We start from the raw sequence: 288,358 nt of genomic DNA, 5'->3' as shown, positions 1-288,358 counted from the left end.
CAACTGAGCTATGAGGGAAGCCCTTCTGAATAGACAGCTCACTAAAACTAAATACATACAAGAAAAATGCAGATTGTAACCCTACCAAGATACCACTTCTCATGGACCAATTTGGCACAAACCCAAAAGTTTGACAAGACACTCCATGAGGCTGTGAGAAATGGCTTCACACCCTTTACTGAGGGGATGCAAATCAGCTCAGGATCTACGGATGACACTTTGAAATGACAAACCTATACACCTGGCAAAGTTACATCTAGAAATTATTCTCCAGATAACTCACACATGCAAAATGGCATTAAGTTAAGGCCCATCTTTGCAACCTTCTTTCTGATGGTAAAGTCTTGAAAACAGCCTTAACGCCCATCAACAGAAGCTGCTTTTATACATTTGGCACATTCATATAATGGAATACTTTGTACTTTAAAAAGATTGAGGAAGCACTCTACAGATTGACATGAGACAACATCAAGATTCATGAAGGAAAAAAGCAAGGTGCAGAACAGTGTGTGTGATACATTATTCTTTCGTGTATATTATATATTCTTTTGTGTAAAAATAAAAGGGAAAGGAATAGTTCTTGTATTGACTTGTACACACATTAAAAAATATCTCTGGGGCAAGACAGGAAAAAGGTAGATGGAGAGCAACGATGAGAAAGAGAGCTTCCTTTATACCTTTTGCATTTTTGAGGCTTAAACCACATATTTGCTCTACGTGTTTTTAAATTTTTTTATATAATTTTAATTTCTTTATTTTTGGCTGTGCTGGGTCTTCATGGCAGCCTGGGCGCTTTCTCTAGGTGTGGGAGAGTGGGGGCTACTCTCTAATTGTGCTGCATGGACTTATTGTGGTGGCCTCTCTTGTTGCGGAGCACAGACAGGCCCTAGGTTTGAGGGCTTCAGTAGTTGTGATGTGTGGGCTCAGTAGCTTTGGCTCCCAGGCTCTAGAGCACAGGCTCAGTAGTTGTGGAGATGGGCTTAGTTGTTCTGCAGTATGTGGGATCTTCCTGGACCAGGGATCGAACCTATGTCGCCTACACTGGCAGGCAGATTCTTTACCACTGAACCACCAGGGAAGCCCTTATTTTTTTTTAATTAAACAAAGACTATTTAAATGAAAAAAGAAAGGCCGTTCAGAGAAGGAGTCATTTTAGAACTCTCTGGCTCCAAGATGACAACTCAATGGTCCTGCAATGAGATAGACTCTTCATGAACCCATCAGGGCTAAAAACAAAATAAAAGGATATTAAAAGATCCCCATGGGTGCAGCGAGATTCTTTCATTCTAAACCACTCATACAGTTCCCATTGCCTTTCCCCATTGTGCTCCTGAGGCTCATTCAAAGCTAAGACTCAGGCGCCACTGACATCTGGTAACATAGGTAACTGGGCAACCAGGCTTCCCTCGTGGTTGTCATGGCAACGGTGATGTTCCTACAGTTGGGTTTTCATTGTGAGGTAATTATCAGGCCTTGTGGTGGGCTCCTCCACATTTGCTGCTATTTCCATCAATGACGGTTATGAATGAGCTTAAATGAGATGCAATTTCAATTGAACTGTTAAGAGATGCTGTGAATTGAGTCAGATTTACACATCCTTCCATCAAGGCGGGCAAACCTTTTGAATTGTTTGATTAGCACAGTTCAGAGATGGGGAGCCACTTGCACAGCAGCCGTCAAGCCACCGGATGGCCAGAGACCCACCACGTTCCAATCCAAGAAGCGCAGTCCTTTCTCTTCCCTCCTTTCCTCCCCCATCCACCGCAAGTCAAAGGAGCAGATCCAGCAGGCTCTCCGTTTCAACAGAACTTTGTTAAACCCATGCATGCATGCTCAGTCACTCAGTCATGTCCAACTCTTTGCGACCCCATGGACTGTAGCCCACCAGCCTCCTCTGTCCATGGGATTTCCCAGGCAAGTATACCAGCATGGATTGCCATTTCCTCCTCCAGGGGATCTTCCTGATCCAGGGATAGAACCCACGTCTCTTGCATTGGCAGGCAGATTCTTTACCACTCAGCCACCTGGGAAGCCTTGCTAAATCCATAGCCCTATATAATCAGCCCCACTTTACACTGGAAAAAAATCTCAAGTTCTTGCTGTGCAGAGTGGCTCCCCTGGAAAGTGATGGACCCATGGTCATCACCACATCTCAGCTCCTTCCACTTTAGCTACCTCACTCAGGGGCTGGGGTGACAATTTTGTGTTTGAAACGTGAAACCGAGTTTCACAAAGTTCGTGTGTCTTAGTGGAAAGAACAGGCACTTCTGCATCTACAGGCTAAATATCAGTAGGAAGTGGCTTGGTCCTGGCTGCCAAAGATTCCGCTTGTCTCTGACAAGCTCCCAGTGACTCTTAACCCCATAGAGACCTATAACCCCTGATTTGAGTGGATACATTACACTCCCTGTTGACTGAAAACAACTGCACAACCTAAAATTTGAGAACTATGCTTTATTTGGTGGACTTAGTGGGGACTTAATTCTGGGATGCTTACAGCATCTGAGGGACTATTCCAAAGAGGTAAGGGAGGAGCCAGAATATATAGGAGCTTTTGCAAAACAAACGAACAAACAAATGGGGCTTCCCTTCTCAGTGGTAAAGAATCCACCTGCTGATGTAAGACACACGAGTTCGATCCCTGATCTGCAAAGACCCCACATGCCTCAGAGCAACTAAGCCCACGTGCCACAACTACTGAGCCCACACACCCTAGAGTCCGTGCTCTGAAACGAGAAGCCACCGCAATGAGAAGCCCGTGCATCACTACTACAGAGCAGCCCCCACTCACCGCAAATAGAGAAAAGCCTTCACAGCAATGAAGACCCAGCACAGTCAAAAATAAATTTAAAAAAAATTTTTTAATGAACAAACAAAAAACTCAGGTAGTCAAACATCAAAGATTACTGCTAATTAAAGAAAAATCTCAAGTTAATGAATTTAGCACTTTATGTATGGGAAGATACAAGAGTTTGGGCTTAGTGAAATTATTCCTTTGACATGCACCTTAGCTATCTAAGGCCGTATTCTGTTCTTCTCCATCCTGAATCCCCTCAGGGTGCTCCATTGAGGCAGCTGCAGTGGCTGATGGTTTGATGGCAACAGCTTCCTCTGTTTACTAATGTGACAGGTGCCATTCTCTGTCCACATCACTAACATTCAAACACATCACCATCTCTTCCTGCACTGTATCATTTGGTTCCTATGCTATATGTACCCTCTTAGAAGTGAATCCATTCTTACTGCCTGTCATTGAAATACAGTTAAAGGAAGTGTTAGGGGAAACCACTGGCTGAAACTGCCCACCCCGGCACCACTATAACCATCTGCATGAGTTGTTTTACCAGGAGGTCCTGATAATGAACATGGAACTAACAAGCCACCACCAATGGGGAGAATTTGGGAAAGGTCAAAAGGAGACAGGAGACGCCAGTCCATATGTCCTACCAGCCTCCCAGAATCCTTCTCATTGGAAACCAACCTTCTCGATCCATGTACCGCCAGGAAGGACCCAGAGTTAGGATGATGGGACAGAGACAACCCGGGAACGAATCCCATCACCATAAAATCCAAGACTCTGAGCCACGTGGCAGAGCAGTCCTCCTGGGTTCCCTCACCCTACTGCTCGCCACCTGGGTGCCCCTTCCCAATAAAGTTTCTTGCTTTGTCAGCAAGTGTGTCTCCTCGGACAATTCGTTTCTGAGTGTTAGACAAGAGCCCACTCTCGGGCCCTGGAAGCGGTCCCCCTTCCTGCAACAGAAAGCAGCAGGAGAGAGGCAGTCTTGGTGTTTTTCATCTGCGTGTTTTTAGCTGTGCGACACGGCATGTGGGATCTTAGTTCCCCGGCCAGGAATCGAACCTAGGTCAGAGGAAAGACTGGAAGATGGGCCTGCCTTGTTCGGGCATTGATGAGACAGTGATACAGATGATGGCAATTAATGCAAATAGGCACTTAAGTCAAGAACAAACATTCATCTTGCAGGCTAGGCCTATCCTTTACCCCAATCCGGAGACCATGGCCCCTTTGGGCCCAGGCTATCAAATTCATCTCAAAGCAGCTCTCCTTGCTGCTTCAGATTGCTTTAAAGGAGCAGTCGCTCAGAAACCTGCATTAAACAGCTACTGAGCAAAGCTGAGCGCCGAAAAATTGATGCTTTTGAACTGTGGTTTTGGAGAAGACTCTTGAGAGTCCCTTGGACTGCAAGGAGATCCAATCAGTCCATCCTAAGGGAGATCAGTCCTGGGTGTTCACTGAACACAAAGCTGAAACTCCAATACTTTGGCCACCTCATGCGAAGAGTTAACTCATTGGAAAAGACCCTAATGCTGGCAGGGATTGGGGGCAGGAGCAGAAGAGGACGACAGAGGATGAGATGGCTGGATGGCATCACCAACTCGATGGGCATGAGTTTGAGTAAACTCCCGGAGTTGGTGATGGACAGGGAGGCCTGGTGTGCTGTGATTCATGGGGTTGCAAAGAGTCGGACACGACTGAGCTACTGAACTGAACTGACAGAGGGGGGCTTCCCTGGTGGCTCTGTGGTTAAAGAATCTGCCGGCCAATGCAGGAGACACAGGTCTGATCCCTAATCCAGGAAGATCCCACAAGCCTCGGGGCATCTAGGCCCGTCCACCACAGCTCCTGAGCCTGTGCTATGGAGCCGGGCAACCACAACTACTGAAGCCCGTGTGCCCCACGGCCTGCACTCCACAAGAGATTCCACCACAATGAGAAGCCCACACCCACAACTAAGAAAATCCCACACGGCAACGAAGACCCAGCACAGCCAAAAATAAATAAAAGGGTAAAGTCTTTTTAAAAATGAAATAAAGAACAGCTACTGAGAGGCACAGGGTTGAAAGCTGAGGCTTTGTCCTTAAATTCATCTGGATGGAACTTTTTCAGGTCAATCACATAGATCTGATCACTATACCATTGCTAAGATTCAGTTACGATAAAGTTCCTGAGGTGGTCAAAGAATTAGATCCAAGGTTAATCTTTCCTGAGAATCAAGAGAATTGACTAACCAAGTTTAATTCAATTTGGGTCTTTCTTACAGACTTAATAATTTTTTGTAAGCATAAAGCATCTTTCATCATGTGAGACCTACAGGGAACTAAGCACTTGTCCCTCTGGACAAGGTTATTTGCTTTCTTTTCAACATTCTTATTTAATACCTGGTACAAAATGCAAAAGATATACACAAGCACCTAGAGAAAGGGACATCGTCGAGTTCCGCCTCCCAGAGGCGGCCTTGGCACTGGGGGAAGCCGTGGGTCTCTGCACATGCCCTGCTTCTGTTTTGTCTGGGTCATACACCAAAAGCAAAGCGGTCTGTACAGCTTTCATTACCTTAATATTCTATCGTGGTGGCTGTTCCCAGTCAGTACAGATGGAGAGACCCACTGTTTACCACGGCCATGCGGCATTCCACTGTAAAGTTATTTTAAATCACTGAACCCCTACACATAGACAATTAGATGGTTTCCAACCTTTTGCTATTGCAAACAATGCTGCAAATTAAGTCTCTGTACAAAAGTCCATTCTCTGGGGACTTCCCTGGTGGGCCAGTGGCTAAGACTCCAAGCTCCCAACGCAGGGGGCCCGGGTTCAATCCCTGGTCAGGGATCTAGATCCCACATGCCGCAACTGAGAGGTCACATACAGCAACTAAAACCTGGTACAGTCAAAGAAATAAATAAAATTAATATTTTCTTTTAAAAAATCCATTCTCTGTATGAAAAGATAAACAAGATAAGGTATATACATACAGTGGAATATTGTGTGTGCTTAGTCGCTCAGTCATGTCCAACTCTTTGCAACCCCATGGACTGTAGTCCGCCAGGCTCCTCTGTCCATGGGATTTTCCAGGCAAGAATACCAGAGCAGGTTGCCATTTCCTTCTTCAGGGGATCTTCCAGACCCAGGTCTCCTGCATTGCAGGTGGATTCTTTACTATCTGAGCCACCAGGGAAGCCTTTGAATGCACTTAACCTAACACATGCTAAAAAATAGTTGAGATGGTAAATTTTATATTTTACCACAATTTTTAAAAGTCCATTTTGTGTATTCTTATGTATTCATTCACGCATTTGTCCAATCTTTCCATAAACCTCTGTGTGCCAGAATCGCACACAGTTATGTAAGACTTATCCTTGGGCCAAAAAAGACAAAAAGGAATTAAACAGGCAAAGACATGATAGGAGGACATTCTAGGCAGAAAGTTCAGGATGTCAGAAATCAAAAACCTGCACTGGTGAAGAGAATGGAGAGACAAGCCAGACATAATGATCTCAGGTACCATGCTGAAAAGAGGAGGTTTTATTCTGTAAGAATAAGTAAATATTCTGAAAGGTTTATGCAGATCATCAACCTAACCTGTGTATTATGAGGGCTCTGGCTTCTGTGTGGAGACTGGGCTTGAGGGAGCCAGGCAGGAGGCCAGACCCAGAGGAGATGGGGCACACAACCTGGGGAAGAGGTAATGACAGAGGACGTCCCTGCTGGTCCAGAGGCTGAGAATCCGCCTTCCAGTGCAGGGGACTCGGGTCTGATCCCTGGTCGGGGAACTAAGACCCCACAAGCCTCAGACCAACTAGACCCGTGCGTCGCAATGAAGACCCAGTGCAGCCAAAAATTAGTTAATTAATTAAATATTCAACTCTTAAAAAAAAAGGGAAAGAAATGATGACAGCCTCCACCAAAGGTCTTAAATGCACACATCAACAGGGGGCCGGCACAGACATTTCCAGAACAGCCACGTGAGCCAACACCATTGGACCAGAGGACCTCCCGAGGCCACCAGTGTGAGATCCTCACCTGGCCACAGCAGAGGTTATCAACGAAGGACTCCGGGGTATCAGGGGAGCCAGCTCAGGCTCACTGACCGCTGCCGGGTCTGAGCCACGGAGACCGAGCTGGAAGGGAATCCCTCTGTCCTGCTTCCCTCCAAAGCGGGGCGGGGGGCTAGCAGTGAAGCCTGGGGAATCCTGACCTGTCCAAAGACAGAAAGCAGGAAACAGCAGTAAATCAGGGTGTAAGTCACCCCTCTAGTGGGCTTCCCTGGTGGCGCAGCAGTAAAGAATCTGTCTGCCAATGCAGGACACGTGGGTTCGATCTGTCAGTCGGGAAGCTCCCCTGGAGAAGGAAATGGCAACCCACTCCAGTATTCTTGCCTGGAGAATCCCATGGACAGAGGAGCCTGGCGGGCTACAGTCCATGGAGTCACAAAGAGTTGGATACCACTGAGCAACTAAACAACGATAACACACTGCTCTGGTTGTCAAAGGGCGGTCCCTGGAGCGGCCACATCAGCATTCCCTGGGAGCTGGTTAGACACACAAATTCTCAAGCCCACAGGAATTAGATATTAGGGCCGGGGCCCCAGTGAGCGAGGTGATACTGATGCAAGTTCAAGCTTAAAACTTTATCCCTATAACGTAATTCACCACAGTGTCTTTTAAACAGCACATTTCTTGCTCCCCACCCAACTTGCTGATTAAAGTTAACACCCTGGCTCCTCTTTTTCCCATTTCTTTCTTAAACTGTAATATTGGGGTATAGCTGCTTTACAATGCCGTGTTAGTTTCACATGTGCAGCAAAGTGATTCAGTTACACATACTCACAAATCCATTCTTTTTTACTTTATTTTTTTGGCCACGCCAATCAGTACTTGGGGGGATCCTAGCTTCCCGTGCTGCGTGGCGTGTGGGATCTTAGTTCCCAGACCATGGATCAAACCCACATCACCTGCACTGGAAGTCTTAACCATTGAACCACCAGCGAAGTCCCCATCCGCTCTTTTTTCAGTGCTTTTCCCATGGAGGCCTTTACAGACTACTGAGTAGAATAGAATTCCCTGTGCTATACCACAGATCATTTTTAGTTATTACTTTGGTTCCTTTGGGCTTCCTTGTGGCTCAGCTGGGAAAGAATCCACCAGCAGTGTGGGAGACCTGGGTTTGATCCCTGGGTTGGGAAGATCCCCTAGAGAAGGGAAACACTACTCACTCCAGTATTCTGGCCTGGAGAATTCCATGGACAGTATGGCCCGTCCATGGGGTCACAAAGAGTCAGACACGACTGAGCGACTTTCGCTTTCTTTGGCTTCTTTACTAACTTCTTTGGCTCCTCAGTAAATGCACAATTTACTCAATAGATAGAAAGAAAATGTTATCAAATTTACCCACTCTTCCAAATTTATTTGCATAAACTTGTCAAGAACATAAAGCAAAGAACTACTGTTTTATACACTTCACATATGTTCTATCTTGTTTCAAAAAAACATTTGAGGTAGATCTGTTTACCACAGACCTCAAAGGCAGTTTATGAAGATGTAAAAAAAAAACTTACTCCATAAAAGACTTGAAACTTTGTAGAGACTTGATGGCCATAGTCGCCTAGGCCACAAAGTCAAAAAGCCTAGGAAAGATATGTCAAGAAAGACCTGTGAACCATCCAGAAACACTGCACATCAAATTATCCCGGGGCCTTTAAAATCAAAGCCCTCACTGGTTGCAGCATAACCAGTTATTCACAGCGTTTGTCTATGAATTCAGACGTGTTATTAAACCACGGGAGCCCCCTAAAAGCTTCTCTGGCTACAAAATATACTTTCTGCCATTGAAGGGAGTTTTGTTCAATCCCTCTGCAACCTCTACAACGACTGTAGTTTTCCTATGCGTATGTTACATGTAATAAATAGCAGAAACACAGAAGCAGTGGGACAAGTGGGAAAACACAGCCTCTCTACCCTGCTGTTGAATTCCAAGTCTCCTCCTTAGCCTGAGACCTTGGGAAGGCAGCTTGCACGCCGTCTGCTGAGGAATCAGGTAGGCAGAGTCCTGAGTGCCTACGACAATACGGGAAACAAGGCAAATTCTCAACTAGAATCTATTATTCATGTTTTGACTCCCTTCGGGAGCACTGTTGACAGGCCTCTCTCGAGGGCAATCAAGACAGAGAACCGGCGGACGGCACAGGAACTTCAGTGACCGCTAGATGGCAATAACGGTGCTAAGTAATTGGTTACCAACGTTGGTCCTCAGAACCCAGCACTACTTCCGACACTCGGTGTTGACTCATTCATTCTTTCGACAAGTGTGTGTTCAGCGCCTGCTCTGTGCCTGGCACCACAGGTAGGATACAGGGATCGATGGAGGAAGACATCGACCCTGTCTAGGGACCTGATGGTCTTAAGTGAGGATACAGGCAGAGCATCACATCAAAATAAAATAGCAGAACTATTACACCCAGTCAGTGCTGTGAGAGTGTGCTGGGGAAGAACCAGCCGGTGGGGTGGGGAAAGCGTCCCTAAGAAAGGGGTGAGGAAAAGACAGAGGAGCCGAGATCCCAGGAAGAACAGCAGCTGGTAGGTGAGGGGTGGGAAGGCAGCGCTCAGGCGGAGGGATGGGCCTGTCAACAACTCCTAATGAGCAGGACGGCTGTTAGGCCACTTGGCTGTTAGCCCAAAGTGCAGGGCGGCAGGATGGGAGCTGCCCATCCCGGAGGGACCAGCGGGAGGCAGGCCATGCAGGGCCTTGTTCTCTGGGGGGATGGGGGTCTAGATGCAAAGAGCAGCAGGAACCCGCTGATGGGTTTTAAAGCCCAGTAGGGGAGACAGCTGGGTGACCACACTAGATCTGCACTTGACAAGGGGACTCAGCAGGTAAAGAATCTGCCTGAAATGCAGGAGACCCGGGGTTCAATTCCTGGGTCAGGAAGATCTCCTGGAGAAGGAAATGGCAACCCACTCCAGTATTCTTGCCGGGAAAATCCCATGGATAGAGGAGCCTGGCGGGCTACAGTCCACGGGGTCGCAAAGAGTCGGACATTATTGAGCGACTGAGCGCACACATGTCAGATTTGCATTTTGACAAGGGAACTGGGTCTGCCCTGGGGACCCAGCTGAAGGAGGAGCCAAGTGGACGCCAGGGGGCAGTTTGGGAACTACCACTGCAATCCAGGGAAGAAGGATTTGTCTTGGATCAGGGTAGGGACATGGAGATGAAGGGATAGGATTGGGAGGTAGGGAAAGGACCAGAACTCAGAGGCTAGGGTTCATGCAGGAAAGGAGGGTGCCAGAGATGCCCACCCAGTCTGGCTCAGACAGGCCAGCAGGTGGAAGGGAAAATGAAGGGAGAAGGGGTCTCAAATGGTGGCTGGGGAGCAGAGAAAGTCCCGAGTTCACTCTTAGACATGCTGACTTTGAGGGGGTTTTGAGCTATCCAAGTGAAAATTCCAGAAGGCAAAGGAAAGTTCGAGTCTAGAGTTCAAACACAGACTTGAGTGAGTTGGTTGGGCTGGGATGAGACCAGCCCACCAGGGCATGGAGACAGGAAAAGAAGGCCACCCGGATGAGACCAACAGCGTGGGCACAGAAATCCAGCAACTGAACATGGAAAGATGGATATGCTGAAGGAGGCACTAGAAATCTAAGAGACTGGAATAGAAATAGGGAAATGTCAAGAGAATCAAAACAGAAAAATAGGACTTTCCTGGTGGTCCTGTGAATAAGACTCCATGTTCCCAATGCAGGGGGGCATGGGTTCCATCCCTGCTCAGGGAACTAAGATCCCACATGCCGTGCGGTGTGGCAAAAATAATCAATAAATTAAAATTACAACAGGGTTGCCCTGTGGAATAAACCATATGCAAAGTACCAGCACCCAGTTCTGCTGTTTGTTTAGTGGAATCTGGCCCTTCCTTCTCACTTATAGTCCCACTTGCCCTTCCACCCTAGGGGACAAAGCTTGCCTGACAGTGCAGTTTTCTTTTCAGATTTGCTGTAAGACGGACTTTGCTGGTTTGTTTGTTTCATTTTGAAACATCTGAAAATTGCTGATGACTAGTTGAAAGTTTTGCACAATTCTTGGATTTAAGGATATGACAGCTGAAAGGACTTCCCTTCCTAAGCCACAAGAATGCTGGGGGGTATGGGAAGGGGGGATAAATGGGAGGAAGACAGAGGTCTCCTGCCAAGTGCACATCCATCCCACACTGCTCTGGTCAAGCTCTTGAGGTTCCAGGGTTCCTTCCTCCAGGTTACCCAGGGCAGGGAGGGGGTGCCTGGCAGCTCGGTTGAGAAGTAGCCCGCCCTAGTTTGAAGGTGCAGGCTCCCATTTGTCTTTCCTACCTCATCTGTTTCGCCCCTCTTCCATTGTTCCACGTTCCAGCTGTGTTAACCTACAGGCAGTTCCCAGCTGGACTCCGCTCTCTCTCCTTCGGTCATATTTTTGCCCTTGACCATGCAGTAGCTCACATCTGGAATGTCCCTCCCAGCGTTGCCCTAGCAATCCTGCTTTTCCACTCACCAGCTGGGTGCAATTAAATAAGCTGCTTCACCTTCTAAGACTCCCTTTTCTAAGGGCATATTAATATCTTCCTCCTAGAGCTGGAGGATTAGGAGAGATGACATAGAGAGAGGGCACTTAGCACCAAGAAACGGCTCGACAAATATTTATTATTATGTGACACTTAAGAGACTCTATTGAAATGATCCTATTCCTGCATCTTTCCCTTGCTAGACTGTAGGCTCCCTGAGGACAGGCGATGCGTCTATTCATCCTCTTTGTATCTCTAATGTCTATCATAACATCTGGTACATAGCAGATGGATGGACGTGCAAATGTGCAAGAATCATAGGAAGGTTTATTTCCTTTTTGTTTCAAAATACAGCTTCCTATGGCCCAGACGTACTGTGGAAGGGGTCCTGATTTGTACACAGCAGGGGCAGTCAAGGGATGAACTTCTGTGATGTTTATCAGTAGCGACCCTTATCTCTAGCATGGATCTTTGCTAAATCATATGTAAAGTGCTCCTTCAAAACCATTCTTCTACTCTGTATTAGTTTCCTACGGCTGTGGTGACAATTTACCACAAACGGGGGCGGGGGGGGGGGGGGGGGGGGGGAGGCGTTTAAAACAACAGAAATCTGTTCTCTCACAGCTACAGAGGCTAGAACTTCAAAATTCAAGTGTTGGCAGAGCCGGGCTCTTTCTGAAGAGTCAAAAGGAAAATCTAACACGGACATCAAGAACAGACCTGTGGACACAGTGGGGGAAGAGGGTGAGACGAACCGAGAGAGCAGTATTGATTTGTTACTGTACGTAAGATAGATAGCCAGTGGGAATTTGCTCAAATCCTGTGCTCTGTGACAGCCTAGAGGGGTGGGATGGGCTGGGAGGGAGGTTCAAGAGGGAGGGGACATAGGAACATTCTGAGGTATGGCAGAAATCAACACAATGTTGTCAAGTAACTATCCTCCAATCAAAAGTAAATAATTCTTTAAAAAAAGGAAAATCTGTCCCACTCCTTTCTCTCTGCTTCTGGGGGAGATTAAATCTTCCCCTACTCCCTGTCTCAGATCCTTAACTTAATCACATCTGCAAAGCCTTTTATTGTTTTAAACAAGACAAAGTAACAGTCACAGATTCCAAGGATCAGGATGTCTTCTGAGGGAAGCCGTCATTCAGCCTCCCACACACCCACACACCATCAGCATAGACAGAAGCAAAATTTTAAGTTTAGAATCCCATCTGATTCTAATGTAGATGTGAAAACCACTGAGATGAGCACTTATTATTGGTTTGTTGAATGAATGAACAAATGGCTTCCTCTATTGTAGAAAATCCCCTCTTCCATCCACCTCCTTCCCTAACTGACTTTAGATATAGCCCTCCAGGCAGAGACCCTCCTATCTATAACACTCCACTTCCAAAAAGGTCTAAACACACAGTTTTTGGAGTACTCAACTCCAGAAACACAGACACTCCCATCAGGAAGACTATGCCCACCCCACCCCACCCCACCACCCCCACCACCCCCACCCCCACCCCCCCCCCCCCCCCCGGCGCCCTTTTGTTCGATGCAAGTTCCCTTTTGTTAAGGATGCAAGCTTCCTCAGAACGGTCAGGCGGCTGCCCAGACCGCTCAGTTTCTCCTTTGTCCCAGGAAATAACTTCTGCAATACTGGACTGACCCAGAAAAACTCGTGATCCACTCTTTATTTCCAGCTTGGTTTAAGAGACTACAGCTGTTGAACACTGGCCCCAAGACCACTAAGGGACTGCTGAGTCCAGGCACCCTGTAACCCTGGGCAACCTGAGGGGGACTAGGTGCTCCCTCTGGGCTTCTCCCAGCAGCCATGGTGGGGTGACGGCCTTTGGTGTGCTGATACGTGTTTGCAGATCTCCAGCAAAAGCCTTGGATTTGTAGTGCCCACCTATTTCTGGGGAATAAATCATGGCATTGTCACCAGATTCACCTGCTAACATGATGTCACTGATAGTGCGCCTTCATCCCCACCGGCCGATCCCAGAATGTCACTACAGCTCCCAGCCATGGGTTTAAGGGAAACTGCAGTCTCTGGGAGAAAAGCTGCAAGCCTAGGAGCTGGACAATGTAGCTTTAAGAGAATCACTGCACACACACCCATGCCCTCCTCCAGGGGCTCTTCCCCACCCAGGGATGGAACCTGTGTCTCTTAGGTCTCCTGCATTGTCAGGCAGGATCTAACACCACCTGGGAAGCCCTTACAGAATCACCACAGAGAGCCAATCTCCTAATTTCAGGGACCAACTGCCACTGCTAGGAACAAGTGTCTACTCACACATCTTTACAAGCCCTTCCAACAATAAAATTCTAGGCACAGAACAGTTCTAGGCACCTGGCTTTCCAGGTGACACAGTGGTAAAAAATCTGCCTGCCAATGCAGGAGATGCAAGAGACACAGGTTCCATCCCTGGGTCAGGACGATCCCCTGGAGTAGGAAATGGCAACCCACTCCAGTACTGCTGCCTGGAGAATTCCATGGACAGAGGAGCCTGGCGGGCTACAGTCCACGGGGTTGCAAAGAGTCGGACGCAACTGAGCATGCGCGGAGGCACAGCTCAGACACTAACGTCTTCCTCCTCTGAACCGTCATCAAGCTGTATTTCTACCGCCTTTTTTCAAGTAGAAATGCAGACATAGAGGACAGACTTTGGACGCAGCCGGGGAAGGGGAGAGTGGGATCAACTGAGACAGCAGCACTGAAAAGGATACACTCCCTTGTGTAAAACAGATAGCTAGTGGGGGGTTCTGCAAAACGCAGGGAGCTCAAGCCCAGGTTTCGTGACAACCTAGACGGGCGGAGTGGGATGCGGGGCGGGATGCGGGATGCGGGGCGGGATGCGGGGTGGAGGCTGAAGAGGGAGGGGCCATGCATATACTTCTGGCTGATTCGTGCTGCTGGATGGCAGAGACAAACACAACATTATAAACCAATTATCCTCCAATTAAAAAAAAAATTAGCAGAATAAATGACCAATCTTCCAACCCCAGGATGTTCTTCATATAGTTTAGATCCAGATTCACAAAAAAATAAAAAGCATTATTTATACATAATTAATTGTAAGTGGAACCTAACAGATATAAAATATACGGATAAAATTCTTCCCAGTGACAGGTCTTGGGAATAAGAGCACTTTGCCATTGCTACTAAAAGAGCTCCAATCTCTTGGCAATTGCCAATTAATGATATATCAATATTCCTCAGAGTCTAGGTACTACATTTATGGTCCGTTTTACCGTTATTGTATAGCTGTTATTAGTAATCAAAATATGAACAATTTCACGCACCAATGTGTCATGCATGTATGGACCAGAGTTACACGGGGTCATTTTTCAAAGGTTAAAAATAGAAACCAAATTTCTAACTAATACTTCATTATTAATAACATACCACCACCTCAAATTTATACAGAATTTTATGTTTAAAAGTGCATCAGGTGTAGTCAATAGATCACTGGAATTCAGTCATATCTGAATGCAGATACTGGTTTCCACTCTAATACTATTCTGAATACCAATTTTCCATTTAATTGGAATAAGATATAGATTCATACTGACGAAATAAAATTCATACCTTAAAGCAAGACAAGAAAATTTAAATGTAAGTTTTTTTCTCTGCCACTTGGGCCTCCTCCCTCGAAGTGTATCAGTGTATGACATTCACTTGCATTAACCAAGACATCCTTAGCAGATAACATTCCTTCTTCATCTTATAAAAGGTCGTAATTCCCTATGAGATAACCATCTTTCTTAATCTGGGAAAGGGCCATACTGACCCACGACCCATGACTCACTTTGTACACATAGATTTAGAGTGTGCAAAAGGTCAATAATAACACGTCATTTGACAAATTACCCTTTTGCCTCAAAAACTTATGTAACTGTGCTCTGACCTCTAACAGATGGAAGAGTCCTCCCAGCTTTCTGAAAGTCTTCCAGGTCGTAACCCTCAGGTTGCCTCAAGTAAAATTTCCAGTTCTTTCTTACATCAACTACTGATTAATTTTTCATAAGCAATGTGGCAGACATTCAAAATTTACAAAGACTTACAGAAGAAGAAAAAAAAAAAAACTCTTCCCAACTCAGTCCTGGCAAACCGCCTCCTTTCCTTGGACGTAAGGCACTAACAACAACTTCTTGATCTCCTCCTAGGGATATTTTATGCATACAAAGCACAAACAAATACAGTAGCACATGTAAGCTTATACCATTTTGCACAAATGTTAACATTTTACACACAAGGGAAGTTTGCTGGTTCAGTCTCCTGTAAAATGGCATGGGGAGGAATACATCACATAATTACGAAAATGCCTAAACCTAGTGCCTGGCACGGAGTTCGCACTAAAAAACACAGATTCTCTTTCCTTACCCTTAAAAAGGCTACGAGGTAAGGTATTTTTAGGGTGCCCCAGAATCACTAAGTGCTTGTTAATTACAGATCGTCACCAGCCCCCTCGGGGTTTCCAATTCAGCAGGTCTGGTAAACGCCTGGACATTTGCCTTTCTAGCTAAGCCCCAAGTTGCTGTAAATACTACTGTTCAGAGCCGTCTGACCATCTAAAGCCTTAGTGAGAACTAAGACGGCCCATATTGCAACGCAGGTTCTGCCTCTGGACCAAATTACTCTCCCTGGGCTTCAACTCTCTATTTTCTTTTTAATCCAACAACTCTCATCTCAAAGGCTGTTGAGCAGGTTAAGACACAGCAGATGCAGGAGTCTTTGTCAAGGCAAACGCTTAAGAACCGTAACGTGAAAGCAACCTGGGGACGGGGGGAAGGTGGAGACAGCCAGGAGCACGCGAGTCGGGGCGCCCCATCCCGCACGTGGCTCCCCATCCCGCACGTGGCTCCCCATCCGGCGTCCGGGAACCCGCGGGGCGGTGCACGCGCTCGGGGCGGACCCCGCTGGGACACAGTGCGCCGGGGGCGGGCAGAAGCCGCATCGGAAAAACGAGGTGGGAGGTTCCCGTTTCAAAGTCCTGAAACACAGGACACCGCGTGCCAAAACCTCGTGGCTGCGGCCGCACGGGCTTACAGTTTAAACTGCGTGTAAAGATGCCCAGGTCCCACGCGGAAGCCCCTGGGACACCGGCCCGTCCCGGGCCGGGGGCATCGGGAGCCACGCCCCCGGGACGCGCCGCGGCGCACGTACTACGTGCGGCGGGCCGGGAAGGGAATGGCGAGGGCCGGACCGGGCGGGGCGGGGCGGCGCACGGCCGGCCGCCAGGGGGCAGCCGCGCGTCTGCGGGCCGCGGCCGGCTGGAACCGGTCTGGCCGGAAGTTGGGGCGGTGCCTCGGCTTCCGCTGGGAGAAAGTGCCACGTGGCCGGCAGGGAGAGAGGCAAACAACAAGATGGCGGCGGCGGCGGGGGGCGGGGTCCGCCGGGGGCCCCTGAGGCCATGGGTCCCGCAAAGGGCGGCGTTCGCGGGGTGGGGTGGGCGAAGTGATGCGAGGTCCCTTGATTCGAGCGTCTGAGGTCGCCCGACCAGACGCAGACGTAGACGGGGGCGTGGGCCCAGCGTACACCCTGCCCCAGCTCGACCAGGGTCACCGCCGCGCGTTCTCATGAGCCCGCCGGCCAGCTTCTTGCCCGTTTCCATTTGTCCCCGCGTTTGTCTCTCCCTGCCATCAGTGATGGCAGAAACGCCTTTCTCTGGGCATTTTCGTCCTTTGATTAAGTGCGGCACATCGAGCCAGGGAGTCCTAGTTGAATCAAAACGTGTTTCTCTTTGCTACCGTTTTCGGTTACCGTTTCCTTCCTTTGTTCAGAGGCTTAGCACTGCTTCCCTTCTGATGGAGGCAAAAAAAAAAAAAAAAAACACCTGGATAATCTGGACTTTTAAGTAGCTTCCCGACCCTGTCCAATCGCGGTGGGAGTTTGACTTGTACACAGGAGCTGCTTTGGGATCTCCCAAAGCGTGTGGCAGAGTCCGAAATTCTGTTACTTTATATCTGCCACCTTGTGCGTGTTTTCAGAAAGAAAAAAAAAAATTAGGTATGGATGGTTGCAAATTACAAGGTGCAGGAAATAAAGCAAAATCAACTAGTGTTGGTGGCCTTTGCATAAAGGCCCGCAGTTTCCCCTTAGTTGTCCATGGATCGAGAACTGGAATACCGAGTCTTTCCACCTCTGCCTGGCCAATCATCCCGGTCCGTTTTCATTCTTCATCCTGTTTCGTTTGACTTGAGTTTGACGCAGGAGACCAAGTGTGGGTAAAAATAGTCAACACAGCCTTTCGGCTTGTGGTGGTATATTTAGAATAAAGGAGAGACGTTAGTTCTTGTTTTGTTTTGAAATAAATTTCTCGTTTTTGAGAGTTAACACTCAGATTCTTCTCGCTAATTTATGAGACTGTTGACAAGTCTGAAAGGAAGCAACTGTTTTTGTTCTTAAATAATGGAACTCGCCTCCCAAAGGTTTGGGAATTTAAAGAAAAATTTCTGAATGTAAAAAGGGCCCTGTTACACGGACAAAGCAGAAGGACACGAATTTTTCTCTGAAGACGCCCTTACAGTTTTCCTCAGTCTGGTGGGGATTTAAAAACTTGGGCTGTGATCAAAACTGCGTTGCTGTTACGTGATATACTAGAAACGGTATGATGGGGTCAGGCCGGGGAAAAAAAAAACAACAGCTCAGTGTATATTAAGGCTTAAATGCGGATTTTTTTTTTTTTTCTTTAAACCCAGAGATTTGAGAGAATCTCCCTTCAGCCACTCCTGTTTTGTAACCGCGCCTTCAGAGGTGTCACTTCGGACTTGTCCATCACTTGCCAGAAAGGGGGCTGGAAGAAGTTTTTAAAGGATCTTTTTACCTGGAGCGGTTAGAACCGTCCCTTCCCTGAGCCTGGGGAAAGGATGCAAATCCTTAAGAGCGTTTCTTCTACTAAAAAGGAGACTTCCTCATTGTGTCTTGATGTTTTGCAGTGATTACCCCCTTCTCTGTCTCCTTTTGTACATACAGATACAAACTTGGGCAACTTTTTCTGCAAATGCCCCTGTTACTCAGGAGCACAAGAATTAGCATCCCCGGGCCTTCAGTTGTCTGCCTCCAGAATTTCACTAGCACTGCCTTCCTGTTAAAAGGAGAAAATGTATTTTAAATTTTTTAATATTTCATGATAGCAAATTTGATTTTTTTTTTTTTAAGGAAATTAAAAGAACCTGTAGCCTAGCAATTCAGAGATAACTTCTTTTAGACACAGAAGGAAGTTTGTTTGGGGGGATTATATTTGTACAACTTGGTACCTTCTTCACTTGACTTTTTCAGATACATTTTTAGTTTATATTACTTAAATTATGTTCGACACAATATAAATAATACAGACAAATACAAAGAAAAAATCACTCAGAATGCCATTATCAAGGAAGAACCACAATTAAACAGCTTGTCTCTAGTTGTCCTAAAAGAGCACTAAACCTAGTTTGTAACTGATGTTTTGCATTTTGTCACTTAGTCCTGTCGGACTCTTTTCGACCCTGTGGACTGTAGCCCTCAAGGCTCCTCTGTCCCTGAGAGTCTCTAGGCAAAAATACTGGAGTAGGTAGCCATTAGCCACTTGTAGTGTACGTTTTCTAAGGTCAAGAAAGAATCTTTGTGATTTTAGAGCCTGCATGATATAGTATCAGTTGAATATACCACAGTTAACCACCAGCCTTTCCCTTACTACTGAACACCAAATTTGTCATTTTTTGCTCTTATAAAAAACTCTGGCATGAGTACTTTTGTACAAAAAGCTCTTCCTATATTTCTGTAGAATACAGCTCACAATGAAGCTGAGCTTTTTAAGGTGGGTTGATACATATTTGACCTGCCAAATTGTAGAGTCAATGGTGTTTCATCTGGACCCTTCAAATGACTGCATCAGCATTCCAGCTGCGATGATTCCTTCTTTACTTTGTTTACCCTCACTTTTCTAACTTTTTAAATTATAAATCATATATTCATAGTATATTTTTCCCAATGTTTAAAAAATTGAAGTATACTTGAGTTACATTGCTGTGCTTTTGATATGAAGCAAATATGATATATTACTTTTGATATGAAGATGTGTCTAATAACTGTCAGAGATGGATATTTAACCTTAAGTTAAATATTTAAAAGGAACCCTTTCACTGTCAAATATTAACAATACAGAAACCTCTTTTCCTTTTAACAAGTTTTTTTCCTGTGTATAGATATGGTACAAAAGAAACTAATTGTTGACATTTTCTTTCCAATGTGCAGCAAGTATAAAAACTTTGTAGTTCTCTGACAGACTTAGGAACACAGCTTTGGGGGGAGGAAGGAGAGGTGGGGTATGTGTGGAGAGAGGAACATGAAAGCATCAATGCCTTATGTAGACTAGATAGCCAATGGGAATTTGCTGTTTGACTCAGCTGGTAACAACCTGGAGGGATGGGATGGGGAGGGAGGTGGGAGGGCACTTCAGCGTTCAAGTTGATGTTTGGAGATTCCTGCTGATGTTTAAAGCAATTACCCTTCAGTTAAAATAAATTTTTTGAAAAACTTTGTAGTTCTCCAAAATTGTCTAGTATAAATGAACTTTGGGGGTGGGTTTTTTTGTTTTTTGTTTTTTTGTAGGGTAAAAATGTCTCTAAATCATCTATCATCATTTAATTTGCCATTCTCAATTGTTTTATTGTGAGTATGCTACTAAGACTATCCACAGGACAGGAAAGACAGCTCTGTTCAAAGCAAGCTGACCAATTAATTCTGTTTCTGCTCTATGTTACTGTAATGGTACTTGGAGACTCCTTACCGGGGAACCATTTCATAACCTATTCTTCCAAAATTAACCTCTGTTTGCCAGAATCTTCTGTCTGCTCTCTGAAAATGATTTAGCAAACACAGAGAAGTAAAGATGAAACAAAAAAAAAAACACGTGAATGATGGAGCAATATCAGCAGCCATTCCGTGGACATCTTAAAATCACCTCAGAAAAATGTGATCCCCTCTTTCCTGGGGTAATGTTAGTTCTGAGCACCACCTAGAATTGTTTGTTTTGTTTTGGCCACAGCATATGGGACCTTAGTTCACTGATCAGGGACCAAACCTGGGTCTCCTGCACTAGAAGCACAAGTCTCTGCCACCTATACTTTAAAAAAAACCCTATGTGCTAGCCTCTCAGTCGTGTCCAACTCTTGGCGACCCCACAGACTGTAGCCCACCAGGCTCCTCTGTCCATGGGATTTCCCAGGCAAGAATGCTAGAGAGGGTTGCCATTTCCTACTCCAAGGGATCTTCCCAGACCCAGGCCTGCATCTTCTGTGTCTCCTCATTGGCTTCTTCACGACTGTGCCATCTTTAAATGAAGTCCTTCTAATTACTAGGCTTGGAATAAGATACAGTCCATTAAAATGGAGAACATCATTTAAGAATATTCAAAAGGGCTTGGGGGTTTAAGAGCTACTGTATATAGTAATCATTATTCTGTAATAGATTTGCCTTTAGTGGCAATACCCCAGTGCAGAGGCTTGTCTCTGGAAATACAGCATTTGAGGCCAGTTACTAAATAGTCTAATTGTACAGATAGACAGCAGTAAGCATGAAAATATTTTTTTATTAATAGCTACATCAGCATTGTGCATTAGAGTAAAATCTATATATTATCAGAGATTCATTCACTGTCATCCTTTCAAAACAGCTCTAGATTTATCATTTAGATTAGGGGGTATTTATCATTTAGATTTCATAGCTGATACCTAAGTCAGTAAATGGATGAGTATGTTTCATTTTAGTTCTTAATTTAAGGGACATGAACAGTTTTTGGAAGCTCTAACACTTAGAAACCTGTCTCCTAAGAGCTGAGGTTTAAAAGTCTACTGATATAAATGAAGAAGTTGGGGGAGAAGAAACATTATTTTTTTATTTCCAGAGACTGAAAACATCAAGATTCCATTCTCAGCAGGAGAAGAAAAGTTCTTGCAAATTTACCCCTTAACTCAGCACTACCGGAAATTAAAGAGGGAATCTCTCGGTTGTCTCCTGTCCTAGCCTGTCTTGGCTGCTGTCGTAAAGGTGTGGGCACGTTCCCACAGGATCAGGGCCCTCGAGGTCTCAGCATCACTACCTTTCCGTCTTGCTAGTTGCCTCTTCTTCCCCGTAACAAATACCCCTAATGCGCTGCTCTCAGCCTTTCAAGGTCCCTTGGAGCAGCAATTAGAAACTGGGGCTTGACAGTCAGAGGAAATCAGAGTTGGTTTCTGGCAGATTAACGTCTCTGAGCCTCAGTATCTCCCCCCAGATATTGGGGGTATCTTTCTCTTTGTTGTGAGGATGGTATAGTGGACAGTATGCAGCGCTTAGCACATGTGTGTGTGTGTGCACTCCCACGCATTCAGTCACTCAATCATGTCTGACTCTTTGAGACCCCACGGACTGTGGGGTCTGTCCTCTGTCCATGAAATCTTTCACGCAACAATACTGGGGTAGTTGCCATTTTCTACTCCAGGGGATCTTCCCAATCCAGGGATCAACCTGCATCTCTTGTGTCTCCTACATTGGCAGATAGATTCTTTACCATTGTGCCATCTGGGAAGCCCTGCTTAGCATATTGCCTGGCACAATTAATCTCTCAATGGATGGGTGGTGGTGTTAACACTTCTGCTTCCTTAATCTGCTTTTTACCTGTGCTCGGTTCCTCATTCTCCTTTGGTTAGTTTCCTCTTCATGGGTCTCCACCCCTCCAGCCTAGATCCCTGAGCTGCTGGCTATTCCTTGCCCTACCTTCCCTTTAAACATGCACTTTGCTCTCTTATCTGCCTCGTAAATGCCTCCTCATTCATCAAAACTCAAACCTTACTACCCGGATGATGAAAGTATAAATTGGTATAACTTCTTTGGAGGGAAATTTTTGCAAAAAATATCAGAATTTAAATGCACCAACTTACAGATCCAGGAATTCTACTTCTAGGAATGTATCTTATGAATAATCTCACACATGGGCAAAAAAGAAATATATACAAAGATAGCAAAAGACTGTAAAATCTTACATGTCCAATGGAACGCTAGTATAAAATTTTGTATTTATCCCTACAATGAAATAGAGCTATTAAGAATAAATGAGCAGTTCCATATGTACTGATTTCCAAAACATATTGTTAAATGAAAAAAATCAAGTAATAAAAAGCCTAGTAGAAAATGCCTCCATTTGGCTGAAGAGAAAGGAGTGATACATTTACATTATGTTTACATTAATGGGATGGTGGTGGTGACCCCTGATGATCAGTCAAGGATCTAGATGAGGAAAGATTTCCTTTTCACTATATACTTTTTGCTCTTTTGGGAAGATATCTTAACTATTTGCAAAAAGTATTAAATTTCTTTAAATTAAAAAATATATATACCCTAACTCCAGCATCTCTTCATTTTGGGAAGACTTGGCTGACCCTCTCCCACCCTTCCCAGGAAATTTCTACCTCCTTCCTACTTTCTGAGTTGCCTTGCGTTTTGAATGTAACTTTATTTATTTATTTTTTTGGCATGGGTATTTTTTTTTAATGTAACTTTAAATCCCATTGTATTGAATGTAACTGTCCACATAACTGGTTTCCCTCAAAACCCAGAGCATCTATCTAGAAAGTAGAATTGATATTGTGTTCATTTTTATGTTCTAATAATCCAGCACAAGATGCTACACACACACACACACACACACATACACACGCGCGTGCGCGCGCACAGTTTTTTTGGAAAGAATGAATTAAAAACATCTCCTATCACAGTCTCTCCCACCACTGCCCTGATCCTATTCTGGTTGCCCACAAGAGAATCTGAGCTCTGTCTAGCTTCACCTTTATAATCTGGCCCACCCTTTATTATTGGACATTCCCAGCAAACCCTCTTGTAGCTCCTTTGTTGTTTAGTCACTCAGTTGTGTTCAACTCTTTTGGGGCCTCATGGACTGTAACCGGCCAGGGGCCTCTGTCCATGGGATTTCCCAGGCAAGAATACCGGAGTGGGTTGCCATCTCCTCCTCCAGGGGATCTTCCTGACTTAGGAATCCAACCTGCACCTCCTGCATTGCAGGTGGATTCTTTACCACTGAGACACCAGGAAATCCCTATAGCTCTTGCTACACCTAACTTTTCAGTTTTTTTCAGTTGTTGTTAGTTTATCCTGTTCTGGTTGGTGTTTCTTTCTTTTTTTAATGGACAATGTCTTCACACTCCTTGCCTTTGCATATGTAGTTCCCTTCACAATGTCCTTTCCCACTTCTCCAGTTTAGGTGCCTTCATTTAAATCACTTCCTCTTTGAAGCCTTCCTGTTTTTCTCCTGTCTTAGTCCATAAACTTAACGTTCCCATGAGTCTCTGATCAAACTTGTAATCCCTGCTATTTACTGCAGTTATTTTACATGTTAGTCCACCTGCCAAAAATATAGGACTTTTCAAAGACAGAGATTTTTACCTTGTTTATTTTACTCTTCCCAGAATTTATGCCTGGCATAAGGCAGGCACTCAGTCAATACTGTTAGTTGGGTGAATGAACAAGGCAACAGTCAATACACATGGTATTTTGAAGGGCAGCATGTGGTGGCCATCTACAACTTGTTCAGGGCGATACACTTGTATGCTGTTGTGTTACATTCATATCTCAGCCTGGCCCCTTGAGCCCGAACCTTTTGCACTGGAGTAATGCAGGTGGAGAAATCTAATTACATGTGCCCTCTTTAAGGCCCTTAAAGCAGAATTGCTAGATTTAACAACTAATAATACAAGTTACTCAATTAAATTTGAATTTCCCAGAAACAACAAACGATTTTAGTGTAAATGTATTCCAAATGTACTTTTTAAAAAAAGTATTGTTTATCAGATATTTAAACGTGACTGAATGTTCTCCTGTATTTTATCTGGCAGCCCTATCTCAAAGACCAAATTCCCAAACCCTGTCTTCCTGCATTCTAACTCAGTAATTCTTCTTAGAAAATGTTATAAACTATGCAGCCTTATCATCTTTATTAAATATAAGCAACCAAAATCTACCAACTCTGCTTACTAAAATTTAATGCATATTTAAACACTTTATCTTCTTCCAAAACTCTTTTATTATATTTTAACCGTTAGAGTTAGATTCTAAGGTATATGAATTTAGCCTCTTAGTCACTTTATTATTTTTTTTTCTTAGTCACTTTAGAATTGGACCTGAGAGGGAAAATCCAGATGATTTTACATCTTAAATCTCTCTCTCGTTCGCTCTTTTTTTTTTTTCCTTGTCTCTATCCCGCAGTAAATTTTAAATAACAGGAGATTACCCCGGTCTCCGTAGGGCGGTAGGGAAGTCTCTGGGCCATTAAAAACCCTGCAGAGCTTTTTGGTCTCTAAAATACCACTTCCCTGCAGAGTTACGGGGGTAGCCACACTACCCAGCGTTGGCACCTGCACTAACCAGCTCAGCAACCACCAAGTATTGTTACAGACTAGGCTTTCCACGAAAAGCCTATTTTAAAAATTAGAAGCATCATCTAATCTGAAATGGGGCATTTCCCGATTTCAGTTTCTTGGCATTGGTAAATATTCTCGCAGTGGAAAAAAATTAAAGCACCAAATGCAGCTGCACCTATTTTTGTCTCAAAGGCACAATTCCCTTTACATCAAATCATATTCCTCTGCACCTTCAACACGGATGACAACTCCACACGACACAGCTTTTGGCTACACGTCATTAATTAGTTTTCTCTGTGGTTATGGAACGGTAATGTCACAAGTATATCCCTTTAACATCCAACTTGAAAATTACAGGCTAAACACAGTCCTGTGTATCTAAATGCACGCAGAACATCTGCTTAGAACTCCAACCTTACAGCTCTGCGTTCTGAAAAACAAGAAAGGTTCATCAAAAATTACTAGGAAGTGGCGACTGGAAAGTGAGGGATTAAAAAAAAGACGTGTTAAAAAGGGGACAGGAGTGAAGACATGGCTTAACAGGGCCGCGAGGCAGGAGGGAAATGGCTCTGTTGGGAGTGGAAAATCAATTTGCCAGGGCCGTGCCAAGTCTGGGACATCACCTACACCCTCGTGAGAATCCATCCCGACTCCCCCACTACTGTCCGCGGTCAGAGCGTGAGGACAAGAGTAGAAGGTGGGTACTCTCACAACCCAAAGACCACCGAGCAAACCGTCTGAAATGAAGAGAGTTAATGTGTCAAGAGCTTTACTTCCGGGAAGACCAACAGCTCTATTTCACCCAGTTGTTTTCAGGATGGCTTCTAGAAAATATTGCTTGGTAAGGGGAATCGTTTCTGAGCCACAGACTGTATCTCAGATGTTCACGTTATAAACACCAGAATTGTTCTTTATTCTTTCGTAAAAGTAAGCCAGCGATAAACTATCGCTTAACCTGTAAACCAGAAGAGCTTCTAACATGGAGAAAGTTCTTTGATAACTAAGAGGCAGAAAAAAAAAAAAATCTCACAGATTATCTTTTATACTGTAAAAGCCGATCTACAAAAAGAGGATAAATTTCCTGATGCCCGCTAAACCTATCCTGTTGCTTCTTACACGTTTATTCTGGTTTTTGGTAGTTTTTAATAGTTATAATTTGTCAATCCGTTTGTAAAAAAAAAAAACGAGTTTTCCTTGCTTCAGATCCTAATCATTTTTAAACCGGTTGACAGTCAATGTGACTATTTACGAAGTTGTTTCTTGTGTCTCGTTCCTGTGTTAGTAGCCCTTTCTGCACCAGAGTTCGATATATAAGATTTTTAGTTTTCTTAACTTGATTAAGAAAATGCCTGTTCATTCCGACTTTACTTGCCTAAGTACTGGCCTGGAAATTGGGAACTGAATTTTAATACGTCTAGGAAGATAAAATGGAGACCCCCCACTTCACATTGTAGCTTACAACGGAGATGAGAAACAGGGTTCCAGGCAGGAATGTCCAGGCGCCTTTAAGAGGAAGCGCGGTAATTTTCCACCGCCCTGCAAGCCCCGCCCACGCGGTAGGCGGCTGGGCGCCGCGAAGTGCGGCTGCGTGGCGCGCGCCTCCTGTTGCTTGGAAACCACCTCCTCCACCCTCGGCGCCCAAAGTCCTTTTGTTTCCAAGATGGCTTCTGAGTCCTCTCTTAAAGAGCCAGGTACAAAGCCAGTTGAACACCCTTGAGCTTAGCAGAAAACAGGAGTCGTAAGGGCTGGCTTTAAGAGTGTTCTGTGCCAGTAGCCAGTATTTATTTACTTTTATAACGTTAAAAAAATCCTTGTAGTTAGGTCGTCTGGATGGCAAAAAAAATCAGGGAGCGCTTCAGGGTGTGTGTTAAGTCATGGACTAAGAGATGTGGTAGCGCTTTTGGCTTCAGAGTCGGTGATACATTCGCTTCTTTTTATAAAAATTCTCGTTTTTCCTGTTAAACTAGCTCAGGAAGAAGTCTTCTTAGATTTAAACTAGCTTAACCACAGAGACCATATAATTACAAGGAGCTGAATCAGGGTAATAGCCCCTGGCTGTGTCACCTTCCCTTTAAAAATGTTCTTTCTATTTTTCTCTTTCTTGAGAAGTTAATTTACATTCAAATTAATGGAACTATATAATTATTATAAGACTGTAAATTCCTCTGGAGATAAGTAACGGTGTTTTCCCCATCGCTTCCCTAGGGCCACAGATGGTATAGAATTTGCCTGCAATGAAGGAGACCTGGGTTGGATCCCTGGGTTAGGAAGATCCCCTGGAGAAGGGAATGGCAACCTACTCCAGCATTCTTGCCTGGAGAATCTCATGGACAGAGGAGCCTGGCAGGCTACAGTTCAAGACACATAGAGTGGGACGCGACTGAATGACTGACACTTCACTTTGTATCCCAGAAGTGTTTCTGCCTATAACAAACCTTCAAATAATGTTGTGAAATAATTCTAATTAAACTATGGAGCCTTTATACTCTGGAAAGCATTGTTCTATGAAGCCGGTTTCCCCATTTTGTCTCTCATTTTCAGATGAGAAACTAAGCCACCAGGAGGTTAAGTGCCTGAAGCAAAGATGGAAGGAAGAGTCAAACCCGACTGTCTAAGGAGAGCCTGTGCTAGCCTGCCATTGTGCTGTACTGCTGTCTGTAAATACCGCAGAGAGTACACAGTATCTTCTAATTGTGGCGCTCTCAGAGAGGAGTGTGAAAATCTGTTTCTCTGAAATCTGTTCTGCTTTGTCATGAACAGACTTTTCACATTTATATCAGGGCATTTAGATGCTTACCCATACCCTGAGCTGGAAAGACCCAAACTCAACCAACCTTGGTGGCAGGTGTTGAGGAAGTATAATTAAAAACAAAATCTCCTGCCAACCCCCAAAAACTCTCCACAGAAGCAGAAGAGAAAGAAAGCCGTTTTACTACTGAATAAGCATTAAGCCAAAATATGATGTGCATCACAGGCAATCCACTGAGAGACTGCAAAGATGGAAAGGAATTTCACTTTTACACAGCAAAGCAGATATACCCTATTATTAATACTATCTGTTCTCAAGATATACAGTACCTAGGAGGGCTTGACAGTACCATTTGTCACGTATAGTTCATCCTAAATTCACCTTGGTAATTGATAGCTGCTATCTGTATCAGCCAATTGGTTTACCCAAAGAAAAGACTTCTTACATATTTACTACAGGAGGTAAGTTGGAGACTTGGAAACAGGGACCTTCTGAAGTTAGACTCCTACTGTCCCAGGGAGAATTGTCTTTCCATAGAGAGGAAATAGGGATGTTATCTTCCTTGATGATTCCATTTCAAAGAGATAGCTCCCAGGTCATTGAGAAAGGCATTCCTATGTTGTAAAGTTGGCAAGAGGCTTATTTAGCTTTTAAAAAGGTTTGTGTAATTCTTAAAGGGCCAGAGAAGGAATTTACAACCACAAAATTTCTAATGTAAATAGGGAAAGAAACAGGGTTGGGGGAGAGAGGTCTCTTTCCCTTTCAGGACTAGGGAGATTTATTTAATTTAGATTTGTGTTGACCCTGACACTGGATACAGGGACAACTTAGGCCAGTTCTTCCAATCAACGATTCAGCTTGCATTCAGATTTTCACTACAGGTCCATCCTTCCCACAGACATAATAGCCAAATAGCAGGAAATCAGGAAAAGAGTATTACCAAACGTTGAGGGCTGAGTTTTCTATTCTAGTTCAAAATCTTACATCCTGGTTTCTTTGAAATGACAGCTAATTCCTAGCAGATGCTGAGTGAATTTGCATGCTGCAGCAGTCAGGAGGACTTGTCCAAGAACTGCCAACCGGACAACTGGATTTGATGTTCTTTTGAGTTCAATCTGGGGTCTTTGGTCTTCTTGCAGTTGCATGACAGGGAGGACCTCTTTTCACCACTTGGTCTCCTGAATCTCACACTTGTATCTTAGCTTCTTTAACAAAAGGCTCTGACTGCTTGTGGCCCCCACACCTTAGCGTGTGCTAACACCTCAACCTGGCCCACCACCTTCCTCCACCATTTCTACTAGGTAGAATGGCTCAGCTAGCAACATAACTCACCTAGACCGACCGACCTGGAGTTCTTCCCTGGCCCTCTTCCCTACCCACTCACCTTCCTCTGATCTGATTTCCCCTGGGCTCCCAAAACACTTGGTTATTTCCCCTGTTACAGCACACACACGTGTGTGCATGCGTGCGTGTGTGTGTGAACTCATGCATGATGTACTTGTCCATAAGCTTCATGAGAGCAGAGTTTTTTGCTTTTCTGTTTTTTAGATCTTTGTATTCCCAGCACCTCACAGCAGAATACCTCGATGAATAAGTCTGAGATCTCAAACTGGCGACCTACAGGCCTCACCCAGCCCACCAAATTAATTTTGTTTGGCTCTGTTCTCAAATTTGTTTTTAAAAATGTTAGGTCACATTTTAAAATCTGGATTTACATACAGCTCAGGGTCTTTGACTTCTCTAGGAGAATGATCTATGCCCCCAGCGCCCCACCCCCAAACCTGTTTCCATGTGGCAGCCAGCACGCAGTGCAGAGATGGACCCCTTTGACCAGACACCCGCACTTCGCTTTATTGCAGCCTTGCCACTCCCTGTTGCTTCCTCTTTGAGGCTCCGTGTGAGGTGTCCTTTATACTGAGTATGCACTGATATTTTTCTTGCAGTTATCTCTCTCTCAGCACCAAAAGAGAGAACAAGGCTAAAGCATCTTTCAAGAACAGTGGGAGAGAGCTCATTCATTTCTTGGAAATGAAGAGTTGCCTCCATGTTTATAAGGCACATAAAATGTGTCTGTCTCCATTTTTCTCAAATTTACCTGCTTTGTTTATTTACATTATCTTCTTGGTTCCTATAGATATTTGAGTTTTTGACCCTGAGAATAGATACTCAAAAGCTGTTTAAGGAAAGAAAAACAAGCCATTAACTGCAAATGGTTAAAATTGCAAACTTTTTAATTCCAGCTACTTAAACGGACTTCCCAAACTACCACCTTTAGCCAATCTTTCAATATCACCCTAGACATCTTTTTTAACATGTGTTGCATTTTGGTTGGGTGTGCACATGACACACCCAGATTCCTGTAGCAACTGCCTTATCAAAAACCACTGAGGTAAGTTCAGCTCTGTGCCCTTTATCCTTAATGACTCAATAGGCATAGAACGCATACAACCAAAATAAGTTCAGTCTATGCAAGTAATTTCCCACAGCACCTTATATATGATAGACAGTATTTGATGCATAGAACTGAAAACTATTTTTAAAACATAAAATGAGGAAATGGTTAGTCCTGTTGCTGTTAGTGGTTATATCAAAATGAGCATCTGAATAAATACCTTCAAAAAGATAAATGCACCCCAATTTTCACAGCAGCACTATTTACAATAACAAAAATATGGGAGCAACATCAGTGTCCATCAACTGATGACTAGATAAAGAAGATGTGGTATATTTATACAATGTAATATTGCTCAACTATAAAAAAATGAAATTTTGCCATTTGCAAGGACATAGATAGATTTGGAGGGCACTATGCTAAGTGAAATAAGTCAGAGAAAGACAAATACTGTATGATATCACTTATATGTGGAATCTAAAAAGATGAAGTTGGTGAATATAACGAAACAGATTTAGAAAACAAACTAGTGAGGAGAGGGGAGCGGGGGAAGGGCATGATCAGGGCAGGGGATTAAGAGGTACAAACTACCATGTATAAAATGGATAAACTACAAGGATATATTGTTCAGCACAGGGAAAATAACCACTATCTTATAATACTATAAATGGAGTATAACCTTTAAGAATTGTGAATCACTCTGTTCATCTGAAGCATATATTATTGTAAATAAAGAAATAAATGCTACATTTTCTCTTTAAACACTAGTGAAACGAGACGTATTGATGCATGTACAAAGTAGAAGGATATTATTTATTCTGTCTTGCATGAAACATGCCAAGAAAATATATTCAAGAAACATACCAAGAAAATTCATATTCAAGAAGTTATAAATATTTTTAATCCCAGAGTTATGTTTAATGGAACTTCTGTTTTCAAGGAAATATTTGAAATTATTATATCCTTCTAAATTATCATAGCTTAGGGACTTCCCTGGTGGTTCAGGGGCTAAGACTCTGCACTCCTAATGCAGGGGGCCTGGATTCAGTCCCTGGTCAGGGAACTAGATCCCACATGCCCCAACTAACACCTGGTGCAGTCAAATAAGTAACTAAATAAATAAATATTTAAAGAATAAAATCTCATAGCTTAGAGTCACCTTATTTGAACAAGAATCCTGTCTGCTTTAGTGGACTGGAAAATTTTTCTGTACACCTGAAATGCCCTGTAATACTGAGTGTGGAGTGATGATGTGGAATCAATACAAAGTGTTCCCTCTGCTCCAGACCTGCTTTGACATCATGAAATATATAGTAAAGTCATCTGTCCCCTTCTTCTTGCCTGGGGTTTTAGAATCATTAAATTACTGTTTTGCCTGGCCTTATTAGTCCTTTCCAAATATGCAGAATTATTAAGGAAGAGGATTCCCTGGTGATCCAGTGGTTAGGAATCTGTGCTTTCATTGCCACGGGCTCTGCTTCAGTCCTTGGCTGGGGAATTAAGATCCCATGTGGTGCAAGGTGCAGTCAAATAAATAAGATATTAATAGGGCCATCAGTTGGGGGTAGGATCAGTTAGAAAAAGCTCACAGTTAATTGTGCCATTGTTGTTCAGTCGCTAAGTCATGTCCGTCTTTGCAACCCCGAGGACTGTGGTATGCCAATAGCATGCTCCTCTGTCCTCCACTGTCTCCTGGAATTTGCTCACATTCATGTCCATTGAGTTGGTGGTACTGTCTAACCATCTCATTTTCTGCCATCGCCTTCTCCTTTTGCTTTCAGTCTTTCCCAGCATCAGGGTCTTTTCCAATGAGTTAGCTCTTCGCATCAGGTAGCCGAAGTATTGCAGCTTCAGCTTCAGTCCTTCCAATGAATATTCAAGGCTGATTTCCTTTAGGATTGACTGGTTTGATCTCTTTGCAGTCCAAGGGACTCTTGAGGGACTTCTCCAGCACCACAATTTGAGAGCATCAATTCTTCAACGCTCAGTCTTCTTTATGGTCCATCTCTCACATCCATACATGATTACTGGAAAGATCATAGCTTTGACTATATAGACCTTTGTCAGCAGAGTGGTTTCTCAGCTTTTAATATGCTGTCTAGGTTGGTCATAGCTTTCCTTCCAAGGAGTAAGTGTTTTTAATTTCATGGCTGCAGTCACCGCCTGCAGTTAATTTTGGAGCCCAAGAAAAGGAAATCTGTCACTGCTTTCACTTTTCCCCCTTCTGTTAGCCGTGAAGTGATGGGACCAAATGCCATGATCTTATTTTTTTTAATGTCAGATTTCAAGCCAGCTTTTTCACTCTCCTCTTTCACACTCATCAAGAGGCTCTTTAGTTTCTGCCATTAGAGTGGTATCATCTGCATATCTGAGGTTGTTGCTACTTCTCTGAGCAATGTTGATTTAGCTTGTGATTCATCCAGCCTGGCATTTTGCATGATGTACTCTGTATATAAAGTCAAATAAGCAAGGTGACAATATACAGTCTTGTCATACTCCGTTCTCAATTTTGAACCAGTCAGTTGTTCTGTGTCCATTTCTAACTATTTCTTCTTGATCGACATACAGGTTTCTCGGGAGATAGGTGAGGTGGTCTGGTATTCCCATCTCTTGAAGAATTTTCCAATTTGTTGTGATCCACACAGTCAAAGGCTTTATTGTAGTCAATGCAGCAGAAGTAAATGTTTTTTCTGGAATTCCCTTGCTTTCTTTATGATTCAATGAATGTTGGCAATTCGATCTCTGGTTCCCCTGCCTCTTTGAAACCCAGCTTATATATCTGGAAGATCTTGGTTCACGTACTGTTGAAGCCTAGCTTGAAGAATTTTGAGCATAATCTTGCTAGCATGTGAAATGAGCCTAACTGTAGAGTACTTTGAACATTCTTTGGCATTGCCTTTCTTTGGAATGAAAACTGACCTTTACCAGTCCTATGGCCACTGCCGAGTTTTCCAAGTTTGCTGATATATTGAGTACAGCACTTTAATAGCATCATCTTTTAGGATTTTAAATAGCTCAGCTAGCATTCCATCACCTCTACTAGCTTTGTTTGCAGTAATGCTTCCTAAAGCCTACTTGACCTCACACTTCAGGATGTCCGGCTCTAGGTGAGTGACCACACCATCGTGGTTATCTGGGTCATTAAGACCTTTTATGCATCATTCTTCTGTGTATTCTTGCCACCTCTTCTTAATCTCTTTTGTTTCAGTTCCTTACTGTTTCTGTCCTATATTGTGCCCATCTTTGAATGAAGTGTTCCCTTGATATCTCCAATTTTCTTGAAGAGATCTGTACTCTTTCCCATTCTATTGTTTTCATCTATTTCTTTGCGTTGTTCATTTAAGACGGCCTTCTTATTTCACTTGCTATTCTCTGGAACTCTGCACTCAGTTGGGTGTATCGCCCTTTCTCCCTTGCTTTGCGCTTCTCTTCTTTCCTAAGCTATTTGGAAAGCCTCCTCTGACATACCCTGCCTTTAAATCCTCCCCCATCCCACCCCACCCCCGCCGTCAGTTTTCCTTGTAGGCACACTTACAAACAAGTCATGGACATACAGTGGAGTTCTCAAGGGAAAGGTACATTAGGTAATTTTAGGTCTATTAAACTCATGACCGAAGAGTTCTACACAGGAGGACAAAAAACAGTCAACTATGCAAATTGCTTTTCTTTTGGACTTGAGAAAAGAGTGAGCCCACCACCCATTAGAAAGAACTTAAAATCAAGTTAGAGTTCTGAGGCCTGTGTTTTCACGAAGAGACTCAGTAGGGTTGGGAAGATGGCTGTACCAATGAGAAAATGGAGATGTCTCCTCTCTCAGAGCTTAGAAGCTGTCCCCAAGTTTAAATTCCAGTCTCTGTTGAAATGAGACTGGTGACTTTTCCTTGGTGGCTCAGAAGGTAAAGAATCTGCCTGCCATGCAGGAGACCCAGGGTCTATCTCTAGGTCAAGAAGATCCCCTGGAGAAGGGAATGGCTATCCACTCCAGTATTCTTGCCTGGGAAATCCCATCCATGGACAGAGGAGCCTGGTGGGCTACAGTGCATGGGACTGCAAAGAGTCAGATACGACTGAGTGACTAACACACAGATGCACATGGTGTTGGTACAAGAACCGCAAGGGCTTCCCAGGTGGTACTAGTGGTGAAGAACCGCCTGCCAATGCAGAAGATTTAAGAGATATGGGTTTGATCCCTGAGTCAGGAAGATCCCCTGGAGGAGGAAATGAAAACCACTTCAGAGGATCATGGTGGGCTATAGTCCGTAGGGTCACAAAGAGTTGGACACAACTGAAGCAACTTAGCACACACGCACGTGCAAGGACCACACAACCTCTAGTAGGGAAGGAAGCTTATTGATAAATTGATTGATTGTATGTGATATAAAACAGACTCATTCGGAGAACTACATTTACTTGTGAGAAACTGAAGCCTTGATTACTGCCATTTCTCTAAGCAAGCTGCAATAGTTGTGTCTTATCTACAAAAACAGAGAATACTTAAATACTTAATCTTTGCAGGTTTTCATTTGCTTCAAAAAAAGGGTATTGCAAATACTTTGGTCCATGACTTTAAATCTATTCAGGACTGTTACTTTATTTGATGAGGAAAACACTGCTGCATGCTCACCTCCCAGTTGGAGTCAGAACCCAGTCGTGAGTCTACACAGGACTTTTCTCCTGTCCTTTCAGCATTTGTTTCTTTTTTTTTTTTTCACGTTCCATTTTTCAATAGTTTCCTCTAAACACCCAAGAATGTAGGTAAGTAGGAGAAAGAGGCCAAAGCAACAAGAGTTCAAAATCTGTTACCTATGACACACTTTCAGGGACGCATGATTCGTGTGTGCTCAGTCATGTCTGACTGCGACGCCATGGACTGTAGCCCACCAGGCTCCTCTGTCCATGGGATTTCCCAGGCAAGGATACTGGAATGGGTTGCCATTTCTTCCTTCAGGGCATCTTCCCAACCCAGGGATCGAACCTGTGTTTCTTTCGCCTTAAATGTGTGGTCTGTCTCTCAAGCTTTTGGACTGAGATGTCTCAAGAAGGCAGAAGATCCCGCAGCCCAGGAAAATCTACTGACCCAGTTTCCCAAGGAGAGTAAAACTCACAGACACCAAGGAGGGGCTCCGTACATGAAAATGTGAGGTGGGGCGTGATGAATTCTACCTTGTTTTAGAACCAGGAGTGGGAGACTACAAGTCTTAAATTTAGCCACGGGAAATGATCGGTCATAATTTCCATGTATTCAAATCACGGGTAATGTAAGATCTAGCACACAGGCCACAGGCTTAGGCAGGCTAGAGGTTTAAACTCAGTTTGCTTCATTTTGTAGGACTCTCACACAAGCTGTAAATCGGAGGACCCCTGGCTCTGGGCCCCTGTCTGTTTGTGGACAGTAAATTTACATCCTTTGTCCCCAGAAGACAAGCTCAAAGCAGTAACCTTGGCTACCGTTGCTGCACATTTCCAGTTCTATGCTCAGTTTTAGAAAATGGGTTAGGGGGAAAAGGGAAAAAAAAAACCATTTCACTTTGCCTCAGTTATTGACACCGAGAAGCAAGCACTCCTCAGACTGTTCAGAGGGGAAACAATGAGTCATTCACAGCCCAGGTGGTGCGTGAATTCCAGACAGGCCGCTGAGTTAACCCCTGCAGGCCTGCTCTCCACCCTGGGCTCCTTCCCCCCGCCGACCAAGCCCGTGGCCTCCGGGGAAGAGGGGCGGCGAGGGGGCCGTGCTGGGAGCAAGTCCTAACGGTAACCGAGGCACTACCTCTGCAGGGTCAGTCCCGGGGGCACCTCGAGCTGCTTGTCACCCTGTGATTGGCTCCAGGAGAGGGTGGAGAAATGAAAACACTCTGCCGGGGATATATTTAGTTGAAGTGCAGCTGGGGAAGCGCTTAAACAAGGGAGCTTTTGTCCTCATGCTGAAGTGTTTTTCTTAACTCCCCAAGGCTGAAACAACTTAAGCCACTGGACTGATTTTTCTCCCCACTCGATTTTCTCTTCTTTGGGGGATGTTCTAATTCTGAAAGTTTAGAATTACCTGGGGTTTGTTGAGCAAATTTGATGCCGAACTGACACAAAAATCTCCACAGTTAAGAGATTAATTAAAATGCAGATAATTTCTGAGCACATCATATGTGGTTTGTGTGTGTGTGTGTGTGTGTGTGTGTGTGTGTGTGTGTTCATCGCTCAATCATGTCCAGCTCTACAGGCACCATGGACTGTAGCCTGCCAGATTCCTCTGTCCATGGGATTCTCCAGGCAAGAATGCTGGAGTGGGTTGCCATTTCCTTCTCCAGGGGATCTTTCTGACTCAGGGATCGAACCCGAATCTCCTGCATTGCAGGCAGATTTTTTCCTGTTTGAGCCACCAGGGAAGCTGGTACCTTCTTGCAATTAATTTACTGTTGATTCACACTGGAAGTTAGGTATTTTCAGATGCCTTTACTGGGACAATGTATGGAGTTAAGAACGTAATTAAGTTTTATAAACTGACAGAACCCTGTTTCACTTGAGCTGATTCACATTTTCCAGTAATGAAAGATTTACTTCTGCGCCGATGAGCACAGCATCTTTGCAACAGATTACTGATGAGCCATGTAATGGTTCCTGTTCACGTCCTCCTCCAAAAACCACCGAGAACTGCCACCTTGCTACGAGGTTTTTCAGCCACCATATCAATGTTCTGTATCAAGGGCACACTGTCTACTATTAAGAAGTACTGCAGGAAATATTTTACATGAAAATCCCATTTGCAGTTAAGAATCCAGGGCAGAAACTGCTGGTCAAGAAGCTCATGGTTTGGGTTGATACAAGAGAGCCAGGTTGTATTAGTCAGGATTCTCTAGAGAAACAGAACTAATAGTGTGTGTGTGTGTGTATGAGTGAATGAAGAGAGAGACAGAGACTGATATTTTTGTTTGTTTCATGTCTTTATTGACAAGGGGTGGGGGGGAAGGTCACAGCATTTCAGACTTTATTCAAAGACAAAATGGTAACAAAGGGCACCCACAAATAACATGCATGGTCCTTAAGGCCCTGGCTCTAGGCCATCCTGGGGGGTGTGGGTGACTTCTCAGCCCTTCCCCTCAGCCTGTCTCTTCCTCCTCCATGCCTCACGGACACCCCTGAGTTCAGTTAAAACTGTGCAGAAACGAAGTCCCTCTAGAGGAGGTTGGGCCCTGCCTGGCCAGCGTCGCCCACGTGGCAGCCCTGGGCAGCTGGAGAGTGGGGGTCACTGGTCACATGACCCCCCAGCCAATGGCCAGGCCTCTCTGTGGAGTGGTCAGCCGGACTCTCCCCGAGGGAGCCGGCTTTCAAGAAAAAAAGACCAACTTGGTTCACGAAGGGCTTGGGTAAAATGCTTTCCCAGAAACCTTAAGAAAGGAATCTCTCAGATTCCTGGAGCATTGAACAACTAAAATGGTCACTGGGTTGCCTGGAGGAGGGAGCTTGGTGAAAGGCAGCCCGCTGGTTCCTCAGAGGGCTCAGCGAGGGGCTCGGGGGTCTTTGCACAGACTCCATGGTGGACCCGTGAGAAGCACGATGAGGAAAATGGCACATCCAGAGGGGCTGGGCCCCCACTGTTCTCCAGCCGCCTCGCTCCTCCTGCTCGCTGGCTTGGGATCAGAGGCCGGTTTTCAGACGTGCCCCAGGAAAGCAGGTCTGTGTGGGCTTGAGGCTCCAGACGCTGAGGCTTCTCTCCTTTCAGTCTGACGGTGCTTATTCCCTTTGGCCGGAGTTCCTCTCCCATCATCCTCTGTCCTGCTCAGTTGATAGCAGCTTTTCCTTGACATGTCCAAATCTTTTTTTTTTCTCCCCCTGAAAGATGTCAGGATGGACACCTGTAACCATTCTGTAGGGGTAACTGTTTATTGTAAGTAGCAGTTCCGCTAACATTTTTATACCTGTAAAAATCCTGGGCACAGGGCAGATACCTGTGGCGCCAACATTCATGTTCACGTTGGGGTGTAGACACGGTGAGTCAGCAGCTGCCCCGGACACACACTTCTCCCCTACTCTACACACAGACATGGGAGGGCAATGTGAGGTTCCTGTCTGGGCAGGGGCCGGTCACAGGCTCAAAAGACGCTTGGCACATCGATAGTCACTTTCGAGAAACCCTGACTCCAGTCCCATGTGGTGAGCAGCTGAGCTGGTGGGGCGGCAAAGGGAACCTCAGCTTAGAAGGAGCCATGAGCTTGAGGGGTCTTTTATGGACAAAGCGCTCCCCATGGGCACCTCCCCTTCTCTGGACCACCTGCCACACTAGGAAAGTCACCTGGGGAAAAGCCAGGGTTCTCTGGCCTCTTTGCATTCCACGACTGCTCACCAAGACTCAAAAACTCAGAGGGCAAGTCCAGTTACGAGCTCTGAGGTTTGGCTCCTCTGAGTCGAATAGTGTTGGATCCTCGACACCTCGGCACCCACAGGAGGACGTGGTGGTGAGTCGGGGTCAGGGGAGGGAGTTCTCAGCCTGCCTGGCAGATGCACACACACTATGGCAAATGGCGTGGGCTCACCACCACTGCCAAGGTCAGAAACCAAGAAGAGACATAAATATCGCACTTTTGGTCAAGGCATTTTCAAGAAACAACCACAGAAACAACGGCCACTTTTGATATTACAACCTACCACCTTTGGCAACTTTCAAAGAAAACAGCCGTCTCCACCCCAAGCCATCAGAGAGTCCAAGATCCCTTTATCCTAGGCCCCAGTTGAAACAGTCAAGGAAGGAAGACGGACCAACGGAGGGCAAGAAAAGCCAGAAGCAGCAGATATACCAACACCTACAGCGCCCACCAGTCTGGGTGTCTGCCTCCCTGCAGGAACCCCCTGCCTTGAACCTCTTCTTGGGGAGAAGGTGAGCGATTATCAGGGGGGCCCAGCTGCTGGAGACAAATGAGGCAAGCCGAACATGGGAGCCGCTGGCGGCCTGAATCCAGAGTTGCGACCCCTAGTCTCCAACCACAATCAGGGACACCCCATCCCCCCCTCCTCAAAGAGGCTTTGTTCATAGGAATGTGGGGTGCTCTGGTGACTATCCTTCACCGAAACCTCAATTCAACAGCCTAAACCAGACTCCTCTGCGTCTGCTGCATTAGTCTGGGGTGTATGGGAGAGAAAGGTAGTGTGACTAAGCAGCTGCCCACGTCCAACAGTGCACACTCAGGTGAAATCGTGGCACAGCTCAGGACAACCCTCTTTCTTGTGTTCCGGCTTCCCAGAAGTACAGCGTCTGCAAGGGCCTAGGCCTTCCTCTTCCCCTGCCCCCATCCCTAGATAAGCTCCATCTGGGAACCCAGCCCAGCCGCTCTTGTAAAGATATGTTACAACACCGGCTAAGAAAACAAAAGCAGGTTTCTGAAAAGGTATTGTGCAGCCGGAAGCGGCATCTGTCTTCGGGTTCCTGTGGCTGGGGGTGGGGTTCCTTTGGTTTTGACCACAGCACTTCTCCGCTGGGGGGGCCAGGCTCGGCTTGGCTTTTGCAGAAGCTCGGTTACTATACCGAACTTCACAGAGGTGCTCGGGTGGGTTGCACTTGCATCACCGAGGACTCCGGAGTTTATATCCGAGATCCTCTCTCCTGAAGAACCTTCGCCTTCTCGCTCGGTTGGATGACAATGCCATTGGTCGAATTATTTAGTTCTCTGGAAAGAACACAGAGGAATTCTGCCTGATCCTTGCTCCCGTAGTTATAGGATGATCCTATGCTGATTAGCTGTTGGAATTTCCAGCCGTCGGACATAGTGGACACCATCTGCCCGAGCGCCTCCTCTTGGTATTGTAGGACTCTGTACAGGTGCTTCGCCGGGCCCTGGGAAGCTGTTTTCCTTGTGGGTATCCCTTCCTTAAAACCAGTCGCAAGAGAGATGCAATGTTGTAAAACTCCGCTTCCTCCAGCCACCTTTTCTGCCAACGCCTTCCTAACGATGAGCTTCCCGTGACGGGGGTAAGTTTAGGACTAGACCCAAGTAGGTAGGGTCCCTGTCAGGCAGATAGGCCCCCGTCTCCTCCTTGTCTGAGTCCAGCCCCGGGTCCTCCTGGCAGCAAAGAAAAGACCTGGGCTCCAGGCCTAGGGTCTGCCTGGTAGTCACGGAGTAAGGTGCTGCCCACGTTCAGCTGGACCCTGCGGGCCGACCACGCGGCGGTGGGCCGGCGACCGTGCCTGCGGTCCGTGGGGTCAGCAGGGGGCGAGCGCTGGGGAGCGCGGCCCCGCCCAGCCCGCTCCCGGCAGCCTCTGCCCGCTCCCGGCAGCCCCTGCCAGCCCCGCCGTCACCAGGTCCCACTGCAGCTCCGCCATCTTGGGCCGGCGCCGCTGCCCGCGCGCCCGAGACTGATTGATTGGGAATTGGCTCATGTGATTTATGGAGGTCAAGTCCAAAATCTGCAGGGTGAAATGACAGGCCGGACACCCAGGAAGAGCCAGTGTTGGAGAGGTCCAAAGGCGGTCAGCTGGCAGAATTCCCTCTTGTTAAGGGCAGGTCCACCTTTGTTCTGTTCAGGCCTTCAACTGATTGGGTGAGGCCCGTTCACAGTATAGAGGACAATCTGCTTTTCTCAAAGTTCACCGATTTAAATGTTAATCTTACCCAAAACTATCCTCACAGAACCATCCCGAATAATATCTGATCCCGTATCAGGACACTGTAGCCTCACCAAGTTGACACATAAAATTAAGCATACCGTAGGCTAACACATGCATTTTGAAAAATTCACTTGTTGTATTACAAGATTGCTTATCAGATTGAAGCTGTTGTAAGGGTATAAAATGCATAAGATAGAAAAAATAAAAATAAATGCATAATGTAGGGTCCCCTATTTTCAGGATCCTCCCTTTCTCTCTCTCTTGCTCCCTCTCTCTCTGGAGGCTTTCCTTGGGAACCCAGGCACATGTTGTGCAGAAGCAGAAGCCACAGAGAAGCCCCCAACCAACACCAACATCACCTCCCAGTCCCCAGGGGCTCCTGTCCCAGCCTTTAGTCTTCCAGCTGTGCCCAGACATGGTGGTGCCAACTGCACCCTGTCTCAATCTCTGACCCACAGAAACCATGAGAATTTTCTTAGAAGTTAATGCTATTTCAAGCCACTAAATTTCGGGGTAACTTGCTACACAGTAATAGGTAACTAACATGTAAGATTATGGTTAACTTTGTAAGAAACTACCAAAGTGTTTTCCAATATAATTTTAGCATTCTGCACTCCTACCAGCGGTATATGATGGTTCCAGGTAGCACAGAGGTAAAGAATCTGCCTGCCAATGCAAGAGATGCAAGAGATGTGAGTCTGATCCCTGGGTAGGGAAGACCACCACCCCCCCACCCCCAGCAGGATATGGCAACCCACTCCAGTACTCTTGCCTGGGAAATCCCTTGGACAGAGGAGCCTGGCAGGGTATAGTCCTTGGGGTCACAAAAAGTCAGACACAACTGAGCACGTGCATGCTTGCGAACACACACACACACACACACACACTTATCATCAAAGTCTTCCTAGTGGGTGTGAGGTTGTTGCTCGCTGTGATGTTAATTTGCATTTTCCTGATGATGCCACACCTAGTTTTGATCAGAAATACTATTACCCAACTTAGAAACCAACCTCATTTACTATGCTGTTTCATAGTCACATGTCATAGAGCTTGTGCTGACAGTTCCAATTTGTTTTCACAATGATTGTACCACAATGAATTTATAAGGTTAAGAATCATCTTAAGCTAACTTAAGAGGCTAAGCATTTGTCTTGTTTGCATACCCCTGGAAGAATGAGCAAAAAAAGCCATCTGGTCACAGGTGTGGGGCTCCTGGCCTAACAACACCATCACCTGTTAATTGGTATTAATATGTTTTTTTGAGAAATGCTGTGTGCCAAGCATTTCACATGTAGACACTCACTTACCACAACACTATGACATTCATGTTATTATTTTGAGCCTGTTCCAAAGGAAGAGGAGGTTCAGAGAGCCCAAGAAACTTGGCTGTTGTCACACACTGAATTTGAACCCAATATCCTTTTACCTGATCTAAAACAGATTTCTCAGGCTTCCCTCGTGGCTCAGCGGTAAGGAGTCTGCCTGTAAATGCAGGAGACTTGGGTTCGATCCCCAGGTCCAGGAAGATCCCACGTGCCATGGAGCAACTAAGCCTGTGCATAACTATCGAGCCTGTGTTCTAGAGCCGGAGAGCTGAGCCCACATGCTGCAACTACTGAAGCCCAAACACTCAACAGCCTGCACCTCGCAACAGGAGAGTAGCCCCTGCTCGCCACAGCTAGAGAAATGCCCACACAGCAATGAAGACTCTGCACAGCCAAAAATAGGTAAATACAATTATTAAAAATAAAAAAAAGATTTCTCCTCACTTCTTCCTAATTTTATACCAGAATGTAAGAAAAATTTTTGGCCTAAAGTTAACAGTATAAAATATTCTAGTCTGGGAGCTGGGAGATTGAGTTTTACTCCTGGCTTTGTCACTAATCAAGGGTCCCCTCTCAGGCCAGTTCCTCTTTGGCACACAGTTCCTCATTATTAAAAATAAAAGGTTGGGTTAAGACACTTTCCAGCTCAAAAATCACTTTATAGCAGGCACTATACTAAGCGTTTTACAAGTGTTAGCTTATATATATATATATCAGAAAAGCCTTATGCTATATATAGGTGCTATTATTCTTCCCATTTTACAGATGAGTAAACTGAGGTAAAGAGATGAAATAATTTTCCCAAAGTCACAAAACTAGAAAATGGCATAGCTATGATTTATTTATTTAGGGTACACCACAAATCATGCAAGATCTTAGTTCCCTGATCAGGACACGAACCTGTGTCCCCTGCAGTGGAAACACAGAATCTTAACCCCTGGACTATCAGGGACGTCCCAAGTTGGTTTATCTATCTACCTACCTACCTATCTGTCTGTCTGTCTATCTTCCTATCTATTTATTGGCCAGTATAGCTGTGATTTATACCCCAGCCATCTGGCTCCAGAGGACATGGTGTTCCTCAGCTAGGCAGCATTTATAGAAAGCTTTTTTTTTTAAGGAAAGTTTAATTTTAACAATGACTTTATGATATCATGAGTTGCATTTTTCTCTCCACATCCTCACCCTCCCTCCACTTTAAAAACAAAAAAAACAAAAAAAAACTTTATTTATTTCTTTATTTGGCTGCACTGGGTCTTAGCTGCAACATGTGGGATCTAATTCCTTGACCAGGGAATGAACCTGGGTCTCCTGAATTAGGAGTCACTGGACCACCAGGGAAGTCCCCCTCCTACTTTTTGAATGAAAACACTGAGCCTCAGAAAATTGTTCATGTCCCAAGTCCCACAGCCAGTCAGTGGCAGAGCCAGGATGGGATACCCAGGCAGCTTGTCATCCAAGTCTGGGGTGACGTGTCCCCGGGAGTCAGAGCCCTCGGGAGTGAGAGACCACAGCGCTGCTTACCCCTGGGAATCTCGCCAAAGGCCCAAGTGGAAATACTTGGTGATCTGACATGACTACACCTTCTACTCTGAATTCCAGCCTAGCTGGTTTGCCCTTCTTTCTCTTCCCCTCCTCTCACCAAACCAGTTGCATGGGAATCAGAAGAGCTACAAATGCCCAAGGCAACCTGCCCTGGGGCACAGATGGGGTGGGGGTGGGGTCCCAGAATTGTTAGGCTGCATGCTCCTGGGGTCTCCCCTGTAGGTCTTCACTGTGATGGGACCTGGTCTGTCGCCCTCCAGACCCAGTGTTGAAATCATTGCCTGGGATTCACAGAAGAAAAGGGAGCTCGACAGACTGAATACTATGGTTCTGCTGCCTTGAGAGTCTAGTTTTGTTTCTACTTTTTCTAGGTAAGTGGTTTTTTTTTTTAATAATAGAAAATATACACATAATAAGAAGTCAACCCAGAAAGCATATTGTAAGTAGTGAATATGATTCTTCATTTTAACCCTGCCCCTGTCCTCAAACGCTATGCCAAACTTTCTTGTCCTTCCAGCCAAAGATATTCTGGCATATATATATAAACTTTTTATTTTGTATTGGCGTGTAGCCAATTAACAATGTTGTGATAGTTTTAGTTGGACAGCAATGGGACTCAGCCATCATATACATGAATCCATTCTCCCCTAAACTCCCCTCCCATCCAGGCTGCCATGTGCTATGCAGCAGGTCCTTGTTGGTTATCTATTTTATTATTATTATTTTTTTGTTATCTATTTTAAATATAGCAGTGTGTACAGACAGCTATAAGTTCATTCATGGAGGTATATGTTTTTAACCGCATATACTATACCTACTATTCTGTATCCTTTTATTTTTATTTCTAATGCTCAGTGTAGCTTGGAAAGTATTCCTTGTCAATACCTAAAGCAAGCTTTTGCTTTTTTAAAAGAACTGCATGGATTCCTGTTGTAGGGCTGAGACATATTTATCCAACCAGTCCCCTATGAGAGCATTTGTTGTTGTTGTTCAGTCGCTAAGTCGTGTCCAACTCTTCGCAACCCCATGGACTGCAACATGCCAGGCTCCTCTGTCCTCTCCTGTCTCCTGGAGTTTGCTCATATTCATGTGTATTGAATTGGTGATGCTATCTAACCATGAAAGCCTTTAGGTTGCTTCTAATCAAGCTCCGACTAGCCAGCACAGTGAATCTGCTTGTGCTTTTGTTGCCAGGCCATGTGGGCCCCTCTGAGATCTTTAGGGAGGGAGGGAGGGCAGGAGGGGAGCTGATGGCACTCCCTCCCCCAGGCAACAAGGCATACAGAACTGCTGGAGTTTCCTCCCCCCGGGTTGTAGTCAGAAGAGAATTCATATGGCTACAAGGAGGCATTGCTCAGAAAAAAGCATCCAGATGGCAGCGCAACTGATCTCTGAAATCTGGCAGCAGCAGCAATGAAAACATGCCACAACTTTTCCCAGCTATGTCTGGCCAGCATGCCACTGCCATCTTTTCCAGCAGGACCTGCAGTCCTGAGGACTGGGCTGATTCTGTGACCCACGCAGCTGGAGGTGCTGCTTATGATTCAGGGTCCAGAACAACAGGATGGGGTCTTCCCTAACTATGGTGGTGTCTCCAGATTCAGTTCAGTGGCCGTATTCTCTATGCTGCAATCACAGCTTTGGGTAAGGCTGGTGGTTCCTCCTAGAAAAGCTGACAGCTGATGTCTGCTTCTGCTTGGTTTTGTTTGAAGATGCCTCGCTTGACTGCCAGCCGTGGGTGAGCCCCTCAGACACCATCCCTGAGAAATGCCACCCCCACCCCAAAATGCATTCGGCATATTCCAGAGGAGGAATAGCGAGTCTGGTCAATATTTTTAATATCCAGTCTGCTGCCCTAACCCTTGTCACAACCAAAGTTAGTTAAAAGTGACCAACAGAAAGCCATTGATTGCCCCCCACCACCATTTCATTGTAAGAAGTTCAGTAAAGAGACATTGAAAGAATTATGCACCGAACACACATCTATCTGCCACTTCGATTTTGCAGTTCACATTTTGCTGGATTTGCTTTCCTTATACACACTTGCATCTCTCCAAGCCATGGATTTCTGCAGTTTTTTAAAATTAAATATTCAATTCATTTGCTTTTAAAACTTCAGAACTGGAAACACGTAATGCCTTGTCTGGAGCTCCGCAGGTGGCTCATGGGGTTGGGAAGAGTTGGACATGACTTAGAGACTGAACAACAACAAAAGTGGCCCTGTGGTAAAGAATCCCTCTGCCAATGTAGGAGGCACAGGTACAATCCATGGGTGGGGAAAATCCCATGGAGAAGGAAATGGCCACCCACTCCAGTATTCTTGCCTGGGAAATCCCATGGACAGAGGAACCTGGCGGGCTACAGTCCATGGGGTTGCAAAGAGACGAGCACAACTTAGCAACTAAACAGCAAAGAATATATGCCTCATGGGGTATATATGTATGTTATGTAGGTAAGCAGAGATGAATGCATATATGTAATAATGGTGAATTTGTGCAGCTGTCTGCCAGGCATTGGGCAAAATGCCTTATGAATTTATCTCATCCCATTCTTGTTTCAGCCCTAGGAGGTGGACTTTATCATTGGCTTCATTTTACGTATATGGAAGCTTGAGACTCAAGTTGGTGAAGTCACCTCTGCAGGTGGCCCAGCTGGTGATGGGGGAGTCAGTTTGCCAGCAGAGACCCCATGCTCTGCTGCCCCCAGCATCTTGCCTGGTACATACCTCATAACATGTGACTAAACAGGCTGGCTGCAGAGGGTTCTTGCAAAGTCAAAGACAGACAGCCATGTGAAAGTGCAAAAAACTACCACGTCCTTTAAAATGTTTGCTGAATGACTGAATGAGCTCATCACATACTCATCATACACTTCAGCTGCTTTCTCTAAGCACTAACTCTGTGGATGCTTCCCTCTGAAGGGGATAAAAGATGAAAAATCTCCCTAACTCTGCACTCTACAAATGTCAGGTTTGAAACTGATCTTTTTTGTGTTCTGACCTTATTGATATTACAGCAATGGAGGTGGAAGTGTTAGCTGTTCAGTCGTGCCTGACTCTTTGCAACACCATGGACTGTAGCCCGCCAGGCTCTTCTGTCCATGGGATTTTCCAGGCGAGAATACTGGAGTGGCTTGCTATTCCCTTCTCCAGTTGATCTTCCCAACCCAAGGATCAAACCTGCGTCTCCTGTGTCTCCTGCATTATAGGTGTATTCTTTACCCCTGAACCATCATGGTTATATTTTTGTCTGTGATCAAGTGGCAGGGCAGCAGATTACCAATGCCAGGGTCTAAGGTAAGCCCTTTTTTCTCCTGCCTGCTCCAACCTGGCACTGGAATTCTCCAGTGTGCCAAGGGCACCCCAACACCCAGGATGGCCCCAGAGAGGAGACCTGGGAGCTTCTTTACCCTGTGTGACTTTGATAAGGCCTCTCCATGGACTGCTTGCAGTGGGATGTTTTGTGTAGTTATTTTCTACCTTTGTGATTGACTTCCCTTTCAAAACTTGTAAAACAATACCCTATGAATATATCCATAACTACAATGATGATAGGTAGAATAAAGCAAGATCATCTATGGAAAAATACTTTGAAACTTTCTTTAAAATTTTGATTCAAATCCAAGACTTAAAAAATCAACTCAATAGCCAAAAAAAAAAAGAAGAAGCATCTCAGTTATCCATCAGTGGCTGAATGGATAAACACAATGTGGTCTATACATACAATGGAGTATTATTCAGCCTTAAAAAGGAATGGTTTGATACATGTTACAACATAGATGGACCTTGAGGACATTATGTGTGGTGGAATAGTCACAGAGGGACAAATGCTGTTTAATTCCACTTTACATGAGGTATCAAGATTAGTCAACTTCATAAAGTTAGAAAGTAGGATGGTGGTTGCTAGGGGCTGGCGGGAAAGGGGCGTTATGTTTAATAGGTACAGAGTTTCATTTTGGCAAGATGTTCTGAAGGTGGATGGTGTGATGGCTGCACTGAATTGTACATTTTACGATGGTTAAGATGGTAGACTTGGGATGTACCTGGGGGTCCAGTGGTGCTCCCCGTGAAGAAGCCGTGGGTTCATCTTTGGCCCAGAAACTTAAGATCCCACATTCCTCATGGTGCAGTCAAACAGAAAAGGAAAGAAAAAGCTCAACCCACAGACCTCTGCTTTCAGACAGGACCACATGAAGCTAGTTCATCTATTTTAAGGGATATGTGATGTTTTGAGAGAATCGGAGCACAAAATTCCAAGTTAAGTGTTTTCAGTTCACCTCTGTAGTTGTAAACACAGTGTGTTACCATTCCTTCTTGTTGAGGAGTTGGGGGGTTGGGGAATGGGGAGGTGATGATTTAAAATATCAGCAAGTCTCTACAGTCTAATTTTTGCATCACAGGACACTGTGTCACTTTCCAGCTTTTCATTTCCAAGACAAACTAATGTAGTTTTTGTGCATGTGTGTTTTTTCTAAAAAAGGCCAATTCTTTTAGCATGTCACTGTAACTGGTTGTAATTTCCCTTTCTGTGTGTTCAGGGTTGATGTAAAGGAGTAAAAGCCTTTCTGTTCCCTTCATTACTTCTTTCCCTAAGGTGAAATTTAACCTCATGTTCCAACAACATTTCCACGAGTAATGTCCCACCGGCTGACATCCTGTACACGCTGACACCAATTGACCGAACCATAGCCAACAGGTGTCCTGTTTGCTGACTCTTGAACGTTTCCATATGCAGCAGGAAAAGGGGGGTTATTGCAGTCAGGTTCTAGTCCAGCTCTAACCCTTCATAGCTGCACAGCCTCGTGCCTCCATCTTTATAAAATGGGGATGAGTTAATACTTCTTTGGGATTGTAGAGAAGAAGAAATGCAATGATAGCTATATATATTTTTTAAATTGGAATATAGTTAATTTACAATGTTAGTTTCAGGTATAACAGCAAAGTGATTCAGATATATATATATAGAGAGAGGGTAGATAGATATAAACCTTTTCAGATTCTTTTCCCTTATAGGTTATTACAAAATATTCAGTAGAATACCTAGGGGTGATTCATGTTGAGGTTTGACAGAAAACAACAAAATTCTGTAAAGCAATTATCCTTCAATTAAAAAATAAGCAAATAAAAATATTGAGTATAGTTACCTGTGCTACACAGTAGGTCCTTGTTGTTTATCTATTTTGTATATAGCAGTGTGAATGGAATTCACACTTTTATATTGTATTACAAAATTAATCACCAAAGGGATGTTGCCTGGAAGCTTAAATTATACATAATGGCCCATCTCTGGAAACCCTGCCTCCCAGGTGATGAGCATTAAGCTAAAACACCTTTGTTTAGCTCACAAGAAACATCCTGATCAGGTCCACCTGTGATGGCTGCAGGAGGAAGAAATTAACACATCCCTTCTGAAGGCTGATGGGAACCAGGAAGTGTTTGACTTTACTCCCTCCCTTTTTAGTATAAAAGAAGCCTGAATTCTAACTCGGGCAAGATGGTTCTTTGCGGGGGCGCTCTCTCACCATCTTCTCAGTTTTCTGGCTTTCCGAGTAAGGTTGTTATTCCATGCCCCAGCAACTTGTCTCTCGATTATTGGCCTTTCATATAATAAGCCACGTGAGATTTGACTGGGTAACGTTTATGTTAATCCCAAACTCCCAATTTATCCCTCCTCTACGAAGACAGCTATAAATGTTAGCTCCTGCCTCTTCTTCCTTCTTTCATTCTCCCCTACTCTCTGAATTTCTTCACCTTGTTTCCTTTTTTCTTTTCTCTTCCTCCTTTGTTCTGCCTTTGCCCCCTCTTCCTCCTCTCTCTTTCTTCTTATCAAGGGAAGCCACAAGAAATACAGCACCCAGTTCCCTCTTCCTTGATGACAAGGCACATCCTTTCCATCTTACTGGGCTGCCTTTCCGGATTTCTGGCCTCAGGTTAGTGATTGACAGCGTGTGATCTGTCAGTTGTTGCGCTGGGATCTAGATTGATAGACCATTGTTGCCAATATCTCAAGCTTCATTCTTCAGTTTAATCAAATTTTCAGATTTCCCACCATCCAGGAAGTCTCTGGATTTCCTTTCATTGAGCAATTGTGCAGCACAGTCCCCTTCCACTAGCTGGGAGAACTTGGCTCACTGTTTTTCAAGGAGTTTGGTCCTCCTCCTCCTCCTGCTAATAGATCTTATTAGCAGGCACCTCTGCCTCCAATTTTGTGTGCTGTACTTCACTCATCAGAGTATTTCTGTGAATTTCAGAAACAAAAGCAGATCCTTTGTTCATAAGTTCCTTCATTCTCTCCTTTCTTCCTCAGGCTCCCTCCCTGCCCCCCGCCACAGCCCCACTTTGTATTGAATAGTGGTCATACCTTCTGGAACAGTCCTGAGCTGTCTTATGCTATGCAATGCAGACAGTGCATTTTCTCATAATCTGGAGTTGCTGGCAGAGCAAAAGGAAACAAGAAACAAAAGCTGCATTTCAGGAACTTCATTTAGTGAAATACACTTCCTTGTGGTAGTTTGCCAGTGAATTTCCTCAGCTGCCAATGATTTTTTGAAAGTAAATGAGGGTGGGGTGGGGTAGTGAAGGGAATCACATCAATATACTAAGTCAGGTGCCAGTTTCCAATGGTGTCATCATTCATTCATGAAACTGTAGAAAAGAGATAAATTCACTGGTGAATGCAATTTATTACCCTTAACTACTCTGTTCCCTATGTCTCTTATACAGGAGAATAAAGGAAAAAGAAAGCAAAACTGACGATAAAGGAATTGCTATAGATTACAAACACCACCCAAAGTATATTAAAATAAACATAATCTCTTACAAATGCTCAAAATTGACCCTATATTAAAATGTTTTGTTTTTTGTAATAATTAAAACCTTGAGATTATATGTTTTCTTATTTGATATTGAGGGGTCTTTAATTCAGCTATTAAGATTACAGATAGCTACTTTAATTCAGCTATTAAGATTACAGATTAAAAAAAAAAAAAAAGATTACAGATAGCTACACGGGCCTTAAAAAGGCATTTTGTGGGGCTTCCCTTGTGGTCTGGTGGTTGCGAATCCGCCTTGCAATGCAGGGGACCCCTGTTAGATCCCTGATCGGGGAAGATCCCATATGCTGCGGAACAGCAAAACCTGTGCGGCACAACTATGGAGCTGGAGTGCTGCAACTACTGAAACCTGCGTGCCTAGAGCCTGTGCTCCACTGCAGCGAGAAGCCTTCCTTTCTCAATCCAGATGCTATGAGTTAAATTTCCCTTTTAAAAGAAAAAAAGCATTTTGCATTTCTCCATATAGAGTTTCATCAAAGAATTTCATCAATTATTTTTTTTTCATTGGCAGATTAGCAAACTGTGGCTTAACAGATACATCTTAAAACATACAAGTTAGCATTAAAATAACACTCAGTGATTGGTCTTTTAAAAAAATGTTAGCCATTTTAGAAAATTTTTGTTGTTCAGTTGCTCTATCGTATCTGACTCTTTGTGACCTCATGGACTGCAGCATGCCAGGCTTCCCTGTCTTTCACTATCTCCTGGAGCTTGCTCAAACTCACGTCTATAGAGTCGGTGATGCCATCCAACTAACTTATTTATTTCTGGCTGCACTGGGTCTTGGGGGCTGTGTGAAGGCTTTCTTTGGTTGCAGTGAGCAGGGGCTACCCTTTAGTTGGCGTATACAGGCTTCTCATTGCAGTGGCTTCTCTTGTCGTGGAGCACAGGCTCTAGGGCTCATGGGCTCAGCAGTTGTGGGATACGGGCTTAGTTGCCCCTCGGCATGTGGGATTTTCCTGGACCAGGGACTGAACCTGTGTTTTCTGCATTGGCAGACAGATTCTTAATCACTGGACTACCGTATAAGTCCCGGACTACCGTATAAGTCCCAGAGTGATTGATTTTAACTTCTTCTCCCAGGGTCTTTGAGCACCAAATTATTTTCTGCTCAACAGGTATTTTCGAGCTCCCATTATGTACTCCAATCATGCTATGCATTTGGAGAATAGAAAGAAATAAAACACAGTCCCCTCCCTTGAAGAGCCTTTCACATTCAAGAAGATGAGACACCCAAGAAATCTCTTGAAAACAACTCAAGACGTCCCTATGAAAAATAAGATTAGTTACACAGCATGCACTTTCAAAACGTTGACAAAAATCCATGGACGTACTGAAGAAATTCAAGATGGTACAAGAGAGTGCCATGAAAAGTAATTCAGCCTCCTACTCGACACCAACTGTTTTTCCAAAGGCAGTCTCTGCAGCGAGTCCCTTGCATAGCCTTCCAGTGACAGCATAAACATTTTCAAGCAAGTTATGTATAATAGCATATGTCTATTTATATACACAAATCCTATCCACTTTTAAAAAGAAGAGTAATCTAGAAAAGCTAGGCATTGTTTAGCAATCTCAGCAAATGATCATATAGTAGGACCTCAAATATTTCAATGACTAAATGAATGAACGAGTCCTCTTTTTTAGGACATTTGATTTCTTGCTATTTTATTTTATGTATTTTTGGCAACACAACATAGCATGTGGAATCGAACCCATGCCTCCCACAGTGGAAGCATAGAGTTTTAACCACTGGACCAACAGGGAAGTCCCACCTTGCTGTTTTAAATTATGCTGTGTGAAACCTTTTTTCTGATTCAACTCTTAGGTAGAAATTTCCAGAAAAGGAATTACTTGGTTAAAGTCTTTAGGTATTTTCAAGTTGCTTTCCAATAGGCTATTTTCTCCCATCAGCACCATCCTGGGTAGTTTCATTTTTCTTTGCTAATCTGATGGATGTAAGTGTAATTTCATTGCTGCTTCTGTTTGCGTTTCTTTGAATTAGTAGGGTTGGGCATTTTTTCCCCAAATGTTTGCCAGCCGTTTATAATCGTTTCAAACTGTTTTTGAAATAATCTGGTAGAAGACTCTTGTGCATTTACCTACTGGGGTTTTTCTTACTGAATGTTACAACCTTGTTAAATAGTAAGACTACTAATCCTGTTCCATGTTATTAGTGCATAGGTCCCCTCATCTAGTGTTTGCCTTTTTTTCCCTTTAATTGGCTTATTTTTGGCCCAGAAGATGTACATTTATATTTGTTCAGTTCTCTCTGTTGAGTCATCCATAATTCATTTCATTGCCTTTGAGGCTAGAATAACCTACTTATTGCATCTTTTCAAGAACTGTGTAGAAGTTGAAGGAAAGTCCAGCTTATGCTTACAGCCTGTCAACAGGGGGATTTTCTAAGCATTTGTTTGTAGAGCTAAATTTAGAATTCATTCCATCTTTGGATCCCAGGTATGTAGACTTAAGAAAACATCTTAGACATCCTTCTTTTAGGGGTTTTGCCTTATTGGCGCAACTTTCATGTAGAAAGCAAATCATTTGGAGTCGTCAAATGTCGTTTATCTTTCTCCTCTCTTTCCCTTCTACCCAGAGTAGAAAATTACTAAAGGCTTGGTTTCTAGCCTCTCAATTAGTTCATCTCAAGCCTTTCTTTCAAACTCATCCTGTTCTTGTGGCTACAACTAACAATGAATCTGATCATATCAGTCAGGGTTCTTGAGAAATAGAACCAATAGGATACACACACACACAAAACCTCCCTCACATTAAAGCAATACCAGAGTGAAGTACAGAGAGAGAGAGATTTATTTTAAGGAATTGTCTCACATGACTGTGGGGGTTGGCAAGTCTGAAGTCCAAACAGCAGGCTGGGAATTCAGGCAGGATTTCCACATTACAGCCTTGAGGCAGAATTTCTTCTTCTCTGGGAAACCTCAGATTTTCTTTACCTAACTTTAACTTTCTTTACCTAAAGTTAACTGATTGTAGATGTTAATCACATTTACAAAATATCTTCATAGCAACACCTAGTTGAGTGTTTGACTGAATAACTGGGCACCATAACCCAGCCAAGTTGACACATAAATTAACCTTCACCCTGATTTTCCCGCTGGATTGGCTTTCTTTATATCACATACCTAGTCTTCTGTTCCTTTCAAGGTTTGTCTGTGAGTATGAGTAGCTTTTATTAAACACTGAGTATGTAGTCCACTAGCTATTATTAAACAATAAATATGTAGTCCACTTGGAGGAGGCAATGGCAACCCACTCCAGGATTCTTCCCTGGAGAATCCCATGGACAGGGGAGCCTGGCAGGCTACAGTCCAGGGGTTGCAAAGAGTCAGACACAACTGAAGTGACTTAGCACACACATATGCAGTCCACTAGCTTTTATTAAACACTGAACATGCAGTCCACTGTGTGTGCTGTGTTCTTGGTCACTCAGTCATGTCCGATTCTTTGTGATGCCGTGGACTGTAGCCTGCCAGGCTCCACTGTCCATGGGGATTCTCCAGACAAGAATACTGGAGTGGGTTGCCATGCCCTCCTCCAGGGGATCTTCCCAACCTAGGGATCGAACCCAGGTCTCCCGCATTGCAGGTGGATTCTTTACCATCTGAGCCAGCAGGGAAGCGGTCCACTAGCTTTTATTAAATATGTCGTACGATTTTGATAATACTCACTTGTGAGTACAATCACTGCCAGGTTGTTTCTATGGTTGGTTCACTGGCTATGCAAATGTACTGCTCTAGAAGTAGAACTGCAGTGAAGCCCGTTCTTGGAATTAGGAAGACATCATGTATATATCTGACAGTATGGTTATTGAAGAGTTTGAGATCTGATAGGATATTTGATAAGAGGAATTGTTGAGGGTGAGTTAAATACCCATTGTCTGGGGGTAGGGTGGAGATTTGGGCTGAAAACATCAGCTTTGTCCAGCTTTGTCCCTTACTAGTCTTGGGAGAACAAAGCAAGGCCTGGGAAAGGGAGGATGGAGGCATTGGTTGGTCAGGGTGCCACTAAATCAGAAGAAGAATGTGGAACCAGATGTGAAAACCTGCAACTGCTCAGACACTGGGAGGAGGCCGGGTGGGAACCACTCTAGCAAAGGGGATGGAGCCATGTGGGCAGCTGCTGCTAAGCTGGCAATGAAGCACAGCGGATGTAAAAGGATTGGAGTTGTGGGAGGTAAAAAAGGACTTTACACCACAGCACTGATGGTGGGGTGAGATCACAGTCTTGCATCCGGGTTCTCATCCAGACAGAAGAAATAAAGTTGAACCTGCTTCTTGCTCATAGGATAGGTCAGTCCTTGGCTTCCTGAAGACTCACAGTCTTAGAACTAAGAGCAGTAACAATCACTGTTCCTAAAAAATGAAGAATCTGAGGTCCAGAGAGGGTAAATCTCCCACAGTTCAGTTCAGTCGCTCAGTTGTGTCTGACTCTTTGCGACCCCATGGACTGTAGCACATCAGGCCTCCCATCACTAACTCCCAGAGTTTACTCAAACTCATGTCCACTGAGTCAGTGATGCCATACAACCATCTCATCCTGTCGTCCCCTTCTCCTCCTGCCTTCAATCTTTCCCAGCATCTTTCCCATAGATAGGACTGATTTCTTTTAGGATCGACTGGTTTGATTTTCTTGCTTTCAAGGGACTCTCAAGAGTCTTCTCCAACACCACAGTTCAAAAACATCAGTTCTTCGGTGTTCAGTTTTCTTTATAGTCCAAATCTCTCACAAGGGGTCATTTATAACTGTATTCACATGTGTTATGAGTTGTGCCCTCCCTCCTCCAATTCATATGTTGAAATCCTAACCCCCCAGTGCCTCAGAATGTGACCTTACTTGGAAATTGGGTCATAGACATAATTTGTTAAGATGAGGTCATACTGAAGTCGAGTGGGCCGCCAAAAATGGGGAAACGCTACAGACATTGCATACAGGGAGCAGTCATGTGAAGATGATAGCAGAAAGCAGGGTGATGCTGCTGCTTTTCTTTTTTTAAATAAAATTCCCATTTTGAAAACAGTTTTGTTTATTTAGTTATTATTTGTGACTGTGCTGGGTCTTTGCTGTGCGGTCTTTTCTCTAGTTGTAGAGAGCAGGGGCTACTCTCCAGCCGCAGTGCTTCTTACTGCGGTGACTCCTCTTGTTGAGGAGCGCAGGCCCCAGGGCACATGGACTTGGTAGTCTCGGCTCCTGAGCTCCAGAGCACAGGCTCAATAGTTGTGGCGCACAGGCTTAGCTGCCCGGCGCCATGTGGGATCTTCCCGGATCAGGGATCAAACCCGTGTCTCCTGTATTGGCAGATCCTTTACCACTGAGCCACCAGGAAAGCCCAATGTGTTGCTTCTATAAGCAAAGGAACACCAAAGGTTGCCAGCAGTCACCAGAAAGAGAAGAGCCTGGAACGAATTCTTCTTCATGGTCCTTAGAGGGAACCAAGCCCGCTAACATCTTGATCTCGAGCTTCTAACTTCCAGAATTGTGACAGAATACATTTCTGTTGTTAAACCACCCAATTCGTGGTATGTTATTACTCTAGGAAATGAATACGACATGGAAGCATGTGTTACTTCGTTTTTAGTTTAGACCTAAGCATGTGGTTGTATTCGTGGCTACAATTTATTACAGCAAAAGAATAGGGAACAAAACCAGCAAAGGGGAAGACTCATAACTTGGCTCAGGCCCAGTGTCACGAACAGCTCCTCTGTCATAGATAGAAATCACTTCTACTCTGGGTTTGATTTGTTTTACTTCACCCTCTTGTAATGATGTGGCTCCATCTCACACAGTGGCCTAAACATCACACTCTGTTCCACCTTCCACCTCTCCTTTTCTCTCCCTTCCCTCCCATAATAATAATAGCCAAGTCTCATAGCAATGTAAGATACACCAGGAACTGTTCTAAGGGTTTTGTATATCAACTTAATTAATCCTCATAACAACCCAATAAGGTAGGTGTGTTGTTGTTGTTGTTGTTTAGTCACTAAGTCGTGTCCAACTCTTTGCAACCCTTTGGACTACAGCACACCAGGCTTCCCTGTCCTCTACCATCTCCCAGAGTTTGTTCAAACTCATGTCCATTGAGTCAGTGATGCCATCCAGCCATCTCATTACCTCCATTTTAAACAAGAGAAAACAGAGGAATGAGAGGTAAACCAGATTCTTGAGGTCTTACAACTAGTAAGTGGCACAAGTTCAATTCAAAACCCTGCGGTCTGGCCCCAGACCCAAGCTCTCAGCTCTGTAGGACTGCCTGTCAGACTGACACATTCTGAGCTGCACATAGGCACGTGCCCATGGCCCAAAGCTGAGCTGATTACAGACCTTCCAAATCCAGTGAAAAACAGGAACACTAACAGAATCAAAGCCTGTCCTGTACTAGCTAAAACTCCACTTATAAGCATTTCCAAATTTCTTAAATGGCCATAGCTACTGTTCTCTGTAATGACACTATGTACCACAAAATACTGAAGTGCTTCATGAACTCTTAAAAAAAAAAAGATGTGCATAATAGTACAACAATGTGTATGTACTTAATGTCACTTAACTGTATATTTTAAAGTGATTAAGGGAATTCACTGATGGTCCAGTGCTTTCACTGCCAAGGGTCTGGGTTCAATCCCTGATCGGGGAACTAAGATCCTATAAGTCATGTGATTCAGTCAAAAATAAAATAAGTTTATTAAGATGGTAAACTTTATGCTGTGTGTTATTTTACCACAATTGTTAAAAATGCAGATACAGTTCTATATATTTTAGTGGGTTACAAATGACCCTTCCTCCTGCATCAAAGGAGAATTTAGAGAGAAAGGTAATACTTTTATTTGGCCCTCCATGCTGATTCGAGGAAAAATGACGTATCTAAAGTCTGATTGCCACTTGAAGCATGGTCATGAAGATCAGGTGACCATTTGTATAATTCTGGTTTGAAAACAGCATCAATGCCCATAAGATAGCATCGTGAATGTTTAATTGCCCTGTTACATATGGGAACAGCAATGTGATTCAGTTATCTGTATATTCTTCTTCATCTTCTTTTTCATTATAGGCTATTACAAATCTTGAATATAGTTCCCTATGCTATACAGTAGGTCCTTGTTGTTTATCTATTTCATATTAGTAGCTTGTATCTGCCAGGAGGCTTCCCAAGCCTTTGGAATAACCCCACGTCCTCCCCAGTCGTGGAGATGTCTTCTCCTTTGAGAGACGGGGCGGGGCAGGGGTGGTGGTGGCGGGGTGTCCGCTTCCATCCTCTTCTGCGAACTGCTTTGACTTTCATCGGCTTGGGATGTCACTCTTTCAAATCTTCTTGATAGTCTGCTTCTTCTAGAGATTTTTTTTTTTTCCTCACAGACATAGAAAACAAACTTATGGTTTCCCAAGGGGAGAGAAGGGTGGGGTAAATTAGTAACTGGGGATTACTAGATACAAGCTGTGTGTGTGTGTGTGCTCAGTCATGTCTGACTCTTTGCGACCCCATGGACTGTAGCCCACCAGGCTCCTCTGTCCCTGGGATTCTCCAGGCAAGAATACTGGAGTGGGTTGCCATTTTCTCTTCCAGGGGATCTTCCTGACCCAGGGATTGAACCCATATCTCTTGCCTCTCCTGCATTGTCAGGCAGATTCTTTACCACTAGCACCACCTGGGGAGCCTCCTGGCAGATAGAAGTTACTAATATGAAATAGATAAACAACAAGGACCTACTGTAGAGCATAGAAAACTATATTCAAGATCTTTAATAGCCTATAATGAAAAAGAAGATGAAGAATATATAGATAACTGAATCACTTTGCTGTACACAGAAACTACCACAACACTGTAAATCAGCTGTACTTCAACTTTAAAAAAAAAAAAAGCTTTTTTCTCCGTCCAAGGCTGTTGATTCTCAGCACCACAGTTTCAGTCCTACAGGGAACCTGCTCATCCTCCCACCAATACTTCTTCTATTTTATTTCCTTCTCAGGTATTAAAAACCTTACCTCTGCTCTCAGAAACCAAGACCAAACAGGACTTTACAGTCTCCAGGGCTCCCTTCTGCTTTTTCCTTGGAGGCCAGCGTATTGTTGTTCAGTTGCTAAGTTGTGTCTGACTCTGCGACCCCGCGGGCCGCAGCTTGCCAGGCTCCTCTGTCTTCCACTATACCTCAGAGCTTTCTCAAGCTCATATCTATTGAGCTGGTGATGCTATCTAACCATCTCATCCTCTGCCACCCCCTTCTCCTTTTGCCTTCAATCTTTCCCAGTATCAGGGTCTTTTGCAATGAGTCAGCTCTTCGAATCAGGTGGCCAAAGTATTAGAGCTTTAGCTTCAGCATCAGACCTTCCAATGAATATTCAGGGTTGATTTCCTTTAGGATTGACTGGTTTGATCTCCTTGCTATCCAAGGGACTCTCAAGAGTCTTCCCCAGCACCACCGTTTGAAAGCATCAGCCTTCTTTTTGATCCAACTGTCACATCTGTACACGACTACTGGAAAAACCATAGCTTTGACTAGACGGATCTTTGTCAGCAGTGATATCTCTGGTTTTCAATATGCTCTCTAGTTTTGTCATAGCTTTCCTTCCAAGGAGCAAGCGTCTTTTAATTTCATGGTTGCAGTCACCATATTGTTACTCAGCTGTGAATCAAGCCCATCAGTACAGCTATAGTCTTTATCCATAGTATTTACAACTAAATATTTAAACAGAGCATGGAGTTCCTCAATTGTTCTATAACGAGACTAAGGAGAAAGGAGTAGACTCCTTTCAGTAGCTTTCCTAAACTTTACTTTGTATGGTGGTTGTACAAAGTTTTCTGTGCTAAAGCACATCCCTTCTCCCGTCTTTATTTATTTATGTAAATAGACCGAACTGGCGACTTCTGGTGAAGAAGGGGTTAAGACTGCAGCCGGGTGGCATTTCAGGAAAGCAGTAAAAGCTTCTCCTTGGCTGCGGCCTCCTGGGAGCCTTAATTTTTACCCAACCTCACAGTTTTTCCTTCTAAATTTCAGGCTTTTCCTTGCCTTTTTGGGTCTCTTCATTGAAAAAACACCCTTCCCTGTAACCCTACCCATTTTTCTTGACCTTTACATGTTTTCCCACTTTTGAGTACACTGGAAAATAACAGTTCCTAGAATCTTATCCTTCTCTTCTTTTTCATAGTTTTAAACCATGTCTGTCGGAGCTGGGGAATTAATGCCTTCAACTTCACCTTTAAACTTAGTCATGTCACACATAACACTTTCTGACTTCCAAGTCTGAAGTGATGTTAACTGATTTTTTTTTTTTTTCATATCCTGAATACTTCGTTGTAGTATGCAGGATCTGTTTAGTTGTGGCATGTAAAATCTAGTTCCCTGACCAGGGATCAAATCCGGGCCCCCTGCATTGGGAATGCAGAGCCACTGGACCACGGGGAAGTCAAGTTGTGTTAATTTTTGAATGCTATACACTGCACTCAGTATGAAGCAGGACTTGGCTGAAAGGCTTTTGAACAAAGCCAGTTATCTATTATATCGTTTGCTAGTTTTTAAAAAAACTAGGCATTTGTTAGCTAATTAGAGGATTATACAGTGTACCCATATTCTTCCTTCTTGATGCTTTGGGCATTTTTCCTTTATTACTGGTGAGTGGTAAAGACAGTGGAAACAAATCACCACTGATTCGGATGGCAAATGAAGAGCTTAGTGGGAAGGACAGAACAATGAATTTATTGAAAATCTCTGGTGGAGATCAGGAACATGATAAGCAATAATGAACCGCAAGTGTTGGATTTTGGTTGGGGAGGGGCAAGCAGTTTTGGAATGTGGGATAGAAAACCATGTCAGAAAAAAAAAAAGAAAACCATGTCAGGTGAGATGTATAGTTCGGTCCAGAGTTCTGACAAGAACAGGGGCGCCAGAATTAAGCCTGCGCCCCTGGTCCCTGGAGGAGCAGCCATTTCTTTACCTGTCTCAGGCTAGCTTTACGTTGATGCTTCTCTTTATCCCAGTTTGAATAGCTGCTATGTCAATGGACTAACTTTAACATGTATGACTTTTCAAACGCATGGCGTAGGGGGACTGATGGCGGCTCTGCTACTTCCTACAAGTAGGAGCATCCACCTCCTACCTCTGCTTACCTCGGTCCTCACAGCCCAGGGTGTAACTCCACTTCTCTAAGAAGCTCCCCCAGGCAATCCCCACCGGCTGTTCTCTGCTTCCCTGGACCTCAGGGAGCCATTCTTATTTAGCCCCCCCGTTTAGATCCTTGATCATATTCCGGCTTCCATGAGACACAATCACTTCATAAATGTCCCTCTTGCCACCTAACTTGGATGACAGCTTCTCAAGGGCAAGGCTGTTAGTGCCTGTGTGTGCTGCATTCTCGGGGCTCCTGCACAGATGTGGGCCGCCGTGATGGCCTGGGAAGGAAAGCAATTGCTCATAAAGGGAGCAACGGAAGAAACAAACTTCCAGGGTAAAGAAAAAAATCAACATGAGAGGGCTGCAAAATATTACTTTAAGTGATACCGACACATACAGTTTGACCACATTCTCCCAGTATTAGGGGATATTTTGGAACCTTGATTGACAAACTTTGAAAAAGCCTTGGGCATTTTAAGTAAAGCAGACAAGCAAAGACCTCCAAAAGTCAACTCTTCACTGCTACCTGATCTTACGTGCTTCTGCAAAAGAAAATAACTAAAATAAGAAGCAAGGAAAATAACCTTTAGATTCTGAGAAGCTAGGGACTAACAGGAGCTTCACAAGTTGCCAAATTCATTCATTATGCAGATAGGTGTAAAATGCTAATAATAAAAGACTACTGTACCTTCTCCACTTGACTAAGTCACTGAAATGAAAACCCAGGATTATTAGATGTCTAATTAACTGGATGGATCAGAGGAAAATCTCATCCATAACAGTCAAAAGTTCTGCTGGTTTTAGACAGCTTCTAATGTCCTTTCCTATTTAGCGCTGTATAGAAAAGAGGACTTCCTTGGTGGCTCAGAAAAAGGGAAACAATCTTATTACACAATTTCTCAGTAAGAGAAGCCATGTTTTCCTTCAGCGGGAAAAGAGTCTTCTAAAGAGAAAAACAAAACAAGATAGAATTACCCCTGTATGTAAAAGTTTACATAACAAAAGTACAAATGTTGTGTGATACCAGTTATATGTTACTGAAAACAGGTGTATTCATAGAGACCTAAGGTAGAATAGTGGTTACCGTGGGCTGGGGAGGGAAGAATGGAGGATTATCATTTAACAGGTACAGAGTTTCAGTTTGAGATGAAGAAACAATTCTGGGGATAAATAGAGGTGATACTTCTACAACATTGTAAAATATTTAATGCCATGGGATTGTACATTTCAAATGGTTAAAATGGTACATTTTATGTTATATATATTTTATCACAATAAAAAAAACTTTAAAAAATAAGTAACAAGAGCAAGTTTTTGATGAGACACTAATGAGATGTCACAAAGAAATTACCTAAATTCAAAAATGTTAGTTGCTCAGTCATGTCTGACTCTTTTCAACCCCATGGACTGTAACCCTCCAGGCTCCTCTGCCCATGGGATTCTCCAGGCAAGAATACTGGAGTGGGTTGCCATTCCATTCTCCAGGGGATCTTCCCAACCCAGGGGTCGAACCTGGGTCTCCTGCATTGCAGGCAGATTCTTTACCATCTGAGCCACCAGGGAAGCCCAACTATACAGGAAACAAATAAATTAATGTTACAAAATTTTTTTAGGAGAACTCTTAATTACTATTCCATAGTCCATCCTTTAAGAACTTAATGTATACAGTAAGTATAACTATTGTACAAAAAATAATGACACTGTGAAAAACACAGTGCTCATTCAAAGTTATGGTTATTTCCTGTGTATGAGTCTGGAAATAGATCAGGCTTAAATTATGTCAGCCGAGTCAAAGTTCACTTTGTCAAGGATATGGATTGAGAATGGAATTACATCCTATTCCTGGGTTCTGAAGAGGTAAAGCAGTGGTCAGGGTCACTCTGTTAGCACAGACTTATCCCAGGGTCAGAATCCAGAGGCCAGATAGATCTCAGTATTTGTTAGATACCACGCAATATCTGAATTTCCTAGGTCACCATCCCATTCGACCTAGGAGCTTATAGATCAAACTGGATTGGCTAATCCCTGCTTAAAGAGCAAGCCTAAAGACAAATGACTGCTAATTATTATCCCATTTTGTGTGCAGAGTAATTTTTTTTTCCTACGTCATCTCATCTGACCATCATACTTAACTGCCCTGCAAAGAAAGTGGGGCAGATAGAATCATCTATATTATATAACTGAGGAAGTCATGAGGGTAAGGTCCAGGAAGTGCAAGTCTTGAGGCTTTTCATGGCTGTGTTGGGTCAGAACTGAAGCCTTTGGTTACCAGAACTCCTCTTCTGCAACTCTGCCGTCCACACAGGACTGGGGTTCAGGCGAACACACTTGTCTCAGGCACAAAATTTAAGAGGTGCCAAATCAAGACAAATAATACTTTTATGTAATGTTTTTAAAGGGGAAAATTAGTGCTAAAATATCCCTGATGAACAAAATACCAAATATTTAAATCAAGACTGCCTATTTGCTTGGGCTTCCTTGGTGGTGCAGTGGTTAAGAAGCCACCTTGCGATGCAGGGACACCATCAGTTAGATCCCTGATCCGGGAAGATGCCACATGCATGGAGCAGCTAAGTGTGAGAGCCACGACTACTGAGCCTGTGCGCTCTAGAATCTCTCCTTTGCGACAAGAGAAGCCATCACGATGAGAGCCCCCCACACCGCCGTTAGAGAGTAGCCTCTGCTCTCCACCACTAGAGAAAACCTGGGAGCAGCAGCAGAGACTCAGCACAGCCAAAAGAAAAAGGGGCGGTGGCGGGGGGCATTTCCCTGGCAGTCCAGTGATTGAGACTGCGCTTTCCACTGCAGCGGAGGCTGGGTTAGATCCCTGTTGGTTGAAGAACTAAGAACCGGTTATTTGCTTGTTCTCTGACCTCGAGTTATTGTGTAATGGGAATAGTTGTTTCCTATCAGCCTGAGGTTTCCAGGCCCCCTAGGCCACCTCATCCACCTCCTGTGGGTTTATGAGGGTTGATGGTGCTGTGCACACAGACAGGGCAATATGAGGCTTTCTACAGTCATGGGTTATGTTTGGAGACGAGTGTTAGAACCTGGCTGCAATCAGAGCACCAGGGAGCAGCCGGGACCAGGTTGGATCCCACAGCTGAGGGTACCAAGGTCCCTGTGTTCTGCTTGCTCCTGCGTTGCCTCTGTCCACTCCCTCTCTTCCTAGTGCCTACCTCTAAGAAAGGGAAAAGACGACAAGGTATCACCCTATTGCACCCTGAAAATCAGAGCCCAGGTGAAGTCCCAAGAAGTTCTCAGGACAGAGTCGCTTCAGGGTGGCTGGTTGCATAAACATATCAGAGTTCCAGACAGTCTATCAGAGTGCCAGGGGCAAGATCTATTTTTGATCACTGACATACAGGGTGTGTCCTACTTTTAAGGAGCTCTAACTGGAGAAGGAAATGGCAACCCACTCCAGAATTCTTGCCCAGAGAATTCCATGGACAGAGGAGCCTGGTGGGCTGTAGTCCATGGGGTCACAAAGAGTCAGACACGACTGAGTGACTAACTTTCATTTTTTCAATAAGCGGAAAACTATATTTACAGAAGAAGTACATGAAATTGTGATGATTTACTTTGGCTAAATCATGTTGAAGCCCATTCAGTATAAAGTTCTCCTAATCTAGTTAATGGAATCTGATTTACAGTTGGTGGGTATTTTAACAGAGCAAATCTTTCATCAGCTGTTATTTGAGCATCTACAACTATGCAGGAGTAAACAGAGTCTAAGTCAAGGTCTCTGCTGTCAGCCAAAGCACGTGGAGCCTGCTCAGGGAGATGTGATCCATATACCCAAGCAGACAAATATTAAGCTATGAAAGGGCCCGTTGAGTACAGAATGACATAGCCATTGTTTTGTTGCCAAGTCACGTCCCACTCTTTTGCGACCCCCGTGGACTGTAGCCCACCAGGTTCCTCTGTCCATGGGATTTCCCAGGCAAGAATACTAGAGTGGGTTGCCATTTCCTCCTCCAGGGGATCTTCCCAATCCAGGAATTGAACTCAAGTCTCCTGCTTTGGATGTGGGCTCTTTACCATCTGAGCCACCAGGGAAGCAACATAGCCATTAACTCATGGAAATTCCAAGGTGGGAAAGTAGTTCACTTTGGAGGACAGAAGACAGAACAGTTCGCATGAACTGGTTCAGTCGAACAAGCACAGCCCACTGTACTCTCGGGAGATGTGGGCTGCTCCCACTGAGGGCTGAGCAAAGGTGAGGGGCAGGCAGAGGCTAGACAGAATCACAGGAGCGTGACACCATCAGTCTGGCTGAGTAGCTGCTTTATGAAGCTGGCAAACCACCAATGTTATGCTTGAAAGTGGCTACAGGAAGATGACTGAGAAAGAGGTGTCTGAAGCAGTTAGAACAAAGCAGGGCCAGTACATGTCAGGAAGGTCTAGGTCTGAAGAGCTCCAGAGGTAAGAGGTCAGTGGGTGATGCAGGAGGAAGGTCAAGGACAGAAACACTTGAGACTGATGGTCATATCTGTAGGGGAGAGAATGTTGGGACACGTGACTTCACAGGGGCTCGACCCGCCTGTCTGATAGGCCCCCAGTCCTGCAGTCTTAGAGCCAACAGATAAAATACACCCACACTCTAAGTCATCTCGGTATTGTGATCCTTATAATAAAATCTGGAATATCTTTGGAAGGACATTGGGGAAACTAGTTGCTTTAATTGCTTTCAGAGAGGAGCTCTGGGTAGAACAGGAAGAGAGAGGGGAGACTTTTCACTGTATACCCTTTGCACTTTGAACCAGGTGTTAACTCTAAACCTTTTTTTTTTTTTAATTAAAAGATAAAATCCATGTGTGTTGAAAAAAAATGAAATAGGAACAAAAGTTTCTAGAGTACAATCTTCACAGGATCCTCCATCAAAAAAACAAATAAGCAGGGACTTCCCTGGTGGTTCAATGGCTAAGACTCTGCACTCCCGATGCAAGGGGCCAGGGTCCAATCCCCGGTCAGAGAACTAGATCCCACGTGCCCCAAGATTTCGCATGCCGCCAACTGAAAGATCCTGCAGGCAGCAAGGAAGATCAAAGATCCCAGCTAAGACCTGGCACAGCCAGAAAAAAAAAAGAAAACCTCTGGAAAGTTTTGAACAAACAGCCTTATTGAGGTATAAAATTGACATACAATAAGCTGCGAATATTTAAAGCGTACAATTTGGTATGTTCAGGGTGCATTTACATTTGCAGGACTATCTGCATAAAAAAGATACTCATTACCTTTAGAGAGTTCCTCCCTCATGCCTTCTGATGTCCCTGTTCTACATCCCGCCCCATCTTTCTCCCATCTCCAGGCAACCAAAGCACTGATCTACTTTCTATTAGTTTGCATTTTCTAGAACTTTATATAAATGGACTCATATACTATGTACTCTTTTTTTATTTTTTGGCTTCTTTTCCTCAGGCAAAATTAATATTGAGATCAGCCCTGTCGCTTGTATCAATAGCTTATTCATTAAAAGTGATGGATTTGTATTCCTTTTTTCTTTTTGGCTGCACCACATGGCTTGTGGGATCTCAGTTCCCTGACCAGGGACTGAACCTGGGCCCTAGGCAGTGAGAGCATGTCCTCCTAGCCTCTAGACTGTCTGGGAAGTCCTGAGTAGTATTCCCTTTCGTAGACATGCACCTAGGTAAATATCTAGGCCCCGGGTCATATGTTAAGTATTTTGAACTGAACAAGAAACGGCCAACGTTTTCCAAAGGGGCTGTACCATTTGGCACTTTCAAAAGCAAAGCCTGAGCTTGTTTTTTGGTTGCTCTATATCCTCACAAGCTGGCAGAGTTTTTTTATTTTCATTTTTCTTTTTTCAGTTTTATTGAGATGTAGATGACATACAGCATTATATAAGTTAAAGATATACACCATAATGATTTGATTTTCATCTATCATAAAGTGATTATCACAATAAGTTAACTATCTGTCATCTCATATAGGTACAAAATTAAAGAAAGAGGAAAAGTGTTTTTCTTGTGATGAGAACTCAGGATTTACTCTTTTACCAACTTTCACAAATATCATGCAGTGGTGTTAATTATATTTATCATGTATATTATATCCTGCTGGGACAGTCTTTTAAACTCTCAAGTTCCTATTATGTACATAGTAATATCTCATTGTGTTTTCAATTTGAATTTCCCCAGTGACTAATGATACTGAGCATCTTATTTTTTTTATTTGGCCTCACTGCTTGGCTTGCATGATCTTCATTACCCAACCAGGGACTGAACTCAAGTCCTGGCAATGAACCACTGGACTGCCAGAGAATTCCCCTAGCATTATTTCATGTGTTTATTTACGATTTGTATGTCTTCCTTGGTGAACTCTTTATGTATTTCACTCACTTAAAAAATTGCAGTTTATTTTTTTATTATGTTTGTTTATTTTTCCTTGATTGATGATTTTTTTACAGTGTTGGTTTGATTTCTGTCACATATCAACATGAATTAGCCATAGGTGTACATATGTCCCCTCCCTCCTGAACCTCCCTCCCATCTCCCACCCCATCCCACCCCTCTAGGTTACACAGAGCCCCAGTCTGAGTTCCCTGAGTCATAGAGCACATTCCCATTGGCCATCTATTTACTTATGCTAGTGTATGAGCTTCCCTGCTGCTCTCCCCACTCATCCCACCCTCTCCTTCCTCCCCCACCCTGGTCCGTAAGTGTTCTCTATGTCTGGGTCTCCATGGCTGCCCTGCGAATAGGTTCATCAGTACTCCTTCTAGATTCCACATGTATGTGTTAATATATGATATAAAATGTTTGCATTGTTTATTATTATTTAATGTTGAGAGTTTTTTACATATTCTTTATATAGTTCTTTATATAATTCATCTGTGATTTGCAGACATTCTGTCCCTGTTTGTGGCTTTTCATTTTCTTAACAGTTTCAAGGAGATATGTTACACAGTCAGGTTATGAACTGTTCCTTTTATGGCTCACGCTCTCTTCTCTCTGGTACTCTGCCCTGGTAACTGCAGCCACCTTGCCCTCCCTGGACTCCCTGGACTGCCAGCCCATCTCCTCAGCTCAGGGGGATGGCAGGGTTCTGCTTAGGTTTCCTCCCCCAGTACTGAGGCTTGGAGACATGCTTGCAATCCAGGCAGCTGGGGTAACAGGAGTGCTTATCGCATTTGTTTCCTGCATTTAGGAGTCATGGTTCTTTGTTAGCTGATGCCTGCTGTCTTAAATACCCTTGCTTGTTTCTTGCCTTTTGTCTCTTTTGTTTGTTTCAGGCAGGTGTATAAATCTGGTTCCTCAGGCTGTGTCTTGGCTGGGAAGCACAAGTTCCCTTACACTCCCCTTGGAAATTTGATAGAGTTCAACTTAAAATATATATTCATTTGGCTGCTCCGGTCCTAGGTGTGGCACATTGGATCTTCGCTGCAGCATTTGGGACCTTTAGTTGTGGCATATGAGCTCTTAGTTGCAGCATGTGGGATCTAATTCCCCGACCAGGGATCGAACTGGGGCCCCCTGTATTGGGAGTGTGTTGTCTGAGCCACTGGACCCCCAGGGAAGGCCCTGAACAGTTATCACTTAATGGAAAGCTTGAGTTGTAGGCACTCACCTAGCTATCATGGGATATTGGCAGAGTTAGATGAAGGCTCTCAGAAGACGGCAAAGAGATGCATCTGCAGGCTGTAGTCGAACTGAGGCTTCCCTGGGAATTTACGTGAACCTCACCTAGGCAACGTCAGGAGTGAATCCTGGAGAAGACACGCTGCACACAGTGGGGGGATTGACAGGACAAGAGTAGGAGGCAAGTGTTAGACATGCGGCAGTTATGTGGTTGGGGAGTATGCTGCTGCGTTTTAATGTGCTGCTCACCTTGGTCTAGCCGTAGACCCAAGCAGACCATATCTGTGGAGGAAGAAGTGAGTCCTCAGCTGATCTAGATGGCGTGGTTTAATGGGGGAGAGAGGAATTTTATCAATACCTGGTCCAGATAGGTCATGTCCAGATTATAAGCTAGGTCATGGGCTTGATCCCTGAGTTAGGAAGATCCCCTGGAGGAGGAAAGGGCAACCCACTCCAATATTTTTGCCTGGAGAATCCCATGGACAGAGGAGCCTGGGGAGGCTACAGTCCATGGGGGGTCACAAAGAGTCAGAAATAACTGAACGATTGAGCGAGAAAGCAGGTTCACCTGGGTATTCAGTCCTCAGGTAAAAAGCAAGGAGCCAGGGGAGGCAGATCCAGATGTAGCCATCCTCGAGTCTGTCTCCTGGGTTACGCTGCTCCAGCTCTGACTGGTGGCTGTCTGGAGCAGACGCGACAGCCTGGGATCTCCCTGTAACGGTGCACCCGAGGATTCTGTTTGCCCGCCTTCTGCAATAAGTCTCCTCTGTCCTCTTTGACTTCCTCTTTCTTGGTTTGCTCCCTTGCAGGATCCATTCTCCAACAGCTCCTTGAGAAAGCACTCATGGGAGGTAAACTTTTTGAGATTTTGCATGAAAGTTGTCTTCATTTTACCTCCTATATGCTAGATACTTTGGCTAGGTGTAGAATTTGAAGTTGAAAATCATTTTTCCCTTAGTGTTTTGAAGATGTTGCTTCACTAACATGCTTTTTTTTTTTTTTTTTTCCTGGCCATGCCTGGCACATGGGATCTTAGTTCCCAGATCAGGCATCAAACCTGCATCACCCACTTTGAAAGCTCAGAGTCTTAATCACTGGACTGCCAGGGAAGTCCCTTCACTAACTTCTTGATTCCAGCGATGTTATTGAGAAGCCTGAAACTATTGATTCCTGGTCCTTTGTATGTGACCTTCCCCCCTTGAAGCTTGTAGAATCTTCCTTTGACTTCTATGTTCTGGCATTTCACAATGATGAAACTCTGTCTACTTCATCTGTTGGTCTTGCTTCTAGATCACCCTCTTCCACCTGGAAATTGTGTTATTCAACTCTGGAACATCTTGAATTATTTAATTGATGATTCTTTCCAGTTCATTACCTTTGTTTTCTTTTTCTGGAGTTTCTATTATTCAAATGTTGAACCTACATGCTGCTGCTACTGCTAAGTCGCTTCAGTCGTGTCCAACTCTGTGTGACTCCATTGATGGCAGCCCACCAGGCTTCCCTGTCCCTGGGATTCTCCAGGCAAGAACACTGGAGCGGGTTGCCATTTCCTTCTCCAATGCATGCATGCATGCTAAGTCGATTCAGTCGTGTCAGACTTTGTGTGACTCCACAGACGGCAGCCCACCAGGCTCCCCTGTCCCTGGGATTCTCCAGGCAAGAACACTGGAGTGGGCTGCCTACATGAGTTATCCTCTAATTTTGTCTCCTAGTGTCCATTTCTGTCCTTCATACTTTGTTTTCTCTGAGTTTTCTCCAATTTTATTATTCTTTCTATTGAGTTTTCCATTTCTGTCACTATGTTTCTTTTTGTTTCTTTGAATTATTTCTTTATATGGCATCCTTTCCTTGTTTCATGGATCCAATATCATCTCTTTTCCTTTTGAAATACTAATGATAATTAACAAATTTTATTTTATTTTATTTTTTTTCAAATTTTATTTTTTAATATCCTTTCCCTTCATGGCCTGTTTCTCCTTCAAGTTACATTTTTTTTCCCCATTCCTCTTGGTTTTGGTCCTTATCTTTCATGTGAGAAACTTTTATTAGTTGTTAGGCATTAACTATTTACTATTAACTGTTACTCCTTATCAAGAGTAGAGTCTGAAAGGGTGACTGGAAGCTCTGACTGTAAGATTGGGTCTTATTGTATCTCAGCCAAGGTTTTCCTCAGAAAAGAGCCCAAGACTTACACACAGGGGAGTGATGAAGTGATCCAAAGAAGCAGGAGTGGGGGACGGTGGGAGGGAAAACGCAGAGCAAAGTATCAGTGTTAGACGTCTGCCGTAGTGAATGGTGCTCTGTTCCATGGCATCTGCTGAGTCTCGTAGAGTGTGTCTCAGCTGTCCAATCAGGGGATCAAAGGTATCCCCACAGGTATTATCTTCCCTGAATTCCTGTCTTCACATTCCTCTATGCTGATGCAGAGTGATTCTGCTGACCCAGAGACGTCAAAGCAGCTTTGAGACAGAAAGCAAGATTCAGGGACGAGATAGGTCTAGATAGAGATATTGTAGGGAACTGGCTCAGGCGATTATGCTGAGAAATCTCATGATTCATCATTTGCAAACTGGAGGCCAGAAGAGCCAGTTGTGTAATTCTAGTCCAAGTTCAAAGATCTAGAACCGGGGGAGCCAATGGTGTAAGTTCCAGTCTGAGTGTAGGAAAAGACAAGTGACCCAGCTCAAAAAAAGATTAGGCAGAGAGAGTAAATTCTCTTGTCTGCCTTTTTGTTCTATTCAAACTCTCAACAGATTGGATGAGGCCCAGTATCCACTCTGCTAACCTGGTGGCCTAGCAGTAAAGAATTCTCCTTCCACGCAGGAGACGCTTGATCCCTGGGTGGGGAAGATCCCCCGAAGGAGGAAATGGCAACCACTCCAGTATTCTTACCTGGGAAATCCCAAGGACAGAGGAAACTGGAGGGCTACAGTCCACAGGGTCGCAGAGTCAGACACGACTGAGCATCCACGCAGTATCTGCTCGGTCTACCAATTCAAATGGTAATCTCATCCAGGAGTATTAATCAATATCTGGGCATCTTGTGGCTAGTCAAACTGACACAGGAAACGAACCATCATACTTGCTCTGGGAAGCTATATGCAACCTGATGGAACAGTGGCTATGACTTTGGGTAGAATAACAGCTGAGGTCAAGAGGATTAGGAAGCAGTGCACAAAAGGTGTCTGATACATTGATCCTGAGCTTTACTGATGGGTGACCTGGTTGGACCATTGTTAGGAGTTAGGAATGCCCCCTCTGGGCCTTCCTCATAGACCTATTAGATTCCTCAAAAAGAGTCTTCCAATCTCGTACTCAAAGGTAAATGGCACATTGCCAGCATTCTGAGAGCCAAATTGGGACTGTGGGTGTGCCCAGTCGTGTCTGACTCTTGGCAACACTATGGACTGTAGCCAACCAGGCTACCCTGTCCATGAGATTTCCTGCGAAAGAATACTGGAGTGTGTTGCCATTTCCTTCTTCAGGGCATCTTCCCGATGCAGGGATCAAACCCATGTCTCCGGCTTGGCAAATGGATTCTTTACCACTGAGCCCTGGGGGCAAGACGACTGGAGTCATCTCACTTGCTGAGCATCTGGGCTCCAGATCTCCTGATTTTCAGGGTGTTACCTAGGCGCTCCGTGTGCCCTACATCCTTCAGACCAGAGACTCTCTTCAGAATAACCTCCAGTCTCCTGCTGGGATCAGGGATGGGATGTGAGCTCTCACTGCTTCTCAAACTGCTGACACTCAGCTCTCTTTATTTTAGCCTTCCCCTTCCCATTAGTCCCAGTGATCCTCAGTTCTGGCTTCTGAGCCTTCTGAGTGTAAGGCGAGTTGGATCTTCGCTTTCTCAGGCCTGCTAAATTTTAAGATAACCCTAATCCATCTATTTTCCAGCTTCGGAAATTGTGTTGCTCTCTTGTGTTCTTTTCCTTATGAGTTTATGAAAAGAAGGAAAGAAGGAAGGAAAGAAAGGGAAAAGAAAAGCTGTTTAATGCAGTTTGGGGATGGAGCAAAATGAGCTGCATGCATACCGTCTGCCACGTTAGCCTGGAACTGGCTACACATAGCTCCCTCCTTTGTGTCCTTCTGCTTTCATTTACATGTCACCTCTTCAGAGAGGCCTTCCCTGACCACTCAACCTGATTACTGAGGTTAGGCCTTCCATCAACATACCTCACTGATGACTACTTGGTATTTTCTTCTGTATGGACTGCTGCCCCATCAGAGCATAAACTCCACGAGAACAGGAAGCCCAGTCTGTGCAGCATCCCCCGTTTCTAAAATGGTACCTGCTGGGACTTCCCTGGTGGTCCAGTGGTTAAGAATCTGCCTTGTAATGCAGGGGACACAGGTTGGCTCCCTGATTGGGGAACTAGGATCCCACATGATGCAGAGCAACTGGACCTGCGGAACCACAACGCAGCTGCTGAGCCCGAGCCCTCAGGAGCCCCAGAGCCACAACTAGAGAATGCATGCACCGCAGTGACGATCCCGTGTGCTGCGACTAAGACCTGGCACAGCCAAATAAATGAACATTTTTTAAAAAGGAATAAAGTTTTTTTAAAAAAAGAAATAGGACCTGGTACATGGAAGAAACAAGAACTGTATTTGGAAACCTTTTGAGTAACCGGGTTTCACGCCTGCGTGTGGTGTACCCTGGGAAAAAGAAAGACCGCCGTGTGTGAAGAAGGAGCAGGGTGTATCCAGAAATAAGAGAGAGGCTGCATGTAAGTCACGTGAGTGTGAGCAGCAAGAGAAACTGCAAAGAGCAGGAGCAGAGCTGTGGAATCTGGAAAAGCCTGTATTTGAAAACTCTGCCTCTGACATCAAGATCATCCTAGGTTTTGATTGAGCCTCTGTGATGAGTTGGGCTGACCTGCGAAGGGAGACACTCCAGGCAAAGGTGGATGTGTAGATAGGACACAAGGCGGGAAGCATGGCTGGCTGGCTCTTCCTCAATGGCCACCACAGGAGAGGAGGACAGAAACGGGAAACAGGCTCGAGGAGCTGCAGGGACGCAAGCAAGCAGCTCTGTCCTGCAGTGTGCGGCCACGGCACACGGGGACCGGGAGCTGCTGCCCATCTTATGTGCCAGGGACCCTTATCTTCAACCAGGGACACTCCAGGGGCCATTCACATCTCTGGAGGTACTGAGTGTTGTGTGACCTTTATTTCATTTAAAAAAAAATAAAAAAAAGTACAAGTGTTCTGTGTAGCAAGTGCAGATGACATATACACAAATTTTTTTTAAAAGATTTTTTTGATGTGGATCGTTTTCAAAGTCTTTATTGAATCTGTTACAGTATTGCTTCTGCTTTATGTTTTAGTGTTTTGCCCGCAAGGCAAGGGGAATCTCAGCTTCCAGATCAGGGATCGAACCCACACCCCCTGCATTGGAAGGCAAAGTCTTAACCACTGGACTGCCAGGGAAGTCCCCACAAAAAAATTTTTTTTAAGTTACCTTTCTAACAGTGTCAACTTTTAGCCCAGGAGATTGAGTTTTCTCCCTTTTCATTAAAAAGGTAATACTTTCACATGGTTCAAAATTCAGATGTCACGAAAGGGTAGAGAGTACAAAATGCCCTTCCCATTTGATTCTCCACCTTCCTCTCAGGTCTCCTCAGAGATGCCAGTGTAAACAGATCTTGCATCCTTCCAGAAATATTCTCTGCCCATCCAAGTTTTTTTTCGGACAAGATTAAATCGGAACAGATCTACTTAGAGTGCACGAAGAGGCCTTTCCTCTGAGTAAGTCAGGGCTGAGGGCTGGGTTCTTCATTTTCGCTGGTAAGGAGAGACAGTAGTAATAGGAGCCTGCGGGGGCTGGGGGAGGGAGCGACCTCCTCTGGGTTCATTGGCAGATCACTTAGCACAAAGGAACTGTGATGGAAGGAGGCTGTGGTCTGCCAGGCGTCAGGTGCTTTTTATTCAGGACAGAGCTAGTCTAGCTTCCCTGGTGGGTTTTTCTGGTGGCTTAGTGGTAGGGAATTCAGCGTGCCAATGCTGGAGACACAGGTTCGATTCCTGGGTTAGAAAGATCCCCTGGAGAAGGAAATGGCAACCCACTCCAGTATTTTTGCCTGGAGAATCCCATGGACAGAGGAGTCTGGCAGGCTACAGTCCACTGGGTCACAAGGGTTGGACATGACTTAGCGATTAAACCAGCACCACCAGTCTAGCTTTAATGAGGGTAGCTAAAGGCACATTGTTGATATGGCAAAAGAAATCATGACTGTCATGTATGAGGTGATAGGGAAAACATTTCCACTGGGTAGATAAGGGCCTTCTCTGAAGACGACGTTGTGTGGAATGTAAGCTTGGGAGAAGAAAGCTGTCTTCTGTAAGCCACCCAAGATGTATCTTCTTAAAAGGGAGTCACTCCACAATTGAACCATGAGGATCCACAATTGAACAAGGAGTAATACAGGGGAGCTAGAGGGACTTCCCTGGTGGTCCAGGAGTTAAGAATATGCCTGCCAACACAGGGTTCCAATCCTGCTTCTGGAAGATTCCACATGCCATGGAGCAACTAAGGCGTGTGTGCACGCTAAGTCGCTTCAATCGTGTCTGACTCTTTGCAAACCTATGGTCTGTGGCCCACCAGGCTCCTCTGTCCATGGGATTCTCCAGGCAAGAATATGGGAGCGGGTTACCATGTCTTCCTCCAGGGGATCTTTCTGACCCAGGGGTTGAACCAGAGTCTCTTATGTCTCCTACACTGGCAAGCAACTAAAGCCCAGGTGCCATGACTACTTAAGCCAATGTGCCTAAAGTGTTGTTCACTGCGACAGGAGAAGTCACCACAATGAGAAGCCCGAGCATCGCAACCAGAGTAGCTCCTGCTTGCTGCAACTAGAGAAAGCCCACACACAGCAATGAAGACCCAGCACAGCCAAAAACAAACGGACAAAACCAAAACCAGAGAGCTAGAGTTCCCAGGTGGCATGCCAGGCGATTGATAGCAGTAGGGTGGAGGATGGGCACCAGGTCTGGGAATTAAGTTAAAATGACATCTGACATCTCCCAATTGGAGGGAGGCCCGATTCTGAAGGTGGAACACTTCAATGAAGTAGGGGAGAGAGCACCTGGCAAATCAGACAGCTCCCACAATGGGAGATCCAACTGAACGCATCTGGCAAGGGGGCAGTCTTGGCCAAAAACTGGGAGAGGGAGAAGGGAATGGGTCTGGAGTCAGACTACGGGGCTCAATGCTGGTTTTAATATTTCTTAGCAGTGTGAACCTAAGCAAGTTAAACTCCTTGCGCCTCAGTTTCCTAACAGAGATAATACACAGCGATAATAATAGCCTCTCATAGGGGTGCTGTGTGATCACCTAAATCAACCTCCAGTGAGGGCTTAGAACAATGCCTGGTGCATAGCTTACTCAGTGCTTTTCAATCATACCTATTTTTAATAAGGACCTGTTCAGGCCAGTTTTGCTGGCAGAGAAGTACTCTGTGATGAACCAGGACAAGCAGAATCAGAGATGGATTTCAGGTAGGGCTAGGAGGGAAAAGGTGGGGGGATGAACAAAGAATACACAAGAAAAATCAGAAAGGCTGAAGATAAAAAGTTCAAGGTGGGGCTATTTCAGAGAACATAGCCTGCAGCAGGTCTACAATGTTCAAAGCTAGATTGTGTAAAGGAATACCTTGGAAACTAAATGGAGAAAGCTGAATTTCAGTTAAAGAAGCATTCTTTTTGTGTTCACTTAGAGCTCAAATTATACTGTTAAGGAGAATGGCCAGTTTGCATAGAAGGAACCCTAAGATCTATATAAAGTTAGGAGATTTGAGTTCTAGCCCTAGTTCTGTCCTAAGTAGTTGATGCTGTACTTAATGAACTAACAACTGTATCGTTTTGAAAAGAAGGGGCCAGACCTAGGTCCCAGGCCTCATGAATATTTAACATTCTGATTCTAATTCAAGAACGGAAAACAGGGTCTTAAGAGAATTTCAGAGTTGCCCACCTTTCCACAAGACTCCTTCCCTCAAATAAATCCGTTAAGACTAAGAGCGTCTATATTCCTCTCCTTTTTCCCAGGTCCCTTGCCAAAAGGAGCAAGATTTGTAAAATGCTGGCATTGGGAGAGAGCCACTACTTCTTCTTTTCCCATCCATTTCAGGAAAGTTTAGGTTTTCAGTTATTCCTCGGTCTGCCAAGAGTTGCTTCCAGATTTAAGTAGGAAGAAGGGGAGGGGGCGGGGAAAGATTTGCTTAAAGGAAGTGAAGCTTGTTTTGCCTGTTCTCTGGGAGAAGGTGGTTGGCAGGTACACTATGACTGTTAAGCTTCAAACTATCGCTTTAACAAACACTCCCTGAGGGTGGAGTCTGGCCCAACCAGGATTAAGAGATACTGATTCACAAGGTCGAGGTACAATGTACATACTAAAACACGGCCTCTCCTTAATGGTCAACAAAAAGCTTACAAACTCTCAAATAAGTGGCATCTCAATTAGGATGCTTGGCTACGGGGATGTGCTGGTTGGAAAATAACTTGGCTCTAATTCTGTGACCTTTAGGGCAGGACTGGGTTGTTTAGAAGAAAAATCTACAGTTGAGGAAAAATGGTGTTGCCCAAACCTGCATCTTGTTTGCCCGTCATCCTGTCAGTCATTTTCCATTTTTTTTTTTTAAAGACGACAAAAATCTGAAGTCAGAAACACCGAATTCCAAGTTTTTTCCGGGAGCGAAGGCCCCATCTCTAGGACACTGTACTAATAATACTGGCCTGGGCTATTCCGCGCCTGGGACCCCCTAGTCTTCTCCGAGGGGTCCGCACTGCGGGGCGCAAACCAACAAACCAGCTCCAAACCAAAGGTTCCATCGTCAGCCAATCGCTGGCTGGGACCCCTCAAGAAAACCAGAGACACCTACAGAAGATGAGTGGCATTAAGACCAGCCTATCCTCGGGGAGGCAGCTGAAGGGGGTGGGGTCAGAATTAGCCAATAGTCTTCAAGTGGTTGTTGTTAGGCGGGAGGAAGACGCCTGCGAGCGTGCGTGAGGCCGCTCCCCGGGAAGGGGGTGGCAGGAAGCTCGAGGAGCCAATGGCCGCGGCGGGCGGGCGGTGGCGCGCATGCGTACTGCTACCTGGGGCTGCGGGCGGGAGGCGGGGAGGGTGGGGGAGGGGAGCGGGCAGGAACGCGGCGGAGCTGCTGCCGCCGCAGCAGCCGCCGCCGCAGCGAAGAGGCCATGTTGTGTGGTGTATGGGGCGGGGGGAGGAGGAGGAGGGAGTAGAGCCGAGAGAGGAGACGAGAGAGAGACACCACACACACACGGCACAAGATGGCCGGAGAGGCAGCAGCACCCCGAGCTGTCAGGCGTTTCGCCGCGCCCGCGGGGCCCGCCGGCCGGCGAGGACCTGCTCCCGGGCGGCCCGCAGACCCGCGGGAGCAAAGCGGCCGTGGTTGGGGGGCGAGGCGGGCCGCGCGCCGGGCTGGGAGCCCGCGCGGCAGAGGCGCCCGGGGCGGCCGGGCCCACGACGTGGAAAGCGCCGCTGCGGCAGCGGCCGCCGAGGCTCCCCGGGGCCCCGGCGGCCCGACCCGTACGGGCGGGAGGCTCGGGCGGGCGCCCTGGCGCGGGAGTCGGGTGCTGGCGACCAGGAGGGGCCGGCCGCGGCGTTCGGACCCGGTGAGTGGCTCCCCGGCTCCTTTTATTGTCCTTTGTCCTTGGGAGGAAAAGCAAAATGTCCTTGAGCGCGCGAGCAGGAGGGGGCGGCGGGCCGGGCCTCGCGGGCCGGCTCTACCCCGGCGGCGCCGCTCGCTGGCTCTCCGGGCGGGAAGCGCCGCGGGGCCGGGGGCTGGGGGCGCGGGGCCCCGCTGCAGACCCCGCGGCGGGCGGGGGGCCGCCTCGCTGCCCGGACCGGCCCCGCGGGGAGAGGGGCGGCGGCGGCGACCGCGCGAGGAGAGCCCCCGTCTGTCCTGGTGAGTTATTTTGATATTCAGGGTAAGGAAAAAAGAATCCCCTTTTCACGTCCTTCCAACGGGGGAGTTTTTTTAACCCCTTTCCCATGAGGTGGAAACTCATCTTCGTGGTCGAATTTAAAAGAACAATGGAACCCTGACTACGTTTCAACAAAAAATAAAAACTTGTTTTTTTTTTTTTGCTTTTGGGTGTTGGCTTTTAACTCTTTCCAAGCCGATTTTGAAAACGGCTGCAGTGTTACAGATGAAAAGGTAGTTGCTGTTTGTTCAACCCTTTATTGACGTTAAGGTTGTCTTTAAAAAACGCAAGTTGGAGGAGTGCTTCTGGTATTTCAAAAATTACGAAGCCAAGTTTACTATGTCGTCAGGGCTGTTTAATGGAAATAGATTATAATTACGGTGCTAAACGATGACGTTTGATTAAGGTAGTTTATTTTACTGAGTAATTACGCCAAGATTGTTTGACATTCTGTTGTTTGAACAATGATTAAATCTACTGTTGGGGTACTTTTAAAAAGGTCATAAGGAGCCGTTATCTGTAACTTACCACACCTGAATGTTAGGAGGTACTTGGGTCAGTTCCTCGACTTTTAAAAGTTTAAGTTCGTCGTTTGAATATTTTTAAAAATAATGTGTATCCTCACAAGCTGTGGTAGACAAAACTTTTGCAAAGGAATATTCAGACACCAAATCCCTTTGTGAAGTTACTTTCTGGTAGTGTAAATATTAAAGTAGGATTGCTCGGTAATGGGCGATGAAGAGGAGCCATATTTGTTGCATGCATAAAAATCCAGTTATGCTCAAAATGGAACAGTATTTTAATAGTGTATTATGCTTTTTAAAAAAATTTGTAGAGTCCCCTGTACAGTCTAGAAATTTGAAACATTGTCTGAGAGGGAATTTAAGTTTAGTGATTTGAAGAACAAACCACAAATGCACAAAACCTTTGTGTATTTTAGAATATATTTGTCTTCGTCCTGCGGTAGCTCATGTGTTGTTGTGGAGGTGAAGATCTACGTAAAAATAGTGTTCGGCAGATTTACGTAGTACTTGTAAAATCAAAGGTACTGTTGTATTTTTTAATGTTTCTGAGGGTATTTTTCTTAGTGAAATTGTTTTATTTTCCGAATAGCATTCATATACTGCTACACGTTACATCAGTTGCGCATATCTTGATTTTACAGACTCTGTTGTTTTAACCGTTTTGGTTTTTCAAATCAACGTTTTTGAAATTTTTGAACACTGCAAGTCGTTTTACATTAATATTCTGAATCTAGTTTTTCAGAATCCTCTAAATAGCAAAAATGCAAAATAATTGCTAGCTGTTTAACCTCATAAGATCTTTTTACATGAGAAATGGGGGAAGGGACCCTGAAAATGTTGGAGACCTCAGTTTGAAATTGAGTAAAGATCATAGATAGTACATGTTTTAGATTTGCTTTAAAGACAAAGCTAATATCCCACTTGGTGAGATCAAATAACTTATGGTTTAAAAATTTAAAGTAATCAGTAGCCATTTTAACTTCACTAATTTCTCCTGGAGTTAATTTTTAATTGCTCATTCTTGTAAAAGGTAGTTCTAGATGGTAAAGAAAATTTAAGATGATTTCAATCTTTACAAATGGTAAACTTCTTTGTTTTTGTGTATTGCTTAGCATCAAAGAAAAATAAAAATGAAAACAAGGTCATAATCTTAAACCTGTCCAAAGATGTGAATTTTTTTCTTTTTTTAATCTCAATACCTTATCTCTAATGTTTATCCATGCAACTAAAAGATGAGGAAAACAAAGACTGATAGATACTGTGATAAATAACTGCAACCTTAAATGTACAGGTAGCATGTTGATGAGCCATCTCTTGAATTTATCCAATGATCATGTCTCTGGAATATTTTCTCATTGTTTCATCACACTGAAACTTTGGCCAAGAATTGTTCAAAAATCAAAACACTGATATTATCTTTTTTTTTTTAAGGTAACTTACAAGATTAAAATTAAATTTGGTTGACGATTCTGAACAAATACGCTGTTTTATTTGAGGTAAGAATGGGTAAATTTTACTACTTTGACGTAAAAGTAAGCTTATTAGGTTTTTAGTTTCTTTGATAATTTATATTTTTGATACTGATTATGAGTAAATATCTGAAATAATTTTACAAAATCTTTAAACCTTTTCTTGGAGAGGTCTTACTTGCATAGCTATTGTAACTTAATGTGCCTTTTGAATAGTTTAAAATATTGAAGGTCCTTTAAGCCTTTGTTTAATTTTGGGACCAAGAAAAAGACTGATTACACTTTCAGGAAAACCATAAACCAAAGATATGCTTTTCTTTTATACTGTGCAAACACTTTTAATCTTTTAATATTAAAGAAATAAGTTCATTGGAAAATTCAATCTAGTTACTATTCATACTAACATTTTAGGGGAGAATGTTTTAAAAATTAGGGTTTTGTGAGCATTGATTTTAGTTTTTGTTCCTTTTATGAAATAAGAACTTTAAAAACATGTATTCCTACTTGGCTTTTGGTGGTTCCATCAATAAATTGTTTAGAATATTGTTTTCTTTCCCCCCCCCCCCCCAAAAGGTATGCCATTTTGAAGACTGAGACCATGGAATTTTATCCTTGAGGATAAATCTTTGTGATAGTCTGTACTTTGTATAGCAAGTAAGTAAATGTTTTAACCCAACATATGAAGTCTAATAGCTACCAACATTTGAATAGGAAAATATCAGTAAAGGTCGTCAATGTGACATAAATTGTAGAGTTAATCTCGAAAAAGGGATGAGAAAAAGCCCATCAAATGCATTTCCTTATATCAAAGCAGTTTTGTGCTAATGTTAAAACAGTTGATACATGTAATTTATATCAGCTGTGAGACATTCAGTACTTTTCAGTTAAATGGTGATTTAGATTTATGGTTAAATCAGAAGTTGAGTCGTCATCTTTACAATTTGGAAGGTACATTCTTCAGCCATTTTTTTGATAATACAGATTATGTTTTAGAAATGGCGTAGAATTTTTGTATCTGCAGATCTTACAATTCTTAAAAGAACTGTATTTCAAAAACTAAGTAGACCCTTTCATAGTCTAGTAATTATTTAGTGGATTTAAAATACTCGTTTTACCTATTTTTGTGAGTCTTTCTTCCCAAACAGGTATAAAAATAAGTTATTTTATAGGAAACTAAAATGATATGACTAAAGAGACTTGTTACCTTTAGCTTAGTAGGTCTTTAGAGCTTGAAAGGAAGGAATAATTTCAACATGTATATGATATTTTGATATCCTAAACTTAGATACATGAATGAAAAAAATAATTTTCAGGAATAATTTCTTACTCCTTAACACTGAGTGTAGAAATTAATGTCAAGTGATATTAGCAAGGGATTTACCGGAGGAAATATGGAATATAATGAGATATCTTGGGAAATTTTAAGGATAGTCAAATAACCAATTAATTCATATAAGGGCAGGTTTGCATTTGTTCTTATAATTTTTGTGGATAATTTATCATTGGTGTTAGCTTATTCTGTTGATTCAAATAGATGATAAAGGTAATATTTTTATTCCTTTTGCTTTAGCTTAATTTTTGCTTTTGGTTCTTTTGCAGTTTGGTCAAATAATGTACAGAAGAAACCAAATGTTAGACCTTTAACAGTAATGTTTTAAAGATGTCATATATGTAAAGTTAAGACATCTTTCATCCCAGCATCCTTAATACAAATACCAAGGTTAGGGTTTCCTTCTTGTAAATGATAGGATGTTATTTTAGCATTCAGATGTGCTTGGACACTGTTGTAAAAATTGAGACTTGAACTTCTTAAGACACAAATGTATGTGAAGTTTAGGGAAGTTTAAGTAGAAATTGGCAGTGACTTACAATAGACTACCAAAGTTGTGATTTGAATCTATAAAATTAAAAAGACTTTAAAAAAGATTAAAATGTTAAATGGAGATTTTTATCTTTTTTTGCCCAGTATTAATCATTATAAAAATAGTTTAAATGATATAGAAACTCCTAAATTAACATAATGGAGTTCAGTTTTCCTTTTTATCACCAACAAAATAAAAGATTTTAATAAGTCACATTTTAAAAAGATCTGCATGTCCTTTGACCTTCATAATAATACGGTCAATGTTTTGAAATCTGCTGCTGAGCCAAGCTTGTAAAATTGGCAGTATTTCTGGTAGACAAAAATAATGGATACATGAGAGCAAATATAACCAAAGATACCATTATTTTAAGTTACTATATTTCATTAAAAAATATTTAGTTTATTACTACTTTCTGTTTGAGTCAAAGTTACAAATACTTACATATTTGTTTTTATTTTAACATTTTGAATTCTTGAATCAAAATCACCTGATCAGGTTTGAGATTGGATTCCATTGTGTTTATCATCGTGGCAACAACTGTTTAAAAAATTCCCTGGAGTTCCACAGATATGAAGGAAGCCATGCCCATAGTTAACAAAAGGCTTTCATGAACTACTACATATATCATTAGAGGCTAGATTATATGAAACAGATAATTTTGAATATAAATTTTCTTTCAAGCTTAGTTTACTATTGTTCACAGTTTCTTAATTGTTTAAAATTTTGGACTGTGGACAGCCAATTAATTTGCCTCTTTTACTCTGATTTTCTTCTTTGTTGAGAGGGAAAAAAGATAATTTGGGGATATCTCCATCTTCTCCATTAATGAGAGGTGTGTGAAAGAATGGAAAGAGTAACTGACTCAGCAGAGAGGAGACCCAGCTTCTAATGTGAATTAGTTCTGTAATCTTGACATTTTATTCACTGTGGGCTTTAGTCTTCCTAATTTGTATAAAATATTTGGAGTTTTCCAATCTCACACCAGTTTGCTCTTAAATTGTGTGGTAAAAATAATAGTGTCTAATTCTCTTAAACTGGAGAGCAGTTTTTATAATTTTTGCATTGCAAATCGTAGATGTTATTTCTGTGTTGAAGTTATTTGACTAACATGAGACCTGGGCCAGTAGTATACCTGACTTTCTTAATTTTGATGGTGGTCATCAAATTGTGTCTGACTCTTTGTGACCCCATGGACTATAGCCTGCTAGGCTTCTCTGTTCATGGGGTTTCCCAGGCAAGAGTTCTGGAGCGGGTTGCCATTTCCTTCTCTAGGGGATCTTCCCGACTCAGGAACCTGTGTCTCCTGCATTGGCAAGAGGGTTCTTGACCATTGAGCCACCAGAGAAGCTGTTTCCTAATTTTAGGCATTCTGAAATATTAATAAATAGTATAAATGCAGACATAATGGAGAAGTGTGTTTAAAAAATAGAGATTTAGAATGCTGCAATGAAAGTGTTGTTTTGAATTTTTTTCCTAATAATTATTTAATTAAATAATTTAAAGATTAAGGTATTCAGTGTAACATTTGCAGCTGACCATCATGATTACAAAGCTTACATGCTTGACATAATCTATAAAATTTCTCTGAATACAACTGTATTTCAAAGATAAATATTCTCCTCTTACTCAGCTACCTTTCCCTTCCAGATTAAGTGGCTCAGTACACTTAATTTTCAAATTGATTGTTATTTCTGAATATAATTAACCTTTACAATTTAAATTCAAGAATATTCTGAACTTTACAAATAAAAACTGATTTGAATGTTTACATAACTTCCAAGAAGCATGTTTACTGCAACAATTTGATTTATACATAGTGTATGTAAAGCTAGATAATCCACTGTTTTGGCAAATAAGCCTTTGTTTTTTAAGTTTATTTGAAATTGAATATTTCCCAAAAAAGCAATTATATCCTTAATATATATTACAGAGTAGTCAAAATCACTTTAATTTAGGTTATCAAGCTAAATATTTTGCTTAACTAATGGTTTATGAGTTATGTTTTCTTACAACTTGATGACTTTACCACTAGTACCTTATTTTTGTGAAAAATTTCTTATATTTCACAATGCTCTCAAGTTTATTCTTAGTTAAGATGTTAGGTTGTTTTGAGGATCTCAAAAGATGACAATCAAATGTAAGAAAAGCACAAATGGCCTAGTGTTAATGTAAGACTACACTAAAGTCATCTTTGCCTTTTATTATAAAATGACCAGCAATCATAACATACCTTTAATTTCATACTAAATGAGAATCCTTGTTACTGCAAAATATTAAAGATAGGAATATGAGCAAAATTATCAAATTTTGTAGCCTTCTTAAGGTGAACTTAGCTTGTGTTAGCGGCTCAGTTGTGTCTGACTCTGCAACCCCCTGGACTGTAGCCTGCCAGGCTACCCTGTCTGGAATTCTCCAGGAAAGAATACTGATGTGGATTACCATTCCGTTCTCCAGGGGATCTTCCCAACTCAGGGATCAAACTCAGGTCTCCGCATAAAGGAAGGATTTGGCAGGTTTTGGAAAGGAGATAGAGTGGTGGATTACATTAGTGTCAGTAATTTTTGTGGTGGTGCAAAGTGTGATCCAACTTCTCATCTGGTTTTCATGGAGTGAGCACCCTGAACCACATACTTGTACTGGTGGAGAGCTTTTTTTAATAAGCTGATGAGTTTTCCTCAGACATTTCTTTCACGGATATTCCCTTAAGTCATTCCTGCCCTGCTCTCAGGGACTAAATCAGTCTATTTTACTTGATTGATTTAGGGTTTATCTCTGTTCAGTAACTGTCTTCTTTATATAAGCTCAGGTTTAATTTGGAAGCTTAAAAATGAGTAATGCCGTGTTTCTTGTTAATGGCTTCATTTTATTAATTCGTTGGGAGGAAATTTTAGCATCTTGATCTTAGAAGAAATTTTGAAGCCGATCTTTGCAATATTTCTTGGATATGAACAGTCAAAAAATCATTCATGGGTTTAGATTTGGTAAAGTCATCAGGAACTTGCTTTATAATTTGAAAATTGGAAACCTTGGTCTTGGAAAACATTTAGGTAGCTTAGTTGTTGCTTAAATCCTAAACTTTATTGTATTTTCTAAAAATTCTTAAATTGGTACATTTTCATATTGAACTTTTAAACAAAGCATTTTGGATAATTCTTGCCCCATTATTTTGATTATTACAATCATACTTTGGCACAGCAGTGATGGGAAAAAGTATATACCTGTAGTCTCAAAAATTTACTCAAGATAGAGAAACATTGTCTTCCATGTTGGTGAAGTATTTCAGTCTAATCAATGAAAAGTATGGGTATGGTATTTTTATCAAGCACATATTTTAGAGAGGGTTAGTGTTGATGCTGGGAAAAATTGAGGGCAAGAAGAGAAGGGGATGACTGGATGAGATGGTTGGATGGTATCATCGACTCAGTGGACATGAGTTTGAGCAAACTCAGGGTGATAGTGATGGACAGAGAAGCCTGGCATGCTGCAGTTCATGGGGTCACAGAGTGCAGCAAGACTTAGTGATTGAACAAGTGTTGAGTAGGTCCATTTAATTAGTAGTAAAGAAAAGTTGGAAGTTATACTTAAGGTTTCTATCCTAGAATAGTGTTGACTAAGGTTCATGATAATGCGGTGATACTGAAGAGTGAGAGAAACAGCCTTGCCAGGTTGGAAATGGAAGCTTTCCTTTAGAAGTGTTGACAGCAGGTTAGATGAAGGGCCAGAAAATAAAACACTTCTGTTGAGGAGTGAGGTGGGCTCTGTTAAACAGCTATTTTAACAACCATGACTGCCTGTTAGGGAGCCCAGATTTTTACCTAGGAAGTTCTTGGGGACTGAGACTTAACATGTGTTTTTATAGTAACATTCTACTGGTGAAGCTCTGAGCATTCAGATTTAAGATTCTCTCGATTAGAACTTTTGATCTTTTGGAACTTTTATAAATACATGTCTGGTAATTGATTCTGATAAGATGTTGAAATTTCCACATAAATCTATTTTTGTCTTTCTGTACATAAAATTATGTTCTTTTGCTTTCTGTAGGAATATGAATCCTGAAGCTGAATTACCTAAGGGGCCTCTACAGCGAAGTGAAATAGATGTTGGTGGAAGCATTTAGTAAGTTTTTACTCAATTTACATGTTTAATCTGTTTTTTAAGTTTAAATGTGACTTTGGAAATTTTAAGTAAATGAGTCTATAAAAACAGGGATTTAGTGAGGTTCAAAACAGTACAAAAATAAACCCATATAGTTAGATGTGTACCAAGTTTATTAAAATCTTAGTTACTCCAACTTTGTATTATTTTCTGCTTTTTTAACTTAGGTTCAGGCAAAGTTTAAATGGCAAGAAATCGTATTTGAATATGCTTTTAATACTATACCTAGGACTTCTCTGATGGTCCAGTGGTTAAGACTGGGCTTCCACTGCAGGGCGCAAGGGTTCCATGCCTGGTCAAGGAAATAAGAGGCCACATGCACAGCGCAGCCAAAATAAACAACCTGCACCGTAGATCTAGGTGTTTGTAAACTGCCCTCTGTTTTTATAAATAGAACTTTATTAGAACACAGCTATGCTGTTTCATTTACACATTTTCTGTGTCTACTTTATTTAGAGCTAAGGAGTAGAGAATAGTTGTAGCTAATAGCCACAAACCATTGAATACTTAGTATCTTGTCCTGTAAGGAAACCTAGCTTATTCTGGATCCTTCTTTTTTGTCAGCTTTTCATATGTAGAACTCCGAAGCCCTTGAATTCTCTTGGTAATAGAGCATACTTTTCTGGATTTCATTGTTACTAATTCAAATAAATGAAGTAATCATGAGCTTTCCTTAAACTTGAAAGCCCAACTAAAAGTCCTTTTTACACTAGGGTTTCGCCTTGATAGTGTAGAAGGTGTGGTTACTACTAGGGAATTTCTAACTCACCATCTGAGAAATAGTGGGAAAAGAGTGGTGAGACTGTATAAATGAATTTGGATGAATTCTCAGATGGAATTATTTTTGACAAAGCTTTTTAGTATGATAATTATTTAGTAATTGTTTTATAAAAGAAAGTTTTGAATCACATTTGCGTATCTAGATTCTGTATGAGAATCTTTGTTTCTCATTATTGTTTGAACCTCTATTATATAAATGGTGACTAGGACCTGTAAAATAGTGAATTTTTTTTTTAAATGGGGAGTGGTGAGGACAAAAATGAAAAGTTTCCTAATGTAGTATAATTTATTGACTTCATGCCTTCTATTTTAAAGTGATCAATTGCCTGGCACATAGTAGATGCTCAGTAAATACTTGTTGATTTAATGTATATAGTTGCTGTTAAACATTTGTCAACTAGTGTTTTGGGTGTAAACTAAAAATGAAGATTCATTATTAAGTTTATAATGCTTCAAATACTAACTTTTAGATATGCTTTGAATACTAAACTCTGACTCAGTAAAAGCTTAAAAGTTTCAAGAAACCACAGCTTTCAATCTTTCATGAACATGTAGTCAAGTTTTAAACTAATAGGGATAATGGGGAAGATTTGATAATAAAACTTTTAAGTAAGATGACTTTCTTAGCCCCCACAGTTGAACAGCATAGTTTAACAGTGTGAACAACAGCTGGCTGCTCTTGTTTCTTGCATGCCCACCTTATTTAGGACCCAGACTTGTTAATATATTTTAATCCTATTGAGGAGTCAAGCTGTTTTTGGTAATAAGACAGAATATGTGAATTCACTATTAAATATTTTCAAATTTAAAGGCTGTGCAAAGAAGATTGAAATTATGACATAAGTACCAAGAAGATTAATTACGTGATGATAATGATCAATTTCTCCTTACTGTACTTTTGAACCCGTTTGTCCCACTGGTTTTGCATTAAGTCTTTGAATTTTGACAAATGGTAGCATTTATTAGAACCATTTGTTTAAAAAATTGAGTCATTCATCTTTTTCCTTGTGCTCTTCCCCGTCCCCCACATATTTTGTTGCTTTTAAAATAGGGGTTTGCTAAGAAGTAGAGGTAGGGAAATGGCTTATTTTAGGGGAACCTCTCTTAAAACACATCCAGTAATGAATCACTTGCTTGCATTTCAACTAACATCTCATTTTACAGTATCCCAGTGTTTTTTAAACAAATTTACTGAATTAGGATTTAAAACTTTCTTGTTCAATATTATGTTTTTAATTTTTGGTTGTACAGTATTTGGGGATTTTAAGAGATAGTAGGTACTTACTACATTCTTAGAAGTTTTTCTAGAACTGACTTAAAACAAGCAATTAAAATAAAAAGAAAAAAGATATAAGTGACCATTATAGTGGAAAAATTCTCTTAACTTTTCATAGTATTAGCTTGAAGCTTGTATGTGCGATGATGGAGTTCTGGATCAAACCATCATCTCTTCAGTATGTTTGCAGTAATCCACAAATTACTGAAAAGATATGGAGTAGTAGGGCTTTGATACTAAACCCTATTCAGTTTTCTGTACTGATCTTATTTTAATGCAACATTAGTGTTGTGTTACTCAGTCATGTTGGACTCTTTGTGATCCCATGGACTGTAACCCACCAGGCTCCTCTGTCTGTGAAATTCTCCAAGCAAGAATTACAGGAGTGGGTTGCCATTTCCTTCTCCAAATGTGATACTAAATACTCTTTAAAGCAGAAATTGTTTTTGTCTTTTAAGTAGTTGACCCCATGACCCTATAGATTTTTCAGAGATACCATGACCACTGGAATATAAATTGTTTGATTCATTAAGGTTAGTCTGTAGGTCCTCAGGTACTTTGGTTACTCTGGTATATTGGAGTAATAACTAATATTTATTGAGGTCATCCTATATGCCAGGTAATGTAAAAGCTATAAATGTTAATCTTCACCACTACTGCTACATAAGGTAGGTACTACTGTTCTGTTTTACAGATGAAGAACTGGATTTAGTTGTCAATGAAATTTCCAGGCTCAACTCATGCATACCTTTTCACTTTTTAAACTTCGCTTATTTGCAAATTTAATTTTTGTAAGAAATTGAAATTCCATGAAATTGAATGGCTCATTCTGAAATCCTTTACTATTCCTCTAAGTGCTTTGAATGCTTGACTTAGCTCTTTTGCTTGTTAACACAATGCTTACTTTCTGGGTTTTGATTGGCTTCATAGGAATGCAGATTGATCATGGCTTTTCTAGTACCAGTCTTTTTCTTCATCCCACTCACCCCCCCCCCCCTTTTTTTTTTTACCATCTTAAATATGATGACAGTATATATGATAGCACAACCAATATGCTGGGTTTTTTTAATCTCTATTTTTGTCACACAAGATGATGTATTCTGTTAATTTTGATACGATTTTAATATCATTTGGCTTCCTTGTGGATCTTTAAAAATATGGTTTTAATTTTTCTAAATAAGGTTTTAATAGTTTACATAGTGTCAAGAATGGATTTTACCTCTTGCCTTGTGGCAGGAGAATATGAAGCACTGAGTTTATCACTTAGTGTACTAGATTGAGTAAATTGCACCTATTGCTATTGTAATGATTATAACTTGATATCAATGCATTAGTGTCATTGTTCATCATAATAGTGTTTACATTACAAACTTCATTTAGAGCTTGTTCCTTCATTGTAACAGAGTTTGAGAAATTGGTTTATAATTAACTAATCAAGAGGAATGAAGGTTTTTATCTTTTTAATATAGAGATATATGTCCCTTAAGTTGAAGGAATGAACAATTCAAGTGGAAGCTATTTTACTGATATGGGAAATAAATGAGTTATTTTTAGTTCTCCTTTTAGGCTGGAGAGATATCGGCAAAAAATGTTTGGGAGAAATATCTTTCATTTGATGTTTATTGATGTTGTGACACTCATTTTTAGTATCTGTTTAATGAGTGGTGATAGCTCTTGGTTAATCATGTGATTTATTCAGTAGATTTTTGTACTGTATATAGTACACAACAACAACAATGAATCCTTACAGTTTTGGAATGAATGTATTAACTACCTAGTGAGCAAAAAATGCCCTTATATTTAATAACTTCCAAGTCAGTCATCCAGACTTTATTGCTATAAATTTAGTTTGAGAGCTGCAAAATTTATAGAGAAGATCCGAGTTAAAGCTTATTTTTCTAATTATGTTTGATCATGATGAATCAGGGCCATTTAATGGTAAAATCTCCTGACTTACCTTAATTCCCTTTAGTTCAAATTATTTAAGTAATAATTTTTTTAAAAAATGAGGAATATTTGATGTTTTTGAAATAAGAATTTTATTTGTATTGAATTTGAAATCTGATACATCAAATAAGACAGGCAGATGCTCTGCATGTTTGATCATTTTGTTTTCTGGTGGCTATGTTTCCTGCATTCTCATGTATGTAGCTCAAGATTATCTGTATCGGCCGTTTGTGTTATCTATGCAAAATTAAGATCTGTTGCACCAGAAAACTGCTATGATCCACTGCTTTGGTTTTTTTTTTTTTTTAATTCTTTTAAGATTCTTTTCCATATTTAGTTTTATTTGAAGAAGCTTGGAAAGTTTTCTGCATTGAGATTTAGAATCCATAGTGTTGCTGTACTTTAGCTTTCCAGAATTGTTGGATTTGAATTTTTGTTTCCATTTCTCATGTAGATAGTATAACAACATTTAACTATTAAAAGTGTGACTCTTCACTGCCACATTTTTATGGTTACTCTGTATCTATGACGGTAAAAGAATTTTGTTACTGGTGTGCTGTTTTTGCCATGCTTCTCAATGAGAAGTTGTCTGTGCAGCACATGCAACTTAATATAATACAATTTTAGAGTTTAAAGTTGTTACAAAATTATTAAAGCATTATGTATGGTATGCTTATCTTCAAGGTGGGTAGATATTGTCTGTTTGAAGGAATATGATTGTTGATATTCCAACAGCATTTTTTTTTCTTTTAATGTTTTCATCAAGCACCAGTCAGCTTGAAGAGTCTCAAATGGACCCTACCACTGAGAAATCAAGATGGCAGTCCACTATGGGGAATTGAGAAAAATGGATTAATACAAGAGTGCTGTGATAATATGCAACCAAGACAGGGTTCTTTTAACATGGAGTTCATGAAATGAATGAAGATAGAGGTTTCTTAACAGCACAGATGGACAGTGAATTTGACTTTCTAGAGACTTTTTGTATCATTAAGAATATTTTTGACATTTGTAGAAAAAGATGGCACATTAACAGATGATAGTTTATATGCCTGGAATTTTTTGCGGTTTGATTTGTATGAGTATGACCTTGTGGAATGTTAACTTTAATAAAATTTCTAACACTTTAAAATTTCTCAGTTTGGGTTTTTTTTTTTTTTTTTTTAAGCTCGTTTCATTAAATATTCAGTGTCGCCTTAAATGACATTTGACCTTTTACAGTTGCCCAGCAGTCAAGTATACTGAATAAAGCTGGTAAAATGGAAATGGTGTGCTGGAAAATATTTTACTTGGTTGGTTAAGATTTGTCTTTTTACAAAGTTGTAGAAATTTATTTGTGCCTTAAAAAATGGTTATTCAGTTAAAATACTATTTTATACTTTCTGAAAGCATCTTGCTTAACCAGTGGGTTAAGGATATTTGATTTGCTGTGAGACTTTAATGAACTTCTTAAAAAAATGCCTTTTGCTTCAAAATTCAGCATGAATGATGAGTATTTTTCTGAATTAGTATGTTTTGATGGAAATGGTCCCTTTCACCTATGCTTCTTAAATATTATAAATAAAACATCTTGTAGAATATCTGAACATTTAAACTCAATCCCTCTTTTATCTTAATGGTTAATATTAGGTAAAGAGGTGTTGGGTTATAGGAAGGTCCTTAGGGTATTCGCAGAAGAACTTAACATTTTGGTGTCAATAATGTCTACAGTAGATTTTATAAGATAAGATTGCTTATTGTATTTTTCTGCTGTACATTTAGAAATTTAGAGTAAGTGAACCACACTATGTCATTGATAACTTTTGTTTGAATTCTGGGTGAATGCTGCAGTTTCATTGATAATCAGTTAAAATTATTTTCAGTTACTATTATGGGGTGTGGCAGACTTTGATAAACCAAATGAGTTGTTGATTATATTTTCCCATTATATAGAGAACAAATGATAGTTCAGCTTTTGTGTTTTGTTTTGGTGAGAAAATGTTAATCACACCATGTTTGTAATGTCAAATACCAGGATACACAAGTCAGTGATCAATAGAGATGTTGTATTCATTCTCATTGGCTGATTTGAGTTGGTTGGTTTATATAGATCAAAAGTGGGATTTTGATTTTGGTACAAAATTATCTTTTGTAGACAGTATGGAAGTGAGACTGGGTTTTGGTTATGGATTTTACATTTACCTGGGTGCAAATTACTGCTTTTGTTGAGTATAAGTCTCAAGTTGGCTTTTCAGTGAGGGAAGGGTGGTGGTCTGGCTGAGTGACGAGAGTTGATTGTTTTTGGTTGTGTGAATGTTTTCTTGGGGTGCTTGTTGAGAAAGTTGAATGATTTGGTTTTGGCATAGTGATTTTGTTTATGTGAATGTCATGGTTTTGACATGTAGGAGAGTTTGCCCTGTGACATTACTTTGGTAACTTTTCCATCAGATATGACAGGTTGTTACTAGTTTACTATTGTTGAAATGGGTATATACTTAGAATTTGATTCGGAATACAAGGGGATGGTTGAAATACATGTGTTGGTTTTGGAGGTGGAGTTCCTTTGGTTTGTTTTTTCATTGGTAGTTCCATGCTCTTGAATTCAGTAACATTGTTTTGCCTGAATCAGTATGGTATGGGAATTTGGGGGTATGGTTTTGGCAAGGTTGTATAATGGGTTAAAGAATTTTGTGAAAATACAAAGAAAAGTTGAGATTTTTGAATAAAAACTAGTTGCATTAATTTTTGCCCTAATGCAACTGAACACTAGGGAGGCGCTCTTGTGCCCCTTCCTTCCAGTTGGGGTGGAAAATTCCCCCTTAAACTTAATTCTTAGATAATTTTTAGGCTTCATAAGGGAGGCAAAAGTTGAATTTTAATTTATGAAATTGAGGTTTTGCTTTTATTTAGAAACCATTTTACCATGGTGGGGGGTAGTTTTTAAAAAGATTAGTACTTAAGCTGAGCTTTATATTCTCCTAAGAATTATCCCTTTTTCAAAATGGCTTGATAAAACACCACTTCCTGTCCAGAGAGGAAGTTATTTTAGCTCAAGGACTGAAATATTTAGCAGATCTTTAGACAAAAGGAACAAATTACATTTCTCTCTGGCTTAAAAAGGGTGTTTGAGCCAGAGGGGGTTAAGAAACCCTCCCCCCTCCGCCTGATGGGGTGGTCTGGAGGGGCAGGGAGGGGTGGGGGTAGGGGTCCTTAGGCTCCCTGGGATGGAGTATCTTTTTTTTTTTTTTTTGGTGGAGATGAAGGGGTGGGTCTATGGTACATCACCTGAGTTGTGGGGTAAATGTAGAGAGTGTCAATCAAAGGCAGAGCTCAGAGCTGGGAAGGAGGCTCTAGATGGCGGCTGTGCCTTAGAGAGAGCGCGCTCAGCTCCCAGCCTTCGCCTCACTTTACGCAACTTTCCCTAACTTTCGGGCAGCCTCAGGGGGCCCCCGCAGCCCCCTGCCTCTCCTAGTGGCTTACTGGGGTCGATTCGAGCCTTTTTTAGGGGGAAAAGCAGCTCTTGGGAGCTTTCTTTTCGTGCCTTGCTGGAAAGAAGCAGCCGTACTGCGAGCCCAGGTCGTTGTTTTTCCAGCTTAGAAGCCATGGCGCACCTCCATTTTTGTGCGCTCTCCTAATGAGGTTTTTTTTCTTCCGGACCCGTTTCAGGATTATTTGTTGCTTTATTTTTTTGAACAGTTAACATATTTGAGGATTATATTATTTATTTTTTGCTTTTTAACGGAGAATTTTGTTTTTATTTTTAATTATTTGGGATCTGATATTTTTCTACTACTAGATAGGACTCTTGCTTTGGACCTACTACATGGATCAGGTAAGTTCACGATCATTAGTGGTAATTTAAAAGATTTACATGTTTAAGTTTGCTCTATTTTCTGTAAATATGTGAAATTCCTGGATGACGCAATAAGATACAGAGATTGTTATTTGTATCCAGTGTGTTACTTTGAGAAACTTTCCTTATTGATAGTGATGATTCCCTCTGTTCGGTTTATCATGTTTTTTTTTTTTTTTAAAGGAAAAAATAGAAATATTTTGTTTTTTGGTGCTTACCGCCGTTGTGTTATAACAATATCGTTACATAGTCAGGACTTTGTTCCTGATAATAAAAGCCATCGATAGAAGCTGGGACCTTACCTTTCTTTCAACTTTTGACAGTAAATACCTGGGCACAGGACTTCAAAGCAAACACAGATTCCCCCTCCCCCTTAATATTTAAGAATTAAAAGATGATGAGAAATAAGGACAAAAGCCAAGAGGAGGACAGTTCGCTACACAGCAATGCATCGAGGTATGAGCTATCAACTTTCTTCCTTTTTTCTTTTTTTTGGGGAAACCTCAGCTTACATTGTTTACCTTGACAGACAAGGATAGCTGTCTGTTTTATTTTAAGTATTTTACTAATTTGAGCTCGTTTTTTAAAGCGTGACCTTGAGATTGCTAATATGCCACACCCTAATTTTTTGGTAGCAATTTATGAAAGTTAAGTTGTGACTTAAGGCCTCTTACAGCAGTCAAAAGGTAAGGTACCTTTATTCAAGGGGGCCTTTCCTGCAAACCACAGGTTTTTTGACAGTAAATTTCAGTTTTTAGGTTTTCGTGCTGTGGGAAAATGACCTTGTCGGTTTAGCCATTGCTGCATTGCACCATTTTACATACAAGGCAAATTTTTTCTTTGAAGAATCTAGGATACCCAAACTAGTAACTGAAGGCCATAGAGGAGCCTTGTGGTAGTAAATTATAGTAAATAGACATTTGAGAAAGTTACATGAATGAAAAAATGTACATTTTAAAATGAAATTGCAAAAAGGACCCTTTGACTGATGCCTCTCAGTTTATATTTTTATTTGACTCTATGTTTCTTTTGATACTGTTGACATTTTAGGAAATTTGATAAGATTTAATCAAAACCTTTACACTCGATGGTTACAGTTCCTGCATTTATGAAATCAAACCTGTGATCACAGAAATCTTGGAATACGATTAATATGCTTCTGTTTTGTGTGTGTTACTGTGATTCTAATTGTTTATTTTATATTTAAAATACTTTAAGGTTTGCATTTGTATGCTTATATTTAGACAATTTTCTCTGGTTGGAAGATGTAGTGTTTTAACCTCACATTTTAGTTGTAGCTGCTTTAAATTTATTGATTTATTTCGACAGAGTCGTCTGGAATGCTTTATCTTCTGAAGCTTACAAATGTTACTGTTTGTTCAAATCATGATTTGTTTCACGTTTGTTGGAGTTCACTGTATTAGTGACTAAGTAATAAAGCCTCTAAGATATTTTGTTGTATGAAAAGCCTCTAAGATGTTTTGTTGTATGATCTGTATATTAATTTTCCAAAGTATGTATGAATATATTTCTTGATGTGTGTTCTATGAACTGTCACATTACAAATTTTAAATTAATGCATTTAACAAGAATTTGATTGTTTTATATGAATTTTTTCCCCTCCCCAGTTTGCTTTTACTTTTATAATTTTTTATAAACAATATGTATTACTAGGTTAGTGATTTGAAAGTTTTGAACATGGCTTATTTCTAATGTTGAATTCTTATTTGTTTTATAAGACTTAAAATATTTTCACCCTTGCTTTGAAAAATACCTTTCCAAATTCGTTTGCAAATTGAGTTGTCACATAGTTTGGATTGCTGTCTTTGAAATTGAATTACCCGTGTAATTATCTAGGCTAGGTTTAGGACAGAAAACTACTGATTCTAAACTGATTTTTCTGAAAAGTGATGGTGACTTGAAGAAATAGGAATCCCCAGGAATCTTTGACAAATTATTAAAGATTCAATACCTAAAATTGGTACTCCCTTGAGTGTATGATTTGCATATCTCACATGGGTTTTGGCTTTCTCATGCAAGGTTTGTGGTTAACGTCATTGATCAGACTCTGCTTTCTAATTTAAAAAAATTAAGTGGTTTTGTTATTCTTTCTTTTAATAATTGACTCTGACCTGGAAAACATGCAAGTTGCCATGCATTTGTCTTCTGGTTATGGGGTTGCAGCTTAACTAGAAGCATGCACTGTACTTTTGAATGTTTTGTCAAGTATATTTTGATTCATACACCTGATGAGTGTGAAATATTTGAGGCACTTTGAAAAGAAGATGGAGTTTTAAATTACTGTTCCCCCTAAATTGCATACTAATACATGTACATAATTATGACATCACTTCCTTTAAAAATTGTAAAGCTAAGAGAGTGTTAGTGATGTTTTACTGTAGTAAATTGTTATTTTTAAGTGAGCTAAATCTATGACTGTTACTATAGGTAGTATTTTTAAGTGAGTTAAAACTATGACTTAACATAGCTAGTACTTGGTTCCTGAATGCTTCAGAATTTCTCCAGAAGGACCTAGTTTCAATGGCACAAAGTCTAGTGTTTGGGGAATATTAGAAAAATGACTATTGCAGCCTGAGCCATCAGAGAGGAAGGGAGGAGTTTGCAGGCCAAGTAAACTTTTTGGTCTGTGAAATTACTTTAGGACCTGGGAGAACTGAATGTAAGTTTGGGTAGATCTGGTATTTTCCTGTTTTGGGAAATAATGGCAATACTTAATAGTCATTTTGTAAGTTTGTTACTCTTTTGAAGTTAATGCTTAAGTATAATGTTACATGTTGTATGTCATGGTTTTTGAAGGTTAAAAGTTCACTTTCAAAAATGTTTGATTTGGTATCTGTAAGTTTTAAGTATTTGAAACAAAGTTTTAGGGATGGACTGAGAAATGAGGCTCACACACTTACCTAAAAGAATTCGCAGTTGGGGTGACTTCAGTAATAGCAAATAATGGGAAGAGAAGGGAAAGTGAGTGGAAGTGTGCACACAAAGAGCTCTGTGTTCTAGGACGCTGCGTTTTGATTTTATCATAAACGTTTATTAAAATTTATCTCCAAACCCTCTGCCTTTGAACCAGATTTATTTTGATAAGCTGAGCTGCGGGCAAAATCTGCTTTTTAAATCAGCCTTTTAGTTGTCAGTCTTAAAAGGCTGGTGATCGTTAGGAATTGGCATAATGCAGTTGCTTGTGAACTGGAACAGGGAGCTTTTTAAGTGGCAGCCATTTTATGATGCTGATAATTCTTAAGAGTCGGGATATTTTTGAGAAGACTGAAAATAAAGCAAATTGAAACCTGAATTACCAAAACATCTGCCCCTCTCCTCCCTTTTCGTTCTTTGGTACTGAAATAAAGGGCAGCTTGGTAGTTAGCGCAGGCAGCAGCTCTGAGCCCCTGGCATCTTGGTGCAGGTCCAGCTCAGTCACAAAATGGCTGTTCCTTTGTGCCGCAGCGCTGACAGACATACTGCATTGCACTGTGTACTCGCCAAACAGCAGGAAGTTGCCGTGCGGAGTTCAAAGGCCGGCCGGCGCCGGCGCCGACTGCTGATTGGCTGTGCGCGCGCCTGGCAACAGCGGGTCAACAGCGGCGGCCTTCGGGCAGGCTCCGCCCCGTGACGTCAGGCCCCTCGCCACAGGGAGGAGCGTACGCAATGACGTTAGGTTGCGTGCGCAGCCTGGGTCGTTCTTTTTCGCGGAACCAGCCGCCAGCTGAGGGGCGCGGGGTGGGGGGAGGGGCAGGGTCGCTGGCTGGGACTTTCCGGTGGGCGGCCTTTCTCGGCGGCGTCCGCCGCCCTGTCTGTGGCCGTCTCCACCCTGCGGCGGGTGTTCTTTGCCCAACCCTAGGAATGGTTTAACTGTTTTAGAAGCGGCTTCTGCTTATGGAGAAAGTGAAGGGCAGTAATCGAAAAACTTCAAGTCGAAAACCTGCCTTTTTTTTTTTTTTTTTTCAATTTTCGTTTTCCTTTCTCATATCTTAGAGGGTTCTTTTTTTTTTTTTCTCTCTATTTTTGTGTGTGTGTGTTTCCCGTGAAGATTAGTGAGTTTCTGACCATTGACCAAAAGCGTTTCACTGTTGAGATATTTTTATTTTAATTGAAAGTTGTTAATGGTGTTAGAGCTGTTGTTTAAGACATGGCTCATAAACAAAGGGAAGATTATTTGAACTTGTCCCCGTGCATTTTTACTTGGTACCAAACATTTTCTCAGTTGACATTTGATGGAGAAAAACTCAGGTCAGTATGTGCAAAGTGATTTATTTTTAAGGGATAATTAGGTAGAAAAAAGAGATTTTCATCTTCTTAGTAACAGTTTACTAATATCAGGTTAACAAACGAATACAGCAATAGCCATTCATTACTATAAAGAAGTGTTAGGAGACAAGTCTTTAGAAGTGTTACAGCACTTGCTAAAGAATAGTGACTCACGAAGCATGCGCAATAGTGGAACTCCTTGGTAAAATCTTAGGAAAGTTTCCCCGTTCCGGAAATTTTAATTCAGTCCTGGTAAACCTGTTAAAATATTACAGTGATGCTCATGGTCTGCCTTGTTTAGCAACCCTTGCAAGGTTTCTGGTTAAAAAAATAATCATAGCTTACCAACCATTACTTTATAATTTGGTCACAAGTAATGAACTTAAGCACAAAGGAAAGACAGTATTGGTCTGTAATCAATACTGTAACCGTACCCCGGTGAATAGTTTTTTCCCCCAAGCTTTTGGGGGGTGTTTTAACAGTCAGTGCAATATCAGTCAGATTGTTGGCAATAGTTAAGATTTTTTTATGGAGTAAAATACGATACTTCCAAAGAGATGTGGAACTCCTGAATGCAGGTAGAAATGTTTCTGTGGGCGGATCGTGAATGTTTTCTGTATCAAGTTTGTAGAGTAAAATTCACTACATTATTAATTGGTTTTGTAGGTTCGCATAGTTTTGGTTCTTCAGGAGGAATTCTTTGTTGAAACTTTTAGGTGAAATTGGGTTTTCAGTTTGTTTTATAGACTTGTTCATCAAATATTCTGTAAATGATTTTTCAGTTATATGCTTAAATATATATGATGAAAATTTTAACAGCCTTAGGGACAGTACTTAGAATTTGAAGATCATTAACATATTAGAAGAAAGGTTTGTTCTTATATTTTGTGATTGAGTTCTGGTTACATTAAAATTTTATTTGCTAAATGCCCTAAATTAAAAGAGAATAACACTGCGGTTGTGTTCTAGGATGTAAACTGCTCTGTAGTAGATGTCATAGATATTACTGTGTGAATTAAAATGAATATTATGATACATCCTTAATCTCTGTGAACTATTTGCATGCTACTTGGAGCCAATTAACTTATTGAAGAAGCGGAGTATTAGGTCTGTTCATTGAGCCTTCTATGGATTTTCCTCCTGTGTGCAGAATGTCATGAAATGGCAAGAAAAGTGCTAGTTAATCTTTTTTCTTTCTTTTGGATTCTTGTTTTGAAAACCTGCAGTTTCCATTTGGCATTTGGCTTTTTGGAGTGTAATATCTTTTGTAAAGATTAAGCAATTGCAAGAAGGTGGGCAGACTATTTGATGAGGAACTTTAGTTATAAAATTTTTAGCAAGTTAGTTTTTGAGAGGTGAATCTGAAAGTTCAGTTGCATTTTACTTGACAGTATGTGAAACTCACAGATTTTATAATTGGTTGACTGACATCCTTCCATATGCAGTTAAACCCCTGACAATTGTGAGATATGCCCCCTAAAACCACCTGTTTCTAGACTTCTGTCCTTTCACACATAAAATGTAGCACAGCCAGCTTGTTCCTGACATAAATATTAAGTGACTGCTCTGTGTGACATCTGGTAATTGTATTCTGGATCAGAGCATCAATTTTTTAAGAGTTTTTTAATTTTGTGTGGGGGGGGAGCCTTAAAACTTGATTGGATTTCTTGAAGAGGTTCCTTTAGAGAAGAAACTTTTTGTTTTTTTTTTAATCACTCAAGAGTTATTTTGTATACAACTAAAAACAACTGTGTTGCCATACTTACGCTGCTGTTTGTTACTATAGCTGACTACTTCCCTCCTGCATTTCAGCCTGACTGGACATTGAATTCAAATTCATACCTCACCAAAATTGCCTGTTACTACCTCTTTGGAACTTTAGTGTTATTAGTTTAGTATAAAGTCGAAACAATGAAAGTTGACACATTTCAGTAAGTGCCAGTGAGTGTTGTATGTTTGTTATCAGTGGTTTAGCAGTGTTGGAGCACATATTTTATATTTGTTTTATAACTGGAGGTTTATACGTTTTATCTCCCTTCATTTAACTCCCTCTCCCCACAGATTCACTTCCCTCCCCCTGAACCATTCCCAAGCCCTGCCTCTGGTTCTCAAATCTCATGTCTATTTCTATCATTTACTTTATTTTTGAAATATAATTGATGTACAGCATTATGTTAAGATGTTTGGCTAAGGTCACCTTTTTTTGTTATTTTAGTGATAACTTTGGAGAGACCCCACAGTTTGGGGGGGTCTCCTCTTTATGAGGAGAATGATGCAGAGGAGTGATAAGGCATCTTTGTAATGATAGTTCTGATTTTATACTTATGATTCAGTTCTAATGAGTCATTTTGTAATTTGTGAAGTCTTTAGCAGTTCCTTCTCTGCCTGGCCTGGCGAGAGGTGTGTACGGTGATGGGCACTAGTGGTAAAGAACCCGCCTGCCAATGCAGGAGACACAAGAGATGCAGGTTGGATCCCTGGGTTGGGAAGATCCCCTGGAGGAGGAAATGGCAACCGGCTCCAGTATTCTTGCTTGGAGAACCCCCTGGACAGAGGAGCCTGGTGGGTTACAGCCCATAGAATCACAAAGAGTCGGACACGACAGAGCATACAGGCGTGGTGCAGCGTTTACTTTAGTGCAGACAACTTTTCTCAGTTTAGGCCAGTGAAGTACATTGCTGGAATTCTGTGATTTTTAAAGTGTGGATATGGGACCTTCCTGGCGGTCCAGTGGTTAAGAGTCAATTCCGCTGCTGGGGATGTGAGTTCAGTTTCTGGTCAGGGAACTAAGATCCCACATGCCTTGCAGTGCAGCCAAAAAAAAAAAAGTGGATAATTACAGTCTTCATTGGGTTATGCAGATTAAATTATGTAATGCTTATAAAGTGCTTAGCAGAGACACTGTTAGGTTGAAAGTACTCAATAACTGCAAGCTACGAGTAACACTTTATTCTTCATGTTTCATCTTTCTTTTTCAATAGTTTCTAAGTTGCTCTTTAAGAGCCAGGTTGCCCCTGAGGCTGGTGGCCAGGCCTCCCACAGAAGTCAGTTTAGGCCAGTTGAGGTGATTTTAGTTAGTTGAAACCTTGGGTGTATTTTGTTAATCCTAGAATTGTTCTTCCCTTTTCCCGAGAAGCCCAGCCTTCCGAAGGGAGCGTGTGGCTCTCTGGGCTGGCCCAGCTTGTGTTGAGTCACAGTCCTGCTGGCAGTCCCTGTGAGTGGAGGCCTTGTCTCCTCCTCCCGGGGCTGGCAGTCATCGCCCTCGTTCACCCTCTGCCTCATTTCCACCTGAGGCTGTACCAGAGGGAATGATTCATACCAAGGCACAGTGCTGTTTGGCTATAAACGTAACTGCTCTAACATTTACAACAAATACCGAGTTGGCTGTAGGTTGCTTTTACCCGTCAGTCTTGCCCGCAGTGGCATTTGTTTCATGTAATGTAATGCGCATTGTCCCGTTTATTCTGTTAGACCTGTAGTCTCGTGATTTGTGTTTGGGTTTCCACTGCTTCCTTCGTTTCCTTTACTTTTGGTCTATGAATCCTTTGAGTTCTGGTTTTTTTTTTTTTGGTTGGTTGGTTGGTGATCTTGGATAGCTTCTAAAAACAACCAGTGTCCAGCCCAGCCCCTGGGGATTTGGTTTTAAAAGCTCTGCATGTGTTTAGATTTGCCTTGTTCCCGTACATTGACGTTTCCGCATGTGTTGCAAATCCCCCGACGGAGCGCTTGGTACACCTGTCCTGGTTTCTCAGCTCCCTTCTAGGGCACCTGGCAGTTGGTTTGGAAGCAGTGGGGCTGGGGTGCTCATAAGGAGGTGGTGTATGGAAAAGAGGGGAGGTTTCCGTTCAACGGCATGCCAGATCCTACTGTAGCATACCTTTAAACTTTATACTGGTTTTTTTTTTCCCTTGCCCCCCAATTGCTGTCTCTTCCTTACTGTGATTGTCGTCTTGAACCTTCTTGTTGTTCAGTTGCTCAGTCGTGTCCTCCTTGCGACCCCGTGGGCTGCAGCACGCTAGGCTTCCCGGAGCTTGCCATCCAGCCATCTCATCCTCTGCATCCCCCTTCTCCTGCTCTCAATCTTTCTCAGCATCAGGGCCTTTTCCAATGAGTTGGCTCTTTATATCAGATGGCCAAAGTGTTGGAGCTTCAGCATCAGTCCTTCCAGTGAATAATAGTCAGGGTTGATTTCCTTTAGGATTGACTTGTTTGATCTCCTTGCAGTCCAAGGGACTCTCGAGACCCTTTTAGATACCTCTGAAAGTTTGGATTCCATAATTGACTTTGAATGCAGTTACATTCCATTCAGAATTCCTTCCCTCCCCCAGCTGAGAAAAGGTAGTTTAGGGCCGGAGTAGTTGCCCTGGGTTGTCCTGTGAAGCAGTTATTTACGGTGATATTTGTCATCCATTGGTGGATTGTGAATTGTAACCAGCGTTTAAAAACGGAATAAGAGAGTAGGATATAAAAATAAATCTCAAGGTATTGCATATATATGAGTGATTTCTCAGTCCAGCCATGGCTGGTAATCTTTCATTTTGGATTTTTATCTTGAAGGAAAATAACATATGCGGTGAACATTTTATAAGAAAATACCAGAGTCGATTCACATTTTATAGCGTGCTCGCTGTGCCAGGTGCTGTTTTAAGGAGTTGTGAATGTATATTTTATTTAGCGCGAAGGTTAGTGTAGCAGGATGGCTAGTGACCTCCTTCCGCTAGCTTTCCCAGGTCAGCCGTCCCCAGAGCTTGCCTTTGAATTTCTGTGGGTGGTCCTGCGTCCTGCTGAGCTTTTTTATACTAACCGTGTCATCCCATTCCTTCAGTTGGGTTGTATACTGAGCTAGAGGGTTTGTAATTACTTCTCAGATTTGTTTTTGCTGGTTCTGCTTACAGTGTTACACTTAGGTTAAATATCAAACCAGCAGATCTGATTGTTGAGAGATGTTTCATTGAAACCTGTGTTGACTTATTCTGCAGAGGCTCAGTAATTGCTGAGATAGTGACTGCTGTGAGCCTGCAGCTTATTCCAAATCCTTGGTGTGTGTTCATCTGAGCTGTCTGTCCTCACACTGTGTCTGTGAGGTAGGCCTGATCATCACTCCTCTTCTATAGACGAGAAAACTGAGGCACAAGGGCGAGGACAGCGTAGACTTGGATTCAGGCACTGGCAGTTTGGCTCCAGGATGAATTATTATAGATGGGTAAGCGGAAAGTATTTGGTGATTGAAAATGTAGAATGATTCTGTGTTCTGTTTACCTTAAACTTATTAAGAAACCAGAAGGTGAAAATCACCGGTGTGACTGATGAAGAGACACATTGCTTTTCAAAAGGCCATAAGGCCATACTTTTACGTGAAAAGATTCAAGTTAAATTGTATCCGGGAAGTGATTGCCTTGGCGGTAGTGTGAGGCACTGGTGGGTGGGGGGAGGGGGCCCTGCTCTGGAACCTTGCCCTTGTCTGGTTTGACCTTCTCCAGCCACACATGCACTTTGAATTTGGCCAGTTTGTAGACCTTGAGCTTCTCAATGGAAAGGGGATGGAAGGGAGGGGAGGGAGGGGAGGGATGGAAGGGAGGGGGCAGATAATCAGAATTGTGCTCCAGGTGTGGCCTTGCAAAAGCCAGGGCTGGAACAGCTGTTTTATGCATGCACTGGAGAAGTAGTTCCTGATGGTGGTGGGTGTCAAAAGTCTTACCTAGCATCTTCAGTTCCAGTATATGTTATTCGACCTTCACATGGAGGCAGCATATGACTGGTAAGTTGTCCTTTAGAGGGAAGTGGTTGATGGGTCAAATTCTTGCAGTGCTCCCTTACTCTTGCTTGATTAAAAGGTCTGTTCCCTCTGAATTTAGCTTTATATGACATTTAAGTCCCCAAATCTACTTGCTAAGAATCACCTGAGTTTGCTTGTTAAACATTCCCAGGCTTCTGGCCTGGAAGTTGTAACTCAGTCGTTCAGGGATGCATGTGTGTTCAGTCGCTCAGTCATGTCTGACTCTTTGTGACACTATGGACTCGCCTGCCCGGCTCCTCTGTTCATGGGATTCTCCAGGCAAGAATATTGGAGTGGGTTGCCGCGCCCTCCTCCAGGCGATCTTCCCAACGCTGGGATTGAATCCGCGTCTCTCTTGTCTTCTGCATTGGCAGGCGGGTTCTTTACCACTAGCACCATCTGGGATGGTGCCCAGGAATCTGTTGACAACAGGCTCCCTTGATTTCTGCACTCAGTCAGGTTTGGGAAATAGGGGCTTAATGGGACGGGATTTTGGGTCTGTTCTGTTTCTTTTTAGCTGTTGAATTGCAGACAGGACCCTCTGAGCTTGTTTCTTTAATAGAAGTTAGAATTAAGTAATGCTTTAATAAACTAGTTTTGAAATTAAGGACACCACCTCCCTGCACCCCTGCAAAACTTTGGCAGCGTCTGGAGGTGTTTTTGGTTGGGGTTGGACTGCAGTCGGCATCTAGCGGGTAGCAGCCAGGGATCCCGCTAAACATCCTACCACACATGAGGTTGTCTATCTCCTCCACCCACTCCCCAGCAGGGTTGTCTGGCGCAGAACATCAGTGATGGCAAATGTGAGAAACTTGTCTAAAACAGTAAAGTTTTTGCCTCAAAAACTGTTGGCTGTTCTTAAGAAAGTTGGAAAAAAGAAAGTTGGGAGCCCTCACCTTTTCTGTGGACTGGTTCAGGGACCTCACTTCCTGTGACAGTGTGGGCATAAGTTCCACATTTACTATTGAGCTTAGCAGCCAGGACTTTTAAATCTCCTTTGAACTCTGGAGTTACTGTCTTTTAAAAGTCTAAAACACAATTGCCTGAAAGTTATTAATAAGGAAAGAAAAGACTCAAAGGGCTGAAAGGAACTCCTGGTCAAACAAGTTCATCCAGCCTCAGGGTCTAAATAGGGGTAAATACATCAGTTGATATGGTGGATTATGTCTTTGTTGTCAGTCACTAAGTCATGTCTGACTCTTTGCGACCCCATGGACTATAGCCCGCCAGGCTCCTCTGTCCATGGCATTTCCCACGCAAGAATGCTGGAGTGGGTTGCCATTTCCTCCTCCCAGGGATCTTCCTGACCCAGGGAACAAACCCTTGTCTCCGGAATTGGCAGGTGGGTTCTTTCACTGAGCCACCAGAGAAACCCATGGTGGTTTATAGGGCTAGTTGTTCTTGTAACTGCTTTTCATTCCGCGAAGGGTTGGTCTTCCATGTTGGTCTTCTACCTGGGTAGAAAGCTTGCCTTTTGTGTAGTCCTTAGGGCATTATCAGATCTGAATCGGGATAACTGTTTGTGAAATGGGTATTTAATTTGTACCCAGGCTTCTTGTTATAACTCATTTTTCCCTACTGATTTGTTTGTCTGGGTTCCATTTGTTTTACGCTTTTCTAAACTATTGAGGACCACTCCAGTGTTTCCTGGTTATTGGGCAGCAGAAGTAGGATAATAGAGATAAAGGTGCCTTCTGCCTGACACCAGCTGAGAATTTTAGAAGCATGGTTATGAAAGGTAGATCCGCCGCCCCCCCCCCCCCCCCCCCCATTTCTTAATTTTGGAAGCAAGAGGTGGTTACTGATAGGACTTAACCCTTTATCTTCTGAAACTGTACAGGGCATTTTGGTGTGCATTTTGTCTCATGGGTATTGGGTTGGCTGAAAAGTTCATTTGGCTTTTCCCAAACCTGAATGTACTTTTCAGCCAACCCAATACCTTTTTCTGAAAAGAGAATCCTTCGTATTCCCAGTGTTAAAGTAAATTCCCAAAGAATTGTTGAATCTGAGGATGATCTGTGTCAGAATACTAATTAGTTCTGCAGTGTTAGAAACACAGCTCTTTTTTTGAGAGGTTAAGAAAAGTTCAGAAAAGTTCAAAGAATGAAATTAAAGTTTTAAACAAGATAGATACAGTTAAAATCCTGTTAACCCCTTTTCCTTTGTCACTCTCATGAACTTGGCATATGAAAAACTTGGCACTTTAAAAATTATATGATACATGCAATATATTTTGTGTTAAAAAATACGGCCTTGAAATTGTCATATTGATTTTTATAGATGACACATCCCTAGTCTTAACTGCTGTAGTTAATTGCATAGTGTGATTGAGTGACTGAACTGAACTGATATTCATATATTCATATTTTCTTTGCATTTTCATATATGAACATGAAAGTTAATTCCTTTTTAAAAATCTTGTGAGCAGATCTCTGAATATTTTTATATATACTTTTCCACCTCTTGCACACATTTGATGATTGGTTTAGGTTATATACCCACTGATTGAATCACATGATTCATACGTGTATTTTTTAGCTCAACTGGATAACACAAAATAGGTTTCCAAAGCTTCTGCTGATTACTTTTTCAGTAATCATATATGAGTACTATTTCCCCTACTTTCTCCTCAAACTTTAATGTTACCAGACTTTTTAATTTCTGCAGAGCAGATGAGTGTAAAATTAATGGGTTGTAATTACACTTCCCAAGTTACTAGTGAGGCCTAATTACCTTTTTTTAAAATGTTTATTGGCTTCTGCTGTTTGTTTTTTTGTAATTGCATGTTCATTTCCTTTGCCCAGTTTTTATTGGAATTTTTTTTTTGCTTTGTAATTCTTCCTGTGTTGTATGTATAAATCCTTTGTTAAATGTACATTGAAATTTCTCAGTCTCTTGTCTTTGAACCTGACTTAAAATGTAGCTTATTCTTCAGAATCATGGGACTTGAACCAGAGGTGGAGGAGGTCTTAAAGAGACGAAATAACTTATGAGAGGAACTATAGTGTTTTTTTATTACCAGTAAGAAACTTGTGACTTAATGATCTTTGCCTTTCTATCCTCTTATGACACGTAGGAGTGACTGAGGAGGACTTGTCCTGCACCGCCCTTGAAATGGTTCTGGTGGTTCTGGCCTTGATCTCTTGCTGGGTGGTTTGAGAATCTCTTTTAACTGATTATGACAGGGACAGCAACACCACTTAGAGGTTAATACTGTGGGTTTCATATTTCAGACTGTGGGGATGGGGTTGGCATAGACACATACTTGGGCAAGAACTGTAAAATGAGGGTACGGATTAGAGGAGAATGTTAACATATGACACAAAAGTGCTCCATAAATGCTAGTTCTTTTATTATTGCTAGTACATAGTCTGGAAATAAGCTCTATGGAATTCCAGTGTAGATTGCTTTGTGTTTTTACTAGATTTTGCTTTCACCACCGCCAACCAGAAAAACAAGTTCTGCCAAGCAGCTCGGCCATTTTGTAAGTTTAGGAAAATAAACAGAACCCAGCAAGTGCTGAAATGGCAGTTCTTGGGCAGAGAACCGCAGGCTTGCTCTTTAGTCAAGTATTACTGTGCTGCCCTCTTGTGGTCATTTGCTAAAGTGGTGATTAAAAAGGGAACAGCTTGCTTTCACAGTCAAGTTGTAAAGACACACTTAATCTCTATTTTTGCCAGCTTGAAAGGGATTTTGAAGAGTCAACAAATCTTTTTTAGCGGTGAGTGACAGGAAGTGTTAAGATTTTTTTTAAAGCTTTTTTAAATAAGTATTTTTCTATTGGAATCCAGCAATTCGCAATTTTGACTTTAGTCCCCTTTATTTATTTATACATTGTTTCCATTGTTATGATTGTTCAATCAAAAATTACAAAACTTGTCTGCAATTTAGGTTTTGTGTAATTTTTAGGTAAACTTATTTTTCATGAGAATTCTATATGTATGGTGGATAATCATTCTCAGAAATTCCATTTTTCATTGCCTTATAACTAGCTATTTATGCCATTGGAAATCAGGTAATTTTATTACTTTAATTTAGGTGAAAGCTTAGTGAGAGGACTACTTACCCTCTAACTTGATTTGTCCTGTTTTCCAGTCCTGTGGACTTTACACATCTCCTACTCTAAACATAGCAGGCTACAGTTTAATATTGATAGTATTTAGTATTATTATTAGGCATTAATAGTGAATCTTCATAATATTTCGGGGAATTTCATGTCCTTTGAATTAATAATTAGGTCATCAGTATCTTAAATGTGGAGATATTTATAGTTTTTTCTAAATATTCTTTTTCTAATTCACCATTTAGGAATTTGTCCTCCTAGAAGAAGTATGCAAATTAATTGAGTTATATCTTTATTAAGGCTTATTTTTGAAACCCCCCCCCCCAATATTATTTTAGGTCGCTTAAATCTGATTTATTTCAGAAATGATTAAAAAATAAAACCTTGATCTTACTCTCATGCATATCTTTAGTTCATTTTGTGTAGGATTGGGGATTCTTACACCCTTGCCTTGAATTTGACTCTCGGTTGAATTTATTATGAACAATTTGAAAGACTAAAAAGATCGATACATAGTGAACGGCTATGAACTCAACCACTCAGCCTCAGTCCTAAAACCCGTCCATATCATTTTCTGATTACATCTGCCTCCCTTTACCCCCAGAGGTAAACACAGTTGAAAATTCCATGTTTTCTCTTGGATTTGACTTTCAGAGTTACTACTTTTATTTTTTAAATTGCACAAGTAATTCACGAAATGCACAAGGTACTTTAAATAATCCACCCCACAGAGTAAAGCACTGTTGGCAGTTTGGTGATTAAAATGGTTTTATGCACGTGGCTATGTACTGATAGAAACCTGGATGTGTTTTTTTACCCGAAAGGTGGTGTATGCCTGCTTGCATTTCCAGAGGTCACTTTCCTACACAAACAAATACAGAGCTGCACGTGAAGCATATATACAAAAATATAGTTTTGTTATAGTGAACAGTTTGAAAATCTAAATATTTTGCTCAGGAATACAGAGATATGGAAGTATATCAGTGATATCTGTAGCTTATTCGATAAGAGAACAATTTGAAAATAACCTAAATGTCCCTTTAACAAGGGAGCAGTTTAAATATGTATTCATCCTATGAGGCCATTCAAAGAGAATGAGGTATTCATGGACACAGGTATGCCTTGACGTGGGAACTGGTATCGAACTGTTTCCATCACACTGGCAGTGACTGATGGCATTGGTTGCAAGAGGGCGCAGGCCTGAGATGATCTAGGGTGGAGCCCCAAGCCAGGAGGGCCAGAGCCTGCACTTTCTCTTTTTTCTTCTGGTTACTTTCTCTTTTTTTTTTCCTGGTTACTGCTTACTTTCTCTTTTTTCTTTTTGCTTGTTGAGCACCTTCTGAGTGGTCACAGGTGGAGAATAAGTGAGTTAAGATGTGTTAGTCACCTGGGCTAGTTAACTTTACTGTGCCAAGGACCCAGGAGTTGGTAAGTGTAATGGGGCCTTGAAGGTACTGAGTCACTGTTACAGGGATCAAGTTGATCGGCTGAGTCTCTAGGACTTTGAACTCTTGTGGTGAAACAAAACATGAGCTTTTTAGAGCCACACCTGAGGTGGAATTTCTGCCTCACTCCCCCCAGCACTTTCATCCTCCACTTTTAGGTAATAATGCCTGAAAGTGTTGTGCTGGGGGATATATAAGCCAAACAGACATCTAAGGTACTCAGCATATTGCCTGGCATCTACTACATAATTGGACAAATAAGTCGCTTTCCCCTTCTGCTCCCTTTCCCAAGGTAGACACTCTCCCACTCCCTGTGTTCTCATTGCTTCCTCATGTAAACTGAAGTCCCTCTGACCGTATTTTGCTTGCTGTGGGTCACATGGGATGTTTGGGTCAATGCCTCTTCCCTGTGTACCGTCCTGTTCATTCTGTGGACACATCTGTCAAATGGTAGCCCCTCATTTCTAGTTTGGAAGGGAGTGGTAGTAGATAAAAAGCCTCGCTCTTTTTAAAAAGTCCTTTCTGGCTTCATGCCATCAGTCTTTGGTCTTCTGGTTGCTAGACCTGAGGTCCTTTGTGTTGGCATTACTTTAGGTTCTGGGTTGCTGCCTGCTTCCTCCTCTGCTCTGCCTCTTGTAAGTGAACAGATAGTTTCTAAGCAGAAGAGCTTAGGGAGCTGTCCACCTTTTTCCCCCTGTAGAGTCCATCAGATTTACGTCTCTTTAGAGTATCCTCATTCCTGCCACCATGCCCCTGGCTCTCTTTTTAACACTGAGGAACACAGGGTGGTATATTGCCTTCAGTCTTCCCTTGCCTTCTGTTATATTTTTTGGTGTGACTTCTGCTGCCATTTACCTGTTGCTCTTTCCTGATGGGGGCTTGGAATGATGCAGTTGGTGTTGTATGGGAAGCCAATGGCAGTCTTTATTGGATTAGACTCTTTGTTTATCCTTTTCTTTTAAGTCTACCAGGTCTGGGACGCACCTGCAGGAAATTTCAGGGCAGGAGTTCTGGTTTGGGGTTAGTGTGTGTATGTTTTTAGTTTGCACCTGTTTTTGAGAGCCATTGATTGGATAATTGCATTGATTGCATTTTTACTGTTTGAGTGACTCTGCCTGGGTTTTGTTTTGTTCTGTGTTGGTTGCTTTTTTGTTTGTTCCTTTTGCTTTGTTTTGATTTTGTCTTTGTCTTGAGGGAGGGGCTGAATAATGAACAAATAAGACTTACTGGATTCAGACAGATGGACCTGGTTTCAAACCCTACCTGTGTCATCTTGGAGAATTGTTTAACTACTTTTAAGCTTCAGTTTTTCTTCATCTGAGTGAAGGACAAAATAATATCCCCCATTTTATTTTATTTTTAAAGAGCTAATCTATATAAATTATGTGGCATATGGCATTATATAAGTAAATCAGGAAATGGTAGCTGTCAGGGATGTTGAGAATGGCACTAGTGACAATATTTGCAAATAAGAATATAAACGTATGTTTGAAAATTATGATCTTGTATTAATTACCAAATTACTATCTGCTGTCATAGTAATGCTAGGATTTTTCTTTTAAAACCGATTTATGTGGCAGTTCTTAAATTTTTCTTTTAATCTTTGTTTTTTTTTTTTTTTTAAATTAAGTCATTCAGCATCTGAAGAAGCTTCGGGTTCAGACTCAGGCAGCCAGTCGGAGAGTGAGCAGGGCAGCGACCCAGGAAGTGGCCATGGCAGTGAGTCAAATAGTAGCTCTGAATCTTCGGAGAGTCAGTCGGAATCTGAGAGTGAATCGGCAGGTTCCAAGTCCCAGCCAGTTCTTCCAGAAGCCAAAGAGAAACCAGCCTCTAAGAAGGAACGGATAGCTGATGTGAAGAAGGTATCAATCAGCCTTGCTGAACAGTCTTAAGTGTGCTGCGAGCCTGGACCAGAGAGCAGACCTTTGCGTCCTGTGGAGAGCTCCTTAGTGTATCTCCATAGTGAAATTCATCTGCAGCTGCTTTTCCAGTAATACACTGTCTCTGGATCTAAATGGGGACTGCTGTCTGCTCTCCTAGTTAGACACAGGGCTGTGAGGAAAATACTAATAATTACATGAACCATCCTATAGGGCAGAGAGACATTTTTTTTTTTGGCATTTTAAAAAAGGTGGTTAAAATATATATATTTATTTTAGCACAATCGTGAGTAATACCAGAGAAAATCATTCACAGATGATTGTGAAATGCAGTTGTACTGTGATGGATGATTCCAGTCCAAGAATAAGGGATGTTTTATTTTATTAAAGAATAGAGAAGTAATCCTCACAGAAAAGAAATTATCTGTACCTAGGCAATGTAGATACTCTTCGCCTATCAGAAGAATTTTCCAGCAGAGAATGCAAAAAGGTGAAAATTGAGTTGCATAGAATTTTCTCACTGATGTCCAAACTTTGGGATGCATTCCTTTTGGGGAAAAATAATGACTTGGTCTGGGTAGTCATGAGATGCAGCTGATCTTTTGAAATTCTAATTTGAGAGAATTAAGTTTAGAATCACTAAAAATATTTAAAAATTGGTTTTAGAAGTTTAAAAATGTCTTATGCTGAAAGCCTTATGAGAAATCAACTTTTCCTCTAAGATACAAATCTGTGTCTACACACAGAGATCTTCCCAGGAGGACAAACGATTTTAAATTACCTGCAACTTCTATAGAATAGCTTCAACAATCCTGAAATTAAAAAAAAATGAAGTGGCTTTCAACTGTTGGCAGAATTGAGATTAACTGTTATTTCAGTTCTTCTGTTCCCAGTATAGTCATTGCTTAAGATTAAATGGCCCTGAAGGGCTGGTGGGAGGTTGGGGAATGCAGGTAGTGTTGTAGTGTGAGGGACAGGGAAATGAACACTGTCCTTGCTACCTAGCTTATCACCAGAGAAGGGACTTTCAGACGCTCAAGGGTTGTGCTGTGTTGCCTGCTCCATATGTGGAGACCTTTCACAGGAGACATTTCAGGTGGTGATTGTTTCAGGGAGACCCTGTATATGGAAGGTACCGCTCAGAGTATCTTCTCTGAGTGTCTTTCAGCTCAGAAATGTACCTGCAGAAGGCCTTGCTTGGCCATCTTTTTTAACTTTCTTCTGTACAGTGAAGAGTTCTTTACTTGCAGAGAGTAAAGCAAGCCATAGAAACCACGACTTGCACAGGGCGTTTAAAACTTGACTAAAGTCATGTTGACTGGGATTCTGGGAATCAACTGTAAGGCCAAATATATATGTGTATGTATAATATACATACATATATGTAAAACTTAATTTAAAGAGAGACAGGATTAAGACTGCATGTCACAGTGGAAGTACAGCTTTGGCAGAAATATTAAGGTGATCAGTTTTAAGAAGTTAATAGATACATGGATGGATGTACTAGCCAGTTAGAATGATTAGGTTATGACTTTAATAATTATTCTAAAACAAGCTTGTAAAGAACACTCTTTGTTTTCTGTACACTCTTCTCTTTCACATGGTAGCTTTTATTGAAGAGTTGAATTAGGTATCATTAGCCCTCAAAAGGACAGATGGGAACACAAGATGATTTTAGGATGTACACGTTACAGTGTATGTTGTAATAAAGTGCCAACAGGTGAGCCTGAATGCCTAATATTTTAAAATGGTAAAGCTAATTAATGTAGTACCATTTAAAGAATTGAGCCACCCAGTTAATAAACACTAATTTCTGTGGAGCCATTTTACAGCTTTCAGGTTTAAGAAAGGGCAGGGTGTGGATTGATTGGCGGGGCTGGAGCAAAGCTCTGCTACCTCCCTTTTTCTGCCCCATTGGGTCAAGTTGTGGACATTTGCTGCCTTTTTTGCCTTTATTTCCTACCGCTTGATTATTACTAATTCTTGGTTGGATCTTTTGTCCTCCGACTCATTCTAAGGTTAAGAATTTTTCCCTTTTGTAAACTGAGGACACTGAACTACATGATTATATGGCTTCCCGTTCTGAAATGCCTATTCCTTAGAACATCATGCTTATTATCTTTGGAGGGGTTGTTTTTCTTTGGCTTTCTTGGGATTTTTTTTTTTTTTAAGGTACTGTTGATTATGTCCTCCCTTGCCTTTGTGACATATTGTGTTCCTGGATCGTCTTTCATCATTTTTGTCTTTTTAGGGGTCCACTTTCCACACATTTCATGATGAGCCATAGCCCGAGGCTTCTCTTGCCTCACTCCAAATATTTTCATGACATTAGCTGCCTCCCATATTTCAATGGCAAATCCAACCTTCTAATCTTGGCTTTCAAGCATCTCTTCTAAATGTTTAACTCTGTTGTGCATCTTCACTTCAGTGTTCCACAATCTTAAATTTATTTTGCCTATAGGTGATTGGTTTCATTAAAAGAACACACAACGTGGGCTTCCCTCATAGCTCAGTTGGTAAAAAATCCACCTGTGATGCAGGAGACCCCGGTTTGATTCCTGGGTTGGGAAGATCCCCTGGAGAAGATAAAGGCTATCCACACCAGTTTTCTTGGGCTTCCCTTGTGGCTCAGCTGGTAAAGGATCCTCCTGCAATGTGGGAGACCTGGGTTTGATCCCTGGGTTGGGAAGATCCCCTGGAGAAGGGTAAGGCTACCCACTCCAGTATTTTGGCCTGGAGAATCCCATGGACTATATAGTCCATGAGGTTGCAAAGAGTCGGACATGACTGAACGACTTTCACTTCACTTCATTCACACACAACATACTTATCGTTACCTGTGGGAAGATGAGTGAGGCTGGGGGTTAGATGAATCAGGAAGAAAAGGGGGGGGGCCCTTTTGTATCTTTCCTTTTGATTTGTTAATTTGAGTCTTTTAAAGTGAAAGAAGGATTATTTGGGGAGATACACACTCCATAGAAAGAGTGTAGGCCATCTTGGAAGGCAGGAGAGGCCAAAATCAGGTCTTAAAGGCAAAGGGTTAAGTACTGTTAGTACAGTGAAGTGTGCTGGGGCAAGGGTGCCATGGGTCTCCTTCTGAGAACTTAAGGCTGAATGTTCGAAATGCTGAATTTTGACTGTATCTGGCATTCTGCACATCCTGAGGAATTTTTAAATATATGCAAATAAACTGGTTCTTACTTAACAAGAGTTGGTGGTGGGGCTCTGTTGATTTTGAGTTTCTCAGATGAGTCTTATGCAGTCAAAGCTGAAACTGAAAGCATTAGGGACTTAAAATTCATAAGTAAATATTTTTTTAGTGTAAGCAGTTCTCTTATGTCTCCATATTATTCAACTGTAAGTTTATGTTTTGACAGTGGGTAGGCAACGTACTTTCTAGTTTAATAGCCGTGTAGTGACGAAGAGGCATTGTCACAACTTTAATGAGTTCTAGGGTAATATGCTTTATTCTTTTTAAAGATGGTCCTTTATTGTCTCATTAAACAAAACAACCCCTTTGATAAATAGTTATTTGAATTCACTTAAATTGAAATATATGTTCCAATAATGTAAATAGTAAATGGGAGTCAAGAAAAAAGATTCATGTGTAGTCTGTTAATTTTACAGATGTGGGAAGAATATCCTGATGTTTATGGGGTTAGGCGGTCAAACCGAAGCAGACAAGAACCATCACGATTTAATATTAAGGAGGAGGTAAGAAAAAACAATGTTTTAGGGGGATATGTTCACACTCCTTATCTTACCTCATCCTTTCTGACTCTGGTTTGTATTACCATGAACTTCGGGCATGGGAGTTAAGTGACTGGAAAGCAAGTTTTTTAGACCTTGTAACACAGCAGGAAAAGCCACATGTGGCTTTAAAAAAAAATTACCAGGAAGATCATGTCAGTGTATGCTTTAGTAGAGTATTATATAAAACTGCCCCTGAATTTTTGTTTGTTTGTTTCTCATAGTGCAGTTGATTATAGCAAGAAGTTTACTTTTTAAAACATCGAGTTTGTAAATTCTAGATTTTGTTAGCTGGGTCACTAAGCAAAGGTGACAAAGGAAGTAGCTTTAGATTTACTGCTGAGAAAAGGAGAGTGTGCTTAAGTAACTATTTTACTTTACCTAAATTGTTAAAATTTGCTTTCTGAGTTCATTTTTAATGTGCAATATAAAATATTGAATACCTATTTAGTTTCTGATGAAATTTTCTGAGACTGAATAGATTGATGATTTTAAAAATTAGTGTTATATATTGGATTTTGTTGTCTCTATAGAATCAGACCTTTCCTCAGTTTGTGTGAAGTTTTTGGGGAAATCCTCTGTTTTAATTCTGTGTTAGGTTTATAGACTACATTCTGAGGAGGTGTTCTTTGGTCTCTCAGTGAAATGTCCTCTCTGCATTCTTTGGAGGACTTTGCTGTTCTTAACTATGCAGTGTCCTACTGATAACAGTTAAATATTAGTAGCCAAAGGTTAATGAGTTTGGGGCAGTAAGTATAGTTTAAAAATGTGATTGACCACTACACATGCATAGCATTTATCGTGTTTTATTTTGAGTGACCTCTGAGCTGGTTAACCTCAGCTAGCTTTCTTTTCCATGTTTGTTATAACCAAGCACATGGTGTGTAAACCTTTTCCCTTTTGTATATAAATTAACACACTGTCGGTAGGTCACAGGACCAACAGAAATGGGAGTATTTTGCCGATTGGTTTAACACGTGAGAAGAAGAGTTGTTCAGATGTCCGTGACTGGAATCCCTTGGTCTGCTGCTGTCAGCAGAGTACTGCTGGCTCATGGTTGAGCAAGCGCTTTATTGAGTCTGAAATGAAACAGGTTCACGGTCACCGCCTTTAAGGGCATGCTAAATGTCGTGTGGCATTTTCGTGCCAGACGTTCTATATCAGCACCCAGCATGGTTGCCATTAGACATGGGTCTTTTGAAATGTGTATTAGTTATAATTAGGTAAAATGAAAAGTCCATTCCTGAGTGACGCCAGCCACATTTCAGGGGCTCAGTCACATGTGACTGCTGGCTGCTCAGTGGGCCATTGCAGATACAGGACGTCTCCTTCATCACAAAATTTTATTAGACTATGTTCTTTCAGAAGTCAAGCTGAAAGAAATACTTCTTGGTGTTACAGGTAACTCAGCAATAAGAGACAGATTAATTTTCAAAACGAAAGAGTGAACACCACCAAACAGAGGCTTAGGTGTCTTTCTGTTTGAAAGCTCATTATTGAGGAATGTTGCATTGTGGAACCGGGGTTCGTGTTGTCCCTGAGAACTGTGAACTAAAGTCTGTGATCTTTTTCCCCTTCACACCCTGAAGGCAAGTAGCGGGTCTGAGAGTGGGAGCCCAAAGAGAAGAGGCCAGAGGCAGCTGAAAAAACAGTAAGTCTTTCCTGGGGTAGTACTCACTTGGGGAGTTTGGAGCATGTGGCTGTTTCTGAGACTGCCTTCCTTGCGTCTGCAGTGCACCCTGGGCCCCAGAGTCCGCGTCTGTCTCTTGCTGACTTGGCATCCTGTCTGTCTGAATCTGCTGCAGCAGCAGTGGCATTTGAAGTTTTTAGTTTTTCAAGTGTTAAATGTTGGGCTGCTTTTCAGGGCACACCACAGCTATTCCATCTGATTTGCCCTATCAGCCCATTATTTTTTTTTTCTTAAAAATGGGCACAAATCCCAAACATACAGGCATTTGGTATTCTGTTCCAGTTAAGCAAGGAACACATTTAGATTGGCTGTTTTTCCTGTTCCTTTGTTCTCTGTGTTGGTGTGATAAAATTATATTGATTGGACACCCATTTTAATATGAAATACATTATTGTGTCTGTGTAGTTTTACTGTTGAGAGTTCATAAGCAAGAAAATTTTAATTATGAGGTTAATGTGAAATCCCTTTATGATATGGATTATATATTTGTTATTGTAAAACTTTAAAAACTCTACTTACGGTAAAAAAAAATTTGACTTTTTTTTGAGAAATTATTAAATCTTTATGGGGTGGAATGTATGAATCCCTTTAACAAACTGAATTCTACAGCCTGTCTTCTCAGAGAAATACTCAAAACCCTGCACACAGATTCAGGGGTTTCTCATGGTAAACAGTTGTCTTTGGCTCTCGTTGAGAGTCCCAGTTATATCTTCTCTGTTTTAAAGTATTAGTAATCCTTAACTTGGGCTTCCCTAGAAGCTCAGCTGGTAAAGAATCTGCCTGCAATGCAGAAGACCCCAGTTCAATTCCTGGGTCAGGAAGATCCCTGGGAGAAGGGATAGGCTACCTGCTCCAGTGTTCATGGGCTTCCCTGGTGGCTCAGAGAGTAAAGAATCCGGAATCCATCTGCAATGTGGGAAACCTGGGTTTGAGCCCTGGGTTGGGAAGATCCCTAGAGGAGGGCATGGCAACCCACTCCAGTATTCTGGCCTGAAGAATTCCATGGACAGAGGAGCCTGGTGGGCTATAGAGTCCATGGGGTCACAAAGAGTCAGACAGGACTGAGTGACTAAACACAGCATAATTCTTAAGTATTTGGCCTGAGGCACAGTAATGTGACTCTTTAAATTTCCCCATCTCTAAAATAGGGTAATACTTATTCTGGTAACCTAACAGAGTTATTAGAAACTATGCTAAGAAAAGTCATAGGATTTAATTTTGCCCTGCCTAGAGGGCATACAATTTCCATTTGTGTTTTAAATATTTCATTAGAGTTGCAGAAATGATAACTGTAGGCAAGCCCCTGCCTCATGGCAGCTCAGAAGGCTCTATCCCCGTCCCAGGGCCTGCTCAGGAGATCTCAGTTTCCCCGGCTAAAGGCTTTCGAGGCTTTTTGGGAAGTCCATGCATGTGTTTTTTCCTCCAGTGTCTGGCAACATTCTGCTGGTCCATTGGCAGGAATCTAAATGTACTGTACTTGAAAACCTGAACTCCTGATTTTTTTTTGGCCACTCCACGTGGGATCTTAGTTCCTGACCAGGGATTGAACCTGTCATCACTGGAGTGGGAGCGTAGAGTCTTGAGCATTGAAGCACTAGCGGAAGTCCCTGAACACCTCATTTATGTAGCTTCGTTTGGGTGTGAGAAGCCCTCCAGCTTTCAGCCCCTGTGTGATACATCAGACTTGCTATTTTGACTGATTTCTGTATTTGCTTTTCCCTCTCCTTTCAATCCTGAGAGCTCTCCAAAATTGGCAGCTCTCAGAGGCCATTGTGACCGTTCTTTGCCCGAGTAGAACCTTTCCACTCCTTGTTGGGAAGGGGGAGAGGATGTGTCTTCTGTGAGGCTGCTGGTCTACTCCTGGGCTCTTCCTTAGGAACTTACCATAAGCGGAGGATCTCCTCGTGCCTCTTTGTCTGGGCGCTGGGCTGGCCTCACGTCATGCCCTCCTGGGCATCTGGAGGGCACTGGGATTTGTGGAGAGCTCTTCTCCTGAGTCAGTTTAGTTAGTAACATGGTTTAGAGGAGGTCCTGCAGCTGCTGAGACTCAGGTCACGAGAGACTGCACTGCTGGGCCCTGTCTGATCTCAGCAAGGACGACAGCCTAGTGTGTGTGCACATGGACTTCAGAACTGAGCGAGACGCACTCAGGGGAGTGGAAATTTTGACATATTAGCACAGGGCAGTGTTTCTCTGAAACCCTGCAGGTTGTATCACAGATTTTAAAGTTTTTAAAAGGAACCATTTTTTAAACTTTTTGGGGGGATTAAGTTCAAACAATTGAAAAATTTTAAGGGTAAGAGCAGTACAAGGAATGCCTGTGTACTGAGATTCACCATTGTGTACCATTTTTGCCCCATTTGCTTTATCATTGTGAGAGTTCTCTTTATGTATGTTTGTGTATACACACAAGGTAATATTTTTTCTGAGCCATTTCAGACTAAGATTCATACATCATGGTCTTTCACCCCTAAATACTAAGTGTGTATTTTCTAAGAATAAGGATATTAGCTTTTGTAAGCAAAATACAATTTCAAGGTAAATAGATTTAACATTGCTACAATACCATTGTCTAATTTAGATTCCAGTTTGGTCATTCAGCTCACCAATGTCGCTTATATTTTTCCACCCCCAGTACAGAATCCAGTCTCAGGTTAAATATTGTATTAGTTGTCAGGTTTCATTAGTCTGGAGCACTTTCACAGACTTTTTTTGCTGTTGTGATATTGACACTTTAAGGACTACAGTCTTTAGAAGGGACTAACTCCGCTAGAGTCATGTGAGTTAGCATTTTAAAAGCTTAGAGGAGGAAAACATTTTTTAAATTAATTGGCAGTTCTTTATGGTCCAACTCCCACATCCGTACATGACTACTGGAAAAACCATAGCTTTGACTATATGGATCTTTGTTGTCAGAGAGCTGTCTCTGCTTTTTAATACTCTGTCTAGGTTTGTCATAGCTTTTCTTCCAAAGAGCAAGCATCTTTTAATTTCAGGGCTGCAGTCACTGTCCGCAGTGATTTTTCGAGCCCAAGAAAAAAAAATCTGTCACTGCTTCCACCTTTTTTCCATCTGTTTGCCATGAAGTGATGGGACTGGATGCTATGATCTTGGCTTTTGAATGTTGAGTTTTAAGCCAGCTTTTTCACTCCTCTTTTACCTTCATTAAGAAGTTCTTTAGTTCCTTTTCACTTTCTGCTGATAGAGTGGTATCATCATATCTGAGGTTGTTGATACTTCTCCCAGCAGTCTTGATTCCAGCTTGTGATTCATCTGGTCTGGCATTTCTCATGATGTACTCTGCATAGAAGTTAAGTAAACAGGGTGACAGCATATAACTAACATACTCCTTTCCCAAGTTTGAACCAGTCCATTGTTCCATGTCCAGTTCTAACTTGCTTCTTGACCTGCATACAGGTTTCTCAGGAGGCAGGTAAGGCAGTCCCTATTCATGCTGTCCTAATTTGTAAAATGTTGGGTAGGATTTCTGCTGACTCATTACAGTCACAGTAGTGTTGAGCTCCACTGAACAGTGATTCTAGAACCCTCTCTTCCACCTGAAATTTTATTTATTTTTTTCCACCTGGAATTTTAAAAATGATTTTATCTGTAATCATTTGAAGTTATTCTCCTGAGATTATAGTTGTTTCTTCCTTTCCAGTGCTGTGAAGTGGAAGTCTGTCACAGTCCTCTGACACAGCAGGAGAGAGTCCTTGTTAGAACAGATTTATCCTCTTCATAGAGACTTGCTTGACTGAAAATCAGTGCTGTTAAAGCAGTTGGTTCCCTGTTTTCCTTTTCTGCCTTCTAAAGTGGAAGAGAAAGGATTTCCTTTCTTTGAGCTCTCAAAGACGGTTAATTAGGAAGCCTCAGTAGCTCTTGGCCAGATTTTAGGCTTATTTTATTTTAGAATGGCTTTTCTTCCTTCCCTTCTTTATAGTTGTTTAGATTTGATTTTTCCAAGTAAAGAAAAATTAAAAGGAATCCACTTTTTCCCAGTAAAGAAAGAAAACTATACCTAGTTAACTTGCATTCTGACTTTTTCCTATCTATTTATATGGCCTTGAGTCCTCAGCGGTCAAATCTTAGTATTTTTCTCCCCCAGTTACCAAAATTTTGGCCAAAGTTTGATTGATTCCCATTTAGGGAATCCCACTGGTGGCTTCTTAGAATTGGATCTGGCAATTCAAGTCTTCTTGAACATGAAAAATATTTTAATCATGATCTCACATTTGAGACTTCTCCTCTTTGTAGCCCAGCTTATAATGTACAGCTTAATCAGGGAGTCACAGTCTACATTATTTGAGAAGCCAGCAAACTAGGGGTGGACGGTTTCACCTTTTGGAGAGCCCGGGTTGGGGCAGTAATCTGTTAGTAATTGATTTGCCCTTGTCACTTCACCTCTTACACAGAATTAACAGTATTGCTGGTCCTAACTTGTTCCCTCCCCCACCATTCTTGAAAATTAAAATGAAAATTGAAATAATCCACCAATTTCAGATACACATACATAAAACTCCTTTCAACCTTTTAAGCCTCTTAACTGCTCAGCTCCTCCCGGAATGGTCTTCAGTGGGTTCTGGTGAGAGTAGCAGAAATGTGGGTTTGACATATACCAAACAGCTTGTTCCCGCTGGGTTTGAGTTTCCCTCTATATGGGAAGAGGACTTTGGACCAGTTGATTGGCTGTTTTTGTATCTTCTCATATTGGGAGATTCAAAGTCCTCTTGGTTATCTGTACATCTACAGATCTGCAGTTTAACTGGAAAACTCTCAACATCCTTTCTCTCAGTGTCTACTGCCATTTTCGTCTCTAAAATTGTTGAAGTGGACCTTGTTAGCTACTCTGATGTAACACTCTCAGTTCCTGGCAGAGTTAGAGAAATTATGAATGATACTTGGTTGTAGAGCTTTCTCATCTCCTCTGTTCTCCGTTAGGTCTTACGTGCCTGTCCTTTCAAGCTTGTTTCCTATGAAACCAGCTCTCCAGTTTGACTGTGTAAGCTCCTTCTAAGGGATTAAATAAACTGTTCTAGACTTGGCCAAGGAAGGCTAGATCCTTAGGTATTAGTCTCCCCATTGCTGGAGACATCTTTTTTTCCTCCTGTCCGTTCATCTATTCCTTGGATCCTTTAGAACACATTGTATGAGACTCTAGGAAAGGAGAATAAGGCAGGTGCCCAAAGTATGGTTTGCTTTAAAGAGGGAGGGATGGATATTAGGTGATAATAGTAGACCTTGATATTTTACCAGTCACCTTCCGTAAGCACCCTACTTGTCTGACAGACTGATAGGATTCATTTTTTGTATCTTTATTTAACAAAGATGTATCTCTTGCCTGCCCTTGTGCCAGTAGAACTTGAGTGATGTACGTGGAAGTGCTCTGTGACCTTTTCATGGGAGGCTTGAGAACGTTTTCTTTCCTGGTATTTCCACTGAATCAGGTGTAGGACTGTTGAGAAAGGTTGTTCGACTATTACTTTGACTTATTTTTCCATGAAGAATATTGACTTGACTTTGCAATTTGCAATTAGCATAACCTCATTTTCTATACAGAGGCCAGAGGCACAATGGTAATTGTTTTGTTAGAAACCCTAAACCCAGGTTCTTGCCTGTTGAGGTTTTTGTTTCCCTAGATGTTTCGTGACCAGTTGCTGTTCTGTGTGTTCCTTCCTTCTTCCCTGCAGGTGAGGAATGAGCTGAGCTCCTGTGATTTTTTTTTTTTTTTTTTGTTTTCAAGTAAACTTCAGGAACTGTTGGGAGAGCAGGGCACCTACAGGGTGTGGCTCTCCCTCACATCTGTTAGCTTGATGAGCAGAACAACACCTACTGTGTTAGGGATTACTAAAACTACTTCATTAGCTGGGCAGGTTAATTAGTAGGTGGTAGGTTTATCATTCATAACATAATTTTAGGGATTGTTTAATCAGCATATTCTGAAGATGTTAAAATAGCTAGTGTAGTACTCAGAGAACGCTCTCAATAGTATCAGCATCATCTGAATTTGGTAACATTCAGATTTTTAGGCCTCATGTTAGACCTGAATCAAAAACTGGCTATGGCCCAGAAATCTCTTTCAGCAAATCCTTTATATAGTTCTGATCCATACTAAAATTTGAAAACTTCTGATCTAGTATATATTATAGCTTCAGTCTGGTCAATGGTAGTAGTAAATAAAAATAGAATATTAGAGAATTGGCAACAATTTTTTTTTTTTCAGAACAAATAATTAAAAAAAAAAATACAGCCTTAGCTTCATCATTTATTTTGATACCAGATACAAAATAGGAATAGATATTACACATCCCAGGAAGGAGCAGAACCAAAATTTGGAGCTAAAACAAATCTTTTAGCATAATACCTAAAATATACATGTTCTGCCTTTTTTGGCTCTTCCGCTTGAAATTGGTTTTGCCAGATTCTTCAAGCAAAACGATCTAGAGGAATTCTTTTAGAAAAAAAAAAAAAATTTTTTGCTTTGCTTTTGATCACAGAGAAAAATGGAAACGGGAGCTCTCAGAAGATGAACAGGAGCAAGGCACCAGTGCAGACAGCGAACCAGAGCAAACAGTGAGAGCCAGAAGACCTGTCCCCAGAAGGTGCAGTGTTTGCTTGCACGTCTCTGCCTCTGGCTGAGCTTAGTCTGTGTCAGGTTGAGGAGGATGCTTGTAGTGCTGGCACGAGGGCCTTGGTTGACAAGCTGCAGTGTGTTGTGACTCTGGATTTCGAATGCCTGGTTAGCTTCTTGCCCGTCTGCATCGTTAGCAAGTAGTTACATGACTGAGCTACTTATGGATTTTGTGTGTTTGCACGGTACATAGCTAGAGAGTGAATCTTGCTGTTTCATATTCCAGGTGGACTGGTTATGAGGAACAAATCTCTCTTCTACTCTTAAAAAAAAGCTCTCTGTGTATTTGACCAGGGTACAGGTTCTTTTGGGGAGAACTAAGTTTTCCTACGTTTAATTGGCTGACTGAAACATACTCGACTGTTTATTACCCTGTTTGTATGATCTATATAACACTAAGCAGAGAATCTGTGCAGAGATGGAAGTAGGTGGAGGTGGGAGGAAACTGGTAATTTCTGATCAGACAAATGGCAACAAAAGGTACTGATGATGGGGGGAGGAAGACAGGAGGCAGCGAGGCCCCAGGAAGATTTTTCTCCTTGCAGTATTGGGATGGGCTTGGCAAATGTTGTCTTTGGGCCAAATCCCACTCCCCACCTATTTTTATGTGGCCTGTGAGCTCAACACAGCTTGTTTTTAAAAGTTTTTTTGATGTGGACCATTTTAAAGTCTTTATTGAATTTGTTACAATGTTGCTTCTGTTTTTATGCTCTGATATTTTTTGACCACAAGGCATGTGGGATCCTAGCTCCCCAACCAGGGTTCTGCATTGGAAGGCAAAGTCCAACCACGGACTACTGGAGAAGTCCCTCAGTATAGCTTCTGGTGAACATTTGTAGTTTCGTGATAAGGAACACTAAATTTGAACCCTAGTTAAGTGAAATGCTATCCCTTCAAAAAGAATTCTGTTCTTCTCATTAGTAGATGTTGTATCACAAAAAATATATTTGATCATTATTATTTTATTTTGAATTTTTTCAGTAAAATATTTGTTGAAATTTATTTTCTCTTGTTATGTAAGTACCTATGTGGCAGCCTCAACTTTGCCTCTTGTCTGAGAAAGTAAAAAATATTTATCCTCTGGCCATTTACAGCAGAAGTATTTGTCTATCCCTGGCTTAGAATGTTGTACCTGCCCCCTCACCTTCTACCCCTGTAGGGACATTCATTAGTAGATGTTGTCTCCTTTCATCTGAGTTTCAGCTCTCAGCCCTGGAATCCACTCTAGTTCTGTCTTCTAGATTTTACCCATCTTTTATTGACTCTCTGGTCACCTGTCTCTGTAGTGTAGGTTACGGCAAGTATGAGAGAAAGAGGTGGCTGTGGTTGTGAGTTTCCCAGCCGTCTTTCTCCTCTCACCTTCTCACCGCTGCGGGAGTACTTGATTTCCTTGTGAGAACCCCTGTCTGTGGCTCTCAGTCTGGGCTGCAGGGGAGGCGCCGCCAGCGGAGGGCCGGTCTCAGCTGTGCCCGTGGTCTGCGGCAGAGCACAGTCTCTCGGCTAGTCTCCCGGGTGTCTTTTACGTACATGGAAGAAAAAATACGTGTAGTTATTTCTTGTCCTTTACTTCTTCATACAGATGATAACATTCCATGCATCTTCTCCTGCATTTTTCTTTCATTATCTCTCTTGGAAATCTTTCCTTACCAATGCACAGGAAACTCCTCCCTCCATTGTTTTTTATGGTTGCATGGTATTCTGTTTTCAGACCCTGATGCTGGGAAAGATTGAAGGCCAAAGGAGAATGGGGTGACAGAGGATGAGATGGTTAGATAGCATCACTGATTCAAAGGACATGAATTTGAGCAAACTCTGGGAGATACTGGAAGACAGAGGAGCCTGGTGTGCTGCAATCCATGGGTTGCAGAAAAGTCGGACGTAACTTAGTGACTGAACAACAGTAACAAGTATTCTGTTTATTGAACTAGTTCCCACTTGATGACCATTCAGTTTTTCTAATTTTTTGTTATTGCAAATACCACATTGAGTACTTTACTGTGCCTGTATCAGTTTATCTGTTTGTATCTTTTACTTATTCCCAGAAGTAAAATGGTTACATTAGTAACTTTGGTAGATATTCCAAATTGCCCAGAAAAGAGCTGCCATCAGCCACAGGCTGTGTGTGTATGTTTATGTCAGGTGGTCCTGAGGAGCAGTTGAGAATCCTTGCCGGAGAACCCACAGTGCAGCCGTCCCTTCATCCTCACCAGGAATGGGTCCCGGGACCCTTGTGTTAAATAGATGCCAGAATCTGCAGGTGTCAAGTCCCTTCCTGATATGAAATGCCGTGTGGTCGTATTTCCGTGTAGACTAGGCCTCTCCTCCCATGTACTTTTAGTCATCTGTTGATTACTTTTAATACCTGCTTCAATGTTAATACTATGTAAATAGCTGCTAATGGTCAGCAGTTTCAAAATTTGCATTTGGGAACTTTGTGGACTTTATTTCCCCCCAAATAAGTTTTTGATCCATGGTTGGTTGAGTCCGTGGATGTGGAACCTGCAGTTACAGTGGACCGACAGTATCTCCTCTAAATGACTGGAAGGTATCAGCAGTAGAACCATTTTCATGTTTCTAGTGAAGCAGATTTCTCATGAACTAGAATCTCATGGAACAGGACCTAGGAATATTCATGTCTTAACATTCCCTTGGTTAATCTCTACGATGAGCCCTGCTCTGGGAAGTACAGTTATATAGATTGAAAGTAGACACCAAATGATGAAGTAAGGACTTGGCCATTTTTCCTTCTCTCACTTTAGAACAGTGCCCAAACCTCGTGTTAAAAAGCAACCTAAGACTCAGCGTGGAAAGAGGAAAAAGCAAGACTCTTCTGATGATGAGGATGAAGATGATGAAGCTCCCAAAAGGCAGACGCGCCGCAGAGCAGCTAAAAATGTGAGGTAGGTGATGTCCCGGAAGGGTTTCATTAGCGAGAGGAAGGGTCATAGTGTAACTGGCTAGAGCTTGGTTTTAATAAGTCCAGGATCAGGCATTTGACAGGTGAAAATAATGACCTGTGTCTTGAGATTGTATTCAGAAAGGTTCTTTCAAAAAGAATAGTCCTGGCCAATAGGAAAATGGAAGTAATAGTGATAACTCATAGCAAGCCTTCATTCCTATGACGATAACTACTTCAATTCAAGTTCACATTTCCTTGAGTGGTAGTGACTTTATCTTCATTTCATACCATTCTTTGGGACTTCCCTGGCAGCCCAGTGGTTGAGACTCCTTGCTTCTAATGCATGGGGTGTGGGTTCGATCCCAGGTCCCACATGCCCTGTGGTGTGGCCAAGAAAATAACAAAAATAAAAGTATAACACTGTTTTTTAGGAAAGACATTTGGGTTGCAGTCTTACTTTTGAATTGCACTTTCAATCAGATAAATTCCTTTGAGTTTCAGCTTATATAGTGTTGGGCTTTGTAGCTCAGCTGGTAGAGAATCTGCCTTCAATGTGGAAGACCTGGGTTCGATCCCTGGGTTGGGAAGATCCCCTGGAGAAGGAAAAGGCTACCCACTTCAGTATTCTGACCTGGAGAATTCCCTAGACTGTATAGACCATGGGGTTGCAAGCAGTTGGACTGAGAGACTTTCACTTTCACTTTCTTTATATAATGTTACTTGGATGTAATAATCTTATCAAGGTTATGATAGTGTATGAAGCATTAATAGAAAATGAAATAAAGGAAATGATACAAAACATACATAATTTACTTTATACCAGTCAGAGGGCATTTAATTTCATTTTAGAGGGTACATAGTTTTCTTTTGGTTTACTTAAAGATGGTGAACCTGAATCCTGAAGTTATTAATCACCTGTTCAATGAATCCAGTTAATAATTTGAAAGCTAAGACTAGGCTTTGAATGTATGAATGTGTAGCTTAGCACTGTTTCCTCCTACAGCTGGCTGTACTGCATCCAGCATTGTGTTTTTCTCTTCTGTAACTCCTAAACCCTTCGTTGTTAGCATAATATATGGTGGAAGGTTATGTTTTAATATTTTTCGTACCAGGAAGCATGCTCAGTGACTTGAAGACTTAAATTTTGTATTCTTGTTATTGGGAGACAAAATGCAGGGTTGATGCATTAATCTTAGAACCAATTTTTTCATTAGGCATTTTTTTTCATTATGCATTTTCTTTCTTTGTAGTTGTTTCCTTGTTTATACATAGTAATGATGTCGTTAAGTGAAAACATAAGAATGTCCTTGTAGTTTTCTGTGTCTTGCTTACAAAAATCATTTTAGTCAGTTTTTATTTTGAAATATGAGTTAGCCTTCCTGCAGCTATCTATGAACATGCAGTGATACTTTAAGCAGGAACAAAAGATGAACTTTGAGCCCACTTTATCGTGGCTGATCTGCAAAACATCAAGTTGGAGCCAAAAGAGTTGTCCTAATGATCTTATGTATGGTGATTTTGGATCTGAAAAGAGAGTTTCTTATTTATTCGGCATTATTCCTCATGCAGTTATAAAGAAGACGATGACTTTGAGACTGACTCAGATGACCTCATTGAAATGACTGGAGAAGGAGTTGATGAACAGCAGGATAATAGTGAAACTATTGAAAAGGTCTTAGATTCAAGGCTGGGAAAGAAAGGAGGTATGCAAAGACAGTACTTCATTCTTGCTATAGATGGCAACACGTGTTTATGCAGGGAATGCAAATGTTTAAGTAGGAATGGATTTAAGGATCATTGTTGCCTCAGGCACAAGGAACAGCTTACTTTTTTCTGACTTTCTTAATTCCACCTGTGACCAGGGGCCCTTCCCTGTGGCCTTAGCTTTTAGCTCCTTGAGTTACTTCTGCTTCTCTTTTGTTGCTGCTTGAATGCTGCTGCTTCCTTGTCCGTCTCCCTAGCCTGCTTCAGGGGCTTCTTGCCACCTTTGCGGCTAGACGTGGTCCCTGCTGCCACTCCCCTGCCACTGGAAGCTGGCAAATTACTTTTTCTCTCTGCTCAGAAAGGCCCAAATTTTATGTATTTAGCCTGAGTTAGTAGGGACCAAAACAAAAGGATGTTGCTGTTCCATTTTTATTGTGTTTGAACACAAAGATTTCTTTGATTTCACCAGCACATTTTAGAATGTTTAGATGGGAAAAATTGGGTTTGCATCTTGAAAACATTTGAAATTGCTGGGCATGTTCATTCTGTATTGTTTGTGAATTTCTGCATATTTGAAGACAAAGGATTTTGGTACTTCATCCAAAAAGAGACTCTTTAGACAGCTGTGTATTTGGGAAGCTTTTCAGGGTCTGGTTTCATAGACTTCTTAAAATTTAACTGAATCTGTTTGCAGCCACTGGAGCTTCTACTACTGTGTATGCAGTCGAAGCTAATGGAGACCCTAGTAGCGACTTTGACCCTGAAAAGGACGAAGGCGAAGTCCAGTACCTCATCAAGTGGAAGGGCTGGTCATATATCCACAGCACATGGGAGAGTGAAGAGTCCTTACAGCAACAAAAAGTGAAGGGTCTAAAAAAACTAGAGAACTTCAAGAAGAAAGAGGATGAAATCAAGCAATGGTACATTACCTGTCCTGGATAAAAGAAATACATTTGCAGCCTGGGGGAAGGGAGGGTTTTTAGATAGTCCATGGAGAACATGACTGTCTAGAACATCAAATTTTGCTTCTGTCACCTGAATGAACGTGGAAGCATCCATGGTTACCTTTTATAAAACTGTGACCTGACGATAATACATATTTTTATGTATAGCCAGGAAGTCTGTAGAGTTTAATAATAACAACTAGTTTATGGGGCGTTTTTCAGACCTGATCTCGTCATCAGTCCTCACAGTAAGCCTGTGACATTTGTACAGTGTTATTTGTTGGCAGAGTGAGCTGCAGAGCAGCTCTGCGGGCTCCAAACTGGGGCTCCCGCAGCCTGAGTCCACGGCTCACGTCCTAAGCACTTGGTACTTTCTTTGGTTGTGCTGGCGTGGCCTGGGTGTCAGGAGTTTGGTGTGCTAGAGAACTCTCTGGGGTATGGTATACTTAAAACTGATCTTGGTTTTGCAGTTTACAGAAATGAGGTGACAGGAGTGTTCTGAAACTGTGATCACCTCGTGGCTTTTAGCTTACTTACAGGTTTGAACGTGTCAGGTTGTATGAGAAATGTGGGGCCACACTACATACACCCCTAAACTGACTAATAAATACGAAGTGTAAGTTCCCCCGGGGACACATGTTTCAGTATCATGTGATCAGGTTATTTAGTGTTAGGAATTAGGGACAAATGGGTTCCAGTTCCTCTTTTATTACTGTGCAGAATATGCTATTTCAGTAAATCAGATACTTTTTTCCTTTGAGTCAAAAACAAAAATATACATCTCTGAGGTATGGGTAGTTTGGAGAGCAGTTACTAGAATTTTGAAAGTCCTTGAAAGTTACAGTGGTATTTAATTTCAAGTTGCTGGTGTTGTTTTATAACTGAGAATAATTTGTTTCCTAAAAATGTCACATTTAATCACTCCTAAAGCCCATCATATATTAAAAAAAGAAATCTTATAAATCTGAGTTTTATTGACCTTGTCTGTTAAGATATATGAATTTATCACAGATCACATGAATTCATCACACAAAATATTTATTTTTAGGTTTCTTTATAAACAGGCCACATCAGCAAGAACAGCTGGTATGTCCTTTAAGTCTGAGGTTTCAGTGTTTTCTACAAGTCTTACATGTTTTTCTTAAAATCTCTGGCCTAATTATTAGTATAAGATTACTAAAGGGACATAAGAAAGTAAAGACTAAGTTTCCTTTACTGTTTTGACTTTGCATTGATAGATGAGTACGGGTTCTCCAGATCTAATTAGCATGTATTTTTCCTGTTTGACTTCTGGCCAGGTTAGGGAAGGTTTCTCCTGAAGATGTGGAATATTTCAACTGCCAACAAGAGCTGGCCTCGGAGCTGAACAAACAGTATCAGATCGTAGAAAGAGTAATAGGTAAGTACAGGGAAGCTCGTTTAAGCAGTGTTGAAGTTCAGGAATAAAAGAGCTTTCTCTTTTGGGAGTAATGTATAGATATTAAAAAATGCATGTTTTGGAGAATAGTCAGATGCCTAGATTTATCTTGAAGGAAAAGCTAACAAGCCTTGCTGGTGGATTTGGAGGTGGGGGACGACAGAGGTGGCAAGGGTGGTGCCAGGATTCTTGACCTGAGCAAACAGGAGATTGGAGGTACCATTTACTGAAATAGCAAGACTAAGGGGAGAGAAGTCAAGAGCTTAGTCTGTCAGTTTGATGTACTTTGCAGTCATCTAAGTGGATAGTATTGTGAAGGCTGCAGAGTGGGTGAATCTGGAGTTTAGAACTCGGTCTTAGCTGGAGATTGAAACTTGAGAATTTATCTGTGTGCACATAGTATGTAAACCCTACGGTTTAATGAGATCATTAAGGAATGTATATATACATGGTGAGAGCAGTCTGAGGGCATGCCAGCTTTTGGAAGTCGGGACGAAACCGGCGGAGGAGAGTGAGAAAGGCCCGCCAGAGAGATGGCAGCCAGGGGCAGGCGTGTCAAACACCAGGAGACTCACGGAGCGTGGGCAGCAGGTAGCGTTGCCAGTCGAGGAGGACTGGGACTTGGTCCTTCAGCTTGGCAGTAGGCCTGGCACTGGGGAGATGAATCCATGGGGTGGTGGGGCTGCAGGCGGAGGGGGGAGACAGAGAAATGGGGCCAGAGGGGGTCGTGAGAAGAACACGGCTGTCTCTGTTTTATGTTTTTAAGATGTGAGATAGAGTATATTTGTACTCTTCCTCACAGGACCTAAAATGTCACTGTATTCTTGGTTTTGTGATAACTTACCTAATTTTCCATTTATTTAGCTGTGAAGACAAGCAAATCTACACTGGGTCAGACAGACTTTCCAGGTAAGTGAGAGATCTTTTTTATAAATATTGTCTAAGAGCAATTCATGCTTTGCCACGTGGTGTTGCCTTGGTTACACATAAAACAGAATGTCACCCCTCTCCTTTAATTGGCAGTTGCTGATCTGTAAATTTTTGTATGTGAAATAGCTCATAGTCGGAAGCCGGCCCCTTCCAACGAACCTGAGTATCTATGCAAGTGGATGGGACTGCCCTATTCAGAGTGCAGCTGGGAAGACGAAGCCCTGATCGGAAAGAAATTCCAGAGCTGCATTGACAGCTTCCACAGTCGCAACAACTCAAAAACCATCCCCACAAGGGAATGCAAGGTGTGCTGACTGCTGGCTTTTGAGTTTTCAGGGGAAAGGTGTGCTGCTGAAAGGGTCTGGTCACACACATAGATGTTGGGAAGAGAAAAGACTACAGAAGTAAATGACGATTCTCATGTTGAACTGGAAGGTGACCTCATCTTGGTATCAAAGGAGAATCATTAAAACAGGAGAGGAGGACGTGTTGTATAATGGCTTTACCAACTCATTTCATCTTATTATTTACACAGTTAGATATATCTAGTTCAGAGATATTGTGGAGACTCCTTGAAAGAATTAAAGCACTTTAAAGAGAAGTGGTGGGAAAGGGAAGTGTCTCTGTATTCTATAAAAGACAAGGATCTGTCAGGATCTCTTATTTGCTACACTGGCTGCACAGATCCTTGTCTTTTGTTGCTATTTATTCCCTGTATAAAGTGGAATGCTTGGGTCCTCAGTAATAAAAGTGCATGTAAGACATGGCCTCTTTGTCCAAGAGGCTGTCATTCAGATTCGTGGCACCAAACCTGTACCTGTGAAAAGCAGTGCGTCACTGAAGGTCAGTGAGTGTGATGATACGTCCAGAGGTAGAAGTCAGTGAGCCACAGGGACCATTGAAGGGGTTTTAAAACTAGAGGAAGTTGTGGTACATGAACTGCCCTACGCTTGAAGAATGGATTGAGCTGGTTAGATAAGATAAAAGGGCCCAGGTTATTGCCCTCTGTGAAAGATACTAAGAGAAGGATGTTCTTATAATGTAGTTGGGGAACCACCAGGCCTCGGGGTTGGAAGAGCGAGGTGATATTGACAAATCAAAGTGTGTATGTCTTGAATACCTAGAAGGATATGTTGACTTTATCCTGTGGGTATTGATAAGCCTACCCTCTTGAGCAGAGCAGCAGGACAGAAATAGTATTTCATTTAGAAAGCTTAATCTAATGACTGTGTGTTGGAGACTCCAGAGTAAGTAGTTAAAGCCAGAAGGTCCGACCAGGAAGATGTAGAATAAGCCCCTGAAGGGACAGTTGGTGTGAGGATGAGGGAAGTAGCAGCGGTTGAGGGGTCAGACGGGAGAAGCTTTGTGAGGAGACTTGGCAGGAGCGGACCGCTGGTTTCCAGTGGGTGCGAGTGAGGCATCTGATTCTATTGACTGCCAGCTGCTCACAGAGGAGAACTGAAACAAACAATAATTACCTTATCAAACACTTCTTAATAGGGCACTCATTCCAGAGAGTGCTCATATCCAGAGAAATGCTCCCTGCAAAAAAGGCTTTTGTGGGCAAATCACTTTGGGACGCACTCCTATGAGCTTCTCCTGTAAGCTCACGGCATCCACAAGCATGGTAGACTCTGAAGAGTCACAAGCCATGGGATGTATATAACTTTTTAACCCAGTGCTTCCCAAACTGATTTGGCCGTAGAATCCACGTTTTGTGCAAACCGTGGAGACATGGTTTTACTAGACTGCCAAACCTTCACACCTCTGGAGGTGAGAGCAGCATCTTTTCCTTCAGAAAGCCGGACTCACAGGGTTGGGGCTTCAAGGGAGGTGGGCTGCATTTCAGCATTTACAAATACTGTTATGGTGGCATAGACAGACTTTCCCAGAGGCATTGTTCTGTGCTGTTGATAGAGTAAGGTAATGCCAAGAGGAAAATAGGTGACTCACTGCCCTACTGTAGAGGTGATGCAGAGTGAGTGCTGTTTAATGATGTTCACGCACTTACTTCAGGAAGGGAGCGATAACTAACATAATCTCGGGCCGCAGTCTGGCTTTGGGGATGTAGACAACGATGCAGGAACTCATGGTGGGTTGGGTGTGGTTGGTGATACAGATGTGAAATGTCAATTCTTATGGTTTAGTGTAGAGCGCAGAAATCATGGCTAGCATTTTAATAGATGAACAGGAAGAAGGTTTTCTTCACACCTGGTCTTTGTTCCATTCTGCATTTCAGGCCCTGAAGCAGAGACCACGATTTGTGGCTTTAAAGAAACAGCCGGCATATTTAGGAGGAGAGAATCTGGAGCTCCGAGATTATCAGCTGGAAGGTCTCAACTGGCTTGCTCACTCCTGGTGCAAGTACGTAGAAGACTATGTCTGATGTTTTCTCTACTGTTTCTGGCTGTTTAGGATTGTTAGATGCAAAGAATTACTCCTTTTTATTCCCTTCTTCAGGGGATCTTCCCAACCGAGGGATTGAACTTGGGTCTTTTGCGTTGCAGGCAGATTCTTTACCATCTGAGCCACCAGGGAAGCCCCATTGTATATTATTGTTCTTTGTCACTATGTCGTGTCCGACTCTTTTGGGATACCATGGACCGTAGCCCACCAGGCTCTTCTGTCCATGGGATTTTCTAGAATACTGGAGTGGGTTGCCATTTCCTTCTCCTGGGGATCATCCTGACCCAGAGATCAAACGCATGTCTCCTGGATTGGCAAGTGGATTCTTACCACTGAGCACAAGGGAAGTCCATTGTATATTATAGAAAAAAAGATTCATATATATATATATATGTGTGTGTATATATATATGTGTGTGTGAGTGTGTGTGTGTATATATATATATGACACACACACATATATATATATATATGATTAAGAGAAATCACTTATGGGACTTTTCCTGTATGTGTAATTACCACTTTAGCCTGAAGCAAAAAGTGCTTTGTTGGTTAGTTATTGGGAGGGTAATAGACAGCGACCTGCGTCATACTATGTTATTCGTGAGCACAAATAGCAAGGTAATTTGCCCAAATCTTTGGTGTGGAAGGAATTGTTCTAAGATGAGAGAAGATCTCTAATTTACATACTGGTGCTAAATAGTCTTGTGATTCCCCTGCTCCCCAATTGCTATACAGGCCATCCCATTTAGAGAAAGTTTTCTGACAGTTGAACTTGTGAAATTATCCTTCAGTTTTTGTAATCAGATTACCATAGTCTCGGGAAAAAAGAAGAAAGAGAGATGAGACAATGAGGTTTAAAGGTACTTTGAGACTGTACATTGCAGGTTCAAGTATTCCCTAGTTACTGTGTGTTAGGAACCCATTTAGGCCTTGAGAATTTAATAGTGAAGCAAGACAAGACAGGATTTCCCTGTCCTCATAGAACATGCAGGGTGAAAAGTACCTTTTTAAACCCCCTCAAGGCGTTTTATTTGCATATATGTATTATATCCCTTGAAAAAGAATCCAAAGGTTTCCCCTCCTGTGTTTTCATCTTGCTTCTTCGTGGTCCATGATGCCCACTGAGGTTGTTGGTACAATGAAACCAGACTGACGAGATGGGAGCGGGTCATTCTGCCATTTTTCTAGGTCTTTCAGTTGCACATCAAATCTGGGGCTGGTCACTCCACACTTACGTAGCCTGCCTGTGAGGTTCTTGACAATTTTTGCAGCCCGGTGATCATGGATGATTTCAAACTTGCCAGCGTGACCGTGCTTCATCATCATGGTTAGAAACCTGACAGGGACTCTGGAGCGTGGTCTGATAGATGGGCGCCTGGCGCTTGCCTCTCTTCTCCGCGTCGGTGGTGGTCTTGGAGCGCCAGCCAGCACACTCGTGTGCACCATTATGGCGGCACAGAGGTGGAGGGAGGGGAAGTACCTGACGTTGTCTGCACATTCCTTCCCCAGATGTAAACTCTTAAATTTGTCAGTATTTTGTGGCAAAGCAAGAATTCTTATTTCAGAATTAGACTACAGCTTGGAAGCAAAGATATGTGAACTTCTTTTCTCAATGCTGAAAAGATGGCTTTTCTTTACAGAGATGCATTTATGTATGTGACTTTCCCAGTTGAGCCATCTATTTTTTGTCTTGTTAAAATTTATATAATATTTAACATTCAGTGTGAGAAACAGAGATCTTGAGGAGGTTTGATTTCTTTGAGAATGGAAGTCTGAGGTAACTACTGTTCTATATTGCTGGAAAATTATTTTTGTTTCAGAGAATAGTGAGATGTGACCTTCCTAAAGGACATTATAAGCTAAGTGGAGCCTTAGAAGTTGTGTAACTAACCCTCTTGCTTTACACTTCAGGGCTCTTAGGAGCCCACCTAAGAGAATGAATCACACCCTGTAGAGTCTTTAAACTCATTAATTGAGAATCAGCTGAGAAAGGTCCAGTTAGCTACTGGGCCCTGGTTGTGGGAACCTTGCATTATGTAACATGCTGTTTTGGTCTAGTTCCAGAAAAACAGGCAGATCAATCCAAACCTCCTTTCATGTGTATAAATGGACAGTGGCAGTTTGCTAGGGAGAGGAAATGTTGGAGAAAACTAACCCTGTTTCCTCCCCAGTGGTGTGAAAAGGTGAGAGCAATAAGAGGGAAATCACTCAAAGAGATGTCTTCTTAGTGAATTAAATGTCTTGTTTTTCTAATCAATTAGTTGTCTTTAACTTGAATATTAGTTTTTGTTCTCTCTGGTCCACTGATTAAGTGTGTACTATACATACGTAAATCTCCCACGGCCTGATTTCCAAGAACCTTTTTATATTTTCAACCTATGGCATATATTTTCAAAATTATGGCATATATGCATCCCTGGTTTCGTGCCACATGGACTCTTTTCTATTTCCAGAACATACTTCCTAACTCTGGCTATTTTTTTAAGTTTAAATTAGCTCAAATTGATTAAAGTTTTTTCCTAGTATCTGGACAGTCCTTTCCTGTTAGCACCCTATTGAAATCCTGCCTGTCTCGAGAGCCGTGTTTCTCAAAGTGTGGTCCAAGGAGTATACTCATACTACAGTGTATCCAGAAGTGCTTGTTAACAATACAGGGTTCTGAGCCCTTTTCCAGATATTCCGATTCAGCAGGTCTGGGGTGGGATTCAGAGATCTGATCTGCAGCCTACCCCTGCTGGATACCAGTACGTTTAAAACAAGCTCTTGTGTGCCTGCGGCATGTAGGTCTGGAGAGTAGTGATTATAGCATTAGACAGCCCAGTGGCAGGCAGTGGAACGGGTGGGTGGTGTGAACAAGGGCCCGTGACTGTCAGGCTGTAGGGCTCACCAGCAGTGGGGTAGCCCATCTGCCTCTGCTTTCTGTATTGATGGAGCCCAGGTCATGTGCTTGTGTACACCACTTACAAACCTGCCTTCTGTTACAAGAGGTAGCTGGAACAGACCAAAATGCAAGATAAAGGACGTGATCTAAACCGGTTCTTGGAGTAATCCGGACCTCGATATACTTAGATTACTTGTTACCTTGCTGTCTTCTGACGTAGGAGACTTGATTGCAGAGGAGGGGAAAGACATTTGAGGCTCAAAACCCATGTCTTGCTGAGGAATATCGTGAGGCCTTGATGCCTCTGCTGTTTGCACGTACTGTTCTGTTTTTTGTTGTGTGAACTGATGATCTTTTTGTTCTTATCTTTTTCTTTCTGCAGAAGTAACAGTGTAATCCTTGCTGATGAAATGGGCCTAGGAAAGACCATCCAGACCATATCGTTCCTCTCCTACCTGTTCCACCAGCACCAGCTGTATGGCCCCTTTCTTATAGTCGTCCCTTTATCCACCCTCACCTCATGGCAGAGGGAGTTTGAAATCTGGGCACCAGAGATTAACGTAGTGGTTTACATAGGTGACCTGATGAGCAGAAATACGGTGTGTAAACAAAAAGAGTTGGCATAGAATCTGTGTTATAAATGTATTTTGGAAATTGACCTAAAGCTATGATAGTCTTTAGTAAAATTGTGATTCTGACACTGTGCTATGCCCCTGATACTGGGAGATTTCTGTATCACAAAAATACAATTTTGATAGTCGTAAAAACGTATGCTTGCTTTGTAAAGAAAAACAGCAGCAATACATGAATGGGAATCTTTCCTAGTTGGATTGCAGTATTAAGTTTTTCTTCTTTCCTCTGTACTTTCAAGACCACTTTATTTACAAAGGATTATGTGGTAGTTTATGCCTTATGAAATGTTAATAGTATTTGACAGAGATATTACTGAAAATAATTTAGTTCTTAGAATTTGTTTCCTAACTTTTAAAAAATGGGACAGTTGTATAACTTATAAGAAAGGAATAAAAGGACAGTGAGCTATTTCAGAGCAGCAGACATGAGAAGTATTTGTTTGATACCAAAGTTAACTTGAGCATCAGGAACTTGGAACACACGGGCTTAAGTTTATTTTTGTTTGACAGGTCTTTTCTTGATAACGAGTAACATTTTTTAAGGTACTATGTGCTAGGCCCTGTGCTGGGTACTTCATATATATTACCTATAATCCTTATGATGATCTTTAAAGTAGATGATATTCTTTCCAATCAACTGATGAAGAAAATTAACAGGTTAACACTTGTCCTCAGGCCAGCTGGACTGTGGCAGAGCTGGGGTAGGGACAAGGATGTGTCCAATCCCAAACCTGGGCTTTTTCACCACTGGTTGCATGTTGGAATAAACTGTTTCTAGGGAGTTGCTTATAATCAGAGCAAGCCACTGGGAATCCTAAAACCTTTTAGAGAGACATTCTCACCATGTATTATTGTGCTAATTCAAGTTTATTTTTATCAGATAGTTTCATTAAAATTGCCTAACCTAAACTCTGGCAGATTTCATTGCTCTAATTTTGAGTTTCTAAGTACATAATAGTTCCTCGGTTTGTTAATCCATCCGTTAACCATTAAAAAAGAAAATCTAGATTATGTAGAATTGCTTCAAACACTACTGCACTGAAAGGTGAGGGCAAAGAAAATGAACCCTAAATAACTGTGGAGTCAGGGACATTTTCTTTTCTTCCCAGTACTCCTTTTCTCTGTTCTTCCTTCCCACTTGATGGTGATTTTCTCAAGCTCTCCTTGACCCATTTTCCATTCCTAACCTGATAACCAAACTGTAGTAGCTTTGTCATGGGCCATTGTGCTTGCTGGGTGTCCAGTTATATACTTTATACTTTTGTATGAATGTGTTAGTTTTTATGTTTCTCTGCATTGATGTTATTTTCATTCTTACTAGGTTGTATTTTTATCCTGTAAGCCTCCCTTTCCTTCTTGGGGGCCACATCTTACTGCTATATGATTAATGAAATTTCTGGCCAAATCAGAAGTTGGAATTTGTTTTATTTACTAATAAAAGTATGCCCTACCCAAAGAATAATCAAATTATATTTCCTTAAGAAAATTCTCATGCTGGAAGATCTCTAGATAAGTTCAAGTCACCAGGGTTTAATTGCTCATGAAATGCATTTTTTTCTCAAATGTACTTTATTGGGTGGGGGTGGGGGAATAGGGAGAGAAGACTATTTGAATTCTGGCAATAAAGTTTTTGCTGCTCAGTAATAGATCTTTTTTTTTTTTTTAGTAATAGATCTTTTAATTCTAACTTGTATTGCTCTGTGCTTTGGTTGCTTAGATCAGTATAGAATGTATAAGGTATTCATTAAGTTCTAATTAGATTTAATTTTTTATTTGGCATATTTTGTTGCATCTGTCATAAGACTTTGTGGTGATATAGAAAGCTTAAAGTAGAAATTGTGTCTTAATTTCTATTTTCTCTTATAGATACGAGAATATGAATGGATTCACTCTCAAACCAAAAGGCTAAAGTTCAATGCGCTTATAACAACATATGAGATCCTCTTAAAAGATAAGGTGTGTAATTGGTAACCCAAGAGTGTGACTTGTCCAAATGGTGTGGTCTTTGCCTCCCCCTTGCCATGTTATTTTTCTGTTTTTATTTAAAAAAGCAAACAAATGAAGAACAGAAAATCCATGAAGAAAATAAGGTTATATATTAAAAAAAAACAAACCCAGAACCTTACAGTTGAAGGGGACCTTGGGTCACCTAAGCCAGTTGAATAAGACGGGATGAAAGAGTATTGAGGCCCGCAACTGATAGGAGATTCTGGTCAGTCGCTGGAAGCTGGTCTTGAGTGCCTCTCAGGCATTTGCCATCTTATTGTTAAGCACTTCTCCAGAACAGATGTTGTGAATGGTCTCTGTGAAGAGGACAGAAAAATGAAGCTCTTTAAATTATCTCCTTTCTACCATTACAATGAAATGTATGTGCCAGGTGATCCCATTGATGATGATAGGTGTAAACAAATACAGCTTGGTGGCTCTTGGTGTTTCTGTGCTTCAGGGTTGGGATGGAGAATAGGCAGAGAAGAATCTTAATTAAGGAGGGACTGCAAAATCATGAGTTTTTGTTTTTGTGTTGTTTTTGCCCAGCATACCAGTTTTTGTTTTTTGCTTTGAGGCATGCAGCAATACCTAAAAGACCCCCTGTGTACGTTTTAGAGGATGACCTGCTCTTTTGAGTAAACACCAATCTGGCAACTAACAGAATAAACAGAAGAGTCTTATATACTTTTAAGTCAGTGAAGAGTAAATGTTTCTATGTAAACCTTTGTGATGGTATTTGTACAGAGATAATTAACACTTGAAAGTATTTTTGGGTTCCCTTCTGACCTGGTGGCTCCTTCTGTTTTGTTTTTACTTTAGACTGTGCTGGGCAGTATTAACTGGGCCTTTCTGGGAGTGGATGAAGCCCATCGGTTGAAGAATGATGACTCTTTATTGTATAAAACTCTGATTGATTTCAAGTCCAACCATAGGCTCCTGATTACGGGGACCCCTCTTCAGAATTCCCTCAAAGAGCTCTGGTCCTTGCTGCACTTTATTATGCCTGAGAAGTAAGCTCCTTCCTATGTATTTCAAAAGATGCTAGAATGTCTGAAATGCCAATGCTTTTTAATTTTTTTTTTTTTTTTTTTAGCAGACCTTAGGGAAAACAGATGGCATGGTTTGGGGAAAGCAAAGCATTGAACTGAGGCAGCAATTAAAGTGTGAAATGTTTTATAACAAATGATAGAAAGCTCAGAAATCAGTCTGTTAAGGAGGAAAGCATATTGTCTGCCAAGCATTTGAATCATTTAGTGCTTTGGAGGAAATAATTTACATAGAAAACATTTCAGACCTTCTCCCAGTAGCTATAAGGTCATCAGTGTAATTGGAATGGAGTATACAAGGTATACAATCTGACAATAAAATAACTTAAATCTAAGCTTTTGATAATAAAAGCATCAACTTCAGATTTGTTAAAATTACCTTATTAAAGAATTGTGGGATGTCTTTACTGAAAAGATTTTTGTGGGAGAGATGGTATGCCCATTTCATAAAACTTAAAATTATCCAATGGTGTTTGATGATACTTGAAATCTAAATTGTTACCCTAATGTGGAATATCCTACTTAGTCTGATCCATCTTAGCATTTTCTCCACCACTGATTGTGCTCCAGCCATTCTGGCCATCTTTTGGTTCCTTTAACAAGCCTTTTCTTTTTTTCTTTTTTTATTGTTTTTAATTGTTTGATGATTGGTTTACAGTGTTGGTTTGATTTTTGTCATACGTCAACATGAATTAACCATAGGTGTACATATGTCCCCTCCCTCTTGAGTCTCCCTCCCACCTCTTGCCCATTCCCCGCTCTAGGTTACACAGAGCCCCAGTCTGAGTTCCCTGAGTCAGGCAGCACATTCCCATTGGCCATCTATTTACGTATGTTCCTGTATATGCTTCCCTGCTGCTCTCTCCACTCATTCCACCCTCTCCTTCCTCCCCCACCCTTGTCCATAAGTCTGTTCTGTGTGTCTGCATCTCCATTGCTGCTCTGCGAACAGGTTCGTCGGTACCTTCCTTCTAGATTCCCTGTATATGTGTTACTATACGATATTTGTTTTTCTCTTTCTGACTTACTTCACTCTACAGTAGGCTCTAGGTTCATCCACCTCATTAGAATTGACTCAAATGTATTCCTTTTTATGGCCATGGTGTCTATGTACCACAGCTTCTTTATCCATCTGTTGATGGACATCCAGGTTGCTTCCGTGTCTTGGCTATTGTAAATAGTGCTGCAGTGAACACTGGGGTACGTGTATCTTTTTCAGTTTTGGGTTTCCTCAGGGTATATGCCTAGAAGTGATATACCTGATATGCTGGGTCAGGTGGTGGTTTTATTCCTAGTTTTTAAAGGAATCCTCGTACTGTCTTCTATAGTGGCTGTATCAGTTTACATTCCCACCAGCAGTGCAAGAGTGTCCCCTTTTCTCCACACCCTCTCCAGTACTTGTTTGTGGATTTTTTGATGATGGCCATTCTGTCTGTGGTGAAGTGATACCTCATTGTTGTGCATTTCTCTGATAATGAGCGATGTTGAGCATCTCATCATAGGTTTATTGGCCATGTGTATATCTTTGGAGAAATGTCTGTTCCGATCTTTCTGTCCACTTTTTGATTGGGTTGTTTGTTTTTCCAGTATTGAGTATTGTCTGAGCTGCTTGTGTATTTTGGAAATTAATTCTTTGTCATTTGTTTCATTTGCTATTATTTTCTCCTATTCTGAGGGTTGTCTTTTCACTTTGATTATAGTTTCCTTTGCTGTGCAAAAGCTTTTAAGTTTAATTAGGTCCAATTTAATTATTTTGTTTTTATTTACATGATTCTAGGAGGTGGGTCATAAAGGATCTTGCTATGATTTATGTCATACAGTGTTCTGCCTATGTTTTCTTCTAAGAGTTTTACAGTTTCTGGTCTTACATTTAGGTCTTTAATCCATTTCAGGTTTATCTTTGTGTGTGGTGTTAGGAAGTATTCTAATTTCATTCTTTTGCAGAGGTGTCCACTTCTTCCAAAACCGCTTGTTGAAGAGACTGTCTTTTTCCCGTTGTATATTCTTGCCTCTTCTGTCAGAGATAACGTGCCCATATATGTGTGGGTCCAAGCACTGCTATTCTTTTTGTCTGAAATGTTCTTTCTCCTCATCTTCAGATGGGAAGTCACTTATTAATATCTTTGCCTTAGCTTATATGACCAGCGAACCTGAAGTTCCTTATCAGACATGCTTATTTTCTATACCCCGTTTCATTTTCTATATGGCACCTTTTCCCCCCCCCTATTTATTTCCTCACTAATCCCATGCCATTAAATTATGCATTCAGAAGTAGCAGGGATCTTGTTTACTTATTCATCTGTGGTCCACAGAACTAGAATAATACATGGCATGCAGTAAACAGTTCAGTTAAGAATTGTCAAATTAACAGATAAATGCTCCACATTTTTTTTTTCTTTTAATTTGGAGAAGACTTGAGTGCTTACTCTGTGCCGTAAACTGAGCAAGGCATGTTTTGGATGGCCTGAGGAAATAGCCTTTTGGAATATAATGTACGTACCATAGAATGTGGTACGGGAGATGGCGAGGGACAGGGAGGCCTGGTGTGCTGCAGTCCACGGCGTTGCAGAGTCAGACACGACCGGATGACTGAACAGCAACAACAACCATAGAATGTACCATTTTAAGTATACAAATCAGTTTCTTTTTTTTTTTTTTAGTAAATTATAGAATTGTGCAGCCATCACCACAGTCTACCTTTACAATATGTTCTTTACCAAAAAAAGTTCCTTGCCTGTTTGTAGTTCATCTCTGCTTCAACTTCTAGCCTTAGGCAATCACTAAACAGTTTTCATCTCTAGAGATGTACCTTTTCTAAAAATTTCATCTAAATAGAATCCTAATAAGTAATCTTTTGTTTTTGGGTTTTTTTACTTAGCATAATAATTTTGAGATTCGCCCATGTTAGAATTTATTAGGAGTTATTCTCTTATTATGGAGTGATATTTCATTCTATACATACCCAGTTACCAGTTGATGGATGTTTAGGTTGCTTCAGTTTGGGGCTATTTTGTTAATGACTAGATACGTGGGAGTGGAATTGCTCGGTTGTTCATAAAGTATATATTTAACTTCTTAAGAAGCTACCACCTGTTTTCCAAAGAGACTGTACCATTTTACATTCCCATCAGAAATGTTTGAGTTTTTTCATTTCTGTCTATCCACTGATACTTGGTGTATTGTCAGTGTTTTGGATTCTAGCCATTCTGGTGGGTAGTGATATCTCATTGTGTTTCAACTTGCATTTCTATAATGACTAATGTTGAACATCTTTTCAAGTGTTCATTAGCCATTAGCGTATCTTTGGTGATATGCCTGTTCAGTCTTTCACCCATTTTTAAGTTAAATCGTTTGCCTTATTCTCCTTTGTCCTTGGACGTGGGGTATCTTTTTTTGTTGTGTTCCAACATATTCCTATCAATGGTTGTTCAACAACTAGTTGCGATTTTGGTGTTCTCACAGGAAAAGATGTGTGCACATCCTTCTACTCCACCAGGTAGCACCCTTTATGAGTTGAAGAGGTTTTTAATTTTTTAAAAAGTGGTCTAGATTGAAGTTCTTTATATAGACTCACATCTCTAAGTAAAGGCTGTAGTACCTCATTTCTCCAGTGTAGGTAGATGCCTTTTATTTCTTGTCTTACTGTATTGGCTAGAACTTTCATGTTGAGTAGAATTGGTGGGAGTAGGATGTTACAGAATTTTTGTTAGGTACCCTTTATAAGGATGAGGAAATTTTCTTGTGTTCCTAGTTTTTGAAGAGTTTTTACAAACTCTTGAGTTGTGTTGGATTTTGTCACGTGCTGTTCTTCTGTTCAACTGAGGTTGAAGCTGAAATGCCAAGACTTTAGCCACCTGATGCGAAAAGCTGACTTATTTGAAAAGACCCTGATGCTGGGAAAGATTGAGGGCAGGAGGAGAAGGGGAGGACAGAGGATGAGGTGGTTGGATGGCATCACCGACTCAGTAGACATGAGTTTTGGTAGACTCCGGGAGTTGGTGATGGACAGGGAGGCCTGGCGTGCTGTGGTTCATGGAATCTCAAAGAGTCGGATACGACTGAGCAACTGAACTGTTCTTCTGTACCTGTGGAGGTGACCATATGATTTTTTGTTCTGTAGTCTGCCAGTGTGGTATATAGCATTAGTTACTTTTTAGATATTGTCAGCCTTTCATTCCTGGGATAAATCTGACTTGGTCATAATGCTGAATCCTTTTTATATGTTTCTGGATTCAATTTGCTAATATTTTGTTAAAGATTTTTCCATTTTTGTTTTTGAGGTACCTAGTTTTTTTTTGTTTTTGTTTTTGTGATGTCTTTCTGGCTTTGATATCAGGATCATAGAACAAATTGTACAGTATTCTCTTCTTTATTTTCTGAAACAATTTAAGATTTGTATTACTTTTTAAAACATTTGATAGGATTCACCAGTGTTGCCTTGTGAGCTTTGGGTTTTCTTTATGAGAAAATTTTTAATATTTCCATTTCTGGTTATAGGTCTATTCAGGTTTTCTGTTTCATCTTGACTTTGTTTTGTTAACTTGTGTCTAAGAGTTTGTTTATTTCATCTAAATTGTTTAATTTGTTGGCATAAAACTAGTATTTCCTCATAATCCTTTTAATGTTTGAAGGATCAATACTGATCTAAATAATACTTTGACTATGGTAATTTGTGTCTTGTCTCGGTCTTTTTACAATAGGTAAAAGTTAACAATATTTGGGATGTTTTCAAAGGCACCAGCTTTGGATGTTACTGGTTTGTTTGTTTTTTTTTTTTCTATTTAGAATTTCATTTATTTCCACTCTCGTTTTTATTATTGTCTTCCTGTGCTTTTCATTTAATATTCTTGTTTTCTGTTTTTTTAAGATGGAAGCTTAGATGATTGATTTAAGTCCTTTTCTTCCTTTTCCCAGTATAGGTACTTAAAGATACAGGTTCCCTCCCTGAACTGCTATAGCTGCAGCCCATACATGTTGCTATCTTGTGTTTTTGTTTTAATTCAGTTTCACCTATTTTTGAGTTGCTCTTTTGATTTCCTCTTTTGTGCATGGGTTTCTTTTTTTTAAAGTGTGTTATTTTCCAAATACATTTCCCAAATGAATTGTAGTTTACTTCTGTCTTAGATCACATGCTTTAAATGAATTGTTACTTGTTACATAGTCTAGTATGTTTTTTATTTTTGAGAATATTCCATGTATACTTGAAAAGAATAATGTTTATTCTGCTTTTGTTGGGTAGAATTCTGTGTCTGTTAAGTCAACTTTGTTAATAGTTTTCCTTCTTTATATCTTGCTGACTCTGTGTCTAGTTGTTCTATCAGTAATTGAGAGTGAAGTGTTTTACTATTTAACTATAGTTGTTGAATGACCTACTTTTTTCAGTTCTGTCAGTTTGGGAGTTCTGCTGTTAGATGTGTGCACATTTATGTTGGGTTGACCAAAAAGTTCATTTGAGTTTTTCCATAACGTCGTACAGAAAAATCTAAATGAACTTTTTGGCCAAACCAATATTTGTTATATGTTTCTGATCTGTTGACCTTTTTATCATTATAAAATGCCCCTCTTCATCTCCAGTGATATTTCTTGCTCTTCAGGTCTGTTTTGGTTTTATAACTTATCAGCTCTCTCGTGAGAACTGTTTGCACAGTATACTGTTTTCCATTGTTGTACCTTCACCCTGTTTCTTTCTTTGAGTCTAAATGTCTCCTGCAGACAGCATACAGTTGGATTTTCCTTTTTTCTCTAGTAAGATAATTTCTGCCTTTTGATTGGAGCATTTGGCTCATTAACATTTAATATAATTATTGATATGGTTGGATTTATGTCCGTTTTGTTTTCCCTCTATGTGTCTTATTTCTTTTTGGTTCCTTTTCTTTTGTTTCAACAAATGGTTTTTAGTGGTTGTTCCAAGGTTTTTAGTGTATATATCTTATCACAATATTCTTAAAATTAATACTGATTTAATCCTGGTAAAATATAGCAACTTTTCTGCAGTATAGCTCTGTTTTCTCCTCCTTCCTTGTTGTAAACCCAAGAATACAGTGATAAAATGATTGCTTTATTCAAACTTGTGTTTTAAGGAAATTAAGAAAAGAGAAAATATGTTTATGCAGTCATATATTTTCCATTTTACTTTATCATTTTTAGTGATCTTCATTTCTTCTTGTGCAGTTGCTGTCAGGTGTCACTTTGAGCCTGAAGGGCTCTTTTTAATATTTCTTGTAAAGCAGGCCTAGGCCCGCATTTAGGCATTCTGTTTGGTTTCCTCATCAGGTGATGAGGGTAACCACAAATTCTGCCTTCATTTGTCTGTGCTGTTCTCTTTTCACCTTTAGTTTTAAAGAATAGTTTGAGACTCCTCAGGAGACAGAGAAACTTGACTACTCTTATTATGTTCTTACTGCGGTGGTTGGTAGAACAGGCTTAGACCATTTCCTTTTCTTGCAGGCGTCCTCACTATAGTATGCCTATGAGAGAGAAGGCCCCCCAGCACCCCTCCTTCCCATGCCTTCTCTTGGAACAGACTTTCTTAACCTCAGCACTGTTGACATTTTGGACTGGATAATTCTGTTTTGCAAAATGGGGGATGGCTCTCCTTTGCATTTTACGATGTGCAGCAGCATCCATGGCCACTACTTACTCCATGCCAGGAGTGACCCCCCTTCCCCAGTTGTGGCAACCAAACATGTCTCTAGACATTGCCGAGTGTCCCCCAGAGGGGTGAAGTCACCACCAGTTGAGAGAGTTCCTGCTGTCGCCCCGCATTGCTCATCTGCCATCCTACACCCTCCCTACCCTGTCTTGCTGCTGATCTTTTCCGTGTCCCATTTGCTGCTCACCTGGATCCTCTGTTCCTCCCACAGAGCTCTGTAAGTCAATAGCAGTCACCTTTTTGAGGAGGGAGGCAGTTTCCCCCTTCTCTTTTTAAACATTCTATTGTCCATTCTGTAATAAATACCCTATCCATCATGTATTAGCAGAAGCCCATGTTCTTATAAAGTGTGTTTTTCAAAATGTACGTGCTATAAAACAGGTGATGAATGAAAGTTTAGAAACAGTGGGGGTATCAATTATTATCTTTGTTTTCTGAAATGGATAAGAGAGTTTTGAAGTATATTACTTAAGAATTTTCATATTGTTTTCTTGTATCTGACTTTTGATACACTGTGTATGTTTAGTCTCAGACTGTAGTGAGAATATGCTGTCTTAGATGATGAAAATGTTTCTCATATTATATGGTTAATAAGTGGATAGACTGAGATCAGTCTCTGGTCTTCTGTGACCCAGGCCCATGTCCTTAAAACTTCAAATTCTAAAGAGAAATAGTACATCCTTCATAGCACCATAGAGATGAAGTAGAAGTATTCTAAATAGTGGGAACCTTGCGGTCTGTGGGAACATATGTGCTCATTTTCTAGAGAAAGAAATGTGATGCTTAGCTTCCTCCAGTGAATGGTTAGCTAAGATTTGTCCTTTTGTACAAATGGTGAAGTGGATGGTAGGGATTTTGACTCCTAAATGGTCATAATTAATTTTTTGTTGCTCTTAAGCAACTGTGGCATCCCACCCAGCATGGGCTACATTTTGGAAAAAGTTTTATGTATCTTGTTTTTATAATTGAAGAGAGGAACTTTGAATTACTTTTTTCCACTAGAGCTGATCATTTAGTTAGTGTTTGCCAAAGTTTTCCATGTGGCCATTTGGATCATTATTGGAGGATGGATTGGAGTTAAGAGATACACTCTGTGTGTGTGTGTATGCATGTGTGTGTATAAGCATGTGTATGTGTAAGAGAGCTTTTTCTCTTTGTAAACTTTGTTTTTAAAGCATTATTATTTTCAGACATTTAAAAAGTCATTTTTCACGAAGATGTATGTGTAAGAAGGAAATCCATTAGCTGAGTTTAGACTTTCTTTTGTTTCCGTCTGAGCGGTGTGGATGACAAAGCCTGTGGAGTACTTTTCCCTGCCCTGCGTGGTGGTTCCTGAAGTTCATTACGGCTCTCTACAACCGTTTGTTCCTCTCAGGGAAGTGACCCACTGAAGAAATGTCATTGTACAGAAGAGAGATTTACTCACATAACTTCTGAACTTTCCCTTCCTCCACTGTGATAGGCCATTGTTCTCAGCATCCAAAAGTTAGTGTTCTTTTTAACCAACTGAAATGGTGTTTCCTTTGTGCAGAGTCGATCCAATCACCTTTTCTGCATGGCGACTCTGACCAGGAGCCTACCCTTACTGTGTGTGGTTACTACCCGCACTAGAGATACATATCAGTGAACCACTGTGTTTTGTATGTAGTGTTTTTGCAAAGTATGGTGCTTGCTTTTAAAGCGAGAAAGGGCTATGGCTACATCAAAGAATTCAGCGTATGCATATAATCATGTGCAAATGTGTACTTCATACCCACCCTGCAAAATAACTGTTTGATAGAGTATTTTCAGAGATTTTTTACCTCTTAGTGTTTTGTAGTTGTTGTTTTGCTTCTGCTGTCTAGACCAGTCTGAATTTTTTTGCACTTTTCCTTTCACATATTTATCGCATGACTTGTAATATATCATTCTACCTACTTTGATTTAATTTTCTTCTTGGTTGTTCCTCACTAGAGTGAGCTTGTGTTTATCCAAAATCCCAAGATCTGGAAAATGCAGAATTGTTTCTACTTTGCTGAGAGGCATATGTTAAATACAGAAGTTGAATGACAGAGAAATAGCTAAAATAGTGACTCTGTAGGCTGTGATGTGGTATCATCATAAGTTCACCATGATGACGTACACCTTTTATATCCATGGTAGTACAGACTGACAGTTGTCCAGTGCACGGACCAGCAAATTTTCCCTAAAGAACCTGGTAGTAAACATTTCAGCTAGGCATGTGGCTTGTCACAGCTACTCATCTGTACAGACAGAAAGCAGCCACAGGCAGTTTGTAAATAATTCAGTATATATCTAAGAAACAGTATCTCATGTTAGCTCCTTTAATGCAATAAGAGTACACTAGGTCGGTGAAAGTATTTGTTGCCTAAAACAGTAGGAGCAGTGAATCTTGTTTAAAAAAAGTTCATTATTTAGACTAGTTTTTAGACTAGTGTAGTTGTAATTATAATATGTGTTTTGTAAATTAAAACATTCTCTTGAAATTATTTATCTCCCAGCTCTTCAGAAAATAGCCTGATGTATAGGAATGGTCTTTCACTTCCAGTTGCCTCATACATTTTGCGTTGAGATAGCTCACTTTTTACGTTGTTCCTTTTAATCCTCTTATCAGTTTTAATTCTTCAATTTATCTTATGTTCTTATCTTCCTAGCAGTATGGCAAAATACAGTGTACCTTCGCTTTGTCGAGGGAGACGCTTTAATGGTATTTTCAGATCTCTGCCTCTAAAGGTCGTTTTCTCTGCCTCTGAGCACGGTTGTTTCAGGCATTACCAGGTGTCACGTGGGCTTGAAACGGATGCTCCTAGTGCCTGATGACTTGCCTGGCCATCCATGAGTTCAGAAGTGGCAGCAGGCGGTAACTTCCTTGTGGCCACTGGCAGTGCTGACATTTGCTGTCTTTGACTTTCTTATCAGAGATCTCATTACATGGTAGCTGTAGGTAACGTCGAGTCCTAAATCTATAATTCCGGGACTTGACTGACGTCAGCACAGCAGGGCATCCTGCTGTCGGGAGGCAGGCTGTGGGCAGCATCTTCTCCACTGAGCTTCAGTCTGTACACAAAACTAAGCAGCTTCTTCCAAGTGCTTTGTTGGCTTTCATGTGGCAAGTCAGAGCATGTTTTTCTAAGCCCCATGAAATAAACTTCTTTCAATTTTTATTTTTGAAAGAACTTTGATCAGAATGTCCCATACTGAATTTCTGCCACAGATCCTTTAGTGATCCAAAGATGGTTGAATTAATATTTACACAGGAGAAACTTTGATCTGTAGAGTTCAGGCAGAACTTGCTATGGGTGACATGTTTTTAAATTTCATTAATAAATTTTGTGCCTCCAAGTTCTGTTAGTATCAAGTTTGTATCACTTATATCCTTCTTTTTGTCTGGGCCTATTATGTGGTTGACTGTCATTGTAATCTATTTTAAATCTGTGAGCAGTAAGAATGACTGATGGAAACGATGTAATTTTTACCTTTGGTGACAGCTGTGATATCACCACTAATTATTCTTTTATGTCTGATATTGTTTTCCCTGTAAATTGCAGCTTATTAAACAATAGTTTATGATTAATTTTCCACCTAACATTTTCTCACAATAACATGTTCAGTTCAATTCAGTTGCTTAGTCGTGTCTGACTCTTTGCGACCCCATGAATCATAGCACGCCAGGCCTCCCTGTCCATCACCAACTCCTGGAGTTTACTCAGACTCATGTCCATCGAGTTGGTGATGCCACCCAGCCATCTCATCCTCTGTTGTCCCCTTCTCCTCCTGCCCCCAGTCCCTCTCAGCATCAGGGTCTTTTCCAATGAGTCAGTTCTTCACATGAGTTGGCCAAAGTATTGGAGTTTCAGCTTCAGCATCAGTCCTTCCAGTGAACACCCAGGACTGATCTCCTTCAGGATGGACTGGTTAGATCTCCTTGCAGTCCAGGGGACTCTCAAGAGTCTTCTCCAACACCACAGTTCAAAAGCATCAATTTTTCAGTGCTTAGCTTTCTTCACAGTCCAACTCTCACATCCATACATGACCACTGGAAAAACCATAGCCTTGACTAGGCGGACTTTTGTTGGCAAAGTAATGTCTCTGCTTTTTAATATACTATCTAGGTTGGTCATAACTTTCCTTCCAAAGAGTAAGCGTCTTTTAATTTCATGGCCGCAGTCACCATCTGCAGTGATTTTGGAGCCCAAAAAAATGAAGTCTGTTACTTAGGTACTAAGTGCATGATTTACTGAAATATTTTGTGAACCCTGGATCCAGTCTGAGAATCGGAAACCTACTGTTATCCAGCATAGACTGATGAAATTGATTCAGTTGATTTTCCTTTGCCTTTTTGTTTTTCAGTCTCTTGTTTTCAAGAGCTAGTGAAAGATAAAATTTATTTATCCTTATAGGGAAGACTCATTTTTTTTAACAGACTATTTTTTTTTTCCTAGTTGGTTCCTTAAAAAAGAAATTTTATTTGGAAAAAGAAATTTTTTTTTCTCCTATGTAATTGAATAACACTGTTCTGTTTTATCTCTAGGTTTGAGTTCTGGGAAGATTTTGAAGAAGACCATGGGAAAGGGAGAGAGAATGGCTATCAGAGTCTTCATAAGGTGCTAGAGCCTTTCCTTCTCCGAAGAGTGAAGAAAGATGTGGAGAAATCTCTTCCTGCCAAAGTGGAACAGATTCTCAGAGTGGAGATGTCAGCCCTTCAGAAACAGTATTATAAGTAAGTCAATGGCTGAGTCAGGCCCAAATGGGATTAAGATCAGTGCCAGGAAGACATGGGAGAACTGACAGGTAATCTGCCTTTTTTAGTGAGGGCTCAGCACAGATTTAAATAGCAGTTTATATATGGTCAGAGAGAGGGAACTTTATTTTTAAGGAATTGCTTTGTTTAATTTTGTTTATGATTATTTATAATAGTTAACAGAGCTCCAAAGCCAAAACTGCCAAGACTGGCCTGTTCAAAGATACCTGCCTTCCATCCTTGTCTCCTCCATTCTAGTTTCTCTTCTCCTTAGGTAATGATTACTATTATATTTAAACATCTTAATGTTTATCTTTCCTTTATTTTTGATTTTTAAAATACAAGCAGATACACACTTCTTTTGGCTTTTCTCTTCTTATATAGATGGTAGCACACTGTGTGCATTTTTCTGTACCTTACTTTTTCCACTTAGTGATGCCAAACAGCTGTGCTGGGGAACACTCCACAGTAGTTTACAGCGACAGGCAGCCCTTCCTTTTTACAACTGCATAGTGGATCTATGGAAAAGTTTATTACTCGTCCTTCAGTGATGGAGATTTGGATAGTTCCGAATACTTGCCTTTTATAAATAGTGCTGTAGTCTTTGAGCATCCCTCTTTGAGATGGGTTCCTAAACATGTGATTGCTAAAAGTATAAAGAAATTTCACAGTGCAGAAGAAAAGTGCTTCTCATATTTTGGGGTTTGTGGTTAGAGCTTATTTGGATATGTGTGAATATTCATGCACCCCGTCCTCCCTTCTTTCCAAACTGAGTTGTAAAACACTCTCATCATGAGCACTGTATTCTGTAAAACTCCCTTTTACACAATTTAAATGGATATGTAGCTTCTGTCTTTGATATATCTCATTTATTTAACTGATTTTCTAATTTGTGATAGCTTAATTTCCACTTTCATACTATATTAAAGACAGCTTCAGTGACAGTCATTGTTTATGTAAAATACAAAAATGTAATATATGTTGTAGTATATATATGTATATATATATTTTGCCTTGGTTTTCTTAAAAAAAAAAAGTATTTACTTTTAATTGGAGGATATCGTGTTGGTCTCTGCCATACATCAACATAAATCAGCCATAGGTATACATATGTCCCCTCCCTCTTGAACCTCCCTCCTACCTCCCACCCTATCCCATCCCTGTAGGCTGTCACAGAGAACCTTAATCATTGAGCTCCCTGCATCATACATCAAATTTTTTCTTGTCATTTTCCTCTTTTAATATTCCTATGCTCAGCCAGGTTGAAATACTGAATAGAATGTTTAATGGTCTGACTCTGGAGATGTTTGAGGGTTCCTGATTAGGTGGCAGGAGACAGAAGATAAAGCATCCTTCCTGGCCTTTTTAATTCCCCTCCACCTCCATGCCCTCAGTAATAGTGTTTCCTTTTATAATCTTCTGGTATACCCTGTTCTCTTTCTTTGCATCTAATAATATCATTATTGTCTTAATTTGCAGATGGATTTTGACCAGGAATTACAAGGCTCTTGCCAAAGGAACAAGAGGCAGCACATCTGGTTTCCTTAATATTGTGATGGAACTGAAGAAATGCTGCAACCACTGTTACCTGATTAAACCTCCTGAAGAAAATGAAAGGGAAAATGGACAGGAAATTCTTCTGGTGTGTGCTTACCTTGTTTCTTAAGTTTCTTAAGGACAGTTTAGTTTCTGTAGATGCTTTTAATAAAAACACTCCTTTTCCTCCTTGATGGCACTTCAAGGAGCATCAAAATAAGCTTTAAAAACAGGTGAGAAAAACCAAATAGCTAGGAAAAATCTGGAAAGTATATTGTCACAGATACCAGGTAAAGAACATTTCATGAATTGCTTGTCAGCTAGATTGCAGAAGGCTTCCAAAAGCTTTAAGATGATTTTAAAAATATGAACTCTTAGAGGTAAAGGGCAGATTGAAGTATCCTTTTGATCATGATCATGTCTTTTCATTCTTCAGTCCCTGATCAGGAGCAGTGGGAAGTTGATTCTATTAGATAAACTGTTGACAAGACTTCGAGAAAGAGGAAACAGAGTCCTTATCTTCTCTCAGATGGTGAGGATGTTGGATATCCTGGCTGAGTACCTCACTATTAAGCACTACCCTTTCCAGGTAAGGATGCTCGGTACTTAGGGTCTCTCCCTTCCTCTCTCCCAGGTTGTATGCTTTGCTTGTTAAGTTATCCTCGAGTAGAAAACAAAGAGTTCACTTTTTTGAAACAAATTGAGATTAAGGTTCCAGGAGGGTCTTAGTTTTACTTTTGTAAAATTAAGGGTTTTCGTCTTCATTCATTAATCTCCAGTAAGATTATGAGAAAAATAAGAGGGAAGAAGGAGTTTCTTTAGCATAATGTTTTTCTGCCTGTTAGACAATAAAAAACAAAAACTTATCTGTATTCTCTGTATAGGCATGTGTGCAATTTATTTGGCCTAACATTTTTTATTTATTTATTTTTTTAAATTCTGGAGAAACACACATTTTATTATCAATTTTTGCTAGTGACTATGGTGGACAGAAATTATGTAGCAGAACAAGATCCTAATGAATAGAAAATACCTGTGATCAGTGATAACAAAAAGCATATTAAAGTTTGGATTATCAAGAAGAGCATAAGGTAGTGATATACAAAGGAATGATGATCACAAAACTGAAAAACAATGGTCACAGATTTTCCTGTGTTATAAACTTATACACAGCTGTGACTGCCAAGAGGAGTTTTTTTCTCCCATAGGAATGGTACAGGTCATAACTATTCTTTTAGTCAAACAAACAAACAAAATCCTCAGCATGTTACATTTCACTTGAGAAGGAATTGTCCTTTTTTTTTTTTTTTAATTTTATTTATTTTAATTGGAGGCTAATTACTTTACAACATTGTAGTGGTTTCTGCCATACACTGACATGAACCAGCCATGGGTGTATATGTGTTCCCCATCCTATTTGGCCTAATATTTTTTAATGCTTTGATTTTTAAAACATTTAAGGCATGATTTTTAATTATTAAATAAGTTTTTTCTTTAGTTTTGGATGGACTAATGCAGTTAGGCTGATACTGAAGATACTTGAAGCTAGTGATTCTAAGAAGACCAAGCTTTAAAACTCAGTAGCAGATTATCTTTCATAATAACCCTAAAAAGCCTAGTTATATCCATAATACCTGGTGTGGTCTTGCAGTAGCTGTCTTAAAATATAGTTAAATACTGTGGTTATTATCAGAAATAGCATAGTAGGGAGAGTCGGTGATCTTTGAGTACATCTGTTCCCTGGGTGCTTTTAGGTCTGGCTCATCATTTGGCATCAAGTGAAATCAGAGCATGTTACTTTTTTCTCTAGGGAATGAGTAGTCTGGTGTCTGCTCAGGTCATCATGCCTAATGCCTTCGCTTAGTGAGAATACTGAAAAGAGGGACTTTGGGTTTTCTGATTTCAAAACTTACCTTTGGGTCAGGGCTCTCATGTAGAGCTGGTAGTCAGAAAGGAGAAGGAGGGTCCCCACGTGTGATTCTCCCCGTGTCCAGGTGGCTTTGGGTTTGGTGGGCAGAACGCTGAGCTGTGTGTCCTTTCAGACCCTGCCCTGCCCCCTCACTGGTCACTGGCTAGCGGACAACATCTGTCTGGTCAGTTTTGCCTTCTGTAAAATGAGGTACTTGGTCTCAAGTGGTGATGAAGGGGCAGGAATGTGAAAATGATTTTAAAGAGTGAGAAATGCTTTCTATACAGAGTACAGGTAGTAGTTCTTCAGTATCTACATATTACATGCTATCTCCACGGTGACATTGTTTTGGACCTAGAGTTGACATACAATCTAGTGTAAGAATTGTACGTGCTGGGAAATCCCAGGGGCTCTCCTGAGGATACATTTTGGCTGCTTGAATGCTTTAGTTTTTGGAAAAGCTGGGATATATGACCAGCTTAATGTTTTCAATATTGTGGGAAACTGTCTTCCAAACAAAATTATGTAAAGGATTTTTTGGTGTATATAGCAGTTAATAACAGGGCAACTTTCAGCCGTATTAGCTTAGGAGCATCACTTTTCCACAGGAGCTGATTCCGCAGGAGGGGACCACTGGTAGTATTTCCTAGTCTCTTGAGTACCCACAGATGGAGAATCAGACAGAGCCTCTAAGCACAGCTTGGTTGCTGTCCTAGCGGCCATACTGATCCTTGGGTGGACCTAGGTGTCCCTTAGAACCAGAAGCTTCTGAGCTTGAGTGTGTAACGGGAGAGCTTGGGGCATGCTGGGTGTGCTGCTCAAGCAGAGTCCCTGGACGGCACTTGGCCAGTGTGTTCTGGTTATTTTTACTCAAGAGCGTTTTGGAGTGAGGAAGGTTTCAAGTCTTCAGTTCTATTTTGAGTGCAGCTGATTTTCCTACCTTATGATTTTCTCGTGGTTTATTTTTACAGCGTCTGGATGGTTCCATCAAGGGAGAAATCAGAAAACAGGCGCTGGACCACTTCAACGCAGATGGGTCTGAGGTACAGCATGCATGGCTTTGTTATTTGGGCAGTCTGGGCTCTGTATCAAGGGGGAAAGCCTTTCTAGCTGAATGTACTGTTTCAGAAACAGTTCACAGTGCAGCTGTCCTACCTGATAAGAGAAATCACTGATGTTAAAGGTGCCTCTTAACTTGGTTGTTTGTCACCCCAGAAAAGCATATGCATGCTTGTTTCTCTTCCTTGGGCTGGATTAATGGCAGAGTAGCTCTGATAGCAACAGAGTGCTCTCTGGTGCTCCCAGATGGCAAATTTCTGGACCTAGAAGAAAAACAAGGCCAGGTTGCGGAGGGCTGACCAATAGGATTAACTTTGACATGTGTGCTACTTTAGAAGGTTCTCACCTGTACTCTTGGTGACTTGAGTCTTGAAAAGTATGTTTGTCTTGTCCCAAATTTGTTGGACCTTGGTAGGGATGTGGCTTAATTCCCCTGCTTGGACTAATAGCAGCATTGGTTCATCTGTTAGGTGTTCAGCTTGACTTTGGCAATATAAAATATTTTGTTTTTAAGGCATGGGTGAAAGAGCCCTTAGGACAAGCCAGAAGCTGTGTAACCTTGTAATGTGTGCCTGTCAAGCTGTTAAATACCGTGGGGTTTGAGAGAAGGAGGGAGAAAAGGTTTAGTGTGGAGGGCTGTAGCGGTGTGAGGAGGAGAGGAAGCCAAGGAGAGTGCTGGAGGTGAGACAAAGCAGTCTGTGGAGAGAGCCTGGGAGCCTCTGAAGTCCGGGCGGCTCTTCTGTGTAGAAAGACCGGACTTCACTCTGCTTTCTCATGAGCTTTAAGCACTGTGTCTGTCCCTCCAAGAGTGGCAGGATTCCTGCCCCTCGAATTGCACACAGGCCCAATTAGACTGTGGTATTCTGGCTTCTTCTCTAGCCTAAAATTTTAGTTTTCCTTGAGGAGTTTTAGACACTAATCTCTTCAGAACCAAGGCTCTGAATAGTCAAGGTCAAGAGGAATTGAATTATTAAAAATATTGATAACCATCTAATTCCCATTCTTCCTTTCCCTCCTCCTGTTTCCTCACCTGTAAAAGCATGATTTCACTGCCTGCTTCATAGCCCTGCAGTGACGACTTCAGGTAACAATTAGCACACAGCCCTGAGCAAGCACGCCGTCAGTGTCAGCTATTTTTTTTTTTTTTTTTTCTGAGTTGCTAAGTTGTCTGACTCTTTTGCAGCCCCATGGACTATAGCCCATCAGGCTCCTCTGTCCATGGGATTTTTCAGGCAAGAATACTGGAGTGGGTTGCCATTTCCTTCTCCAAGTGTCAGCTATTTTTATTCAGAATGTGTTGAGATCGGTTTTTTGTGCCTTACTCTTAGTTTAAAACTCAGTATGAGTTAAATGTCTTAGACTACCCTGTGTCAGAAAAAACTAAAGTCGGTTTCTTCATAGTTCTCCACTCGTCCCCCTACCCCATGGCTAGATGGTGAAAATGGTTTCTCTGCCATTTTCTGCAAATCTGAGTCTTTCTTAAATTAATTTAAAAAATTATGTACTTTTATTACTGGGGGAAAGTATTATATGCACATTTAGAAATTTTGCAAGTTGGTGAAGAGTACAAAGAAGAAAATCTGTACAAACTCCCATTCCAGCTTGCTATTCATATCATTTGGGTCCGTTTCATTCATCCGAGAGGAAACCGTTTATTTCTTTATATGTTTGCCCCAGTTGGAATCATGCTGCATATAGTCTTGTTGTCACCTTTCATTCAAAATTCTACTCTAATAAAGATTTAACAAATCATGGTTTCTAATGTTTTCTCATGCCTGTTCCCTCATTTATTTAACCATTTTATTGTTGTCAGATGTTTAGTTAAGAGGATATGAGCATGTAAAAAAGGTTTTTGGTGCCTTTTGCCGAATCACTTTTTCCAAACAATTTATATTCATACTTTTTTTTAAAAATGTATTTATTTGGTTGTGCCTAGTCCTAGCTGAGGCATGTGGGATCTAGTTCCCTGACCAGGGATCGGACCCAGGCCCCGTGCATTGGGAGCACGGAGTCTTAGCCACTGGACTACCAGGGAAGTCCGTATGTTCATACTTTTATGTGTGAATACTTCTGTTTTACCTCACCCTTCAGTTTCACAATTTTTAACGTTTCCCTATTTGGTAATAGACATAACTAGTATCTTAATGTAATTCATACTGCCTTTGATAAAGAGTGACACTGAAAATAATCTTTTATGATTATTCAGAGCTCCGGTTTCCTTTATGTTTTAGATGTCTTATTCTCAATGTTTACCTGTGGACTTTGCTCTAGGGTGTGGAACTGCTGGGTATTTCTGCCAAGGATCACAGACTCAGTGCTTCAGCACCCCTGGTGATCAGTTCTTTATTGGAACTATTTAAAGTTCTTGTGAAAAAAAAAAAAAGAAAAAAAAAAAAGTTCTTGTGAGATAGCTCTATTTTTAGTTCTGTGACAGTGTTGGTGAATGACTGTTATTTAGACTGGGGAGACCTTTTCATTGCGTTTATGTATAAGTATTAAATACAGCCATTTATCAAAAGATAACTCAGAACTGCCAGTGTGTGAGTGCCACTTTCACGAGATGCAGACAGGTGTAGGGTGCCTGCCCGGTCTCTGGGGTGCCGTTGCTATGGACACGGGACTGTGTCAGGGCCGGGGTCTTCCCCGTACACAGCTCTTCAGCCGGTCCTGCTCTGGTTTTCTTGGTGCGTGTCCCATGGTGACTGGGGGTCCTGTGCTACCCAGTGGTTCCGTCACGTCACCTGTTAGTACAGTGTTTCTGTATTCCTCAGCAGCCTAATAAATGAAAGGACGTTTGCTCAATAAAGTTTCCTTGCTTATATGGACTGCCTGCCTTACATGGCATAACTCACCTTTACCCAGGAAATAAGTGTGTAGGCAACTTACTGAAGTGATCCATTGATAACTAAGTTTGTCTGGTTTCTGTTAACTGCTTGTATACTAATTTTAGTTGGGCAAGACCACTAATTCTTTTGCTCCTGTTGCCTTATCCATTTCTCCTTTACTCCCTTAGCTCATTGCACCAACTCTTACCTCTTAATCAAATGAAAATTCACTCTGCCATCAAGTCCCTGACATTCTTTTAGCCTCCATAAAGTTTGTCCATCATATCTCACTTTTCTTCACACCTGCAGGGGTTTCCAGGTATAAGGGCTTATTGGACTGTGAAACTGTTTCTGAGAAGGCCACTGCATAAAGTAGTATATTGCATTGTGTACAGGACTTCTGTTTCCTGCTCTCGACAAGGGCTGGTGGCCTGGGAATCAATTTGGCTTCCGCGGACACAGTTGTCATCTTTGACTCTGACTGGAATCCCCAGAACGACTTGCAGGCACAAGCCCGAGCCCACAGAATTGGTCAGAAGAAGCAGGTTAGTGGAGAAGCCTTGGATGTGTCTTGGAGGGGAGGTTGTTGTCTATGGGTAGATACCTATTTGTTAATTAGCTAGTAGAGAGAAGCTGTCTTTGGGGCTGAGATGAGATGAGCCTATAGTTATGGAACAGTTCTTTCTCACCATCTGTAAAGCGTATGACCAGTAACTTTCTGGCTTGCTCAAAGGTACATGATGAACAGACTTAGAATTGAAAATTTGTCTCTATTTTAGTATAGAAAAGTTGTTGTATTCACATTGTTCGGGACAGTCTACTTTTATTACACATCTTCAATGTTAGCGCTGTCGTATGCTGCAAAAGTACACACTTGTTTCCTTCAAGGATAAATTTCAAAGTCTGTTCCGATATTAGCTGCCTTTAAGTTTCACATGTGGTTGGAGATTCAGTTTCGGTGAAACAGATAATTCTTTAGCAGCATTTTTATCGTTAGGTCAAGGCTATAATAATAGTTCTTAGCGGCAATTTTTATTTAAGAATGTAACATGCTGCCCATAGTAGAAGATATTATATATATTAATGCTTAAGTTGTCTGCTTGGATCGATGACTTACAAGTAGTATGCCATAGCAGAGAACAGATTTTTTTTTTTTTTTCCCCCTTCTTAGTTTTAGACAGAAGTAACTTTCTATGTGTATGAACAGGCATAAGCATAACATTGCCTTTTCTTACAGGTGAATATTTACCGCTTGGTTACAAAGGGGACCGTGGAGGAAGAGATCATAGAACGGGCCAAAAAGAAGATGGTATTGGACCATCTGGTGATTCAGCGCATGGATACCACTGGCCGAACGGTTCTGGAAAACAACTCTGGAAGGTCCAAGTAAGTGGGAGAGGTAGCAGAAGTCAATTTTACATCATCATTTCGTGTAATACATTCATTCTTCTCATGAGATGCTCTACAACAGACATTAATCCGTTGATTACTTGGAAAGGACCAAGCCAAAACTGCAAGATGACATTTTCATTTTATTTTGCTTTCCCTGTTTCTCCTTCCTCTTTGCTTTTCTACTTTTTGGCGTATCAGCCCTCCGCATGTGCCTTCTTGTCTTTCCTGCCCTGCTCTCCAGCCTCTTGCTTTTGGCTCTGCCTGTGCCGTACGACACAGCAGTGGCAGCTGTGTGCTCGCCATCAGGCTTTCTGCCTGGCACAGAATTCCCTTGGACTTTTCAGTGAATTGGCGGCCGTTTCTTACTATTGGTAAAAATGTTTGTGTGGAGATTGCCTTTCTTATTGAAAACAAAAGGGTATGAAAGGAAAATAGTTTTAAGTTTCAACCGGCTTTATTTGGAAGCACAACTGTTTCTCTTAGAGAGTTTACGTTCTGACCAAATTTTTGAGCTTCTTCTGTGGCTGTCTTAGAGTTTGTGTTACAGGTTAAATCAAACGAGCCCTTTCTAATTAGGTGATGATGATTTTCCACTAAAAAGAAAACTAGACAGAAAAAGCTTGTTCTTTTATTTTGGACCAGAGAGGAGGTGTTTGAAAATTCTTGGTGAACAATAACTTTCTGAATCAAAGGATGAAGAGAGAATTCCCTTCTTTCATGTTGCTTATTTTCTTTCTTGCTTACCCATGTAAATAGATGAACCAACAGGAAAATAATTTCTTAGTCTTTTGGTAAGTTAGGTTTACCACTGCAGACTCATCCTGTGGATTAAAAACCATGAAATATTTGTGAGATCATTTTTCTTGTGGCAGAATTTCTATTTTCACCAATAGTTGGACCTCTTTAGGAAGAATAGATATTTACAACTCAATAGAGGTTATTTGACGTCCCTAAGAGAGTACAACTTCATTTTACTTCTACAGTTCAAATCCTTTTAATAAAGAAGAGCTGACAGCGATTTTGAAATTTGGAGCAGAGGATCTCTTCAAAGAACTTGAAGGGGAGGAATCAGAGCCTCAGGTAATTAACAATAAGGGGGGAAATTTTCTTGATAAGTATCATCTGTGAGAGTCTAAATTTTCCTGGAAGCACATTCTGAGCCTGAGACTTTTCTAAAGAAAGAGTAGTTACTTGCAGAACACAGCTTCTCTTTTTTCTTATAGAGCTGAAAGTACTTACAAAATTGACTAGGAAAGAATGAGAAAAGTATTGCGGATTTTGTCTTTGCTCTTTTTTATTCCAGTTTTATTTCTTGTAATTTCTGAAGTTTCATCTTATGATTTGTATAAATAGTACTTTGAAACGTTGGATATAAAACGTTATAAAAACTGAGTGTAAAAGAAAATGGAGTATCAGAAAAGAGAGTTGGTTTATCTGCACCAGTACTCTCAGTCGATGCTAACCACTGTTGCCTTTTTACCATGTTCTTTTAGGAAATGGATATAGATGAAATTTTGCGCTTGGCTGAAACCAGAGAGAATGAAGTCTCAACAAGTGCGACAGATGAACTTCTGTCACAATTTAAGGTATTAAAATCATTGTCTGAGAAAGTCCTTGGCATTGATTTGTGAACCAATAATAAGTAATGCCTGTCAGTACTCTGTCAGTGCAAGACACTCTATGCTTTTCTTTTTACCTAAGTTGATTCATATCCCTTAAAATCATTCTCTAGAGTTCCAAGAATGGTGTAAATATAGACTGTACAGTCCTTCCCATGGGGGTAACCACCGAAGTGGTCCATCTTGCCCAGAGTCGGTGGATAGAAGAGAGAGAGTTGGTGTGAGAAAGGCTGCAAATACGCTGTCAGTGGGACAGGTGGAGAACTAGATAATGTGGAGCTTTGGGAGAGACATTAGTAGAATCATGACAAAGAGAGGTCAGAGGTATGAAAGTAGAAGGTGACAGTGGGGAAGCTCCTGCTGACTTCGTGGCATTCGGGAAGTTGTGGGATGGTTGGTGGTATTTGATCGAAAATTAAATGAGTTCAGGACTAAATGCAAAAGCTGGATACCGGATGAGTAGCAGGTGACCGCGTTGAGTATAGACTTTATTAAAAAGCTTAGTAAGGAAAACAGTGAAAGTAATTTATAAGGATGAAAGGGTCAGGCAAGGTAAGGCTTTTGAAAGGTGTTACCATGTTTCTAGGTTGAGGAAAGAGCTTGAGAATAGGAAAACATTGAAGGTTCTAAGGAAAGAAGGACAGTTTGGTTGCACATTGCCCAGGAGGAGACTGGAAAGGGATATAATCAAAAGCACAAATGGAAGATCTGGCCTTTGAAAGACAAAAGAAGAATCCACTTTGGGAAGGAGAGGGGAGAGATGATATAGAAGCTCCAGTTGGTGACCTTACTTACCAGTAAGTGAGGTGTTTACTGAGAAGTGGAGCAGTTTTGGGATGGCTCCATCCAGGGGCCAGGAGTTGCTGGGTAGAACTTGATAGGGACTAGAGCTGAATTTAGAAGGTGGGACTTCATGTTAGAGCAAGTCGGCAGGATCAGATGACTTTCCAGCATTACTTGAGGTCAGAAAAACTGGATCAGTTGTTCATTCCAAGGTGGAAGATTGGCTTAGGAGGCACAGAAGAGTCATCAAAGTGGCAAAAAGTTGCCCAGATTCAAGTGAGAATGTGATTGAGTGGATTCATCATTGGTTGGTTCCGTGCATGTTTGGGACAAGGGTAAGAGGTTACATGGATGATTTTGTGTGGTAGACCCACTAGGACTGAGAAAGAAGTGTTTGGGAGGAAGCAGTACTTTGTGATGAAGTCTACCTGTGGGTTGGCCACAGGTAGAAGCTGTCTCAGTGGAAGAAAAAGAAAGGGTTGAGTGGATCACAGAAGGCTAGGATCAGAGATAGTGTGTCTTAAGGATGCAGAAGGTGGAGGTGAATTGTTAGCGTTTCAACTGGATTTCACTTCTGTGACTAATGCTCCCTTCTTAAACAGAAGTAATCTTCGTGATGGTGTCCTTGTCAAAATATTATATGATTATTTAGGTCTGAAAAATTTCTGCATATTACAGATTGATCAGAAGCCAGATGACTGGTGACACTTGTCTTTCTAAAGCCCTTTGGCCATTATGTTTCAGCATCTAGTTAGGTAGGATTCTGCTTACGTAGGGACTCTGTATGTCTGGAGTGCATCACTGAATTGACTTTCTTTTCCTAATGATTCTTTTCTGTTAACCTAATTTAACATGTTGGAAACATAACAAACACTTTTTTAAGGTATTTATGACTACACATTTCTTAAGTAATAATAACCAATCCTTAGAAAATTCATACTATAAGCAGTTTTAAGTGCATTCTGTATATCAGTCTTTCAGTTTTTACAACAATGTTATGTTGAAGTCACTGTTACCATCATTTATAGATGAGGAAACTGAGACACAAGGAGGCTAAGTAGATTTCCTAAAGTCACACGTTTGGAGTTGTTATTATTTCTTAGACAGGGATTCTGGCCTGTAGAGTCTGGCCCTTGACTGCTGCACCACTCTTGGGAAAGTTAAATTCCCAACTGCATGAACCACTGATGTATGTGTAGTATTGGTATTTGTATCAACTAATACCATTTTAAAAGTGAGATCTAAAGTAGTTACAAATAGTGCTTAACTTCAGAGATCAGTCAGATAATTCGTTTTATGGAACAGAAAAATGTTGAATTTTAAATCTCAGGAATTACACACCTCTGGTTTTGTCCTGGAATATTAAAATTCTGATTGTGAAGACATGATATCCATGTTGGAAGTTAAGAGTTAATTTTGCCTGAAAGTTGTGATTTCAGTGTCAGCTCTTAAGTTATTTTGAGGAATGGAACTTCCTAAAGCTCTTTAACTTTAGTCCAGGCCTGGGGCCTGCCCACCACTGCTCAGAAGTGGCCAGAGTTGGTAGATGTTTCTCTGTAGCCATAGTCTAAGAGTTTCAGACTCATACATGCAGATGCCTTTCTTTTTGGAATACATATTATGTCTATATAAATAGATACTAAATGTCTGATATCAGGCTTTCCTGATAGCTCAATTGGTAAAAAATCTGACTGCAGTGCAGAAGACTGGGATTTGATCCCTTGGTCGGGAATATCCCCTGGAGAAGGAAATGGCAACCCACTCCAGTGTTTTTGCCTGAAAAATCCTATGGACAGAGGAGCCTGGCAGTCTACAGTCCGTGGGGTCACAAGAGTTGGGCATGACTTAGTGATCAGACCACAACATGAAGTAAATGGAATATTCTTCCAAATTTGCTTGAATTTTTTGCATTTTATGGTTTTGTTTTTATTCCTGAGACTAAAGTACAGTTTTGAGCATGTGAAATTATGAAATACCTTGAGCTTCTATACTTTTAATAAAAGTGAATAAGGTAACCAGTTGACTAGATAGTAGCTACTACTTTGAGTTACACTTTGTTTCAGATGAGCTCTATTCAGTAGCAGTTTACCATGTACAGGCCTGTCAGTCCACACTGGGCTAACATTAGGGATTCGGATGTTATGATCTATATTTACTTTGTTTTTGGCCACACAACACGGCATGTGGGATCTTAGTTCCCTGACCAGCGATCAAACTTGTGTCCGCTGCAGTCTTGCAGTGGAAGCATGGAGTCCTAACCACTGGACCACCAGGGAGTTCCCTGCAATTATTATCATCTAAATAAATCTAAAAGTTCTAGTTAATATATTAGAAAATGTGTATGATATAATAGCACATCTTTTAATAAAACATAAGACAGTTTGTATCTTTCTATCTTTCTTTATTCTTAAGTACAATTCCTGATGAACTTTAGAACTTGGCAAGTAGATTTTTTTGAGGGGATAAGGGAGAAATTAGTAGAAAACTGATTTTTTTGATTATGTAATATCATAGGAGTCCTATTATCATTCATAGCATTTTAGATTCAAAGCACTGCATGAGTTGGCGTTTCAGTAGTTGGTGTTTTGGGAAGTAGTGAAATGTCGGTCAGACTGAAGTCCTTTTGTTGTAAGGTTGCCAACTTCGCAACGATGGAGGATGAAGAAGAGCTTGATGAGCGTCCTCACAAGGACTGGGATGAGATCATCCCAGAGGAGCAGAGGAAGAAAGTGGAGGAGGAAGAGCGGCAGAAGGAGCTGGAAGAGATTTACATGTTGCCTCGAATTCGGAGTTCCACTAAAAAGGTGATCTAGTGAACGAGATGGAAGTGCTTCTGACATGGAGGGTTGGTTCCAGGGCAGAGTTTTGGGAACTTAGCAGAGGGAAGTGGACGCGTGCACAGGGCCCAGGTGCATACCTGGGAGACGTTCCATCTCTGCATCTTGGCCCTTTGTGAGATGGCTGAACAGAATTTGAGTTTGATAGAAGGCTGCATTTTGTGCCTGACACTAGAAGTAGTAATTCTGACAGTTTGGTTCTGATCGGCAAGGCCTTCAGCTTTCAGAGTCAAACGTCTCTTCATCTGTAAATGTTCGTTCATAGCACTTAGTATAAATACTTAGTAAGAGATTATATAAAGGTGCTTCAGTTACAAAGCACCATGAGAGGCACTATCTAATTTGATTTTTGCAAGAACATAGAAATAGATAAACTATGTTTTTTTACTCAATTTGTTGGTGATAGCACACTTAGGTCTGCCTAAGATCCTAGTAAATGAATATTAGCTAATAGTAGTTGTTATTGAGTATTCACAGTGTACCAGGCATAAGTCAGTGCTTTTACACTAACTGATTCATTTACTTCATATGAAAACCCTGTATTATAGATGCTATTATCCCCATTTTACAAATGGAAAACAAAGGCGTGGAGAGGTAATTTGCCCAAGAAAGTAAGCATGAACCTACAATCCAAATATTTTTATTCCAGGGTACTTAATGGTGACCAGATGACCAGAGACAGTATGTACTTAATGATGACCAGAGACAGTATGTCTCTGGCAGTGTGAATACCCCAAGCAGATCTTCTTTCATCACATGCTATCTGCCTCCCTCTTTCTTAAAGGCAGTTTGACTTGCCTGATACAATAGGAAGTTCTGAGCTTTAAGGAGTTAAGATGGGCTGGTCTTAGTCCTTAGATCACTTGGACCTGGCATTTGCTACAGTGTAACTTTGCATTTTCAGGCTCAGACAAATGACAGTGACTCTGACACAGAGTCTAAGAGACAGGCCCAGAGGTCCTCTGCCTCTGAGAGTGAGACAGATGACTCTGATGACGACAAGAAGCCCAAGCGCAGAGGGCGTCCCCGAAGTGTGCGGAAGGACCTGGTGGAGGGATTCACGGACGCTGAGATTCGGAGGTTGGTGGAGGCCCTGCTCTCCCTCCCCTCACATTTGGGCGAGCATGCTGTACATCCCTGGCCTGGGTGACAAGGAGGGCGGAGGACGGCAGGGAGACTGGAGTCCAAGCTTTTCCTCAGCTGAGCTCTTTGTTTATACTTGTTCTCTGCTCTGAACATTTCATGATGAAGAAAGTCCAGCCAAGAGGAAAGACGCTGTTGGCGGCCACCTTGGGCTGGAACTTTTTTTTGTTTTTATTGAAGAATTTGAGTACATACATGCATACATACTTAACAATGTATATAGAAGAAATGGTATAATATAAAAAGTTAGAGTACAGATAACCCCAGTTTGCTTTCTGTTAGTGTTAATACTGGTATCAGTTTGGTTTACTAATACATACAGCACATTGTTACACACAGCATATTGTTCATCAGCTTGCTTCTTGTTACTTTCTGTCAGTTTTAGGCATCTTTCTCTGTCAGTACTTTCACACATTTGTTGGTGTCTGATTCACATCCCTCTGCCCTCCAGAAAAATCTAAAATTGTTGCTTTCAATCTGTTTCCCCCTAGTTTATATGTTATCTTTTTAAACAGGTGAAGAAAGTAGAAACTCTGAAGATAGCTAGCTTTGTGATCTAATCCATATTATTAATTTAACTATATCACGTAGTCCTTTTAGGTCAGCATTTGAAACCATGAGGTCGTTGTTTCCCACTAAATCTTATACCTGTTCTGTTCTTCTTTCTTTCTTATGGAAAAACGTAAATACATACAAACACTGATAAAATCTCAGCACCCTTTCCCCTGGGTATTCTCTTAACCATTATGAATCGGCAGTCTGCCTTGTGTGTGGCCCTGCTTCGGCTGCCCCCTACCTCTAGTGTTGCACAGAGAAGACTATATTGCGCTGAGGTTGAGTGGGATGTGCAAAAGCTGTTTATTAGGTCTGTGTGGTTTACTGCTGTTCAGATCTTCTATTTTCTTTGATCTTCTGCCTGATGGTTGTATGCAGTATTGGAAATGGGGTGTTGACATCTCTATTGTTGCTCTATTATTTATTTCTCCTATTTTGTCAGTTGTTACGTCCTATATTTTGGGCCTCTGCTGTTACGTGTGTGTACTTGATAATATGTTGTGTTGATGGACTGGCCCTTTTCTCATTATAAAATGTCCTCTGTCTCTAGCAACAGTTTATGTCTTAAAGTTTATATCTTGGTTCAATGCTCATGTAGATACTCTAACTCTTTTGATATTGTATGTGTCGTATCTTTTTCCTTTTTTATTGCAATCTATTTGTGTCTTTGCAACTTGCAACTCTTATAGGCTGTATTTAGTTAGATGATTTTTAAAATTCATTCTATTGATTTCTTTGTTTTGGTTGAAATCTTTAAACCATTTACATTTAATGCAATTACTGATAAAATAGAATTTATGTCTGCATTTTTCTGTTTGTTTTTTATGTCTTGTATCTTTTTTGTTTCATTATTTCCCCCATTACTGCATTCTTCTATATTGCATGAGTTTTAGTATACTATTTTAATTTTCTTGTTTCTTTTACATTTAAAAAATTATTTTCTTAGTGGTTTCTTTGGAGATTATAATTAATATTTTAACTTAGAGCAATTTATTTTGGACTAATACCAACTTAATTTCAGTGGTATTCTAAAACTTTACTCCAGTTTAGGTACATTCCTTCTCCCTTTTTGTGCTTTTATTGTACAGGTTTAAAATGATTGAGGAGAAGTAAAGAGTTATTGAAAAAAAATACATATACACTGTGTTTTTTACTTACTCAGGTATCCTCCTGAGGCTCTTGTTTATTCATGTGGATTTGAGTTATTGTTTCATGTCTTTTCATTTCTGCCCAAAGTACCCTTCTTTAGTATTTCTTTTAGGGCAGGTCTGCAGCAACAAGTTGTATCTTTATTTATTTGGGAATGTCTTAATTTCTCCTTTGTTTTTGAAGGATAGTCTTTATTTTTTCTCTTTCACATTGGATAGTCTCAGTTGACTTACCTTTTCGCTGATGTTTTTCTTCTGTCAGTTCACATCTACTCCTGTGATTTTTTTCATCTTAGTTATTGTAGTTTTTCAACTCCAATTTATATGTGACTCCTTTATATAATTTCCATCTCTGCTAATATTCTCCATTTAGTGATACATCAATTCTCAAATTTTCATTAAATTCTTCAGACATGGATTCCTTTAGTTCTTGTATATATTTACAATAGTTGATTAAATCCTTTGTCTATTAAGTTCAACTTTTGGATTTCCTAGAGACTATTTCCATTGAAAACTGACTTCTTCCCCTGTTTATAGATTATACTTTCTTGTTTCCTATAACTTTTTTTTGAAAACTGGACATTTTAAGTAGTAAAATGTGGCTAGTCTGGACATCAAAATCCCCCTGCCAGCCAGAGTTTTTTGTGTTTGCTATTTGTTATTGTCGTTGTTTGCTTATTTGGTAACTTTTCTGGACTAGTTCTGTGAAGTCTCTGCTCATTTAGCTTAGAGCTCAGCTAATGACTGGGCAGAGACTTTCTTAAGCACCTTAAGTCTACCAAACAGTAAATCTCCAGCCTTTGCTGAAGGACTCCTTGTGGATGTTGAGGCGTGTGTTCAGTGCTCTGGCAGGCAGTTTACGACTTTGCCTTATCCTTCAGCTCCTGTTCGTGTGGAGCCTGAAGACTGGTCAGAGGTGAGAGATTAACAACTTCTCCTGTCTTCACTGTGCCTGCACACAGCCCTACACATGTGCAGCCTTCTAGATTCCCAGGAATATGCCTTAGCTTTTTTTTTTTTTTTTAATTTTTTATTAGTTGGAGGCTAATTACTTCACAACATTTCAGTGGGTTTTGTCATACATTGATATGAATCAGCCATAGATTTACACTTATTCCCCATCCCGATCCCCCCTCCCACCTCCCTCTCCACCCGATTCCTCTGGGTCTTCCCAGTGCACCAGGCCCGAGCACTTGTCTCATGCATCCCACCTGGGCTGGTGATCTGTTTCACCATAGATAGTATACATGCTGTTCTTTTGAAACATCCCACCCTCACCTTCTCCCACAGAGTTCAATAGTCTGTTCTGTATTTCTGTGTCTCTTTTTCTGTTTTGCATATAGGGTTATCGTTACCATCTTTCTAAATTCCATATATATGTGTTAGTATGCTGTAATGTTCTTTATCTTTCTGGCTTACTTCACTCTGTATAAGGGGCTCCAGTTTCATCCATCTCATTAGGACTGGTTCAAATGAATTCTTTTTAACGGCTGAGTAATAAGGAATATGCCTTAGCTTTTCAAAGACACCTGTGAACATCTTTTCACCCCAGTTTTTCCATCACAGTTTTTGATCAGCTTGTTCATCCCCAGCTTATAGTGCTGCTTCAGGCAGCCATGGTGTCGAACCTTTGTCTCTGATTGAATTTTGACTGATGAACTATGGACAGTGTCTTCACAAAAACCCGAGTCAAATGAAGACGAGCCTGAGAATGGAGTCTCTCAGGGTGCCGTCGGCCAGGCCAGACAGCGCTGTTCTCTGGGGAAGGGGCTTCTGCGGAGCGCCAAGCCCGTTCTGCTCCCTGTAATGGCCACTGTGTTGCTGTTTGTGCAGCTGCTGAGCTGGGAAAGTGGTTTTCAAGGCAGTCTTGGTGCTGGGGAGAGGGCATGGGAAACAGAGCAAGTCAGAATGGCAGAGAGCTCACCATTCACACTGAGATTCAGCTGTTTTCTTGGATATATGCTTATAAGTTGGCTGCAAGCCTTTGATTAATTTCCAGCATTCCAACCAAGTTGACTTGGACAGTTTTTGCCAGTGTTCTTGTTGCTTTTGTGAAGGGGCAGATTTTCAGAGGTCCTTATTATCCCATCATTCCTAGAATACTTCTCTGTCTCACTATTATTTTGAAGTAAGCTCAAAGGGCATATTATTTCAGATGTAAAATATTTCAGTATATGTCAAGAAAAAGAAATGTAGAGTTGAGGAATAACCCTCAGGCTTGCTTTCACATATAGTACTTTCCTAATCCTTGTATCCATGCTATTCCTTTAATATTGTTTCACAGCTATTGTCATATTCATCACCATTTTTAAGAATTGCCGTGCCTTCTCTTTTCATTTTTTTCTCCATGGTATCTCTTCTTTCACTGTTACCTAACCAGATAATTTGGCATTTTACAGTGATGCTCTTCATATATTGTGAATCTTGTTTTTTTAGTGAAAGTGCTAGTGGTTGGCTCTAGGGAAGGGAACAGATTACACATATATTGGCATTTAGCATAGTTTAGACCAGAGACCTGTGGAAGGATGATTAGGTTTTAGGTCAGAGACACTGACAGAAGGAGTCAGAGTTTCCAAAATAGTTTTGCCTAAAAAGTTTAAAATCATAAATTTATTTTACTTTGCCTCATTACAAAAAGTACTTGAGGCAGTCCTAAAACTCTTCTAGTTGTATTAATGACCAGAACATAATGGAAAATATTGTAGTATGTAATTGAAAGTAATAGCAGTGGACTGAATAGACGTGTAAAACTATATTGGATTTTATCATAAGAGTTGTGATTATTAAATCATTTATTACCTATTACCTATAAACTTGTACCTTCTAAAAACGATATTACTAGAGTTAAGCCACCATACTCAGTTACATCCCTAAGCAGTTTCATGACCAGTCACTGGGAATAAAGTTGATCTTTGGTTTGAAAAGCTTTTTAGCACTCATTTTAAGTTGGCTATCTTCAAAGGCATTCGATATTCATTCGTTTAGTGGCAGTTGCAAGGATTTTGCAGTTGCAAAAGAGATGTTGCCCATTTTTATGTTTTGACCGTTTTTATGGCTCATATTTCATCACAGGATGTGTTTGCACCAGCATAGCTGAAGTCTGCTTTTTTTTTTTTTTTTTGAAGTCTGCTTTTTAAATGTGATTTATTAATCATTTTCCTAGGTTCATCAAGGCGTATAAGAAGTTTGGTCTCCCTCTTGAACGGTAAGTTTAGTAACACAATAGTTTCTTATCCACTTCTTTTTCCCTTCTATTATGTAGCAGTTTCTTTTTTTGGTTCTATTTTCCATTTTTAAGGTCTGGCACCTTTTGACAGTCTGATTTTTAGACATGACATGCTCCAGATGACTTGGAGATCAACAAAATGTGTTGCAGATGTAACTGAACTTTGCTTCTAGGAACACTGAAGTGAATGGAAGTAGGCTGGAGAAAGGAAAGTGAGCACAAAGAAGCAAACTAGTGCTAATAGCTTCTGGCCACTTCACCCGATAGCCCATTTAGTTAATAAAGAAAGCTGAACTCTTTCCCCTGTTTTCTGAATTAGTCTGTTTTTGTGGACTCTTCCAAGTCAAATTCTTTATGACGGAAAGTAAGTTAGTCATAGTCACTGCTGGAGCGTTCTTGTTGGAGCCTTGAAACAGTCAATTGAGGAATGAAGAGAAAAGTGTCTTTGCAGGAGCAAGCTTATGCAAAACCAAGCGGTAGGTCACATGGGCACAGGGCCTTGAGATGTGTCCTGGTGTTTGTCTTTCCTCAGGCTGGAGTGCATAGCACGTGATGCTGAGCTGGTAGATAAGTCTGTGGCGGATCTGAAGCGCTTGGGGGAACTGATTCACAACAGCTGTGTGTCAGCAATGCAGGAATATGAAGAGCAGCTGAAAGAAAATGCCAGTGAGGGTAAGTCAGCAAGTCTGCCTCAGTGATGCTCAAAGACCTGGATTGGGATCTCTGCTGCTCAGGGGTCTCTTCTCTTCTCTCCTTCTTCATGCTTGTATCCTGTTGCTTCCCTCATTTTTTGAGGTGTGTACTCTCACCTGCCTTTATGTGAGCTCATTTGTTAGATCCCAAAGATTTACTCCCAAACGAAGTTGATTTGCCCAGGGTGCAGAGCACTGAACAAGCCGAATGATTTCTTTTAATGTTACTGTAGAAAGTTCAAGGTGGTTTGAATGATGTAAATATCTGAGGAAGTAAAGCCTGACTGGGCACATTTGTATTGTGGCTCCAAGTGAGTACATTACAGACCACCAGTAGTAATTATCTTGGATGCACATACAGGTGTTGTTTTGTTGTGATAAAGGATTTAGAGAATTAATCCAAATAGACAAAGCAGTAGCTGAATATTATAAACCTCTTTGTTAGAATGAGACTTTCTTGGCAGTAGAATTTGTTGTAATTGAATTTGACCTGTAGCATGTTTTCTCTTACACACCAAAAGTACTTTTGCCTGTTCTGCACAAGCCGGAGGTGTCTGGAGAGAGCTGAAGTCCTTGTTGTTAAAGGACACCCTTATAGTTGAACCTCAAAGAGATGAAGGTGTGACCATTTCTGTTCCCTGGACTGTGGTATATCTGTGCAGTTGCCTCCATTCTTGTGTCTCCCTTCACTGGGGTTACTCACAGGAGGCTCTGTCAGCTGTGATTAAGGGTTCACACATAGGAGGCAACCAGTGTACCTGGAATCTTGGCCCTAATGGTTCTCAGTTGCAAGATCTGAGACAAGTGATAGCCTCTCAAGGGTCTCGTGCAGGATAGAGTCGTAGCCCTGAGTCAGCGGGCTTGGATGGCCACTTGCATAATTTCATACATGTGAAGTGCTTGTTGTCATGTTTGGCTTGCAGTATTAGCTGTTTCACTAAGTAGAGCATTATTTGTGCTCTGAAATTTTCTTCTTTATACTATTACTGAGAGTAATAGAATTTTAAAATACTTTGAATTTAGTTGAAAACATTTTTAGATGTGGTTTTTGTATTTTTTCCCCAGGAAAGAAAGAAAAACTTAACTTGAGTGGTATGGACAGTGATCCAAATTTGTGCTTTTATAGCACCCAGAATACATTCAAAAGTAAACCTTAACATTACAGTGTTTTTCTTTTTTCCTTGTAATTGATTTGAATAAGTGTTAACACTCATATGGCTCAAAAGTGAAAACCAACTATCCCTGTTTCTTGTCTCTTTCTAGAAATGTAAAAATATATATATATATGTGTTCAAAAAAGGAATAGATACTATTTTAACACAGTTGGTGATGTAGCATGCATACTGTTGTACCTTGCTTTGTCCATCTCACAGCATATCTGGGAATATTTCCTTGTGACACGTGCCCCCTCGCCCACACGTGCTCTGTGCTTATTCACAATCCGAATCTGATGGATTGCTTCCTCTGGGCATTACTTAACATGTTTCCATATACCTGTATTTTCTATGAGCTGGCATTGAGTGTATTCCTGAGTCCAGGTCTCCTGCATTGGCAGACGAATTCTTTACCAACACGCCACCAGGGAAGCCCCTTCCATATACCTGTATTTTCTGTAAACTGGCACTGAATGTATTCCTGAATCCAATTTCCAATTCTAATGTCAGAGTATTGATACCTCTTTTCTCAAGCCAAGAAATTTTTCTTCCTAGAAATATTAGCATAATCATGTATTTGTCTTACACATGTTTCCAAATATTAATACCCAGTTGTACTGTTTTTTTTTTTGGTTATGATTTTTGTTTGTTTGTTTTGGCTGTTTCTCAGCTTGCTTGGTCTTAGTTCCCTGGATTGAACCTGGGCCATGGCAGTGAAAGCCTTGAGTCCTAACCATTAGACTGCCAAGGAATTCCCCCAGTGTTACTGTTAACAATAAGACTTCTCAATGCAAAGTCTGATTCCTTTGCATTTCTTTTTGTCCTTAAAATACATGCATTAGCAATACACACAGTACCGTGTTTTAAAATTGTTTGAAGTTGTTCTTTTCCCTGTGTGGTTATGCCACCAACTTATAATATGTAGTTTAGTATCTTTTGTTTACATTTCAGTTTCTAGGGACTACTTTTCTTGTTTTTATGAAACTTTGTGTTTTTTAATTATGTGAACAATTTGCATGACCCAAAGTCAGAACTGTAAAACAGGGACACATGGAGAACCTTGCCTTCATCCCTGTCCCTAGGGCTTCTTTTCTCTCACAGACAAGTGTCATTATCTCATGGATTTCGACTCTGGTCAGAAAGTCTGTGGTTAGAGCTGACCTGCTTTGTTTTTGTCTTTAGGATTACTTTAATTTGAAACTCAAGCTAGGGACAACCTTTCCATGACTTATTTTGTTCATCCTTTCAAATGTGTTAGGTATTAACTTGATCTCAGGCTTTTATAGTAAAGAAGTTCATCTTAAAAAAATTTATTGGTGAGTTAAACAAAAGAAAAATCTTAAGTGTTTATATTACACCTTGAAAATCTTTCATTAATTAATTTTAGAGCCAAAGTATAAAATGAAGAGGAAGATTAAAATACAATTATAAACACTGCTGGACTGAAAAATTCTAAATCTTAAAGAACTGAACTGTTTAGAGATTATTTTACAAATGTTAATTGAGAAAATTTTTTGCCTTACTGATTGTATCTTTGGATTAACAGTAAACCAGAGATATACATTGAGGGAATAAGAGAGCATTTAGGATTGTTCACCTACATTTTCTGTGAAACAGCAGTGAGTTCTCACATAACAAATATGCTATTGATGTTCTTTAGGGAAAGGACCAGGGAAAAAGAGAGGCCCAACTATCAAGATATCTGGGGTTCAGGTTAATGTGAAATCTATTATCCAACATGAAGAAGAGTTTGAGATGCTGCATAAATCTATCCCTGTAGACCCTGAAGAAAAAAAAAAGTGAGTATAACATGTACCCATGCACGGGTGGTTGTGCCATTAGAAAATAGATTTGAAGTTACAGTTGCATGTAGTATTTTCGTTGTCTTCTCCCTGATGTACTAGAATGCTGTGTCTATGTTCATTTGTGTTTATTTCCAAATCAGAAAGGCCTCTCCTCTCACGTGCTCCTGCTTTGGAAACCTTTTCAGATATTGCTTATCCTGTCGTGTCAAAGCTGCACATTTTGATGTCGAGTGGGGAGTAGAGGATGACTCTCGTCTACTGCTGGGGATTTATGAACATGGCTACGGAAACTGGGAGCTAATTAAAACGGACCCAGAGCTTAAGTTAACTGACAAAGTAAGTGATTCTGTGGTGCTGGAGATTTCTAGAAGATTTGTTGTATATTTTTATATCAATGACTTACTTTTAACTATTTTCTGAGAGGTGGGGGATCAAATTGAAGATTAGTACAACAGTAAATTCCTGGGATTTCTATCCTTGAAAACATTATTGTCTTTAGTGGGCTGTGGCACTGTTTCAGAGCTGAAGATAATAGCCAGGTGAAATTGTGGGGAAATATATAGGAGAAATCTTAAAATTCTGATATTTATCATAGGTTAGGTCTCATTGCAACAAATACCAGGGTTGGATTATTATTAATAATAAAAGCATTCCTCGGCCTGAGTTGTTGGCACTTTCTTTAAAACGATATTGGATCAGTTCTCCACCTGGAGAAAGAATGAGCCGTGCCTTGGTATTTTTTGTAATGGAGTTAAACACGGGCTGTACTTCTCCCACAAAATCAAGCCTCCCACCCTATCCGTTGCACATCAGGCTGCCTAGTAGTGAGGCCGTGCTCAGAGCTGTAAGCAGGGAAAGCTGACTGGCTCAAATTTTTGTAGGATGCGCTCCATGTTGGGCTCCCGGCAGGGCTTTTCCTGGCGCGTCACACAGCGCTCGTCCCTGATACGGTGTTCTCAGAGGGTGCCGGCACCCTGCCATAAGCACTGAGACCACATCCAGCCTGGCCAGGAGGTCCCGCTGCGTCCTGGCATAGCTCAGTGCTCTCCGGCAATGCTCTAAGAAGCATTTTCAATCTAAAACGAAGCTTTAACCTAGCTCCAGGGATTCCCTGCTCCTGGAAGGAGGAAATCCACGACGGCTGGGATGCTCTAGCAGACGAAGCCAACAAGCCCCTCCTACCTGAGTTGTTCTTCCCTGTTAACAGCACAGGTAGGAGCCAGTGGGAGAGCTGGATTTCTCCATCCCATTTTGTAAAACGAGAACAGCTCATAAGGGATGCTCAGTGACTGGGAGCCATGGACATGAGATAGGATCTGAGGCTTTATCTGTGTTCTGGGTGGCTGGGGAGGGAAAGGATCGCTCAGCTGTTTGTCACCTCCGTGCATCCTGATCCACTAACCGGGCCGTGGGCCGTGCTGGGTGCTTCTCTTCCTTTCCTGTTGAAGATTCTGCCCATGGAGACAGATAAAAAGCCCCAGGGGAAGCAGCTGCAGACCCGAGCAGACTACTTGCTGAAGCTGCTCAGGAAGAGTCTGGAGAAGGAGGGCGCCGTGACAGGCGGGGAAGAGGTGAGTGCAGCTGCTGGCCGGGCGTCCCCCAGGGCCCGAGGCTCTTGCCCTGCAGGGTTAGGTGGGCAAGAGATGCCCCCGCCGGGTGTGGCACAGACTGCTACCCTCTGCTTGTCAGGTGTTGCTATTGGGAGTTCAGTAGTAATGATTTGGTCGGTAATGGTAGGCATGTTTGTGTAGTAATTGACCTGAGCACCTTAGCATAAACCCATTCTCCTAAAATACTGCCTCAGAATAGTTCTCATCTGTCGCAGTGCCCCTGGTCTAGATAGACTGTTGCTGGTGCTTTATGCCCTTTCCTCAGTTCTGGAACATAGATCTTCTTACTGTCTGAATATCACTGGCTTTGCTTGTTGTTCCAGCTAACACTGGCTATGTGTAGTCACAGGTCCCAGGGATAAAATGGGTAATTAGGATACACGGTTAATTCAGAAAGTGGACTTCAGTTGCAGTGGCTCAGTGAAAGATTTCAACTGAGTTACTAATGGATTCCTCTGAGCTTTGGCTTTTATTTCCTCAGCTTTTCATTTCTCTTCAAGCCTGGAAAGATGCAAATCACAGTTAGGAGATAATACAGATTACAGCCAGTACCAGTAGCCTTTGTGTGTACCTATTCTTAAGTGCTCCTAGAACTGTGCCATTTGTGTTAATTTCCCTGCATTATAAACAAAGCAAATTTTAGAAGAAAAAAAAAAATCCCAGTCCCATACTTTGTCCTTAACAAAGTCCCATTACATAAGTATGTCATTCTTCACATAATATGTTGAGGGTATTGTGTAAGTCAGGTTCTGGAGAGAGAGATGTTTTTTACTTTTGGATAATAGTATATCTGGGTAGATAAACACATTTTCCTTATTTTTAGATACAGCATGCTTCTGCATCCTTTTCTGTTCCTGTTACTGTCTTTTGCATATTATCTTTTCTTTGTATCTGTTTTTTTTGTTGTTGTTTTTTTTTCTTTGTATCTGTTTCCTGTCTTTTGCATATTATCTTTTCTTTGTATCTGTGCACAGTGTGTTTTTCCTTCTTTTGAATTTTGTCTTGAGATTAAATTCCAAAAAATGAAGTCAGTAGGTTCAAGAATATGGACATTTTTGTGAGGCACAGAATGTTTTTATTTTTTTCTCCTTCAGATAAAATTGATTGCACTACCTTGAATTTTCTTTTGAGTTTCCTCTTTTGAATTATGTGGCTGCTACTATGCAAAGAATCATAATGTTATGTGGTCATGCTTTTGAGGGACTTGATTTATAGTTTTATCATCGTTTTCTTCTCCTTTCCAGGCCAAATTAAAGAAGCGGAAGCCTCGAGTCAAAAAGGAAAACAAAGCACCGAGGCTGAAGGACGAACATGGGATTGAGTTTTCATCTCCTCGACACTCGGACAATCCGTCAGAAGAGGGAGAAGTAAAGGTACGAGGCTGGATTTCAGCTGAGATTATTTTCTAAGTTACGTTTATTGTGCCAGCTGGTATAAAACCATTTGAAGTGTGTTTGGTTTACATACCAGAGTAGGTAAAATGGAAATAGAAGATGCATGTATCTTTGCTTAACTTGTGAGAGAGGAATATAGTTAGTTGTTCATGTAAAATCAGTGATTGAAAATTCATAGATAATGGAAGCAAATAAAGGGAACCACGAAATTCAGTGATAAATGGCAGCTGATGCTCAGCATCACTGTTGGGATGATGAGTGGTGGAGACTGGTTAATCAGGGAGTGCATGCCTCATGCATAGGGGCACCTATGATGCAGTTCATTGTTGGGCCTAAAAAACTCTTCTGTGGATCAGATTTGGCCTGTCTGTCAGTTTGTAACCTCTGGTCTAAGGAAAGTGAAAAGTAACTTGGTAGCATTCAGCCTGTTGAATCAGTGACTGAAAACTTTATGGGATTTTATTTTGTTGCACTTTGAGGTTAGTTCCAGGAGGCTCAGCAGTGGGTAGGTGAACTAGCATGGATTTGAGTCAAGCATATGTAAATTCAAATTCTACCAATCTTACCAGTTACTACCTAGCAGTAATCTCTTTGGTCTTTAGTTTTTTCCATGGGAATAATGATGCCTATGTTGAAGGGTTGCTGTGAATAATAAAGAGAAAATGTTAGTGAAGAGCATCTGCCTCTATAGGCTTCAGTTGAAGCAGATGGCTTTAAGGCTGTGTGCTTGAGAACATGCTTCTGTGGATGCAGTGATGAACCATTGAGGGCAGTGCATTTTAGTTTTTTTTTTTTTTTCTAGAAAGTAAATGAGGAAATACAAAGTTTGTGGCAAAAGCTCACAGCCCCATTTGTTTTCTAGGATGATGGCTTAGAAAAAAGTCCAACGAAAAAGAAACAGAAGAAGAAAGAGAACAAGGAGAACAAGGAGAAACAAATGAGCTCTAGGAAAGACAAGGAAGGGGACAAGGAAAGGAAGAAATCGAAAGACAAAAAAGAGAAGGTATTGACGCCATTCTACTTCTGGAGATGCCCGCAGCCTCTGGGATTCCCTTCTAGGATTTAGAAATAAAACGGGGTTTGAGGGCCCTGAAAGAATTGTCATTTCACGACTATATCCCAGGAGGAAGGATGGGGCTTCCTGTCGGGATGCCTGCAGCTCTTCCTGCAGAGAGGGGGCAGTGTATGAGTTGCGGTATTCTTCAATATAGAAGCCTTCACTTGCTCTTTTATTGCACATTTCAGAGAGAGTCTTAGAATGAGATGGGACAGGAAGTTACTTGATACATGTTCTCAGACTCATGGTAGAAAAGCACTGACCACAGATGAATCTGAATACATGAAATGTTTAGAGTTCAAACCAGATACTATCAAGAGTAGAAATGGGTTAAAAGCCTTGTTATTATGTAATCTTCATATTTGGGTTTTATGAAGTTCATTCCAAATCTAGAATTCTGGTATAGTGTTGCATCTTGCTGACTTCTGATGAAGTTATTTTTCAATTAATCTTTAATCATTGTTAAAACATGCAAATAACTAAATTCTACCATCCACTTATAAGTCTAACAGATTTCTTGATGAGGACATATGAAACGTTTATTATATGCCTATAAGAACAAATCTAAAAATTTGTTTTCTAAACAAAATCAGAAAAATCAGGCCAGACTATTTGGATTGCCTTGTCTTCCCACATAACAATATATCACAAATAGCTTTCCAAGCAAATAAATAAAAAAGTCATTTTTAGTAGATAAGATTTTGTTTGATTATAACTTTTTAGAAGTAATTTAAGTTTCCCATACTGACATTGCTTTCAAGTTTCTAATGTTATGAACTCTACTGAGACAGATATCTTTCTTTGCATTTGTGCTTCTGCAGAAAGATATCTTTAAAATGAAATATTTAAAAAATAGGTGCACAGAAAACGATTTAACCAGCAACCCTGTACCAGATATTGGTACCAGCAACAGATATTGCAGCTGTTAACATTTTCCATGTTTACCTCAAGTGGGTTTTTCTCTGGCTGCTGTGTTTGGTGTTCCACACACCCATTACTGAACACCCCTAAGTTGAAGCTCCCCTCTGGTCCTTCTCCCAGTTTCATTACTCTCCTCTGTAACACTATGAAATTGGTATGAAACCTTCTTACCCGTGTTTTTATACTTTTCCTACATATTGTGTAATCGCAAATAAAGCATAGTATTGTTTTATGTTTTTAAATGTTCGTGCCTAAAGTTAATTTTTATTTATATTTGTATCTCCGTCATTCTGCACCCTTCATGGATACATGCGCTTCATCCGCCTGGGTTCATAAACATTCAGTCACTTAAAGTATTTAGTTCTTTAGATGGAAGCATATGCTCATTCTTAGGCTCTTAATGAAGTTGCTGCTTGCTCCTCTGTTGGAGCTCTTCAGTTCACAGTCTTAAGCTCTTGATGACGTTTTTGTACATTTCATTGATTAGGGAATAGAAGCCAAAATAGCACTGACAAAGCTAAAATTATAATTGGCTCTGGAGACAGGAATGGGAATGATATATGATTAAACTGTTAATTAAATATGTTTGGCTTCATGAGCTCTCGAAACTGAGGTCATCTGGTATACCTACTTGTAGTGCTGTGACACAGCAAAGAAGTCCAAATTGCAAGACAGGAGCACACAAATGACAATGACTCCTTGTAACTCTTTTCTGAAAAGCCTAAAGGTGGTGATGCCAAATCTTCAAGTAAATCCAAGCGCTCTCAGGGCCCTGTCCACATCACAGCAGGAAGTGAACCCGTCCCCATTGGAGAGGATGAGGAGGATGATCTGGACCAGGAGACATTCAGCATAGTAAGTCCTGAAATCGAGGGGGCGGGGCCTGCAGCCGCAGTGCTTGCCACGCCTCTCCTAGTTCCTGCGGCCTGACTCAGTCCGTCTAATAAGCAGCATGACGTGAGACCAGGCTGGCGGCCTGGCCGTGTGAGCTGGAGCAGTGGCAAGCGTGGCCTGTCTCACATGCTCCCGTGTTACGGGGCGAGGAGCTAAGCCGTGGCCTAGGGTGTGGTCCAGGCCGTGGCGCGCCGCCTCCTAAGAGGCAGGGAGCGGAGGGGGAGGGTCGTGGACCAGGCCTTCCGTGGGGTGGTGACAGGCCAGCGCGTCCTCGGGGACTTGCCCCTCATCGGAGCTGCGGGTGTGTGCCTCATGTGCTGCACGCGTGCCCCTTCTCCTCTCTGGAGGTCTCTTCCTCTCTCAAACTTCCACACATCACTGCTCACTTGATTTAAGTGTATGTTCATTTAGTTTTGAAGAAAAAGTGGGTCTTCCAACTCTCAGAATATTCCTGCTCTGGGGCAGCAATGGATAGAATTTTGACCTCGTCCTGTAAGAGTCTTCTCTCTTTTTACCCTTTTGTGTGTGTGTGTGTGTTCCCAAAAACCTATATGCATGTGTGTATGTTTTTTTCTCTTCACACTTATCTCATTTTTCTTAAATCTCTTTACTCTTCTTCCTGTGAGCTCTCTGAGGGAAAGTACTAGGTCTTCTAAAGTACGTGGAGATGATAGAAGTATCTCAGTAAGTGAGTAAATGAATAAATTAATTACCCAACCAGCTCTCTGATCTGTTTCTTGCTTCTCTTAACCCATTATTTATTGGAGAAAATCATTGACTAATGCTTCTGTGGTACCATATTATTTTAAAAATGGCTTTTACACAACATTGTAAATCAGCTGTTTGTTGTTCTTGTTCAGTCGCTAAGTCATCCCTGACTCTTTGCAACCCCTTGGATGGTAGCCCTCCAGGTTCCTCTGTCCATGGGATTTCCCAGGCAAGAATATTAGAGTGGTTGCCATTTCCTTCTCCAGGGGATCTTCCTGACCCACAGATCAAACCTGCGTTTCCTTCACTGGAAGGCAGATTCTTTACCACTGACCCACTAAGGAAGCATCAATCAACTGTACCTGAATTAAAAAAAAAAAAAGGAAGGAAATCGCATTTATATATACCAGCTCATTTACTCTTGTTTTTATATTATGATATCTTTTAAAAAACAGAAAAATTTCAGAAATACAATAGGCATTGATAGAGGTAGCATGGAGTTTTGTCAGGTCTGCGTTTTTAAGGCTCAGCCTGTAAAGTTAAAGCTCCGGGCCCTGCTTGTTCCCTCCCCAGAAGTGCCCACAAGTCTAAACTCGATGTAGTTCTCCTGTCGCCGTCCTCCCGTGTCACTGTCCTCCTGTGTCACCATCCTTGTGTGCCCTTGTCCCCCGTGTCGCAGTCCTGTGTCACCGTCCTCGTGTGTCCTAGTCCTCCCCTGTCACTGTCCTCCCGTGTCGCTGTCCTCGTGTGTCCTAGTCCTTCCATGTCGCCGTCCTCCCATGCCGCTGTCCTCCTGTGTCACCGTCTTCCCGTCACTGTCCTTATGTGTCACCGTCCTCCCATGTCACCATCCTTGTGTGAACTAATCCTCCTATGTCACCGTGCTCGTGTGTCCTAGTCCTCCCATGTTGCCGTCCTCCCGTGTTCCTCCCGTGTCCTAGTCCTCCTGTGTGACTTCAGAGTTTTACTGCTTAGTATCTTTAAAGACAGTAACAGCTCACATAGTCAGCCAGGTATTTTTAGTGTGCTTTTTGTGTATTTTCTCCATGACAACCTGTGAGGTAGGTATCATCTCTGTTTTACCCATTAAAAAATAATGTGAGCCATGGCTAATTCATGTCAATGTATGACAAAAACCACTACAATATTGTAAAGTAATTAGCCTCCAACTAATAAAAATAAATGAAAAAAAAAATAATGTGAGGAGAGTTAAGTAACTTGTCCTTTTTCACAGAGTTAAGATGCAGAGCTGAGATCTGACCCAGGCAGTTTGACCCAAGAGTCTGGGTTCTTCCCATTACACTGCACATCCTCCCAAGTGCCCATAAACAGCATGCACTGCTGCTTCCCATGACTGGAACCTACTGATAAATGCCACACTGTGTATCTTGTAACTTGCTTCAGCATGCACACTTCTGATATTTATTCATGTTGATAATTGTGTCTCTGATTTCAGTGTTTCCTATTGTTCTATGATTTCCACAATTCATTCTTTATCCTATTGATGGACATTGAGGTTTTCCAAATGTTCACCACTACAAATAGGCTACAGTGAAATTGTAAATATATTGTCATACGTGTGTGTAATAGCTCCTCTAGTGTGTGGCTTGTGCAGAAAAGCCAGGTGTTTCTTTGGGTCTGCACATCTCCCGCTTTATTAGATGTTGTAGAAGTCATCTTCAAGGTGATTGTAAAGATTTGCTCCCTTTCTAATGATGAGTGTGAGTTCTAGGTGCTTCCCAGTGTTGGAAACACTTGGTAATTTCTGACTTCTTAATTTTTGCCAATCTAAAAGGTATGAAAAAATTGGCTAGTGGTGGTGTTGAACATTTATTTTCATATTTATCAGGTATTCGTGTTTCCAGTGAATTGCCTGTTCATATCTTTTGTCTATTCTAGGTAACTTTTATATCCATACTCCCCCCCCCCCCCCCCAATACCTGAGCATTTGTATTTTTCAAAAAACTTCAAGCTAATTCTGATATGCATCTGGATTTTTAAAAGTGATTACAGGTAGTCCTTACCTTTTCTATAGGAATCTTGTTCATGATACTAATCTTTTGTCTGTTACAGTCATTACAGATATCTTCCAGTTTATTTTGTGTCCTTTTTAAAACTTTAAATATAATACTGAAAACAAGATTATAGGTGTATGTCTATGGAGATTATCATGAAGTGATGGGAGTTTGTTGGATTTTCATTGTTATCCAGTTACATGGACATGTGCCTTACTAGTTCTGTATACTGGAAACTTAGTGGCTGACAACCATGCCCTTCAGGTCAGAGAAATTCTCCTGACTTACTCTGTGGTAATTTCCTCCTCAGTTCTTAGTTTTGTCCTAGTTTTCAGACATTGGACTCTGGGAGTGATCCCTGATATTATCTTAAAATGTTTTCCACTTCTTTGTCAATCCTACATTTCTCGGAGATCTCATCAGCTTTATTTCTGAGGAGAAATGCCATTATTTCTTTTGAGGCTTTCACTTCTCTTATCATGTTTTATTTCCAAGATCTTTTTTCCCCATATATTTCTCCTAGATTTGTTTTTCATCATTTGTGTTAGATTTTTTCAATGGCTTGGTACTCCTTGGTTGTCTTCTTATATTTAAGAGTAAAGACTAAACTTCTGATTGGAACCTCTGAGATGTGGGTGGCCCTTGATCAGCTTTGAGAGCGTTCTTCGTAGGGTGATCTGGCTGGGCTGCTTCCTCAGAAACTTCAGTGGGGTGGTTAGCATCTTTTGATTCTTGCTCTTGGGTAGTCAGGTTTTAGGCACAAGAATCCTCCAGTTTTCCTGATGGAGGATTAAGACCTGGCTTTCTTCATTCTGGAATCTGAGAGGCCAAAAAAAAAAAAAAAAACAAGCTGGTTGGTGGCTCATCTAATATGCATATATTACACATGTATTCCATAAAATGCTGTTTTCGGTGCAGTAGCCTTACCCCCCAACTATGCCTGTGTAGCCCAGTTAAAAGACTTTTATCCTCTCCAGAGAATAAACTTCCATATATGTTGTTGGGCAGAGTTAGAGATCTGGGTGTCTATTCCTTTTAGGCAGTCTTAAAAAAAAAAAAAAAATCCTTATTTTCAGCCTTCACCCTTACCGCCAGTGATGCTTAGCAAGCCTTTGGGGCAATAAGTTTGCAGCATAAATGGGGTTGACTCTCAGCTCTCTGTTAAGGGATTTCACTTGCTGTACTATTTTTCTGCTGTTGTTTTCTTGCATTTGCCTTGTCTTTGTGAGCTTATCTCTTCTGAAGTCAATTCCTTTCCTGTTGTGTTAGTGGATGGAGACAGGGAGAAAAAGTTTCTTGTGTTCAGTCCACTGTCTTTATCTGGATGCCTTTCTCTCAGTTTCTTATAAACCCAAAGGACTTGTAAATATTTTACCCTACAGTTTTAGGTAGTTTGTGGTGCCAGGTTTTCAGGTTAGGTCTGTAACTCTGCTTCTCATTTGATTTTCGTCATGAATGCCCTTCTGGCAGGTGAGGAAGCAGAGCAGTGTTCTGGAGACCAAGTAAGGTGTGAATGTCACTGCTCTGAGTGGTGGAGCTGAGACTGGAACCTCAAGTTTCTCCGACTCTAACATTTTTCCTTGTTGCCCTGCCTTTCTTCCCCTGCTTCTCTATGAGTGATCACTGGCCCGAGGGGCTGTGTGCTCTCTGGGAATTCAGGGCACAGTACGCACGGGATGCGGCTGGCTTATGTCTGTACTCTGTTGCAGTGTAAGGAGAGGATGCGGCCTGTGAAGAAGGCGCTGAAACAGCTGGACAAGCCTGACAAGGGGCTCAGCGTCCAGGAGCAGCTGGAGCACACCCGGAACTGCCTGCTGAAGATCGGGGACCGGATCGCTGAGTGCCTCAAGGCCTACTCAGACCAGGAGCACGTCAAGCTGTGGAGGAGGTAACCCGCCGCCGCTTGCATGCCTGTCGGATCGCCTGTTCTGACTTGATGGCAGAGTGTGTGTTAGGATTCTATTTTTGTTTTTTACAACATGACACAGCCACCTAATGAAAAAACCTTTTCTCAGCAAAAGCCGATGATTGGCAGCATACCTGCAGGCTTCAGTTTTCTTTCCTGAAATAGCCTGTTCCTCTGAGACCAGTCTTGACTGGGTAGGATGCTATTATTACTTTATGAGAGAAATGCTGTGATACTGGATTTGCTGGCCTGTTCTCAGAATAAAGACTCTGAACCTGGAAGGGATAGAACTCATCTATAATTTCACTACTCCACCCATCTCAGGTTAATAGTCAGAGATAGTCCAACTAGTTGGTTAGTTCTCTATCAACTGATAAGAGGAGGCAAAGGTTCAAACCACCAGAGCTGTGAGTTTTCTTCTCTTTAATAGTTGAAGAGCTCTAGTAGTAATTTGGATTAATGCAGTTAATCCAGAACTTCAGTTTGTAAGACATCATGACTTACATAGATTCATTTATAATTCATTTCTGTGTTTATAAAAATGTGCCTGGAATTTCTCAAAGACAATTGTAACATTAAGTCTCTTTCTATACTCCACAGTTACACTGAACTCATATACTTCACAGTTAATTATCTTTGTATAATAGCCTAATATCAGTGGATGGATTTTTGAGTGAAAAGGAGATTTAAGAAAACCTCTGTCATGATGCTATTCATAGCATGCTTCACAGCCATGAAAAAAGAACATTTAAGTTTTGAAATGTGACTTGACTGTCCTCTTAGATGGTTCCCAACTTCTGGATCCCTGTATCTAGCCATCTGGCTCTCGTTTTACCCAGCTTAACCCCTATTGGAAGATAATAAAAGGTCGTCATCCTAGCATATAGATCCATGAAGCTAGGCTGGATACTGTGCACTGAGGCCAGTCTGTGTTTAGATGCACTGGGTACTGTGGTCCTGGCCTGCTGTGATTCATAAGTAATTCCTTGCCCACTCATGAGAAACTGTCCCTCATGAAGTGGTGCTTGGAAGATCAAGTCTAGTAGGAATTCCAAGAAGGTAGAAACCTGTGCAGAAGAGTAGTCAGGGAGGGAAGTCGTGCAGGGGCAGGCAGTTAGACCGAGCTGGTGTGGGAGAGCAGAGTGGGCCTGCTTAGATGGGAGAGTTCTCGGGCTGCAGCAAAGCCTTGAAGGTGGCTCTTAGGGTTTAAAGCCGGTTGTTAAGATGGCAGAAGTGCTACTACAGAAGGCTCAAGAGAGAAGGGTAAATGATTTTCCGTAGGAGGCAGCAGGTTTACTGGTCAGGTGCTGGACAGTGTTCTCTGAGCAGCACTGCGTGGCGTGGTGTGACTGCTCTCCAGGAAGCGTGCGAGGACGCGCGCCTTTCCTTCCAGCACACAAGGGTACCTGTGCCTCTGTGTTCTCCACACCTGCTTCGCCACTCACTCCCCTGTTGACAGTCAGGCCACGCACAGTGGAGTCAGAGGAAGCAGTTGCTTGGAGTTTTGAAGGCAGAGATGACAGGCTGTGGTGGTGACAAGTGGGAGGAAGGAAGGGGCAGCAGTGCAGAGACATCCAGCTGTATCTGGGTCCCTGCGGAGGTGGTGATCATGACAGACTGATGCCTGAGGGTCCAGGGAGGACAGAGGTGGGGCCAGATAGTAGGTCTGAAGTCACAGGTGAAATAAATTAGAGGGGTTTTAGTTGTGAGACAGACCCCTTTTCTCTAGACCCCTTGGTCAAATTCTGTTGACATTAGTTAGCATCTGAATGTGTATTTGTTATTGATGCCAAGACCTGAAAGATTATTTCTCTATTTTCTCTACTTGGAAAGTATTCCAAGTATAGCAAAATTCATTAACTTGCCATCCATAAAGAGAATAGTTATTTTTAAAATTCTATGATTTACCAGAAAAAATTTATCTTTCTTTTTTTTTAGGAACCTGTGGATTTTTGTTTCCAAGTTTACAGAATTTGATGCTCGAAAATTGCACAAGTTATACAAGATGGCTCATAAGAAAAGATCTCAAGAAGAAGAGGTAAAAATACAAATTTAAGCCTAATTCATACAAACAGATAAAAACCAATTCTGCCAAAAAAATTCCCTCATTACTGTTTTCGCCTCAGGAGATGATTGTAAACTCATAGGTTGCTGTCTTGAAAGGGCCCGGGGTTCCCTGCTCTTACGTTACAGGTGGAGGCCTGGGCCCGAAGCGGGGTGCAGCTGGCTTCTCGCCTGGCGGGTTCTTCCACCGTTTAGCTGTGCAGTTTGTCCGCATACCCCACAAGGAAGTCAGACTTGACTCAGTCAGACATACTCCACTTAGTCAGACTGTTGGCTAAGACCTGATGTGTGATAGCGCCAGTGTACAGGAGCCAGACAGGGCTGACGTTCTGACAGGGGCCTGCTCCTCTGTGTCCTTATGACCTGGAAGCGTTTATTCACGAGGCCCTTCCTTCCCTATGCACATGTCTCATGGTGGCTTATCAGTGTGGCTCCTGAAAGATCACGTGGGCAGCGCCTGCTTTTTCTGTTCTCTCTGGGCCGTGTGTCCTTGGCGTCCTTCCAGCTTTTGTGCACAGGGTCCCGACCGCTTGAGTGAAGGAGCAGACACTGAAAGGTGCCCAGAAGATGCCGCCCCGTCTTTGGTAGCGGGGGATGGGCATGAAGAGGTGTGTCCATTTGCAGATCTGCTGACTTGCCCTGTGCCCGCCCCCCCCCCCCCACCAGTTAGCCACGTAGGGCCAGGCTAGGAACACTCGACACCTCCTTCACCCCGTCCGCTCCGCGGAGGCCTGCGAGCTGAAGGGCGCTCATCCTCCCGCGGATCGTCAGCACCTGGAGTGGTGCCCGGCGCAGGGCAGGTGCTCAGAAGTGTCTCCTGTCACACGAGCCTGCCCTGCGCCAGCACTGCTGTGAGCACCCTCAGGTGGTTTATAATTTAATCTCACGTGGAAGAATGTGTTAGAACAGTAATATCCAGGAAAAGTCTAGTAACATTTTTGCTGAATGTTAGCGTGAACTTTGTGCATTATGAAAAGTCTTTGAAAGAATAGTCAGGAAAAGCCCCAGTAAGGAATGAAATAGTTGGGCAAGGCACTTTAGGAAAGAGGGGAAGTTAGGATAAGTGTAAGCTGGACATATGATGTAAAGGCTAAAGGGCTTCCTTAGTCAGGTTATCAGAAGTTAGATTAAGGTGAAAAATGAAACTAGTGGTCCTACTAGTTGGGGTTATTGTATACATTCACAGCCTTTCTGGAGGATAATTCAGTGAGATTTACCGAAAGACTAAAACATGCATTTCTTCTAAGAATTTAGTTGAAAGAGATAATTAAGGATTTAAATATGTTTATGTGGAAATGACTTCATATATCCATATCAGGGAGTATTCAGCGATAAATATAATATTATAGTAATATTCAGTAAGTATTCACATAAGATTTTCACAGTACGTTAACTGAGAAAAGAATGTCAGGTAATACTTTTGTTTAAAAAATACACATGTGCACGCACACACAAGATAGTAGTTCCTCCTATGTAGTCTTGCTTTCCACAGTTTCAGTTACCTGTAGTCTGTCATGGTCTTAAAATATTAAATAGAAAATTCCAGAGATAAACAATCTGTAAGTTGTAATTTGCTCACGGGTTTGAGTGGCGTGATGAAGTCCTGGGCCATGCTGCTGTGTCCTGCCTGGGCGTGACCCACCCCTTTGTCCAGCATGTCCACACCGTGTTCACTGCCTGTGTGTTAGTTAAGTGGTAGCCCTCTTGGCTGTCAGATCGACTGTTATGGTGTTGCAGTGCTGTGTCCAGGTAATCCTTATTATATTTAATGATAGCCACAAAGCCCAAGTGTAGTGATACTGGCCATTTGGATATTCTCTTACTGTGCCTAACGTAAAGTACCCTAGGCATATATGCTTTTTAGAAAACATAGAACACACAGATTCAGTACTATCTTCAGTATCAGGCATGCACTGAGGGCCTTGGGCTCTCTCACCCATGGATTGGGGGGACTACTGTATATATATTTATAAACGCATACATGGACCAGATTATTAATAGTAATTCCCTCGGTGGTGAGATTTTATGTCAGCTCACATTTCTTATTTTTTCCTTACTATATTTTCTGATGTTTTTATTTTGAATAGTTCATTTGTGTGGTAGAGACGTGATGTTACTTATATGTTCAGTGTGATGACTCTGGCATGGGAAGCAGATCCCACTGGACCAGCCGGGGTTGGTGGTTCTGGTTTCACGTGGCCCGAGAGCAGCCTGCAGGAGGGCTGCCGGCCTGGCACCTGCTCCTCACCCCAGGCAGCGGCAGCCAGCAGCCCGGCCCGTGCTCTGAGAGCCGCAGGTCGTGGAGACGGGCCTCCTTACAGTGAGGGGCCTAGTAGGTGCAGCAGCAGATGCTGTGCGGGTTTTCATGCCCTGGAGCTCAGTGGAGTTACCAGCATGTTTTCTTAAGGTATTAAGCAGCAGGGAAGCCGAGAGGGACTTGTCAAAAATCAAGAGGGAAATGTTTAAAGGTGATGATTTTTATACTGTTCTTGGGATTTGCACCTGGGATCCTAAGGGTCTTTGGTTTCCTTTTACTCGCCAGGAGCAGAAGAAGAAAGAGGATGTGATTGGGGGTAAGAAACCATTTCGACCAGAGGCCTCGGGTTCCAGCCGTGACTCCCTGATGTCTCAGTCCCACACCCCGCACAACCTTCACCCGCAGAAGCCTCATTTGCCTGCCTCTCACGGCCCACAGATGCACGGACACCCAAGAGACAACTACAATCACCCCAACAAGAGACACTTTAGTACTGCAGGTGAGGCATTACATGAAGGTTTAAGAGGAGGTGACAAAAGAATTGTTTGCTTTTCCAAAGACAGTAGCCTGACCTTTGTGCTTTATTCTTTTCTGTCACTTTGTTGTCCTCTTTTTTTCCTCAGTGAAATAATACATGAAATAAAGATCCAAAAGACTTAATTCAACTTGAGGGAGAACATAACTCACTCAAGTAAACAAAAGACAAATGAGAGACTGAGGGAAACCATTTACATTGTATGAGAGTTAAATGGTTAAAACTGCTAACATTGAAAAACCTCTTATGAATTGATAACAGCAGGATGACCAAATATAAAAATGGACAAAGGTTAGGAATGGAAAATTCATTTGGAAGAGGAGATTCAAACGGCCAGTAGGACGAGATGAACAGTATCACTACTAGGGAAATGTATATTAAAGTAACAATAAGTTAACCATTTTTTTTAACCCATTCAGATCAGCAAACATTACAGGGTTAAATTCACACAAATTCCTAAGGGTGTGACTTGCTACTCCAGAAAATAGTCTGGAGTATCTAAATACAAAGGCCCATTTTCTGGGAGTCTGTCCTGTAGGAATGCAAACACGTATGTGTGTGATGAGGGTGCTGTTGTAGCCTTATAATGATAAAAAGCTGGAAGTAAATTGACCTCCCACTAATAGAAAGATGGCTAGATGAATAATAGGGCATTTTTACTCTCTTATTAGCAGTTGTTAAAAACAATGAGTTGCCTTATAGATAAAAGGCAAAATTGGAAAGAAAAAACGCAGCAGCAAAAACCGCAGAATCTCTGTGGCATGTGTGTTTAACTCTATAAGGTGAAAGTCACATAATGTAAAGAAATGTAACCATTTTAAATAAACAGTTTAGTGACATTTAAAACATTCACAATGTTGTTGTGTAACTACCACCTCTATCTGGTGCCAGAGCATTTTGATCATCTCAGAGGGAAAACGCTCTTCATTTTGCCCTCTCCTCAGCTCATGACTACCACAGTCTCTGTGAATTTGCTTATTCTGGATTCTTTGTGTTAATGGCATCTCACAGACTCATATAGTATGTGTTGGACCTTCCACTGGGCATCTGGTTTTCAAGGTCTGTCCCTGTAGCATCATTCCTTTTTGTGACTGAATAATACACCATTGTATGGTTAGACTACAATTTGTCCTTTCATTAGTTGATGGGCATTTGGGTTTCTGCTTTTTGGCTGTTGTGAATTGTACTGCTGTGCACATTTGTATGCAATTATTTGAGTGTCTGTTTTCACTTCTTTTAGGTGTATAGCTAGGAGTGTGGAATTGCTTGATCATGTGATAATTCTGTGTTTAACTCTTTGAGGAACCACCAAGTTGTTTTCCATCATAAATATTTAAATGATGTATTTGTATAAGCATAGAGAAAGATGTGAAAGCATACACACAATAGCAATTACCTTAGACCTGATGGCCCAGACAGTAAAGAATCTGCCTGCAATGCAGGAGACCCAGGTTTGATCCCTGGGTCAGAAAGATCCCCTGGAGAAGGAAATAGCAACCCACTCCAGTATTCTTACCTGGTGAATCCCATGGACAGAGGAGCCTGGTGGGCTAGAGTCCATCGGGTCCCAAAGAGTCGGACACAACTGAGCAATTAACACTTCTTTTTCTTTGTTCTTTTTTCTTCTAGGCTGGTAAAATGTGGGAGGATTGGAGGAAATTAATTTCTCCATTATCTGTTACTTCACTGGTTACAATGAGCATGAATTACTTTTAAAGATAAAAATAATAAGAAAGAAAAAAGCATATAGAACAAAATCTTAATATAGTATATGTCAGGGTCCCCCAATCTCCAGGATCTAATGCCTGATGATCTGAGGTAGAGCTGATGTAATAATAGAAATTAAGTGTAGAATAAGTATGATGCGCTTCAATCATCCCAAAACCAAACCTTCTCCCCAGTCTATGGAAAAATTGTCTTCCACAAAACCAGTCCCTGGTGCCAAAAAGATTGGGAACCACTGTTATGTATGGAAGCATAGTATTACATTTTACAGAGAGTCAAATGTTCCATAATAATCAAAATGAAGTAAACTTTCATTTCATTGTAGTTTCTTTTTAAACTTCAGTGTTAGGATTTGCATTTGACTTTTTTTCTTTAAAGTACATTCTCATCTTCCAGTAAAGTTCTCAAGCCTTTAGAAAAATCGGTGTTCTTCACCTTTTCTTCGTATTTGAAACACATTAACTGTAGATATTTAAAAATTTTTGACGGCTGACTCTAATATCTGAATTATTGTGAGCCATTTTGTATGTTTTCTTTTCCCCCTTGGTTTTCAGTCATATAGCCCTGTCTTTTAGCGTGCCTAGTTATTTTTGATTAAATGGCAGGCACTGTGTGTTAAAAATTGTACAAGCTCCAGATGAAGTCTCTCTGCCCCAGAGAGGGTTTACTCTTTCCTCCCCAGTCACACAGAGCGGGAGGCGATCACTGCACTAGAGAGTGACCTGGTCCTCCTCTGACCCCCTGCTCCTGGGGCTTGGCCCTCCAGGGGGCTTGGCCCTCCAGGGAGCTCGGCAGGGGGCCTGCTGCACCTGGCGGCCCTCCCCGAGGGCAGCTCTTAAACTCGGATCTTGGTTTGCCCGGCACTGTGACACCACCCTCAACTGCTCTGCCTGTCAGGTCTCCAGCTTCGCTTTTTAGCCTTCTGCTCCCTGCAGATTCAGCAAATCTTGTAAGGGAAAACTGGCTGTGTGTTTGGAGTCCTTCAAGTCTCCAGTGTCCCTTTAGCCTAGGAGGACCACCAAGGGCTCTGCTGGTGGCTCTGTTTCTCCAGCAGGGGTTCTCTGCTGGGAAAAGCCCAGATATTCAGCTTCTTGCCCAGGCTCAGAATCACAGATCTCCCTGTGAACTGCAGTGACTGCCGCAGAAGTCGCCTCTTGCCACCTCTTTGGTTTTTTGCTCTTCGGAATCTTGTCCCTTCTAGTCTGTATTGCTTGGGCTGCTCGCTGATGTCTTTAAGTAGGTTATTTTCTGTTTATCTGGCATTTTCTAATTGTTTTTGGCAGGGTGTAATTCTGCAGAAGTTCCATATCTATTAATCCTGAAAATCTTAGGTCGATTAATTGATCTCCATTTTATTGGTGGGGTAAGGAATGACTATACAATAACATGGTTGGGAAATATTTCCGTGTTCTTAGATGCAGTCATATCAGGTTTACCGGATTTTTTTCCTCTCGGGATTAGACTGTGAGGTCACTGATTTTATATTCTGATCCTTAGAAAGAACTCTTCTTATTAAACGAACTCATAGTCTTTGAAACTTTGGATTTCTCACCTCCTCTCCTTTATAGTCAGTACTTCCCAACCAGTGACCCTACCCCATGGAGGATTCAAGAAGGAAGAAAAGCACTGTTTACTTTCTCTGGAAATAAAGGACTTGGCTTGAGTTTTAAGCATCTCTACTATACCACATACCTTGACACCCTTTTGAAACCTTACCTTCTATTTCGTTTGAAGCCATCTTCAAATGATCCTTTCATGTTGTGAATGTGTGTCTTTTTGTTGTTTGTTGGTTCTTTGGTTGAGTAGTCAAAAGTATTTTACTTCTTGGTCCCCTGGTGCTCCACCCTGGGTCAACAATGAATTTAAGCCACTGGTTGACTATATTATTTTGATGGTCTAAATTTCTAAGCCAAACAGGTTCCTTGATGGAATTATTCTTCGCCTTTGTAGAAGAATGCTAGAAGGCCAGTAGGGTGAGTAGAGAGAGGTTTAGTCGGTGGCACATCTTTGATCTTACCTGGAAGATGGATGTCCCGTGAGGCCAGAGAGTTCCTGCTGGTTAAGCCTCTGTGTTAGTTTCCCGGGATTGTTGTAACACAGTACTGCAGACTAGGTGGTTTAAAAGAACAGAAATATGTTCTGTCAGAACTCTGAGATCACGGTGTCAGCAGGGTTGGTTCCTTGTGCAAGGTCTGAGGGAGAACCTGTTCGGCACACGCTCCTGGCCGACAGCCTGCCAGCAAGCCATGGTGGTGTGGCTTTTGGCTGCGTGGCTCCAGTCTCTGTCTTCCTCTCTCCGTGGCCTTCCTCTCTGTGTCTCTTTGTCCCCAACTGGATTTAGGGCCCAGTGTGAATGAGTCCAAGGTGATCTCAAGTCAGGATCCGTCATTATAACTTCAGAGACCCTGTTTTCACACTGAGAGGCTCCAAGTGGGTCTACGTTTCGGGGACCACATTTCAACCCAGTTGAGCCTCCTTTCTTGGACTTCCGTGTTTTCACTGCCTTTTGTGATTCATAAGTGTGATTCTTCACCTCAGGGAAAAAAGGGAGGCTTACAGAATCTAAAACAAACTGCAGTTTGGCTCCCATTCTTGAGAGTTACAGAATCCAGAGTTAGAGGAATCACTTTTTACAGGAGGAGTGCAAGGAAGTGGTGTGGGCTGAGGAAGAAGAGTAGCATCAGTAGGTATGGTCTAGCAAGGTGTCCTGGGACGAGGCATAGCCGACAGTACCAGTAGGTAAATAAACTTTAGAGGGAAAAACAGAGGATGTTACCTGTGGCTGTGAAACTCAGCAGTGCCTTTTCCCAAATAATTGCCTGGTGTTGGGTTTTTGTTGTTGTTGTTGGGTTTTGTTTGCTTGCTTTAAAAATCTCATTTTAAGAGTCTGCCCTGGATTGGAAGGTAAGCAGATAGAAAATGAAAAGCAGTAAAAGAAAAAAAAAAGGAAAAACAAAAAGCAGTAGTTTTTAAGATTGCAGAAGGAGAAAGGTGGTAAGTTTTCTTTTGCATTAAACATTTTGGGAAAGAACTTTCGGACTCATTACCTGTTTGATAACCAGCAGCACAAGGCCAAGGAGGAGGAAGTGGAATGTCTATCTGCAGCATGTGTCAGCCCTTTCCAGTTTAAGCTTTAGTGAAAGTGAAACGCAGCCATTGCTTGCAGTCACGAGATGATTATTTTCTTGCAGACCGAGGCGACTGGCAGAGGGAAAGAAAGTTCAACTATGGCGGTGGCAATAACAACCCGCCCTGGGGGAGCGACCGGCACCACCAGTACGAGCAGCACTGGTACAAGGACCACCACTACGGGGACCGGCGGCACATGGACGCCCACCGCTCGGGGAGCTACCGCCCCAACAGCCTGTCGAGGAAGAGGCCGTACGACCAGTACAGCAGCGACCGAGACCACCGGGGCCACAGGGACTACTACGACCGGTGTGTGGGCCTCAGGCGCCGGCCCGAGCGCTGCGGGCTTCAGGGTCAGGGGAGTGACACGCAGCGCAGACGTAACGCGCGTCCTCACGTGTACCGGCGTGGTCCCAAGTCTGGCCCCCCGTTTCTGCCATCACGGCATCTTCAGCTGCTGATGCTGAGTGCCGAGGGATGCATGGATGAAAGAAGGGAGTTCTGAGTTTTTTCCTGAGGGCTGAGGAAGAGGGGAGGGTTGATTTGGGCCGTAAAGAGTCAGTTAAGCAGAGAGAGATAGAATAGACATCCCAGGGCCAGGGCAAGGATGGCCCCCTAGGATGGGGTGCCCTCCCCGAAGATGACAGGTTGGGTGGTGGAGGGGCTTCGAATGCCAAGTTACAGGTTTTAAGTTTTATTCTCGGGGCCAGGGAGCCACCTGTGGTTTCATCATCACACTTGTGTAGGGAGAGTTTGCTGTCTTCCTCTGAGAAAATCCAGAGAATGGGTAGCCATAAAATGCTAGAGTCAGCAGCCAGAATGGTGAAGCTCTGTGCTAGGCTCTTGGCCACACCAGGTGGGACGCAGCCTGTGGTATGCCGGGAGCTGCAGTTCAAGGGTCAGAGCCTTTCCAAGTTGTCCCTTCTCTGCAGCCATGTGATGATATGTTATGATGGGCCAGCTTCTGTGAGAGTAGTTGTGAGAGTTAGGAAGGGCTAAAGAGGTTTTGCTGCTGCTAAGTCGCTTCAGTCGTGTCTGACTCTGTGCGACCCCATAGACAGAAGCCCCACCAGGCTCCCCCGTCCCTGGGATTCTCCAGGCAAGAACTAGAGTGGGTTGCCATTTCCTTCTCCAATGCATGAAAGTGAAGAGTGAAAGGGAAGTCGCTCAGTCGTGTCCGACTCTTAGCGACCCCGTGAATTGCAGCCGACCAGGCTCCTCCATCCATGGGATCTTCCAGGCAAGAGTATTGGAGTGGGGTGCCATTGCCTTCTCCGAAAGAGGTTTTATCTCTCTTTAATTTCAGGACTTAGCTATGTTTTAACTTCCTAGGAGCTTTGGTTTCCCCTAGGCTAAAGACAGGCTCTGGCTGCACCTTGAATTTAACATAGGTAACTTTCGTATGGACATCTCCATGTCCTGCCTTCTTTTTGGAAGAGCTGGTGACACCAGGCTGCTTTCAGGATAGCAGCTGTGGCTAAGCAGCAGCTGCCTCTGTTAGGAGGTCTGTACCCCTCACCCCCCACTCTTCTGTTTCATCTTGTCTGGCTCCACTGGGCATTTGCCCTGCATTGTTTTGTGTAGCTCTGTATTTCCATATTGCATCATTTTTCTTCTGCCTGAAGGACTTTTGTTTTAGTGTGTGTCTGCTGGTGATAAATTCTTTTAGCGTTTGTATGTTTGAAAAAGTTTTTATTTTGTCTTCACTTATCAGAAATATTTCCTGCTGGGTATAAATTTATAGATTGACAGGTATAAGTTTGTACGTTGACACTTTATTTCATTACTTTAATGATGTTCATCTACTTTCTACTTGTATCATTTCTGATGAAAAATCTGTCATCTTTATTCCTCTTTGCATAATGTCTTTTTCTTCACCACTGGTTTTTAGCAATTTGATTACAATGTGCCATGGTGTATTTTTCCTGATGTTTCTTATACTTGGGAATTCTTGGAGCTGCACATTTATCATTTTATCAAATCTGGAATTTTTTTAACGATTATTTCTTTGAATACTTTATTCTGTTCCCTCACTTTCTTGTGAAGATTCCAGTTACACATTTGTCTCAGAGTTCACTGGTGCTGTGTTTTCTTTAATTATGTTTTCTCTGTTTCATTTGGATAGTTTCTCTTCCTTTGTCTTTTTTAATCATGTCTGTCGTTGACGTTTTGAAATCTGGTATACAATTTAAAAATGGTTTTCTATCCTTGTCTGCTAATTTTATCATTTGGGTTAGTTTCAATTGATTGATTTGTTGCCTCACTATAGGTCTTATTTTCCTGGTTCTGTTCTTTTTCATATTCTTTTTCATTTTGGTTTATTACAGGATATTGAATATAGTTCCTTGCGCTATCCAGTAGGACCTTGTTGTGTATCTATTTTGTGTATAGTAGTTTGTATCTACTAATCCTAAACTCCTGATTTATCGTCCCCTACACCCTTTCCCCTCTGGTAACTAAGTTTTTCTGTATCTGAATCTCTGTTTTGTAAATACTTTCCTTTGAATCATTTTTTAAAATTCCACATGTAAACGAAGTGATATCATATGATATCTTTCTCTTTCTGACTTAACTTCACTTAGTATGTTATCTAGGTTTATCCATATTGCAGCCAATGACATTTTTTTATAGCTGAAAGTAATATTCCATTGTATGTGTGCACCACATCTTTTTTATTCCTTTATCTGCCCGTGAGCGTTTGTCTCCATGTCTTGACTGTTACAGGTAGTGCTGCTGTAGACAGAGGGGTGTGTGTGTCTTTCCAAATTAGACTTCTGTTCAGATGTATGCCCAGGAGTGGGATTGCTGGGTCATATGGCAACTCTTACTTTCAGCTTTTTAAGGAACCTTCCTACTTTTCTCCATAGTGGCTGTATCTATTTATATTCCCACTAATTATGTAAAAAGGGTTCCCTTTCCACACCCTCTCCAACAGTTTGTTATTTGTAGACTTTCTAATGGCAGCCATTCTGACCAGTGTAAGGTGATACATTGTCGTTCTGATTTGTGTTTCTCTAATAATTAGCAGTGTTAAGTATCTTTTCATCTCTGTGTCTTCTTTGAAGAAATATCTATTCAGGTCTACTCATTTTTGAAGTTTTTTTTTTTTTTTTTTTTAAATATGGACCATTGTTTTAAAGTCTTTATTGAGTTTGTTGTGTTCTGGTTTTTTGGCCATGTGACATGTGGGATCTTTGCTCCCCGACCAAGGATCAAATCTGCACCACCTGCATCAGAACATGAAATCTTAATTACTGGACCCCCAGGGAAGTCCCTCTGTCCCTCTTTCCACAGTGTTTGTTTTTTGTTACTGAGTTGTATGAGCTGTTGGTATAATTTGGAGATTAAATCCTTGTTGGTGGCATTGTCTGCTGATATTTTCTCCCATTCCATAGGTTGATTTTTGTTTTGTTTATGGTTTTCTTTGCTAACCAAGAACTTTTTTAAGTTTGATGAGGTCCGATTTGCTTATTTTTGCTTTTATTTCTCTATGCCTGATAATTTTTGATTAGATACCTAGTTAAGTGCTGGATATTTTGTTCTGGAGTTTTGTCCAGAAGCAGGGTTTAGTTACTTGGGAGCAGTTTGATTCTTTACGATCTTGCTGCTGACACTTGTTAGGCAGAACTGGAGCAGTGCTGAGGCGAGGCCCCTCACGGTGTTCGACCAGCGCCCCTTGGAGCGGGAGGTTCGCCAGTCTGGTCAGTGAGAAGGGAGCAGGCACTGCTCCAGCCATGCGTGAGCACAGGGCGCCCGCGTCTCTCGTCCTTCTCTGTTGTTCCCCTGGCTCCTGGGTAGTGAGCCTGAGCCGCGTCCCACTAGGTACCCGACGGAACACCTTTGCTGAGCTTTGAGCTCTGTTCTCTGCAACTTTCTTCTCTTGCACTCTACACTTGAACTCCAGCCGTGTTGATGCCCCCGCCCCATCTCAGGAAGTCTGGGCTTCTGCTGAGCCGGGTGCTTGTAAGACTCACCTCATTGGTTCCTCATCCCATAGGAATCGCTGTTTGTTCTTTCCTGACATCTGGTGTCTTGATAACTGTTGTCCACACATTTTGTCCCTTTCTGGCTGTTTGAGCAGTAGATATAGTCCCTGGTACTCCATCTTGGCTGGAACCTGGACATTCTCTCTTTCCCTCCCTCCCATCCTCTCCCCTCCTCCTTTTTTCATTCAGGTGAAACTCACGTAACATAAATTAATTATTTTAAAGTGAACAATTCAGGGACATTTATTTAGTGCATTCACTGTGTTGTGCAACCACCGCCTCTGTCAAGTTCCAAAACATGTTCATCCCCTTAAAGAAAATTCTGACCACTGCGTACCCACTCCTTTCTTCTCTCTGCCTAGCTCCTGGCAACCACCAGTCTTCTGCGTTCCGTTTCTGTGGACTTGTTTAGTCTGGACAGTTTGCATAAATGGAATCATACAGTATGTGGCCTTTTACAGTTGGCATTTTCAGATGTTTAACATGATGTTTTAGAGATTCATTCACATTGTACCATGTATCAGTACTCCAGTTCTTCTCACGGGTGAATAACATTCCAATGTATATGTTAGGTTGATACAAAAGTAATTGTGGTTTTGGACCATGAATTTTAAATCATTATAACTAGGCTCAAACACATCTTTATTAAAATAGGAACCATTACAATCAACACATTTTTTCCAATGAGATATAAGTTTGTTTATTCCTGTAGCATAAAAATCCATGCTTTGGGATTCAGTGAACTCTTGGAAGGCATTTTCTGCCTCCTGCTAATTGTGGAAGCATTTTGCCTACAAAAAGTTTTTGAGATGCTTGAGGGAATTTGGTACTCAGTTGGAGACGTCAGGTGAATATGGCAGATGAGGCAACATTTCCTGGTCCATTCATTCAGCTTTTGAAGCATTGGTTGTGTGACCTGTGGTCAGCTGTTGTTGTGGAGAAGAATTGGGTTCATTTTTCTGTTGACCAATACCAGCTGCAAGCGTAGCAGTTTTTGGTACGTCTCATTGACTTGCTAAGCATACTTCTCAGATGTAATGGTTTTGCTGGGATTCAGAAGGCTCTAGTGGATCAGACGGGCAGCGGGTCGCCCAACGGTGACCGTGACCTTTTTTGGTGCGGGGTTTGTTTGGCTTTGGGAAGCGCTTTGGAGCATCTTCTCAGTCCAACCACTGAACTGGTTGTCGCTGGTTGTCGGGTAAAATCCACTTTTCATCACACGTCACATTCTGAGAAATGGATCAATGTTTTATAGAAAAATGATGATTGTTTTGATTTGTGGTCAGCTAATCAGGCACCAATTTAGCCTTTTCACCTTTCCAGTTTGCTTCAAATAGCCACAGAATGGTCGACGTTAAGTTCTTTTGCAGCTTCTTGTGTAGTTACAAGAGGATCATCTCAGTGATTGCTTTCAGTTGGCTGACATCAACTTCCAGTGGCTGGCCACTGCACTCCTCATCTTTGAGGCTGTCAACTCCCTTGTAAAACTTCTTGAACCACCACTGCACTGTACATTCATTAGCAGTTTCTGGGCCAAATGTGTTGTTGATGTGAGTTGTCTCTGCTGCTTTACCACCCATTTTGAACTCATTAAGAAAATCACTCGAATTTGCTTTTTTGTCTAACATCATTTTTGTAGTCTAAAATAAACATAAACAGCAAGTAATATGTCATTAGCAAAAAAAAGTGAAGTGAGAAATGCTCATTAAAATGATGTATAACATAAACACATTTATTTAAGTATGTATTCCAATATCAAATGGCAAAGTTCAACAGTGCAAAACCAGAGTCACTTTTGCACCAGCCTCATGCATGCTGCGTTTTGTTTATCCCTCCATTCATTAACAGGCGTTTGTGTTTTTCTGCCTTTTGGCTATTGTGCATAGTAGTGCTCCTGTGAGCATGGATGGAAGTGTTTGTTTGAATGTCTGTCTCAGTGCTTTGGGGGTATTTACCTAGGGTTGGAGTTGTTAGTCATATGGTAGTTCTGCGTTTGACTTTTAAGGAACCACCAAACTGTTTTCCACTAGAGCTGAGCTATTTTACAGTCCCAACCAACTATGTATGAGAATTGCAATTTTGCCACATTTTCACCAATGTTTATTTTCAGTGTTTTGAATGTAGCCATCCTCATGGTAGTTTTGACTTGCATTTACCTAGTGATTAATGCTCATTAAAGATGTTGAGCATCTTTTCATGTGCTTTGGAGCTATTTGTGTATCTCCTTTGGAGAAATGTCTATTCAAGTCCTTTGCCCATTCTTGAGCTGGGGGTTGTTGTCGACTCTTACAGCTTCTCCGTTAACATTATAACAAGCAGTTTGCCATAGTCCCAGCTAAAAATTTTAATATTCTTCACATTGAGTCTGTTTGAAAGTAATTAACCCTGCACTTATTGTTGAATATCTAGGTTGCTTGAGTTTTTGCTGTTACTAATAACTTAGAAAATAATTTCTGTGGCTCTATTTTTTTCCTGGGCTGGGTTGAGGAGCATGAGAGTGTTTGTAGATCTTGCCAGTTTTCCTGAAGGGAATGTGAGTTTACAAAGCCATCAGTGAGTCAAGTTTGTGCTTGTTTCATTGCAGACTTGATGAGGCTCATGTCATTTCATGGGCTGCGTTTTGCCAATAAGTATAAAATAGCCCTTTGTTACTACTTTAGTTTGCTTTTGGTTTGGGGTTTTTTTTTTTTTTTTTTTTGAGTTCTAGTATGTAAGTATTTGCTCTGAGTCCCTGGAAGTGTCCTCCAGCGTGAGGAAGAGCCAGTGGATGACGGAGGAGGCATGGGAATCCAGCCTTGGTCTTTAGCTGATTCTCCTGTCTCTATTTCAGGCACCATCATGACTCTAAGCGGAGGCGATCGGATGAATTTAGGCCTCAAAATTACCACCAGCAGGATTTCCGACGAATGTCTGATCACCGCCCCCCTATGGGCTACCACGGCCAGGGGCCCTCGGACCACCACCGCTCTTTCCACACAGACAAATTGGGGGAGTATAAACAGCCCCTACCCCCGCTGCACCCCGCAGTCTCAGATCCTCGCTCTCCCCCTTCTCAGAAATCTCCTCATGATTCCAAGTCACCCCTGGATCATCGGTCTCCTTTGGAGAGATCACTAGAACAGAAAAACAACCCAGATTATAACTGGAATGTTAGGAAAACATAAAGGACCGCTTGGAAAGCAGGGGAGCGAGAGCGTCATGAAGCACCTGGACGTCTTTGGTCTGATCCACAGGAGCCGGTTACCCAGACCCAAGAGGGCGTTTCTGGACACAGGGCTGCCATCAGCCTGCCGCTGAGGGGCACTCAGAGCGTGGGGGCCTTTGGCTCAGCCCGGCTTTGATCTGGGTCACCCCCTCCTGCACTTGGGCACCCATCGCATTCCGGCCTGGTCCTGGCCTCCCACTCGGATGGGTGCCAGGAGGAAGCGGTGATGCTTTTGTCTACCAGCTTCACGGGCTGTTTCCCAGTGAAGGCAGGAGAGGTCTTAGAGTTGTGAATGTTTCGTCGCCCTGGGCCTCAGTGCGGGGTCGGGGAAGGCACGTGTGCATGAAGGCTGCTGGGACCCGCTGGACACACGGGGTCTGGTGCACTCTGATGAGACGGATGCTGCTGACAGGCGAGGGATGCGCGGGTGGGGTCTTGCACCACAGGACTTGCAGGGGAGCAGGTACCCCCTCAGACGTGTCCTCGGGAGAAGTGACACTTGAGCCTCACTGTTTGATGGCGGGGGGTGGGGGCGGGGGCCACCTCCTCCACGGCCTCTTCCCCAGCAACACTAAATTGCCCCACACTATGTGTCTCAGAGGCGTGGTCTCCTGCGTGGGCCTCCTTTACCCCCCCACCCCCATTTCCCCGCATCCTCCATCCCCCATTTCCCTACCATCCCATTCCCCAGACCCCCCATCCCAGCCCCAACCCCTGCAGGGGGAAGGTCATGGTTCAGCACTGCGCTGGGCGGGGCTGGTTTGCCTGGGAGCCGCCTTGAGGGCCAGGGCGGGAGCGGGTGGCCAGGGCTCGGGAATCCTGGGTGGATTCCGGCTCCCACACTGAGTGATGGGGGGAGAGAAGGGGTGGGAGCAGGCTTGCGCCTGGCTGGGTGCTGGCGGCACCGGAGCAGAGCACTGGGGGTGGGGGGTGGGTTTCCCAGCCTGGAGGGGGGGTTGGTGGTGTGGTCCGTGTGGCGGCGGGTCACCATCTGCAGCTCATCTTTGCACAACCTGAGGAGGGAGGAGTCATGGAATCACACATCTCCTGCCACTGCGCGGTGGGTGGCCAGATACGAATCAGTTACTCCCTGTGGTGAACATGCGGCCACTGCTAGTTGGAGATCATTAGAACTGAACTCAGTATCTTTTAGAATGAGGTCAAGCTAAGTCTAAACCTAAGTTCATTTTTTTCCCCCAGATCTGGAAGCCTTCAAGGACAGGGTGACTGAGCTGCAGATAGGAAGAGCTGGGCTAGAGCTGAGGACGGGTTGAGGTTAGCTGCAGTAATTAGCAGGCTCCTTGTCCTTTCCTGGTTCCGGGGCCTTCTGTTCCGTTCACCTTAAAGATAATTTGCCAGTATTGTTAGAGTATGCAAAGGCCTTTCTAGACGGAGACAGAATAACTGACTTGAACGTGCAGTGAGCCCGTGGGTTTCCGGGCTCAGAGCTGGTGGAAGCCCTTCCCTGGGTGTCCACAGGGTTATGCTCCCCACACTGACTGCCCCTCTCCAGGGGACTCCAGGAATCACCGTCACACCACTCATGCCTTTACTGTTGCCTCACACGGTGAAGCAGGGGCGGGCCTGGGGGGCTCTCGCTCGCTCCTCTGCGGAGCGTCTTCGGCTGGCCTGTGCCAAGGTCCTCGTGGGAGGCAGGGTCCTCACAGCTGGTGTGGGGAGTTCCGTGGGCTCGGCACCTCCTGGTGTTTGGGGTCGTTCACCCTGGGCTTGTAGAGCGCATGCTGGGAGCACAGCCCAGGGGACCGCAGGGAGCCCCGGCAGCGGTCACCCCGCTGGGCCATGCCTGACTGCTGTGGGGGGGCAGGAGACTGCCTCTGCTCGGGTTGGGGTCCCTGCCCGCAGTACTGACGCTGCCTGTGCTGGTCTCGCCTGGCCAGAGAGGAAGGGCGGGCCGGCTTGTGGGTCCCCGAGCCATCGCCGGGCTGTGGCGGTCCGCAGAGAGGCCCCAGCTCGGCTTCCTCTGTAGGAGGGCGGGTCGTGGTCCTGTCAGAGGGGCCAGGGGGAGGACCGGCAGGGCCTGCATTTCAGAGCTCACGGTTTTTGGGTTTTTTTCCTCTGAAGTTGTTGATAGGAGATGTGAGTTATTCCCAAAGATGTCTCGTCATGAGGAAAAAGGAGCTTCCTTTTGTTCACATTCAGGACTTCTAGTGCCATATGCTGCAGCAAAAGGCAGTATCAGCCAGATCAGTGTTAAGTTGATTACAGAAAGTACAGTATCCTCATAAAAGCATCTGTCTTAGGTGCCGGAGTGTGTTTGCAGAGTGGGTTGGGAGAGAGGAAGCATTTCCTCGTTGTCAGTCAGTATGAATACTGTATGCTTCTGTCGAAACCAGAAATTTGCACAGATAGGAATTCTCTCACTCGTGGATGGGAGAAGCCTCCCCCGGAGTCTCTGAGGATGGTTTTCTGTGGCTCTGAAGGATGTAGTTACTGGGTAGAAAGAGCAAGGGCCGAGGAAGAGGAGAGTTAGCGCCACCGAGAACCTGAGCAGGAGCACGGATTCACGTGTGTGCCCTCGTCCCGCTGAGGACGCGGTCACCACAGGCTGGTCCCCCCATCGGCCACTGCCCCGGGCTCCCCCTCCTTCCAGCCATTCCCTCCTTACACCCTCCGACGGGAACCCAGGACACCTCTCACGTCGTGCTGCAGACCTAACCCGATACCCCCGATACCTGAGGGCCGCATCAGGGCGCGCGGTGCAAACGCAACCCAGTTAGGAATTCACACAGCGACACGGGAATCCTACAGACCAAAACCCACTCGTCAGCAGGAGCGGTGGGCCCCCGGCTCGTCTGGGGCGGCCGTGTCAGCGAGGAGAGCCAGGCCAGGGGCCCAGCCTGCTTTAGTCCATCTGCGCCCCACTTGGTTGGGGACGGATGATTTTTCTTTATTGTAAAATTGTGGACTTTTAAAATCTGTTGACTAAACAGTAATTAATTTATATTTGTGAAAAATGCCACTGTCCTAGTGATTTCTGATGTAAATAATGTTGTTTATATAGTATGTATTAAATTTTCCTACATTGTAAAACTGCTGTACTTTTGACTCTTGTATATTAAAAAGTGTTACTGAGGATTTTTAGAATCAGGCGAACACGTTGCATTGCATTGGCGTGACCCAGGACCACACTCACCTCCTCATCTCCCTCCAGTCGCTGGATCATTGGGATTCTTGGGCAGCTTATGAAATGGAGCTTTTCCCCTACCTGGGCCCCTGTTGTGTCGTTGGGTCCAGGACCTAACCCGCAGGTTCTAGACTTTTCTCCGAGTAGCAGAGGCTGACCGTCCCCGGCCAGCACCTGCTGTCCTCGTCCCCTCCCTGCGCTCACCAGGGTCTGTGCAGAGCAACCGCCCCCGGGTCCCAGGTTGGTCACTCCAGGCAGGGACCATCCCCGGGGTTCCCTGCAGCCCCCTGGAAGAAGCCAGACCGCCGGGTCTGAGCCAGCCTGCAGCCTCAAGGGTAATTTTACAGTTGGGCCATATATTCTTGAAGGCGGAAAGCACTTTATAATGGAAACACTGACACAAATGTTAACTCGAGCGATTTGGCGCAGGGGCCAGCCCAGCTCCCGCAAGGCCCAGACGGAGGGAGGGTGGCACGGCGGTGGAGAGCCGTCGGCACAGCAGGCGGAGAGGCCTGCCAGACCCCAGGGGTTTCACCAGCACTTGGTGACTTTGAAACCGCACTGCAGCCCTCGCAAAGGTCTTCCATTAACTCTCAACGCCAAATAGGCCCGTGTGTCCGCTCGGAGCCTGGGGGTGAACTGTGGCGCCCACCCGGGACACACTGCTGCTCCTCACCGGCTGCGCTGGGGTTCCAGCGTAAGGAGTGGCAGTCAGAGACTCGGAAGAGCTCAGGGTTCTTCCTGGCCATAAACTTAACTCTCAATTGTGTTGCAACTCACAGCTCGCCTGGAACTGCTATCGGAAACTTTAAGAACAAGTGCAATAATCAGCTTGTGATTTACAATAGCAGCCAGGCTTCTAAACTGACCGCTGCCAAAAACCCCTGCCTTTTACTGGAAGGAGCAGGCTCAGGCCCCTCCCTGCTCCCTGGCAGGGCCCCCACACGTCTGGCATCCGGGCAAGTCCTCCTCAATTAGCGCCAACAGAAAGGTCACTTACTGAAACACAAGGCCCCACAGTTTGCCAGACCTGCGGCTCCGGGTTCCAACCTGTGGCTCTTAAAGGAGCAGGACCAGCTTTGCCTGAGGCGGTTCTTCCATCAGGTTTTGAGGTTGGAAAACCACTGGGCTCACCTCCTAGCCGGCATTTGCTCTGCTTTGTGAAGTGGGAAGAAGATATGGCTCATCTGGATAAACATCTGTAGAAACCCGGGCCTGTGGGGCCGTCCCCGCTGCTGCTGGTGCGGTCCTGCCCTGGGCTGAGTCTTGGGGACTCCTGGTCAGTTCTGTGCCCCGTGACAGGACTTTGTGTGGAATACAGGCAAGTCCCTAACCTACAGACTTCTGACCTCCAAAACAGGCAGAAAGACAGCTACTTCTTGGGGCCAGAGCTGCCCCACAGAGGGTCCACACCTTTCTCTGAATTTCTTTGGTGACCCAAGAGGGAACTGTTACCGAAGCAGGGTCCCCACTGACGCCATGCACTGAGATGGCCTTGGGGGGCAGGGGTAGTTTGGGGGCAGGCAGGGCGGCCAGCCCTTGTCCCTTTGGCCCCTCTCTGCGTGCTGTAAGACAGGTGGCCTTTCCACCTTCATTTGCACAGGAAGCAGACAGCTCCTAGGGTTAAGGGTGGTTTGTAAGTGAGAACTCCGGCCATGGAGAAGAGAGAGGTTTGCAAGCCCCGAGGACCACCCGGAGCAGTCAGCATCCATCAGTTCTCGGCTGGAGGCGGCGTGGGTCTGGGGGGAAGGTTGGGGGCACCTAGAATGTAACAGCCCTCCCCTGGAGCCGACCTGACAATGGGAGCTCCCCATCCTGAGAGCCCTGCAAGGGGGGGCCTCTACAAAACCTGCTCTGGATGACATTAAACACAGGAGGAAGGCCACTGGGGACCAGAGCCATGTACACATGGAGACAGAGACCGGCTCCTTCAAGGCTCCCAGTCCGGTGGGGGAGACAGAGCTGGGACGAAATCATGAGAGCGAGGTTCTCCCCTGAACGGGCTCTGTGCTAGGCGCTGTGGACACAGTAAGGTGTGACCCTGCCTTCTTTCAGCCAATTTCCTAGTTGGGGATTGGGGGGTAGGGGGGACAGGCCCTGGACAAGCACCAGCAGGAGGACGAGATGTCACATACACGCCAGGGAGAGAGGGACGGGGGCTCGAGATGGCGCAAGGGCCGACCCAGGGAGGCATGGGTCTGGGAGGTGGGCACACTTGGCTTTGAACCAGCTGGCGTTCTTGGGTCAGTTTGCCACCTCTCCAAGCCTCAAACACAAACTATATGAGAGCCTCCGGCCGGACTGTGGTGACCTGCATGAGGTCCCTGCAGGGTCCCTTGGCATCTGTCGATATTATCAAAGGGGCATGTTGGCACATCCTGAGGCTCCAGGGTCCCTTGGATGCAAGGAGATCCAACCAGTCCATCCTGAAGGAAGTCAGTCCTGAATATTCACTGGAAGGACTGATGCTGAAGCTGAAACTCCAATATTTTGGCCACCTGATGTGAAGACCTGACTCATTAGAAAAGACCCTGATGCTGGGAAAGATTGAGGGCAGGAGGAGAAGGGGACCACAGAGGATGAGATGGTTGGATGGCATCACCGACTCAACAGACATGAGTTTGAGTAAACTCCGGGAGTTGGTGATGGACAGGCAGGCCTGGCGTGCTGCAGTCCATCGGGGTCGCAAAGAGCCGGACACGACTGAGCGACCGAACTGAGCTGAGGCTGCGGGGAACCGCTCCTGGAGACCTCTCTTGCCGCGCCAGCTAGGTGGGGTCTGCCTTGGCTTTGGGGATCAGCCCCCGGTCTCTGCTGGAGGGTCCTAGTGACGCGGTTCTAGAACCGTCCTGCAGAGGGCAGCAGATTCCCACTAGAAACGGCCGGCCGCGCCGCCCCGGGAATGAACCCCCCGGGATGGGGCGAGGGTCGGTCCCGGGGGCTGTGAGCCCGCACCCAAGCCAGAGACCTGGAGGCGCCCTGTCCCTGCGGGCGTGTGGCGGGGCGGGGAGAGAAGGAAGGTGCCGGCTGCAGGGACCTCGCCCCCCACCCCCCCACCAGCAGTGCCCCGCCGCGGCCCATCGGGCGGGTTTCAGCCAGCCGCGCAGGCTCTCCGCGCCCGGGGCGGTCCGGCGGCCCCGCTCGATGGGCACCTCCCGCCACCCTGCGGGGACGCACGGGCTCCGCCAGGGCCAGCCTCTCCTCCCTCCCAGCCCCACGCGGCGGCGGGCGGCGCCGCCCGGAGCCCCGAGGCCCAGGCATCCCTCTGCGGCTCCCTGTGACCCTCGCCTTAGCTCTAAGCTCGCTCAGTGGGTTCTGAGGCCCTGCACGACCTGACCAGCTCTCCAGGCTCATCTTCCTCTCCTGAGTCGCCCTGGCTGCAGCCAGCCCAAACCTTTGCCCCTGCAGCCTCAGATACCAGCAGATTGGCTTCCAGTCCCTGTTTTCCCCTGCCTCGCTTGTGGCTTAGATGGTAAAGAATCTGCCTGCTATCCGGGAGACCTGGGTTCGATCCCTGGGTTGGGAAGGTCACCTGGAGAAGGGAACGGGCTACCCACTCCAAGATTCTGGCCTGAATAATCCCATCAACGGTATGGTCCAGGGGGTGGCAAAGAGTCAGATGCAACTGAGCGGCTTTCACATCACTCACCTCCTGGTCCCTGATGAATCCTATTTCTCCCCCTAAAATGCAGTTGGAGCTTGGTTTCCTCCACAGCCTTCTCTGACCTGCTCTCCCGTTCCTTCTGTCCCTTCCCTGTGCCCACAGACGCCCCCGGGGTAACCTGTTGCCCCCAAGTTGTCACACCACTTCACCTGCTGAGAAGTAGGGCTCCCAGCGGGGCCCAGGTCTCCTTCGCCTCCAGGCCTGAGCCCCAATTCCGCGAGGGCCCTGTGGGTGCGAGGCTTGGCGCTCTTTCTTGTGCGGTGCCCAGAGAGGGAGCCCCGGGAGAGGAGGCCCGGGGTGCCCCCTTCCCTGGAGGGTGAGCGGGCTGGGGGCTCAGACCAGAGTTCAGGTCCCAGTCGGCAGGCCGCCTGGACCAGAGGGACATTTAAGGCAGACAGAAGCCAGTTCTGGGCAGTGGAACAACTTCCCCAAGGCTGCCTGGTCTGCCGGGCATTAGCTCTTCATTTGCTGGATTTTTTAGGAAGATCCAGAGAAATAACTGGAAGGGTGATGAGGCAATAGAGACCTGGGGGGAAAAGATTGGTAAGCTGCTTTAGTTGCTTAGTCATGTCCAACTCTTTGCAGCCCCATGGACTGTAGCCCTCCAGGCTCCTCTGTCTGTGGGATTCTTCAGGCAAAATTACTGGAGTGGATTGCCATGCCCTCCTCCAGGGGATCTTCCAGACCCAGGTATCAAACCCGGGTCTCTCCCATTGCCAGCAGATTCTTTACCGTCTTGGCCACCAAGGGGGGAAGTATTAAGTCCCAGCAATTTGCTAGGCATCCTCCCATCATAGCTCTTGGAGTGGCTATGCTGGGCACGCACATGGGTTCACAGTCCCCTGGCTGCCTTAGCCCAGGAGGGAGGCACCCAGGTCCTGGCCCCAGGCTCGCTGTGCCAGGCAGGAGGGTGCAGAGGCATTGAGATCTCGGGTAGTGGCTGCAGCAGGGAGGGGAGCTCCGTGGGCACACACGGGAGGGCCTGCGGAGCGGGGAGGAGACCCAGGGTCGTCAAAGCAGCCGGGCTGAGAGTTTGGGTGCCGGTGAGACCACCTAACTTCAGATCAGGTTGCTCCCAGATTACCATAACCTGGGCCCAGTGTTAACCTCTGCAGGGTGGGGACCAGGGTTACCCGTTTTATGGGAAGCAATGCCTGGCCGGGCCAAGCATCCTTGCAGGGTGAGCCACCACCAAGGTGGCCTGGGCCTGGTGACCTGTCCTGAGGTCCAGCCCACTCTCTGCCCTCCCTGCCCTGGGGGAGGCTGGAGATGAAGGCTCCGTGGGCCTCCCTGTCTCCTTTGGGGGCCACCTCTTCCCCCACCGCTCTGGGCCCCTGTGGCCCCCGGCCCCCCACCCGGGGCCTCCCAGCCTCTTCCTCTGAACCCTGTCCTGGGCGCTCTATCCTCTGCACAGAGCCAACGCCCCTTCACTCCCTGAGTCCTGCTGGGACAGCGGACACTGATGGGAATCAGATCAGCCAATTCCTGTCCTGCTGGGTCCTAATTCAGGGTTTCCCGAATTTGGGGCCTACAGATACAGGGAGTGGAGGGTAGTCCTCTGAGATCTCTGCGTGCTAAGTCACTTCAGTCGTGTCCGACTCTTTGCAACCCTATGGACTGTAACCTGCCAGGCTCCTCTGTCCATGGGATTCTCCAGGCAAGAACACCGGAGTGGGTTGTCATGCCCGTCTCCAGGGGATCTTCCCAACCCAGGGATCAAACCCGTGGCTCCTGCATTACAGGTGGATTCTTTACTGCTGAGCCTCCGGGGAGGCCTTGAGAGTTCTAGAAGAATTTAAATTTCTTTATGTTTTCATTTTGATGAACATCTTTCCAGTCATTAGGAAGGGCAGGAGGGAGAAAAGAACCTGGGACTTGAGGGCTGTATTGGACCTGAGGGATCCATGTTGGTTCTCCGGTGGTCAAGGGGACTCATGACCACGACAGGCTTCCTAGGGTCGGCGGAGCCGAAGGCAGGGGGGCAGATGACAGGCAGTGGACATGGCAAGACCTTGGCCCAGGCGGCCCCACCTCGACCTCCATCGCATGGGGAAGGCCCATTTAGCATCTGCGAAACATCACCCATTGCTTAAATTAATGCTATCCCTGTATGTTTTATTGGCCTTGTAGTTTTGTTTGGGCTTAATTAATAAATGTGTCTTGATTTTATAGTTGAGAGAAGCTATAATTATAAAGATTCTATCCCTACCTCATAAATTATCAAATGGACTCCAGCCCTGCAGGGGCCTGGGGAAATATTGGCCCCTAGAAAGCATCTGGATGTCATGTGTGTTTGGGAGCCCTGAGCTGGTCGTGGCCTTGACTCATGAGTGAAGGAAGCAGCCTGAGCGTTAGGCAGGCGGGCAACGCCCCCATCTACAGAGGGTCGGTTACCGGTGCCAGACTGTGGGCCTGTTGCTTTATTGCGATTTATCCTTGAGTCCTCGTGAAATTGCCATGAGGTCGGACTTATCCCCATTTTCCAGCTGGAGATCCTGAGGCGCAGAGACTTGGAGTGACTCACCCGAGATCACACAGAGAATTGGAGGGGCTCAGATTCTGTTCCAGCTTCTCCTGCCTCTGAAGGCAGAGCTGGTCCCTGCCCCATCCAGGGACTTCTCTGCAGGCTACTGTCTTATCCTCCTGACGGCCCTGTGACCCTGTCCGGGTCCTTCCCCAGGACTAGAGGTGGGGGCTCAGGGCCAGCATGTGCTGGCTCAAGGCCAGAGAACAAGGCAAGCAATGTGAGGACCGGTGCTGGGCCGTTCCCCCGGCGGTTCTCATCTCCTCCTTGCGGTTCCACCCTCTGTGATCTGTCCTGGGCGGTGGCCTGGGATCCCTGCTGTGTCCCCAACAAAATCCGTGTGGACTAAATGAAGTGTCCCCGATCAGAGGTGCCGGGGGCACGCCTACCAGGGTCTGTGCAGACGAGAGAGAAGGGAAGGTTGGACCCTCCAGAGGGAGGGGCCTGGGCACTTTCTGGAGGCATTTACCACCCACCTCCTCCCACCCGGGAAGGATGCATCAACTCAAGGAGGCAGATATTGGGGATGCTCTGTCCTGCAGGCCTTGGCATTGACCCTGGGGGTCCAGGCCCCCCCGGCCTTGACTTGAGGGCTGCCTGCTCGCCAGGCCCGTCTGATGGAGCCCAAGAGTCCAGTCACCTGAGCCTCAGGAAGGAAGCAGCTGGATAGGGCTCCTTCGTGACCCACCAGTCCTTGGATCAGTCAGCAGGTGGCCCTGGCCGGGGCAAGGTGGGGGGCTCTGGGCTCCCTGCATTTGGGAGTGGGGTCTGCACCTGGAGCTGCAATAAGGCCATCCGCCAGCTGAGAGGGGGTGCTGATGACCGCCCCTGGACAGTGGTGACCCTGCCGAGGATCCGCAGGTGCCTTTGACCCTGAGGCTCTCAGACTTCAGATCTGGGGGACCCGCTTTGCCCTCCTCTTTCTCTTCAGGGTCCATCGACGTCCCCCTACCCACCCAGCCTGCGAGTGAGGGTCTGGCCACATTTCCTGCCGCCCCCAGAGCAATGAGAACCTTGGCTTGCCACCACCCCTGCTTTGGGGACCCTCAAGGGAGGGGCAGACGAGTGGCATGGTGTTTACCTGGAAACCAGAGTGACAGCCTCTGCTTTCTAGGGCTCTTGTGAAAACCGTCACAGCAACTGTGAGTTCAGGGCAGGTGCAGAGGTTGGCATTTCGCCTGCAGAGGACACGCAGTCATCTTCCCTGACGGGTGAGAGCGCCGAGGCCGAGAACCGCCACAGGTCGCCTATCACACAGGGCTGGGACCCTGGGCCGGGTCTGGTCCTGGAGCCTGGGCTCTTCTCTCTGCCCGGGTGCCATCTGGGCCCACCAAACCCAAGGCGTAGTCCCCGCTCTGAGCTGAGGCCTGGCCCTGGGCTGGGTGGGACTGGTCCAGTCGACCAAACTCTCTTGCTGGTTCCTTTCTGACTAGCTGCGGACTGCTTCTCTAGCAACTTCCAATCGTCTTAATCCCTTGCGAATCCTGCCTTCAGGGGGTCCCCCTCAGCCCGAGCCAGCTCACCCATGTTCATAAAGCACCCCAGCCCCAGAGACAGCCGATGCTGACGCTGGGCTTGTGCACAAGAGGAGCCTGGAGTGAACCTGAGACCCAGGCCCCGACCTGTTTCTAGCAGACGATTCGAGCATGTTCTTCCCCAGGCAGATCTGCTTGGCCACACTCCTTCGCTTTGGCTCCAGAGGGTGGCCTGAGGGGGGCTCTGATTTCTGTGGGAGGGAGGGACAAAGGGGACAGAAGTGAGTTCAAGTGCAGAAGAATTCGTGAGGCTTCGCAGCACGACTCTAGGTGAGGCTGGAGTGGTACAGGGGTCACGCCTGCTCCCACACATCATGCCTTGCACACCTGCTGGCCGGCACAGTTTCTTCATTAAGCCCATCCTTCTGAGACCACTTTTTTTAATAGCCTGGCGGGCTATAGAACACGGGATCACGAACAGTCAGACTTGACTGAAGGATGAACATATAGTGAGACATGGCTGAAAAAAAGAAAAAAATGAAAGTGTGAGTTACTCAGTCAGCTCTGCGGCCCCATGGACTGTCTGTAGCCTGCCAGGCTCTTCTGTCCACGGAATTCTCCAGGCAAGACTATTAGAGTGGCCAGCCGGTCCCTTCTCCAGGGGATCTTCCTGACCCAGGGATGGAACCCTAGTCTCTTGCATTTCAGGCAGATTGTTTACTGTCGGAGCCTTAAGGGAAGGCCAGTACAGCCTGGTCACTGGTTACGAACTGCTGGGTTAGGGACCCATCTCGCACAGGTAGTGTGTGTGGTCTCGGCCGCATCCCCCAGCACCCGTGATCGTGGAACCCAGTCAATCAAGGGACATGCACAATGGCAAAGGCAGGATGAGGGTCGTTCGTGTCTTGTGGCCTCTCTGTTCTGCCAGGGCGTCGGGCCCCGTGTGCGAGGGGATTTATGAATGTTAGCTCACTGGATTTCTGTAATGGCCTTGGGAGGTAGGTACTCATAATTCCATTTTACAAATAAGGAATCCAAGGTTCAAAAAATCCAAGGGAGACCACACAGTCAGCGACGGGCAGAGCCAATCTAGATGCCAAGTCGGCCGGCCGCCCGGGACCAAGAGCCATCCCCGCTCTGTGCCACCCCGTCCCCACCCTGCATGCTGGCCTGACTCTGATGAGACCCCTCTGGCCTGGCCCCACCGGCTTTCTCCCCAGAATCTGCCCCCTTCGTTACGAATGACCCACGCCGCTTGGTGTTTAATGGCCCTTTCTCTCCTGTCTTCCCTCCTTAGGAATTCTGCTTCGCCAAGATGTCCAAGTTCCCGGTGAGTGGGGATGCGGCGAGAAGGCCCGAGCCCTGTCTGCTAATGCACTTACCTCCAGGCTCGGGGCCTTGGGGCCTCTCTGCTCCAAACGCAGCCCACAGAGCCAGAGGAAGCCGCTTCTTGGGAATCATTTAACTCACGACTCCGTGTTCCATATTCACGATGAAATGCAAATTTCCATGTTCAGGAGGGCAGCGAATGGCATGGTACTTGGAAAGAATTCCAGCTGGTAGAGTTTAAGGTCCTGAACACGTTCCAAACCAAGCCTCTTATCTGGCGAGTGCCGTAGCCTTTTCATCTGATGGCCTGATTTTTTTTCCCCTCTCTCCTGTGTGCCCCGGCTTCTTAATAATCTGTTCTTCTGTGCTGGCTGAGTGCCAACAGCTCTTGGTGGTACTCCCCCCACCCCCTGCCCCATTAGTGTTCATTTCATCCCCGTTTCTAGTGAGGGTGAGCGGCCGATCAATTTGGGCGACTGGGTAATTGGGCAAGGTGTGTGGGGGATGTCCCAGCTTTTTCGTGTCCCTTCTAAGCTGGTTCTTCCTCCCAAAGCCCAGACTCCTGGTTTTCTCTGGTGTGCATGTGCTAAATCGCTTTAGTCTTGTCCAGCTCTTTGCAGCCCCATGGACTGTAGCCCACCAGGCTCCTCTGTCCATGGGATTCTCCAGGCAAGAATACTGGAGTGGGTTGCCGTGCTCCCCTCCAGGGGATCTTCCCAACCCAGGGGTTGAACCCGCATCTCCTGTGGCTCCTGCATTGCAGGTGAATTCTTTACCGCTGAACCACTGGGGAAGCCCCCCACCCCCAACAATGTGTGTGCTAAGTCACTTCAGTCGTGTCTGACTCTTTGTGTACCCTATAGAACCCGCCTCTCTTAAGTCTCTTGCTTTGGTAGGAGGGTTTTTTAACCACTAGCGCCACCTGGGAGGCCCTTGGTCCTCTCTGGGAGCCTGCTTAATTAAGCGAGAGGCTTAGAAAGAGCCCCCCTTCTACTTCAGCTTTGGAGCGCTGTGCATGCTCACTGTTTCTCGGTTCACCGTGCTCCCAAGCTTCCGGGGCTCCTGTGGCCCTCTCCCCTGCCCTCACCCACCATTTCACTCAGCCCCTCTCGCCTCAGCACAGCAGTGACACCAACGCTGGGCACTTGCTGGGTGCCAGGCCCTGTCCTCGGTGCCTCCCAGGAATTAACTTGTTGAATCTTCAGACAGCCCCATGGGATGGGCACCCCCCACTTTGTAAGGGAGCTGATGGAGGCTCAGAGAGGTGAATGACTGGTCCAAAGTCATGGAGTTGGGAAAGTAGAAAGACTAGGATGTGGCCTGGCATCACAGTGCAGCTCCTCTGCCACCTGGCCTTTGGTATAACGGACTGGCAGGGATCTGGGGGGCAAAACACACCTTGATGTACGTGTTGGCCCTGCCCTTGCTAAGGAACCCTGGGCCAGTCAGCCCACCTCCCTGAGCCTCTTTTGGAGTCTGTAAAATGGGCGTGCATTTTACACGCCTGACTCACTGGATAGCTTTAAAGTGGGATGATACTAAGTGTTTGTGAATTTTTTTTTTTTCTGCTAGGGATAATTTAAAAATTCTTTGTTGATTTTGCTACAATATTGCTTCTATGTTTTTTGGTGATGCTGTATGTTTTTTACGATGTTTCGTTTTGGGGGGATTTTAGCTCCCAACCGGGGATCAAACCCACACTCCCCGCACTGGAAGGTGAAGTCTGGACCACTGGACCACCAGGAGGTCACTGCTGTGCTGAGCTTGGCTGCTCAGTCGTGTCCGACTCTGTGTGGCCCCATGGACCACAGCCCGCCAGGCTCCTCTGTCCATGGGATTCTCCAGGTAGGAATACTGGAGTGGGTTGCCATACTCTCCTCCAGGGGATTTTCCTGACCCGGGGATCGAACCTGTGTCTTTTGTCTCTCCTGCACTGGGAGGCGGGTTCTCTACCAGAGCGCCACCTGGGAAGCCCAGGGATGACCCTGGGTGAAACTTGCACACAGCCAGTACAGAAGCTGGCCCCGGCAAGCTCTGGTCCTCTGCTCACCGCTGGGCCCTTGGCAGCGCTGTCACCCTCTACCTGGGCTGCAGGTGAGGTGGGGGGGAACCTCTGGGGAGGGAGGCAGCTAGTCCCCGCTCCTGGGTCCCACACTGAGGGGAGAAGCTGAGATGACTCCTCCCAGATCTCAGGCCAGCCCACCCCAACCTGGTCCCAACCGCCCTCCACGTTCCTGCAGCACGCGGTCATGTTTTTGGGATGATGCCAGCTTTGCAAGGGAACCTGGACCCCTCAAGTCCCAAAGACAGCTCATAGCAAGGAAAGTGATTTCAGAGAAGTAGGGGGCTTTGGTTGTTTAATTGCTTCCCCTTCTGCAGGCATTCACAACACTCAGCTCACACACACACACCCATATGCTGCCCCCTCCCAGGTATACACACCCTGGGGATACTCCCCCCACCAAGGGGACACCCAACACCCCCAAAGGAACCAACATCCGTTGAGAAAACAAACTCTGACACACAGTCCAAAAGAAAATAACAAAACAAAAAAACCCCCAAACTTTACTTGCATTTAGCCATTAATAAATAATTTACAGTATGTACACGCGGTGACACGCCACACAGGTCGCAGACGCCGGACACAGTGAGGGGCCCCCACTTCCAAGCAGAACGTGATCAAACACAACCAAAATAAAGTGCTTCACTTTTTACTTCCAACATAAGGACCATCTAAAAACCAGCAGGGAGGGGCCGGGGCCACACTCCCGCCCGCCTGCCCGCCCAGCCCGCAGCTTGGCAGGGCTCCGAGGGGACCTCTTGGAGGGGGAGGCGGGGACCAGTCCGCAGCCTCCTGGGCCAGTGTATGAGAGGTCCCCGGGGTCAGCAGAGGGCGGCCGGCGGGGGGACAGTGATGGGGGGTGTGGGGCTTGCGGAAGAGGGGCCCCGGGGGCACGGCCACGCCTTTGGGGGCGGAGCCCAGCCCGCGGAGCCCTCCGGGGGGGGTCTCTGAAACAGCAGCGGAGGCGGGACTGATCTGGGGCTCCTCGGATGGACAGCCTGGCTGACCTACGGTGGGGAAGTCTCCGTGTGGCCGCGGGGCTTAAAACGAAGTCTGAGCCGGAGGGGACCCTGCCACGGATGCTAAGGGCTGAGACGTCTTCCCCCTCCTCTCCCTGGAAGGCAGACGTGTGGATGGGCAGGGTGGGGAGCAGGGCTCTGGGCGGGAGGGGGCAAGCGAGGAGAAAGCAGAGGATGAGGGCAGGCCAGCTAGCCCTCTCCGCTGGGTCCCCGGTCCACAGCCTGCGGCCCCAGCTTCCCTGCCCGCCGGCTCTTACCACCTGCTGGGGAGGACCAGACTTCAAGGCGGTAGTTCTCCGTGTGGACAATTTAGAAACAAAGGTTCGACTTCCTAAGGACGGTGGACAGGAAGGGGGTCGGGAGGACGGGTGGTGGGGGTCAGGGGCCAGAGCATTGCTCAGAGCGCGCGCCAACGTGCAGGGCCGAACCTGTGCCCAGCTGGGGGGCGCCTGCTGGTCTCTCCTGGGCTCACGGGGAGGCCACAGGTGGGAAGATACCGGGAGGGTGCAACGTTTTGGCCAAAGAGTTCCCTCAGTTTTCTACAGACGCCAAGGAGCGTGGGGCGTGTCCTAGAAGCCCAGCAGGAAGGGATGCCCTGCTCAGGGGTCCAGCCTGGGCTGCGCCCGCCCGCGGCTCCGTGTGTGCGAGTGTGTAGAGTGTGTGCGTGCGGTGGGCGCAGGCGGCCCCGGCGCGTGTGCAGCAGTCAGCCGGGCCTCTCTCAGTGCATTGCAGGGGTGGGAGCAGCTTGACGGTGCTGCCCTGCTCAGGGTCTCTGGCGCGGGGGTGGGGGGCTTCGGGTGGGGGCTGGGGCTCTGATCTGCACATTCATACGGTGGGGCGCGCGGAGACGGGGCCGGGGTGGGGGTGCAGCTCACTCTCTGCACAGCTGGAGGTCACACACATCACAGCACCCGTCGCCACCACCCGGTCGCGGGCCCCCGGGGGGGAGGGCAAGGCGGGGACACCCCACACCCCCCAGCCCTCGCCAGCAGGCAGCCCAAGGCGGCGGGGAGGTAACCGTCCCCCGCGGGTGAGCCCTTCGGGACCGTGGGGCCACCAGGAAGCCACCGGCCCCTGGTGCAGTGAGGGGCTGCCCCCGCGGTCGGTCCTAGGCGGCCCCCGGGAGTGCGGGGAGCAAGGCCAGGAGCAGGAGGGTGCCGAGGAGGGGCCAGGGGGCCGGGGGCGGCCCGGGGGCGGCCCCTGCCTGGCCTGGCGGCTCCCGAGTCCTCGCGTACAGGTGCAGCTTGTCCTTGTTGGAGTGAAGCATCTTGACGTCCTCCAGGGCGTAGTAGGCGGCCAGCGTGAAGTTCACGTCCCCCGTGGTGAGCAGGTCGAAGACGCAGGCCTGGTAGTACAGGTCCTCCACGGGCAGCTTCTCCTTGCACTTGGCCACGGCCGTCTCGTAGGGGAAGGTGTCCGGGGCTGGGGGCGCGGGGCTGGCGGCCGGCGGCTGGGGGGCGCCGGGACCCTCGGCCGCGCCGGCTCGGAAGGCCTGGAAGTCGATCTGCTGGTTGAGGGGGCAGCCCCGCAGGCAGAGGTAGAGGCCCTGGCTGTCGCGGTCCTCCACGGCGTTGACCACCTCCTCGGGCATGCGCACGGCGAACGTCAGATAGCGGCCCACCTGGCGCACCACGATGGTGGTGCCGATGTACTTGGCCTGGATCTCCACGTGCTGGCCCGACACCTTCTCGGTGATCTTCAGGCTGTTGGCCCCGTGCTTGTCCCCGCCGTTCTTGGAGCCGTCGGCAAAGGCGGCCGGCAGCTCGTCCATCTCAGCCTGGTACACCTTCTGGTCCACGCACTCCTGGAAGTTCTTGAAGATGATGGTGAGCTGCGGGGGGAGGGCAGAGAGGCAGGGGGTGAGACGGTGCTGGTGACTGCGGGGGAGGCCCAGCCCTGGGCTCATCGGATGCTCTGCATGAGCAGCAGAAGGCAGGAGACCCCAGGGCGCCCCAGACTGCCCCTTCCCTGTTTTGGTCATGTTCGGTGAGACCTGCACTATTATGCATTTAGTATTTTTCTTTAAGACAATTTGCTTAAATTAAAAAAAAAATTATTTATAAAGGGAACTTTAGAAAGTACTTTTATAAATAGAAAAGCAGCTCATTTACTATATGCAGAGGGGAATCATAAAATGACAAGCAGGGCTAATTAAAAATAAAAGGTCTTTATCCAGTGTGGTAGGTTGAATAATAGCCTCCAAGATATCACGCCCTAAACCCCGGAACCTGTTAAAACTCCAATACTTTGGCCACCTGATGGGAACAGCCAACTCACTGGAAAAATGCTGGGAAGGATTGAAGGCAGGAGGAGAAGGGGGCAACAGAGGGTGAGATGCTGGATGGCACCACTGATGCAATAGACATGAACTTGGGCAAACTCCAGGAGACAGCGAGGGACAGGGAGGCCTGCGGTGCTGCATTCCATGCCGCAAAGAGTTGGTACACGACTTGGTGACTGGACAACAATGGCAAATGGGATTTTACAGGTGGGATTAGGTTAAGGACACTGAGATGGAGACATGATCCTGATGGACTCTAAGTGTAATCACATGTGTCCTTGTAAGACAGAGGCAGGAGATCTTGACCGCAGAAGAGAAGGTGGCGTTTCCACGGCAGCAGACTAGAGGGACGCGGCCACAAGTCGAAGGATCCCAGCAACCAGCAGAAGCCTGGAATAAGCAATGAAGAGACTCTCCCCGGAGCCCCCAGAAAGATTGGCCCGACCAACACGTTGAGCTTTTTAAAGACTCGTTTCAGACTTTTCGCCTTCAGGAGTATAAGGGGCTCAATTTCTGTCTGAATCACTTAGTTTGTGGTACTTGTTACAGCAGCGATAGGAAACTGATACGGTCCACAACCAAAGGACTGTTAGCCCCGGGCTGAATCAAGACAGCAGGTAGAACAGAAGAGACTGATGTTCACAGAAAGAACAAGCAGACAAAGTCCACGGAGAGGCAGAGGCCAGCAGAGGCCACGGTGGCGGGGCTGGCCCGAGGGCTCTCCCAACCTGGCCTTGGCAGGAGCGGGAGGAAGCGGTGGCGGGGGGTGAGGCGGGGGAGGTGCTGGTCAGCAGAAGGGAGATGGGGGGCTCCAGGTGGAAAGGGCAGCTGCGGCCAGGGGGCAGGGAGGCCCATTTCCGCTGAGCCTGCAGCCACGCAGGGGCTGCCCTGAGCTGCTGGAGAAGCAGAAGGCCAAGTAGCTCTGTCAGGAACTCTCCTCCTGAGAACACAGACACAGGCTCACTCGCTGCATTTATTACTAATGGGTCCGGGTGGTGCTGCAGGGGAGGGGACAATACCCGCAATTTACAGATGAGGACATTTTCGTTCAGACAGTAAAGTGACTGGCCCAAGGTCACACAGCCAGCAGGAGGCAGAGCTGGGACTGGGCTCTAGGTTTGCAGCCGCTGGGCATTTCTGGCCAAAGAAGTCATAGGGTGGGTGGCCTGGGGGAAGGACAAGAGACAAGCAGCCCGCAGAGTGACCTGTCTCCCATCATCAAGGGTGAGATGCGTAGCTGTGCCTTCCTTCCCGATGTAACAGGGAAGACTGAAGGGGGCAGAGACGTGAGTGAAGCTGGAACCCCCCACCCTGTTCCTGTTGTCCGGGGCCCGCTGTTTTGCCACTGGTGTCTCTGGGTGCCTTGACAGCCACGGCACCGCCCGGACCAAGGGCAGCCGGAACGTGGACTTGCAGCCTGAAGCCAGGCAGGGAGGAGGGGTGATGAGGGCAAGATGGTGCCCAGGCCTTTTGGGTCCCCTGCTAAGAGCCCACTCCTCAACCTCTGCAGGACCCCCAGCCCCCGTTCTCAGGCCTTGCCCCATCGCCCCCACCACCAAGCCTGCAGAGGAAGAGCCTCGCCACCTGGGGCACCCCGCCTCCTCGTGATGTCTGGAGGCCGAAGGGCAGGGGGCTGCTGGGTTCCGGGGGCCGTGTGGCAGCTGAAGGCCATAAAAGTGGTCTGCACGGCTCTCCAGGCTAAGGGCAACGCAGCAATGAACAAGAAGAGTGTCTGGCCTAAGGGTGGGCGTGAGACAGAGCAAGGGCCCAGACCTGCCGGACGCCAAGGAGAAACCCAGAGTGGCGGTGATGGGGCAGCGAGGGCAGCAGGTTTGGGGAGGGGCAGCCAGGACCGTGGGCGTGTGGTGGGCACAGGCTGGGGCCTGCATCTGCCTGCAGTTCTGGGGTGGCCAGGGGCACGGCCCAGAGCCCAGGGGAGCTGGCCCTGGCTGGGGGCCTCGGGAGCAGGGGCTGAGAGCCCCGAGGACTGGAGGGGGCAGCCTAGCGGCTACAGAAGGTTCCGGGCTGAGCAAAACAACAGGGTGGAAAGATCGAGAACCTGAGGGAGGTGTCCCCCGCTGCGTTTTGCGGCTGCTCCGCAGGTCCCCTCACATAGTGTAAAGCCCGGGGTGACCAGCGGTGGATGAGGGCCCTCAGGGGGAACACAGACAAGACCCTGGCCCTTCTCACCCTGTTCCTGAGAAATGTGAAGATGAGGGGGAGGTCTGAGAGAGGCCGGCCACAGTACCACTTTGGGGGAACTCCAGGCCCTTGGGCCTTCCTGTGTCCCTGCCTCCATCAGAAACGGTAAACATTAGGGACTTCCCTGGTGGCCCAGAGGCTATCACTCCACGCTCCCAACGCCAGGGGGGCCCGGATTCAATCCCTGGTCAGGGAATGAGATCCCACATGCCGCAACAAAGACCGAAGATCCCGCTTGCAAAGACAAAGACCCAACGCAGCCAAACCGATAAATAAAAATAAATATTAAAAAAAAAAAAACATTAAAAACCACCTCGTGTAACTGCATGGGTGTAAAGACTGATACAGTCCAGGCTGGCTCATGCTGGTTTTCTGCTTCGGACTCTAAGGAAGGCAACCCTTTTCATGGGCCCTCGACGTCTGGGGACGGAGGCGCTGGGGCTGCGGGCTGGCGGATGACTAGGCGGGTGGGAAGGGGGCGCACCGTCTAGTCCTCATGGGACTGGTGCTCAGAAGCTGAGGCTGGAGGCGCTGTCCCAGCCACAGAGGGCGACGTCGGATGGGGGGCCCCCGCGTGCCTAGCTCCCAGGGCCCGGGGGTTCCGTTTCCCCATCTCCGCCCGGGAGGTCATAGCTGGTCCGGGAGGCGGCCCTCTGGTTCACTGAGGGATGTCCAGGAGGGCTGCAGCCCCGCCCCTCCGCCAGGGCCCTGCGCCTCGCCGAAGCCCACGGCGCGGTCACTCCCCCACCACCCAGACCTGCCCAGGGACCCACCTCCGGCTGCCTCGCCTCCATCCAAGACTCTCACCCCATGCGGAGGCCGCCTGCCTGTGGGGGGCGGTGGGGGGGAGCAGCCAGGGTGGTCCGGGCAGTGGGTGGTCCTTCGGGGGTTGGGGGGGGGCGGGCCGTGGGCCGCGGGGCCGGGGTCCCTGCGCAGGGCCACACAGACACACGGAGGCCGCGGGTGGGGAGCGGGCCAGCCTCCCCGCTGCCACCGGCCTCCCTGGAACAGGAAAGGCTGGTTTCACTCTCCCCACCGTCGCTCGCGGAGACAGTCTGCTGGAAGGCTGACAGGCTGCTCGCCTCCTCTTGGCACCGGGGCCTGGGACTCAACCACAAGTAACAGCATGAAGGGGGCCTGTCGAAAGCGGGGCGGCCGGCTGCCAACGCGGCCACGGGCGCGGCTGCCGCTCCCGCCTCGCCTGCCCCCTCCCCCGGGGCCCGCGCTCCCCGGCCCCCCCCCCCCCACCGGGCGGCGGGCGGAGCCCCGTGTCATCAGACGACCCTGAGGCTGGGGGCTGTGTCCACACGCGGGGAGGAGGCAGTCCACGACCCCCGACCTCACGGGCCCACACTGCGGGGGCGGGGGGTGATGTCACGGGCCCAGCGGGTGAAAGATGCTGGGAATGCGAGTGCTCGGGGAACCTGCACGGGGCGGGGGCACGGAGACCCGAGTTCCTCCCTGAGGTTCAAAACGGGGTGCCCCCAGCAAGGCAGCGCAGGGGGGTGGGCAGGACCGGGAGGCAGGCCCCACGGGAATAGGAAGCTGAACTGTCAGCCTGGGTGGTAAACTCTAGATCCGGGCTCTCCACGAGAACGGGGAGCGGCGCTGAGCAGGGCTGGGCAGCGAGGATGTCATGCTTCTGGGTGAGGCACCGTGGCTGGGGAGTGCGCGCCGGCTAAGGTGCTTCCGTCCTGTCCGACTCTGTGCGACCCTATGGACTGTAGCCCGCCAGGCTCCTCCGTCCATGGGATTCTCCAGGCAAGAACACTGGAGTGGGCTGCCATGCCCTCCTCCGCGGGATCTTCCCGACCCAGGGATCGAACCCACATCTCCTACCTCTCCTGCGTGGGCAGGCAGGTTCTTTACCACTAGCGCCACCTGGGAATTGGGGATTGTGAAGCCGGGGCTCCACTACCTTGGAGATAAAAGCCCGTACTCCGCCTGCTTCGGGGGTAAGCTCAGGGCCAGGACATGCAGGAGGCCTTCCCCAGGGCTCCGGGTGGAGCCACCCGCCCTCCCCCGGACCCGGAGACCCTCAGCATCCCTCTGCCCCAGCCCCCGTCACGGGCGCCCCGGGCTGATCTCTGCCGTCCATCATTAACCCGGGGGCTGCTGGGCGGGAGGCGTCGCCTAGCACAGAGGCTGGCACAGAAGAGCCGTCTGCATCGGCGGAGGAACAAACACACCTGAGACTGAAGGCCCACGGAACAGGCCGAGGCAGGCCGAGGGCGCTGGAAAGCAGCCACTGGTGTCTCTCCCCTGGGCACACACAGCCCTGGTCTCCGCCCTGCAGCCCGGGCCGGGCTTGGCCACAGACTAGGGAGCCTGCCGTACAGCCTCCAGCAGAGCCCGCGCTGCCTCCTGGCTGACGGGGAGACCAGAGAGGGCGCTGCTCAAGCGCTTCTCCCGCCGGGAAGACGGAGGCGGCCCTGGGTCACGGGCAGAAAGGGGCCGCCTTGATTAGGGGGCTCTGCCGCAGAGTGCCAGGCCCTTCTGGAGGGTTCACGCCGCGAGAGGAAGGGAGGTGCTCCCTGTCTGCTTAGGCAGCTCTGCCGACCACGGTGCCCCCCAGTAAGCCGGCCACAGGGCAAGCATCTGAAGCATGTGGGTCAGATGAATGAATGAATGGAACCCAAGAACGAATGAATGAAGGAATGAACCGCCGCTGAGCTAAGGGTCCCTCCGAGTGTCCAGAGAGCCCAGGGTGGCATGGAGGCGTTCTACAGCCAGGCACCTCGCCCTGGCCTGTAGGACTCCCGGATACGTGACCTAAAAGCTCTTTCTCTACCTCGTCCCCCCCAGTCTAAGGGGCCACAGCCCCGCCCAGGTCTGTTATCACCCCTGATCCCGACGCCACTCTGGGTCAGGTCCCCCAAGGCCCAGAGTCCTCTCACACCCTCGGGAGCCTCCCTCTGCTCCCTGCCAGGAGGGGACGGGGAGGCGGGGTCCCCCTCCACGGCATGTTTGCTGCTGGATTTAGAAGCCACAGCCTCAGGCTCCCGACACTCATTTATCTTGGCTCCTGGGAGAAAGGCGGGTAGGGGAAGGGGCCGCAGAGCGCAGCCGGGACCTTGCCGCGGGCCCCCCTGGGCCTGCAGAGGGCTGGGCGTGGGGAAGACGTGAGCCCACAACTCGCCGCCCACCAGGCTTCATGGCCTGGGGCCAGAAGCCTGTAAGAGCACCCACGGGGCCATGGCCTGCTTGTTTTCTACCCAGCCGCTGGTCCCTGGAGAGATCCCTGTGGGCAGGCAGGGGCCACCGGAGCAGAGGGAGGTGGCAGGAATTTTCCTGGCGGCCAGGTCACCTCGGTGTCCTACCCTGGGGTGTGGAGGGATGAGAAGGAACAGAAACACCCTTGTGGGCCAGCCTGGCGCTGCTCCACACACTGCCCTGCAACGTGCTCTTCTTGGCAAAACAGACCCACTGCCAGATCGGAAGCCCCAGGGACTCTGAGGGCCAGGCCCTGGGGAGGCAGAGATGTCCCTGTCGCCTGGGCTCCGATCACCCTGGGCCTCCTGGACTTGAGACCATGTCCTCTGGCTGAGTCAGAATGTGAGGTCACGGGAGACCCTCCCTGCAAACGGGGCGGGGGGAAAAGTATGGAGGGGACTGGAATGTCCCATCGCCTGGGCCCCGGCCACATCGGGGCTGCCTCTGGGTGGGGCTCTGAGAGCAGCACTTGAGTCCTGCCACCCAGACCCTGAAGCCTCCCTGGGTCAGAAGATGACTGGCTCTTGGTAGCCTCGGGGGCTTCCAGGTGGGAACTGCCTCTCCTGACACCAAGAACCTGCTGGGCTCTGGAGTCCCCTGGCCCGGGTGAAATCCTAGCGTGGTTTCCAGTCAAATGCACTTGGGTGGGGAGGCCACTTTCCCTCTTAAAGTCTCAGTTCCGGATGTGTCAAATGGAGGTGCCCCGGCTGGGGAGGCTGCCTGGGTGGCCCCTGGGGTGCCCAGGGGGCTGATGCCCTGTCCTCACTTGTTCCCTCTTCCCAGTGCCCCCTGGCATCCTGCAGCCCTGTCCTCCAGCCAGCATCTGTAATGCCTGTCATGCCCCAGAGCTTTAACTGGGAGCTTTAAACAAAGAAGGCATCTGATCCCCACCCAGATATCTGGGGTCAGACCAGCTTGGGGCTCCAGAACCACTGTCATCTAAAATCTGCTCAGTTTGTAAATGCGCAGCCGCAATGAGAATCCCTGGTAGGGCTGTCACCCCCAGGAGGCTGTCAGGCCCACTTGTCTGGGGTGGGGTTTGACCCCTACTTGACAGGAAGTGCAGTGATGACAATGGCGGAAACATACCTGCATAGAGGCTCCTCTTAATCAGGATTTGACACTAGACTTCTACCAAAATACAGTTTGAGGCAAAAGAGAAGAATACTCCAAAAGTTTGAAACTGAATGCTCTCGGAGTGTTTCTAAACTTTCCGGACTACTAACCCCAGGAAAAAAAATCCATCTTACATCTATACCCAATGTGCAGGCACATAAACAACAGCAACTAAGTTTCCTGAATGTTTACTCTCCCACTTACAAAGCATTCACAAGTTGCCTTTAAGGCAGGCTAGGTTTTGCTATCTTGTTCTACTCTGCCCACCCACCCCTCTCCCCCTCAACAAATCTGTGCCTATGTGCTAGCTTGTGTCCCCAGGGTGCTGATTTCAAAGACCCCTGGTGGATGGTGGCTGGCAGTTAAAGAAACATCCCACTCTAGGCAAAGGGCAGAGGTGGTTCCAGGGTGTTTTGTTGTTTAGCCGCTAAATCGTTTCTGACTCTTTGCGACCCCATGGACTGTAACCCGCCACGCTCCTCTGTCCGTGAAATTCGCCAGGCAAGAATACTGGAGTGGGTAGCCATTTCCTTCTCCAGGAAATCTTCCCAACCCAGGGATTGAACCCATGTCTCCTGCATTGGCTGGTGGACTCTTGACCACTGAGCCACCAGGGAAGCCCTCCAGGGTGGTTTGCTGTGCGGTGCTGCGCTTAGTCACTCAGTGGTGTCAGACTCTTTGTGACCCCATGGACTGTAGCCCACCAGACTCCTCTGTCCATGTGATTTTCCACGCAAGAATACTGGAGTGGGTTGCCATGCCCTCCTCCAGGGCATCTTCCCAACCCAGGGATCGAACGGCAGGTCTCCTGCATTGCAGGTGGATTCTTTACTGTCTGAGCCACCAGGGGAGGCCAAGAATACTAGAGTGGGTAGCCGATCCCTTCTCCAGGGGATCTTCCCCACCCAGGAATCAAACTTGGGTCTCCTGCATTGCAGGCGGATTCTTTACCAGCTGAGCTACCAGGATGGTTTACCTGATGACAAAGAATGTCCAGAAAATTCCTGCCTAAATAACCAGCTCATTGACTGACAATAAGAACATGGTGGGTGCAGGAGGCGTCTGGGCCTGGTGGGGGAAAGTCTGGGCCCTCCTGACCCTAGGGCCTGGTGCTGTGACACCCTGCCACCCCATCGCCCCCCTGCCTTGCCACCCCAGCGTCCCCCATACCTTGCTGGTGGCGGTGGCCGCCGAGCCGGGCAGCACGGGTGTGTTGGTGACCTGCACGTTCAGGTAATTATTGTCGATGAGCGGCCAGGCGCCCTGCACCTTGCAGGTCTGGAAACGGTCTGTGAAAGTCCGGAGGTGCGGGTCCCCGAAGAGGCCGCAGTGCGTGTAGTTGGGGGCGGCTGCGCGGTTGTGGAAGCTCTTCTCGTAGTGGCAGATCTCCGGGCTGTCTGAGCGCTCCTGGCTGTCCCCAGGCGGCGGCAGTGTGCGCAGGTGTGGCTGCGACGTGGGGCCATCCTTGGAGCAGTTGTGCTGGCTCATGAGGTCCTCGATGCCATGGACCGCCGAGTGGTAGGCCAGGTCCCCCCGGCAGGTGCGCGCCGTGCGCCGCGTGCAGAGGGCGTAGGTGCGCAGCGCCGCGCAGAACTCGGGGGCGTCGTCCGCGGCCGGCGCGTGGCTGCCCGCCGTGGCGCTCCAGAACTCAGAGTTGCACTTGAGGATCTTGCACGAGGAGGAGGCTGCAGGGACAGAAGGGGGCGCCTTCAGGTTGGAAATGGTGAGCCCAGGCCTCCGGAACCCTCCCACGGGCCAGGGCGGCGGGCACGTGCAAGGGAGGAAGGCGGCCTCATCCCAGGTCCCGCAGGTTATAGGCGGTCCAGTGCAAGATCGTCCTGCCTACCTTCCTTAATGACCCTGAGTGGCCAGCCCTCCGCAGGCTTAAAGGGTGAGTGGAGCAGCGCCCCCATTTCACTACCCTCCGCCCTGCCCCGCAAGCTCTCTCCCCACCCTTGTGCCTTTGACACATTCACATCAACAGCAATCTGGCAGGGAATGAAGCCCCGATATTCAGTATGTGTTCCGATCTCTGCGCCTCAGTGGGTGCTCAGTCCTGTCCCACTCTTTGCGATCCCAAGGACTATACAGTTCCCCAGGCCCCTCTGTCCATGGGGTTTCCTTGGTGAGAATACTGGAGTGGGTAGCCATTCTCTTCGCCAGGAGATCTTCCCCAGCCACGGACTGAACCCACAGTCTCCCGCATTGCAGATGGATTCTTTACCACTGAGCCACTTGGGAAGGCTGCCTGCCTCATATATCTATCTAGAATATGGGGTAATAATATTATCTACCCTATGAGGTTGCTCAAAGTGCTGAAGGACTTACCCCTGCATGGGGCATAGAGCAGAAGCTCAGTGAATGTTGGCCACTGTGATTATTCTTTTAGCCCTGGTTCCCTGGCTTCCTCTAGAGACTAAGGGCAGCTTCCCTCTCGGTACCGTAGCTCCACACACCATTCTCCTGCTCTGGACAGCAAGCTGGGATGCAACTAAGAGTGATAACCTTGGATGTGCTCTAATTCATGCCTTTTTTCCCTTAAGGGTGCTCACAAGCTTTGAGACCTTAGTGATAATTTCATTGTTGTCACTCCATGGACCATAGCCCGCCAGGCCCCTCCGTCCGTGGAACTGTCCAGCAAGAAGACTGGACTGGGTTGTCATTTCCTCTTCCAGGGGATCTTCCCCACCCAGGGATTGAACCCGTGTCTGCTACATTGGCAGGCGGAGTCTTCACCACCGCCCCACCTCATGCCTGAGAACTGTGACTTAAAACACCTGAATCTTGCACCCCCACACACGGAAGCTGCCTTTTCCCACCCAGCCTCCTGGGTTCTTCTGTTCAGCTCATGGCGACTACACGTGGCAGCAGGAGGGAAGCTTCTACACAGGCTTCCAGGGGCAAAGGGGCAGCAGAGCAGCTCGGAGGCCCAGCCTTTGGTGTCTCAGCCCGGTCAGCAGAGGAGAAGCGGGGCTCTGGCTCCAGCCACCCCTGGCTGGGCCACTAATCTGGCTGTTAACCTTGCAAAAGTCTATTTACTTTCTGATATTGGCTACCTGATGCGAAGAGCCGACTCATTGGAAAAGACCCTGATCCTAGGAAAGATTGAGGTCAGCAGGAGAAGGGGGCAACAGCGGATGAGATGGTTGGATGGCATCACCGACTCGACAGACATGAGTTTGAACAAACTCCAGGAGATAGTGAAGGTCAGGGAAGCCTGGCGTGCTGCAGTCTATGGGGTCGCAAAGAGTTGGACACGACTGAGCGACTGAACAACTTGCTTTTTACCTATACAATCAAGCGGGGATTAAAAGCAGGGACAGAAGTCCATGAGGGCAGGCTTCCATAAGTACTGTGTGGGCCGCCGCCTGGCCCCGTACCTGGTTGCCTGGATGACCTATCTTGAGGCGCCTGCTCACCTCTGCAGGAGCAGACACCACGCTCTTGGAGCAGATGTGGCCCACCTAAGTCACACATCTAGGAAACAAGATGCTCGTCCTAAAATCCAGGCTTTTCCTCTAACGTGACCTGTATTTGTCACACTGCTGGTAAACAAGGCCATTTCAGGTGGTATCTGGGTGAGCAGTCTTCTTTTGAGAAGTTACATATTTACTTAAATATGTATTGGGAAAAATAAAATAGATTTGATAGGACAGCTACAGAGTTCCCATTTTAAGTTGAAGAAGCATACCGACCTAAAGAAGCGGACTTGGTAAATGACAGGTGATGAGGGCCGTGAACAGCTGCCTGGCCAGGGAGACCCCCTGTGGGGCTGCCCTTCCTGAAAGGCACATTCCTGGCCCAGGGCTCCTTTAAAAGGCATCTAGAAGGGACTTCCCTGGTGGTACAGTGGGTAAGAATCCTCCTGCCAGTGCAGGGACACGGGTTTGATCCCTGGTCCAGGAAGATTCCACATGCAAATAAGACTGTGTGCCTCAACTACTGAGCCTGCACGTTCTAGACCTGTGCTCTGCAACGAGAGAAGCCAGTGCAATAAGCAGCCCGTGTACCGCCAACAAGAGAGCAGGGGCTGCTCTCCACAACTACAGAAGGCCAGGGCAAAGCAACGAAGACCCAGGACAGTCATAAATTTAATTAAAAAAAAAAAAAAAGGTGGCTAGAAGATCTCTGGGCCTGCCATCTTCATGATTCTCCAACCTGTGGAAGAGGCCCAAGGGCCCAACCTCCCGGTGGATTGCAGATGCTACCGTGGCCTGTGTGGGAGATGGTAAAGGAGACCCTCGAGGCAGAGGGGTGGGTGTGGAGGGGATTGTGCAGACAAGCTGTGTGGAGAAACACAGGTCAGAGGAACTGGCTTCTGCAGCTCCCAACCCTCCACCTCTGGTCTGCGTGATGTCCACTCCAGTAGCCTCAGTGATTCTGAAGCAGGTGAGCTGCCCTTCCCTGCTGCCTTCTCAGAATTATGGAAGAGGTATCTCGGAGGAAACCATCCCAGAAGGACTGAGCCTTGTGCTGCATGGCAGCTGCTGTGGCTCCGTCCACCGCCCACCAGCCCTGGGCCCCCCTCTTGCCCTCACCACGCCCAAAGACAGTGCCTGTCCCTTTATAGCCAGACCGCTGCAGCACACGCAGGCCTGCGCTGGCCTCAGCTCTCCTCCGGAGCCCTGCTGGGGCGGCAGAGACGGAAGTCCCAGCCAACCGACTGTGTCCCAGGCTCGGTGGCCAGGGCCCCGGGCAGCCCCATGGGCAGGCACCACAGCACCCCATCTCCTGAAGGAGCAGAGCCAGGCTCAGGGAGGCTGGCTTTCTTGCCTGAGGTTCCACTGTGAGGAAGAAGCAGGGATTGCATCCGGCCCTGCAGGTAAAGAACCCCCCTCCCAATGCAGCAGACGCAAGAGATGTGGGTTCGATCCCTGGGTCGGGAAGATCCCCCTGAGAAGGGCATGGCAACCCACTCCAGTACTCCTGCCTGGGCGTCCCAGGGACAGAGGAGCCCTGGGGGGCCACAGTCCACGGGGTCACACAGAGTCGGACACGACAGCACAGCACAGCCTCAGACCAGAAGAGCCCAGGCCCTCAGCAGCGCCAAGATTTCAGACAACCTTGGGGCCTCCATGATTCCCTCCAGCGGCCACTGGGTGGTTCGGGGCATACCCCCCACAGGCGGGCTTCAGGATGACCGCGCCTGAGAGACCCCCCCACCCACCAGGAGGCCCACACACTCTCTGTGGTATTGCATCCACACACTGGTTCCTAGGGTCTGTTTCTCAGGGTGCAGCCGGCGGTGGGCTGGGGTCAGGACGGTGCCCAGGGCAGGGCCCGCCTGCACTCAGACGGTGTGGGCTCCTCACCCCCGTCATGTGTGGCTCTATTTCCCCCAAACATGCAATGCGGGGTGTCCTATCTCCACCGCCTTGAAAACTAGGCTCAGAGCAGTGTCTCAGAGCTCTCTGGGGTGTCTGGAACCCATGACTGAAATCCGCCCCCCCCAAAGGGAGTCCCTCAAATGCTTGGGGGCCTGCTCGGAGGGCCGCTCCTCAGATGTCACTGCGCATCAGGTGGGCCTGAAATCTGCATTTCCGCCAGGCCCTCTGGGGCCAGAGCAGGTTCTCTTCTCATCAGCAGTCACAGCCTCAGCGGGGCCAAGTCCCCCCCCCTGCCCCCCACTTCCACCGCCACACGCACAGGTCTGGACGGTGCCGGGGCACTTGGTCTGGGCTGGGGGCCAGCGAGGAGCAAACCCAGCAGGGAGCCCAGTGGCCGGGGCGGGCAGCTCTCATCTGTTTATCCCTGCTCATCCGGGCGCCTTGTCTTGAGCCCCCAGACCCCCAGTCATGGGGAGCGACAGGGGGGATGGCAGCCCCGCCCGCCCCCCAGGTGGCGGCAGAGGGTGCTCTCCTGCCCTCCCTGCACCCAGGGGCCTCCATCCGAGCAGGACGGCGGTGGTGGTGGTGGGGGCGGGGAGGCTCAAGGGGCTGAGCTCGAAGCTCTCAACCTTCCGGAGAACATTCGCGATGCTGTCACCCGGGACTGGGCCGAAGAGGGCGAAGTCTGAAGCCGCTGGTCGCGTGTGCGCGGTGCTGGGCGGGGGTCTGGCCTGAGGTCCCACTCTGTCCCCTCCTAGCACTTGTGGGGAGTGGCTTGGCCTCAGTTTCTGCATCTGTGGGGGCAGCACCTGCCTCAGAGCCGGCTGGGGACTGAGGAGGTGGACGGGGGGTGCCTGGGACCAGTGGGCACTCCCCAGATCAGAGTCCCTGCCAACAGTCTTGGAGGGGGACACATACAACCCCCGTGGGGCCGCGGGTTAAAAGTCACACCACGGCGGGGATGGAAGGGCACTAGAAGGAAACCAGCGCCTCCCACTGCCTCCTCCCCCGGGAACCCAGGGACCGCCTGCAGCTTCCACGCCGCTGCCTCCTGCTCAGGTCAGGGCCCTGGCTGGCCCTGGAACTCGCCCTTCCGCCTTGACTCAGATCAGAGTCTGGGCAGCTCTTCCTGGGTCCACTCACACCCGAAGGCCCAGCCCCACCTGGATCAAGCCAGGACTGTGATGCCTGTGGCCACACAGCCCCGATGTCCTGGGTCTTCTCGGGCCTCGCACATCTTCCTGGGTGTCTAAGAGGAAGCCCAGGCGCTCTCCTCATAATGGAGATGCTACCGATCAGGGTAGGGGAGAGGCTTACAAGAGGCCACTGAGAGTAACAAGAGCCGGGGCCAGAGGTGGGGGACCCCGTCCCCCTCTGCCCTCTCTCCAGGAGGTCGTGCATCTCTTCCCAGCCCGGCTGCCGTCATTTCCTGGGGGGGGGGGGCTCCCAGGGAAGGGTGTCGGGGATGCCAGAGCTGGACAGTCCCCACGGGTGGGGAGCCGAGGGGTCCTGACCCCCTTGGAGCCATCCTGCCACCCTGTGTCTACTTCTGTAAATCACAGGCGGAAGCTCTCCCCACGGCCACCCCCCAGGTCAGAGACTTGATGTAATCTGGCCCAGCATCAAAAGGAAAAGCTCTGCACTGGGGCGTCACCTGCCAGAGACAGCCCAAAGCGGCTGATTTTTATGTGCCGTTATCTTAAAAAAAAAAAGCCAAACCACCTGAATTCCAGGCAGTAAACCTTAGCCTTTTCTGATGTGAGTGTTCAAGGAAGGAAGGAAGGCAAGCCTGAGAGTTTGAGACATCTTATTGTGAGTGGGAGGAGGAGGTGAGCTTTTCTGAGCGAGGCTTCTTGTTGCCTTCTCTGCTCAGGCCTGGCTCCTGCAGACCTCACTGTGCGGCCAGGCGGCAGCTGAAGTGTGCAGAGCCGGGGCCTCAAAGCTCTCCTGAGCTCCTGTTGCCATCTCAGATGGCCCCGCTGGGGTGGCTCTCAGGGAGCCCGTGCTGACCCTGGGTACCTGAAGCTCCATCTCAGGCACCCAGGAAAAGGCTAAGACCCTGCACAGACTTTACACTTCTCGGAAGCCTAGGACGCCTGTTTTGTGTTTGACTCAAGGCTCTTGGGACTTAGGACTTTGGGGATCAGCTACTAGGAAACAGATGAGAATCCAGGGGCTGCAAAGACACTGGCCAGCCAGGGTCACCACTAGGAAACCCCTGAATTTCCTCTGGTGCCCCATGATGCTGGACACTTGGCTCAAAAGGTGGGGCGCAGGCTGGGACTGTTATGGGAACCAATGACTGAACAAAACTGCCCACCCTGGCCAGGGAAGACAGTAGCCACCTGCATGAGTTATCTTAGTAACAGGAGGTCCTGGTAAGGAATGAGGAACTAAGAAGCTACCAGCAACCGCAAGAATTCGGGAAAGGTCAAAAGGAGACAGGAGACACTGGTCCGTATGTCCTACCAGCCTCCCAGAATCCTTGTTGGAATCCATCCTTCTCGACGCATGTACCACCAGGAAGGACTCTGAGTCAGAATGAGGGGCCAGAGACAACCCGGAAACTAACCCCATCCTGGGGAGACCCGGGACTGCCAGCCATGTGGCAGAAATCTGGGTTCCCTCACCCTCCTGCTCTCCACCTTTCCCAATAAAGTCTCTTGCTTTATCAGCACGTGTGTCTCCTTGCACAATTCATTTGTAAGAGTTAGACAAGAACCCACGCTCAGCCTTGGAGGAGGGCCCCCTTGCCACAGCAGGACTTGGGGACCACGGGGATCCATTCGCTCCTGACTTGTGCAGTGAGGCCCAGGGCTTCTGTTTGTCCATGCAACTGGCTTCATCAAGATCACTGTAACTATGGATCGCTCAGTGGGCAAACGTGTAGCATGGAATTTAAAAACCCGGGGCCTGAGAGCAGACACAGGTCAACAGTTTGCACCTCCAGCCAGCCCCCGGGGCAGGAAAGCCCCCTGCCCAGCGGCAGCCCGGCCTCCACTGCCGCAGGAGCTCTGCTGGGCCGGGCCGGCCCCTCCTGCTCCTGACAGCTCCAGCTGTGGACCCCACGTCTGCCGGCTCACGGGAGGTGGGTGGGGGCTCTGGTCCTTCTCTAGAGCCACAGGGAAAAGGCTCAACAGTAACCCTGCAGATACCGGAGACGGCCCTTCGGCTCTCCTGGGTCACCTTCTTTGGGCCTCACGGAACTGTGTCAACCATCCACGCCCGAGCCGGGGTGCCACCTCGTGCCCACGGATCCCCTGAGGACCCTCTGACTCCCGCACTCGTCACTCAAAGCACCTGTATCCCCTCCCCTGGCACCCCACCTCTGTAACCTTTCACTTTGTGGGGAGGTGGGTTCCAGCCTGGTGGCTTGGTGGTAAAAAAAAAAAATATATATATATATGCCTGCAATGCAGGAGCCGTGGGTTTGGTCCCTGGGTTGAGAAGATCCCCTGGAGGAGGGCATGGCAACCCACTCCAGTATTCCTGCGCGGAGAATCCCATGCACAGAGGAGCCTGGAGGGCTACAGTCCATGGGGTCGCAAAGTCGAACATGACTGAGGCAACAGAGCGTGCACGCATGGGCTCCAGTCTGCCTTCCTCGAGGTCTGAGACACAGCAGCGAGAGAATCACAGCCCCACGGCTTGCCTGACTTAATCCTTTTCCTTTAAATAGCAACCCAGAGCCTCTTGGAACAGAAAGGCGGGGGGCGGGGGCGGGGGGCCGGGATCTGGGAGCAGCAGCTGTACAGACCCAGGCAGGATGGAGATATTTCTGCACTGCCGTGGCATTAGCTGCTTTCGGAGACCTCCTTTGAACTGTTAATCAAGCCCAATCTTTCAGAATAATAGCCTGATTATTACCGCCTTGTTTGCATAACAAAGAAGCCCAATAAAACTCACTTCGCCGAGTGCCGAGGGGTGCGAAGGCCCGGCCCCAAGAAAGGAGTCTTAGGAATGCGGAGCCGCTCCTGCGCCTGAACCCGGGAATAAAGACAATGCAATTTGCCACCGAGAAAAGCCCAACAGACCAATAAATTACCCTCATGCAAAGGGATTAGATCAGGTTTCAGTGGCGGTGTAGGAGGGGTGGGGTGAGCCAGGAAAGAGAGAAAACCTGCCTCTTCTTAAAGGAGTAAGGCTTGTTGGAAGGCAAGCCGCCCATCACGTTGGTTCTGCCCAGCTCTGTGGTCTGCAGGGTAACTGCCTGGATGCGTATACTAGCTGAAGGTTCTGGACTCAGTCCACTGTGTGCACGCAAGGTGCTTCCTGCCATTCCTGGAACACGCTCAGGTGAAGTCGGCTACAAAAACCACCGGGGTGCTGGGGAGAAGGTTCACGTTACACAGATTGAAGGATGGAGGCACAGATAATACCGGGGAAGCAGCTGTTCCATGGGGCCTGGAAGGGCAGTGGGATTTGCCAGGTGATGTGGGGCAGAGGTACAGAAGTCCAAGGGGCTCCAAAACAGCTGGGACAGGCCTGAAGGCGAAATGCCGGATGGTGAGAGTGCGCTGGGAGTTTGGAGCCAGACACGGAAGCCCTGAGTGAAAGCTGGGGATGAAGCGAATGTGATACAGCTTCAAACTGCTTTGCTCTGCTCCGGGTGGGGCTGGGATGGTGCAAACCCTGTGTCCCCCATTCACCCAGCTCCCTGTTGCCCGATTCCACCACAAGGCAGCACTAGACGAGGCCCAGCCAGGTTGACCTGGCCATCACAACCCAGTCCTGCCCCTTCTTCCCCTCCAGCTGCTGCTGTTCCAAGTACCCAGATCAGCCGGGCAGCAGCCACCCTCCTCAGAGTCCTGCGCCCCCAAGGTCCTCTTCACTTCGTCCCCTCAGTCCCAGGAGTGGAAATCCCCTCCTGCAATGCTGTGTCTGCCTCCGTGGTCCCTTGTGGCCTTGCCCGCCCTCCCCTGCCCATCTAGACACAGTCCACTGCGACAGCTTGCCTCTGTGGCAACACCCTCTGTGGTTTCTGTTTCCCTGACTGGACCCTGATAAGCCAGCCCAAGGATTTCAGGTCAGATCCCGCTGAAAGCGGGAAGCCCACCGAGTAAGTTTCAGTATGCACTTGGCATGATGAGAAGGCTATTTTCGGAAGTGGCATAACATAAGAGAGAATGGCTTTAATTAGCATAGAAGCAGGCAGAGCAGAGGGAGAACAGCTTCAAGGAGAACTCAGTGGAAGGGGTTGACAGCCCCCCAACCCCCACGCCCCCCTACCCTGGGGCAGCACTGATGCTGAGGCTTGTCTCTTAGCAACAAGTTGGGATGCGGATCCCAGAGGAGGTGGGAAACCTGCTCCCATTCTCTGGGCATGCAGGGAGTACCACACCGTGGCACCAGGCAGGCATAGCGGGCCACTCCCCAGCCTCTCCCGTCCTCTGGCCCCGCAGCTGGGAGGGGACAGGGGACGGATGTAGCGCCAGAATTTGGCAGGCTCTGGCTGGGCAGTGTTCCGGAGTCTCCTAGCTTGAGAGATGCCTGGGGCCTCCAGGTTTGTTGCTCCATCGCCCTGGCGTAAACACGCAGGTGTCTGGCGTCAGATACCGAAGAGGCACACACCCAGGTAAGGGACTGGGCTTTTCACAAGGTGCAGAGGACCCTGCCTTACTTAACCCGCAAGCAGCCGGAATGATCCCCTTCCCTCAAAGGCACTCCTCCCAGCTCAGCCAGAGAACGGTCCAAGGAACCGCCCTCGCCCGTGACTCCAGCGGTCTCTTGCCCCCCTGAGAGCACCGGGAGATGTCTCAGGGGCTTCCTCTGGGGATCGGCTGACCTGAGAAAGATGAAGGCGGGGGGAAGCCTCTCAGAGAATCGGTACCGGCTGAGGGAAGGCGGGAGGGGGACGTGTGTTCTTGTGCTAAATTGCTTCAGTCGTGTCCGACCCTGCGACCCCAGGGACTGCAGCCTGCCAGGCTCCTGTCTCTGGGATTTTTCAGGCAAGAATACTGGAGCGGGTTGCCATTTCCTCCTCCGGGGGGTGGGGGGGTCTTCCCGGCTCCTGTGTCTGCTGCACTGCAGGTGAATTCTTTACTGGCTGAGCCCTAGGGGAGCTGGGGGTTAACTCACTGCTAAGTGTGGGCAGAGGTGGCTGAATGCCACTCGCCGAGCAGAGCAGGCGGCACTGCCCCCTCGTCACACCCAGCCAGGCTTCTCTGTCCCAGCTTCCACACACGCCAAGTCGCTGCAGGAAACCACGCCGAGTGCCAAGGAAAAGGGCACACCTCAGCTTTCCCAACTGGACACCCTCCCCGCTGGCTCCCCTTGGAGCCACACGCAGCCGGATCTGCAGCCAAGAGGGCGTTAAAAAGCACATGCGCTCACCGTCAGGCCCAAGGCCACGGCGGGCCTGTCAGCAGGGCTCCTCTGGGTCAGAAGGGCCCACAGCAGGCAGGAGCCGGGCACGGGATCCCATGCCAAGACCACCCTGCCAGGAGGGCAGAGAGCTGAGCAAGCCTGGGTTCCACAGGGAGGACGGTTTGGGGGCAAAAGCGTCACTTTTCAGGCATAAACGAAGCTTGCAGGTGGGCAGTTTGGGCTTCCTGCTTTGAGGCACACTCCCCTTACCTGAGTCTAGGTAGCTGCTGCTGCGCCCAGTCGTGTCCGACTCTTTGTGACCCCACGGACTGTAGCTCCCCAGGCTCCCCTGTCCATGGGATTCTCCAGGCAAGAATACTGGAGTGGGTTGCCATGCCTTCCTCCAGGGGATCTTCCCCACCCAGGGATTGAACCTGCGTCTCTTGAGCAAGTCTAAGTAAGGCTGGCTTCAGAGATGACAATTTTCCATTCTGGCCCTGCCTCCAGGAGCCCTGCGCTCCTCTGCTGAGCTGTCCCAGGTCAAAATCCACTGGAAGCGGCTTTGCTCCCCCACCTCCCTCCACAGGCCCTTCTTCCACCTTCCTCGTGTACTGGGAGGGCACGGGCCCGGCTGGTGCACACACATGTGTGAGCCTGTGTTCCTGGAACATTCCTTAGCACGGGGAGCAATAATGGCTTCTTTCTGCGGGGACCTGGGCGCAGAGGATCACTTTAATAGGCGTTTCGGTATTCCGACTGCCCGGGCGAAATGGTGCATGAAATGAATAAATAAGCAAAAACCCCAAAGACATAAATCTGACTTGGAAAAATCTGCACCACGACAGCTCTGCCAAAGTTGTTTTCCCGACCTATGGCAGGGTGGCATCTACTTTGAAACGCTAAGGTGGGGATGGACAGGGAGCAGAGAGGGCCTCTGGGAAGAGGCAACAACGTGAGTGCCGTGGGAAAGTGTGGTCACTCTTCATTCTGCTATCCAATCACATCTCCAAAGTTTCTTATTTTTTCCCCCTCATTGTAAAGCCTTGTATGCTACACAGCTCAGAGTCTGAAATGCTACAGAGCACGTTTAATGAGTGTGTTTATCCAAAATCTGGTGTGTGGAAAAGGACAGGGGTCTGAGTTCTCCTCTTGGCTCTGCCGCTGACTATGCTGCGTGATGTTAGGAACCTCTCTGACCCTCCATCTCCTCATTGATACAGTGGGAGTAATGATGCTCAGGGGGGCGGGGTGACCATCTCATGAAGTGACATATCTCAAACGTTTAGCAGAATATCTCGGATGCTCTGGCCACAGAATAAATGGGAGAGCTTTAAAAATTGTTGTTTGGGGATTTCCCCAGTGGTCCAGTGGTTAAGAATCCGCCTTGCCATGCAGAGGACGCAGGTTCATTCCCTGGTCAGGGAACTAAGATCCCACATGTCTTGGGGCAACTAAGCCTATTTGCCACAACTGCTGAGCCCAAGGGCCACAACTAAGGCTGATGCAGCCAAATAAATAAATAAATATATATTTTAAATGTTGTTTTCTGCAAGGATCTGTTGTACAGCCCATGGAACTCTGCTCAGTGCTATGTGGTAGCCTGGATGGGAGGTGGGGTTTGGGGGAGAATGGATATCTGTGTATGTATGGCTGAGTCCCTTTGCCATTCACTTGAAACTATCACAACATTGTTAATAGGCTCTATTCCAATCCAAATTAATAAATTAAAAAAAAATTGTTGTTTTCCTTCAAATGATCATACTGTGGGGAATATGACAGTATCATATCTTGAAGGCTGTTCATGAATGTTAACTAGTGATGGCAGCCTGTGGGAGGTTGGCATTTCGGTTATTTTCATTTTCTTATCTATCCTTTTCGATCTTTAGGTTTAAAAATGAGTACTATCTTTATAAACAGAAAAACATCTTTTGGGAAGCATGATTGGGATATCTGGACAACCCCCCTCCCCAAACCTGCAATCTCGGTCCGTGGAGCAAAAAAACAGAAATACAAAGAAACGCAACGGTCCTGTAATTTCCAGGATTGTGCCAGGTGTGTTGGGGTGTGTGTCAAAGAAACGTGCATGGAGAAACAGGAAGTGGGGCTCCTGCCCTTACAAACAGATCCAGTGATTTAGAAGAAGATTAAAAACCCAAGACTCGGGAAGCAGCGAGGACATGAGGAAGCACAGGTGTTAGCAGCCAAGGTGGCCGGTCCTCGGGTCCTCGGAGGGATGGCGCTGGGCCCCGACAGATGCACTGACCTTGGGCTTTGCCAGTGGGCGTTCCCTTTCCAAACCAGGCATGGCATGGGCAAGGCCTGGGGGCCGCCCACCCATAAGGCAGGTGGGTGGTGGCAGGTACGGAGACCAGCAGGAACATGGAGCCCAGGGGCGTGCCAGAGGCCACGGGAATGAGGCTGGAGAGGAGCGTGGAACCCGGTGTCAGTGGGCTCTCCCTTCTGGGTGCTCCGAGGAGGGTCACACAGAGCCCTGAGTTCCTGAGCAAATTGGAAAGTGGGGTGGGGGGGGGATCGCCCCAGAGGCAGGTCCTAGGGCGGCTGGGCTGCTCCTGGCAGGTGACATTGGGGACAGGCAGGACAGGGCGCAGGAAGGAGGGCCAGCCCCAGGTAAACGGACAGAAGGGAGAGGCCCCTTTACACCCAGGACTGAACGGTCTGCGGCGGCAGGATTAACAGACACAGGCCAAGCCCTGGTCCCAGGACAGAGAGCGTCCAGGGAGACCTACCATCCTGTGGTACCCAGGACTGAGGGGGCTTCTAAAAACATGGGACTCCCAACTTTAAAACTAGGAAGTCCAGGCTCCACTGGAATGAGTTAGTCACCCTAAAGAAACAGGGCCTTCTATTTTAGGCATGTTGAATGCAGCCAGGCATTAAAACAGTATGACACCCCAACCCCTCAACCAAACATAAAATCTGGATCCTCTAACCAGTTCTGAGGGCCTTGCACATTGCATCCAAGAAGGACATTTTAGCAGGAACCGTATGACCTCCAACACATAAAGTGGTCCCCATGCGGCTCCCTCACCTCCACAGAGACCTGGACCCGACTGCCCCATCTCACGGAGCATCCTTATCTGAGCCTGTTGATCGTCTCCGCCCAGTTCTCCTCTGGCACTGGGATGACTGCTAGCGATTCCTCCAAGTTTGCAGCAGTTTCCCTTCTTAAACCTGATGACCAGAGATCCTCTCCTTATGCCCCAGCTCATCCTCAGGGCCAAAGGGGCCAACCATCTGCAGGACTTTACATCCCACCCTCCCTGGGAGCCAGGCCTCTGCCCTGCAGATCCCCTGGTATGTCACACACCAGCCTGCAGGCTGACGCTACTGTCCATCTGGCTCTGGCAATGGGACTCATTTCAGTCTCTCCCTCTGGGACACATTGTCTCCCTACTGGGAGGACAATGATGTGATAAGCGGGTTGACTTGCTTGCACATTTTTGAATGGCAGCTCTCAGATAAATGTTCTCAACTCTAGAATGGCATGGATGTCCTTGGATACTGCACAGGGCCTGGGTCTCTGCAAGCCTTAGTTCCCCCATGAGGATTCATTTCTAAAACAACTGCAGTTTAAAAGGAAAAGGAAAGACAGGAGGAAACATGAAAGGCCCAGGGCAATAATTTTTAGAACATCGATCCTCACAGTTGAGTACAGACTGCATGTTCCACTCCCAGAGCATCAGCTTCAGTCAGTTCCTAACATGTCCCCGGGGTGGCTGGTGCTGCTGGTCCAAGGACCACACTTTGAGAACCACCGGTGCTGGAGGACAGCATCCATATGTAGCCAAAGGGAAGCGTGCCAACATGTCTACAACATATGACTTTGATGAGTTCCTCTTGGAAATCTGTTTTATTAAGTCAAGGTGGTTTCAAAGTTTTAAAAAGTTATCTATTAATTGTCTTTTGAAGTGGATGTTATTAGTGGCAGACTCTCCTAAGAAGCCTTTCTTGGCCTCCCGCCACGCGTCCCCCTCCCAACTAGACGTGGCCACCCTGTCCCTTGGCTGAAAGTGCAGCATCGTGCCCACGGACACACTGACGACCCGAGGGACACGGAAGGGCCCTGGTCCTTCCACCAGGCCTCGGAGGTGGACGCCAGCCTTGCTCAGATGATGGCCCCCTATGCGGTCCCTGTGTCAGGACCGCAGGAGATGTGCTGTGCATGCTGAGAACATGTCAGCACTCTCAAAAGACACAAGCCCTCTCAGTCTAGCAAGAGGTTAAGGCATCTTTCTCCACATAACTATGTCCAATTTAATTTGCACTCCTATGGGTTTACTCCTGGACGCCATTCAAGTCGACTAGCACGGAACAAGTCTATGCTTTCATGCGGCTGTTCCAGCGGATTCCACCTGTCTTTGGAGGGAGAGGCTGGCACACAGGGCCCCTGACTGTCTCCAGAGCTTTCTTTTCTTTTTTCTCAAACGCCCACCCCACTCCCCACCAGACCTGCAGGTTCTCTGACTTTATCCCCAAGCAGCCCCTCTGCCGACAGGTCAGGAATTCGATAGTCCATCTCTTTGTGGTGGAAATGATCCATTTCACCTCTTAAGAGCCTCTCTTCTTGACCCAGGATTCCGGAGCCCACACGTTCTCAGAGCCCCCCAGTGTATCCCGTACGGGCATCCTGGAAGCTCAGTTTTCAGCAAGGTGGGCAATTTTGACTAAATGCGCCTGTCAAGGCCTCAAATTAGAAGAAACATTAGCCAGTTGGCATGACAGTGCAACAGCTATCTGCTCTATCTGCCAGGGTTTAGTTACCAGCCTTGAAGCCAAAAAGAAATGGGCTTCTTGGAAACAAGTGATGGAATTCGGGCTGTGAATTATATAACCCACCAGCTTTCCTCAGACTATGGGGGAGACGTTTAAAGTTTTCTAAGATGGAGAAATGAAAACAGCAAATCCCCCCACCACCCTGGCAACTCCCTCCTACCTCTGAGTACCTCCTGCCAGCCTTTCCTTTCCTCTCCCTCCAGCCCAAGAAGCTAACAAGTGCTGCTGCTTTAAGAGCGGGAAGGTGTTGTTTTAAGGGCCTCTAAGCCCCCCTTCTCAATTTCAGCTCCAAGCTGAGATCACATCCCCCATGGCAGCCAAGGGACAAAAGCCATTTATCAGCCTATCTGATAAAACCTCCAATGGGCTGGATCTTTATCTGAACCAAATCGAGATGCACACACACTGCAAACTCCTGCTTCTCCAAAAGGAGGGATTTCTTTTCTTTTTGAAAGAAGAGGGTCACTTCAAATTTTATTTTCCTAGTTCTTGGGAGGGAACCAAATCAACCAGACCCTCCTATGGGGGGAGGCAGGGGGGTGGAAGGGTGGAAACTGCCTTTTAAAAAAAAAAAAAAAGGAAGAGGAGGACGACTCCCTGCTGCTTGACATGGTGTGGAGGTTGTAATATTCCAGGGAGAGGGTGCAACGGGTGGGTCCGAACTCTTTGAGGCATTGACACCCTCCATCCTGTCTTTGGCCGGGGCCTCCCCAATGGAATCCTGGGCTACGAGCAGGTTGCGGCTCACCCGCGACGCCCTTGGGGCGCGCGTGGCCGGGTGGGTTCCGGGGAGGGGGGTCCCCCGCCCCGAAGCAGGGCTGGGGCGGGAAGGTAAACGGATCCTTTCTCCCTTACCGCTGCGGCACGGTCCTCCCACCGGGAGCCCCAACTTGCAGCCAGGCCGGGTCCGGACTGCCCAGTTCTGCCAGTTCCTGAAACCCAGTTGGCTGAGGAGCAAAACAAAACAACCCAATCCCCGGTCTAACTCAAGTCCTTTCTTGCAAAGCTCGGGAGAGCGCGGGGGCTGCGGATTCGTTCTGGCTGTGGAGCGAAGCAAGCTCTCAGTTTTGCAAAAAGACACCTCGGAACCCCGCAGCACAATGGAAGGGGCCGGGAAATCCCGCCTTGCATCGGGGACCATTTGGTCCGTGACGTTGGGTTTATTTGTATTTTTTTAGCAAGGGGAAAATGGATATAAAGGGTTTAACTGGCGTTTCCAAGCTGTGAGTAGCATATGGCAAAAATGGAATAAAAACTTTAATGAAACATTATAAAGAAAACAGACCCGGGATTTACGTTTCGTGCCTTCCCCCTCCCCCCGAAAGGAAAAAAAAAAAAAAAAAGTAAAGAAACTGGAGCGTTTGGGAAGGAACAAATGCTTCTCTGTGGAGTTGGTCTCCCTTCCCCCAACAAAAACAAGAGGTCCCGGCTCGGAGGAATTTGAAAGCAGCGATCTGCCAAAAACATTGTGAAAAACTATGGGGGATTCATTGGAAACAGATGGGCTTTTTCAGCTTTAATTCTGAAATTCTCTCCCTTTCTGACACAATAAAAATAAACAGGGGGCGACGCGGGATGTTATCACACAGAAACAAGGGGCCGGCGGTGCCCAGTCCGTGGGCTTCCCCGCGTGGGCAAGCCCGTGGGGGCGGGACGCGGTCCCGCGGGAGGGGGCGGTCCGGGGCTCGGCCGGGACCTCAGGGGCGCCCCGGCTCCATCCCTGGGCACCGGACAGGTCTGCAAACTGCGGGACGAGAAGCTAGAGAAAGTGCCCCCCGGATCCGAGTCCGTGCCACCCTTTCTCCCCCTTCTCCGGGGCCCCTAAGTGGAGCGTCCCGGGTACCCCCTTTTCTGGGAAGTTGGGAGACGTCCCCGGCGCCTGCGATCTCCCCGCCTGGCTCTTTCTCATTTCAGCCCGAGAGGGTCCCCCCCCCCCCTTAGCCAGATCCCCACGCGCATCCATCGCGCCTTCGGCTGGACGCGGGAGAAACAAAGACGCGTGGAAACGCGAGGCGGGGGCCCGAGGGCGCCCGGCGAGCCTGAGCTCCGACTCGCCCGCAGACCTGTGGCCCGGCGCCGCGAGGAGACCCGGGGAGCGGCCGTCCCCGGGCTGGGGCAGTGCCTTACCTGCGGGGAAGCTGCAGAGGAGGAAGGCGAGGGTCGGCCAGAATCCCAGGGCTGGACGTCCTGCCCCTCTCCCCATACCCATCCATCCAGCTCGGCCTGTTACCACTAGCCTCTCCCTGGAAGAAGAGTTCAGGAGAAAAAGAAGAAGCAGATAAATCACGCTGCCGAGAAAGGGCGGCCTCGCTCCGCCGGCGGGAGCTGCGAGCCGGGAGGCTCGGTCCACCTCGGCCGCGGGCGCCCGGCGCGCCCCCCCGCCCCGCGCGCCCCTCCCTCGCCGGCCATCGCCCGGCTCCCCGCCAATGTCGGCGCGGCCCCGCGGCCCCCGCCGCCGCGCGGCCCGCCCCCTCGAGCTCGGGTTTCAGCGCGGCCGGCGGGGGGCGGGCGGAGAGGAGCTGGGCGGGGACCGCGCCGCGGCGCTGGCCTCGGGGACCCGGGGAAGCCGGGGACTGTGGGCGCGCCGCGGCGCCCCGAACCCCGCGGATGTACAACCGGGAAAGGCCCCAATCCCCCGAGACGGCCGAGGCCCGCAGGGTGCAAGGACGGCCACGCGGCGCCCCCGCCCCCCCATCTTCCCTACAAGTGGCCAAGCTAAGTAGAAACTGAGCTTCAAAAAAAAAACAAAAACCACCAGGACCCCTTTACAACCAGACCGCAGTCCCGAAGTCGCCACTGACACCCGGGCTCTTCTCTCGCTCCGATCTGTCCCGGGTGCAGGAGGCTGAAAGATCCGGATGCAGGACGCATCCGAGGTGGGGCGGGGTGGCCCTCCGGATCTCCCACCCCCGACCCCGTGGTCCCCGGGCTGGGGGCCCCCGAGCCCAAGGGAGGCGGCGGGTGGCGACCCCCGCCTCCCACCCGTCCCCCCACCCCGAGGCGCGGATGCTGCGGTCCCCCGTGCGCACGGCCCGGACTCCAGGGCAAGGCCACCAAGGCGGCTCCTGGGAGGGCATCAGGGTGGTGACTTCCTTTAACTCGGTCACTTATTTTTCCAGGAGTAAAATGTCTCCTCCTCAAGATTGCCGAGGCCTCGCAGCTGTCTTGCGGCTGTTGGGCTATTTAAGAGAGACTGGCAAGGTCCCTTGAGAAAGGCCTTTTGGATGGAACACAAATAGGCCGGAGCAAGTGGTTTTAGTCAGACCCCTCCCTCTTTCGGGGACCCTCCTCACCTCACTTGCAAGCCTACTCATCTGGTTCTTTGGAAAAGACTTCTGCGTTTTTATCCCACTCCGATGTTTCCCTTAAGCTCTGCGGCAGTCGGTCACTCGCTGTGGGCCGCGGAGGCCGCAGGGCTGGGTCTGCCTTCGGGTCGCTGAGGCCTCCCAGGGAGTGGAGCTGGGGCGGAGAAAGCTCTGGGCTCTGGGAAGAGGACCCTTCCTGCCAGAAGTAGTCAAACTGCTGAACCTGGCTTCCACAAAACAGGTAGGAAAGACGACTAACACCTCAAGCAGCCAGGCCACCGGGCAAAAGCGAGCCGTTGTCTCCTCAGGGAAAAATGCCATGATGGCCACTGCTGGCCTTGACAATCTGGAGTGCCACCATACTTCTCTCAGAAATTTAGGTCTCAGTCCAACAGGCTCTGTCTAATTATCATTAACGCCTCTCCCCTCAAAAAAAGGGGGGGGGTTATTTTAAGCCCCTATTGGCAAAATGCTAGAGGTTCCTCCGAGGAAAGGCCACCATCTCAAAATCCAGGTCTCAGATTGCATTCCTCAGGCTTGGCCCGACCAGCAGCCAGACCCACAGTTTATTCTCTAGAATCGCAGGATGGCCCCAGCACAGTGAGGCGGGCCCAGAACCAGACCGCACAGAGACACCTTTGAGGTCCACCAATTAACACCCTCTGCTAGATCCTGCCTTTCACAAGTTAGTTCTAAAGCTTCTCGCTAATGAGAGAGAGAAAGCGTCTATTAGCATTCCCAGCAGCCCCACCCCCACACAGCTGCAGCATCTCCAGGTCAGAGAATGGGACTCCGGGACCCCACAGGGAGGCTGAGAAGGCGGCCTGCGAGCAGGCCCCTTCAGGCACTGTCCTTGCCCAAGAGCGGGGGCCTTTGGCTGCAGGACTTTTTAGCTTGTGGACCTTAAGGTCTCTGTTTGCAGGACTTTGAGCCTTTACACTTCAGTGTCTTCATCTATGGGGCAGGCTGATAACATTGCCACCCCAAGACTACAATTGAATACAAACGTACTTTGGAGATGTTGTGGGTTCCGTTCCAGGCTACCGCAACAAAGCAACTGAGCAAGTCACATGAATTTTTTTTTTGCTTCCCAAGGCTTATCAAAGTTGTTTACACTATGTTGTACTCTGTTAAGTATGCAATCGTATTATGTCAAAAAGACAATATGTATATCAGGTGGCGCTAGTGGTAAAGAACCTGCCTGCCAATGCAGGAGATGTAAAAGACGCAGGTTTGATCCCTGGGTCGGGACGATCCCCTGGAGGAGGGCACGGCAACCCACTCCAGTATTCTTGCCTGCAGAATCCCATGGACAGAGCAGCCTGGCGGGCTACAGTCCACGGGGTCGAAATGAGTCAGACACAGCTGAAGTGACTCAGCGGGATACGGAGGTGGGAGGGAGGGTCAGGACGGGGAACACATGTGCACCCGTGGCTGATTCATGTGAATGCATGGCAAAAACCACCACAATATTGTAAAGTAATTAACCTCCAATAAAAAAAAAAAAGAAAACAAAAATACTTTGCTGCTAAAAAATGCTAACCATCAAGTGAGCCTTCAGTGAGTCAGGAATCTTTTTGCAAGAGTCACATCAAAGATCACTGATCACCTAACAAATATAACAGGGAAGAAAAAGGCTGAAGGACTGAGAGAATTACCAAAATGAGACACAGAGACACAAAGTCTGTGAGGCAAACGCTGTTGGAAAAATGGCATTGATAAACTTACTGGGTGCAGGGTGGCCAAAGACCTTTGATTTGTTTTAAAGAAAGCAGTATCTGCGAAGTGCAATACTACAAGGTGTGCCTGTAGAATCTGGGAGGGACACTGGGCCATGGACGCACCCCAGCATTCCTGCTGGGGCCTGGCCGCCCTCTGGGGAGGAGACCCAATTCCTACAGCATAAGGGCATCATCTGGGCAGGGGCACAAAGGGCTTCCTTCTCACAGCAGAGATGTGTGAGGCTGGATTTGGACATCGTAAAAGTAGAGATTTGGCTTTCACACAGCTGAGACTATGAAGAGAAACCCAGCCACAAATAGAGCAATATGGGGTTGTGTTGACCTTGAGGAATCTGTCTATACTGGCCAAACCAACCAGCTTATTACTGACAACTCCCCGGCTCTCTGCAAAAATAAAAAATTCTTGAAATGTTGGGTTTGGGAACTCAGCACTCCATTTGCCATAGAAACTCACCTAACTCCGCGTGTAGCTGACTTAAGACTAACAGCTCTCGTTACCTTCTGACCACTTGTGCGTTTTCCCTGGAGACTTTGTCATGCTTCGGCTCCCTTTCCCTCAGTCCTGGCTGTGGAGGTGCCCGCACTGAACCACCATCCCTCATCTCTCCCTTTCCACCTTGGGGGGCGGTGATAGTGCTATGTGATGAAGGGGCAGAGGGCTTCTGGAAAGCAAGGTCTACATAAGGTTGAAACCCTCCCAGGGGCAGGGACTTCTGGCTTCCCCAGCCTCTGGGGTATGAACAGGTGTGTTCTCAAGTCCAGGGCTTGAGTCATCGGTCAATAAATACATATTTAGGACTAGTGCATGCTAGTCCCTGGGGGACGAAGAAATCAATAAGACAACTCCTGTCTGCTGAACTGCTGGTAGAAATAGATATTAGAGGAAGGTGAGGGGGAAAAGTAGAGGTCAAGTGAACAGCTGACCACCTGGGGAAGGCTTGACCCAAAATTTTGCGAGGTGTCTTCGTAGATTCATTTTCACTAAGAATGATAGTAATAGGGGCTTCCCTGGTGGCTCAGTGATAAATAATCTGCCTGCCAGTGCAGGAGACACAGGTTCGATCCTTGATTTGAGAAGATCCCACATGCCTCAGAACAATTTTAAGCCCGCGAGCCACAACGACTGAGCCTACGCTCTAGAGCCTGCGCTCTGCAACAAGAGGCTGCTGCAGTGAGAGGCCTGTGCGCCGCTACCCAGCCTCTGCTTGCCACAACTGGAGAAGAGGCTACGCAGCAGCAAAGACCCAGGACAGCCAAATAAATAAATACAATTTGGAAAAGAATGATAATAATAATGGCTTATGCTTTAATGTGCTCTCACATTATGTCAGGTGCCGGCTAAGTGCGTTCCATTTCTAGACACTTTAAGCTAAGGTAGTTTCCATTATTATCCCCATTTTGCAGATGAGGAAACTGCGGCTGGGTGAACTTAAGTACTCACCCAATTACCAGCTAATAAACTGCAGAGCCAAGCACACCAAACCCCATCCCTGACATGTTGTATGTGTCTTTCATGCCAATGATGCAAGTCCACACTGGGCTTAAAGGCAAGGCGAGACAGATAAACTTAACAATCTCTTTCAAGAAGGAATAACAGACTCTGACAGGGAGGCACAGAACATAGGCGCTGGGGGCCTCCAGCCCAGACTAGGGTGCAGTGTGGGAAGTTTTCCCAGTGTGGGTGTGCGCCAGGGGAAGATGGTGGGCAAGGGAGGAGGCACAGGGCAGGGCTTCCAGGTAGAAGGAACACCAAAGATACCATTTACCAAGGTGTGGCTTGTCTCAGGAGCTGGAAGATCTTGATGATGGCTATAGGAGAAAGAGGTGAGGCTACAGAGACAGTAAGAGCCTGGGAAAGCCTCTGCAAGGCCAGCACATGCTCTGCTAGGGTGTGCATCTTTAGAACTCGGGAGCCCCACCCAAAGCCTCCTGAAGAAAAGAGATTTATTCCTTTGGGAGACCATCTCAGGGGACTTAACAATAATACAGATGCCCAGGTGCCACTTAGGGCTTTCCAGGTGGTGCTAGTGGTAAAGAATCCACCTGCCAAAGCAGGAAGACTTAGGAGACGCAGGTTTCGATCCCTGGGCTGGGAAGATCCCCTGGAGGAGGGAATAGCAACCCACTCCAGTATTCTTGCCTGGAGAATCCCATGGATAGAGCAGCCTGGCGGGCTACAGTCCATAGGGTGGCAAATAGTCGGACATGACTGAAGCGACTTAGCAGGCAGGCACCACTTGGAGCATCTGAATTTGAATCTCAGGAGGTAGAGCCTTGGGTTTCCGCATTTTTAATGAGCTCTCCCAGGTGACAAAGGTGTAGGGATTTGTAGGTTTTAAGTTCTGTCACCCTCCATCAACCTTGGGTGCACATAAGACCCAGGTTGAGTCAATCAGTTCATCCTCTTGGACTTGAAGTCCAGGCGAGACAGAGAACCCAACGATCGCTTTCACTAAAGCAGAGACTGGCACGTGACCCAGGCTGACCAATCAGAAGCTGTCCTGAGACTGTTGCCATGGAGAAGCGCCTGGTTCTGAGCTCTGATTCCTCCATAGGATGGATCTGGGGGGAGTAATCTGACAGGAAGGCGAGTGTTGAAGAGTGCTGTGGGTTGAAGCTGTGTCTGCAGAGTTGGCATATATATATATTATTATTATTAAGGTTGAACTGTGTCTGGTGAGCTTTTCAAAGACTGATGGAAATTTTCAGGGCTAACCATCCCCATGCCACTCTCTAGCCTGTGATTCTCCCTGAAGCTTCATCTTAGCTCCTCGGAGTCAACCGAGAGCCTGTTCCAGCTATGGGAGCCAACAAAGTCCTAGTTTTGCTGAAACTGGTTCGATTTTGGGTCTTCTCGTGTCTAGGCACATTTCCGACCAATCAGGAGAAAGCTAAGGTCCAATACTGGTCCCAGGAAGTATTTTTTGCCATCCTCAGAAGTGCAGGGATGTGTTGTCAGTTCAGCTCAGTCACTCAGTCGTGTCCGACTCTTTGCGACCCCATCGACTGCAGCACGCCAGGCCTCCCTGTCCTTCACCAACTCCCAGAGCTTACTCAAACTCATGTCCATCAAGTCAGTGATGCCATCCAACCATCTCATCCTCTGTCATCCCCTTCTCCTCCTGACTTCAATCTTTTCAGAGTCTTTTCCAAGGAGTCAGTTCTTTGCAAAAGGTGGCCAAAGTATTGGAGTTTCAGCTTCAGCATCAGTCCTTCCAATGAACACCCAGGACTGATTTTCTTTAGGATGGACTGACTGGATCTCCTTGCAGTCCAAGGGTTTCTCAAGAGTCTTCTCCAACACCATAGTTCAAAAGCATCAATTCTTTATTGCTCAACTTTCTTTATAGTCCAACTCTCACATCCATACATGACTACTGGAAAAACCATAGTTTTGACTAGACGTACCTTTGTTGGCAAAGTAATGTCTCTGCTTTTTAATATGCTGTGTAGGTTGGTCATAGCTTTTCTTCCAAGGAGCAAGCACCTTTTAATTTCATGGCTGCAGTGGTTTTGGAGCCCAAGAAAATAAAGTCTGTCACTGTTTCCATTGCTGTGTTGTCAATGGCTCTTAATCCATCGGACTTCCAGGTGGCACTAGTGGTAATGGATCTGCCTGTCAATGCAGAAGACGCAGGAAATGCAAGAGACGAGGGTTAGATCTCTGGGTCAGAAAGATCCCCTGGAGTGGGAAATGGCACTCATTTTTTTTTTTTTTTTGGCTGGAAAAACTCACTCACTGGCAAAATTTCTTGAGCCTCCTCCACTCCTCACATTTGAAAAAATTTTCCCTGTACCACGTTTTGAGGAACTCAGTTGTTTAGTGGGACCCAATCCTCTTTTGTAATTATCCCTCAAATTCCTCTTTTTTAAAAATTTATTTTTAATTGGAGGATAACTACTTTATAATATTGTGTTGGTTTCTGCCATACATCAACATGAATTGGCCATGGGTGTACATAGGTCCCCTCCGTCTTGAACCTCCCTCTTACCTCCCACCCCATGCCACCCCTCTAGGTTGTCACAGAACACCAGATTTAAGTTCCCTGCATCATACAGCTCAAATTCCTCTTTCAGACTTCAAGGGCTACACTGAGTCTGGCCATCTCAGGTTTGATAAACCAGAACTGCTCAATCTCTGCATAACCTTTAAGGTTTTACAGACTTTGATCATATCACCTTTCTGGCTTCATCTTTCCACGCTGACGTCCTTCAAGAATAAAGCACTCAGCTTCTTGGGAAAGCCTTCTGTTTGGGCGATTACTCACCTTCCTACAGTTCTGAGATATTTTCCTCTAGGAGAAGGTCATAAAACTGCCAGGTTTGGGTAGAGCCCAGGGAGAGCACTATTTTTGGCTAGTGTCCAATACCATTTCTGAACACTTGGTCCTGCATGGCCTTTAGCAAACAAACATTTTGCAAAGACCCTCAATATTCCTTGGGAGCTATAAACAGCCTGGATACAGTCTGTTATTTTTGTAATTTGGATTATGTTTTCCTAAATGCATTGGATGAGACTTGCCCCTGTGAAAGCTTAATATGCATCTTCTTGTAAACTCATAAACTGGTCCTGCAGTTAATCACCATTTGTTTGCCATCTCTCCACAGAGTCTGGAACCATTTCATCTGCAGGCCTGGAATCATTCATTCCTCCAGATGATCTATGGGCATTTAAACAAAGTCTGGGAGCACTGGCAATCCTTGGGGATCCCCACTGTTTATAATTCTTCATTTAGAAAAGTACCTGTTTATCATATTTTTTGTTTCCTATCTCTAAGGACAATTCCGATCCATGGCGATTTCCCTCTGCATTCTGGAGGAACTTACTATTGGAAATGATCTTTGGGGTGGAACTTTGTCAGAAGGAATTTTGAACGTCTAAACATAATTCTTCCCTGCGTTTCTCCAGGCCTATTTCTACCTCCTCAAGGAATGCTAATAGATGATCGGTCCAGTTTCATGTTCTCTTTTGAGAAAGTGTGTTGTGCTTTGGCCAGTTAATTAGGACTTTACAAAGTGCCTGCTGACACTACTTTTTCAGTATCTATTCCACCAAAGTGACTATTAAATGTGACCCTTCCTGGATGGGTGGGCTTCCTTTGTGGGCAGAAGGCCCGGCATGTACGCCCTTGGGCGAGGGCCAGTGTGGAAGGAAAGTTGCCTTTTTTGGCCACCGAGATATGACTGCCATCTTTAATTGCCACTTCTCCCTTTCCTCCACATGGTCCCGGGGTAGAGGGCCACAGGCTTTCCTTGACCTGTTTGTTTCTATGACGACTTAGGAATCTCCCTGCTTCTCTTCTTCCAAAGTATGGTTCTCACTGTCCTTACTCTGGCATCAAGAAACCTCTTTACCGTTGATTCTGGAAAGCCTTTCATTGCGTTCCCATTTTGGCTTATCTTGTTGGGTTTTTTTTTGTTTTTTTTCTTTGCTGCAGGCTTCTTTTCTCTCTGTGTGCACGCTGCTTTCTCAGTTCTGAGCTCTGTCCCTTACCCCAAGGGACGCTTATCCTTACTAATTAAAACATGCAGATTTTTTTTTTTACAATATTTTAATGGATTTTTGAAACACACCTTTCCCTGACATTCCAATGGCTCTCTTTAGAAACTGAATAAATATTCCACTTTCTCTTTGAAACCTCTCAATGGATTTAAAACACATTAGCAGATTTTATTTGCTCTTGGCCATGTCTTTTGCTTGCCTGATGGCTTAGATGGTGAAGAATCCACTTACAGTGCAGGAGACCCTGGTTTGATCTCTGGGTTGGGAAGATGCCCCAGAGGAGGGAATGGCAACCCACTCCAGTATTCTTGCCTGGAGAATCCCATGGACAGAGGAGCCTGGTGGGCTACAGTCCATGGGGTCGCAAAGAGTTGGACACAACTGAGCAACTAATACTCTTCACATGTCTTTTAATGTCTATGATCAGGTTAGTAAGATCCCTCCACCGCTACAAGGCAGATTCTTTTAATCAGTTTTTCTGTTTCATTCATTCAACAAACATTCACTGAGTACTCTGCTCTGAGCGGGTTTTGGGGGTTCTCAGATGAGCAGCAGACAGTTTTGCACCCCCCTCCTGGAACCCCAGGGGGGCAGTCAGATGTGGAGATGAAGAATTCTAGTTCTGAGGACACTTGAGCGTGGTGTTTGTGTGGTATCTCAGGAGTCTCATCTTTATTTCCCATTCAGTTGCCACAAATCAACTTGGGACCTAACAAGGCTGGGGAGCCTTTCAGAACTGGGGTCTCTGTCAGTAGCTTCTTTAAGGAACTGGACCACTGTCTGCAGAGCAAGACGTCATTAGCACCAGCTATGGTGACAGCTACATCACTATTGGCCTCAAGACTGGAACACCATCTGTCAAAATTCCACCTTGTGGACAAACCACATCAGACTGCCCCGTGGGGTGGCATCCCTGCTCAGGGGTCCACTTCCGAGGACCAGGTTGGCATGGGACGGCTGTGTGGAGTGTCTGCCCCAGAACCTTCCAGAAGCACACCCCTGCTGGTAGACATGTGCATATTCATGGTGCTGGAAAGATATAAAAGGGATTTTTTTTTTTTTTTTTAAAGAAAACACAGAGACAGCAAATTTCCTGGACTTTCTGTTTCCTTCAATATAACATCAAATTTATTTCAAGAAATTGAAACAGTATTATACACACGTTAAAAAAATCAATTTCCTGTTAAATGAAATCAGTTCACTATCCCTGGAGGTCGTGACTATTTACAGTTTCATGTGTATCTTTCTAGATATTTCCGTATGCATATAAGCACACGTAAAATCAATCAAGCAATCGATATCTCTAGCTAGCTAGCTATCATTTTACCAAAAAGTATTAGCAAGCCCCCAACTGCTCCCTCCCCAATGGGTATTTCCGATTTCATTCTGTCTCTCAGTGAAATAGCCCTGTAAGTCCCTCCACTCATGGCAGGAGCTGAAGAGACTAAGAACTGGGTTCTCCAGCCAAAGGGGATATATGTCCGCAGAGAGAGATTTAAATATAAAACAGTTCATGTGAACAAAGAAGCAGACTCAGATTTACAGAGAACCAACTAAGGTACTTGTGGGGAGAGGGGAGTGGGGAGGGGCACTGTAGGGGTGAGGAGTTAAGAGATACAAATTATTAAGTATAAAAGAAACTTCAAGGATATATTGTACAACATGGGAGATACAGCCAATATTCTGTAACAACCATAGATGGAGAATAATGGAGAATAACTTGTACAAATTGTGAATCCCTATATCATGCACCTGTAACATGTAACATTGTACACCAGCTATGTTGCTATTGTTGTTTGGCTGCCCAGTTGTGTCTGACTCTTTGGGACCCCATGGACTGTAGCACGCCAGGCCTCCCTGTCCCTCACCATCTCTCAAAGTTTGCCCAAACTCATGTCCATTGCATCAGTGATGAGCTGCTTGTTTGCATCAGGTGACCAAAATACTGGAGCTTCAGCTTCAGCATCAGTCTCCTTCCAATGAGTATTCAGGGTTGATTTCTTTTAAGATTGACTGGTTTGAGCTCCTTTCTGTTCAAGGGACTTTCAGGAGTCTTCTCCAGCACCACAGTTTGAAGACATCAGTTCTTCGGTGCTCAGCCTTCTTTATGGTCCAGCTCTCACAACCGTACATGACCACCGGAAAGACCATAGCCTTGACTATATGGACCTTTGTCAGCAGAGTCAGCTATACCCCACTTTAAAAATAAATGAAATCCACGTGAGGGATGCCAATTGCCTTTAAAAAATTACATCCTCTTTTTCTCCTGGACTTAATTCCCACTTTCAAAAACACGTATTCTGTCTTCTCTCATCTGTAAGTTAGTAAATCCACATTTACCCCAACTTACACGGTAGAAGGTAACCTGAGTCAGGTCATCCAGCTGGCTGAGTGGCAGAGTGGGGTTTGGGCAGGTCTGGGTGACTCCCAGCCGTCACCTGCCACCTCTGATGTGCTCACTGGCTCCTTCCCAGGCACAGAGATGTTGGGTTTTCTGTCTGCCTCTACTGACCCTTGTCCATCTATTAATACGTGCTCATCTTCTTACTCAGGACAGAAGGAAGGATTCCCTTTGAGATCCCCCAGTCTCGTTGGAGGCCTTCAGATGATCTACTAACAGTTTCTGGGGTCTCATTTCCATCATGTAAGCCCCTCCTTTCATCTATTTGTACCTCTCCTTCTTGACCCCTGAGACTCTCAGTAAGCTCCTGGAGTGGCTTCATTCTTTCTTTTGCTACATCTTCCCTTTCTCCCTAGATGGGATTATGCACTAGTATATAGCTGGAGTTTCATTTATGAAAGTCTTCCTCACTTTCCTCTCCAGTTCTTGTCCATGACTCCAGCACACACCTACCAGCTGGTCTACAGCTGCCAATTCTGCCTACAAAGGTCAGTATGGGGGGATAGCATTTGTGAATCGCTTACTTGTCAGGGTTGAGATCGAGACTTTTAATTAATTTATTTATTTTTCTTTTTTTGGCGGCAGGGTGCGGCATGCAGGATCTTAGTTTCCTGAGACTAGGGATCGAACCTGCGCCCCCTGCAGTGGAAGTGCGGAGTCTTAACCACCGGACTGCCAGGGAAGCCCGAGATTGAGAGTTTTTAGACACTGAAGTGGATATGGAGAAAGAGAGAGACCTGGGGTTTGGGACAGGTCTACGTCTAGCTGTGTGGCCCCTGTCCCATCCTATCTCTGGACCCGCAGCTTCTCAATCTACAGAATCATGACCTGGGTGCCCCACACCCCTGGGGGGTGGTGTCTCTCAGCTTCATAGTCTGGTGTCTCTAGGGATTCAGTGACCAGGTGTTAGCTCTGTAACTAAATGGCCTTGCCCACACCTGAGTCTGAGGAGCCACTCTCGGGCCCCATCTGGACCATTTCTGGGTTCCCCCAAGCGAAATGTTGATGAGCAAGTAGGAAATGTTATTTGAAAAGTGACATTTCTATGTTTTAGTGCCAGCATGAAATTCTTCGGCAGTCATTCCCAGCAATACGACCGTATATCTGAAAACACAGCTTGAAAACACTTAGTAACCTCGTTTTAAAACAACTTTTGGGTGCCTATACTAAGATGCCCCAGGTTCCTACAATGGAGAACAGACCACCCAGCATGTTCCTCTTCACATTCCAGTAAGTTCTTGGGAGAAGAACCAGCTTGGACCCATTTATCCACCAAATGGCAACTGTTTCAACTGACAGTGCGTCTGCATCTCTCCCAACCAGCAGAAGGCCACGGTATTTGGATTAATGAACAAGTTGGTGCCAAGCACAAATACCATAGGCATTTAGCAATAGGAACAGATAACCAAGTTATTCATCAAATTCAAAACTGTTTAGAATGGCTAATGCAAAGCTGAAATAAAGAAGATCCCCAGCTGATGGGCGGTGGGGAAGGGTGCCAATCCAGGACAAAACCAATGCATTGCTTTATGTGACATTCTCTCTACTACCATGGTTTTCTTTTTTTAATTTGTTGGAGGCTGAGGGAATGTCTTCACTTTTATATTAGAGAGTCAGTATAGCATGCTGGCCAAGAACATAAAGTCTGAACAGATACTCTAAACCTCAGTTATCCCATCTGAAAAATGGGGATATACTTTGGCTGCCTCATAGGGTTATTGTGAAGATTAAATGAGTTAACACAGTAATAGACCACTTAGAACAGATGCTAGGAATAGAGTAAGTGTTGATAAGTAATTGCCAATGTTAGTCTTACATTACCAATAAGAACCATTGTTTTGACTGTAACAAAGTATCTACTATACACTGGAGCCTTTGGATGTGTGGGAACTGTGGGAAAATCCGCAGAATTCCCCCAAGGACTTTTAGTTTTTAAATTAAAAAAATACTTTTTATATAATTTTTAAAGGTCACACTCCATTTACAATTATTACAAAATATTGGCTCTATTTCTCATGTTGCACAAATACATCCTTACAGCCTATCTCACACCCAGGGGTTTGTATCTCCCACTCCCCCACCCCCACTGACAACCACAGGTTTGTTCTCTATACCTGTGAGTCTGCTTCTTCTTATTTTGTTATATTCACTGGTCTGTTGTATTGTTAAACTTCCACATACAAGTGGTATCATACAGTATTTGTCTTTCTCTGTCTGACTTACTTCATTTAGCATAATGCCCTCCAAGTCTATCCATATTGCTGCAAATGAGGCTTTGACATCTTGGCAATTGTAAGTAATGCTGCTGTGAATATTGGGGTACATGTATCTTTCTGAATTAGTGCCCAAGGACTTTTAGATAACCTTGACCTCTGGGTGGGTTCTAAGTGCATTATCAGTTATACTCAAGTTTTGTTGAGCAACCGCTGTAAGACAAAGTCTCCCACATAGCTGTAGGCTCATCTCAACAATGTGATGGACACAGCTGTTTCAAAATGAGGAGACCGAGACTCCGGGAGATTAAGTGATTTGTCCAAGGTCACTGAGAATATAAATGTCAGGGAGAGGATCAAACCCAGGTCTGTGGGGCCAAGTCCAGTGCATTTCCCACCAAATCACAGCTACTTCTCATTTTCACCAGGGCTTACTTTTTCCTGTTAGTCAAATAATATGCTCCATATATATAAAGATGGCTCATGATTAGAGATGTGAATATGTTTAGAGATATACTGTTTTCCATAAACAAACAAAAATATTAAAATGTTTTAAGAAAAGAAAAATTTTCCCGAACCATCTCTCCTACTCTATCCCCATAAAAACTTAGGAAGTTGAAATAAAGATTTTTTTTTTCTTTCTTTTGGGTATTTTTAGGTCAAGTTTTCATAGAGTTTTCACAGAGCACTTACCTGGGCTTAGCTCAGTTGCCAAGTTGTGTCTGATTCTTTGAGACCCTTTGGACTGTTGCCCGCCAGGCTCCTCTGTCCATGGACTTCTCCAGGCAAGAATACTGGAGTGGGTTGCTATGTCCTCCTCCAGGGGAATCTCCCCTGACCCAGGGATTGAACCCTCATCTCCTGCATTGGCAGGAGGGTTCTTTACCACTTGAGCCACCGGGGAAGCCAAAAGCCTCTGAGCGACAGGTAATATTACACAAGATGTTTAGGGAATGCCAGCTACAGTATCAATTCATTGCAGTCCCTTCAGACCTCAAGCCATTCAGAGCCTGTCTTAAATTCAAAATCAGATGGGCTTCCACCCCTAGAGACTGGTCACTGACCCAGAAAGGGAAGACTTGGGCGCCTTCTTGGTTTGGTTTGGGTGTCATCTTGGCTTGGGTTTGCTTTACCCTCATTGACTCTTGGCCCAGGTGTGTGTATATGGGGAGCCGTAGGTTCCCTAGCAATGCATCCCTGAAGTCAGCAGACTCTCCCAGTAGCATCTATTTGCTCATGAAGAAACCAGATGCTTGGAGTTAAGGAATCTCCTTTCTCAAAATGCTCTCAGCAGAGAAAAAGCAATGTAAAACCTCACCGCATGGAAGAGCGTCGCATCAAGCTTTTCGTTACCATATGACCTTGAGGTACCCAAGGACACAAAACCAAGGATAGTAAGGGGAGCACTTTGAAATCGGTATTCAGAAATTTGACTTTCAAACTATTTTAGTTGTACTGACTGATGTAAAACAACATAAACTCCCATGAACTCCTTGTTCTGTGGCAGAAATGACTTACCAGACCTAGCAGTGAGGGATTATTAGCAAGTCTGGACCTGTGAGGGAAGTGATCATGGACCTCCTCACGTCTATAGGTGAGCCAGTCCTCAAGCTCTACAGTTCCAATTTTTAAATTTTGGCCACACCACGAAGGTTGCCGGATCTCAGTTCCTCAACCAGGGATTGAACCTGGACCACAGCACTGAAAATGCCAAATCCTAACTGCAAGACCACCAGGGAACTCCTATCAGCTCTGTATTTCTTTGTGTTTGCATAAATGGAAGCCATCTGAGAAAACACAGTTGTATTAAAAATCGATTTATTATTTATATTTTACCTCTTTTCCATAAATGATGTTAAATTAAATGTGGCTCAGACGGTAAAGAATCCACCTGCAATACGGGAGACCTGGGTTCGATCCCTGGGTTGGGAAGATCCCCTGGTGGAGGGCATGGCAACCCACTCCAGTATCCATGCCTGGAGAATCCCATGGACGGAGGAGCCTGGCGGGCTGCAGTCCATGGGGTCACAAAGGGTCAGACACGACTGAGCGACTAAGCATAGCACAGCACGCAAATGAAAGTCATGTACCCGAACTTCCAAACAAGCATGAATTCTTATTTTCTTCAAGGTGCCCATTGTTTTGAGGAGAGCTGGCAGCTGTTACAATTCTGTGGATGAAATGTGCCTTTCCGCGTGGCTCTGCGCAAGGCTCTGTCAAACCCCCACCCTGACGCGGGGTGCGCCCGCTCTCGGCCAGGCGGGACGTCACGGTTCACCTGTGAACCACGGGGCAAACTGCATGAAGGACGTGGGCCGCTCACAGGTACTGCAGGAAGGGCCTGGTGTACCTCCGGGGCCACACGGGGAGGCCAAGGCCAAGGGCGAACAGAGAGACCTGACTCGGGGCACACGCCTTTAGGGGCCGTGGGTAGAGGCTGCCGGGGTTCCTGACCTAAGGCCGGATTGGTCAATTCAAACCAAAAACGTGGGCTTCCGCTGAGCCTGAAGCGGGTCTCAGCTAAGGGGGGCACAAGCTGAGAGGAGAGACTGTGGATCCTTCTCCTGGGGAGAAGGAGAGACTGTGGGTCATGACCCCTGGCTGCTTTCTAGGGCGTGCACTTGCACGAGGGGGCTGGTGTCAATTTAAGCTCCCCACAGCCCTCCTGGCCAAACAAAACGGATGCAGAGGCAGCGATACCACAGGGTTCAGTTCAGTCGCTCAGTCATGTCCGACTCTTTGTCACCCCATGAATCGCAGCACGCCAGGCCTCGCTGTCCATCATCAACTCCTGAGGTTTACCCAAACTCATGTCCATCGAGTCGGTGATGCCATCCAGCCATCTCATCCTCTGTCATCCCCTTCTCTCCTGCCCCCAATCCCTCCCAGCATCAGGGTCTTTTCCAATGAGTCAGCTCTTTGCATGAGGTGGCCAAAGTATTGGAGTTTCAGCTTCAGCATCAGTCCTTCCAATGGGGTAGCTTAGCTAAACCCTCAGCAGCCCAGTGGATTTGTTCTTGTGCGTGTGGGTGTGCTCAGTTGCTCAGTCATGTCCCACTCTTTGCAACTCCAGGGATTGCAGCTCGCCAGGTTCCTCTGTCCATGGGATTCTCCAGGCAAGAATACTGGAGTGGGTTACCTTGCCCTCCCCCAGGGAATCATCCCGACCCAGGGATTGAACTGGAGTCTCTTTTGTCTCCTGCATTGACAGGTGGGTTCTTTACCACTAGCGCCATCTGGGAAGCCCAAAAGATGCCCTGCTGCTGCTGCTAACTCACTTCAGTCGTGTCCGACTCTGTGCAACCCCATAGACGGCAGCCCACCAGGCTCCGCCGCCCCTGGGATTCTCCAGGCAAGAACACTGGAGTGGGTTGCCATTTCCTTCTCCAATGTGTGAAAGTGAAAAGTGAAAGTGAAGTCGGTCAGTCGAGTCCGACTCTTCCCGACCCCATGGACTGCAGCCCACCAGGCTCCTCCGTCCATGGGATTTTCCAGGCAAGAGTACTGGAGTGGGGTGCCATTGCCTTCTCCAAAAAGATGCCCTAGTGAGATAGAAATCAACAAGCTTTAAGGCTCTGCTCATCTCTATGCTCATCTCTGCTATGTGTCTTGTGAAGGACACAGAATCTAAAAGATTTAGCTGTGTTTTACCAGATTGTTGACAGAATCTTTTGTTTTCAAGTTTCTGCCAGATTTTCAGACTCTGACAAACCCAGGATCCTGATTCCTGAAAGCTCTCCATCTTGGAGTGTTGCTTTAAACAAAACAATCGAAAAAAGAAAAGCAAACTCAACTGGCAATTTTATCATAGTTTTCTGCATAAACAGTGTCTGCAGCACTTTCATTCTTTACTGTAGTAAATCTGGATATAATAATTTTATAAGGTATGTACACACATTTATGTTTTTCAAGTAGCAGTGACTTTTAATATTTTGGTGGTGGTGGTTTAGTTGTTAAGTTGTGTCCAACTCTTGCAACTCCATGGACAGGAGCCCACCAGGCTCCTCTGTCCATGGGATTTTCCAGGCAAGAATACTGGAGTGGGTTGTCATTTCCTTCTCCAAAATGGTTGCAGAATTGATGGAAACTGTTAGCCATTCAGTCATGTCCGACTCTCTGCGACCCTGTGGACTGTCGCCCCCCAGGCTCCTCTGTCCATAGAATTCTCCAGGCAAGAATACTGGAGTGGGCAGTCATTCCCTTCTCTAGAGGATCTTGCTGACCCAGGGATCAAACCTGAGTCTCTCACATTGTGGGCAGATTCTTTACCCTCTAAGCCGCAGAGACAAATTCTTAAATCTTTCAAAGGGGGCTATAAAAGATATTTGCATTTGGCCTTTTTTCCCAATTTCTGCCCAAATCACAACATTTCTTTTTCTTCCAGCCCTTAGAATTATAAAGTTTCACACCTCAGTAGGCATTCTTGCCTCCTTATCCTTAGGCTCTAATGAGATACAGCACTTTCTCCTTATGGGTCAGATCTGGCTAAGAAACTGTCATCCCTTTAAAAGATGTTCATTTTTTCACCAAGGAAACTGACTTCTGACCAACTTTGCCTGCACACTTGGGCAAGGCAGTCCTTAATTTTTTCCACCATCCTGTTCATCACTCTTCAGAGCAACGTTGCTAAAGGAAGGGAGGCTGAAACTGTACTGTCGCTCAGTCAGAATGAGGAAAGGAGAGACCCGTCATCTGAAAGGCCTGATCTCCCCTCTTCAAGTTAAGTCTCTGTTAAGTTTGTTCAATGAATAAACAATGCATGTTGTTTGAAAAGCAAAGCCATTCTCCTTGAGAGCCATAGGGACACTGCAGACACTTAAAAGTTGTCTTGGAATGTTATAAGTCAAATTCTAGAACAGTGATCTTTAAGGAGGGGTGCCCTTTCATTTCACGGAACAGATGCCAATAAGCCTGCACTTTGTCTGTTTAGGATCAGTTTCATTTGCCTCTCTTCGTGGGTGGCAGGCTTTGGGAGAGAGTATCCCTCTAAGACATGACTTAATTTGGGGACCATACTTGGAAAAGCAAGTGCTTGAGTTTAATTTGTTTGGTAGCAAGGCTGAAGGAAAAAAGCCCAGTAAACTTGCAGAAAACCTTGGCCACACCTCTCCACCTCTCTGGGCAACAGTTTTGAGAAGTGGAAATCCCAGAACGTCTTCCTGACCGCTTCCCTAGAAGCAGCGAGCATCACTGTGAGAGTGACTTGAAACAGCGCCCGCCCTCCCCGTCCTGGTGTTAGGAACGCTCAGTACCTAATCATTTTATTTCGCATCTCTTCATCTAAGGATTTCTCTATCTGGCCCCCACGGGCTGGTTTAAAAGCCAAGTCAAGGGGCGTGTGAACTAGGGGCTTCTCATCCTCCACTGTGTATTATTACACACAGTGGGGAAGGATCGAATCAGGCCTCAGAGAGGCCTGGAAGGAGAGAAAGCAGACAGAGGTTCCCTAGCGAAGGTCACAGAAGCCCTCTTTGAATAAGATGCCACGTTACAGCAAGGCCCTTTCTGTCCTAAATCTAGTTATTAAATAAACACCCGCAAAGGGGGACACAGTTTGCGACAGCGTGGGGAGTGAGCGGAGAAGCCATCTCTCATTTGGAATGTCTGTTCAGAGCATAAGTGCCTGTCTACCACCTGGGAAGGAAAGGACGGAAGCCGGGTTATTGAAAAAAGGCAGCTGGGGACCTCCCTCACCACCTCCACAGCGCAGAGGCTCTGAAGGGGGCAAGGACCCTCCCCACAAGGAGAGCACCACACCGCTCTGCAAGGAACCGGCCGACCCTTCAGAACAGGGAGAGTCCAGCTCATTGCTAATATCATCTGGCCTGGAAGGTGGGAGCAAAAACCAGGCTCCGAGAGACGGTGGAGTCTGCCTGGCTCTGGGGGCCCCACCCACAGCCTTTGTCGCTGGGTTTGCCATCCAACAAAGTCTGCCCCAGTTGCTAATTGGGGATCATGTCCCCTATAAAGGAGGCCTGCTTGTTGCCTGCCCTGGAAGTGGAACAGCAGGAAGTCTCTGTGCAAAAAAAAAAAAAAAAAAAAAAGCCATTTTCGTATATTACACCTCTCTTGGACAGATTTGTGCCAGCCTCTTTTCCAGTTCTCCTTCAGCTGCCCTCCAGAGCACAGCCCATCTCTTTTCTAGGGTCAGGGCTCAAGACTCCCCTGACAAATCACTCGTGTCTGTGATGCACAGGAGAAGAGCACAGTCTGGGCACAGGTTTTGCCAGTTTTTGCAACACGTGTCCAGAACAGGCGCTGGCTCACCGCTGGTAACATTCTAGGTTATGTTTGTGCCGTGTGTGCTCAGTCGCTAAGTCATGTCCCACGTTTTGCGACCCCATGGACTGTATCCCATGGGATTGTCCAGGCAAGAATACTGGAGTGGGTTGCCATGTCCTCCTCCAGGCGATCTTCCCCACCCAGGGATGGAACTCATGTCTCAGTGCATCTCCAGCATTGGCAGGTGGCTTCTTTACTACTGAACCACCCGGGAAGCCCTATGCTTGTGAGAGAGGACCCTAAAGTCAGAAGAAGAAGGTGACGGATCTTCTCCAGGTGAAAGCCTGCCACTCAGTGCGACCTGCAATTCTGACCCGTGAGCTGGGCGCGCGGAGCTCTGTCGTCGCTGCGCTTCAGCTCAGCCGGAAGGTAAATAAATACAGCGGTGAAAACTCGTCCCTGGGTTAGCTCCTGCCTCCCGGAGAGACGCCGGAGTCTCCCACTTTGAGAACATCCAACTTCCAGGCCTAAAAGAAACGCGCGGCTCATCATTTCCGCTAGATGGCGCGATGTCCCTTAATCCGTCCGCAAGACACCCGGTTTATAAAAACAAATACAATCCGACGCCTTCCGAAACCACACCACATAATAGCAGCTCGCGGGCGCCCATCAAAAAAAAAAAAAAAAAAAATCTAAATCTGGGGGAATTGACTCTACGTCCGAGCAAATCCAACGCAATCACATTAACAGGCTGCAATCAAGAATTGCACGGGGGCGCCCCCCTCATCGCCCTCCCCCTGGGTACACCTGTTCCCCCGCCCCAGCGCTTTCCCTGGGATGGGCCACGGCTGGCGTCACGCGCGGAGCCTTCGCTGCGCGGAGCCCGCCGGGTCCACCTGTCCGCTTAGGAACACCAGGGTCCCCCGGGGTCCTACCCCTTAAGCACTCAGCCCAAGCCCCTCATCTTCCTGCGCACCTGCCCTCCCAGGCAAGGGACCGCTCGGACCCGAGCCCACACAGCGCCGCGTCGACGCCCCCTCTAACTAGGCAGCTTGGCGCAGGGCAGGGGGACGCGGCCCGGGCGAGTCGGGCCAGTGAAGGCTCACGGCGGGACGGCCCGGTGGCCCGCTCGGTCCCTGGCCCCGCGGGCCGATCGGAACGGCCGCCCGAGGAGGAGGTGGCCGCGCGGGAGAAACGGAGCTCCCGGCACGCGCACAGTGGTACAGACGGTCGCCGGGTGTGCCCAACCGCGCGCGCTGCGGGCTGCCGGGGGAGAGCATTTTAGGGGAAAAAAAGAACAAATACCAAACCACAAAAACTTTACTGCTGCCAAGAGCTCAAGCGATCGAGGCGCAGCAAAGCTCCAAATCTGGGCAAGATGAAAGCAAGATGAGACGCAGGGTTGGGGAGGCGAGGGGTTCGGTGGGAACCAAAGCGGTGCAGTGGCCCGGGCAAGTGGCGGCGGCGGCGCCTCGGGGCTGTCAGAGCCGGGTCGGTCTCGCTCCCGGCGCGCGCTTACCTTGGCGGCTGCATGAGCCCCTGCAGCCCGCGGGGGGTGGCGCTGGCCGGGCGGCGGGCGAAGAGGGGGTGCCGGGGCGCCGCTCTCGGCCCCGGGGCAAGGTGGGAGGGGCTCAGGAGGCGCTGGTCCCCGCCACCCCGGCCGGCTCAGCAGCGGCCCGGGGCGCGCCGCCTGCTCCCGGGCTGCATGCTTGCGAGCGCCTGGAGGAGCCGGCCCGAGAGCGAACGGCGAGTGCTTCCCCAGCCCAGAGGCTCGGGAGGCGCAGCCCGCGCTCCGGAGACAACTGCCGAGTCGGGCTGCTAGGGCCAGCCCCCTCCCTCGCCCGGCCTCCGCCCGCCGCCGCCGCCGCCGCCGAGCGCTCGGCGTCTCGAGGTTCGTTTGCGCGCGGAGGGGAGGGGGCGGGCCGGGCGCCCCGGGCGCGAGCAGGGGGCGAGGCGGGCGGGGCCGGCGGGAGGGGGCGGGAGAGGAGGCGGCGGTGCGGACTCGGATTGCCCTGCCCTCCGCGGCCGCACCTTCCCGCATCAGCACCCGTTGAGGGGTGGGCTGGGGCTGCGCACGATGCAAATCGATACTTCCCTAAACGCCCGGGTCAGGGGGGCGCGGGGGACAAGTGCGGCGACCCTCGAGGCGCCTGCAACTTTCCCAATCTCCCGCTGGGATGCCCTGGAGAGCACGTTTCCATCATCCTTTCTAAGGTGGTCCAAGGGTCAGGGACCGGGGCGGGGTCGAGGGGAGTTGCTCTGAGGTTTCTGGAATAGACCTTCGCTTCCAGGAGAAACGCCGCTGCTCTCTCCAGAGGTACACCTTTGTTGTAGACTGAGATGTTTGTTTTAAGACTCTTCTGTTGGAAAACTAACACACGTACGTTAAATGTGTAATGCACAAATACGCTGTTGCATACAATAGTACAAAGCTCAGGCATATCTAGAGGGTAAAGACGACCGTATCACGTCCCCCCCACCTTGCAGCCGCTCCTCAGCGGTCACCTCGGGTCGGGGTGTGCTCCGCTGCGGGTCTTTCTCGTCCTTGCTCTGCCCTTTTACCCGCACACGCGCGGATTGCAAGTGGATTCTCACGGGCTTTTCAAAAGACTGTTTGACCGCGCGGCGCACGCACACACTGGCGACAACACAGCCACTTGAGCTGCGATAAATGCCCCAGAGGCTTCCGGAATCCGGAGAAAGATCCGGATCCCTGCAGTGACAGACAAGGAGCCACCCCATCGCCCCGCACAAATCAGAAACTGCAGCTGGGCCCTGAAGTCAGCCTGAACACACACCTCACGCCCCTGTTAGCGCTGCGCGGCTGGAGAAATTGGCCAGCGCATTTCAGACGGGGTGATGCCCTTGGCGTTTTTTTTTAAACGGAAAACAAGCTGTCTTTGGATTTGGATGTGATGAGACCTCTTTGGATTTGCACAATAAAAAGGTTTTATCTACATTAAAAGGCGATCGTTGTTTATGCTTGTGGTCCTGAGGGATGTGGTTTGAACACTATATTCTGTTTTATTGGCATTGAGATAGTCTATAGCTGAGATATAAATAAAATCCATGTGATTTAGCAGGAAGAGATTGGGTATTGGGATCGCTGGTTTCTATAATTAGGTCTGACCTTGGGCAAGAGTTCTAGCTTTGTTGGGCCTCAGTTTCCTCACATAGAGGAGTTGTACTAGATTTTGGGAGAGGGAGCGTGAGGGGGAGAGATCCAGCCCTAACAGTTGGTGAAAACTGATTTTTTCCTTCCTCTGTCTTTCAACTCAGCTCTAACCTCTCCTCCGTAGGGAATGGCTATTCCAGCACCACATGTTTCCCTTCCTAATAGTGATCTCACTTTGCAGTTATGCACTGGTTAGCATGACCCTTATCTAGTGTGTCCTTCTCCCATCAGACTGTAAGCACATTGAAGGCAGGAGTCTGGACCACTTGGGGTCCTCATTGCATCCTCAGCATTTAGTATAGTGCCTAGCACTTGATAGGCATGCCACAAGAATCTCTGAATCACTATCACCCAAATAGACAGTTTCTTACTGCTTGTCCAACTCCCTTGTCATTTTAAAAAGATCTGTAAGTGGAAACATTTTAAAATGAAACCTTTGGAAAGGACCCAGAAGGGTTTTCCTTTCTTGGGGGACAAACAGTTCACTGTCTAGATGAGGACAGATGATTCTCAGCTTAACCATAGGCCGTGGAGACAGCTAGCTGCTATTTACCTTGATGAGCACCGGCTCCCACGGAGGAGATAACAAATATGAATGTCACTCATTAAAGTGCTTGATTAAGGTGGAACCAGGCAAAGGCAGTTGCAATGCACACATGAGCAGTCAGACTTAAATGAGGCCATGGGGTGTGTTTAGGGTGCAAATGAACAAATGTACATGCTCTCAACCAACCATCTAGAAACACTCCTGATATCAAGTTCCAGGGATTGCTTGTCTTTCTTTACTGCAAAGGACCTGAATTCCTTAAAAAAAAAAATGAACAGGAAATGGGCTAACCTGGGTCCAAGAGTTAAAAAAAAAATTAAAGCCACTATGAAAAAAGGGCTGGTGGTGGGGGAAGTGAAGGTCTAATGCAGTCTGAGACTAATATCTGTAAGTTTCTCTCTTGTTCCGTGTACAGAGTTACTGGGAGAGGTTAAAATCTGGCTTTACATTTATAGAGGAAAACGAGAGGGCTGGGGTTTCCATCCCTTCTCGGCTGCTTTTTTCTTTTCTCTTGTTTGCAAGGGATAGGTACAGCCCTGGATGCTCAATCCAAGTCCCTTGCGCAAGCTTCTGGTTTCCACAGTGAGCCTTAGTCTGCTGGGAAGTGTGCAGTGTGGGTGAGGCTGATGGGGCTGGAGCCTTTGGTGCCACCCCCCAGTGCAGGGAGCCCTGTGTTCCTGGGGTGTGGAGCATGGAGCTGTTTCTAGCGAGGGGTGGCACCTGTAGGCGAGAGCACACTCTCCGAAAGTAAATTCCCGATGAAACTGATTAAGGCTTCTTCCCAGCTGGCAAAGCAGTGTGAAGTGAGCTGGCACGACTCTCCGCTGAGGGCTGGCACCTGGACTGTCTCTTTGGATTGAGTACCACTCCATCATGACTTTCTGGGGTAAATTCAGGTTCAAAAGTAAAAGTGAGGCTTAAAGGAGAAGCAGGTCAGGAGCTGTCGTAGGAGCCTCTTAAAGAGAGAGGGACTGGCTGTCCCACACCTGGCTTCAGCAAGACACAAGGAGAGAGTAGATGCTGAGGTCTTAACTTGTTTGGCACAGACCCCCATGAGGTGGGGTGGATGGCATCCCAGAGGCATCGCCTGCCCTAATAAACCCAGCGCGTTTTGTGTCAAGCAGTTATTCTCTAGCTGGCGCTGTGCTGGACCCAGCAGCAGGCACTTACTTGAGGAACACAGCCTCTGCCCATAAGACACATGCAGTCCAGTGGGAGGAAGGAAGGTGGAGCAGTGAAGTCTCAGTAGCTGGGGTTTGCGGGGGGGTGGGGGGGGGTGGGGGGTGGGGGGCGGTGCCTGAACAGCTCCAGTTTTTCATTTCATCAGCCTCTGTCCTCATATAATTATAGTGACACAGAGTGTTTGTGTAAATGCAGGTTTAAGGCCAGACTCAGGCCTTCCCTTCCAACCAGACTGCTGCTCATAACTCTCTATAGACTCTGGAGTTGACACTACAAGGTAGAGGGGTAGACAGTGTCATAGGATTCAGAAGTTGGAAGGATTGGGAACAAGTCCTTATGGAAGAGGTGTCGTTGGAGATGGTCTCCGATGGATGGACTTGATTTTAATCTGCGGATGTTAGGGGAGCAGGGAGAGTATTCCAGGTGTCGGGGGTGGGTGGGAGGAGTCCCATGGATAAAGTCCTGGAGATAGCAAAATGTGGGAAGTTCAATAAGGAATGGTTAAGTCTGGTTGCAATTCATGGGCTGGAACAGAGATGTGATGGAGAAGGAGGTTAGGGCCACCATGTAGGGAAGCTCGGTTGCAGGACTAATAGGAAACCACTGAAGTTTACTGAGCAGAGAAATAACGGAAGTGAAGCTGCACTTTAGGCAGGTCGATGAAAGATGGTTTGGGGAGACAAGAGTTGGGCCACCAGCCAGAAGAGTCCATTAATCTTGACATATTATTGTCAGGAACATGACCCAGGGTGCTAAGACTGTACTGGGAGGTACAGAGCTGTAGAAGATCCAAATGCTTTGCAGAAGTGGGCGACAGAGGAGTATCAAGGTAGGTGTCAGATGGGGTGAGTTCTCATTACAGAGACTGGGAAGTTCGAGAAGCTTGGAAGGGGGTGGATAGTGATTGGACCAATCAGCATTGTCTCTGCATGGGAGGGAGCCCCAAAATTTCACAGAGAAAATCTCTCAGTTTTGCATATTTGACAGCATGTACGCAAGTTTAAACTAAAACCCAGTGCTTGTGCTCATCATAAGAAAGGAAGATATAGTTAGTTTTTCTGCAGCTTTTCTCCCCACAGGCCGGTCACCGCTGCCTCATGTTGTGTTAGGCACTCAGTCGTGTCCGGCTCTGTGCGATCCCAAGGACTACAGCCCACCAGGTTCCTCTGTCCATGGCATTCTCCAGGCAAGAATACTGATGTGGGCAACCATTTCCTTTTCCAGGGGATCTTCCTGACCCAGGGATCAAACCCCGGTCTCCTACGTTGGCAGGCAGATTCTTTACCGTCTGAGCCACCACTGTAAGGACCAAAGTAAGGCAGAATGAAGGTTGTTTTTTCTTTCTTTGGTTAGGTAAGCAAACCATCAGCTCAGGGATAGAAAGAAAACAAAACATCTCTTGACTGTCATTTCATGCCTTTGGACAATAGAATAAGGTGGTGGAAGAAGGAGGCTTCTCTGACTGATTAGGAGGAGGAGAGCTGGAGGGTTCGGGCAGCCACAGCTACAGGAAAGCAGCTGGAAAGTGGTGGGCGAGCATAGCCCCCCACCCCACAGCATCCACAGAAGCCTGTTTTTGACCTTTCAGAAATGGGGGAAGCGGGGGGCAGCTGGCACTGCCCTTCCTCATGGTGACGTGGCCAGAAGGGCAAGGCTTGCTGATTTCTTTGTCTCAAGGCAGGATCAGTTTGGGTTCGGTTTTGCTATTCTTTACTGAGTGCTGACTGTGCCAGAACATTCTATGTTATAGATGCTTCCTTCCTCCTCAGAGTGCTCTCTTTTGTTCGGTCGCTAAGTTCTGTCCAACTCTTTGCGACCCTATGGACTGCAGCACACCAGGCGTCCCTGTCCTTCATTCTCCTGAAGTTTGCTCAAACCCATGTCTACTGAGTCTGTGATGCCATCCAACCATCTCGTCCTCTGTTGTCCCCTTCTCCTCCAGCTTTCAATCCTTCCCAGCATCAGGGTCCTTTCCAATGAGTCGGCTCTTCACATCAGGTGGCCAAAGTGTTGGAGTTTCAGCCTCAGTATCAGTCCTTTCAATGCACACTCAGTGTTGATATGCTTTAGGATGGACTAGTTTGGTTTCCTTGCAGTCCAAGGGGCTCTCAAGAGTCTTCTCCAGCACCACAGTTCAAAAGCATCAGTTCTTCAGTGCTCAGCCTTCTTTATGGTCCAACAACTCTCACATCCGTACATGACTACTAGAAAGACCATAGCCTTGACTATACAGACCTTTGTTGGCAAAGTGATGTCCCTGCCTTTTAATACACTGTCTAGGTTTGTCATAGCTTTTTGTCATAGCAGCCCTCTGAGATGGGTGCAAATAGTTTTACTTTATTAGCAACTGAGATTCAGAGAAGTCAATGAGTGAATGAATACACAGTATAGTCAGGATTTGAATCCATGTCTGAGTCCCCAGACAGTGCATTTCCAGCTAAGTGTGTGTCCCATTCTCCTTACCATCCTTCTCCACCTCTCCTGCTCAGGTTTGAGCTGGAAACTTCTATACCCACAGCTCTGCAGAGCAAGCGTGGGCCCTACTTTTGGCAGCACTGCCAAGGCTCGTGGAATAATATGTAGTGGTATCACTCCAGCCACATGCACTCGATGTCCACGGAGCAAGATCTGCTGATGGGATGTTTTCCTGGTAGGTTTTGGAAGGCTTTGTTAGTTTGTGAACCAAGGGGAAGGGCAGGGAGATTGTTGGGTTCTTTTAAATATTCGGATGTGCTTCCCAGGAAGTAACTGAGTTACAGCCATCCCTGGGGCTCTTAGGATGGTATTCAAGTTTGGACCCTTTGGAGAGAAGCTCCTTGACTGATATAAATAAATTCTCATTGATCAACTGTGGTTTTCACCTTGCTCCCTGACTCACCAACATCTTTAGTCAAATGATTCATTAACATATGAAAGCCAGATCTCTTGACCCCCACAACCTGGCCTTCCTGGAATAAACCTAATTTAAAAATCTATTTCTTTTCCAGCCAAATTAGTATTAGATTTCACGATCTGGGGCTTCCCTGGTGGCTCAGATGGTAAAGAATCTGCCTGCCAGTGTAGGAGACCCAGGTTCAATCCCTGGGTTGGGAAGATCCCCTGGAGGACGAAATGGCAACCCACTCCAGTACTCTTGCCTGGAGAACTCCATGGACAGAGGAGCCTGGTGGGCTACAGTCCATGGGGTCACAAAGAGTTGGAAACAACTGAGTGACTAACACTTTCATGATTTTAAATTTTGCTTTATCATTTGTAAAGCATTTATAAAGAACAAGGAATACAATACTTAATTCAAATATTTTTACAAATAAACAATAGTACATTAAAAAAAAAAAAAATTCTCCTACCTCATGCATGGAGATCTTGTTGATTTTGTTTTCCAACCCAAACTGGGTTTTAAAGGTACTCCTGAGAGCACATCAGGTATTGAATCCAGTCCACGAATGAGACAAATTCAATCACAGATTGGAGTAGGGACCCTCAAGGATCTCCCATTGTCTGGAGGAATTAAGTTTATGGGGTTAAATTATTTTTTAACAGAAGAGGCCACTGGTATTTAAAAATGTATGGATCAGTTAGGGTAAGGCTGGAGTGCTGTAATCAAGAGACTGAACAATAATATGACTTAAAGGATAAAGTTTATATACTTTTTCTCTCACATAACAGTCCTGGTGGGCACTTCAGACTCCATGTGCTCATTCTGGGATGCAGGTTGTTTTCAAGTCATTGTTTCATCCCCCCCCCCCCTCCCGACCCCCCGCCCGCAGAGCCTTTTGGTGATTTGCATAATCAAAGCCATAAATAAATGGGTTCTGCTTCCATCCTCATTTCTCCTAATATTCCACTGGATGAAGTCACAGGTCCACTCCGAGCTGCAAGGGAGGCTGGGAAATCAGTATAGTTAGGCAGCTGCTCTTCTGTCTCCATGGAACAAGGGGGCTTCAGTTTTGGTGGACAACCGGTGGTGTTTCATGAACAGCTAGCACCATCACGTCAGTCTGGCACACAGCACTGAGAAGGAAGTGGAAGCTGTGGGCTGCGAACACCTGCGTTTGAATCCTTGCTCTGCTGTTCTGAGATGAACAGGCTGCCTTATCTCTCGGAGTTTTGCTTATTTCCACTGCTGCGCCCCTCTTATTGCTCGATGGCCTGAGTCAAGGTCTCAAGGAATGAAAACCAGCTTGAGCTAGCTTTGAGGAAAGGGAGATTTAGTTTATGGTCCAAGTCATCCCACAGAACCCAAATGCAGGAAGGACCAGAATCAGAGCTGGAAGCATTTGATGGAAACAGGAGGAAACAGGGGGAAATTACAGGAGCCATCCATCAGTTAGCAAGTCCTGTTGGTACTAACTCCAAAATCAGTCCTGACTGCACCCACTTCTCCCCCTCTCCACCTCCTAGCCTAGTCCAGGCCACCCTCACGCCTTGGCTGAACCACACAGCAGCCCGTGACTAGTCTCTCTGCCTCTACTCCTGCATTCAAATCCATTCTCACACAGCGGTCAGAGTGAAGTGTAGTTACAGTAATGAGATTGTGTCTCCTGCTGGAGACCTGCAATGTCTTTCGCACAGCACACAGAATAAAATCCCAGCTCCTTACCCTGGTTTACCAAACCCACATGACCCAGCCCCTCCTCTGTCTTTGACCTCATCTACTACTCTGCCCTCTTACACTTTGCTTTAGCTGCAGGGCCCAGCTGCTAATTAATTAACTTAGATTCAAGTCTTCTAAAGCTTGCTTCTGCCTCAGGGCCTTTGCGTTAGTTGCCTCCTATGCCTGGGGTGCTCTCGTCACTTCCTCTTCTTTGTTATTCAGAGCTCAGCGTAAAATGCCAGAAACATCTATTTATTAAGTCCTGCATGTCCCACTCATTGGGACCCTGGAGACTGTAGCCCGCCCGGCTCCTCTGACCATGGGATTGTCCAGGCAAGAATACTGGAGTGGGTAGCCATTCCCTTCTCCAGGGGATCTTCCTGATCCCAGGATCGAGCCTAGGTCTTCTACATTGCTGTTGAATTCTTTAACGTTTGAGCCACCAGCGAAGCCCGTTAATTAAGTCACCAACTTTAATTGTCTTCATAGCACTTATCACAATTTGATAGTTTTCTCACTAATTTATGCATTGCTATCCAATCCCCAGACTCTGTCACCCCAGTAAATGCAATTCTATTAATGTAAGAGCAAGGAACTATCTTGATCTTTAATGTATTCCTCTTGTTTAATAATATTTGTTGAATAAAACAATGAGTAAACAAAAAAGTATGCTTATTGTTTGTAGCTCTTTTAAAACAATAAAATTTGAACCACTGTCTATTTCAACACAAAGCCCATATCATTTAAACTTCCATTCTTCCATTACATAGACCATAACTGATTTAAACCACTTCCTACTGTTGGATATTTAGTGAGCATGAAGTCTTTGCACGTTCTTCATTATTTCCTGGAACACATTTGTGAAATAATAGAATCAAAGGATACACTTTTTTTAAGAGGTTTATTTTATGTTTTGGCCATGCCTTGGGGCATGTGGGATCTCAGTTCCCCTCCCAGGGATCGAACCTGCACCCCCTGCACTGGAAGCGTAGAGTCCTTCCCACAGGACTGTCAGGGATCTCTCCTGGATGCACATGTTTTTGAGGTTCAATGTAAAGCCAGGCCTTCCCAGGTGGTGCTAGTGGTAAAGAACCCGTCCACCAATGCAAGAGACATAGGAGACTCAGGATCGATCCCTGGGTTGGGAAGATCCCCTGGAGAAGGGCATGGCAACCCACTCCTGTATTCTTGCCTGGAGAATCCCCATGGACAGAGGAGCCTGGTGGGCTAGAGACCAAAGGTGACCCTATGGACTATATGTATGTGTGTGTGTATGGAAGGAAACTTATGACCAACCTAGACAGCATATTAAAAAGCAGAGACATTACTTTGCCAACAAAGGTCCGTCCAGTCAAGGCTATGGTCTTTCTAGTAGTCATGTGTGGATGTGAGAGGTGGACTATAAAGAAGGCTGATTCGACGCAGCCAGCGCGCTTGGAAGGAAAGTTATGACCAACCTAGATAGCATATTAAAAAGCAGAGACATTACTTTGCCAACAAAGGTCCGTCCAGTCAAGGCTATGGTCTTTCTAGTAGTCATGTATGGATGTGAGAGGTGGACTATAAAGAAGGCTGAGCGCTGAAGAATTGATACTTTTGAACTGTGGTGTTGGAGAAGACTCTTGAGAATCTCTTGGACTGCAAGGAGATCCAACCAGTCCATCCTAAAGGAGATCAGTCTTGGGTGTTCATTGGAAGGACTGATGCTGAAGCTGAAAGTCCAATACTTTGGCCACCTGATGCAAAGAGCTGACTCATTTGAAAAGACCCTGATGCTGGGAAAGATTGAGGGCAGGAGGAGAAGGGGACGACAGAGGATGAGATGGTTGGATGGCATCACCGACTCAATGGACATGAGTTTGGGTGGACTCTGGGAGTTGGTGATGGACAGAGAGGCCTGGCGTGCTGCAGTCCATGGGGTTGCAAAGAGTCGGACACAACTGAGCAACTGAGCTGAACTGAACTGAATGGATATACATATATTTGTATATACACACACACACATATACATATCATGGAACATTACTCAGCCATCAGAAAGGATGAAACCTTGCATTTGCAGCAATATGGCTAGACCTAGAGTGAAGTAAGAGAAAGACAAATATTATATGATATCACTTTTATGTGGAACCTACAAAAATGCAAATGAATCTATTACAGAACAGTAACAGACTCACAGACATAGAAAGCAAACTGATGGTTACCAAATCGGAAAGTGAGGCAGGGGAGGGACAAATTAGGAAGAGGGGATTAACAGATACACACTACTATATACAAAATAGATATAAAACCAGGATTTACTATATAGCACAGGCAACAAAACAATATCTTGTAATATTCTACTATGGAAAATAATCTGAAAAAATATATAACTAAATCACTTTGCTATATACCTGAAATTAACATAGCACTGTAAATCAACAATATGTCAATTAAAAAAAAAAAACCCTTTCTTGATAAAATAAAAAGTCAGCAAATACATATTTGTTTCCCCTCATCCTCCCCCTTTTTTTTTGATATCTGTGAACTCCCCGAATCACTGGATCTGCTGCTTTTAGTGACAGGCTTTCCATGTAACTGTGGTATGCATTCCGTCTCAGGGCTTCCCAAGCAGCACTAGTGGTAAGGAACCTGTCTGCCAATGCAGGAGACACGAGACCACTGTTCCATGCCTGGGTGGGGAAGATCCCCTGGAGGAGGGCATGGCAACCCACCCCAGTATTCTTGCTTGAAGAATCCCATGGGCAGAGGAGCCTAGTGGGCTACAGTCCATGGGGTCACAAAGAGTGGGACACGACTTAAGCGACTTAGCACGCACGCAATCTGTCTAAAGGGGAAGCTGGCTACACTTTTTGCAGTGAGCCCCAGAAGAATGATGCTGGCTCCCTTCAAATGCTAGGAAGGCCTTTCTTTACCCACAGTGGAAACTGAGGCTTCTCTGCCATCACCCCAAGGAGGAGGCTGTGCGGCCAAGCACAGGGGGGCCTCCTCTACGCCACAGGGCGGGTACAACTGTGGTGGGGGTGGGCATACTCAGCCCAGGAGAGAAGGTACCTTGGCACCAAGGAAGGTCCTCTGACATAGGCTTGAGAAGATTCTGGAAAGCAAACTGAGGCAACGTGTGGGTAACATCTTCTCCACTACTAATTCTCTCCTCTTCCTCCCCATCTCCTGACTTCCTCGGATTCATTTTAGGAACCTTGGGGACTCCAGGGATATTATTTAGGGGGACAGTTTATGCAGTGGAAGTTAACTTGCTTGTTTTTAAATAACCAGGGTCTGAACATTGAATTTTTAAGTTAGAAAACTCCAAAAATAAAGCAAGAGGTTAAAGGTAAGTAAAAAGAAAGCTTCACGATCTCCCCTATTTTTGGGGGGGGGGCGGAATAAAAAGTGCGTGGAGGAGCTTCTGGCGTTCAGAGCCGAAAGCACGCATGATCAGTTACATGGATGCAGAGCCATGGCAGGAGGTGGGGTCCCCTTATCGCTGTCGGTGCCTGCATCCATGCTAATTCTCAGCGCGGGAGACGTTGGAGGCTGATTAGGCGACAAGAAGGCAGTCTCCTATTCCTGGGAGAACGATCCCCTGCCCCCTCAGCTTGAGATCTGCAGTAAGGTCTTGGATTTGTCCTATGCCTTCTGTGTCTCGAAGGATCAGTGGTTGCGATTCGGTAACAGGACGAGCTCGCCTTTCTCTCCCCATCCTTCCCTCCCTCCCGAGGATAACCTCCGTTTCTTTGGAATTATGTTTAAGCAGCAACCTTATAAATTGCCAGAGGCAAACTGGAATCCACCGTCAATGTGTTTTGGGGCCCTGACTCCCGCCCCCCAGAGCTGTCTCACAAATGAATAGGCTCCGTTTCTGGCGCGGAGACAGTTTGGTTTGCATTTCTACTCATCCCGGCGGGGCGGCTTAGCTTGCTATCATACTGCGTAGCTGGGGGTGGGGGTAGGGGTAGGGGGTGTGTGGGCGTTGTCCACTTGGAGGTGAGAAGGGCTTGGGAAATGTAATTTTAAAAAACCTTCTTAAAGGTTGCAAAGGAGAGCTTGCAGCTGGGTGGAAGCTCGGAAGGAGAGGCGCCGGGCAGCACTAGCGGGGAGCGGGTCGTCCCCTCTCCACCCGCCCCCCCACGCCCCCAACCTAGGGCAGAGCCCAGCGGAGAGCTCCCCGGAGGTGGTCCAGGCACAGCTCGGAAGGGATCGGCCCTTCCTCGGGCCTGTGGCTTTCCGCGAGCCGGCATGCTGGGGAGAGGAATTCTCGAGTTCAAAGGGCCACCTGTTCCCCGCGGGGGAATTGGAGGCGGGCGAGAAGGGCCGGCGGGGTGGGGGTCCCCCGGAAAGAGAGCAGGTGGGAGATTGCCTCCAGGAAGAGAATGCCCAGGGGACCCGAAAGCCAGCACTTTGGAGCCCAGATCCCTTGACCCCGGGAAGACCAACTGGCCGGAAGTCACGGCCACTTCTCCATGATTAAACATTTTGCACGCTTTCACACCGGGTTTAGCACTTTCATTATGTGGTTGAAAAGTACTCATACTGGGAGAAAAAAAAATCTATAAATAAAAATTCGTTAATGAAGGTGTGAAATCATGACCGAACCTATATATACAAGTTAAAAGCTCAGGTGTGTGAGGCGTGTCGCGTGGTATGAAAAGTGCTTGTCTACAGGGGCCCCTGCAGCGCCCCAGACACCTGGGGGCGAGGCCTACAGGGGACCAGTAGAAGAGCGTCTTAAAACATCAGGCCCCTTCCCCAGTAATCTTAGTGATGGGGGGTCGCCGAGTTTCCAATTCTGTATCTTCAGCCCAAATTGGACCCTGACTTTGAGCCCTCATAGCCATATACGTTGGGCTACATGGATATCTTGCAGGCAAAACTCATTTCCGGATTGAATTTTTCTCCGTCTGAGTTAGAAGCCTAGAAGTTATACTGGATTCCTCCGTCTCTTTCAGTGATGCTGGGCCCTGTTTCACCGGGGGCCATATTTGGCCAACTTTGCTTCCTAAAGCTCTTCTGTAATCCCCTACTCCACCCATCTCTGTCTCTTGATGCTCCTGGCCTGGCTCAGGTCGGCAGTGGTCCTTATCAGGTTCAATAGAAACCATTTCCACAAAAACTTTTCAAAACTGCCTATTTGCCACACCACGCTTAACAATTCACCCCGTGAAGATGGTCAATATGAGTAGTCATGAGAGAAATGCAATCACCCGGAGACACCACTACACACCAATCGGAGTAGCTAAAATAAAAAATAGTGACAACACCAAATGCTGGTGATGATGTGGGCAAATTGTATCATTCATCCATTGCTGGTGGGAATTTAAGATGGTCCAACTCTGGAAACCCTTATGGCAGAAAGCGAAAAGGAACTAAAGAGCCTCTTGAGGAAAGTGGAAGAGGAGAGTGAAAAAGTTGGCTTAAAACTCAACATTCAGAAAACTAAGATAGTGGCATCTGTCCCATCACTTCATGGCAAATAGATGGGGAAACAGTAGAAACAGTGACAGACTTTATTTTTTTGGGTTCCAAAATCACTGCAGATGGTGACTGCAGCCATGAAATTAAATGATGCTTGCTCCTTGAAAGAAAAGTTATGACCAACCTAGACAGCATATTAAAAGCAGAGATGTTACTTTGCCAATAAAGGTCCATCTAGTTAAAGCTATGTTTTTTCCAGTAGTCATCAATGGATGTGAGAGTTGGACTATAAAGAAAGCTGAGCACCAAAGAATTGATGCTTTTGAACTGTGGTGTTGGAGAAGACTCTTGAGAAACCCTTGGACTGCAAGGAGATCCAACCAGTCCATCCTAAAGGAGATCAGTCCTGAATATTCATTGGAAGGACTGATGGTGAAGCTGAAGCTCCAATACTTTGGCCACCTGATGCGAAGAACTGACTTATGTGAAAAGATCCTGATGCCGGGAAAGATTGAAGGTGGGAGGAGAAGGGGACGACAGAAGATGAGATGGCTGGATGGCATCACCGACTCAATGGACATGAGTTTGAGTGAACTTCGGGAGTTGGTGATGGACAGGGAGGCCTGGCATGCTGCAGACCATGGGGTCACAAAGAGTTGGTCACGACTAAGTGACTGAACTGAACTGAACTGAACTCTGGAAAATACACTTCGGAAAATTGCTTGATGGTGTCTTAAAAAAACCTAGCATGCAATTACCATGGAACCAGTAAGTACACTCCTGAGCAATTATGTTCATGCAAAAACCTATACATGAAGGTTCACAGCAGTTTTATTGTAATACCTCAAAACTATCCTTCTATACCCCAGATATCATTCAATAGGTGAATGGTTAAGCAAACTCTGATACATCTATACCATGAATTAATATCCAGCAGCAACAAGGACCAAACTATTGAGAGATGTAACAAATTAGATGAATCTCCAGGAAATGATACTGAGGGTAAAAGGTCAAACCAAGGAGGAATGGATGACAGGAATGTACAATTCCATTTATATAACATTCTTCAAGTGATCACATTTTGTTTCATTTTTTATCGTTGTCCATGGCGGACAGGGGTTTGGGATGGGTTGGGGAGAAGAGGAGGGAGGTGGGTGTGATTATAAAAAGGCACCATGAAGGACAGTTTGGTGGAACAATTGAGTAGTTTGACTGCAGTGGTGGATACCCACACTTGCAGAGGGGACAAAATTGTTTATCTTTAACACATGCATACACGCACACAAGTACGATAAAACTGAGAACTCTGAATAAGATGGGTGTAGATTGTATTAGGTCTAGCATCCTAGTTGTACTGCAAAATATTACCATGGGAGAAACTAGGTAAAGTATAAGAGATTTTTCTGTATTATTTCTTACAACTGCTTGTGAGTCTGCAATGATTTCAATACTTTCTGTTAAAAATTTTAATTTATTTCTATTAAAAAATTTTGTGGTAAACTATACATAACATAATTAACCATCTTACCATTTATGAATGTTCAGTTCTGTGGCATTAATGCCACAGAAGTAATTAATGGTTGTAATTAATGGTAAAACCATCACACCTGTTCTTTGCCAGACCTTTTTCATCTTTAGCAATGCAAACTCTGTACCTATTCCTTATAACTATTACTTATTACCTATTACCTTTAACTCCCCATTCTCCCTTCCCTTCATACTTCTTTTTTTAATCTGGGGAAAAAAAAAAAAACAACCAAACAACCTTCCTTGAAACAGAGCAGGACCCTATGGGCCTTGCCCCCCACCGTGTCCTCGGCTGGGTCTTTGTCTGTGGAAAACTTTAGTCAAAGAATAAGTTTAATCAGAGAAGTGAGAAATGCGGAAACAAAGGAAAACAGTCAAAGGAGACTAAATAATAATGATATAGCCATTTGGCTTAGTCAAGGACCTTTAGTTCTTTTTCAAGGGCTGTAGATCATACTCTGAGCCATATCGGGTGAGCTGTCTTATGGATACTGAAACTCAGGTGGAAGAAGTTAACTGCGTGATAAGCAGACTGCCCAGGACATGAGCTGCCACAGTTCCCAGAACTGGCCTCAGAGGAACGGAAGCAAACCGACCCTGGAACTGAAGACGAACAGTACCTAAAACAACCAAGATGACGCTGGTCAGACCACCGATGACCCATCTGAAGCTGACTGTCAGAGCTGACTGTGGTTTCTGCATGTATCTCCCCCACTCAATCTGTCTATAACAGCTCTTACCCACTGTTTGTCGGGGCGGGGGAGTCGGCCTATGGACAGATGTCTGCCACCCTCTCTCCCCCAGTTGCTGGCATCTGAAATAAAGCAAACTTTCCTTTCCACCAACCTGGGCTGTTTATTGGTGTTTGAGCAGCAAGCAGGCAGAGCTCACACACGCACACGCTCCTTTCGATAACATCCTGAGCATCTCAGTGACCACAGGGCAAGCTCTCTGCGTGTCCTTGGGCTGCCCTTGTTCTGGTCTGACTGGTGTACTGGCCCTCATGGGAACCTTGTCTGGCCTTATCAATTCCCTGGGGGTTTTGTGGCTGTTGTCTCCTTGTTAGGACACTCAACTTCTCTCTGTCTTGTGGATTCAGTTTTAGGTTCCTTCCAAAGCCCTGGGAGGGCTACTAGCAATGTGTTCACAAGGCCGTAAGTTTTTTTTTTAATTCAAGTATAGTTGATTTACAATGTTTCAGGTGTGTTTATGTATGTATGGGTTTCCCAGGTGGCACTAGTGGTAAAGAAACTTCCAGCCAGTGCAGGAGACATAAGAGATGTGGGTTTGACTCCTGGGTTGGGAAGATCCTCTGGAGGAAGACTAGGCAACCCGCTCCAGTATTCTTGTCTGGACAATCCTATGAACAGAGGAGCCTGGTGGGCTATGATCCATAGGGTTGAAAAGAGTTGGATGGTGACTTGGCAGGCACACACATATATATACATATACATATTTTTTCTGATTCTTTTCCATTGCAGATTATTATAAGATATTGGATATAGTTTCATGTGCTATACAGTAGCACATGTATAGCACATTAACAGTCCTTGTTAATCTATTTTATATCCAGTAGTGTGTATATGTTAATCCCAAACTCTGAATTTATTCCTCCCCTCAAGCCATATGTTTTTGTAAATTTGCAAAAATAAAATATTTTAGCTGCAATCAGGTATGACCTTGGGCATTTTCTTTCCTGGTCCCCCTGCTGCCTCTACCGTGCCTAAAGTTGTTGACTATTTTGGTATGTTGCATCTGTTCCATGGATTTTTCCCAGGTTGGCCAAGCATGGATTTTTCTTTCAAGGATTTAAGTGTCATGAGAAGATCTGCCCATTATGAAACCGTGTGAGCCTTGCAACATGGGATGTGTCGAGTACTATAAAATATATTTCTGAAGATTTGGGAGAAGAGCCTAAACATAATTAAGAAGAAAAAGCTTATTGAAAAAGTTGATAAACCTTGAATATGCATTTTTCTTGGCATTTGGAAAGAGATTTTGGAACATTTCAATAGAAGAAGTGGGAAATTACAGACTCTTAATTTGGATGTAGATGAAAGTGAATCTATTTTTGTCATCTTTAAATTAGTTTGTTTATTTGAGAGCCAACAGATAAACTTAATGGACTATGAAAAAACATTAAAATAAACCAAGAAATAAATACAAATTACTCATTCTTTAAAAAATTGTAAGAGAAATGTTTTCAATATTTCAAAGGCAGAAATTCACCAAGAGAAAGATATTCTCTTTCTAACAGAGTGGATGACTAAATCCTTGGATTTTTTTTGATAATCCAGTTAATTAAGAGGAGTGAATCATATGAACACATTGGGAAAAGGCTTAAGTTTCTTGCTGATTTGCTCAGAATACTGACATTGACAACACAATTTAAACTTATAATACACACTATAATAAGAAAATCAACACCAAACTGGTTAATGACATCCATCAAAGAATTTGAAGAATCTCATCGTCACTGCCTAAGAAAATTTGAAATACCCGAACGTTTCACAGATCATATATAAACCTTGAGAGGTTCTCTTGGTTTTGACAACAATCCTATAATTTCCGTGAACAAACCAGAAGTTAGTTGGGAATTGGAAAGAATTCCTTCTAACTGTTAATTTTTATCAATCATATCAGGAGAAGAACTGAATGACCTATTTTCCCTGCAGAAAAAATTACATTATTAGAGGAAGAGCAATTAGAGAATGTGCAGGACAAATGTGTAGGGATGAAAGTACTGCTGAGGTGGATCAGGCAGTTAATAAAAATATAGGTTTTTGCATAGTGTAATGTTTGTGATAGTTGATCAGTTTTGCAAATTTGCAGTTTGTTGATCTTTTTCTTATTCTAAGTAAATATTCATTTTTGTACCTGATTTTGTATTTATAACTTCATATTTTATTTTATTTTATTATTTTTTTCCATTTATTTTTATTAGTTGGAGGCTAATTACTTTACAATATTGTAGTGGTTTTTGCCATACATTGACATGAATCAGCCATGGATTTACATGTATTCCCCATCCCAATCTCTGCTACCACTTCCCTCCCCATAACTTCATGTTTTAAAGGAAAGCCCTCAGATTGCATTAGCCCCACAAAATCTGGCTCTATCTCTACCCCAGGTCTCACCTCACCTCTCTTAGTTGCATGACTCTCTGGGACATTACAAGACCCCTGTCTAATATCATCCCTCCCAACATTAAAAAAAAAACAAAACCCCAAAAAACCTTTGCTTATAGTTTCATCTTCCTGACCATGAAGGACAATCATGTAATAGATAAGAGGAGATATTGAGTTGGCCAAAAAATTTGTTCATGTTTTTCCATGCTATCTTCTGGAAGAATCCAAATGAACTTTTTGGCCAATCCAATACTTGGGCACGAGGATACCTGGGTTTCCATCACTCTGACCTGGTTGCCTTGTGACCTCAGGCAAACTTCTTATGCTCCCAATGCCTCCATGTTGTCTTCTATAAAACAGGGGTGATAATAGTATACACCGTAAAGTATCATTATGAGGATTAAATGACTTCAATACATGGAGTGCTTTAAAAAAGCCTGGCATATGTTCCCAGGACCTAGCAAGGGGTCTGGCAGAAAGTCTGGCATGTGGTATGTACTCAGTAAAGGCTTGGTTAACATGACTGAGTGGCTTGCGTGTGGAGAAGGGCTGAGGCATATGGCTTAGCAGGTTACAGCCTTCAGTGCATCGATCTTTCTGGTCTTGAATTTGTTTCCCCATAAAACAGCAGTCTCTCATGGAAGTTCCTCATAGTTCTAAAATCCTACGAGTTAGTGGAGACACAGTAATATGTAATTGTATTACTCATTAGAGTGAACATTCATGGAAGCTCAATAACTTTAGTTCTCTTGACAATCTCTGGATACTTGCTCTTGACTCTGATTCTTCAAATATTTTCTGTAAGCAAGCAGGATAAAAATAGTAACAGCATCCCAACTCTAGACTTTGTGATTACAAGTTCATACTCATCTTACTACTAACAGTTGTCAGTCTTGAACATCCTTATTTTTCTTCTCTTTAGTAGTATCCATAGTAACTTACATTTTTATAAATCTCTAGATTTAGGAGGTACGTGTTGGCGATGGTGAACTTCATGTGTCAACTTGGTTAGGTTATGGTGCCTGTTTGGTCAAACATTTGTCTGGATGTTGCTGCGAAGGCCTTTCCAGACATGATTAACATTTACAATCAGTTGACTCTAAATAAAGCATTTTGTTTTCCATAACGTGGGTGGGCCTCATCCAATCAGTTGAAGGCCTTAAGAGCAAAGACTGAGGTTTACAAAGAGGAGGGAATTATGTCTCAACATCAGAAAATTGAAACCCTGCCAGAGTTTCCAGCCTGCTGGCTTGCCCAACAAATATTCTGCCAGCCCTACAATCATGTCAGCTGAGAGGAGAGAGACTTAAGATCTCTCTATCATATGTCTATACATATATCTTAAACATATATTCTGTTTCTTTGGAGAACCTAGACTAACACAGCACTCCAATAGGTCAACTCAAGATGTATACAAAGTATGCATGCATTCATTCATTTCTTCGTCTTGTCAGTAAGAAGTTATTGAGATAAGCATGTATGTGGCACTATAAAGGGGATTGAACATGTTCTGGAAAATATCACAGGAAGTCTGATGGACTCACACTGTGGCTTCCTGAAAATATCCAATAGCATCTTATTGGAGAAGGCAATGGCAACTCACTCCAGTACTCTTGCCTGGAAAATCCCATAGACAGAGGAGCTTGGTAGGCTGCAGTCCATGGGGTCGCTGAGTCGGACAAGACTGAGCGACTTCACTTTCACTTTTCCCTTCATGCATTGGAGAAGGAAATGGCTACCCACTCCAGTGTTCTTGCCTGGAGAATCCCAGGGATGCGGGAGCCTGGTGGACTGCCGTCTATGGGGTCGCACAGAGTCAGACACGACTGAAGTGACTTAGCAGCAGCAGCAGCATCTTATTAAACAACAAAATAGTAATTATTAAGGGCTTCCCTGGTGGCTCAGTTGGTAAAGAATCCGCCTGCCAGGGCAGGATTCTTGGGTTTGATCCCTGGTCCAGGATGATCCTCTGGAGAAGGGAACGGCAACTCACTCTAGTATTCTTACCTGGCAAATCCCATGGACAGAGGACCTGGTGGGCTACAGTCCTTGGGGTCACAAAGAGTCGGATACGACTTAGTGACTAAACCACCAGCACCACCAGTAATTATTATAGGAGCTCAGAGGCATACTGTTAGTTTGGTTTGACAAAGGACTTTTTTTCTGGGACCTCTAGAGTCTAAACTTTAATGATTGGAAGATGAGAAAGTTAGCAGAATGTTCTCCGAAACAAGATCCTTCTTTTTCTCCTGGATTCTTGATGGCACTCATCTTCAAATCCTGATATTTTTAACATTAAATTTCTTTCTTTCTTTCTTTCTTTTTTGCTGCTCTGTGTCTTTGTTGCGGTGCTTAGGCTTTCTCTAGTTGCAGTGAGCAGGGAATAACCTCCACTGTGGAGCACGGGCTTTTCCCTTTGGTGTCTTCTCTCGCTGTAGAGCGTGGGGCTCCGGACCTTGGGCTCAGCAGCTCTAGCCCACGGGCTTACTTGCTCCACAGCTCGTGAGATCCCAGGTACCCCGCACTGGCAGGCAGATTCTTATCCATTGGACAACCAGGGAATTCCTAACATTTTTAATCTGTGAAATGCTTTGATGCGGCCAAAAGGCTTTGGGACTGTTTTGGAGCTGGGAGGTGGGAAGGGGGAATGAACAGGCAGAGAGGAACAGGACGTCACGGCCAGGACACGGGGATCTGGGTACCCGTCTCCGCCCTGGCATCAGCTGGGTGACCATGGGTACACCGCACAGCTTCCCTAACTCTCACGTTCGTATTTGTAAAGTGGGGAGAATCTGTCCTTGAAGGGCGATTAGAGGACTCGCTAAGATCACACGCGGTCGGATGCCAAGAACTGGATCTTTTTTCTTCCCAGCCAGCTCCCGATCATTAGGTGGCCGCGCCCACCTTGCCTCCCGTTTGCCTGCGCCTGGGCAACAGGCTCTTGAATCCCGTGGGACGAATGTAGCAAAAGGCGACGGGCCTTTCCCTGTCCGTTCATCTTCTTTGCAACTTTGCATTAAAGACAGAGGGGAGCTGACCTCCGGGTTTAAAGCTCGACCATGGGCCATGCGCCCCGTTTCCAAACTGGATGACACCATTCCGGAGATGAAGCAGCAGCCTTCTGACCGATGCTGCGTCTCATAGTTTGAGGATCTTTTCTACAGCACTGCCTATGGGGTGCAGCCCTTTTCTCCCCTGTTACAGTAAGTCCCTCCATACAAGCCTTCCAGCTGCAAACTTGAAAAGACGCGAATGTGTATTCGCCTGTCCAATCACCTAAGTGAGTTCTATTTGAGGACACACTGTCAGTTTTTGAGGTGCAGGAGCTGAACGGTGCATGAAGTTTGCAGCAGCTCTTCAGAACGCAATCTAGTGCCACTGTGTCATCTATGACAAGAATAAAAGAGCTACTACCCAGATATCACTGGATCGGCTCTTCAAGAGGGTAGATAGACTTAAATCCAGCAAGGAAGCGGAACCTTCGCCATCAGCGTCAGGCGTGAATGAACTCTCGGCTTGCCCCGCAGCGTCTCCTATTGCTGACGGCCCTTCGTCTCTACCATCTCCCACCTCCTCTCCCGCCTTCATCAGTAGCTCTTCTTGCCTGTTCACTCCGTGCCAGCCCCTGTGTACCAGCTGTTGTACTGTTTTATTCAAGGTGCTAGTCAAGATCTATTTGATCTGTTCAAGATCAAAAATGCTTTCTTAATTTTTTTTGTGTTTGTTTTTATGTTGTGTTTGTGTGAAAAGTATTATAAACCTATTACAGTACAGTACTATATAGCCGACTGTGCTAGCTGGGTACCTAGGTTAACTATGTTGGACTTAATAACAAATTGGACTTAGGAATGCACTCTCGGAATAGAACTTGCTCATACTTACTGTCCTCTTATCCTGTGGTGTTGGATGGCATCTTGAGTGACCCAGGAGAGCTGCCACCTGCTTAGAGGAGTCAGAGCAGCTTAGTCCATGAGCCTAATAGCATGGTGTTTGGTTGAGAGAGATGAGCTTGAATCCTGGTTTCTGCTCTCCCTGTTCTAAAGAGGACAGTCAGATGTCCCCTGAGCTGGCATTTACAGCATGGAAGCTATTTTTACTTTCCCTCGGGTGGGCTTACTACAGAACCCATCTGACTGCAGAGAAACTGCAAAGAGGACTCTAGGCTGGGATCAACTCAATTTGTTTGGGATCTAGTTCCTTGTTTCCCAGACCTGGTCTGGCATTGGAATCAGCTGAGGGGGAGGGTCTTGTTAAAAATGTAGGTTCCCAGGACTCACTCCAGAGCTAGTGAAATAAAATCTCTGTTGGGGATATGTGTTTATAAAAAAAGGGGCTTCCTGGGTGGCACTAGTGGTAAAGAACCCGCCTACCAGTGCAGGAGATGCTGGAGACATGAGTTTGATCCCTGGGTTGGGAAGATCCCCTGGAGTGAGGGAATGGCAACCCACTCCAGTAT

At 45.0% G+C, this 288,358-nt stretch overlaps 2 protein-coding genes and 1 pseudogene across 10 annotated transcripts; 1 reads left to right on the top strand and 2 right to left on the bottom strand.

Moving 5' to 3' along the window:
• Positions 1 to 39,246: 39,246 nt before the first annotated feature.
• Positions 39,247 to 43,345, bottom strand: LOC122707027 (annotated as a pseudogene).
• A 33,778-nt stretch (positions 43,346 to 77,123) lies between these two features.
• On the top strand, positions 77,124 to 205,542 carry CHD2 (chromodomain helicase DNA binding protein 2). 9 transcript variants are annotated; one of them, XM_043921865.1, is made up of 44 exons: positions 77,131 to 77,501; positions 78,754 to 78,858; positions 79,769 to 79,833; positions 80,380 to 80,460; positions 85,713 to 85,787; positions 90,596 to 93,640; positions 93,985 to 94,117; positions 110,842 to 111,073; positions 114,719 to 114,805; positions 116,431 to 116,492; positions 123,026 to 123,130; positions 125,919 to 126,059; positions 127,628 to 127,761; positions 128,457 to 128,682; positions 130,005 to 130,105; positions 130,988 to 131,032; positions 131,180 to 131,358; positions 133,293 to 133,417; positions 136,725 to 136,941; positions 138,841 to 138,930; positions 139,783 to 139,973; positions 151,193 to 151,381; positions 152,882 to 153,044; positions 153,375 to 153,527; positions 155,819 to 155,890; positions 159,127 to 159,276; positions 159,969 to 160,117; positions 161,107 to 161,203; positions 161,617 to 161,709; positions 165,159 to 165,329; positions 166,267 to 166,442; positions 171,372 to 171,413; positions 171,967 to 172,106; positions 174,941 to 175,079; positions 175,271 to 175,421; positions 176,534 to 176,656; positions 177,940 to 178,068; positions 178,952 to 179,092; positions 180,788 to 180,922; positions 185,394 to 185,572; positions 187,529 to 187,628; positions 190,197 to 190,410; positions 195,363 to 195,609; positions 202,117 to 205,542. In XM_043921865.1, the coding sequence occupies exons 7-44, from the start codon at positions 94,056 to 94,058 to the stop codon at positions 202,448 to 202,450; spliced, it is 5,484 nt and encodes a 1,827-aa protein (XP_043777800.1). In that variant the 5' UTR covers positions 77,131 to 77,501; positions 78,754 to 78,858; positions 79,769 to 79,833; positions 80,380 to 80,460; positions 85,713 to 85,787; positions 90,596 to 93,640; positions 93,985 to 94,055; the 3' UTR covers positions 202,451 to 205,542. The 9 variants fall into 9 exon arrangements, 6 of the variants coding, with proteins under 6 accessions (XP_043777803.1, XP_043777800.1, XP_043777799.1 ...); XM_043921864.1 differs by lacking the exon at positions 78,754 to 78,858; XM_043921866.1 differs by lacking the exons at positions 77,131 to 77,501; positions 78,754 to 78,858 and adding an exon at positions 77,574 to 77,794.
• An 11,625-nt stretch (positions 205,543 to 217,167) lies between these two features.
• RGMA (repulsive guidance molecule BMP co-receptor a) lies at positions 217,168 to 266,169 on the bottom strand. The gene is made up of 4 exons (XM_043922091.1): positions 265,854 to 266,169; positions 245,076 to 245,191; positions 227,692 to 228,206; positions 217,168 to 219,540 (listed from the first exon to the last, which is right to left on the bottom strand). Exons 1-4 carry the CDS (start codon positions 265,865 to 265,867, stop codon positions 218,818 to 218,820), a joined length of 1,368 nt encoding a protein of 455 aa, XP_043778026.1. The 5' UTR covers positions 265,868 to 266,169; the 3' UTR covers positions 217,168 to 218,817.
• Between the last annotated feature and the right edge of the window lie 22,189 nt (positions 266,170 to 288,358).

Source organism: Cervus elaphus, chromosome 13 (assembly GCF_910594005.1).
Source record: "Cervus elaphus chromosome 13, mCerEla1.1, whole genome shotgun sequence".
In the NCBI taxonomy this organism is placed as follows: domain Eukaryota; kingdom Metazoa; phylum Chordata; class Mammalia; order Artiodactyla; family Cervidae; genus Cervus; species Cervus elaphus.
This window is presented reverse-complemented; position numbering and strand designations above follow the sequence as displayed.

Coding starts and splice junctions, on each gene's coding strand:
- RGMA (XM_043922091.1), bottom strand. Junction 228,207..245,075: donor CCTCTGCAGCTTCCCCGCAG/GTAAGGCACTGC, acceptor CTGTCCCTGCAG/CCTCCTCCTCGTGCAAGATC. Junction 219,541..227,691: donor CGGCCACCGCCACCAGCAAG/GTATGGGGGACG, acceptor CTCCCCCCGCAG/CTCACCATCATCTTCAAGAA.
- CHD2 (XM_043921864.1), top strand. CDS start 94,056: ATGATGAGAAATAAGGACAAAAGCCAAGAGGAGGACAGTTCGCTACAC. Junction 123,131..125,918: donor AGAAGACCTGTCCCCAGAAG/GTGCAGTGTTTG, acceptor CTCTCACTTTAG/AACAGTGCCCAAACCTCGTG. Junction 185,573..187,528: donor CACGTCAAGCTGTGGAGGAG/GTAACCCGCCGC, acceptor CTTTTTTTTTAG/GAACCTGTGGATTTTTGTTT.